Raw genomic sequence first — 227,610 nt, forward strand, 5'->3', positions numbered from 1 at the left:
ACAGTGTTTCCTATCTTCAGTGCAGTGGGCAGCTGGGAGGAGGTGTTATTATTCTCCATGGACTTTACAGTGTCCCAGAACTTGTTTGAGTTAGTGTTGCAGGAAGCAAATTTCTGCTTGAAAAAGCTAGCCTTGGCTTTTCTAACTGCCTGTGTATAATGGTTTCTAGCTTCCCTGAACAGCTGCATATCACGGGGGCTGTTCGATGCTAATGCAGAACGCCATAGGATGTTTTTGTGTTGGTTAAGGGCAGTCAGGTCTGGGGAGAACTAAGGGCTATATCTGTTCCTGGTTCTACATTTCTTGAATGGGGCATGCTTATTTAAGATGGTTAGGAAGGCATTTAAAAAAAATACCCAGGCATCCTCTACTGACGGGATGAGATCAATATCCTTCCATGATACCCTGGTCAGGTCGATTAGAAAGGCCTGCTCGCTGGAGTGTTTCAGGGGGTGTTTGACATTGATGAGTGGAGGTCGTTTGACCGCTGACCCATTACGGATGCAGGCAATGAGGCAGTGATCGCTGAGATCTTGGTTGAAGACAGCAGAGGTGTATTTAGAGGGCAAGTTGGTTAGGATGATATCTATGAGGGTGCCCGTGTTTAAGGCTTTGGGGAGGTACCTGGTAGGTTCATTGATAATTTGTGTGAGATTGAGGGCATCAAGCTTAGATTGTAGGATGGCTGGGGTGTTAGGCATGTTCCAGTTTAGGTCGCCTAGCAGCACGAGCTCTGAAGATAGATGGGGGGCAATCAGTTCACATATGGTGTCCAGAGCACAGCTGGGGGCAGAGGGTGGTCTATAGCAGGCGGCAACGGTGAGAGACTTGTTTTTAGAGAGGTGGATTTTTAAAAGTAGAAGTTCAAATTGTTTGGGTACAGACCTGGATAGTAGGACAGAACTCTGCAGGCTATCTTTGCAGTAGATTGCAACACCGCCCCCTTTGGCAGTTCTATCTTGTCTGAAAATGTTGTGGTTTGGGATGAAAATGTCAGATTTTTTGGTGGTCTTCCTAAGCCAGGATTCAGACACAGCTAGAACATTCAGGTTGGCAGAGTGTGCTAAAGCAGTGAATAGAACAAACTTAGGGAGGAGGCTTCAAATGTTAACATGCATGAAACCAAGGCTATTACGGTTACAGAAGTAATCAAAAGAGAGCGCCTGGGGAATAGGAGTGGAGCTAGGCACTGCAGGGCCTGGATTCACCTCTACATCGCCAGAGGAACAGAGGAGGAGTAGGATAAGGGTACGGCTAAAAGCAATAAGAATTGGTCGTCTAGAACGTCTGGAACAGAGAGTAAAAGGAGGTTTCTGGGGGCGATAAAATAGCTTCAAGGTATAATGTACAGAAAAAGGTATGGTAGGATGTGAATACAGTGGAGGTAAACCTAGGTATTGAGTTATGATGAGAGAGATATTGTCTCTAGAAACATCATTGAAACCAGGAGATGTCATCGCATGTGTGGGTGGTGGAACTAATAGGTTGGATAAGGTATAGTGAGCAGGACTAGAGGCTCTACAGTGAAATAAGCCAATAAACATTAACCAGAACAGCAATGGACAAGGCATATTGACATTAAGGAGAGGCATGCTTAGTCGATTGATCCATTAGCATTTCACTCATTTCTTATTTTATCAACTAGTCTTTGAGATATTAGGCTACTAGGGTTAGTTGCATTTTGGTGTACTAAGGAAATGCTCTCATGTCCGTCTTCTTTATTTTTTTCTGCCATTTTTCTACCTGGCTGCACACGCACAGTGTGCAGGTTATCTACAGTAGGAGATGGGCTTCTATCATCTATTATCTTCTATCATTTTACAATGGGCTTCGATCTACCAGGTAGCTAGCTAGTCAGCTAGCAAATGTGAAACAGATTGCAGTGACAAGGGTTGACAGCTGTATGAGTTCCCCATTTACACAATGTAAGCTGCAAACTTTTGTAATTTTAATATAGTTTATGTTTTCGTTTTATATTGGCTGGCTTCCCACAATAGCTGAATTTGCAGAGCTAGCGAGCACCAATTCCGTTTCTGTGGTGTTTGCTATAATATTTGCTATCGTCAGTTTATTCCAAGATTGGCACACAGGCGCTTCAAAGTCCCCTAGCAACAATTTAGCTTTTGCTACGAGACCATTAAACATATTTAAGACAATGGTAGAAGAGTGTAGTTCTGTTCAGTTTGGAGATCAGTTTATCTCTAACCTTATCACAGGGACTTCGAAGTACTACAGCTGCATGCTGATTGCGGAATAAACTGATGATAGCAAAGATTCTATCTTTGATGATGCCACAGAAATGGAATAGGTGCTAGCTAGCTTACTAGCTAATGTTTGCTTTAGTTTGCTCCATTGGTTTGCTGGCTTGCTCTGCAAATTCAAATTCAAATTCAAATTGCAATCTTTTGAAACTTAGAAACACACTATTAATTGTCTACAATCAGCACAAGTGCTTTCATTGCATATTATTAATATTATTGAATGTACATACTTATGTTTACAGTGATATATTGGGGGGGACAAATCATATTTTGGGGTCCCCCCATCCCCCCTGGGATTTACACCTATGTACAAAAAGCCCCATAACGTTAGTGAGACAATTAAAAAGGAATATCGTAGTAACTTGTAACGACATTAGAAGCTAAATGTGGTTTTCCTCAAAAGAATAATTATTGCATGCTATCACATGACGCAATAAAGGAGTTTGAATATGTCACAAGAGAAAAGATTATTTGCCCTTATTAAACTCAACAGATCATTTTCCATCAATGGATGGCGATTTAACTAGTTTGGCTGCTATGATTAACCAATAAGGCACAAGGGACTTTGGTATATGGCCAACATACCGCGCCTAAGGGCTATTCTTATGTGATGCAACACATATTGTCTGGATACAGCCATTAGCCGTGGTATACAACTTAATTGAGGAGGACAGGCTCATGGTAATGGCTGGAGTGGAATGGTTAAAATACATCAAACATAGGTTTCATGTGTTTGATGCCATTCCATTCACTCCTTTCCAACCATTATTATGAGCCGTCTTCCACTCAGCAGACTGAGTGACAATCTAAATAGCCTACCTACAACTGGTCTCCTCTCGCTCACGTGAGGAGACCAATAGATGTAGTGCTCTCTCAACACACATAGTTACACACACGCCTCCGGCCCTCCCTACCACTCACTCACTCACTCAGCCAGAGCCTGCCTCATTGCCTGACAGACAGCAGCGGGTCACAGTGAAATATATACAGTACCAGTTAAAAGTTTGGACACACCTACTCAGTCAAGGGTTTTTCTTTATTTTTACTATTTTCTACATTGTAGAATAATAGCGAAGACATCAAAATGATGAAATAACACATGAAATCATGTAGTGACTGAAAAATAAAATATTTCAGATTTTGAACTCTTCAAAGTTAACACACTTTGCCTTGATGGCAGCTTTGCACACTCTTGGCATTCTCTCAACCAGCTTCATGATTAATACTTTTCCATCCGTCTTGAAGGAGTTCCCACATATGTTGAGCACTTGTTGGCTGCTTTTCCTTCACTCTGCGGTCCAACTCATCCCAAACCATCTCAATTGGGTTGAGGTCGGGTGATTGTGGAGGCCAGGACATCTGATGCAACATCTCGAGACATCAGTTAAAACTTGATAGTAAATTAGTCTTCCAAATGGACAATTACCCCAAGCAGACCCATTTGTGATCAAGCTTTAACTTCCTCTGATGTCTTGAGATGTTGCTTCAATATATCCACATAACTTTCCTCCTCATAATGCCATCTATTTTGTGAAGTGCACCAGACCCTCCTGCAGCAAAGCACCCCCCACAACATGATGCTTCCACCCCCGTGCTTCACTGTTGGGATGGTGTTCTTCGTCTTGAAAGTATCCCCCTTTTCCTCCAAACATAACAATGGTCATTATGGCCAAACAGTTCTATTTTTGTTTCATCAGACCGGAGGACATTTATTCAAAAAGTATGATCTTTGTCCCCATGTGCAGTTACAAACCGTAGTCTGGCTTTTTTTTATGGCGGTTTTGGAGCAGTGGCTTCTTCCTTGCTGAGCGGCCTTTCAGGTTATGTCGATATAGGACTCGTTTTACTGTGGATATAGATAATTTTGTGCCCGTTTCCTCCAGCATCTTCACAAGGTCCTTTGCTGTTGTTCTGGGATTGATTTGCACTTTTCACACGAAAGTACGTTCATCTCTAGGAGAAGGAATGGGTCTTCTTCCTGAGCGGTATGAGAGCTGCATGGTCCCATGGTGTTTATACTTGCGTACTATTGTTTGTACAGATGAACGTGGTACCTTCAGGCATTTGGAAATTGCTCCCAAGGATAAACCAGACTTGTGGAGGTCTACAAACTGAGTTTGAAGGTAGGCCTTGAAATATATCCACAGGTCCACCTCCAATTGACTCAAATGATGTCAATTAGCCTATCAGAAGCTTCTAAAGCCATGACATAATTTTCTGGAATTTTCCAAGCTGTTTAAAGGCACAGTCAACTTAGTGTATGTAAACTTCTGACCCACTGTAATTGTGATACAGTGAAATAATCTGTCTGTAAACAATTGTTGGAAAACAAGAAACAAGAAATTTGTGGAGTGGTTGAAAAACAAGTGTGTGTGTGTGTGTGTGTGTGTGTGTGTGTGTGTGTGTGTGTGTGTGTGTGTGTGTGTGTGTGTGTGTGTGTGTGTGTGTGTGTGTGTGTGTGTGTGTGTGTGTGTGTGTGTGTGTGTGTGTGTGTGTGTATATGTATGTGTGTGCGTATATGTATGTGTGTGCGTATATGTATGTGTGTGCGTATATGTATGTGTGTGCGTATATGTATGTGTGTGTGTGTGTGTGTGTGTGTGTGTGTGTGTGTGTGTGTGTGTGTGTGTGTGTGTGTGTGTGTGTACATATATATATATATATATGTATGTATGTGTGTGTGTGTATATACAGTGGGGAGAACAAGTATTTGATACACTGCCGATTTTGCAGGTTTTCCTACTTACAAAGCATGTAGAGGTCTGTAATTTTTTATCATAGGTACACTTTAACCGTGAGAGACGGAATCTAAAACAAAAATCCAGAAAATCACATTGTATGATTTTTAAGTAATTAATTTGCATGCTTTGTAAGTAGGAAAACCTGCAACTTCGGCAGTGTATCAAATACTTGTTCTCCCCACTGTATGTGTGTGTCCAAACTTTTGACTGGAGAAATATCATGCGGCTGTGGTGCAACTTAGAAATAGCCCCAAAACCCGCCACACGCGACCAATACATGTTCACCCGTATCCCAATTTGTCTAGAAAATCGCAAACATAGCAACACTGCCCTGAACTGGTTCCAACCCCTGACTTTAAGCATACTGAAGTGTGTAGGGGCGGAGCTTATGATTGACAGACACTGCTCCTCCCACCTCTGTGACTGTGCACTCCTCGTAATGAAAAGCTCAACTTTCAAATTGAAGAGACACATTTGAGTCATTTAACAGATACTCTTGTCCAGGGGTGGAAAAAGTAGACAATTGTCATACTTAAGTAAAAGTAAAGATACCTTAATAGAAAATGACTCAAGTAAAAGTGAGTCACCCAGTAAAATGCTACTTGAGTAAAAGTCTGAAAGTATTTGGTTTTAAATATACTTGTAATTGAATATACTTGTAACTAAGAGTACATGTTATTGCAAAAAATAATAATAATAAATATACTAAAGTATCAAATGTAAAAGTAAAAGTATAAATCATTTCAAATTGATTGTATTAAGGGAACCAGACGGCACAATTGTTTGAATTTTCTTTTATGGATAGCCAGGGGCACAATCCGACACTCATTTTCTCATTTACAAACAAAGCATTTGTGTTTAAAGAGTCCGCCAGATGAGAGGCAGTAGAGATGACCAGAGATTTTCTGTTGTTGAGTGTGTGAATTGGACCATTTTCCTGTCCCGCTAAGTATTCCAAATGTATTGAGTACTTTTGAGTGTCAGGAAAAATGTATGGAGTAAAAAGTATGTTGTTTTCTTTAGGAATGTAGTGAAGTAAAAGTTGTCAAAAATATAAATAGTAAAGTACAGATACCCCAAAAACTACTTAAGTAGTACTCTAAAGTACTTTTACATAAGTGCTTTACACCACTGCTCTTATTCAGAGCGTCTTATGGTGCTATTGTCACGTTAACAAAAACTGGGAGCTCGGAAATTTCCGACTTCCGACTTCAGTGCTTTCAAGACAACTGGCAACTTAGGAAAAAAATATTTTTTTAAAGCATTGAATTCGGAGTTTTCCGAGTTCCCAATTGTTTTCAACGCAGCATTACAGTTGAGAGCGCATACATTTTTTTCGTAGCCTACATGAAGACGCCCGAATATAAACCCCGTAGCTCGAATGTGATATGCGCAGCCACATAAACATTGGCATTATTAGCCTAGGCCTACTCAAGCAATGCGACATGTTATTGGTGACATACACGTGTTTAGCAGATGTTATTCGAGGTGTGTTTATGTTATTTGTATTAACTACACAGCCCATTACTGGCACCGACTCTTTATTATACGACGTGTGAATTAAATAGTCGAAAATAGAATACAAAAAATGTTTTATCGCCTGCTCCAATTCGTGGTTATGCACGCGGAACCTTTCTCATCGATTCAGGTGGCACATCGGATTAAATTTCTCTGCGCACTCACTCAGCAAGCGCCGCATTTTTGCAAACATGGCAGCACAGGTGAGTCGGCATCATGCATTTGTAAAAATAATTAGCAATGTCCTCCCCTCTTCTTGAGACCGTAAACTATAGCAGTGTTACATTTATTATGCGAATATGTTAGACCTCTTCGCTTTCTCAGATATTGCCCTGAACAGGATGATAGTGTTGGGAAGTTATATGAATGAAGCTAGCTAGCTACCGTTAGCTAGCTAACGTGCAACCGTAAGCGTGCTAGCAAACGGTATTGTACCTTTTTAGGAGTCGACATAGGAAAAGTGTACTAATTTAATGGCGCAGATAATGTTATTGCTGCAAAGTTGACTACCAGCTTGAGATGCAATGTAATGTTGACAGTTGGCTTAGCAAAGCTAATGTTAGTTATCATTGAATGGCCAGCGGTTTACGGTTTTTGCGAACTTTGTTGTCCTATCACTATGACAACCAATTGACCGACTGAACATATCTAGTTAAGCTCATCGTTTCTATACTTCTCAGAGTTAGGTTACTTGCCCAAACTTACCTCAATAATCAGAACTCAAACGTTATCACAATGAAACAGATGGCGACGACGAAGGTTCCAGAAGTCCGTGACATCACCAGGATTGAGAGAATCGGTAAGGGCCACGAAGTAACCACGTTAGTAAATTGAACTCCAGAGATGTGTTTTGCCTTGTATTTAGACAAGTATCTAAATCATTAACTCAATATTTCACTGTTTTTCCACCTCTTACCTGATGTGACTACATTTTTGTATTCCCCCTTTAGGAGCTCATTCTCACATCCGTGGGCTTGGGTTGGATGATGCCTTGGAACCTCGTCAGGTAAACAACAAACAATCATAATCAGCCTTTCTCAAACTACTGTGACACCACTCAGACACTGGGCCCATGTTTTGTTGTCCCCCTTACATCATCTGAACTGCTTCTCATTCTCTTCCTTCTCTCTCCTCTCCCCCCTCCAGGTGTCCCAGGGGATGGTTGGCCAGCTGGCGTCCCGTCGTGCAGCTGGTCTCATCCTGGAGATGATTAAAGATGGCCACATCGCTGGCAGGGCTGTCCTGATTGCTGGCCAACCTGGCACTGGGAAAACTGCCATCGCTATGGGTATGGCTCATATTATGTTAAAGATGCACTATGCAGAAATCACAATGCTGTTTCCTGGTTGCTAAAATTCTAATAATAGTTAGCTTAATTTCAGTTTGTGACTAAACAAGCGAGTGAAGTGTAGAGAATCATTGTACTATCTAAACCGCTGTGAAATATATTTTGGTACCCAAAAAGATTGTATTTTCAGCTGTGTTGAAGCTGGTGTACAAAACTGAAAGTAAAAGACGCAAAAACATTAGAACGTGAAGCATAGAAATAGTGCACATAGAATATACACTGCTCAAAAAAATGAAGGGAACACTAAAATAAGACATCCTAGATCTGAATGAATTAAATATTCTTATTACATTTTTCTTTACATAGTTGAATGTGCTGACAACAAAATCACACAAATTATCAATGGAAATCAAATTTATCAACCCATGGCGGTCTGGATTTGGAGTGACATTCAAAATTAAAGTGGAAAACCACACTACAGGCTGATCCAACTTTGATGTAATGTCCTTAAAACAAGTCAAAATGAGGCTCGGTAGTGTGTGTGGCCTCCGCGTGCCTGTATGACCTCCCTACAACGCCTGGGCATGCTCCTGATGAGGTGGCAGATGGCCGGCCTCCTGAGGGATCTCCTCCCAGACCTGGACTAAAGCATCCGCCAACTCCTGGACAGTCTGTGGTGCAGCAGTTGGTGGATGGAGCCAGACATGATGTCCCATGATGTCCCAGTGCTCAATTGGATTCAGGTCTGGGGAACGGGTGGGCCAGTCCATAGCATCAATGCCTTCCCCTTGCAGGAACTGCTGACACACTCCAGCCACAAGCATTGTCTTGCATTAGGAGGAACCCAGGGCCAACCGCACCAGTATATGGTCTCACAAGGGGTCTGAGGATCTCATCTCGGTACCTAATGGCAGTCAGGCTATCTCTGGCGAGCACATGGAAGGCTGTGCCGCCCCCCAAAGAAATGCCACCTCACCCCATGACTGACCCACCGCCAAACCGGTCATGCTGGAGGATGTTGCAGGCAGCAGAACGTTCTCCACGGCTTCTCCAGACTCTGTCACGTCTGTCACATGTGCTCAGTGTGAACCTGATTTCATCTGTGAAGAGCACATGGCGCCGGTGGCGAATTTGCCAATCTTGGTGTCCTCTGGCAAATGCCAAACGTCCTGCACGGTGTTGGGCTGTAAGCACAACCCCCACCTGTGGACATCGGGCCCTCATGGAGTCTGTTTCTGACCGTTTGAGCAGACACGTGCACATTTGTGGCCTGCTGGGGGTCATTTTGCAGGGCTCTGGCAGTGCACAAAGGCGGAGGTACCGGCCCTGCTGCTGGGTTGTTGCCCTCCTATGGCCTCCTCCACGTCTCCTGATGTACTGGCCTGTCTCCTGGTAGCGCCTCCATGCTCTGGACACTACGCTGACAGACACAGAAAACCTTCTTGCCACAGCTCGCATTGATGTGCCATCCTGGATGAGCTGCACTACCTGAGCCACTTGTGTGGGTTGTAGACTCCGTCTCATGCTACCACTAGAGTGAAAGCACCGCCAGCATTCAAAAGTGACCAAAACATCAGCCAGGAAGCATAGGAACTGAGAAGTGGTCTGTGGTCACCACCTGCAGAACCACTCCTTTATTGGGGGTGTCTTGCTAATTGCCTATAATTTCCACCTGTTGTCTATTCCATTTGCACAACAGCATGTTAAATTTATTGTCAATCAGTGTTGCTTCCTAAGTGGACAGTTTGATTTCACAGAAGTGTGGTTGACTTGGAGTTACATTGTTCCCTTTATTTTTTTGAGCTGTGTATATTCCGCAGGCCTCCCGAATGGCGCAGCGGTCTAAGGCGCCACTACAGACCCATGTTCGATTCCAGGCTGTGTCGCAGCCAGCTCCTACCGGGAGACCCATGAGGCGGCGCACAATTGGCTTAACGTCGTCCGCGATTAGGGGAGGATTTGGCCGTCCGGGATGTCGTTGTCCCATCGCAATCTAGCGACTCCTTGTGGTGGGCCGAGTGCATGCAAGCAGTCTTCATCTTAATCTTTCTTTTAATGAGAATGACAGATCTGTGAATTTTGTCGGGTCGCCCAAGAAGTTACATATTGCAGCTTATACCCTGACTACACCGCTCACGTCGCACGAGCGGTGCAAAATAAATATAGTAATCTATGTTGTTCAATTATTGCACCCACACTGCTCGCGCGTGTCAACGAGCGTCTGTGTTGCCAAGGCTGAAAATATTTGTCATTTCTGTTGCCGGTAGTCGTGGTAATACTATGAAAGTTTAGATGCCAATCACCATATAAGTCCAAAGAAGAAAAAACCCGGAAGGATGAGAGATGACTAGAAATGATTCGGTTGACCGTTTTATGTGTGGATTAATTGTCGGAGTAGAGGACCTTGTGCATTTCAGGTAAAATAACAATATAATGTTTTTATATCCCAGGACAAATTAGCTAGCAACAGCAAGCTAGCTAAATAGGACAAATTAGCTAGCAAGTGCAAGCTAACTAGTTAAATTGACAAATGTTTAATGCTTTTCGATCTGTCCCCAAATTGTCATTGGTTCAGAGTCTGTTTTCATATTTTAACCTGTGTCGTGATCGCGTTTGGTGTATGGGGACAAAATTTATGCACGATGGCGCACACGCTCAGCAGGTTTGGGTTCCGTGTTGGGGCTGTCCCCAGCAACAAAAAAAGAAAAAGATTGGTTGACCAAAAGTCCTCTGTTTTTTAACTGTGCATTTTTCCATTTCTAGACATCCTAAAATGATAATAACAATAAACTATATGCACCGAACTTGTCTGAAGCTTTACACTTACAGTTTGATGAAATAAGACATGCCTCGATCTGGTTAACCAGAAGGGATAACTTGACCTGACCCAACTATTCTCCTCCCGGTCCTGCTGTCTTTTGCAGATTCTGCCATTACTCTCCTGAAGTTGCCGGTAATATGAGGAGTTGGCAACCGTAGTCATGTGGAATGCCAATTTCTTACCATTTATACCAATCTGCGTGCCAGTTATGGTTTTCAAATGCACTTTTTCATGAAACAGTTTCCTTTGATTTCTAATAACGTCTTCATATCTCAAATTCATTGTCATGAGGTTAATCAAAATTCTATCCAAATCAAATGGAAAATGATACAAACCTAAGAAAATATCCTGATGAAAATAAATATCCTATAAATCACATTGGCGACACATGGCCTGTCTGCAACAAACTTGAAACATTGTATCAACTATTAACTTCTGCCCTATTTGTGCAAGGGATTAAAAAGCCGTGCTTGACTTGGGTCAGGAGCTCACTGGAGCTGAGTACCAGCGCCTCAAATGTTCTACTGCTTGAGCTCCCGTTCATCTTATAGAATATTAGCTCAAAGTATTCTGGAGCTCTTGCATCTAAATATAAACAGTACCAGCACCCAAAATGAGTACCGGAACCTATTTCAGTCCAAGTCAAGCGTTGATATGTTTCCACTGGATCAGAGCATGACATTTTTTCTTTCACGCTGAGTGGTTATCAAAAGGGAGAGAGCTGGAAATATTTTTCAAATACATTGAGAAACTATTGTAATTCTCAATGGATGTAAAAACAGACTTTGCTTGCTGTTTGAGGTGACGAAAACATTACTTTGAGAAGCTCCACAGGTCATTAGGTCAATCAGAAATACTATCAGATCCCCAAATGGGCACATTATATACATTTGCACATAGGCCTACTTCTATGCGTGCGCGGCCTTACTCAACATTGACTGGAGCGCTCCAAAGAGAAGACGGACTAAATTCACGAAACTTAATTCCATCGTAAATGGAATTCAAATAGACGAAAACTTGTTTCTCACAAGTGTAGCATAGCATAAGCACTCTGCAAACAGTTTGTCCACTCTGACAATGTTAACAGGAAGACTGGAATAAGAATATTGAATGATTTTACAGAAATGACCAGCTGCATTAAGTACTGCAGTACATCTCCTCTTCATGGACTGCACCAGATCTGCCAGTTCTTGCTGTGGGATGTTACCCCACTCTTCCACCTGCAAAGTTCTATGACATTTGGCCCTAGCCCTCACCCTCCAATCCAACAGGTCCCAGACGTGCTCAACGGGATTGAGATCTGGGCTCTTTGCTGGCAATGGCAGAACACTGATATTTGTGTATTGCAGGAAATCACACACAGAACAAGCAGTATGGCTGGTGGCATTGTCATGTTAGGGTACCACATGAGGAAGGAGGATGTCTTCCCTGTAATTCACAGTATTGAGATTGCTGGCAATGATAACAAGGTGAGTCCAATGATGCTGTGACACACCGCCCCAGACCATGACGGACCCTCCAAATCGATCCTGCTCCAGAGTACAGGCCTCGGTGTAATGCTCATTTATTTGACGATAAAAGTAAATCCGACCATCACCCCATGTGATACAAAATCGCGACTCGTCAGTGAAGAGCACTTTTTGCCAGTCCTGTCTGGTTCAGCGACTGTGGGTTTGTGCCCATAGGTGACACTGTTGCCGGTGATGTCTGCCTTACAAACAGGCCTACAAGCTCTGTCCAGCCTCTCTAAGCCTATTACTGACAGTCTGACCACTGATGGAGGGATTGTGTGTTCCTGGTGTAACTCGGGCAGTTGTTGTTGCCATCCTGTACCTGTCACACTGGTGTGGTGTTCGGATGTACCGATCCTGTGCAGATGTTGTTACACGTGGTCTGCCACTGTTAGGACGATTAGCTGTCCGTCCTGTCTCCCTGTAGCAATGTCTTAGGCGTCTCACAATACGGACATTGCAATTTATTGCCCTGGCCACATCTGCAGTCCTCATGCCTCCTTGCAGCATGCCTAAGGCACGTTCACGCAGATGAGCAGGGACCCTGGGAATCTTTCTCTTTGTGTTTTTCAGAGTCAGTAGAAAGGCCTTTTTAGTGTCCTACGTTTTCACAACTGACCTTAATTGCCTACCGTCTGTAAGCTTTTAGTGTCTTAATGACCGTTCCACAGGTGCATGTTCATGGTTGTTGAATTGTTTATGGTTCATTGAACAAGCATGTTAAACAGTGTTTAAACACTTTACAATGAAGATCTGTGAAGTTATTTGGATTTTTACAAATTGTCTTTGAAAGACAGGGTCCTGAAAAGGGCATGTGTTTTTCTCGTTTTTCTTTTTCTCCCACTCTATTCTGGTTAGGGCCAGTTCTGTGAAGGGAGTAGTACACAGCGTTGTTAGAGATCTTCAGTTTCTTGGCAATTTCTCGCATGGAATAGCCTTTATTCTCAGAACAAGAATAGACTGACGAGTTTCAGAAGTAAGTTATTTGTTTCTGGTCATTTTGAGCCTGTAATCAAACCCACAAATGTTGATGCTCCAGATACTCAGTCTAAAGAAGGCCAGTTTTATTGCTTTTCTTAATCAGTACAACAGTTTTCAACTGTGCTACCGTGAATGCAAAACGTTTTTCTAATGATCAATTAGTCTTTTAAAATGATGAACTTGGATAGCTAACACAACGTGCCATTGGAACACTGGAGTGAGGGTTGCTGATAATGGGCCTATGTAGATATTCCATAAAAAATCAGCCATTTCCAGCAACAGTAGTAATTTACAACATTAAGTGTGTGTGTGTGTATACATGCATGCATACATACATACAGTTGAAGTCGGAAGTTTACATACACTTAGGTTGGAGTCATTAAAACTCGCTTTTCAACCACGCCCCAAAAAATTGTGGGAAGTCGGTTAGGACATCTACTTTGTTCATGACAAAAGTAATTTTTCCAACAATTGTTTACAGACAGATTATTTCACTTATAATTCACTATCACAATTCCAGTGGGTCAGAAGTTTACATACACTAAGTTGACTGCCTTTAAACAGCTTGGAAAATTCCAGAAAATTATGTCATGGCTTTAGAAGCTTCTGATAGGCTAATTACCATAATTTGAGTCAATTGGAGGTGGACCCGTGGATGTATTTCAAGGCCTACCTTCAAAAACTCAGTGCCTCTGCTTGACATCATGGGAAAATCAAAAGAAATCAGCCAAGACCCCAGAAAAAAATTGTGGACCTCCACAAGTCTGGTTCATCCTTGGGAGCTATTTCCAAACGCCTAAAGGTACCAAGTTCGTCTGTACAATCAATAGTACGCAAGTATAAACACCATGGGACCATGCAGCCTCATACCACTCAGGAAGGAGGCGTGTTCTGTCTCCTAGAGATGAACGTACTTTCTTGCGAAAAGTGCAAATCAACCCTAGAACAACCGCAAAGGACCTTGTGAAGATGCTGGAGGAAACGGGTACAAAAGTATCTATATCCACAGTTTAACAAGTCCCAAATCAACATAACATGAAAGGCCGCAAAAACCACCATAAAAACAGCCAGACTACGGTTTGCAACTGCACATGGGGACAAAGATGGTGAATTGTCCTCCGGTCTGGTGAAACAAAAATAGAACTGTTTGGCCATAATTATGTTTGGAGGAAAAGGGGGAACGCTTGCAAGCCGAAGAACACCATCCCAACCTCGAAGCACGGGGGTGGCAGCATCATGTTGTGTTGGTGCTTTGCTGCAGGAGGGACTGGTGCACTTCACGAAATAGATGGCCTCATGAGGGTAGAAAATTGTGTATATATTGAAGCAACATCTCAAGACAACAGTCAGGAAGTTAAAGCTTGGTCGAAAATGGGTCTTCCAAATGGACAATAACTCCAAGCATACTTCCAAAGTTGTGGCTTAAGGACAACAAAGTCAAGGTATTGAAGTGGCCATCGCAAAGCCCTGACCTAAATCCTATAGAAAATGTGTGGGCAGAACTGAAAAAGGTTGTGTGAGCAAGGAGGCCTTCAAACCTGACTCAGGTACACCAGCTCTGTCAGGAGGAATGTGACAAAATTCACCCAACTTATTGTGGGAAGCTTGTGGAAGGCTACCTGAAACCCTTGACCCAAGTTAAACAATTTAATGGCAGTGCTACCAAATACTAATTGAGTGTATGTAAACTTCTGACCCAATGGGAATGTGATGAAAGAAATAAAATCTGAAATAAATCATTCTCTACTATTATTCTGACATTTCAACTGACCTAAGACATGGACTTTTTACTAGGATTAAATGTCAGGAATTGTGAAACTGAGTTTAAATGTATTTGGCTAAGGTGTATGTAAACCTCTGACTTCAACTGTGTGCGTTTGTATATGTTATACTCGAGCAGCACACATAATCTCGGTTTACCAACAACCTATCCAAACAATCGACCAGTCGTCTAATTGGGGGCAGCCCTATTGCAGTTTTAAATCTCTCTTGATTACAGCTGTCTGATTTGATGTTTTCTCCAACTTATTATGTTCCTGGTTTTCTTTCTCATTCTAATAACTGTTTTTTTTCTGTTTCATTAATGGGACTTGCAAAAGAGAAAGTCCCCACTTTAAATATTTTAATTATCATTTCTGACTTTACTGTTATTCAGCACGCTACTCTTAAACCGTTTAAGTTTTAAAACGTTTAGACTGGTATGTATTAAGTTACTATTATTCAACTTTTTGATAACATACTTTTAAAACGATTTAAGTTTTCTACCAAAAAAAAAAAACTCGGCAACATTCATGGGATTTCTTCAACGTTCTAAAGATCTCATTGTTAAAAACACCCAGACAACCAACATTCTATTCACTGTAAAAAAAAAAATTAAAAAAATACAGTTTTACACATCAGCTACTTTGACCACCTTCCCAAGAAGTTTAACAAACTTAGTGGGTGTGAAATCTTAGTCTACTTCTCTGGTTTTCACATCTAAAATCATAACAGAAATATCTTATACCGATCAAACGTTATTAGCTGTTTTTGTAACCGCTTTGACTACATTAAAGAAATCACTGTCATTTTGACCACTTTCCCGACTAGTTAGAGCCCATTATATAGAGCGTTAAATCTTATTCTGCTTTTCAAATTTTACATCAGAACACTTCTTCCACTACCACAAATAATTTTAAAAAGCTAACTCAAGTCCCAACATTTTTCTTCATGGTGAGTTAAGCATCATCAAAATAGATTTGATGAAAATTATTTGGATTTACCTGTTTATTTGACTCTGTTGATGATGGTGATCCCTCTCTTGCCTGTCCAGGTATTGCCCAGTCCCTTGGCACAGACACCCCCTTCACAGCCATGGCCGGCAGTGAGATTTTCTCTCTGGAGATGAGCAAGACCGAGGCCCTCAGCCAGGCCTTCAGGAAAGCCATCGGAGTCCGGATCAAGTGAGTTCAGGCTTCTTCTCAGTTTACTTTATTGGCCTAATTTAGGAATTTGTCGTGTTTTAAGTTAACAATCAACATTTATATACCATAGTGTGTGAGAACGAGGGAATGGAGTATACATTAGTATTTCGTTTTGGTATGTTTTTGTTCTCAAATTAATCGATATTCATGGCGTGTGTGTTTGCAGAGAGGAGACTGAGATCATTGAAGGAGAAGTGGTGGAGATTCAGATTGACAGACCAGCCACTGGAACAGTGAGTTCTGACTCAGCCCCCCCTCTCAGCTCTCTCTCTGTGCTCTGTCTCCCTATGTTTAGTGTGAGTCATACTCATAAGGTGTATATTGGAGAGATGTACTGATGGTCCAATTGAATTTGAGTCTGTGATTGTCTTCTAATAAGACTCTCAATCCTTTAGAGAGACAGATTGGTGATAAGAGAGAAACGGGTCTCTTAGTATTTAATTTAACAGCAGCAGCCTTATTATAGATGCGTATCACCGTGAAAGGATATTCATTTTAGGGAGTTGATAATATGATTTCTGGTTTGGAATATTTTGACTACACAATGTTTCATGCGTTATTTAAACTTCAGTGTTCTTTCGTTGCTCAATACATCACACAGCGGCAGAGTTTTTAGCACACTTGAGTTTAAAGTATCAAACTAAATGTTTTGTCACATATACCATCTTTCCCACTTCCCAGTACACTTTCTAACCTGTTGTTGCTGCTTGTAGGGTGCTAAAGTGGGTAAGCTGACCCTGAAGACTACAGAGATGGAGACTATCTATGACCTGGGCAGTAAGATGATCGAGAGCCTCAGTAAAGAACGAGTTCAGGCAGGGTGAGTTCTTCTAAAGTGTAGTACACACATCATCCACTAAGGGCTGTAGTACACACTCATCACTGAGACATAACAAATAAAACAGCATTTGTTATTGGACAGGTCCGGGTAGACCCTCCCGGTTTTGGTCGGTTTTCCTTCACTTGGTGCCTAATGAGCACGATAAAGATCTTTATTCTGCACACTGTGGTATTATGACTTTGTTGAGTTCATTCATTCAGTTCTATAAATCCCAAAAACTTGACCTAATGTGCTGATCTCCCACTCTTTCCCAGGGATGTAATCACCATTGATAAAGCCACAGGGAAGATTAGCAAGCTGGGCCGCTCCTTCACCAGAGCCAGAGACTATGATGCTATGGGAGCACAGGTACACATTGGTCCTAGACACTTGTGTTTACAGTGGCGCAATACAACTGAACATTGAATCATCAAGCTCCACTGAGTTAGTCAGCAGCACTGCTACCATGACTTTCTCTGCGTTAAAGTGAATTTACGATTGCCTAGGATTCATGTTTAATTATGGCTTCTGTGAGAGAAAGAAATCTACTGTTTGCGTTGTGCTCCTCCAGACACAGTTTGTCCAGTGTCCTGAGGGGGAGCTACAGAAGAGGAAGGAGGTGGTGCACACAGTGTCCCTCCATGAGATAGATGTCATAAACAGCCGTACACAGGGGTTCCTGGCCCTGTTCTCTGGTGATACCGGAGAGATCAAGTCTGAGGTCCGCGAACAGATTAATGCCAAGGTGTCTGAGTGGAGGGAGGAGGGCAAGGCTGAGATCATCCCTGGGGTGAGTGTGTGTGTTTGGTGGTATCCAAGACAGACTAAGCCTAGTCATGGACTTAAAAAGCTTGCTCAATTCTCCATTGACAGTGTTTTTTTTTGTTTTTTTTGTCCAGGACTACACTTAATCTATGCCTGGAAAACTGGCCTGAAATAGTCAGTGTTTAATGTTCAATTCAAAGCCTTTATTGAGTGAGTTCTTCATTTGTGTCATTCCAGGTGCTGTTCATCGACGAGGTGCACATGCTGGACATGGAGTGTTTCTCTTTCTTGAACCGAGCCCTGGAGAGTGACCTTTCACCTGTCCTCATCATGGCCACCAACAGAGGCATCACACGGTAATCTTCTACCTTCTAGCAGTCTTCGACTGCTCCCACTATCATCTGGGTGTGAATATGGGCCACAGAAAGAACATGTTGGTGACATGTTTAGAACCAGCGTAAAGATAAAATATAATTTTGCCAGTAGTTTAAAGGGGCAATATGTGATTGGTTCATCCATTTTTAGAAGTTTAAATAATGATACTGTTTATACCATTTATTCTTGGAAGAACTTAAGTCTAGCCTCATTAGTTTAGAACCCAAAATATAAGCTTGTTTTACTCCACAGTTTGTGAACAGTGGGTCAATCATAGATGATTTCAATCCATTTCTGACTGACACCCCTTTTGATTTGAACGAAACCTTCCATACATGTTTGCCCATTTCTGAAGTGGTCAGAAAGTTACTTTTTGGACTTGAATGCCAAAACATTCAGGAGAGTGCTCAAAGTTGACCCATTTTGCATACCCCACCCTACCATGAGACATCCATGTCTTCATCACTGAATAAGATAAATAGTCAGTCAGGTTTGATATAATTTGAATGTTTTTGAACAGGGTAATGGGACTATTTTAGAATATCTTGAATTTTATTTATTTTTTGTACCTTTTAACATCCATGATCTAAAAACGTTCGTTCATATACAGTTCCGTGAAAAAGTATTAGCCCCCTTGCAGATTTTTTAAATATTTTAGCATATTTTTTACAGTGAATGTTATCAGGTCTGATGGAGTGGCGAGTGGCGCAGACGTCTAAGGCACTGCATCGCAGTGCTAGGAGCGTCACTACAGATCCCATCGCGCTTTAGCGACTCCTTGTGGCGGGCCAGGTGCATGCACACTAACTTTGGTCACCACACAGTGTTTCCTCCAACACATTGGTGAGGCTGGCTTCCGGGTTAAGCGAGCAGTGTGTCAAGAATCAGTGCGGCTTGGCAGGGTTGTGTTTCGGAGGAAGCATGGCTCTCGACCTTCACCTCTCCCGAGTATGTACAGGAGTTGCAGCGATGGGACAAGACTGTAACTACCAATTGTATATCACAGGGAAAAGGGGTACAAATTTAAATTAAGTAATTCTGATGCAGAGCAGAATTCAGGGTTCCTTCAATGATGGAAAGTTTTCCAGAGGTAGCAAAGCGTCTCAAACTGAGGTTGTTACTGTAGAATTTAATGTTTGGTATTTCTCGAGACATAACGTGTTCCATGTCGTCCAGTTCTACCACAGGCAAATATGTATGGGAGGTTTTCTTCAAATCAATAGGGATGTTGTCAGAAAGTGATTAAATTCATATAGAACAACCTCAGTGAAATTATAAACAAACACTGTATAGCCTCAAACATGGTTAACTATGATATCATGGATGGTCCTTAAATCGATAGCCCTGTCTATGAATTTGAGATTGATTCCATTTCTCCAGGCCCGTCCCTCAGCTCTTTACTGAAACAGAGGTGGGGTGGTGAACGCTTTATTGTTTGGACTGCAGATTGTCCGTTTTAAAGTAGTGCTTCTCAAGAACTTTCCTTGGCCTCAAACCGTATGTGTGGTAAATACTTTCTCTAACCCCTCTGTTCTGTCAGTATCCGAGGCACCAACTACCAGAGTCCCCATGGTATCCCTATAGATCTACTGGACCGTCTCCTCATCATTGCTACCTCCCCCTACACTGAGAAAGAGACACGGCAGATCCTCAAGATCCGGTAAAAATCACCCTTCTAACACTCCAAGCCAGTGCTTTAGCAAGTAAACAAGCTGCACCATGACTTACATGATTTAAGTTTGCAGACAGTCTGCAAAGTGATTGAAACTTATGTTCAAGGTTGATTCCGGATGAAAACCTATTCCCATATTGGACTGAAACACCGTTTCTATTCTGTGTCCCTGTCCAGGTGTGAGGAGGAGGATGTGGAGCTGAGTGAGGAGGCTCACACTGTCCTGACACGTATCGGCCAGGAGACATCGCTGCGTTACGCCATCCAGCTTATCAGCACCGCAGGCCTGGTGTGTCGCAAGCGCAGGGTGAGTCTCAGCCAATTCATTCATATACACACTTACCTAGTGATGCACGGGGTGAGCCAAGCCTCTCACATCCATACACAAACTGATGTAAGAATTACTCTGAATTTTCTCTGCATTCCAAACAGTCACATAGTATGCATTCTCATGATTGTTTCTCCTTATATATCCTTATTTTACCTGCTTCATTGTTTAATGCAGTTCATATTCATTCAATTATAATTAATTTATTGAAAGACAGAACTAGCAGATAGCTGGGCAGGGCACCCCTAGTCTCCTTGATTACTGCTTTCTTGCTGTGGAACCATTTCTATGTTGATGCTGGGAGTTGCCAGTGTGTGATAATGTTTGTGCTTCTCTCTCAGGGAACAGAGGTGCAGGTGGAGGACATTAAGAGGGTCTACTCTCTCTTCTTGGACGAGTCCAGATCCTCACAGTACATGAAGGAGTACCAAGATTCATTCCTTTTCAATGAAACAACACGTGAGTCTGCTGTTCATCTGTCTGTTTGTCATATAGCAGTGTTTCTTAATCCTGGTCCTGGGGACCCAAAGGGGTGCACATTTGTTTTTGCCCTAGCACTACACACCTGATTCCACTTAGACCCAGTTCCAAAGCTGATGAAGTTCCTGTATTGTGTGAGGTGGACATTTGGATTCTTAAAGCAACTTTGATAGAAGTTGTCAAATGCTACTACGTGAACAGATGCCTAACCTAAATCTATGGGAAATGCACCTCATTAGATGTACTTTGAGGGCAGGTGTAATGGGTATAGTGACTCTTACTGACTCTTACTGTGTCTCTTTTTGATTTTCAGAACCTACAATGGACACCTCTTAATTGATACGGACTGCAGATAATTTTTATAGCACGTTCTCCTGTGAAGTTCTTCTGTTTTTTGTTTTGTTGCCATACTCCATTTCTCTGATACTGTGTTGACTTAGCTTTGTCTTTAAATGCCGTTTATTGTTTCATTGAGTTAAAATGTACATGAAACCTACTTTTTGATTAAATGTTGTTTTTCTCATAGATTTTATATAATTGCCTAAAATGTAGTGTTGTCATGCATTGATTTACAACGCTTAACTTCATGAAACAAAGGCAATGTAGATGTTGGCAATGTTCTTTTAAAGAGGTGAGTAAAATGTTTTTGATTTGAAAGAAATACATTTTCTCTGTCAAAAAGACCTCAAGTGCTATGTACAATACATCCACCTTCTCCCTACTACAAAGCTAGCCTCATGGGGTGCCCCTTTTGTTACATCAGGATGTGGTGTGCTTTTTATTTTTTATTTTGAAATAAAATTAGTATCTCAAAGACCGAAGTTGGCACTGCCTCTTTCGTCTGTGCATCTGTACTGTAGATGGCAGTGAAGGACCATGTCTCATGTCCATCTCTGAAGCACACGGGTCCTCTATGGCTCGTTACAGGTTCTTCATTAGAGCTGTAAATTGCCGTGGACCTCACAATATATTATCACAGGGTGCTGATACCAGTGGTGGAAAAAGTACCCAATTGTCATACTTCAGTAAAAGTAAAGATACGTTAATAGAAAATGACTCAAGTGAAAGTCACCCAGTAAAATACTACTTGAGTAAAAGTGTAAAAGTATTTGGGTTTTAAATATACTTAAGTATCAAAAGTAAATGTAATTCATAAAATGTACAAAAGTACTGGCTGATATATGTATTGTGATTTGATATTCCGAACCTACTGCTCACTGTTTGCAGCAGAGAGATGAGAGCTCATGAGAAAATGTGTATCAGTCACGGAAATAAAAGTCCTGAAAAGGATGACACATGCTGCAGTTTTGGCGCAGAAAGATCTGACTAGCGCTAGCTAATGCTACCTAGTACAAAAAATATATCAATATGTCCTAATATATTATGTTACTATCGATTTTGTTTTATCACTTCATTATAGGAAGTCTATCCTTTTGATTCATGTGTTGGCATTTAATTATTGATTAATTACATTAAGTGGATGGAGGCGCAACGCGCAAAGTATCTACTGTGATATGAGAAAGACCATAATGGGCCAAGACTAGGTAACATTATAACGGAAATTGCTTACGTTGAATTAAATCTGTACTAACTACAAAGTTAGTATTGAATCCATTAGTTCATGTAATCCAGTTTGTATAGGCAAGACATGATCTTAGTATATAATGTTTACCCGTGCAGTTAAATTGACCCCCACTACCTTCAGAGATATTGTGGATTGATAGATGGACACAGGGATGCTTTAAGATCATTTGGCTATTTTATTTAGACTTTTAGGACCCTTGCACGTATCACAGCAAAGTTTTTTTTATGAAACATTGAATATGGCCTTAACAGTATAAGCCTATAGAAATGCAGTGAATGACAGATTCATAAATGGAAAAATGGTCAAAAAATAAAGAACTGTTTTGAAGTGTTTGTCCTATATCTAAAATAAATAAGGTCATGATTTTTCTAATCTAATTTAACTGGAATTACTATCCGTTTACCTTTGGACGTGGAAATGCCCCATCTACTTCCATTCAATTTTCGGCCCGGTACCGGGTTACTTTCAAATGAGTCCCTTGACACTTGTACAGTAAAATCGTACAGTTTGACTAACTACGCTGTGGAAGGCTGACATCGGTGGGTTGAGACACCCTGCAAAAAAAAAAAACGTCTTTAGTTTAAACATGTTTTTTTAATGGGGATTTTTTTTATGACGGTCAGGACTCAGAAGAAAGAACATCAGTAAGAAAATAGTACACAGATAAGAACATACTGAGTATACAAAACATGAATAACACCTGTTCTTTCCATGACATAAACTGTCCAGGTGTATCAAATTTAATTTGTCACATGCGCTGAGTACAACAGGTGTAGGTAGACCTTACAGTCAAATCAAATCATGTGACACTTATTTGTCACATGCGCCGAATACAACAAGTGTAGACTTTACCGTGAAATGCTAACTTACAAGCTCTTAACCAACAGTGCAGTTCAAGAAGAGGAAAATATGTACCAAGTAGACTAAAATAAAAAGTAATAATAAAAAGTAATAATAGGCCTCCCAGGTGGTGCAGTGGGGAAATTGGGGAGGAAAAGGGGGTAAAATTCACAACAAAAAAAAAGTTATAATAACCATAACGAGGCTGTATACAGGTGGCACCGGCACTGAATCAGTGTGCAGGGGTACAGGCTAGTTGAGGTAATCTGTACATGTAGGTGGGGACGAAGTGACTATGCATAGGTAACAAACAACCAGCGAGTAGCAGCAGTGCACAAAAGGGGGACGATTATCCAGTGACGACTTTATGAATAGTTAAGCAGTCTTATGGCAAGGGGTAGAAGCTGTTGAGGAGCCTTTTGGTCCTAGACTTGCCGCTCCGGTACAATTTTATGGGCTTTCCTCTGACACTGCCTATTATATAGGTCCTGGATGGCAGGAAGCTTGGCCCCAGTGATGTGCTGGGCCGTTTGCACTACCCTATGTAGAGCCTTACGCTCACATACTGAGCAGTTGCCATACCAGGCGGTGATGCAACCGGTCAGGATGCTCTCGGTGCAGCTGTAGAACTTTTTGAGGAACTGGGGACCCATGGCAAATCTTTTCAGTCTCCTGCGGGGGAAAAGGTTTTGTCGTGCTCTCTTCACGACTGTTTTGGTGTGTTTGGACCATGTTAGTTTGTTGGTGATGTGGACACCAAGGAACTTGAAACTCTCAACCTGCTCAACTACAGCCCAGTCGATGTTAATGGAGGCCTGTTCGGCCCGCCTTTTCCTGTAGTCTACAATCAGCTCCTTCGTCTTGCTCACATTGAGGGAGAGGTTGTTGTCCTGGCACCACACTGGTGGTGCCAGAGTCGTGTTTGGAGTCGTGTTTGGCCACGCAGTCGTGGGTGAAGAGGGAGTACAGGAGGGGACTAAGTACACAACCCTGAGGGACCCCAGTGTTAAGGATCAGCGTGGCAGACATGTTGTTGCCTACTCTTACCACCTGGAGATGGCCCATCAGGATGTCCAGGATCCAGTTGCAAAGGGAAGTGTTTAGTCCCAGAGTCCTTAGCTTAGTGATCAGCTTTGTGGGCACTGTGGTGTTGAAAGCTGAGCTGTAGTTTCACTCAAACCCAGCCCCTTTTCTTTTGTGTAACAAGCTGTCATTCCTTTATGACGTAATTTGTAATCAAGTTGATTAATTATGTGTATGTGTATTTCTGTGTGATTAGTTAGGTATTTAGTAAATAAATAATTAAACCCAATTTTGTATTTCTGATTCAACTTGTTAGCCAGGGTTTATGCAGATAACCAAGAATTTACAACTTTCAGATGAGACTGAATTAAGCTGACTATTAATATTGACTGGTATTGATGTCTTTAAGAGTTTATTTGGCCTTTAAGAGTTTATAGGTCTTTAAGAGTTTATTCGGAAGATAACAGCTCTATAAATATTATTTCGTGGTGCCCCGACTCTCTAGTTAATTACATTTACATTGATTAGCTCAATCAGATAATATTAATTACGGATAAATTATTTTATAGAATAGCATGTCATATCACTTAATCCGGCATTGCCAAAGACACGACATCAGGAATCAGGAGGATAGAATTATGGTCAGATTTGCCAAATGGAGGGCGAGGGAGAGCTTTGTACGCGTCTCTGTGTGTGGAGTAAAGGTGGTCTAGAGTTTTTTCCCTCTGGTTGCGCATTTAACATGCTCTTAGAAATTAGGTAGAATGGATTTACGTTTTCCTGCATTAAAGTCCCCAGCCACTAGGAGTGCCACCTGGATGAGCGTTTTCCTGTTTGCTTATGGCCGTATACAGCTCATTGAGTGCGGTCTTAGTGCCAGCATCGGTTTGTGGTGGTAAATAGACAGCTACAAAGAATATAGATGAAAACTCTCTAGGTAGATAGTGTGATCTACAGCTTATCATGAGATACTCTATGTTAGGCGAGCAAAACCTTGAGACTTCCTTAAATATCGTGCAGTTCATGCCAGCTGTTGTTTACAAATATACATAGACTGCCACCCCTTGTCTTACCAGAGGTTGCTGGTCTATCCTGCCGGTACAGTGTATAACCCGCCAGCTGTATGTTATTCATGTCATCGTTCAGCCACGACTCGGTGAAACATAAGATATTACAGTTTTTAATGTCCCGTTGGTAGGATATACGTGCTTTTAGTTCTTCCATTTTATTATCCAGCGATTGTACGTTGGCCGTACTAGTCATCTGATCTTATAAAGACACCACGATCTCCTTCCGCGAAACCTCTGTTTCTTTCTCCTGGGGAGAAATGGGGATGAGGGCCTTTTCGGGTGTCTGGCTGGGCCCCTCAAGGACGTTCAGAGACTTGTCACGAAGCCACTCCTGTGTTGTCATGGCTGTGTGCTTAGGGTTGTTGTTCTGTTGCAAGGTGAACCTTTGCCCCAGACTGAGGTCCTAAGTGCTCTGGAGGAGGTTGTCGTCAAGGATCTCTCTGTACTTTGCTCCGTTCATCTTTGCCTCAATCCTGACTAGTCTCCCAGTCCATGCCACTGAAAAACATCCCCACAGCATGATGCTGCCACCACCATGCTTCACCATAGGGATGGTGCCAGGGTTCCTCCAGACGTGGTACCCTTCCGCAGATCTGATCCTTGACACAATCCTGTCTCGGACAATTCCTTCAACCTCATGGCTTGGTTTTTGCTCTGACAACTGTGGGACAGGTGTGTGCCTTTCTAAATCATGTCGAATTAATTGAATTTACCACAGGTGAATTTAACAATGAAGATGTAGAAACATCTCAAGGATGATCAATGGAAACAGGATTCACATGAGCTCAATTTCAAGTCTCATAGCAAAGGGTCTGAATGTAAATAAGGTATTTAATTTTTTTTTAAATACATTTGCACCATGTCTAAAAGCCTGTTTTCGTTTGTTATTATGGGGATTGTGTTGATTGCTGAGAAAATTCATTTTAGAATAAGGCTGTAACGTAACAAAATGTGGAGAAAGTCAAGGGGTTTGAATATTTTAGTTTAAAGGGTAAAAAATAACTGTAAATATCATTGAGTGGACCTTTAAAGATGCCTATTATTTATTATCACAGCCAATTAGGATGTCACCAGCACTATCAATCCTTTTCTATATGTGAGGGTGAAGTTTCAGAGGTTTCAGAGCCAAATGAGATCAGATTTGAAGATCCAACCAGTGCCCATTGGTTGGACCTGCCTGCCTGGTTGCTGTCAGCCTCCTACGGGATATGAATATGTAACACATCTGGTTATCTATGGTGGGAAGGTGTGTGTGTGTTATCGTGTGCTTGGATCATCCAGATTGTCCACATCCCATAAATCCCCTTCCTACCCATACTGCCTAAGTGTGGGCCGCTGCTCGCTGCCTGTCTCCCTCCCACTGGGGCCTGATGGATCCTCTGCTGCTCGCTCCCTCCCTCCAACCGATGCCTCCCTGGGTTTAGGGCATCAATGTCATGAGGGATACATTTAACTAGGGGAAAGATGATTGGATAGATGGGTGGGTTTTTACAAGGAGGGAGATGATTGGGTAGATGGTGCGGTGCAGAATGGTAGAAAGATAGACTACTGCCCTACCTTCCCCTCCCCTGGTGGGCTATATGCTGATTTGAATATTCAGAAGCCCTGTGCTATCATTTTAAAAGGAGCGCATCATGCAGAGCTGGAGCACTGTGACTGTTATGCAATGGTGTTGGTGTACAGTAGGCACTGTGTGTGTGTTGGGGAAGTAACAGGGGATGTCCAGTGGCTGTCCAGAAGGGAACCAAGCAATCTGTTCCTCTGCAGCATTGATCAATCTCGCTCTCTCTTGTTCTAGCGCTCACTCACTCTCTCTATCACTCTCTCTCTGGCCTTTTCTTAATTGGATTTGTACAACTCCTGCGTCCTCTCTTACCTTCTTTTGAAAAAGGTCAAAGGTAATCGAGGCGAGGCGATGACGAGAGGGAAGGTGGATGAAAATATGCTTGTATGAAATGAGACTCAATCGCGTGTCATTAGCCAAATTACGTTTACAGGGTGGAATCCCAAAATACATGTATAATTATGTGATAAAAACAAATGTAGCTAGTTGTGCAAGACATTTTATAGATAAAGGGATAAGTAGCATCTAATTTTTAAATGTTTGCATGCTTTTCTCCTTCGAGAAAACAATAGCTGATTCCAAGGGGGTGTGGCAGATTTCAAAACCCTTCTGCAAAGGACTCAGGTAGGATACACTTGTGCTTCCTCGCCAAAAGGAGGCTATTGAGGAGGGGAGGACCGTCTTCCGTTTGCCTACTAATGAATTGACGCTCTCGTCGACCACTAGGCCACTTATCGGTTTCCAGGTCACGGAGTAGAGAGTGCGGAGTAAAGGCCTGTGTCTCTGTCTTCTTCTCTCCCCCTTCCCCACGCTCTCTGTGTGTGTGTGCTTATGTGTACAGTGTATATGGAGTGCAGAAGGTTTGATGCAGTTCAAAACTCCGGTATCTAACACTGCCTACCTCCGTCTCATTTAGGATCTATGGTGCTTCTCTCTCTGCACATCCCCCCTGACTATCCCCCCCACTGCAACGTGCCAAGTTTATTGATGGGCTGGGGAAAGGAACGGAATTTCAATCAACGTTTTAAAAGGGCTATTAGGGAGCACAAAAAAAGATGGATACCTGCGCACTGTTGAATGCTCCTGCAGTTTTATTATTAAATGTTTTATTTTAAAGTTTTCGTCAGGCATCAAAAATGTTGGGAATATTATAGGTTTATAGGCTTTTCATCTTTCATTTTGAAAAACCTGCATCTTCATATAAGTGTTCAGTGCCCTGCTGTCCTGGTTTTGGTAGTCACAAAGTAGTATGAGTGCTGATCTAGGATCAGTTTAGCCTTATAGATCATAATGAGTATGATTATATGGACAGGGGACCTGATCCTAGATCGTCGCTTTTGAATAGGGGCCCTGCTATGTTCTCCTCTTTGCCCTGTTAACCTGGATTTGGTCCAGACCTGAATATAGGCCCTGGATATGATCCAGACCTGCTATGTTTAGCCAAGGCCAGGCCCAGGAGGCCAGTGGGCCAGCCAGCCAACAACCCAGTCCGTGTGTAGGCCGTAGATAGGAGCTGTGGCTGGCCACCAAAATATTTGTGCCGCCGAAGGCAGACTATTTTTGTCACTGGAGCAAGAACTTTGTTTTTAGTGTGGGAAAGCAAACAACACCTTTTTGTACCATCAAAGGTGTGACTCCATGTCCATTTGTGGGCTTTTCTCTCCTCCTATATGTGAATAGGTGAAATGTTCCTCTGTCAGCTCCACACGTGGAAACAACGTTGATTCAACCAGTGTGTGCCCAGTTGGAACCCACATGAGCCACAACCCATGGTCTGAAAGCAAGTGTGATATTTTTTACATAAAAAAAATACAGTAGATCCTCTCTTAATCTGCACAGACACACTATACCCGGACTACTATTTTTACACACCAACTCCCGAAACCCTGTGACAGTGTGATGGTTTTGCATTGACAGTCACATTTCCGACATTGCCTGCTTATGGGGGGATTTAGGGTGTAGCTCTTTGACATGGTAAGCCTCTCTCCCACCCTTCCATATCTCACACATCCTTACACCTGGGCTTGGGTCAAAAGGAGAAAGAGTGGCTATGGTCATATACACTTCAAACACCTGAGAGTTGCATGAGAAGAGAGATGGGAGAGAAAGCTCACGGACACTTTACTCTCCTCTAGTCGGATCTTTTCCTCTCTTAATCTTCTTCTCTCATTGATCCTCCTGGCTCTCTGCACCTCTACACTTCAACATATTCTTCCCCCTCCAGATATTACAGTGGGGTGCCAAGGCGTGGTGGAGCACAGTGTGGAGCTGAGCATATCTATCCCTCACTATACAGAATAGGAGGGGGGTTGAGTAGGGATTAGAGCCACGGAATGAAATGGAGTACTATGTAACAATATATAAGATATATTCAGTCATTACCTAATTTATTGGCACCCTTGATAAAGATGAGCAAAAAAAGTGTTTAAATGAAACATATACTGAGCTATTTTCGACGTTGACATTTAAAAAAGTATACAGAACCATCAAAAGTTTGGACACACCTACTCATTGCATGGTTTTTCATTATTTTTATTGATTATTGTAGAATAATAGTGAATAAATTACAACTATGAAATAACACATATGGAATCGTGTAGTAACCAGAAGTGTTAAACACATATATTTTATATTTGAGATTCTTCAAAGTAGCCACCCTTTGCCTTGATGACGGCTAGCCATTGCTACATATTCGTCACCAGACCCACTGGCTCCAGGTCATCTATAAGTCTTTGCTAGGTAAAGCTCCGCCTTATCTCAGCTCACTAGTCACCATAACAACACCCACCCGTAGCACGCGCTCCAGCAGGAATATCTCACTGGTCATCCCCAAAGCCAACACCTCTTTGGCCGCCTTTCCATCCAGTTCTCTACTGCCAATGACTGGAACGAATGACAAAAATCATTGAAGTTGGAGACTTATATCTCCCTCATTAACTTTAAGCATCAGCTATCTGAGCATCTCACCGATTGCTGCAGCTGTACACCGATCATCTGTAAATAGCCCATCCAACTACCTAACTACCTACCTACCTACATCCCCATATTGTTTTTATTTGCTTTTTTCTGCTCTTTTGCACACCAGTATTTCTACTTGCACATCATCATCTCCACATCTATCACTCCAGTGTTAATTTGATATATTGTAATTACTTTGCTAATATGGCCTATTTAATGTATTACCTCCTTGCCTCATTTGCACACACTGTATATACATTTTTCTACTGTTATTGACTGTACTTTTGTTTATCCCATTTGTAACTATGTTGTTGTTGTTTTTTGTCGCACTGCTTTGCTTTATCTTGGCCAGGTCGCAGTTGTAAATGATAACTTTTACTACACTGGCCTACCTGGTTAAATAAAGGTGAAATTAAAAAAAAAAAAAAAAAATGACAGCTTGGAAAGACTCGTGGCAAAGCTGAAGTGCTCAGAATATGTGGGAACTCCTTCAAGACCGTTGGAAAAGCATTCCAGGTGAAGCTGGTTGAGAGAATGCCAAGAGTGTGCAAAGCTGTCATCAAGTCAAAGGGTGGTTACTTTGAAGAATCTAAAATCTAAAATTTGATTACTACATGATTCCCCATGTGTTATTTCATAGTTTTATTGTCTTCACTATTATTCTACAATGTAGAAAACTGTCAAAATAAAGAAAAACCCTTGAATGAGTTGGTGTGTCCAAACTTTTGACTGGTGCTGAATATACATTTTATACTAATGTCATGGAAATTCTACACAGGGACACTCGAAGTCAATCTTAAATGAATCATTCTTTATTATCAGCGTGCTGCTCAATGCACCAAGTACACATGTCGATCAGGATCTCTACCCGGGGCAGTCCAGGAAGTTCTCTTATATACAGACAAGTTATATTTGCATGATTTAGCTTATTCATCATTCATAATTAATGAATCATTAACGTTTGCTTCCTTCATGTGACCGACCAATACTGGGTCATGCATGTGACAGACCAATACCTCACGAGGCTTCTTCTCTCTAAGCTGAGAACTTGAAACTGAGATATCCTTTCTCAAAACAAGGTTTTGGGCATACTACCAAATTGCAGATACTGATAGTGAGAATTCGTTCAATCAGTTACTAGCATGAACACAGAAATGAGTTAATAGATAAGCGCATAAATGGAACACAGAAACATAACATTTTCCACCACACTAATACTATTGTTCAGAGAAAAATAGTAAAGTAATTTGAAAAATACAAAAAAGATACATGGCAATACTCCGACACCCTCCTCTTGCGAGGATAATGTCGCTGAGCCTTTAAAACAAATATGATATATGAACCATTATTTTGTGGATTTGTGTGCTTAGGGTACTTGCAGGAAGATCCACTTGCAGTCAAGTTTCAGCCTCCTGGCAAGAGGCAACCAGGTTTTTGGCTAAAATATCCTGGTTCTGGGTAGAGTTCATGATGCTGTTGACCTTAACAAGGGTCACAGGACCAGTGGAACCAAAATAGCTTCATAACATCAAAGATTCACCACCATATTTTACATTAAATATTGGGTACTTTGCATCCTTCTTTCAACGGCAAACCACCTCTGGTGTGCGTGGCCAAAGAGCTCTATTTTCATGTCATAGAGCTCTTTGGTCACGCACACCAGTGGATTGAATAGAACATAGTACTTTATAACAATGATTATACTGTATATTCATATGGGTTGAAAGGTTGTGGGGCTGTATGTATCCACTGTCAACCCATGGGCTACAAGTGCTCAAAAACACTCAAATTCATTATAACATTCTGCCTGTTGTGCTGATTTTGGATGTCCCCATTGCCACGGTCTCTTTCCACCCCTCTCATGTTGTGAGGACATTTGATAGTTTGATCGCTTTTGACATGATTCTATGCCTCCCCCTTTTCGATTCTGGCAGAGGTCAACAAAACACTGACGATGAACTCAGCTCTCTGCCTGTAGCCCGGGAACAAATTGTCAAAAGGGAATGGTATTTGTGCCGGCAGGGAAGGGTATTAATAATGCATTTTTAGTTAACATCCCTCCTTAATTTGACCCCTGTGAGGAGCCTGTAGCTCCTCTCCCACCCAGATCCCCTATAGGTTCTCTCCCCCACACTCCAGATTCCAGTCGGAGCAGACCCACACACGCCATGTCTGTCAAACAGAGCGAACAGGCCCCAGTGCTTTTTAATGGTTTATTTTGGGCCTGGTAAGCAAGGGAGGTCAAGGGAGGCTAGGACAGTCAGGAACCAGGGGTCAGTGGAGCCCTTCTCAGTATTGATACACAGGTCACATTGGTCTCTCACAGCGCTCTGAAACCCCTCAGCTAAATGGGCCCTGGACTAGTCTTTATCATGAGTTACTGTATGAATTCCATCCAGTTTAATGTGCTTTACCCAGGATCAATTGTGATGTTGTAAATGTATGATTTATTTATTGATTGAATGGATTGAGACATTTCCAACAGGAAGGAGGGATATAGGTTGCTAACTTGTTCACCCTGGATCTGACCAAATTCACAAGAGAATGATGAAGGTTTCTGGTAGAGAAGTGTTTTGTCATCACCAGGAGTTGACAGTAGACACCCAACTGGAATCTACCTAGACTGGAATCTCAACACTCATATCTCCTTCTTTCAGTCAGGGTGGCAGGTATCCTAGTGGTCAGAGTGTTGAAAGGTTGCAAGATCAAATCCCTGAGCTGACAAGGTAAAAATCTGTCATTCTGCCCCTGACAGCCTGTTCCTAGGCTGTCATTGAAAGTAAGAATTTGTTCTTAATTGACTTGCCTAGCTCTGATATCTATGTACTTTATTGAGAAAAATGTACTTAAGCCCTGTGATTGTGATTTAACTTAAGACTGTGATTTGTGGTTGTCTTGCCTAGCTAACTTGAATGCACTGCGGAATAACATCTGACTGTTATGAATACTATATACAGTACATACATTTGATGTGCATATTTTACTGTGTATACTTGGACATATACATGGACATAAATCGGATACGAAATCTATCTGATTTGGTGACCTTGTTCACTATGTGAGCCAAATGTTTCAAGTTTGCATCTTAAATGACATATTCTCTACGCTCTACGGCACAAGCAATTTTAGACTGCCATCAGTCTGTAAGTGTATTTGTTTACTGGTTACCAGGTGTCTGTATTTGTAACTCTGTCCCTGTGCTTGTATAACTGGGTCAAGAGAGGGAGAGTGAAATGGAGGGAGGGGTGAGGGATTGAAAGGACCCTAAATGTGGCACGTGCGACCTCGAGTCTCTTGAGCCAAGTTGAACCCGCCTCAGCCCTCAGTTGTAGAGCTGAGAAAAACAAGGGATAATGCCTAATGTAAACAGGGAGGAGTGGGCCCAGAAGGAGCAGTGCTGTGAATGCTCTGTTTGTCCGTGTGTGCGTGCGTGTTTTCCGGGCGTAGAGGGATTTTCAAACTTCTTGTATCAAATTTAGAAAAAAAGGTCAATAACCTGCAGGTTGCTTAGTGGTTAAGAGCGTTGGGCCAGTAACTGGTTCAGGTTGCTGGTTCAAATCCCCTAAATGACTAGGTGATAAGTCTGTTAATGTACTCTTGATCAAGACACTTAACTGTAATTGCTCCTGTTAAATTACCCCCAAAAAATTAAACATAGGGGCTTATAACCATAAGCATGAAAATACATATCTAATATCCAGCCCTGGTGTCAAGTGCAGACATACTGTATTCCCTGAGACTGCCTGGGAGCTTCATACACACTGGAAGCAGAGGAGAATGATATATGCCAGGTGAGTAAACTCTTACATTCAGCTTAATTATGAGTCTATGACTGTCTAACAGGGAGACAAGAGCTGTGTTGTATTTTATAGAAGGGGGATGTTAGTAATTACTCTAGGAGTTTGTAGCCTCGGAAAGAAGCTATTTCTTTAGCTGTTAAAGTGATGTCTACAGTCAGGCAGGCATATCTCTCTATTGAGCCCCCATATGATTATTTCTCTCCCACTAACACACATGCACGCACACATACTCTGAGAAGCCTTGTCAGAGTGACTTACATTGGGTCTAGATGGGAAACACCACATGAATGATGGGGACCAGACTAGTTACGAGATGATGAGGAAAGCAGGTGCCAGGAAAAGGACTATGTTTATCATCTAAGCACACTTATTCAGCGTTCTTAAGAATGCTAGTATAATTTGAAACAACAGTAAAAAAAAGTAAATAATATCATATATCAAATGTGCTGCTCTGTTCTGGGCTAACTGCAGCTTAGCTATGTCCTTCTTTGCAGTTCTTGGCCATATGACTGGACAATAATCAAGATAAGATCAAACTAGAGCCTGCAGGACTTGCTTTGTATAGTGTGGTGTCTCTTTATCACAGACAGACCTCTCCCCATCTTTATAACAATTGAATCAATATGTTTTGACCATGACAGGTAACACCAAGTAATTTACTCTCCTCAACTTGCTCAACAGCCACACCATTCATGACCAGATGCCAGTGGCAGGTCATTTGTAAAAATAGAAAAGTGTAGAGGTGTCACGTTCTGACCTTTATTTCCTTTGTTTTGTATTTATTAAGTATGGTCAGGGCGTGAGTTGGGTGGGCAGTCTATGTTTGATTTTCTATGATTTGGGGATTTCTATGTTTCAGCCTAGTATGGTTCTCAATCAGAGGCAGGTGTCATTAGTTGTCTCTGATTGAGAATCATACTTAGGTAGCCTGGGTTTCACTGTGTGTTTGTTGGGTGATTGTTCCTGTCTCTGTGTTTGTTGTCACCAGATAGGCTGTTTAGGTTTTCACACGTTTATTGTTTTGTTAGTTTATTCATGTATAGTTTTCCTTCATTAAAAAACCATGAATAACAACCACGCTGCATTTTGGTCCGCCTCTCCTTCGCTGAAAGAAAACCGTTACAAGAGGGCCAAGAGAGCTGCCATGCTGGGGTACACCACACGTTACATGTTGAACATTAGAGAAGCTTCCATTAAATAAATAACTGTGTTCTTATTAGCTCTGAATCCACGAAATGGCAGAGGTTGAAAAGCCATAACACATATGTTTTTTTCAACAACAGGTTATGTATGGTCAATAATATCAAAGGCTGCACTGAAATCGTTTTATTATTTATTATTATTTATATTTTTCAGTCTTCCCACACACATGTTCTGTATACATTAAGAATGCAGCAGTGACCACAGATGGAAGGGACCAGATAAGAGCAGAGTCAGCCGCTCGTTCATGCAGTGTAGACTGACAGTCACAGGCAGCACCTCTATGCCACATACTGTATGACAGTTGGTTGGTTCTTCAGGGTTTAATTATCACCAGGCTGGATAGGAAGGTCATATATGACCCACTGAATTACTCAACTACTGTGTGTATGTATGGATACTTAGCCTGCATCCTTTATCTGGTGTGTGGTGGATCTACTCATTTTCTGCAGTACATCTCAGTATATCTCATCATGTGAAAAAGAGGAGCACAAAGAATCATATATTTTCTAGTCACAACATGCATTATATATTATAAACTGGGTGGTTCGAGCTATATTATATAACTTGGCAAACACAAACAGTCAACTTGGTTACATATGAATAGCCTTCAGTATAGAAGTGTCTCTTCTCTATCCAACTAGCCATCTTAAATCATGATACTGTGAACTCATTTATCTCCTCAAAAGAATAACATTTGTCAAGACAGGCGTTATGTCATGGCTTGGTATACAGTAGCTTTACACAGATATTATGTGGAAAAACTCAATGTCATCAAGGATTTGATTTGTACTGTAAATGTATAGCGTAAAATAAAAACGGTTTGTTTTCTTTTTGTTTTGTCATCTGGTTTTTCCAAGTTTTGTGAACTGGCCTGACATTGCCACAGGGGTTCCGTGATGAGACATGACTCATCTGTCTTCTTGATTGTGACTTTTTGGAATGAGAATGGCTGGAACCCATCACAATCCTTCCCCATCCTCTCCTCATCTCTTTCCTCAATGAACTTCCAGTGATATGTAGTGCTTTTAGTTCTGTTTTTGCATTTCATTCTGTTTTGTTTGTTTCTATTTTTAGACCTGCCCCTATGTTTGATGCTGCCTGTGAAGACGGAGAGGGGGAAGTACTAACTATGTCCTTTGGAATAGTGGAGAATTTATTAAGTTAATTTCCCTTTCTGATAACTCATAACATATACTGTATATGGGTCCTTCCACAAAAAAACTAATATTGGACTTTCCTCATGAAAAAAAATGCCAGTGTTATATTCTCATTCGTTTTTCCAGGCATAATTCAACTGAAACCTAGAAGGGCCTCCTACTATGTAATGTGAGGCTACAACAGCGTTTCAAGCTTTTCACCTAATTCCTGTCTCTTATTGTGTGTTATTAAGCTGTTGCTTGAGAACTGTATTGAATTTGACTTCATGTCTGAGAGCTCTCAGCAGTATGTCTTAAAACAGCATGATGTTAAATCTTTAACAGCATTTAATGCACCACTCAATAAAACAATAATGAAATGAATGGTTAAGATAACACTAACACACACTCGTCCAATACCCCATGGAATAGAAAACCAAATCACAGTAAGGGCCTGAGAAAGATCTATGTTAAATCTCTTTTAGACTCTCTTCTAAATAAATATGCGTAGGTTTGTTCTATAGGGTGCTATACGGTTTTGCAGAGGTGTGTTTGTTCTTTACTATAGGATCTATCTAGGTTCCCAGGAAGAGGAATATCCCTGTGCTCCTCAGCTGGGTTTATTTCTGGAGTGTGGAGCCTCAGCAGGTTGAGAGGAGACGAGCGGCAGCAGGGAGTGTGCCAACACAGCACAGAGAGGTGAGACATTCACAGTGGAGGTGTGATGATGGCAGAGGGCAGATACTACACCACCATACAGTATTACCCTGTCTCTACTGTATAGGAGGAGGGGAGTGGACGGTCAGCAATACTCCTTTTCATATTTCATTATGACCTCTGTCTTCTCTTTTCTTCTCTCCTCTTCTCAAGGGGTTTTGTATCAATAATGAGATAATGACGCGTAATTAATGTAATCTGTGATGCAGTATCTGTCCCTCACGTGTTCTGTGTAAAAAAGCAGACTGGACCCGAGCTAGCTCTTACATTCAAGCCTGTTCTCTCAAACAATGGTATGTGGATGAGAGGGAGGGACTGTGTGTTGGATTACAGGACTAGAGAGCTGTCACTCAACCTGTCCTCAAGTCATTAGCTGGCGAGTGCACTTTGTCTCCAGTCAGTTCTGTTATTGTGTCTGGTTAACACTCTCATTGGAAAATGTCAGTTGTGTAAAGTACTTAAGGATTTTTTTTTAATGTACTACTGAAGTAGTTTTTTGGGGGGTATGTGTGCTTTACTATTATATTTTTGACTACTTTTACTTTTACTTCACTACATTCCTACTTTTTACCCCATACATTTTCCCTGACACCCAAAAGTAGTCATTCAATTTGGAACGCTTAGCAGGACTGGAAAATGGTCAAATTCACACACATCCCTGGTCATCGCTACTGCCTCTGATCTGTGGCAGATTCATTTATAAATTGTGCCTGAGTGTTGGAGTCTGTCCCTGGCTATCCGTAAAAATAAAAACACAAATTATGCCGTCTCGTTTGCTTAATATAAGGAATTGTAAATTATTTATAGTTTTACTTTTAACACTAAGTATATTTTAGCAATTACATTTACTTTTAATACTATATTTAAAGTGTATTTAAAAACAAATACTTTAAGACTTTTACTCAAGTAGTATTTTACTGGGTGACTTTCACTTTTACTTGAGTTATTTTCTATTAAAGTATCTTTACTTTTACTCAAGTATGATAATTAGGTATGTTTCCAACTCTGGAAAATGTTATGTTATTCTTCCCAACCCTCAGGGATTATCCCTATACTATTAGCCTATCTGCTTACGGAAAGCAAGCCACTAATGATTTTGCCTATGTATATGTAATTTTATAGACGTAATAATACATAATATTATGTCATAAAATGAATAGACCTTTTTAAATTTGTTACGAGTGACCTAAATTTATGTTGGCACAAAGACATAAGACACGTTCATTTTTAGCTTCGTAAATAAACTAATTGGAATTTCAGATCTGTTTTTTTACTGTGGGTATTTGCACAGGCCTTTGACCACATCCGTTCCATATTGGTGGAGTAAGCTATATATTGTATGTGTGGTAGTACGCTTGTATTTGTTAGAGTCAGATTTGGACAAGGTGGTACTGCACAGTACCTAAAATGACTCTGTGTGTTGTCAAAGGATTATATTCTGTAGGTTTCAGTGGAAAAGAACACATGGAATTTCCAGGAGAGCTGACTGGAGTGCTGTGTGTGTCTCTCTGTTTCCTGTCTACACCCTAATGGAGACAGGAAACCTATTGTAGCTATACGTCACCCTAACTACCCTTCGGTCAAGGACATGTAACTATGGTTGAACGTCAACATTTTGACATATTTCTAATAAAATATGTCTGCAAACCGTTTGGCCTTTTACCTCCCCCTCCCTTTCCAGGCAAATATTGTGTTTTGACACTGTATATGTATGTAGATCTGAAAAAAAAAGTTCCTCTGTGTACATTCACTTTCTGTGTCGTATCTCAGCTAGTGTGTCTCTGACTGAAACACACAGTATAGTGACCACAGGCTTACCTAAACTCATGAACCAAAGAATCTCTGTCAGTGCCTTTGCATAAAGCTGTGTTGCCTGGCTACATGGTTGGTACACCTCACGGAACAATACAAGGCTTCATTGATTCAACGCTCCAAACTCAGCCATACTCTCTCTCTTACCTAGTTGGCCATGATTAAAATCAAGCCTTTGTGAGTCTGTCTCCCACTGAAAAGAGAGGAAAAAAATTGCCCCATAGCAAAATAGGTTCCTTGGCGCACTCCCCTTCCTGGGGTCCTTTCTAAATGAGCCTATGCATTACCTTCCTTTCAGGTGTACTGGCCATCTACTCTTCCTTGTCTGGTGTGTGTTTCTAGATACACAACTGTGTGAGGGAGCTTTTAAAGGGTTCTGGGCTCTGTTCTGAATGTTGGCTCAAACTAAATGGCGCCACGTAATCTAATTTGACTACTTCAAAAGAGAAATGACTAGTCAACTCATGTGATTCAACTGATTCTTAATGGTGATACTGTTATTGTTTGTCATCTGCCTTCACAGTCAAATATATTTTGAAAGATAAAATATATCTTCAAAGATTTAAAAAAATGAAAAGAAGGAAACACACGAGAATCAGATGCAAATGATGACGCTGTGATACACTTTGATTAAATACGTTTATTTGATCATTTACATATAGGTGTACATTTCATATCACCCCCTGAGGGAGTGTCACAGTTAAGTTCTAGAATAATTTTGTTGATCGCTTGTATTTTCTTTTTCACTTATTTTTAACACAGTTATTCTAAAAATAAAAATAACCTCGGTTTTCTGCTCAATATCAGAAATAGGCCTCTTTTTACATGATTCTTGTATGACAAGAAAGAGCACATTCTCAATACATCACTCCTGTGATTATTCAAATAGAATTACTCCATACAAATTATGTTTTTACTTCTAAAGGATATTTTATCTAAATTATGTAAATTTGGAATTGTGTGAACCTCTATTCATAACCCATCCAAACAAAACAATGTGCCCCTCTACTGTTGTTCTAAGACAGAATGCCAGCATGAAAGTGTTCTGTGCTCTGTGGGAGAGTGTTCTACAGAGTTCTATAGAATGTGTGAAGTGGATTCTAGAACAACATGCCAGTTATGGGCTAAGGGTTACAAATAAATCCCTGAATATCACCTTCTCAAAATCAAATGAAAATTAACGTGCAAAATACTTTGATTTGTTGGTCTAGAAAAAGAAGCGACACTTTTGAAAATACAAAATGAAGCATTGAGCAATAGAGCATAGAACAATACTTCGGTTATAAAACGGTTAACGATGCAGTTCCCTGTGTATGTGTTTGTGTGTGTCTGTGCGTTTGCGTGTGTGTGTGATATCCAATTCATGATCACAGTAAACACAAGGATTCTCAGTGATGTAAAAAGGTATTGTGTTGTTTCATTGCAATACAATATGATGAATGTATACGTAGGAGCCTTTCTTAACCCAAAGAGACAATAAAGTGTATACTTAAGAATATACTTAAAACATCAACTTCCCTTTACAGATTCTTCTTCAATCTTCAGTAACAAACAAATAAATATATTGCATCCAAGCCATCATTTACAATATATTAAAATCGCTGCATAATATAGCTATATATCTCTATTGCAGTCATATATAAAACTAATTTGTATAAAAAGAAAGTCCATAAAAGAAAGGAAAGAAAGATAAGAAACTTGATTAAGATGCTGCTGCTTAGTAAACACATCAGGTTGGATAGAATCACATTCAGAGAGCTCTCCTCCTCACAGTTTATGTCTGCTTCTGAAATATTACCCAATATAGTGCACTACCTTTGATCAGAGCCCTATGGGCCTAGGTCAAAAGTAGTGGACTTGATAGGGTAACATTTGGGTCACAGATCTAGCGAGGGAAGCTGAGACAAATGAACTGGTAATAGAGATACATCCATCATCCCACGACCCCCCCCCCACACACACACACACACCAAGCCAAGATGAGTCAGACCCATACGTTACTACACAATAACCATTTCAAAGCCTATCCAATGAATTCAATCTATCACAAAATTTCCACACATTTTCACATCAAGTTCTACAAGGTGCTTTCCTTTCAATAGAAAATATGAAACCACATATTCCTTCTGTAGAGTTGTGTGTTGGAGAAAAGTTGCTTTCGTTGCGTTGTAAAGTACAGAATTCGTCCTAAAAATGATTATTGTCTTCCTCTTTGACATATTATGTTAGAGTAGATTGCATAAACTGTCAAATATGATGCCCAAACTGATGCATATAATGGTCCATTAGTATATGACATAGGCAGTAAAGAATAATCTCCATTGTGTATATACAGAGATAAAAATGTATTTTCTTCTGTATCCTATGAAAGCAGTGCTTTTTTTCCAATGCCACAACTCCTAGTCCCCATTTGAGGGTGAATACAGGTAAAAACTCCTCCAATTTAACCTGGGCAATATGATGCCTTTCGAAGGGTTTGATTTCTGTGGCTAATTAACTTATGACTACAACCGACTGAGGCTCGCTCTTTTAAGGGTCCTTTTCTTTCCTCAACTCCAGGAATGGGATATCCACAATGGGTAAACTAATCCCTGTGTGTGCACAAAGACAGCTATTGTGACTGGTTGGGGATAGTGAATCTTAATCCACCATTAAAAGGTGCCACTGTCACTCTCTTTCAACGTGTGTGGTGTATCCAGTCCGGAACCTCAAATCCAACCATCTGAGATAAATTTGGTTAAAAGGAACATTGTTCACAGATAGGGCCAATGCATGCTAGGCTACTTCTCCCACTGTATAGAATGCATTGCTCCCTTCAAAGCAGGGTAAAAACAAGTATATCGTTCACCCCTTCAAAACTGCTTCTATTAGGTTCAAAGGGAGCATTTACATATTAAAAAAAACAAAAAAAACATTTACATTAGAATAACTATAAAACATGTACTACTCCAGTGTCCTTTCATCAATGAGCTGGGGAGGTCTCACCTTAAGCCTACTGAAACAATCATAGGCAATCAAGAATAACCTCCAGTTTCATATCCAACATCACAGGGTAGAATAAAAACATCTTTGATCACTTACTGAGTATGGTACGGTGTGGCCGGCACTGTTTTAATATAAGTGCTAAAAAAGACATAGAAACAAAATATAACATGGAAGGGGGGATGAAAAGAAAATAAGAAACCTGCCTGCACTGTGTGTCATTAATGTATAAGCTCAAAGTCTTAAGGCTGGCTGGATGGATCATCAGACCTGACTGTCATGGTGGATGGAGAGAGAGAAATGGGGTCACTGACTTTGTTCACTATTTATACATTTTTTGGCCTTTAAGTGACTTCCTGGTTTTGATGGTTGTGGTGGTTGTTATAGTGACGGCAGTCAATAAAGAACCTCTGTGTGGTGGAATGTCATGATATTGCTCTTGGTGCAGATTGACAGGTCATGTGACAGACATACAGACAGATGGACAGACAGACAGATAGGGCAGGTCCATGTTCAGCATTCAGTAGTATCGCACTGGGGGAGGGGCCAGGTGGTTCTGTGACTCGCTCTTAGTAGACAACCCGAAAAGGTCAGAGGCCATCAGCTGCCGAGCCGATTGGCTGGCTTCAGCCCACTGCTTTGTGTGATTGGCCAGTCCATGGAGTGGTGTGACTGAGGCTTCTATAGGGTTAAACAAAGCGCTCCCTCTTTCCAGTTATAAACAGTAACAGCCTCCACACAACATGTTGAATAAGAAAAGTGATGATGAGGGTGGTGATGAAGAGGATGAAGAAGTTAAAGGTGGATGGCTTGGGTATAAAGACGTGGATCAGCTGCCCCTCTCTCTCTCTCTCTTTCATCCTCCCTCGTTCAGCGCAGCATGCAGAGCCTCTGCTTCCTCCCAAGGACGGCCCCTCCTCAGGAGACCTGGAGAGACATAAAGAAAGAGAGAGAGTGAAGGAGAAAGAGAGAGACAGAAAAGAGAGAGAGAAGAGGAAATGGAGAGTGTGGTTAGGCTCTGGCCTCCCCACAGGATGTTCCCATGTAATTAGTGCTCCAGTGCTCCTCGGCTCGGCCATCTGTCTGGTGGCTCTGCTCTGCCTGGCTCTGGGTCAGCCTGGCTCTGCTCCGATACACCAACCCCACTGGGAGCAGCTATGGAGCTATGGAGCTCCACACTACTCCTCTCCACTCCATACAAACCTAAACACCACAAACACTGTCTGGTGGCTTGCCTGGCTCTGGTTCAGCATGGCTCTACTCTGATACACTCGCTGCCCGCTGGGAATGATCCAGCAATAATGGACCTCTCCTTCACACCAAAACATGGCCACACTTGGGAACAGATAACCAGCTGATAGATCTCTTCACAGTCTTTAACCAACTGATAGATCTTTCCACAGTCTACGCTAAAACATGAACACGCATGTTTGTGTTTACTCCCTCAATTTGTGCCACATCGACATCTTTAAACCTACTACACTGAAACAGATGTATTGGGGGATATAACACCTGTCTCACTCAGCCAAAATGTTTGTTGTTGTTGTTCCCTCCCTCCCTACTGAATTAGAGAAGTGTGTGTGTGGATGCTCCAGCGCTCTGCTGAGAACTACAATAGGATTAGAGCAGTAGAGCAGGGGGCTTGGCTGGTTGCTGTTCCACTGTTTCTCCCTCATAGTACCACCAGCCTCCCATCCACAACAAGAGTAATTACCTTAAACGCTGCAAGATTATAGGATTTCAGAGAACAATGTGTTTGTGTGTGTGTGTGTGCCACAAAGCCAAAAACTCTTAGTCAGGATTGCAGCTTTATTATGGTAATTATTTCCAATAATTGTCATACACAATAATAGGTTGGCAATAACATTCCCCTGGAAAGAAAGGATGCTTTGAAAACTAGCAGACTAGCAGGTGTAAGATATGTTTGCATTAGACACCAGTGGAGGCTGCTGAGGGGAGGATGGCTCATAATAGTGGCTGGAATGGAATGGCATCAAACACATGGAAACCGTTCTCACCAATGAATGTGCCACCAACCTCTGTATAGACACAGCCTTACTGAAGCATGTCTGGAGTGGTGAAATTCTACAGCAGTATTCCAGAACTAGCACCTTCTCCAAAGCTCTTTTGGTTAACATCGGGGGAAGTGACCAGGAGGAAGATTAAGCAGGGACACATGCTGATCAGCCTGAGTGCTGCCCAAAAAATGCAAACAAACCAATTGGAGGGGGTGTTGCTCAGGAGGGAGGCTGCAAATCATGACAAAGGGAGGTTGGGAGGCAGCAAATAGACACAGAATGCCTTGACTTGGCTGGCTACATGCATAGTTTGCATACACCCAGCATGGTTTAGCTAGGCTTGACTGGCTACAATACCAGGGTTGGCTTGCCTGGGCAGAATGGATAGGCTGCACTACTTAGACCCACAAAACAGCTTGGTAGTCATGAGTTCCGGCGCCGACAGAGATGGCCGCCTCGCTTCGCGTTCCTAGGAAACTATGCAGTTTTTTGTTTTTTTTACATGTTATTTCTTACATTAGTACCCCAGGTCATCTTAGGTTTCACTACATACAGTCGAGAAGAACTACTGAATATAAGATCAGCGTCAACTCACCATCAGTACGACCAAGAATATGTTTTTCGCGACGCGGATCCTGTGTTCTGCCTTACAAACAGGACAACGGAGTGGATCCCATGCAGCGACCCAAAAAAACGACTCCGAAAAAGAGGGAAACGAGGCGGTCTTCTGGTCAGACTCCGGAGACGGGCACACCGCACACCACTCCCTAGCACTCTTGCCAATGTCCAGTCTCTTGACAACAAGGTTGATGAAATCCGAGCAAGGGTAGCATTCCAGAGGGACATCAGAGACTGTAACGTTCTTTGCTTCACGGAAACATGGCTCACTGGAGAGACGCTATCCGAGGCGGTGCAGCCAACGGGTTTCTCCACGCATCGCGCCGACAGAAACAAACATCTTTCTGGTAAGAAGAGGGGCGGGGGCGTATGCCTTATGTCTAACGAGACATGGTGTGATGAAAGAAACATACAGGAACTCAAATCCTTCTGTTCACCTGATTTAGAATTCCTCACAATCAAATGTAGACCGCATTATCTACCAAGAGAATTCTCTTTGATTATAATCACAGCCGTATATATCCCCCCCCAAGCAGACACATCGATGGCTCTGAACAAACTTTATTTAACTCTTTGCAAACTGGAAACCATTCATCCGGAGGCTGCATTCATTGTAGCTGGGGATTTTAACAAGGCTGATCTGAAAACAAGACTCCCTAAATTTTATCAGCATATCGATTGCGCAACCAGGGGTGGAAAGACCTTGGACCATTGTTACTCTAACTTCCGTGACGCATATAAGGCCCTGCCCCGCCCCCCTTTCGGAAAAGCTGACCACGACTCCATTTTGTTGATCCCTGCCTACAGACAGAAACTAAAACAAGAGGCTCCCACGCTGAGGTCTGTCCAACGCTGGTCCGACCAAGCTGACTCCACACTCCAAGACTGCTTCCATCACTTGGACTGGGATATGTTTCGTATTGCGTCAGATAACAATATTGACGAATACGCTGATTCGGTGTGCGAGTTCATTAGAACGTGCGTTGAATATGTCGTTCCCATAGCAACGATTAAAACATTCCCTAACCAGAAACCGTGGATTGATGGCAGCATTCGCGTGAAACTGAAAGCGCGAACCACTGCTTTTAATCAGGGCAAGGTGTCTGGTAACATGACCGAATACAAACAGTGCAGCTATTCCCTCCGCAAGGCTATCAAACAAGCTAAGCGTCAGTACAGAGACAAAGTAGAATCTCAATTCAACGGCTCAGACACAAGAGGCATGTGGCAGGGTCTACAGTCAATCACGGACTACAGGAAGAAATCCAGCCCAGTCACGGACCAGTTTTTGCCCGCTTTGAGGACAATACAGTGCCACTGACACGGCCTGCAACGAAAACATGCGGTCTCTCCTTCACTGCAGCCGAGATGAGTAAGACATTTAAACGTGTTAACCCTCGCAAGGCTGCAGGCCCAGACGGCATCCCCAGCCGCGCCCTCAGAGCATGCGCAGACCAGCTGGCCGGTGTGTTTACGGACATATTCAATCAATCCCTATACCAGTCTGCTGTTCCCACATGCTTCAAGAGGGCCACCATTGTTCCTGTTATCAAGAAAGCTAAGGTAACTGAGCTAAACGACTACCGCCCCGTAGCACTCACTTCCGTCATCATGAAGTGCTTTGAGAGACTAGTCAAGGACCATATCACCTCCACCCTACCTGACACCCTAGACCAACACCAATTTGCTTACCGCCCAAATAGGTCCACAGACGATGCAATCTCAACCACACTGCACACTGCCCTAACCCATCTGGACAAGAGGAATAACTATGTGAGAATGCTGTTCATCGACTACAGCTCGGCATTCAACACCATAGTACCCTCCAAGCTCGTCATCAAGCTCGAGACCCTGGGTCTCGACCCCGCCCTGTGCAACTGGGTACTAGACTTCCTGACGGGCCGCCCCCAGGTGGTGAGGGTAGGCAACAACATTTCCTCCCCGCTGATCCTCAACACTGGGGCCCCACAAGGGTGCGTTCTGAGCCCTCTCCTGTACTCCCTGTTCACCCACGACTGCGTGGCCACGCACGCCTCCAACTCAATAATCAAGTTTGCGGACGACACAACAGTGGTAGGCTTGATTACCAACAACGACGAGACGGCCTACAGGGAGGAGGTGAGGGCCCTCGGAGTGTGGTGTCAGGAAAATAACCTCACACTCAACGTCAACAAAACTAAGGAGATGATTGTGGACTTCAGGAAACAGCAGAGGGAACACCCCCCTATCCACATCGATGGAACAGTAGTGGAGAGGGTAGCAAGTTTTAAGTTCCTCGGCATACACATCACAGACAAACTGAATTGGTCCACTCACACAGACAGCATCGTGAAGAAGGCGCAGCAGCGCCTCTTCAACCTCAGGAGGCTGAAGAAATTCGGCTTGTAACCAAAAGCACTCACAAACTTCTACAGATGCACAATCGAGAGCATCCTTGTGGGCTATATCACCGCCTGGTACGGCAACTGCTCCGCCCTCAACCGTAAGGCTCTCCAGAGGGTAGTGAGGTCTGCACAACGCATCACCGGGGGCAAACTACCTGCCCTCCAGGACACCTACACCACCCGATGTTACAGGAAGAGCATAAAGATCATCAAGGACATCAACCACCCGAGCCACTGCCTGTTCACCCCGCTATCATCCAGAAGGCGAGGTCAGTACAGGTGCATCAAAGCTGGGACCGAGAGACTGAAAAACAGCTTCTATCTCAAGGCCATCAGACTGTTAAACAGCCACCACTAACATTGAGTGGCTGCTGCCAACACACTGACACTGACTCAACTCCAGCCACTTTAATAATGGGAATTGATGGGAAATGATGTAAATATATCACTAGCCACTTTAAACAATGCTACCTTATATAATGTTACTTATCCTACATTATTAATCTCATATGCATACGTCTATACTGTACTCTATATCAACGACTGCATCCTTATGTAATACATGTATCACTAGCCACTTTAACTATGCCACTTTGTTTACATACTCATCTCATATGTATATACTGTACTCGATACCATCTACTGTATCTTGCCTATGCTGCTCTGTACCATCACTCATTCATATATCCTTATGTACATATTCTTTATCCCCTTACACTGTGTATAAGACAGTAGTTTTGGAATTGTTAGTTAGATTACTTGTTGGTTATTACTGCATTGTCGGAACTAGAAGCACAAGCATTTCGCTACACTCGCATTAACATCTGCTAACCATGTGTATGTGAAAAATAACATTTGATTTGATTTGAGTATCGATAGACACATTATGAAAAGGCACACTAGGAGGGCAGTATCTTGGCACACAGAACCAAATCTTGTGCATGTGCTGGCTTCTCTTTGGCTGCTACATTTAACAGTGTCAACAAGAGTCTAGGAGGGCAGAAATGTGGATCAAATTCACCTACCCACCCCCACATTAACTGGAAGGAAGAGCCCCTTCCCTGGCCTCATGTCTGGTCTGGTGCCCGATGGAGGGTAGACCACACTGGGGTGGGTGTACTACTACTACGGTATGTGTGGTCTGTAGTTATGTTTCTCTCTGTACCCTCTGGATCCTAAACCCAACCAGTAGAACCCTGTTGAGTACTCAAGGCTTTTGTTGAATGGAGAAAAATATATAGTCTGGATTCACTGTCTACAGCTGCAAAAACAGGTTTGAATAGACGTTTGGAGCTGCATTGAAAAATGGACCACCTGAATGAATGGTCAACCACAAGTTGGAACTGGGAGAGCGAATGCTGAAAAAACATCCTGCTGTCAAATCTAACAGTGAAATGTTGACAGTTTATAACATGTATTCTTCTGTGGGTTAACAAGCGCTAGCTGTCGATGTGAATCCACAGCCCTCTGTGGTTATCGTCGTCCACACTACTTTACCCCCGTGTAGACATTAATTGGATCCATGCTTATCTGATCTCTAGTGTTGAGCGATGAACTGTTCTTTTTCTTTTTTTAAACAACTAATTGACCGATGTCGCTTCAATTACTTGAATTCCATTTTGTTCAGGTTTTTTCGGAGCTCAACGTGCAGCTTCTCTAGCGATAAATCAATTCTAGCCCGATGTAGCAGGGGTGTTGTAGTTTCCAACAAGCCAATATTCTACATAGTTTAGCGCAGAAAAAGTGGTAATAAACATCAATGACCTCAATCCATTGCGTTCCTTGTCGATCTGTGTGGGCTCTACCTGAAAATACATGATCTACTCTAAGTGATTGATAGTTGGTATCCAGTATTCATAACATTATGCCTTATTTACTTTAAAGAACTACTAAAATAGTGATTTGTCAAACAGGATAGGCCGCAGCTCTATAGAGATGACTTGGAATGAAGTAATAAAGTCATCAAATAAAACAAATGTATACACACACACACAACTGAAATATTTTAGTAAAGTAATATGAATAAATGATGGTTAAAGATGCACTATGCATTCATTGAAATGAAGAACAAACGGAGCTATTTCGCCTACAAAAATAATATTTTTGGAAAAAAGGAACATTTGCTATCTAACTGGGAGTCTCGCGAGTGAAAACATCCGAAGCTCATCAAAGGTAAACGATTTAATTTGATTACTTTTCTGATTTCCGTGACCAAGTTGCCTGCTGCTAGCTGGACAAAATGCTATGCTAGGCTATCGATAAACTTACACAAATGCTTGTCTAGCTTTGGCTGTAAAGCATATTTTGAAAATCTGAGATGACAGGGTGATTAACAAAAGGTTAAGCTGTGTCTCAATATATTTCATTTGTGATTTTCATGAATAGGAATATTTTCTAGGGATATTTATGTATGTTGCATCATGCTAATTAGTTTCAGGCGATGATTACGCTCCCGCATGCGGGATGGGGAGTCAGTAGAGGTTTTAAATAAGCATGCCCCTTTCAAAAAATGTAGAAGTAAGAACAGATACAGCCCTTGATTCACTCCAGACCTGACTGCCCTCAACCAGCACAAAAACTTCCTGTGGTGGACTGCACTAGCATCGAAGTCCCCGCGATATGCAACTCTTCAGGGAAGTCAGAAACCAATACACGCAGTCAGTCAGGAAAGCAAAGGCTAGCTTTTTCAAAAAGAAATTTGCATCCTGTAGCTCTAACTCTAAAATGTTTTGGGACACTGTAAAGTCCATGGAGAATAAGAGCACCTCCTCCCAGCTGCCCACTGCACTGAGGCTAGGAAACACTGTTACCACCAATAAATCCACGTTAATCGAGAATTTCAATAAGCTTTCCTCCTGGCTACCCCAACCCCGGCTAACAGCTCTGCACCCCCCGCAGCTACTTTCCCAAGCATCTCCCAGCTTCTCCTTCACCCAAATCCAGATAACAGATGTTCTGAAAAAGCTGCAAAAGCTGGACCCGTACAAATCAGCTGAGCTAGACAATCTGGACCCTCTCGTTCTAAAATTATCCGCCACCATTGTTGCAACCCCTATTACCAGTCTGTTCAACTTCTCTTTCGTATCGTCTGAGATCCCCAAAGATTGGAAAGCTGCCGCAGTCATCCCCCTCTTCAAAGGGGGTAACACTCTAGACCGAAACAGTTACAGACCTATATCCATCCTGCCCTGCCTTTCTAAAGTCTTCGAAAGCCAAGTTAACAAACAGATCACGGACCATTTCGATTCCCACCGTACCTTCTCCGCTGGGCAATCCGGTTTCTGAGCGGGCCACGGGTGCACCTCAGCCACGCTCAAGGTATTAAACGATATCATAACCGCCATTGATAAAAGACAGTACTGCGCAGCCGTATTAATCAACCTGGCCAAGGCTTTCGACTCTGTCAATCACCGTATTCTTATCGGCAGACTCAACAGCCTTGGTTTCTCAAATGACTGCCTCGCCTGGTTCACCAACTACTTCTCAGATAGAGTTCAGTGTGTCAAATCGGAGGGCCTGTTGTCCGGACCTCTTGCAGTCTCTATGGGGGTACCACAGGGTTCAATTCTCGGGCCGACTCTTTTCTCTGTATATATCAACGATGTCGCTCTTGCTGCTGGTGATTCCCTGATCCAACTCTACGCAGATGACACCATTCTGTATTCTTTGGATACTGTGTTCACAAACCTCCAAACGAGCTTCAATGCCATGTATATATGCTGTAGCAGTCCTTCCGTAGCCTCCAACTGCTCTTAAACGCTAGTAAAATGAAATGCATGCTTTTCAACCGATCGCTGCCCGCACCCGCCTGCCCGTCTAGCATCACTACTCTGGACGGTTCTGACTTAGAATACGTGGACAGCTACAAATACCTAGGTGTCTGGTTAGACTGTAAACTCTCCTTCCAGACTCATATTAAACATCCAAAATTAAATCTAGAATCGGATTCCTATTTCACAACAAACCTCCTTCATTCACGCCGCCATACATACCCTACTAAAACTGACTATCCTACCGATCCTCGACTTCGGCGCTGTCATTTACAAAATAGCCTCCAACACTCTACTCACCAAACTGGATGCAGTCTATCACAGTGCCATCTGTTTTGTCACCAAAGCCCCATACACCACCCACCACTGCGACCTGTATGCTCTCATCGGCTGGCCCTCGCTACATATTCGTCGCCAGACCCACTGGCTCCAGGTCATCTATAAGTCCTTACTAGGTAAAGCTCCACCTTATCTCAGCTCACTGATCACCATAACAACACCCACCCATAGCACGCGCTCCAGCAGGTATATCTCACGGGTCATCCCCAAAGCCAACATCTACTTTGTCCGCCTTTCCTTCCATTTGTCTGCTGCCAATGACTGGAACGAATTGCAAAAATCGCTGAAGTTGGAGACTTACATCTCCCTCGCTAACTTTAAACGTCAGCTATCTGATCGCTGCAGCTGTAAATAGCCCATCCAATCTACCTACCTCATCCCCATATTGTTTTTATTTACTTTTTGCTATTTTGCACACCAGTATTTCTACTTTCACATCATCATCTGCACATCTATCACTCCAGTGTTAATTTTCTTAATTAAGATGTGTAGTGTTAGGGCAAAAACCAAAACATGAACCCCTTGGACCAAGTTCGGGAAACGCTGGCTTAGACAGATCTTTTACCATGCAATATTTTCAACCTACATATTTGACACACAATTAAATTTTGCATGCATTTCTAAACACTATTGTCCTCACTTAGGATTTGAACTCACAACCTCTTGGTTCACAGCATCCTGATCTTCCTGCTACACCACCATGTCTCTGTCAATAATCAGATCATCTGACTATACTCCCCTCATTGATTTGATTTACTTGTTCCAGCAATTTTCTGTATAGTTGTCTGATGTTGGTGGGGCATATTACTCTGTTTTAATGTTACTCCTTAATCACTATGATTTAAAAAAAAATGCTAGCAGTGCAGGTGAAAACAGCCATTGACACAGACATGGTTGAATAGCGGGAAGATCGGAATGCTGTGAGCCAAGAGGTTGTGAGTTCAAATCCCAGGTGAAAGCATGTTGAAAAATAATGACTGCATTATTTGAACATGCACAATGTAATCATGTATGTTAAAAGCACTGTGTGAATGGATTGGTGGTTTTCCTTGATGGACTCGGCAACAGTAACGTCTAATGAAACACAAGTGACATTTTTTTCGGAGTGGCTGTGGTTCAGGAAACCTGATTTGCTGCATTCCATGAAATACTGCATTCCATGACTCAGTAGGCTATTAAGCACGAGCATATTTGTTTCTCACAATTCCTGACATTTAATCACCACTTTATTTTAAGAATATGAAATGTTAGAATAATAGTAGAGATAATTTTTTATTTCAGCTTTCACATTTCCAGTGGGTCTGAAGTTTACAAATACTCAATTCACTTGGGTGAAATGTTTTGGGTAGCCTTCCACAAGCTTCCCACAATAAGTTGGGTGAATTTTTGCCCATTCCTCCTGACAGAGCTGATGTAACTGAGTCAGGTTTGTAGGCCTCCTTGCTCGCATACACTTTTTCAGTTCTGCCCACACATTTTCTATAGGATTGATCTCAGGGCTTTGTCATGGCCACTCCAATACCTTGACTTTGTTGTCCTTAAGCCATTTTGCCACAACTTTGGAAGTATGCTTGGGGTCATTGTCCATTTGGAAGACCCATTTGCGACCAAGCTTTATCTTCCTGACTAATGTCTTGAGATGTTGCTTCAATATATCCACATCCCGTTCCTACCTCATGATGCCATCTATTTTGTGAAGTGCACCAGACCCTACTGATGCTGCCACCCCTGTGCTTCATGGTTGGGATGGTGTTCTTCGGCTTGCAAGCATCCCCCTTTTTCCTCCAAACATAATGGTGGTCATTATGGCCAAACAGTTCTATTTTTGTTTCATCAGACCAGAGTATATTTCTCCAAAAAGTACAAACTTTGTCCCCATGTGCAGTTGCAAACCGTAGTCTGGCTTTTTTATGGCGGTTTTGGAACAGTGGCTTCTCCCTTGCTGAACGGCCTTTCAGGTTATGTTGACATAGGACTTGTTTTTACTGTGGATATAGATACTTTTGTACCTGTTTCCTCCAGCATCTTCACAAGGTCCTTTGCGGTTGTTCTGGGATTGATTTGCACTTTTCGCAAGAAAGTACGTTCATCTCTAGGAGACAGAACGCGTCTCCTTCCTGAGCGGTATGGCGGCTGCGTGGTCCCATGGTGTTTGTACTTGCGTACTATTGTTTGTACAGATGAACGTGGTTCCTTCAGGCATTTGGAAATTGCTCCCAAGGATGGACCAGACTTGTGGAGGTCCACAATTTTTTTCTGAGGTCTTGACTGATTTCTTTTGATTTTCCCATGATGTCAAGCAAAGAGGCACTGAGTTTGAAGGTAGGCCTTGAAATACATCCACAGGTACACCTCCAATTGACTCAAATAATGTCAATTAGCCTATCAGAAGCTTCTAAAGACATTACATCCTTTTCTGGAATTTTCCAAGCTGTTTAAAGGCACAATCAACTTAGTGTATGTAAACCTCTGACCCACTGGAATTGTGATACAGTGAAATAATCTGTCTGTAAACAATCGTCGGAAAAATTACTTTTGTTGTGCACAAAGTAGATGTCCTAACCAACTTGCCAAAACTATAGTTTGTTAACCTCTCTGCGCACGGAACCCGGTAGCGGGATGAAATTCGACAACATACAATGATCGCAACATAAATAGTCATTTTAAACATTCATGAAAATACAAGTGTCTCACATGTTTCGAAATCCTAGAATCTTGCTAATCCAACTGCGTTGTCAGATTTAAAAAATGATTTACTGCGAAAGAATACGATGCATACGAATACGATGCATAAAAAACAACTATTTCAACTAGCACAGGTGTAACAAAATCACAAACTGCAATAAAATAAATTGTTTACTTTGACGACCTTCCTCTGTTTGCAATCCCAATGCTCATTGTTACACAACGAATGGTCTATTGTTTGATAAAATCCATTTTTACAGCCGAACACGAAACATTTTGTGAACCGCTTGTGTCGTGTATTCCATCTCATTCCATTTTCGACGACACACTCGAGGTAAATACACACACAGAACGTGACTTTTCCAGTCATGTTTGGTTTCATTGCAATCAACTGGTTTGTTTGTTACACAACCAAACCTAATGGGTCATTTCGCGGGACGTATTGACTGAAAGAAACCGATTAGAAGACAACAAGTAATGACATCATTGTGCACCAACGATTTGCCCGTTGTTTCGTTGATTGACCGTATTTTAACCCAATGACCACTGATCGTCTTAAAATCTAGCTGGGTAGATAGCCAAGGAGCTGAGGTAAACGGCAATATGTAATGTTTATGTGTTGGAAGACCAACCCATGTAGTAAACTCCGGCGTAAAGAGGGTCATTCGCTATTGAAGTTTCATACCGGAAGGAGCAACGCATGTTGCACACAGCGTTGTTTTGGTAAAGCGCATATTCAACTGTTTATATATCAATCAGTATGGTGACTAAGTCAGGGCAAGCTAAATCTAAGTCTAGATATACAGATGTACACATAATTTTACAATAAATTTATCGAGGACGATTCATTTAGCGATTCCCAAATGGAGGAATATTTTCTGAACGGAGAGGACATCGTTTTGGACTGGTAAGTTCTTCTCATACTAATGCCGTTGTTTGAAATGAATAATATACAATATTATTTGTGAAATGAAATAGCCTATTTGAGGCTGTTGAGGGGGGGGGGGGGGGCAGGCCCACAATGGCCAAAGTGAAATGGAGACAGTAGATACAGCTGGTCTGTTGTAATATAATAAAGACAGTAGATCTAGCTGGTATGTCATAATATAATAGAGACAGTAGATCTAGCTGAAATGTCATAATATAAATGAGACAGTAGATCTACAGGTCTATAATAATATATTCAACCTTATGTTCCCTGTACTATATATATATATATATATATATCTGTTTATTATACCTGTTGATACAGGGCTCATATGTGAAACTATTCTAACTGAACATTTTATTTCACAGTGACACTGACTCCGAATGGGAGCCCCCAGTGCCAAGGTGTCCATCCCCCACTGAAGCTGGTTCATCCAGCTCCTGCCACAAGTGGTGTTCATCTGCCCAAATGTATTTCTGCAGGCATGGATGTGCTATGGCACCTGGCATCAGCAGCATAATATTGTGTTGAGGACTGAGGGTCTTCCAAATATTGAAAGTGTTATTTTGTAAATGTATATATTTTTTCATGTTTTTTCTCAATTTTTTTTTTTTTTTGGGGGGGGGGGTGTGTTAGAATACCATTTTGGTATTTTGTATATAGTTATTCCATTCAAAATGTATAACTTCACCAATTTGGCCACTTGGGTACATTTGGGCTACTTGTGTGGGACACCTGGGTGACTTCATGATAAATGTCATGTAGCACACTCATTTTGGAAGTTATCATACTGAAACTTTGCACAAGTACTGTTGCCCTCTTATGTTTTTCACTGAAATTGTCCCCATCATCCTATCTGAATGTTTTTTTTCATTGTATTATCTAAACCAGATCGATTGTGTTATATTCTCCTACATTCAATTAATTTACTTCAGAGTGTTTTCTTTCAAATGGTACCAAGAATATGTATATCCTTGGTTCTGTGCCTGAGCTACAGGCTGTTAGATTAGGGTATGTCTTCAGGCGGAAATTGAAAAAAGTAGGGGGGTAATAGCTCTAAGAGGTTTTAACAAGAAATTTGTGGAGTGGTTGAAAAACGAGTTTTAATGACTCCAACCTAAGTGTATGTAAACTTCCAACTTCAACTGTATACATTTGAAGCATATCAAGCAAGCAAAGAGGTTAATTAGCCGAGACAGGCGCACAAAGGGATAGATACATTCTTGACCCCATGTATAAACACGATAACCTTGAAAAGCCAAGTCACAATAACATGAAACACAATCTTTGCCAATCAGTGGGTCAGGGTGTAATCTTGTTATTTTTAGTCTGTTACTCCAAAACCTCCCCATTGTCCTGCTGTGGAGAGTTGGCAATGCAGAACATTTCCCCTGTGTGTGTGTTTATTTTTTGGGGGACGGGGCGGGGGATTTGATAATTAATGTGAGAGGCTGAGCGGTGTGTGTGTCGGAGTGTGATAAGGGGATGAAGGAGGGAGGTGTGCCTGTGTGTGTGTGTGATAAAGAGAGGAAGGAGGGTGGGTACCAAGGCCCTGACGACTCCTCGACGACATCCCGTAATATACACAATAGACCTTGGAACCAAGAGGTACATCAAAGATCAATACGACGACATGAATGTTATCGCCATTTAAAAGGTCTATGGAAACTAGGGGAAAGTGCTTTCTAAGTATAATTAAAGTATCCAATATTCCCAGTTCTTTCAAAGCATTGAATCAAAGTCTCCCACTTAAAGGATGATTGTAGAGCATTACGCCAGTGTCTTATGGGCACTACAACTTGTAGTTAGTTAGAAGGAAAAACTATTTTCTTATCGGAGATTGAAAGTTACTTCAATTTTTAAACAGTCATACACATCTGGCGTTAAGCCAGCGCAATTGTAAAACACACACTCGTTTGCAATTTCGACCTGTTAAAGCTGGCACTCTATTTTCAAACCCTAGTGCCAGAAATTGTCATTTACCTGTCTCATACGAGGTGGGAGGGGTGGCAATATTTAATGTGTGTCCTAAAAAACGTGCACCAAAGTGTCAATTTCAGTATGCACTGGTGGGGATATTTATGACCAACTGAAAAGCTGGTATTAGCAAGAACCCGGTTGGTTATGACATGGATTTTGACAACGGAAGCGCATCCTATCCACCTGTAGCTTCTGCCAAGTCCCCAGCAACTGGATGTTCTGGTTTTCAGGGGAAATTAAAAGAGAGCCAAACTTAACAAGACTTCCACTTTTGGACATTAACAAGGCAACACTACATCTTAACTCCTCCTCCATATTTACTAGATTGGTTGAACAGTGTAGAAGAGAACCTCCCCCAACAGTTTTTTTCCCTTCTCATTAAGACCAGTGTGTAGGGGATCTAGTTTCAGGGGTTTATTTTATGCATGTTGCGTTAGGGTTAATCCACCCGTAAGGAACAGTGCCCATATACACATGGAACAAGAGAGATGTGCTTTTTGTGCCGGTAAACCTTGTGTTTAGAAACATTAAAAAAACATGTATTTTTCCCATTTCGTTTCATTTGATTAAAAAACAAGCATACCCCAACCCCTCTCAGTGAAGACAGTTTTTGTCCTGCCCAATGCATTTGCCAAGTAGTCAAGACTATCAATAAAGGGTTTGGCTCACAAGACTTTGAAATAAATCTTAATCAGCAATAATATCAAGTTTAGGAGCAGCATCAAAACAGTGAGCGGACATCCCAATTTTTTGTATGTAGGCTATTGTACATTATTTTTTACCAGCTCCTGTTATTATTTTGGATGCGTAAAAAAAAACCTAAGCGTAGATATAATCCACTGATACTCGTATTTAGAAAAATGTTAGTTATTTTCCTGTGAAAATTGATTGTCTTGTTTGCATCTGCTGTTGCTAACTCAACGGCTAGGAGGTATCACTTCTGTAGTGAATAAGAGTTCAAAGTTCATACCATTCGCAACCAAAGCTCACGCTGATGTTGGCTTCGTTCTGTAGTTATTATCTGAACCATTCTGACATAGGACCGTCGTCCTCAAGTCCTCAGAACAGGAGGTCAAGGGCTTATATAGGAAGGGAGAGGAGGGCGTGTTTGAAAAGTTTTATAGCCCATGTCCCTTCACAGGGGCGGGCCACTGATTGAGCAGAGCCCTATCTTATGAAAACCCCAAATCTCACATTTTAGAAGCTAAAATCACATTTCATCCCATCACAAATAATGGTAACCTACTAAGGGCATTTTTTTTTTTATCAAACGGAACGTTTGAAACGTTCTAAAACGTTCTAAAATGTGAGATTTGGGGTTTTCATAAGATAGGGCTCTGCTCAATCAGTGGCCCGCCCCTGTGAAGGGACATGGGCTATAAAACTTTTCAAACACGCCCTCCTCTCCCTTCCGTCTATCACACAACAACGTTACTACAACGTATCCAACTGACAACCAGAGACATTCTTCAATGGACTCGGTTGGGCAACACGGCCTTCCATCTACCACCAACCTACCGAAGCGCAGCTCAGAGTAAATATTTTTTGCATTTTCCTTTTCCAAATGGGCGGTAATTTCGAATGCATAATATACTGTATTTACGATAGCACAGCTTCTTCCCGTTGTTCCTCAGTCTTCCCGCTCTTTCACTCAAACCCAGCCCTTTTCCTTTGTGTAACAAGCTGTCATATCTGTTTACGCCCGCTATGGACATTTTTCTTTATTACATAATTTGTAATCAAGTTATGATTTAATTATGTGTATGTGTAATTCTGTGTGATTTGTTAGGTATTGAGTAAATAAATAATTAAACCCAATTTTGTATTGCTGATTCAAATTGTTAGCCAGGGTTTGTGCAGATAACCAAGAATTTACAACTTTCAGATGAGACTGAATTAAGAGGACGATTCATATTAACTGCTATTGATGTAAAATATTACTAGGTCTTTAAGCGTTTATTCATAAGATAACAGCTCTATAAATATTATTTTGTGGTGCCCGACTCTCTAGGTAATTACATTTACATGATTAGCTCAATCAGGTGATATTAATTACGGAGAAATTATTTTATAGAATAGCATGTCATATCACTTAATCCGGCATAGCCAAAGACACGACAACTCTCTTTGGCTGGAAAAATCGCTGTGTTTTTCTGTGACTTGGTGGTGACCTAACATAATCGTTTGTGGAGCTTTCGCTGTAAAGCCTTTTTGAAATCAGACACTGTGGCTGGATTAATGAGAATTTTATCTTTAAAATGGTGCCTAATACTTGTATGTTTGAGAAATTTGATTTATGAGATTTCTGTTGATTGAATTTGGCGCCCTGCAATTTCATTGGCTGTTGGCAAGGGGTTCCACTAGCGGAACGTGGTTCCCAGACAGGATAACAAAAGCTGCTTCAATGGCAATGCGTCTGGTGGCTTTCTTATACTGGCCATGTATTAGCCAAATAGTCTATCCATAAAAGGTTTCTAATAGTCTACTTGTGAGGCATTTGACATAATGCTTTAAATTATTCACATAGGCCTACCTGCAGTGCATACAAACATATATACATATTTGTCAGTCCTACTGTATAGCGCCATGTCAACAGTAGGCCTAAGCTATACAGTATTTGTGTGTCTGTCATCATTATTCCTGATTCATTCAGGATTATCTGTAATCATGGTAGCATCCACATTAATGTAGAAGTGTTTACAAACATATTATATTCTTACTTCCAATAAAAGTGACTCCAAAATGACACAATACATTATTTACCATTAATTTCTGTTAGGCACAAAATAATCTGAAACACAACCAAAACAAACAGAAAATGCATCCAACAAATGTGTAGAGTCACAAGCTTGATGTAGTCATTGCGTGATATAAATATGGGACCAAATACTTACATTTTGGTACTTTAATACACATATTAGTGAATTTGGGGTGACAGGGTAGCCTAGTGGTTAGATCATTGGACTAGTAACCGTAAGGTTGCAAGTTCAAACCCCCAAGCTGACACGGTACAAATATGTCGTTCTGCCCTGAACAGGCAGTTAACCCACTGATCCTAGGCCGATATTGAAAATAAGAATTTGATCTTTAACTGACTTTTCTAGTTAAATAAAGGTAAAACAAATAAAAAATACTATTGGTGCCCTAAAATGGGGTGTACTATGTACAAAAAGTGCTGTACTTTCTAAACGGTTCCCCCGATATGGATGATAATTCACTAAAGCTTCTTGTGACTCCCAAACCCACATGCGGGAGCGTAATCATCGCCTGAAACTAATTAGCATAACGCAACGGACATAAATATCGCTAGAAAATATTCCTATTCATGAAAATCACAAATGAAATATAATGAGACACAGCTTAGCCTTTTATTAATCACCCTGTCATCTCAGATTTTCAAAATATGCTTTACAGCCAAAGTTAGACAAGCATTTGTGTAAATTAATCGATAGCCTAGCATAGCATTATGCCTTGCTAGCAGCAGGCAACCTTGTCACAAATCAGAAAAGCAATCAAATTAAATTGTTTGTCTTTGATGAACTTCGGATGTTTTCACTCATCTTTTTCCCAAAATATTATTTTTGTAGGCAAAATAGCTCCGTTTGTTCTTCACGTTTGGCTGAGATATCGCCCGGAAATTACAGTCACGAAAACAGCAAAAAATATTCCAAATTAGAATGAAAAAACTGGTTAAAGCTGACAGTCTGCACTTTAACCTCATAGTCATTGTTTGATTTAAAATCCAAATGTTTGGAGTATAGAGCCAATATAAGAACAAATGTTTCACTGACCCAATAATTACAGATGATAAAATTAATTGACATCTAACCTCTTAAGTGTTAGATACACAAACTCAGAGTGATATAAAAGTACCTTGTCATACCTTTACTGAGGAGGGTGGTCGCGTCATTGTTGCCAATCTGAGAACAGAACAGAGAAGACAGTCAGGAACAATCCACAGACTCCACACATACAGCTCAGTTAAACATCCAGAGGTAGTCCAAAAAACATGTCAGTGTGTGTGTGTATATGAGGATAAAATGCAGGACTAATAGAACTACCCTTGCCACACTATGCTTCGCTCTCTTTTGCTGGCCCTTTTTAAAAAGAATGTTTCTGTCTCTCACGCCTTCTTCTCACACTTTCTTTCCTCACATGCCCCCTGTCTCCCTGATGCCTTTTTTAGTCTGCACCTTTTCTCCTCTCTTCAAAGCACACTTCATGACAATCTGGTCTCTTGCCTCCTCAGGCGGTCGTCCACGAAGTGAGTTAAGCCGGGCCCGTACTGTACTCACGAGGAGTCACTGATGTGCCTAGCTACGCCAGGGCCAACCATGGCAGAGGAAATAGATGAGCTCTCACGCCATGTGTGTGTATTTGTGCACCTGCGTGTGTGTGTCTGCGTGTGTGTGTGAGTATGTAAGTCTAAGTTAGTGAATAATGTGTGTATGTGAATGTGTGGGGGCATCTGTGTGCCTTAGCTGAGCTATTAATGGTCTCCACTCAGCCCAAAAAAGCTAACAACCTAGAAATATTGAGTCTAGGAATAGACAGAGTCTTGCTCCAGTGAGTACACTCCTTCTGTTTCTTGGCTTTTAAAAATATCCCAGAATATTTAAGGACAGATTCGTACAAGAAAAAGGGCTGTAATTGTCAAGTCAGGAGAAAATGTGTAAATCATGGGGCATTTGAGCGTGAACGGACTGTTATCTATATACAGTGCCTTGCGAAAGTATTCGGCCCCCTTGAACTTTGCGACCTTTTGCCACATTTCAGGCTTCAAACATAAAGATATAAAACTGTATTTTTTTGTGAAGAATCAACAACAAGTGGGACACAATCATGAAGTGGAACGACATTTATTGGATATTTCAAACTTTTTTAACAAATCAAAAACTGAAAAATTGGGCGTGCAAAATTATTCAGCCCCCTTAAGTTAATACTTTGTAGCGCCACCTTTTGCTGCGATTACAGCTGTAAGTCGCTTGGGGTATGTCTCTATCAGTTTTGCACATCGAGAGACTGACATTTTTTCCCATTCCTCCTTGCAAAACAGCTCGAGCTCAGTGAGGTTGGATGGAGAGCGTTTGTGAACAGCAGTTTTCAGTTCTTTCCACAGATTCTCGATTGGATTCAGGTCTGGACTTTGACTTGGCCATTCTAACACCTGGATATGTTTATTTTTGAACCATTCCATTGTAGATTTTGCTTTATGTTTTGGATCATTGTCTTGTTGGAAGACAAATCTCCGTCCCAGTCTCAGGTCTTTTGCAGACTCCATCAGGTTTTCTTCCAGAATGGTCCTGTATTTGGCTCCATCCATCTTCCCATCAATTTTAACCATCTTCCCTGTCCCTGCTGAAGAAAAGCAGGCCCAAACCATGATGCTGCCACCACCATGTTTGACAGTGGGGATGGTGTGTTCAGCTGTGTTGCTTTTACGCCAAACATAACGTTTTGCATTGTTGCCAAAAAGTTCAATTTTGGTTTCATCTGACCAGAGCACCTTCTTCCACATGTTTGGTGTGTCTCCCAGGTGGCTTGAGGCAAACTTTAAACAACACTTTTTATGGATATCTTTAAGAAATGGCTTTCTTCTTGCCACTCTTCCATAAAGGCCAGATTTGTGCAATATACGACTGATTGTTGTCCTATGGACAGAGTCTCCCACCTCAGCTGTAGATCTCTGCAGTTCATCCAGAGTGATCATGGGCCTCTTGGCTGCATCTCTGATCAGTCTTCTCCTTGTATGAGCTGAAAGTTTAGAGGGACGGCCTGGTCTTGGTAGATTTGCAGTGGTCTGATACTCCTTCCATTTCAATATTATCGCTTGCACAGTGCTCCTTGGGATGTTTAAAGCTTGGGAAATCTTTTTGTATCCAAATCCGGCTTTAAACTTCTTCACAACAGTATCTCGGACCTGCCTGGTGTGTTCCTTGTTCTTCATGATGCTCTCTGCGCTTTTAACGGACCTCTGAGACTATCACAGTGCAGGTGCATTTATACGGAGACTTGATTACACACAGGTGGATTGTATTTATCATCATCAGTCATTTAGGTCAACATTGGATCATTCAGAGATCCTCACTGAACTTCTGTAGAGAGTTTGCTGCACTGAAAGTAAAGGGGCTGAATAATTTTGCACGCCCAATTTTTCAGTTTTTGATTTGTTAAAAAAGTTTGAAATATCCAATAAATGTCGTTCCACTTCATGATTGTGTCCCACTTGTTGTTGATTCTTCACAAAAAAATACAGTTTTATATCTTTATGTTTGAAGCCTGAAATGTGGCAAAAGGTCGCAAAGTTCAAGGGGGCTGAATACTTTCGCAAGGCACTGTAGATTGGGTACGTCATTTTAGGAAAAAAAAAAGAAAAAAGGGTGCGATCCTTAAGAGGTGTTAACCAGCATATTGGTGTTGAGAACAATGCAGCGGAGGCAGCAGCAGAGTTAGGAGACGAGAAAACAGCCCTTGCCTTATTGTATATGAAAAGTGAGGAGATATTAAATTGGGCTTTCCTTAGGTCTATAATCAATAAATAGCTGTTAAGCTGTCAAATGTGCCTAGTTTTATAAATCATCCATATATGTTTACAGAAATAAGACAGATCCTGCTTCTATTGAAAAATTATATTTATAATAATACTAATAATGGCTCAACTCTCTTCATCTCCTTCTTATTGTTATTATTACTATTATGATCACCATTATAATAATAAGTAATGGCATTATCATTAGTAGGCTTAGTATAGAAGCCTTGTATAACCACTACTGAGCTGTAGGCCTAAGAGCGCATCCTGTTTAGTCTTAATACCGTAACTTAGTTAGGCCTATACTATATTCCTATATATTTTAAAGCCTGCTATATATCAATCAATCATTTATTTGTTAATGTCATCACACAGCATACAAGTCATTCATGATTTGAAATGCAATCAAGTATTTTAGTTTTAAAATGAAATGAACTGAGCCTTGAATAATTAGCTTAAACAATAAATAAACCGTTCCATTTAGGAACTAGCATTCACAAACGAATGTGACTATTTTTAGTCTTTGCTGTAATAAAGGTTTAAGAAAAAATTACATTGTAATCTATACAGCACCTGTTTAGCACACATAATATGCACGCAGTGCTTGCTTCTTACCTTATTTTTCTTGATCTCCAGAATTTCCCACAACTATTCCAATTATTCCACACACCTTTACCTCATGAGCAACCATTCCCCCGTTTCAAGTTTATTTGTCACGTCCTCTGCATCCATTTTGCTGTTACGGTGTTCAGAGTTTGTTATAACCAATTTATTGATGGGATTATGATATCCTATAGGTCAGGTCCTATTGGTCATGCGCATGGAATGCATACATGTGTCACGTAATGAGAACAAGGGTTGAGGGAATAGGGAATGTTTTTCCTTAACAAATGAGGGATTTCAGTAACAGAACTTTTCAGTCAGAAATGGCTGTAATTATGTTTTAGCTCCCGCAACATGGACAGCGCGATTAACACTTTGATGTTCTGTGGTGGTCGCTACAGCAGGGAGGAGAGAGTGCTAGTCAGTCACTCGTTGTCTTTTTTTAAAACACAGCACAGCAAGTCTTAGCCCGGCCCGGGCACAATCAAATCAATTGCTGGTTGGACTCCCTCTAGTCATACGTGTGTCTTAATTATTTAATCAAACAGTGTGCTTAAATCATCAGACAACTCAGTGAATATAGTTGATTTGATTAAAAAACCTAGGATGTGTCTATATATGGAAAAATACACGTTTTGACAGGACAGACCAAGATACATTTTGTCTGGGGACAGCCCTAGGAATAACCGAAGTCGTTGTTGTTTTTGAGGATCCTGTTGTTGTTATCTGTGTAGTGCTATTTGAAGAGTGTTCCATAAGAGTGCTGCTGCTGCTGAAGTTTAGCAGTCTGCCCCTCAGCACTGGTAAATCAACAGCCCTACTCTATAAAGCACACTATACATATACTGTGTACGGTTCATGAATGAACTCTATTTATAATCTATTTACAATAAAATATTATATAGAGAGAGGCTTCTGCAGAACAGGGAGGCTAGTTGTAACCTGTAACATGACGAGAGTTCTGAAGCACGGTGGTACATGGTGATGGTGGTGGGACAGTATATTCACTGTAGGTAGAGCTGCATATCATCCAAGTATGTCCCTGGACACAAGTAGTCCTTCTGTAATGGTGGCCTACAGTACACAGCAGGGTTGGGGTCAATTCATAGACAATCATTGAGGAGAGAATTGGAAATGTAATTTCAGTTTACCTCCTGAATTGACGGAATTGAAATGGAATTGACCCCAGCCCTGGATGGGCGTGGTCTAATTTAACTGGTGCCATATTGAACCATGTTCCTAGAAAAGTCATTTTCCTCCATGCCCAAACCGGATGAGCGCGTGCGTCCGCCATCGTGCGCAAATAGATTTTGTCCACCTACACCAAACGCGATTACAGGTTATTATAGGTTGAAATTTCAAAACAAACTCTGAACCAATTATATTAATTTGGGGACAGGTCGAAAAGCATTAAACATTTATGGCAATTTAACTAGCTAGCTTGCAGTTGCTAGCTAATTTGTCCTATTAAGCTAGCTTGCTGTTGCTACCTAATTTGTCCTGGGATATAAACGTTGAGTTGTTATTTTACCTGAAATGCACAAGGTCCTCTACTCCGACAATTAATCCACACATAAAATGGTCAACCGAATCGTTTCTAGTCATCTCTCCTCCTTCAAGGCTTTTTCTTCTTTGGACTTAAATGGCGATTGGCATCTAACTTTCATCATAAGGTGTATAACCACAACTGACCGACCTCAGTTCAACTTTCAATCACCCACGTGAGTATAACCAATGAGGAGATGGCATGTGGGTATATGCTTCTATAAACCAATGCGGAGATTGGGAGAGGCAGGACTTGCATCACGTTCAGCGTCACAAATATAACTTATATTTTAGCGCTTGGCAATGCAGACGCTCATTGGCGCGCGCAAACAGTGTGGGTGCAATGATTGAATAACGTGTATGTGCAAATTGATTTTTCAACGCTCGCGCACGTAACGCGAGTGGTCACTGCTTGCGCGCGCCAACGAGCGTCTGCGTTGTCAAGCGTTAAAATAGAAGTCCGTTCTATTTTAGAGCAGCACCCGAAAAGTGTGGATGACTGTTTGTCTTGACCTTTTATGGGTATGAGATGCCACAGTGCTATGCCCTCAAGGTGTGTGTGCTTGGTGTGTTTTTGTTTGAAAAGAGAGTTGGAGAATTTGAATGCTTGGGCGTTAAATACATGAGGGGTGGTAGCTCATGAAAGGCAAAGTAAGCAAAGTGTAATAATGTGATGGCTTGTGGAACAGCTTGGGTCAGCTCTGCTTCAGATGGACAGAGCACTTTGCTCTTTTAGCTGACAGGGTGGAGTGGAGGGCACTATAGCAACAGTGTTTCTATTGGCCAGGGGACTCTCAGGGGGAGACCTGAGGCGTAGCAGTTAAGAGTGTTGTGCCAGTAACCGAAAGGTTACTGGTTCAAATCCCAGAGCCAGCAAAGTGGAAAAATCTGCTGTTCTGACCCTAATAACTGCTCCCTGGATGCCGATGATGTTAATTAAGACAGCCCCCCACATCTCTCTGATTCAGAGGGGTTGGATTAAATGTGGAAGACACATTTCAGTTGAATACATTCAGTTGTGCAACTGACTAGTTGTTCCTGCTTTCTCTGGCTCTGCATCTTGTTTGACAGGCCTGGCATGGCCTACAGGTTTAAGGAAAAGAGTTGCAGCATCCTCTCCCTCTCAGCAAATGACTGCATATATGAATGGACAAAGCCATTGACCACGTGACACCATTCATTCGTATGTGAAGACTCAATAGGGAATTGAAACCAAATGAAGTCGGATGGAGACATGCGCAGTTTGAGCTACTCCAGGAAGTGAAATTGCAGGCTGGCTCAGTGCTGCCCCTTCTCACTGAGTAACTCAAGTTGAAGGCTGACCGGGTTACTGCAGGCTGCCATTATCAACTAAATTATCCTTATGTGGGAGTGAACGTTATTTATAATAAGGGTGACTTGGAGAAAATTGGACCTATCTGAAATGGTCCGATTTCCCTTCAGGAAAATATATTTGATCTAAACCCTCCTTGAACGCTTGAAAAAGAGACCCTCCTTATACCCAAAATAATAATTAAAACAAAGTGAATAGCAGAGAACATGTCTACTGTTTACACACATTTTTTTGGACAGAACAGAGCCTTAGATATGCAGTTTTAGAAACTGTTCTTCGTCCTGTAAGCATTACATGGCAACGCAGGAATTTTGATAGCACACAGGGTTGCAGGCCAGAAGGTTGTGGGTTGTCCTTGGACCACCGTGGACAAGAGTAGGGATGGAAATATCTCCTTTATGGTAAAAGCATTGAATGAATCTCTCATCGTATTTGCAGGTTCAAAGAAAATATATATATTTTTATAAAAATGTCATGCAGTTCTACATATTTTTCCATTTTTCTTTTGTCTTACATCATTGGCAAGAAACATATTGTTTTTAATCAAATTAATTATAGTAGTAGCAAGCTATCAAAGTTGGCCTCAGGTCCTCCTTCTCATCTTTGCGCTCTCCTTCTCAAACTGAACATGACATAGCCTATAGGCTAGTCCGCGTGCAAGAAAGTACAACAATTACAAAATTGGAAGAAGCCTTTGACTCTCCTCCTGAACTGCCACCGTAGGCCTACACAGCACAGCCATTGGTTAGGCAGCACACAAAACCGTTTTTGATCAGCAAGAGCAGAGCAGGCCAGGGCTCAGGATTGGAATACCCATTGCAGTGTGTAATACAGCCTAGTTGTATTTACACCATCCCAGCAGCTATACTAGAAATATAACTTTACTCTGTGGTTCTCCAAGCATGCACTTTGACTACTATAGCCTTGGCTTTGGATCATTTGGGGGCGGCAGGGTAGCCTAGTGGTTAGAGTGTTGGACTAGTAACCGGAAGGTTGCAATCCCCGAGCTGACAGGGTACAAATCTGTCATTCTGCCCCTGAACAGGCAGTTAACCGTCATTGAAAATAAGAATTTGTTCTTAACTGACTTGCCTAGTTAAATAAAAAATAGTCTATAGGTGCACCTGATATTGCGCAATTCTGCGGGCAAACATAGCCTAATAAACAACTAATTCTAAAACACTGATAGATATTGAAATTTCCTCAATTGAATGACCCTCCCTTAGACTAGATGCAATAAATACTAACACTTTTGACTGAGGTTGAAAAGCAAGACCCTCCCCTATTTTCCTCCAGGTAACCATTCTGTAAATTTCAAGCCAGCACTAACTTCTTCTGTGGAATCATATAGTAACCAAAAAAGTGTTAACAAATCTAAATATATTTTATATTTGAGATTCTTCAAAGTAGCCACCCTTTGCCTTGATGACAGCTTTGCACACTCTTGGCATTCTCTCAACCAGCTTCACCTGGAATGCTTTTCCAGCAGTCTTGAAGGAGTTCCCACATATGCTGAGCACTTGTTGGCTGCTTTTCCTTCACTCTGCAGTCCAACTCATCTCATCAATACTGGTGTATTAGAAGCAGTTCTTGGTACCACTATTGACTTTAAATTGTTTTGTTGTTTTAGATGAAGATTAACCACAAAGATCGTCATTTTTCCATTCACTATAATGGGGGATCGTTTTCTGCTAACAATGCCTGCAGTACCGCGGTTGACCTTGAACGTCCATTGCTTCAATGAGAGAGTCTAGTCGTTGTCTGCTGCTCCCAGCTGACTCTAGCCCTTTCTGTCAAGGATAAAAGCCTGGAACAATCTCTCTCCACTGACCCTGATCGCTTCGTCTCTGTTTACCTCTCCGGGCGATTCAAGGGTTACGGACTTACGGAATTCAAGGGTTACGGACAAATAAGAAGAATTATGGATGGTACATGAATGGACATGTAAAACCTTGATGAAAGTTAGCTTTACAGAGAAAGTTTCAAGATGATCAGATGTAAGGTGCATGTTTTACAATGACCTTTCCTAAAAAAACGTTATGGATTTACTAACTTGCAATGATCGTGATATGAGGTTGCTTTGCCTATTGTAGGAAGCACTGATTGTAAGTCACTCTGGATAAGAGTGTCTACGAAATGCTTAAAATGTCAATGTAATCTAGGTTATACAGAAGCAGGGCGAAAAGAGACTCACTGTTTCTCTGCTTTGTCCCTGTCGTCGAGGAAGAAGAGGGCGGTTGCCAAGAAGAACATGCCACCCAGGACGATGACGAAGGGACAGAGCATGAGGGCATAACCCAAACTGAGGAACTGCCATAGCACTGACCTAGTGTAGCTCTTCTGGAGGGCGTCCGATATCTGGACACACACACACACACACACACAGAGAGAGAGAGAGAGAGAGAGAAAAACAACAGTAAAGGAATACGGATATGCTATAGACATTATGCACACTCTTGTGTCTTTCCAAGTCACCAATAGTGATCACTAATATTACTATTCGGGCCGGTTTCCCAGATCCAGAGAAGACCTATTCCTGTACTACAAAGCATTCTCAATGGAGAATCTCCATTCAATATTACTTTTTAGTCAAGGGCTTATCTGTGTCCAGGAAACCGGCATATAACGTTTCTGCATCAATCCTAGTGCTTGTTACCATTATAGTGCATTGCATAATTACAGTATGTGTGACTCATTTAGCAAGAGATTCATTTGACTCTTATGTAAAGTTATCAAAGCAGAAAAAAGCTAATCTCTGGACAGCACGCTCAGATCTTGCAACAGACGCCAAATGCTACAAGGAGTAGTAGTAGTAGTGAGTTACTACAAGGAGTAGTAGTGAGTTACATGAGCTCCTCTGACTGCTACAGGCTACAGGGCAAATCCATACATATCGTCCCCGATCCATTAGGCAAATCAATAATGCAAAGTAACACACTTAACCAATGAATATCTCAAACACAAAAAGGAGAAAATGTTACAAAACACACACACCAATGTCTCTAAAAGTGGATATTCCAAGCAGCGTATTCAGTAATTTCAAGGTTAGAGTAGAGTTCTCCAGAGCTGAGTGTTGCCCTGGTCCGTCACGCAATGTGCTAAAGAAAACAACAGCTGGGAGATAGTCTTACTAAAGTGCTGACACACACACACAAACTGTGAGTGCAGGTTGGCCAGTGTTCCTCAAAGTGCTGTGGAGAATGGCAGAACACTCACTCCTGCCCTGACAGCCCAGGTCCCCTGACTTGCCTCTCTTAATTTCCCCTGAGAGGATAAATAGTTAGATTGAATTGAAAAAGGTAAAGACAGACAGGCATGAGGCTGGTATTCCCTGTGACGACTGACAGGCCTCTCTCTCTCTCTCTCTCTCTCTCTCTCTCTCTCTCTCTCTCTCTCTCTCTCTCTCTCTCTCTCTCTCTCTCTCTCTCTCTCTCTCTCTCTCTCTCTCTCTCTCTCTCTCTCTCTCTCTCTCTCTCTCTCTCTCTCTCTCTCTCTCTCTCTCTCTCTCTCTCTCTCTCTCTCTCTCTCTCTCTCTCTCTCTCTCTCTCTCTCTCTCTCTCTCTCTCTCTCTCTCTCTCTCTCTCTCTCTCTCTCTCTCAACACCCACCTAAGAGTGTAGGTGGGTGTTATAAGAGTGTGCATGTGAGAGTGTATGACTGTATGCATGCACAAATGTATGTGTGGGCTAAAAATACATAGTGCATGTCAAATTATCCATTACAAGGCATTTCTTGCAAGATTGCAGGGAGATTACATCGCCACCCACTCTGCCTCTGGCCATTTGCCACACACACACACACTTACATGTGTCTTTACACTTGTTCATTATATTCCTCCCTGAAGCTATGGTTTGTATTTGTCAGCCACTCTGGCCTATGTGCTGGTACAAGGGGGACTATATACTGTGGATGAATGGCTTGTCACTCAATAAGAAGGACCAGTACTGCAGGATATAGTGGGAGCCCAGTTAACTTTAACACACAACCGCCATCAATATACAAAGGCAATGCACTGTGGCTGCTTCGGTTCACGATCCTCTGAGGGCACGTCTCTAATGCAGGTCTAATATTTGGGTCTTGGGCAGCACAAGTACTTGTAAAAACCTAATTCTGCACCAAGTGGGTGGCTCAAGGCTGCTTTATTCTGTAGTTGCTAAGCGATGAACGGCTGACATGTTTTCCCGTGATTTCAGATCTGCAGACTCTGTTCATCCTTGTGGTGGGGGGTGGCGGGTGTGGAGGCAGGAGGGTTGTGGGTTGGTAGAGTGCGTCATGATGAGCCCATCACACCGGCCTGCTAAATCTCCGGGCCAGTCAGAGATAGAGGAGTCGCTGCATGGTGACGCATTCAGGGCATTCTGGGCCTGGTCTCCTTGGTCTGGAGGTCAGCGACATTCCGGGAGGGATGAATCACAGCAACCTGGTCTCAGAGCATTTCGTATTATTCTTTACACGCTCTGTGTGAATTAGTATGATATGTTACATTTTGCATGGCATGTATTACATTTTGGATGTCCATCATCCATTTTGTATGATATGTTACGAATTATAATTTGTATGATACGTTACGAATTTACAAAATGTACAACATGTTAGAATTTTCAAAACATATGACATGTTACAAATTCCAATTTGTGGTGGCTAACGTTAATGTCAGCTAGGCTAGGGGTTAGGGTTAAGGTTAGGAGTTAGGTTAAAATGAAGGCTAAACACCAGTCTCAATGTCAACAGCGAAGAGGCGACTCTTCCCAGTGTCTGTGTTCTTTTGCCCATCTTAATCTTTTATTTTCAATGGCCAGTCTGAGATATGGCTTTTTCTTTGCAACTCTGCCTAGAAGGCCAGCACCCTGGAGTGGCCTCTTCACTGTTGACATTGAGACTGGTGTTTTGCGGCTACTATTTAAATGAAGCTGCCAGTTGAGGACTTGTGAGGCGTCTGTTTCTCAAACCAGAAACTCTAATGTACTTGTCCTCTTGCTCAGTCGTGCACCAGGGCCCCCACTCCTCTTTCTATTCTGGTTAGAGCCAGTTTGCGCTGTTCTGTGAATGGAGTAGTACACAGCGTTGTACGAGATCTTCAGTTTCTTGGCAATTTCTCGCATGGAATAGCCTTCATTTCTCAGAACAATAGTAAACTGACGAGTTTCTGAAGAAAGTACTTTGTTTCTGGTCATTTTGAGCCTGGAACCCATAAATGCTGATGCTCCAGATACTCAACTAGTCTAAAGAAGGCCAGTTTTATTGCTTCTTTAAACAGAACAATAGTTTTCAGCTGTGCTAACATAATTGCAAAAGGGTTTTCTAATGATCAACTAGCCTTTTAAAATGATAAACTTGGATTAGCTAACACAACGTGCTATTGGAACACAGGAGTGATGGTTGCTAATAATGGGCCTCTGTACGCCTATGTAGATATTCCATAAAAAATCTGCAGTTTCCAGCTACAATAGTCATTTACAACATTAACAATACCTACACTGTACTTCTGATCAATTTGATGTTATTTTAATGGACAAACAAATTTGCCTTTCTTTCAAAAACAAGGACATTTCTAAGTGACCCCAAACTTTTGAACGGTAGTTGTATATACTTTTCTCCCCTTCTTAAATAACTGCTGTATCTGTCAGCCCCGTCTGTCACTGTTCTGCCTGTCCCCAGTGAATCGCCAGGCCTGAGTTTGATTCTCTTGCTCTTACTGAGGTTGCTCTTACTGAGGACAGTAGAACAACAAGGTGAAACCACCTCACTTCATGGCATAAGGTCAAATGAAGCTTTAGAAGCACATCTTTGGCTAATAGTATATTGTGTAAGTTATTCAGTATTGGAGGAGATAAGTAACTTATTCATACCGAGATAGGCAACTCAGGGCAGTCCACCTCACCCTTTACCCCCTGCCACACGTATTTAGGCATGTGGTCACACTGTGTGTGTGGACACAGTGTGTATAACCTCCTAGCTCCAGCGCTCTCTCCCAGGTCGACCACAGTGCAGCATACCATGCCGAGTAGAGGGGCACTTCCATTGGGTTACTGTTTAACTTGGAAAGTTCTCCTCCGATGCTTTCTCTCCGGAATTACTCAAATGCCAGTTGGCAGCTTGGGGTGAAATGTGTTCCCCCCCCTTCTGGAATGGACTTGGAACGGTATAGTAATGTCATGGACGCTTGGCATATCTCTTTCATCTTGGTGAAACGTTCAGAAAACACGCTCGGAACTAGTGTCATCATGGCCACTGATAGGATGGTATAGGAGCGGGGGCTGAAGCTATTGTCTATGCAAGGATGCAGTGCAAGGCCAGGCATTTAGGAGACCAGAGGGAACACTTAGAGAGCCGTGTGTGTCCTTGAGAATGTGAGTGCCAGTAAGAGCCATGTTCACTGGTTCTGACTACTAGTCATAATGGTGTCCCCATGGGAACTGGGTTTACTGGAAAGTGGGTTGGCAGAAATTAGCGAACGACTGGCGAAGTGAAGTCACACCTCTGTTCACTACTAGTCCTAATGGGAGGTTTGTTAACCTTTCTGATCTCCCCATCCCGGATCCGGGATCGTGAATACAGACTCAAGCTCATTACCATAACGCAACGTTAACTATTCATGAAAATCGCAAATGAAATGAAATAAATATGCTAGCTCTCAAGCTTAGCCTTTTGTTAACAACACTGTCATCTCAGATTTTCAAAATATGCTTCTCAACCATTGCAAAACAAGCATTTGTGTAACAGTATTGATGGCTAACGTAGCATTTAGCATTAGCATTCAGCTGGCAACATTTACACAAAAAAACAGAAAAGCATTCAAATAAAATCATTTACCTTTGAAGAACTTCAGATGTTTTCAATGAGGAGACTCTCAGATAGCAAATGTTCAGTTTTTCCTGAAAGATTATTTGTTTAGGACAAATCGCTCCGTTTTCTGCGTCACGTTTAGCTATGAAAAAACCCCTGTATCCAGGATTGTGTAAATCTATCAGCAAGCTCATTAGCATAACACAACGTTAACTATTTATGAAAATCGCAAATGAAATGAAATAAATATGCCATCTCTCAAGCTTAGCCTTTTGTAAACAACACTGTCATCTCAGATTTTCAAAATATGCTTCTCAACCATAGGAAAACAATAATTTGTGTAAAAGTAGCTAGCTAGCGTTAGCATTTCGTGTTAGCATTTAGCATTAGCATTAGCATTAGCATCCAGCACGCAACATTAACAAAAACATAAAAGCCTTCAAATAAAATAATTTACCTTTGAAGAACTTCTGATGTTTTCAATGAGGATACTCTCAGTTAGATAGCAGATGCTCAGTTTTTCCAAAAAGATTCCTTGTGTATTAGAAATAGCTCCGTTTTATACATCACATTTGGCTACCAAAAAAAATCTGAAAATTCAGTCCTCAAAACACGAACTTTTTTCCAAATTAACTCCATAATATCGACTGAAAACATGGCAAACGTTGTTTAGAATCAATCATCAAGGTGTTTTTCACATATCTCTTCATTGATACATCGTTCTTGGACACATGCTTTCTCCCCTGAATCAAATGGTAAAGTAGAAGCAGCTGGCAATTGCGCACCGAATTCGACGCAGGACACCAGGCGGACACTTGGAAAATGTAGTCTCTTATGGTCAATCTTCCAATGATATGCCTACAAATACGTCACAATGCTGCTAAGACCTTGGGCGAACGACAGAAAGTGTAGGCTCATTCGTTGCGCAATCACAGCCATATAAGGAGAGAATGGAAAACAGAGCTTCAGAAATTCTGCTAATTCCTGGGTGATGCATCATCTTGGTTTCGCCTGTAGAATGAGTTCTGGGGCACTTACAGACAAAATCTTTGCAGATTCTGAAACTTCAGAGTGTTTTCTTTCCAAAACTGTCAAGTCGAGCATGCATAGTCGAGCATCTTTTCGTGACAAAATATCGCGCTTAAAACGGGAACGTTTTTTATCCAAAAATGAAATAGCGCCCCTAGAGCTCTAACAGGTTAAAAGCTGTTGTGGTACCAACCTCATTTAACCTTGCAATGGCAGAGTTAGACAAAGGCTACTAAAAAGCATCAAGTGATGAGTGAAGTGTGAATGTGTTATGATACATATACAGTATTGGACAAAGGCTACTAAAAAGCATCAAGTGATGAGTGAATAGTGTGAATGTGTTATGATACATATACAGTATTGTATGTAACAACCTATTCATCCACACTACAGGACTATGGATCCCAAGTAACTCTCACACACAGTACTCACATATAAATGCACACACACACAAAAGCATGCATACACACGCAAACGCACGCACACACACACACACACACACACACACACACACACACACACACACACACACACACACACACACACACACACACACACACACACACACACACACACACACACACACACACACACACACACACACACACACACACACAGGGAGAGCGAGAGTAGAGTAGTCTTACCAGGCCTATGAGGTATGGGCTTCCAGCATCCCCCAGGAGATGGGAAGTGAAGCCCTGGAAGGCAACCGCTGTGGCCCTCCGAGTCGGAATGACAACATACTGCAGAGAGATGATAAGATCAGATAAGACTCAACTTGACTGGCTTCTTGTGCAGACATTTATTTAGCTTCACCATCACGTATAAAAAAAATATTGTCAAGGTCCAAATTCAATCACATAAGATATAACACATCATCACATAACAGAGAGAGATGGAGAGCGAGTTGAAACGAGGGCAGAAGTGGTGACTAGGGATGTAGAGGGAAGGATCCATCACAGGAGGTTGATGGTACATTAATTGGGGAGAACAGGCTTGAAGTAAGGTATGGAGCGTGATAGGTGGAATGGTATCAAATACATCAAACACATGGTTTCCATGTGTTTGATGCCATTCCATTTGCTCTGTTCCAGACGTTATTATGAGCCGTCCTCCCCTTAACAGGCTCCACTGCTATCCATACGTCCATCCATAGTAAAACAACAACAACTTCAGGAGACCTCAATTATGCAAGTTCAGTCCACCTCACTGCCAAAGACCTCCAGGCTTGTCATCTCCAGCTAGATTAGAACTGTGTGTGTCTGTGAGTCTAACACACGCACACACACAGTAAGTGCTGTATGGTAAGTGCTGTCCAGTAATTGCTGTATGGGCCTCTGCTCTGCAGCTGACTGTCCTGTCTCCTCTCCCCTACCCTCTGCAAGCTAACTCACCAGTGTGTCTATTCTAAGTGGCAGATTCATGAGTTTGGCTGGTCCTTTCACTTCACAGGAAGTCCCATTTCATTTGGCTCACACACGTAAACAAGTTCTAAGCTACCCTCCTAGATCATTTCTTTGGGACTTGGGTTCAAGTACTATTTGATACCTTTTCAAATAAATGTTGTGTTAACTTTAGCCTGCCTGGAGTGGATTTGCAGTTCTGCGACTATTGTATTGGTTCCATTGCACCAGGCAAGCTCAATGAAATAGTATTTGGCCTGTCTGAAAAAGAGCTCTCCCATGCATTTAGTCTTTCCATGAGTGGTGTATGCATCATGCATGGTCAAGGGCATAATTATGATGACTGAGCCCCATCGAATATATACTAAGCTCCCTGTCCCTGTTACAGTCATGCATTTCATAACTCAAAATAAGAAACTCAAATTGCACCAGAAGAGATAACCACCCTTTATTACAGTAGTGAGTATTAGACGTTTCCAGTGGTAGGCAACAGAGGATAAGTATAGTTTTTTCTCAGTACATACCATTAAAATGTCTGCCGTGATGGCCCAGTTCAGAAAGAGCAGCGTTTCCCCTATGAAGATACAGACCTGAAAAAGAGAGAGAAAGAAAGAAAGAGGGATATTAAATACCAACCATTAGGAATGTCTGATCTGAGTTTCACCCTGCACGGACTAGGCCACAGCCAATGACATTGAAAGAAGTGAAAGTCAAAACGTGTCTCTTGTTTTGCAGATATCGGAAAACACAGGGAATTAATGCTTCAGTTGCTGTGGTCTGTCTGGAAACATGCTATTACGCTGTGCTCACATTATACAGGGATGGACTGCTTCATTCTGTACCAATTGAACTGGGGTTAAGTATAAAATTGCACCCTATTTACTATATGGTATGGAGAAAGTGATTGCGCCACCTATTCACTTTATAGTGCACTACTTTTGGCCAGAGCTTCATGGGCCCTGGTCAAAAGCAGTGCCGTATATAGGAGTACACTTTTACAAAAAAAGGGTTCCAAAAGGGTTCCCCGCCTTTCCCCATAGGAGAACCCTTTTCGGTTCCATGGAGAACCCTCTGTGGAAAGGGTTCTATCTGGAACCAAAAAGGGTTCTCCTATGGGGACAGCCGAAGAACCCTTTAGGTTCTAGATAGCACTTATTTTTTTCTAGGAATATAGGGTTCTATTTGGGACGCACATAGTCTCTGTAAATGTCTGTCAGCGAGGCTAGTGTATATTCCTCTAGTGGACAAAATGTTCTCACTCTTCTGGTCTCACAACAACAGATCAACTCAACAAGGGTTCTCACAAATTAACAAACATCGAGTCCATATCCCTGGCTCTCACTTTGTAACGATAACTTAAAATACAGATATTGAATAACATAGAGGGACTTGACATTCAGGAGAATGTGTACATAGTCTCCTGACATCTCTAATCAAAGCAAGCCCTGAGCAGCTGGCAAGGCTGTGTGGCGACACAAACACTTTCTAGTAATAGATCCAGAGAGATTTGGTTGCGATAGCATCCAATGTATCGTGGTTGGCAATGGAGGACTGGAAGATCTATGTCCAACTGACACACACACACACACACACACACACACACACACACACACACACACACACACACACACAAGGGTTTAGATTGACACTCTGGGTCTGGAAGTAGTGCAGACTGTTAAACTGCCATTCAGACACCGTGACTGACACACAGCCTCCTGGGAAACAGAAACAGAACCTCAAACAAACTCTCCTCAGATCAGCCGGCCAGCCTGCCTGTGAGGCAACAGCTGTCTGGATCTAGACTCCAAATCACACCCCAAACAGACAGAGAGACAGACATGGCTGCTGTGCCCTGCCTCACACCACTGGGGTGTCACTATCTTCAACACCACATCTGTCAGTGCTTAGCAATGTAACTTGAGTTGTCACAGTAACAACCAGCATAAAACAAGAGGATATTTAATATGTACAGTTGTCTGGACATATCAGCCATGAATACTGCCCTGAACTCCAAGCCTGTATCATACCTCTCTACTGCTGTTTGTCTGGCTGCCCTGCTGCCAAGGTGTCCTCATATCTACCTGAAATATGCTACCTCTCTATGGAGGCCTGACACATAAAAATGTAGGGAAGACCTGCTCCTGACCTGTAAAAGTGAACTCCTGTTTCGGATTGTTGACTTCATATGAACCCACACAGAGCCCAGTAAATGGTCAAGAGGCACCTAGCCAGGCAAAGAGACACACTGGTCTGTAAATAATGAATAGTCTAGCTTACTCTGGGATGGCTGTCCTCAGAAAGAAGCCATCTCTTAGCCTAGTCCCAGATCTGTTTGTGCGGTCTTGCCAACTCATATGCGTAACACTGGCCATAGGAGTCGGCAAGACAGTACACAAAGATCTGGGACCAGGCTAGCCATCCCATCTTTGTCAAGGCCAGGGGTTTACACTGTGTCTATCAGGTCAAAAGGAAACGGACCAACAGGCCAGGGGCCTGCGGTGCTACGGTGGGAATGCACAGGGTGTTTGCTTGTTTAATTGCCATGTAAAGCAGGAAAGAGTGCAGCTTTTAACAATCGCTGCCCCGGACAGGAACAATGCACTGTGGCATTTTTTTGTGACTCACAGAGAACACATTTTACGCTCTTATCAGAGACAAAAGAGTAGGAACTGACTTTCAACAACCTGAGCAACAATAATGACGAAGATGGAAAATATCCTAATTCCTATAAACAGGTTGGTTTGCACAGTCTTCATAGCCAGAGAATGTGACCCTGTGTACCATTGGAATGTGGCTGGCCCTGTATTCACAAAGAGTCTCAGAGCAGGAGCGCTGATCTAGGCTCAGAGGGGTATACTACAAAGCGGGATCAATAAGTTAGCCAGCTAACTTTGATAAATAACCAGAAATAACTATTGATTTTCGGGTTTATTATGAAAGCTAAACTTAGATTAATGTGTTTTTTGGTTGTCGAATCAATTAGACCATGCCCATTTTAATCTTATCTTTCTACAAAATAAGAAGTTATTTCAGAATATTTAGGCAAGTTAGCTGGTTGATCCTGCTTTGTCATCAAGCCCTCAGGTCTCCTATGTCCATATAACCGTATTCATTATCATCTAAAAAGGTGAAACTGATCCAATCGAATGTATTAATAAAGGTATTTTTTTTACATCAGTAGATGTCACAAAGTGCTTATACAGAAAACCAGCCTAAAAGCCCAAACAGTAAGTGTAGAAGCACAGTGGCTAGAAGAAAACTCCCTGGATCAGAACTCCTACTCTGAAACGCTTTATGAATTCAGGCCCAGGCAGTAATGGTATGATACATATTTGAAGCGATGACAGTAATGGTATGATACATGTTTGAAGCAGTGACAGTAATGGTATGATACATATTTGAAGCGATGACAGTAATGGTATGATACATGTTTGTGAGTAAAGACAGATTTGTAACTAGACCACTCTCACATAAGCTCCTATGATGCTCTTCTTGGCCACGACGAAGATGAGGCAGACAAAGATGGCTGAGCCCAGCATGCTGACGGCACACACCAGGGGGTCCGCCCGCTCAGTCTTCTGACGACATAGGCGGGTGGTGGCCGCCCCGATCACCACCCCCAGCAGCCCCGTAACACACGTGATCGCACCAAAGATCAGACTGCACAGAGACCAGGGGGAGAGGTGAGAGAGAAGCAAATATATTTCAGATCACTAGAATTAATTGTTATTGGACAGCAAGAGGTTATAAATGAATCAGATCAGGTTAATAAAACGGAGAACTCAAGAGTAAACCCTGACCTGTCCTTGCTGCTGCAGATGTCTTTAGTGCAGGCCTCTGCTGTCTTCTGTACCACCTGAGCCCTGAACAGGTAGAGAGGGATCCACATGCCAAATGCCCCCGTGGCAAACGACACCGCAGCAGACGCCAGGGAGGAGAACACATAGCTACGGCTAGAAGGGAGGAACACACACAACACCATTTAGATAGTTATTTATTTACCTGCAGTATGCAATCTCAGATGCTGAAGGACAAAAGGAAAGGATCTAGCAGTATTCTCTCTCTCTCGCACTCTAACCACATAGATAAGAAAAGGTACAGCAGATGAATGGAAGTTAACTGAGGTTTTACTTCTTGGCCAGGGCCTTCATGTCACAGAGCCAGGAGGTGCGATGTTTGATGCGCCCTCCTAGCTGGTCAGCATGCCCTCTCTTTGGCTCAGGCACGAAGAACAGGATAAGGGTCCCTGCTGTCATCCCCAGCACTGGAGATACCTATAGACACAACACAGTGGCTTATGTGGACAGGCATCCCATACTGAAACCTACAGACAGAACACGGTGGCTTATGAGGAAGTTACTGTGCCTGTAAGAATACCAGATACATATAAAGGCACAGATACAGAATAGCTATGTAAGGAAATCTGGGAGGGATGTCTGGTACCTACTTTGCAATGTCAAAATAACAAGTGCTTTTATAAGTGCATGTTGAGTGACTGCAGAGCGGTTGCATTGTGTTTTGTGTTTTGCGATATGCTTGGTGTCCTGTACAAGCCCTCTAGGTCTGATAGTGTTTAGGAGAGGGAGTCTTTTTCCTCTCTGAGAGCTCAGTTCTTTGTGTAACAGCTATTAGTCTCTCTGGCAAGCCTCTATTATCTCCATCATCTTTTATAAGACACTGCATTGAGCACACACACACACACACACAGACAGACGGACGAACGGACGGACGGATGGAGGGAGGGAGAGCGAGAGACAAAGAGAGAGAGAGTGTGTTTGTGGGAGTTGTTTGTCATTAGGCTGGGTTGCCCACATGAAAGAGGTGAGAATACACACAGTACTCATGGAAGAAAAACCAATTCTGTCTGACAGATTAAATCCACCGCAATATTTTTTACAACTTGTTGTAGAGGCACATCCGTATTCGGAACCAGCCGGCTGATGCAGTATGTGTGTGTGTTTGTGCGTGTCTGTGTATGTTTGTGTGTTTGTGCGCACCTGCCTGTGTGCATGCCTGAGCACGAGAGTATGAGCATGTTTTCGTATGATTTTTTCATGTTCTCCAAATATATCATATCTGCAGCAGTCTTACCGCATAATTCAGTATAGAGGACTGTATCACTGCCTACTGAGGTGTTAGCAGTAATAAAGACTTCCTCTGCTCTGTCACATGAGAGTATTCCATCTAATACATCCTCAGTGCCACATCCAGTCCTGTAGCACCTCAGTGGATCGCATGAAGCAGTAAAGTACAAAACCAGACAGAATCTCAAATAACAGGTTTTTCACAAGTTCACACTTGCACATTCTTGTCTTATTATCATATGATAATTAATTTAGATGAAAGTGGGGCCTTGTAAGTCACTATGGCCTCCGACCCTGACGCTATGCCAGTGGAATACCTTGCTGTAATCAAGAGGTCAAGGGTTAGGTTGCAGGTCCTAGTAGGTCTTTCCTGCCAAGAGTGTGAGGGTTGGGAGGGTTAGGCCCAGTGTATGAGGGTTAGCTGTCCTCACCACTACTCCTAAATCCTCTCTATCCATCAATCTTGAGGGTTAGAGGGTAACTATTCAGAAACTCTATCTCACTATAGTACTGTGCATACCTTAACTATACACCCCTTTCCTGCCCAGTATGTGAAGGTAAGGGGGTTAACTATTGAGCAAAGCCGCTATCTATCTCTCCCTCCCTGTTAGTTCTCTACCTTCTCTATATCCCCCTCCATCCATCCCTCCCTCCACCCCACCAGGAAGGCGGCCAGTCCTGAGCAGCTCCGGGGAGTGGAAAACAAGCGGAAAGCGGTGCAAAGTGTTTTTTCCTCAAAGCAGGATATGGCTTCTGGTAAGAAAGGCTTTTCATGTGTTTGTTGTTTTTCTCTGTCCGAGCAATGACTGGAGGTGATTAATCATATTGTCTGTGTCTGTCTGTCTGTCTGTCTGACTGACTGTCTGTCTGTCTGTCTGTCTGTCTGTCTGTCTCTCTCTGTCTTGTTTTATTGGAGGGTCAGCATGACAACTTCGACTGGAACAATCCTCCTGTCCCTCCATCCCCACGACACTTAGTTTTCCAGACATGTTCCTACTCCCTCAAAGCAACGGGACACATGGATTTCCCGTTTACCCAAGGCAATAGAGCAATAGAAATATTTTATATGTTGGTGTTCTGGAAGGGATTGTAAATGCCCTCCTTAAAATGTCCGTATAACATTCAGTCTTTGGTGATTGTTTTCAATGTCAGACGACTTATAAATGTTAATGTGAGGAGGAGCTGTCACATAAGGACTTTAACTGGTCAGACTCACGGCAGAAGCCTCCTCCATGACTACTGGTATGGGCTGTTGTAGGATCTGTTAACTGTGCTATTGACTGTTAAAATGTTTTGGTAAGAGTCCTAAAAGTGTTTCAATTGAACTATGCAATAAAATGATGGGATTAGGAGTTCTAAGGCTCTAACAAACCTAACACAATAGTAAACCTTAGCGCTGGCGGTAGTATTATAGGTTTGGGGGTGTGTCAGAAATATTATAGCTATTTTCAGAAACAGAATTATGGGCGCAGTAGCTGGTGGTGGCACGAAAGGGCTGGGTGTTGATGAATAAACAAGTTGTGGGTGTGTCGAGGCTTGGCCCCTCACTGGCCAATCAGAACATAATCCATGGCTAAATATGTGGTTGCTTCAAGTTGTGTATTTACAGTCTTTTATGTACTGCATTGTCATCAACTCCAATTTGAATGTTAGTCTATTATAGAATTTTTACATTTTAGTAATGACATTTGAGTAATTTAGCAGATGCTCTTATCCATAGCGAGATACAGTTAGTGAATGAATCTTAAGATAGCTAGGTGAGACAACCACATATCACAGAAAGTTCTCCCTCAATCAAGAAGTTATCAGCAAAGTCAGTGCTTGTAGGAAAAGTCAAGAAAGTAGATGGCCCTAGCTAGCAAAAGACAGTACTAGACAAACTTGTTTTATAGTTATATCTCCTGGAGAGAGCAGGGGTCCTCTAGCTACAGATTATAGCCTAGTTCGCTAAATAGCCTGCCCCATATTAGCTAAATATTATGTTGTTTTCAGTCCACATTGTTCTAATTACATTGCTACAATATGGAAATACATTGTTAAACATACAGAGCAGTGCATTCAGAAAGTATTCAGGCAAATAGCTTAGGCTACAAGCGGATTCAGCACCAAGGACAGCAATCCGGAATTCCCGTGATTTGACAGTTAGGTCCAACAGATGAAAGTTGAAGATGCAATTTTTTTTTATGATAAAGGAAAAATAATAAGCAGGCTATTGTAATAACTTGATGTTTCTAAACAGACTTCCTACAGTCACTGACACCTTTCATTCAATGGGCATCGCACATAGGCCTAATGAGTCCAAACTTTTCAGACGCTGTGTGGCCAAAAATAACGTCCAATATATAATATATATATAAAAATGGGAATGTCTGTTGACTGCTTTGCTGCTCATGATATTTATATTATAGATTTTCCTGTGTTGTATATACTTTTCCACACTATAAGGTTAGAATAATAATGCGAAATTGTGAATGATTATAATGCCCTTTTAGTGTAAGAGCTGTTTGAAAAGACGCCTGAAATTTCAGCCTGTTTTGGTGGGATGGAGTTTTGGCCTTCCATGTTGACATCACCATGCGGTAAATTACTTAATAGACCAATAAGAAAGAGAGTTACAAACCTCTCTGCCAATAACAGCATTTTTTGCGTTTTCCCATTCTCACTCAGACCACTCCCAGACAGTCCTACTAAAATTCTTGCTTGAGAAATTGCTCTCTGCTAAGAAGCTATTTTTGACCATCATAATTGAAAACAATCACAGTAAGGTACTTAATTGTCAAACGGCTACATTGGACTTTTAATAAAACATTGGTTATAGGCTACTGATTAGACTACTGCGCCTCAGCTGGCAAAATGTATACCATAACCAATTGCGTTACTGCTAAGACCAGCATTTGGTGAGTCTTAAATATCACCAGTAGCACTGCTTGAACCTGCTTACCTATTGCAGATTCAGTCTTCCCAGCCTGGTGCAGGTCTACAATTTTGTTTCTGGTGTCCTTTGACAGCTCTTTGGTCTTGGCCATAGTGGAGTTTGGAGTGTGACTGTTTGAGGTTGTGGACAGGTGTCTTTTATACTGATAACAAGTTCAAACAGGTGCCATTAATACAGGTAACGAGTGGAGGACAGAGGAGCCTCTTAAATAAGAAGTTACAGGTCTGTGAAAGCTAGAAATCTTGCTTGTTTGTAGGTGACCAAATACTTATTTTCCACCATAATTTGCTAATAAATTCATTCAAAAATCCTACAATGTGATTTTCTGGATTTTTTTTCTTCTCATTTTGTCTGTCATAGTTGAAGTGTACCTATGATGAAAATTACAGGCCTCTCTCATCGTTTTAAGTGGGAGAACTTGCACAATTGGTGGCTGACTAAATACTTTTTTGCCCCACTGTATGTATGCCAAACATCATTTCCTCTTTATGACATGGCTCATTAAGGCACATAATTCCAGTTAAATCCAACTAATTTAGTCAGATTAATTACCTCATGTTGCTCAAATGAGCTTTTGATTTAACAGTATTCAGTTTGCTATTATTGGAGTTCCATAGGGTATTTGGTGGGCCAAATACTTGAAGCAAGTTTCTCTTTGTGGCAGGCCCCAATGCACCTCCTCCCCACAAAGAAACCACTAAGAAAGAGACTGTGGCCAGGTTAGAGAGACCCTGTTTTGTCATTAGAGTGGGATTTTATATGTCACTGGTAGGAAGGACCCCAGGGACCCAGAGGGTAATGGAACATTAACGTGTTTTCAGCCACTGAGATCGGGGTCAGGAGCTTCTATAAGCTTTGGGCTTTTGTCCCAAATGGCACCTTTTTCCCCATTAAGTGCACTACTTTTGACCAAAACCATATGGAACCTGGTCAAAAGTAGTACACTAAATAGGAACGAGGTTGTCATTTGGGACACACACCCTTGCACTACCATAAAAATCAACCCTCTCATTTTCTAGTGTCAACGTTGGTTGCCATCTTTCACTCATCCATTCAGGGTTTCATTAAGTCAAGCGATGCCTTATCAGGAGTAACCAAGATGGCCAAGGCAGATAAACAGAGGCATGATGTGTTTGTGTGAGTGAGTGGGTTTGTATACAGTATGTGCACGAGTGTATGTGCATTTCCTTAAGCCCCCCTTCTCTGTCACTGATGTCACTAGTAAACCCCCGCACCCCTGCCCCATACTATAGGCTCCTTGCAGAAGTGTGTGCGCCAGGAGAGGACATGACGATGATGATGCTGATGACAATAAGGAGGATGATGAGGGATAATGTCATGATGATGATGCTCTTACCCTGCCCCATACTGCAAACCCCCATCTAGAGAGAACATGTTACATGATTACCAGACCGCTTGCGTCCGTGTGCGCCATCACGTGTTGATTTTGTCCACTCACACCAGACGTGATCAGGAGACGCAGGTTGAAATATCAAAACAAACTCTGAACCAACTATATTAATTTGGGGACAAGTCGAAAAGCACTAAACATGTATGGCAATTCAGCTAGCTACCTTGCTGTTGCAAGCTAATTTGTCCTGGGATAGAAATATTGGGTTGTTATTCTACCTGGAATGCACAAGGTCTACTCCAAACAATCAATCCATAGATAACATTTTAAACTGAGTTTGTTTCTAGTAATCTCTCCTCCTTCAGGCTTGTTCTTCTTCTGACTTTATATGACGGTTGGCAACCAACTTTAAGGTGCATTACAGCTACCAACTGGACTGGAGTGTGGACCTCAGTTCATCTTTCAATCACCCACGTGGGTATATGCTCCTAAAAACCAATGAGGTGATGGGAGAGGCGCGACTTGCAGCACGTCAAGCGTCACAAATTAGCACCTGGATACGCAGACGCTCGCTGACGCGCGCGAGCAGTGCAATGATTGAATAACATGAATGTGTACATTTATTTTGCAACACGAGCGGTGTGGTCAGCATGCAAGGATTAGGTGATGATGGTAGTCTTACCCTCAATGCCCAGTGCCAGTCTCCTGCAGCCTCCTTTGCACTGGAGCCCAGGATGTAGCCTAGCCCGCTGGAGGAAACAAAGAGAAGGAGACAATAGGTAAGACATTTCTGCCTGGATAAAGAATAAGAACAATCCAATAAAACCAACCACAATCTACACTATAGCATTCAATAGACCTTTTCTTTCTTAGATTTTTGATCACAGTCTCTAACAAAACGGCTGAGTAGAGTCATAGAAATTCACGATTTACTCCAGAATGACCCACTAAGGTAGACAGATAGATAGCCCTTGCACTTGATAGCAGAGCAGGCATCCCCCAGTTGGATGGCACACAGAGAGACCGAGAGAGAGAGAATTCAGATAGGAATGAGTTTCAGAAGGAGCACAGCACACACACACATTCTAAGATATTTGATTAATCCCAATGATGAAATGTCATACAACGTGCTCTTCCTGATGCACTTTTTCCCTACTTTTCCTGGCATTGTTATCTGTTTTGGCTGCTGTCTGTTGACTTGCCGGAGGTAAATTATTAACAAGCCCCCATGTTGGGATGATGACCTCAGCCCCATGACTTGGTGAGAGGCTGTCTGAGTGGGGAAGTGTCTGACTTTCTGTCTGTCTCTCTGTCTGTCTGGCTGTCTGTCTGATTCTCTTTCTCTGTCTGACTCTGTCTCTCTCTCCGAGACGTCAGAAGTGGGGAAGTAGTCTGGAAAATCTAGACCTAGGCAACAGCAGTGACTACGTCTGGGATTCATGACGGACACTCTTCCTAACTTCGAAAAAGGAGAAAAAACAGACAGACAACTCCCCCCAACAAATAACAAGTTTGGGTAGGAGCGGCTTAAAATGTCCGTGGGATGTTTTACGTTAGGTCAACAAGCTGATAAGGCAGTGATGTAGGAACGCTGGATATCCCAACTCCGCCTTTCCCTTTATGCCAAACTGACGTTGTTTACATACAGACGCGTTGTTTACATACAGACCACATTGGTACATTGCGGGAATCAACCCATCTGTGTAGAGAGTTGTACTCTGCTGTTATGTCTGAACTGTCGATGGTCCCTCTAGGACACCTCTGTCAGGACGGCTGTCCTCACTTCTGAGTCATCAGGATGTCTGCATTTGTCTTCCACGTGAGACACACTCACATACTGGGTGGAAAGGAAACATTCTTCTTGTGGTATGAATACATTCAGAACTGATGAATCAGAATCAGACTGTTGGATATTGTCACTAAGTGACCTAAAGCTCTGTTGTCTTTTGTTTCACTCTCAGCCTCTGTATATCATGTTTATTCTCTGTTAAGAGGCTTAATGAGTGTGCAGTGTTAGATTGGGTTTGGGTCCTTGATGTGGACGGGATATGATTCTGTCACTGATCAAAGCCCCAGTAGCTGCTTGTCTGTCAATCTGTCACTGTGTGAGTGCGTACGTGCAGTTGTGTGTTTACAATGTGTGCAGCCAATTTCTCATGATGCCTTGTGTCTCTGAAATTGTCATTACTACACAACACACAGACAGATAATACAAACAACATGCTATTATTCACTCAGTCACACCTTTGTCACTCTATTTATCAATGCTATCAGAGTCCAGTCTGGTTTCTGCATCGGTCATTAATCTAGGTGTGTTTTTCAAAGAAGGGCGTGCTTCTTTAACATACAGTACATGTCAATACAATGACAGTTAAGTAAAGTTGTCTGACTGAATTGATCTTTCATTAGTCAGCACCTCACCAGAAGAATGTGTGATCCCACCTGAAGAATGTATTTATTTCATTGATTTGATCAACACATGTCATCAGGCAGAAGGTGTTCTGCCTGTTCTATCTGTTCCACAGTAGAATATTAACCATAGCCACATGTTCTGAAGGAATTGACCCTAGATCAGATTAGATAACATCAAACCCCCTCTATTCCCGAGCTAAACCCTTCAATAGCAGATACAGTGCCTTGCGAAAGTATTCAGCCCCCTTGAACTTTGCGACCTTTTGCCACATGTCAGGCTTCAAACATAAAGATATAAAACTGTATTTTTTTGTGAAGAATCAACAACAAGTGGGACACAATCATGAAGTGGAACGACATTTATTGGATATTTCAAACTGTTTTAACAAATCAAAAACTGAAAAATTGGGCGTGCAAAATTATTCAGCCCCTTTACTTTCAGTGCAGCAAACTCTCTCCAGAAGTCCAGTGAGGATCTCTGAATGATCCAATGTTGACCTAAATGACTAATGATGATAAATACAATCCACCTGTGTGTAATCAAGTCTCCGTATAAATGCACCTGCACTGTGATAGTCTCAGAGGTCCGTTAAAAGCGCAGAGAGCATCATGAAGAACAAGGAACACACCAGGCAGGTCCGAGATACTGTTGTGAAGAAGTTTAAAGCCGGATTTGGATACAAAAAGATTTCCCAAGCTTTAAACATCCCAAGGAGCACTGTGCAAGCGATAATATTGAAATGGAAGGAGTATCAGACCACTGCAAATCTACCAAGACCTGGCCGTCCCTCTAAACTTTCAGCTCATACAAGGAGAAGACTGATCAGAGATGCAGCCAATGATCACTCTGGATGAACTGCAGAGATCTACAGCTGAGGTGGGAGACTCTGTCCATAGGACAACAATCAGTCGTATATTGCACAAATCTGGCCTTTATGGAAGAGTGTCAAGAAGAAAGCCATTTCTTAAAGATATCCATAAAAAGTGTCGGTTAAAGTTTGCCACAAGCCACCTGGGAGACACACCAAACATGTGGAAGAAGGTGCTCTGGTCAGATGAAACCAAAATTTAACTTTTTGGCAACAATGCAAAACGTTATGTTTGGCGTAAAAGCAACACAACTCATCACCCTGAACACACCATCCCCACTGTCAAACATGGTGGTGGCAGCATCATGGTTTGGGCCTGCTTTTCTTCAGCAGGGACAGGGAAGATGGTTAAAATTGATGGGAAGATGGATGGAGCCAAATACAGGACCATTCTGGAAGAAAACCTGATGGAGTCTGCAAAAGACCTGAGACTGGGACGGAGATTTGTCTTCCAACAAGACAATGATCCAAAACATAAAGCAAAATCTACAATGGAATGGTTCAAAAATAAACATATCCAGGTGTTAGAATGGCCAAGTCAAAGTCCAGACCTGAATCCAATTGAGAATCTGTGGAAAGAACTGAAAACTGCTGTTCACAAATGCTCTCCATCCAACCTCACTGAGCTCGAGCTGTTTTGCAAGGAGGAATGGGAAAAAAATTCAGTCTCTCGATGTGCAAAACTGATAGAGACATACCCCAAGCGACTTACAGCTGTAATCGCAGCAAAAGGTGGCGCTACAAAGTATTAACTTTTGGGGGCTGAATAATTTTGCACTCCCAATTTTTCAGTTTTTGATTTGTTAAAAAAGTATCCAATATATATATCCAATAAATGTCGTTCCACTTCATGATTGTGTCCCACTTGTTGTTGATTCTTCACAAAAAAATACAGTTTTATATCTTTATGTTTGAAGCCTGAAATGTGGCAAAAGGTCGCAAAGTTCAAGGGGGCCGAATACTTTCGCAAGGCACTGTACGTGCGCGCACACACGCCAAACTAATCCCTTCAGTAGCAGATAACATCACCGTATTTCAAGGACAAAGACACACTGCTGCTGTTAAAACCAGCGCAATTGTCAAAAGCACGCTTGTTTGCAATTTCGACCTGTTAAAATTGGCGCTCTTCTATTATCAAACCCTAGCACCAGGATTGGTAATGTACTTGTTTTATAGGAGCTTGCTTGCGCTGAGATGGGAGGAGTGACAAATATCTGAGGTGCCAATTTCAGTATGCGCTGGTTGGGATATTTATGACCACCCGAAAGTTGGTCTTAGTGGTAACGCGGTTGGTTATTGGATGGAAATGGAAGCGCAGTCAATTTTTTTTTTTTTTTTTTTTTTACCTTTATTTAACCAGGCAAGTCAGTTAAGAACAAATTCTTATTTTCAATGACGGCCTGGGAACAGTGGGTTAACTGCCTGTTCAGGGGCAGAACGACAGATTTGTACCTTGTCAGCTCGGGGGTTTGAACTCGCAACCTTCCGGTTACTAGTCCAACGCTCTAACCACCAGGCTACCCTGCCGCCCCAATCCAATGTCAAACAAGAGAGATGTGCTTTTTGTACACATAAACCTATTTAGAAATGTAGAAACATATGTTCGTTTCATTTGATAAAAAAAAACATGTCGTTCTGTCGTTCTGTCCCCTCCTCTCAATTGTTTTTTTTCTTCTGTCATGCCCAATGCATTTGCAAAGTAGTCAAGACTATCGATAAAGGGCTTGGCCTGTGAGACCGCTTTGAAATAAATCTTAAAAGATCAAGTTTGGCAGCAGCAAAACAGTGAGCGGACATCCTCTTGTTATTTATGTATGCTGTACATTATTTTAGCCATCTCCTGTTATTATATTGTAGGCTGTATGCCTATCATGGAAAGAGATGAGATAATCAAGTGACACTTGTATTTACTGTAGAAATATTTCAGTTATTTTCCTGTAACAATTGCTTGTTGTCCAATTCATTTGATTTAAAAACAAGCCCTTATAGTAAGCTACCCATACCTTACTATCACGAAAGCTGGTTCTACAGCAATGTGTCTGGTGTCTTTCTTATCCTGACCATGCATTAGCCAAGTAGCCTTAACATAAAATGTTACAAAATGGTCTACTCTTGTGGCTTTTGCAGACATGCCTTTTGCATTATTCACAATTCACATAGGCCTACCTGCAGTACATACTCCATTAGGCTTGTATCATTCCCATTTCTAAAGACCGCTTCTTATCCGGTTAACAAAGACGAACATCGGCTATTAAAAATCACTTGTTACTGTAGCCTATGCTATTTAATAAACTGTAGTATTAATCCACAATGGACTAGCACAAAAACATTGATGGCAACACAAAGATTGTCAATAACCTACAGAACTTGAGACAAACGCATACAGTATTAAGCCATGAAATGCCTTGATTGGGTAGTTAGTGGCCAAGCCCTAGTCACACCTACAACTTGCTTATTCATCAAAACCCAGCCCTTTCACGCCACCACCAGCTTTTGCGCTCATAATAACGGCTATGAAAATAGCTCAAATATTTCTGTTATACCAACAAAACCTATAGCGTTTCTGTCAGCGCTTAGATTTACCATTGTGTTAGGTTTGATAAAATAGAGCCCAGAGGGTATATAGAGGGAAGATAATCAATGAAGGCAAGACAGGGCTGTTCTGATTGACATGTTTAGATGGGGAGATTATCTGATAAAACAGCCAATAGGATCCTGATTAGCTGAAGTGGATGACCCCTTCAGATGTCCATGTTAGACCATTTTGTCCCCATTTCTCCAGCTTTGAAAAAAAGTACATTTAAGGATGATGAGTTACTGATGAAAGAAGGATGTTCCCTTGTTGTCAATATCTGATATCAATATCAACTATGTTTGAACCTATTGCTGTCTTATTGGAAGTGTGGGAAGTCTAAGTTTATACTGGTCTGGACATGTTGGTACCCCACTCGTCCCATAAAACCAGAATTGGGCATCCACCATCTTTCTATTGTATCAGGCTCCTTGACTTGGGCGTCTCCCCCCGACCCAACATTCCATGTCACGCACACTTCTACTTCCTGTGTTCCCAGAGCTCCTTGGGCCAGGAGACTGTGTGTTGACGATTAAGACCATTAGGAGGGATAGATTGATGGATGGTCTGGAGCAGCCAACAGGGCCATACAATGGGGTTCTTATCAGCATATTAGGCTTTCAAAAGATTATGAGAGATTCAATGGGCCTCTCTGTCTGGAGGGAGTGCAGACTCACGCAAACATAGGTGCGCGCATACACGCACACAGAGGGACAGGACGGGGAACTAGGGGGGGAAACAGTCTAAATTGTCGTGCTAAACTGATTAGTGCTCCAGAAATAACAGTGGAACAGGCTCAGGCAGTGCATTGTATTTCCACTGAGTGACTGCTAGCTAGATCATTTTATCAGAGTCCACAAAGAGAGTGTTTGGGAAGTTCCACACCACCACTAAAACTCATACAAGCATGAAAAATACTATCACCCCTCTAGCTCTGGGGAGGTAGGGTAGGACACCCAGGTTTTGTCACTAATGGCACCCTATGCTCTGGTCAAAAGTAGTGCACTATACAGGGAATAGGGTGCCATTTAGGACGTAACCCTATACTCTTCATAGGCCACGTCTATAGATTAGGCTATTATGGTTAACTTGAGGGGTTTTACTGAAGGGGGAACCCATTTCCTGTAAACCCTGAGGTCACTTCCTGGAAATGGTCACAACAACCCTGGTAAAGATAAACAGTCAGGGGGAGAGTGCTATAGGATGTTTGTGGGCTCTTTACTGAGGCCCAACTCTTTCACCTCCTATTGTTTCTGTTGCCGAGCGATATCAAAAGGCTCAGCATACCAGAACTCCTCAGAGGAAACATTTATGTTCTTTCCTGTCTGTCTCTCCAACTGCATTCAATCTGCCATCAATACTATTAGTTGACTGCATGTAATGTCATATGGGAATTTCCATAATAAAGGATGATAGTGTTGCTGGCATTTGCTGGTTTCTCTTTCAAGCACTTCAATGACAGAGCAAGTTTAGCAACTGGGAACGTTTCCTATGAAATGTTGATGCAGAACAAACCGAACATTATATAGTAGTGGTATTATGTTAGCTACATTTGTATCTATCTTAAAATGCAGATTCATTGACACGATTATCACATCATATGAACTAATAGGGCGATGTAGGTAATGCTTCAGATGGACAAAAGTAAAATGATTGAAAGGACTGCAGCTAGATATAGCCTAGCAATGGCCTGGCTCTGTGCGACTCTGAGACTGCAGTGTGTTTCTCATTCACATAGCGTCTCTCTGTGTGTCTGACTGGAGCTGCTTCTGTGTGAGATGGGAACAAAACAGTGTGCTGCCGCATCATTCAGCCGCATCCCCAGCAGAGGTTTTGAAGCAGTGCACTGCGGGGACTCTCCACAGTAAATAAGCCTAAGTGCCGCTCTGCTCTGCACCACATCCATCCATCCTTCCACCGACCGGGACCCCATTACTTTTTTTAGCACTCCGCTGCTTTGTTTGTTTTCTTCCTCCTCTCCGTTTTCCAACTGAATGAACTGAAAAGGCCAGAGCTTTGTGCTTAATGGCCCTTACTATCTAAAAAAAAGACTCCCTTCCCCTCTGAGAACGTCTCTCAGCTATTTCATAATCTCTTCTTTATTTAGATCTACCTCTTCTATTTCTTCCCTTGTTTGCCTGGGTGGGTTTTGTGTCTGTCTGGGTGGGTAGAGACAGACACAAAGAGGCAGACTGGCTAGATGGGGATGTCTGCTGACCTTCAGAGAGAAAGGATAATTTCACTGATAGACTTTCAGTCAAATTCTATTCGCCATGCCTTCCTCTCCTCGATTCCTTTCCCCTACATGTTTGCAAGCTGACTGTCTGTCTCAGAGAGCTCAGCTATTGATATTCAGCATGCATTGGAATTCAAAGAAGGGGGAAAAGACAATGCCCAACTGACATATTCTACATTGAATAGAAAATATTCATTTCAAAGACAGACCATCATCACTATCACCATTCGCCTCCATTTCCTGTGACAGGTGAGGCCATAGAGATGTTATTATCTCCATATTGTGACTATAATCTTATGTTTGGGGGGGGGGGGGGGGGTGTTCTAAGGGACCACTCACCTTCCCAGGGGGATAGCCAGGTAGAAGACAGAGAGCATCATGGTTCGGCTATTATTAGTGAAGAGGTCTCCGATGATTGTCGGAGAGATGGAGGAGTAGCTGGATTCACCTATCCCCACCAAGCCTCGGGACAGGACGAACAGCCAGTAATACTGCAGAGCGAAGAGAGCAGTACGAGGTTAAGGAAAGATATACAGATCTATCTATACACAGATGTTGCTTTATAACGGAACATGGACCTGGAGATAAAATGACGTTTTGGGCTTCAATGTGCCTTAACCATAATTTACTCGGGGCTACGGTAATAGTATGGCTGACCCTGTGAAACACCTTTTACTGCACCTATCCAGTGTACTGTTTCTGACAATACAATATATCTATCTTTTAATTTCTTATTTGTATGTTGTTATGTGCTGTGTCATGTTATGCTACTCATTTTTTAAATGGAAAATAAAACATTTTAGTCACAGAAGAAAACCACTCAGATTTACTCCGAGCCACATCACAGAAGAACACAGCTTCCTCCATGTTGTCGTCAAATAGATTTGTTCCTCTCGTCCACACTTCCCTTTTCCCCCTGAATGCTTACTCAGCAGTGTAGCATGTTCATAAATCTGTCCGTGTTGCTGTTAAAATCACGCTTACCAAACAAAGAGAACATCAACAAGATATAGAGGGTGGTGATATGGGCTTTAGAGGCTCTGGAACAACCCTGAGTTCCTTAAAAAGGTACCGACACTGTGCCAAAATTATATTAAATTAGAAAGACACCTGTGCTATTTTTCAGGGTCACTAAAATGTGGGAGCTAACCTTTGCCCTCGGTTAGCTGTTTTATAGTAGGCAGAGACAGGAAGACTGAATGACACCCTCCCTTTCCCTCTAAACCACCTGGATTAAAACGTTGATATAAATAGGCCATCTGACGAGTTGTAATAAATGTTCCTGTAGTCACATCCTTTAGTGACGCTCCATGATAGAAATAAGAGTTAAGAGTTAAGAAATAAGAGTCCAACACAGACTATCTCCCATGAGAGACTTTCATATAATTCCTATGACTCTCTTTCTGTTTTTATCCTCCTCTCTGTCTCACTCGCTCTCTCTCTCTTTATTTTTCACTCACACATTTTATCCTTGCTTTATCCTCCCTAGCTACACATAGTGGGTCCAGTAAGAGGGGATGTATGGGTATAGTATGGTTATTAACACTGGTGATGGGAGAATATGCTCAGAGGGGATCCCAAATGATGACATTAGTGTCTGATGCAGCGTGGAGAGAAAGATTGGAGAAAGAGAGAGAAGAGGAGAGGGGGAAAGAGAGAGGAGGGAGATGGGTGTAGAAGGAGAGAGAGAGAGAAAGGTGGATAAAGAGACAATTATGGATAGAAATGGAAAGAGAAAGAAATGTAGGGAGAGAGAAATGCAGGGAGAGAGAAAGAGAGTGAGAGAAAAATGGGTTGGGGTGACAATGGATTGGGGAGAGACCGTGTTTTATCAGAAATGTCAAATTTGGTTCCACTTTCTGCGGAGCGCTCCGGTACCTGTCAGTATTCTGACACAGAGACATGCTGTGAAAGCATCAGTCCACTTGGCACAGCCTGTCTACCCTGTCTGTCTCTCTTGTTATTGTGTCCTGTATTCAGCCAGTCAAATTTGCTCGCACATCCTGTCAATGATGTCAAGACCAGCACCTGTGAAATGTCACCGACTGCGATATCTTTACACTGACTGACTGGAGGCTTTTCTTCCCCAACACTGGAATCTGCCTAGCAACAAGAACCACAACTCAATATATAAATATCAAGAAAATAAAGCTATTATCAGAAAGGTAATGCTGTTATTTCTGTCAAATAATGCATCTAAGTACAGTACACAGCAAAGGTGTAACGGCAGATCTCCTCTTCGTCCGAAGAGGAGTAAGGATCGGTCCAAGATGCAGCGTGGTAAGTGTCCATAATGTTTTTAATAAAGACAAATGAACATTCAAACAAAAACAATAAACAATAACGTGAAATCTACAAAAACCGAAACAGTACCGTGTGGCGACAAACACACACACGGAAACAAACACCCACAAACCAACAGTGAAACCCAGGCTACCTAAGTATGATTCTCAATCAGAGACAACTAACGACACCTGCCTCTGATTGAGAACCATACTAGGCTGAACACAAAAACGAACATTGAAAAACAAACATAGACTGCCCACCCCAACTCACGCCCTGACCATACTAAATAAAGACAAAACAAAGGAAATAAAGGTCAAAACGTGACAAAAGGAGAAGAAAATACCAGAAATGTCAGCAAGTGTGAGGGGGTAAAAGGAGGGAAGGGGTGGAGGACATTATTTTTATGCTTGATAAAAGAGGACTATAGCATCGTGCCCTACATTATACACCCACATTCCATTAGCACTTATTCCCCTCTCTCTCTCTCTCTGATGTCTGCTCTAATGTCAACAGTTAATTACAAGTACTATTATACAGTCTGCATTACAACTTATGTCACATGTTATTTATTACATGCTACATAACAGTACATACCAGATGTTATAACATGGTCACTTACTAACCTGTGTCACATTATTACAATGAATGGAATGATGGGCTCCACAACCATGTCATATGGCCCTTTTAGAGTGCACAGACACCTGAAGTAAAGTTACATTAATTTCAGATGTTATAAAACAGTTATACCACGGGATGAGTTGAACTAAACTAAATCAACAGGATTTGTGACAGCTGTGAAAAAGATGTGCATGCTACAGTAACAGCATCTATATTATACAAAAAAAATGGGTAGGTAGTTATCTACTTAGCTAGCTAGTTAGTTAGGTAACTAGGAACTGGGTTGGAGAGCCGCGCTCTACACAGTCCAAACAATGTGTTTTGTTTGACGGTATACTTGAGAGTAGTTACCTAGCCATTCACACCATAGTGGCATGACAGCACAAGCAGTGCCCCCATCGATGGCTAGCTAGCTAGTTTGCTTCCTAAAGGGGTAATGAATTATAAAGCTTACTTTGCAGCATATCACACAATACATTATCTTTCACATATATTTAATTACTTTTGTATCACATTGTTTAACTCAATCTAAATAATATTATCCATGAGCTATTGGTTTGCAGTGACGTGAACTTTTAGCTTCTGTGTTGTTGTTATATTGGTAAGTCCCACCTTTCTTCTTCTGATTTCAGCGATATGATTCGCTGACACAAGAAGGCTCAATAACTTTTCATTGGATTGGTAAAACTGTCCATTTGCATCAGCAAATCATATACCTGAACTGTCTTTAAAAGTTTGGAGATCAAATGAAACGTTATTGAGAGTTCTTGTGCCAGGGAATCATATCGATGAAATTGGAATAAGGGTTCCGATTAATATAAGATGGTAGAAGAGAAGAGATGTCAGCTCATCATGTGGAAAACCTAGCTAGCTAAAGCAAATAACATGGATAATAATAACATTAGTTAGTTTGAGTTAAATAACATGTATCAAAAGGTGGACTATGCACAAATCGCTCCGCCATTTCCTGGTTGCTAAAATTCAAATAGTTTGCCTAATTTCAGTTTATGTGACAAAACAAACAAGTATAGTGTAGGGAATCATTCTACCATCCAAACCGCTGTGAAAAATGTTTTCCGTAACCAAAAATATTGGTTTTGTACACATGTTATGTGGTGTACAAAACCGAAAGTAAAAGATGCAAAAACAAAATTTAAGAACGGGAAGCATAGAAGTTACGTACATAGAGCAGGGACGGCAGGTAGCCTGGCGGGTAAGAGCATTGGGCCAGTAACCAAAAGTTTGCTGGATCGAATCCCTGAGCAGATAAGTAAAAAAATCTGTTGTTCTGCCCCCGAGCAAGGCAGTTAACCCACTGTTCCTGACTAGGTATCCCCCTTTCCCATATCACTTCTTAGCCTTGCTTTCAATGAGATGACAGATCTATTATTTATATTTCTATGTGAATCTGGTCAGGTTGCCCCAAAAAGTTACATATTGCAGCTGTAAGATGAAAAGGTAATTGCATTTAAAGTGCAAGTGAAAGAGGATGTTATAGGCCCAGTAGTAAGCAATTAACTGACGTTTTGGTTATTTTCCTATTTTTAAAACAACTAATTGACTAATGTCAATTTCGAAATACCGAAATCGCAAACCGTGATTCTTTTTTAATAATTGAACTGAAATCGAACTGACCTCAAAAAGCACTTATCGATAAGAACTAAGGCCCAGTGCAGTCACAAACGTGATTTTCCTGTGTTTTATATATATTTCCACACTACGAGGTTGGATAATACTTTTAGTAATAATGCCCTTTTAGTGTAAGAGCTGTTTGAAAAGCCCTATTTTGGTGGAATGGAGTTTTGGCCTACCCGGTAACATCACCAGGGGGTACATTTGTTAATATACCAGAAAAGAAAGAGAGTTCAAAATCTCTGTCCTGACAATAATAACTACTGTAGTTTTCAGTTTTTACATTCCCACTCAGACCACTCCCAGACAGTCCTAGCAAAATTCTTGCTTTAGAAATTGTTCTTTTTGACCCTTATATTAAAAAGGTACATAATTATTACCCAGAAATGATTTTATATTGAGATAAAAGCGGATTGGACCGCTTTTATCTCAATATTGAGTATATATTGTACTGAGTACATTTTTTATTCTACCTGTTGCTAGTGAAGTTAGCTAGCTAGCGCAAGCAGATTGTTAGCTAGATCAGTGGGCCAATGAAATGTTGCAAATGCAACATCAACTAGCTACCTGATTTTACCTGATTTACCTGATTTCATAACACAACTTCCCTTTTTCACAGTTGTCACATATCTTGTTGTGCCCCAGCAATGCTGATTTTGTTGTCTGTTTCATTTTAAAAAAGTATGTGTTTTCTTAGCAAGTTGTTGATATTATGTGTCCTTAAATCAATACAAATCCTAAGTACATCTGTGCTGCCATTTGCCCATGTTTCTTGGAGATACTGTGAATGGCAAAGTTTTGTGATACTCTCAACTAATCCTGTAGTATAAGCACATTCATAACCATTTTATAATTCATCAAATTATTGTCACTCTACTTAAGGTGTCTGTGCACACTCTATAAGGGCATATGACATGGTTATGACGCCCATCATTCCATTCAATGTAATAATGTGACACAGAGGTTGGTAAATAACATAAGACCATGTTATAACACCTGGTATGTAAGACTTATGCAGCATGTAAGACATAAGTTGTCATACAGACTGTGTAATATCAAATCAAATTTTATTTGTCACATGCGCCGAATGCAATAAGTGTTGACTTTCCCGTGAAATGCTTACTTACAAGCCCTTAACCAACAGTGCAGTTCAAGAAGAAGATATTCTCCAAGTAGACTAAAATAATAGCCATTGTCATTAACAGTTGACATTAGAGCATGTGACAATAGGATGAACAGCCATTTTGAACACCCATTATAAACGGTTTAATAACATCCCATGCAGTGACTCATAACTATTTCAAACTACTTATGATAACTTATGACAAATGTTATGTGGTATATAGATGCAATAATGGCTTAATGAATGCATGCATAAGGACACCTACAGTAAAGTGTTACCCAGTTTTAACATTGACTGTCATTCCCAGAAAAAACAACAGGACTTCTTGTCCTGTTACGTAATTCCCAGTGGGTTGAAGGGAATTAGGCCTACATGATGGGAATGTGAACAGACTGGAATACACAGGGTTATCCTACGTGGCTGAGTTGTATCTTGTTCTTACTGTTTTTATGACCCTTATCTAATGTAACAGAATATTCTCTCGCTCTCTCTCTATGTCTCTCTCTCTGCATCTATAACTGATGTCCCGAGGAGGCATTAGTGTATGTGTCACGTGTGTGTGTTTGTGCCTGTGTGTGTGTGCGATCCTGCATGTGTGTGTATGTTCCTGCATATGTGTGTGTGTGTGCATCGGGGGGTTGTCCTCTGTAGTGACAGCTCTGTGCAGGGATTAATAAAAGGCAGTGAGCAAGGGATAGCGGGGTGTCTCATACTGCTGTCACACTCTGATCCAGGTGGATGACAAGCCACAGCACGGGGTCAAGCACACACACACACACACACACACACACAAACACACACACACACACACACACACACGCTTTGGAATGCACACAATACACACACACATGCATACACACACGCTCTGGAGCATACACAGCACAAAACATCATGGCAGCGATGAAATATGCTAGGGTTGAATGGTATCCAGATGATCATACCCAGAAAAATTCTTCTTGAGTACAATTCTAAAAGTATTTGGTTTAAAATGTACTTGAGTATCAAAACTAAATGTAATTACTAAAATATACTTTAAAGTAAGAGTACAAGTATAAATAATTTCAAATTCAAACCAGACAGCAACAATTTCTTATTTATTTAATTTACAGATAGCCAGAGGCACACTCCAACATAATTTACAAACAAAGCATGTGTGTTAGTGAGTCCGCCAGATCAGAGGCAGTAGGGATGACCTTCTGTTGATAAGTGCGTGAATTGGACCATTTTCCGATTTCAAAAGAAAATATATATTTATAAGCAAGAAGCTGGATCTTGACATCTAAGCATTCAAAATTTAACGAGTACTTTGGGTGTCAAGGGAAATGTATGGAGTAAAAGGTACATTATTTTCTTTAGGAATGTAGTGAAGTAAAAGTGGTCAAAAATATAGATAGTAAAGTACACGTACCCCAAAAAACGACTTAAGTAGTACTTTCAAGTATTTTTGCTTAAGTACTTTACACCACTGCCGTTTCTGTACCATCCCAGTGTATTACCGAATGTGCACACAAAGGGTGCTATTTCAAAAGAAAATATATATTTTTAGCAAGAAGCTTGATCTTGACATCTAGCCACTTTACATGCTGACCAGACCGCAAGCACATGTTGATTTTGTCCACCCACACCAGACACGATCAGGCCACACAGGTTGAAATATCAAAACAAACTCTGAACTAACTGTATTAATTTGGGGACAGCTCGAAAAGCATTAAACATTTATGGCAATTTAGCTAGCGAGCTTGCTGTTGCTTAGCTAATTTGTCATGGGGCATAAACATTGGGTGTTCTTTTACCTGAAATGCACAAGGTCCTCTGACAATTAATCCACAGATAAAAGGGTAAACCAAGTTGGTTTCTAGTAATCTCTCCTCCTTCAGGCTTCTTCTTCTTCTTTGGACTTTATATGTGGTTGGCAACCAACTTTAAGGTGCATTGCCACTACCAACTGGACTGGAGTGTGGACCTCTGTTCATCTTTCAATCACCCACGTGGATACAGTTGAAGTCGGAATATTACATACACCTTATTACATACATTTAAACTCTGTTTTTCACAGTTCTTGACATGTAAATCCTAGAAACAATTCCCTGTCTTAGGTCAGTTAGGACCACCACATTATTTTAAGAATGTGAAATTACAGAATAATGATAGAGAGAATTATCTATTTCTGCTTTTATTTCTTTCATCAAATTCCCAGTGGGTCAGAAGTTTACATACACTCAATTAATATTTGGTAGCATTGCCTTTAAATTGTTAAATTGCATAACTTGGGTCAAACGTTTCGGGTAGCCTTCCACAAGCTTCCCACAATAAGTTGGATGAATTTTCTCACTCCTCCTGACAGAGCTGGTGTAACTGAGTCAGGTTTGTAGACCTTGCTCGCACACGCATTTTCAGTTCTGCCCACAAATGTTCTATATGATTGAGGTTGGGGATTTATGATGGCCACTCCAATACCTTGACTCTGTTGTTCTTAAGCCATTTTGCCACAACTTTGGAAGTATGCTTTGGGTCATTGTCCATTTGGAAGACCCATTTGCGACCAAGCTTTAACTTCCTGATGTCTTGAGATGTTGCTTCAATATATCCACATACGTTTCCTTCCTCTATTCTATTCCATCTATTCTGTGAAGTGCACCAGTCCCTCCTGCAGCAAAGCACCCCCACAACATGATGCTGCCACCCCCATGCTTCACAGTTGGGATGGTGTTCTTCGGCTTGCAAGCCTCCCCCTTTTCCTCCAAACATAACTATGCTCATTATGGCCAAACAGTTCTATTTTTGTTTCATCAGACCAGAGCACATTTCTCTAAAGAGTACGATCGTTGTCCCCATGTGCAGTTTCAAACCATCTGGCTTTTTTATGGCGGTTTTGGAGCAGTGGCTTCTGCCTTGCTGAGCGGCCTTTCAGGTTATGTCAATATAGGACTCGTTTTACTGTGGATATAGATACTTTTGTACCGGTTTCCTCCAGCATCTTCACAAGGTCCTTTGCTGTTGTTCTGGGATAAATTTGCACTTTTCACACCAAAGTAAGTTCATCTCCAGGAGACAGAACGCGTCTCCTTCCTGAGCGGTATGACGGCTGCGTGGTCCCATGGTGTTTATACTTGTGTACTATTGTTTGTACAGATGAACGTGGTACCTTCAGGCATTTAGAAATTGATCCCAAAGATGAAGCAGACTTGTAGAGGTCTACAATTTTTTTTCTGAGGTCTTGGCTGATTTCTTTTGATTTTCCCATGATGTCAATTAGGCACTGAGTTTGAAGGTAGGCCTTGAAATACATCCACAGGTACACCTCCAATTGACTCAAATTATGTCAATGAGTCTATCAGGCACAGTCAACTTAGTGTATGTAAACTTCCGACCCTCTGGAATTGTGATACAGTGAATTATAAGTGAAATAATCAACAATTGTAAACAATTGTTGGAAAAAATACTTCTGTCATGCACAATGTAGATCTCCTAACCACCTTGCCAAAACTATAGTTTTTAACAAAACATTTGTGGAGTGGTTGAAAAACAAGTTTTAATAACTCCAACCTAAGTGTATGTAAACTTCCGACTTCAACTGTATATGCTCCTAAAAACCAATGAGAAGATGTGAGAGGCGGGACTTGCAGCGCGTCAAGCCTCACAAATAGAACCAAGTTCTATTTTAGCACCTGGCTACACAGACGCTCGTTTACGCACACGAGCAGTGTGGGTGCAATGATTGAATACATTTATTTTGCCCACACGACGCAGGCGGTGTGGTCAGCATGTTAGCTAGCAAGTTAGCAAACCAAATGCTTAGCTGGAGCCCTGAGCTGGATATAATTTAGAACACATCTTAGATATCTCATAGTTATACTTAACTTATAGTTAGTTATAAGCAGTGGGGTCGAATGCACCCCCGCAGCCTCCGTGAGGCGAGGGAGCCCCCAACCCCCCCAAATTACAAAATATTTGTTCCTTCTTTTTAACATTATTGAAAATCATACTGTCCGTATTTCAAAATACACCAGTACAAGATATAAACAGTATATACACTGATGTGCTGTGACACAGGGGAGGCATCCGCTCACTCACGTCCAAGTAATGGTTGTGTTATTCATGAATCTTGGTGCTGTTGTTTACTCTGGTGTTTACTCTGCTGCCCTAAATGATTGTTTCCTCACCTACTGGCCTGCACCGTGTCTTATTAGTTTGATTTTGAATGAACTATGACTAAAATGACAGTCCCATTCTTATGCGTTGGACTGTAACAGTAGCCACATGCAGTGTTGTTTTGAATGAATTATGACTATGGTTACATCATTGTTATCTGTTGGACTGTTACAGTATGCAGTGTTGTTTTGAAATGAATCACTGTACAGCAGAGCTATTTTCTCCTCTTCTTAAAGGGAAACTTCTGAACTTGTGGAAACCATTTGTATGTCTCTGCATGCAGTATGAAGGAAGTTGGACTTATTTTTTTTTTTTGCCAATGCAAACTAGTGTTAGCGCAAGTACTGGAAGTCTACACTAGTTAGCAATTTCCTTCAAACTGAACACAGAGACATACAAATTGTATCCACGAGTTCATCTGACTCTGGGGAAGTGGACAAAGTATCCCTTTAAGGGCATGTCATTTATTGTTTTGTGTGTGTGGTTGCTAGACCATGAGTGCTCCTTGGTTCAAATGAGGCAGCCATTTGAACAACAACATCAACACTTATCTGTGCATTCTGTCCCCCAGTCTAGGTTTATGAGATCAAAACTGAATGAAATGTAAAAAAAAATAACAAATCCTCTTCCTCTGGGACCAAATGAAAAATAAAAATGAATTTCTGTAATACCAGCATGCTAAAACATGTGCATAATTGCTGTCGCTCGCAGCACCCTGAGACATTTAGGCTTTTTGGTTTCCTGTCAGAGGCAGTAAAGGGATTAGGTTGGATTTGAAAGAGAGAATCCCTCTAATGACAAGACTTTGTTAATTAATTAATTAACTAACGAGGAACATTAACATGCTGTCTAATTTGAAGTCATCCTCGAAGTAATCCTTTGAGGATGATAATTGGGAAACACCTCACAGTCATGCTTTCTATGGCAGCGGACAGCACACACAATTAATCAGGGAAAGCTACTATCAACAATATCAGCTACATATGTCAAAACGGTCCGGCAGACTATCACGGCTCTGTGACTGTGGACTAATAATTAGGCTTTTGAGACTATGTCAGCTCTACACATTCAAACTGACTAATTCCACTTATATACATTCCAAAAGTAATTTTGGTTAAAAAGCTTCCCCAAAATAAATACATCCAAATTGCCCAGAGTGGGTTTATAAATGGCTAATGATTAGCATCAGTTTTGAGTGGTATTAATGTTGTATCTCGTGGTTGCTGCACTGGAGGCTGTTACGTAACAGACCACTGTGATTCAGTTTGATTGACAGATTAGGGGACATCTCTGGAGATAAATACGATGAGGGAGGGAGGGGAAGTGTGGAGATGAAGGGTGTGTGTGTGTGTGTGTGTGTGTGTGTGTGTGTGTGTGTGTGCGCGCGCTGGAGAACCCGCCTGATAACCTCATCAGGGATGGCCTTTATGGCATGATGTGTCAGAGGGAGATGGGCCAATGGGTGATGGTGGCTGGCTTTTCCTGTCAGCTCAGCCTTAGCAGTGACAGCAGAGAGCAGAGAGAGCCAGGCTGTATTCCCCCAGGGGCAGCTGGCGGCCATCGCAGCTCCATGGAGCAGGGCTACACATGAGATTAGTGTAGTCAGACTGTGGCCCCATGGGGCCATCAACCTAGGACAAACATACCTAAGCTGTCAGTCCCCTCACTGTTAACAGCTCTGGGCTGAACTAGCGCTCTAATTAACACCCATATCACTGGATTTCTGGATCTGAAAACCCTGGAGCACACATAGGGCCTAGATATACATTCACAGTCCTGACCTGAACTCATACACATGGACACAGACAAAGGTACACAAATACAAACGAATACACTCCACAGATGTCCATGCATGCACGCACACACACACACACAGTCAGCTGAATAAGACCTGTATATCTGATGGAAGGAGCCCCTCTTCCCCTCCCCAAATCAGCTAGAGGTTAACCCCCCCCACAACACATAGCATGAGGCCAAACCAAAGAGGAATCAGACCACATGGCCTGCTGGCCTTATCCTCTGATGCTCCATGATGCACTCAACTCTGTCTGCTATATAATACTGTAGTGACTCCTCTCTCTCTCTCAGTGCTTAATTTTAGCCGATTGCCTAATACCAATTTTAACTTCCATTTTCTGAGAGGGAGAGAGAGAGAGAGATAGAGAGGGGGGTGGAGGCAAAGAGAGAGGAGAAAGCAGACAGGCTGCCCCACAGAGACAAAGCGAGGGAGACAGAGCGAGAGAGAGAGAAAGAAAGAGAGAGAGTGTGGGAGAGAGAGAGAGTGAGGGAGAGCAAGCGAGAGAGCGATAGAGCCATAATAGAATGTCTACAAAGGCTATGAAGTCAGCGTCACACTAAATGAGCATGTCATCTAATCTACATTAGCAAGACAACTTTGTTTTGGCTGCACAGTACACGTCAGTGCACTTCAAACTGTGGTGCTGTGCGGTCACTAACCTTCATGTGCTGGAGATTATAACAAAACAGTTAGCCCACTCAGTGAAACGGCCCCTGGAGTTTTCTCTCTTCTACTTACTTCTGATGTGTTGCACATCAAAACATCAAACCTTCCCTCATAGGGGTCATCGTGGGTGATGATGGTAGAACCAAACTCATGGATGCTTATAATGCTTTATTCTGTTCTTGAATTAGGTCTACAATTTGAGCAGTGGTCCTCTCTTACTGAAGAGGTTTGGATATATGACTTCCTGTATGTGGAGGAAGTGGCATCATACCTCTTTGGTGATGAAGGAGCTGGAGAGGGTGACGGCGGACCAGAAGAAGATGCCACAGCTTAGGATGATCTTCCTGTTGAAACGGTCGCCCAGGTAACCGAAGATGGGCGCTGCCACCATGAAACTGCAGATGAAAACTGTGGAAGACAAAGAGGCCAAAGGTTAAATCAATGTAGCTTCAGTAGGCTATCACTACCCTTTTCTTTCCTCGCACAAAAGTAAATAAATATCATTGTGTGAGAATGTTGAGTGTCGCAGCACTGATGTGTTATTTTGTAATTATGAAATTGTCATAATTCCAATGACAATGAAGTAGGCAAAAGCACAAACAGATCTGGGACCAGGCTAGTAGTCTCCCTGGCTGGTATTGATAACGAGCCAGGCACTCAGGCATCCTGTGAAGGACTGCCAAAGGTCACCCAACCTACCTCAGACCATGCAGGATCCCATTATACAGTCACGTATTAAAGTGATATTACAGAGGCAATGGAAGTATATTAAAGACTGGGTTATTTTAGCTCTCACTGATAGCATTATAGGAATGATGTTATTATGTGAATTATGCTGTTATATTATCACGTCTTCAGCATTAGCCTATTATTGCCTCTGATCTGATTTGACTTAATATGGATCATCTAAGCTGGCCGGGCAATAAAAACAAAGGTTGTTTTCTCGTTTATAGTCATAGTAATCCTCTCACTGAAATTGAGCATGAACCTCACTAAAGTACAGTAGGTTACAGTACATGAGTGGGTGGCTGAAAGTGGGCTTCACTAATCCTCTCACTGCTGACTTTATAAAAACAAATCCGCAGGGGGCTTATGGCAGTCTCTATCTATGAGAAAGACAACCCTCCCTAAACATTGTTGAATATTTAATGTTATCGGACAGAGGTTTATTTCTCTGCAGATATAAAGGGCAGAGGGATTACACTTGACAGCAGTACAGTCTGACAACAGACCTTCGGAAGACGGGCACTCTCCAAGAGTGTTTTGACACTTCATCAGCATAAAGCTATCCGGGGGGTGGGGGGTTATATAACATTAAAGGGTTGGTCTGCAGCATCATCGAGAAACAGCCTGATAGGGAAGAGCTGAATGCTGACCTCAGAGGGCCACACTGTCTCTTTAACACTACACAGTATATTACTAAGGAAGTATATTCCCTTGGCTAACAAATAATTCAAAATCACAGTGCTATCCAATGTGGCCTAGCCAAAGGATGACCCAAAGGTGACGTAGCCAAAGCAGAAGCAAACACAAAACTAGATGGGGGGTTCCCCACACAGAGAGTATAGCCAACTGGGTTTGTCCTGCTATCATTGCCTGTACTGAACCACTGTACAGAATATATACTGTAGTAGTAGATGGTGCAGTTGAGATATCACAGGGTTCCCTGCCAGATATCGATGCCCTCATCTTGATATTTAATAACTTCCAATTATAGAGGAAGAGAAAACGCTGAGGCAGCTTCATTATGGGATGTTACTGTTGGCACTGTTTCCAAGCCGACCGCTCTGCTCCTGTAACAGAGGAGGCGCTTCTCTCTGGAGCCACACCAAGCCTGTTAGGAAATCAACAGAATCATTTGGTACAGTGAAACAAATTAGGGCTATTTCATAACTACTACTTGTTCGGTTTTATGGAGATTTATCTTTTGTAGGACATACCTGGGACTTTGCTTTTATGATGATTTATAATTCATGTTGAGTATTTGTTTTGTCTGTGGCCAGGCTAAAGAGCTGACATCAATGTACTATTATATCAGGTTCTACCTGAGTCACAACCTATTTATTCTAAATACAATGGGTTGTAGCTAGATAAATATAACACCTGTTGAGGGATGGGAACACACACACAGGCACTCAAAATATTCACTCAAACACACACACACAGAACTGCCACTCACCCATACAGATCAAGCACACCCTGCTAAGGAATGGTTGAACAATTCCTCTGTCAAGCTGATCTATTTGGGGTGATTTTGGTTTGGCACATCTTTCTCCCTCTGACATCATGATGAGTTTAGTAATTAGTTGAATAAACACACAGACTGGGTGGTTAGCATCATTGAGGCATCCTCTGCCAACCATTACCAGATAATGGCGCTTCTGTCATGTCAGCCCCCCCCCCCCCCTCTCTCAATTCAATTTAAGGGCTTTATTGGCATGGGAAACATATGTTTACATTGCCAGAGCAGGTAAAATAGATCATAAACAATAAAAAATGAACTGTAAACATTACACTTACAAAAGTTCCAAAAGAATAAAGAGATTTCAAATGTCATATTACTCTCACACACACACACGCTTGCCCGCACTCACGCAAGCAAGTACGCATGCACGCACTCTCACACACACACACACACACACACACACACACACACACACACACACACACACACACACACACACACACACACACACACCTAACGGCAGGGTGTCATACACAGAGATAAGAGGGGGGAGAGGCCCACAATCCGCCTCCACCAGCAGCTGTACATGGGTTTAAATACACAATTTCTCAGGGGTGATGGTGCTCAACAGAGAACTGTCACAACAACATGAATTCAAAGGAGCAAGAAGCCTATCTGCTAACTAAGCAACTAAGAAGGAGACCACACATGGACAATTCTCTCCTCTCTCTCCCTGTTTCCTGTGAAATTGTGATTTATTTCTAAATTAACTGTGTTTGTTTTTACAGTGGCACCATTATCATCTCTCCTCTATTCAACGCACCTGGGAGTGGAGGCTTTGTACTGTATGTGCGTGTTTGTGTTTGCGTGTGTCTGCGCGTTCGTGCATGAGGGCTTATTCAGCGTTAGCCAATTAACCCCTAATTCACCCCAGTGTGTGTTTGAATTCAGGGCTAAGTTCTCTGTTAGCGCTAGTGATAATGATTAAACTCCCTGGGCAGTAGCACAGAGTTTACCTTCAGTTTAAACAAAAAGGAAAAGACTAAGGGGAAAATACCCAAGATATAGTACAAGGCGGTGCGTGCCAATGAGGTCTATGAAACATTCAAGCCAGTATATTTCCATAATTAACTAAGGATGCACTAACTAAAGGTGCACTGACACACACATTAGCGCTTAGATTGACTAGAATATTTATTTTACCTTTATTTAACTAGGCAAGTCAGTTAAGAACAAATTCATATTTTCAATGACGGCCTAGGAACAGTGAGTTAACTGTCTGTTCAGGGGCAGCTCGGGGGTTTGAACTTGCAACTTGGTTACTAGTCCAACGCTCTAACCACTAGGCTACCCTGCCACCCCATATATTCCCCATGAGTATGAATGAGGCATCAGCCTGAAAAGGCTAGTTAGCAGAAAAGGTTATATAGATTCCAGTGGAATGCAGTTGGGTAGGTGTTCTAGTCAGCTAGTGTATGTCTATGGTACAGAGCAGGTGCAGTTATAACGTCTATGGTGACTAGTGAATACTGCCTCTGGCTATTTCCCCAGGCCCGGTTAGATTCCTTAAGATGTTGATTGTCACAAAACCATAAACAGATGAATTATGACTGTGTTGTTTTTGTTAGAGATTGTCTTTGGTGGGTGACCAGGGGGACAGAAAGGCGCGATTGGTTGTTTAGCCAAAATAGCCACACCTTTCCTTTCCATAGAATCAGAAAAACCCACAGAATAAAATACTGTGGAACACTATTACATTGTATCTATATGGCCCACCCTTCCAACCACTGAATCAGGGCTGGTGAGTTCTGAGTTCCGCTAGCTGATCTAGGTTTTGTTCTCTATGTCTGTGGTTCCGTTTCTGGATATCTACAATGACACACTACTCAATTCGAATAGGAGACAGACGGAAAAGGCTTAATTTGGGGCAAAATTGGGTTCAAGACAATTCCCTTGTGCCCAATAAAAGGAAGCTGATAAATATATTGGATTTATGATTTTTTTTGTATCCTCCTCCCAAAAAGCCTTATTATAGACTGTTGTTATCCATCTTCCTATAAAGACTGAACTGAAGGCACACGTGTACATTACCTTCAGAAAGTATTCATACCCCTTGACTTATTCACATGTTATTGTGTTACAGCCTGCATTCTTTTTTTCTCCCCCATCTACACACATTCCCCATAATGACAAACTGAAAACGTGATAAAAAAAAAAAAATTGTTTGCAATTTTATTGAAAATCAAATACAGAAATATCTCATTTACGTACGTATTCACACCCTTGAGTCAATAGAAGCAGCTTTGGCAGCGATTACAGCTGTGAGTCTTTCTGGGTAAGTCAATGAGAGCTTTTTATACTTGGATTGTACAACATTTGCCCATTACTCTTTTCAAAATTCTTCAAACTCTGTCAAATTGGCCTCTGTCAAATTTTAGGTCTTGCCATAGATTTTAAGTCAAAACTGTCACTCGATGACTCATTGGGCTATTTCTATGCTTCCCGATTCTAAGTTTTGTTTTTGCGTCTTTTACTTTCGGTTTTGTACACCAGCTTCAAACAGCTGAAAATACAATATTTTTAGTTATGGAAAATATATTTCAGAGTGGTTTAGATGGTACAATGATTCTCTACACTATACTTGCTTGTTTTGTCACAAACTGAAATTAGGCAAACTATTTGAATTTTACCAGGAAATGGCGGAGCGTTTTCTGCATAGTGCATTGTCAAAGGGATATTCAATGTCAAATCAAATCAAATGTATTTATAAAGCCCTTCTTACATCAGCTGATATCTCAAAGTGATGTACAGAAATATCTGCTTTTTTTTTTACCCATCTACCAATAGGTGCCCTTCCTCGCGAGGAATTGGAAAACCTCCTTGGTCTTTTTTTATTGAATCTATGTGCACATTGATTAATTTATTGATCAAATACTATACAAAGATAAATAACTTACATTTTTCTAAACTAATCCAATCTATAAAATGGTTACTAAGATGGTTGTTTAGGTAGTCTTGTTTGTCAAGTCCTTCACCATAGAAGTCATTCTTAATGCAGGTTGTGGGTGATAAAATATTACATTTGTTGGATACCGTACCTCTGTCTGGATTCCGATAGGAATTACTAATCACTTCACAAACCAGATTATTGTGACTTGCAGATCTGATGTGATCCATGAGACAAGATTTTCAGACCACATTGTTGAGGATAACTAGGTCATAACTACCGGCCTTATGAAATGTACTGTATAATAAATGGCCATAAAGGGTTTCCTTTTAATTTAAACACATTCACTTAGGTAGCCACTTGGTGAAGGCTTCAGGACTAGAAATTATTGAATGCAACAACCATGACTCTGTCACTAACAAACACAGTTAGGCATGAAGGGAGCTCAGCTGAGGTATTAAGCTTCCATAGAATCCTTTCTCTACCACTCACATTCCAAGGCTGAGCACCATTGTCTAGATGTATCTTTGTGAACGTCTCTCTCTCCACTTGAAGTTTATGGACTGACGCAGCATGGGGCAAAACCATAGACATTGCATTATTGTATCTGAACCATTATGGTGTCTGTGAGAGCATGGGCAGAACCATTGAGGCCAACTCAATTTTGAACAAGCTTTTGGGCACGAAAGTCTATTTTTGTTTATGCATTTTGTTTATACTTCGCAATGAAGGGAAGGAAATGTATTTGATGAGATCATTTATAGGACAATCGGTTAGCTCTGACCAGTAACATCTCTGACTGACTTTCCCTCTAAATAAGGTCAAGCCAGAGAGAGTTATAAGAGCCAGTCAACCCATATCTCCAGTGGAGTATAACATAGAGTATATACTATGGGCTGACCTCTAACGAGTGGTGTTATACACACCTGCATGCACATACACATTGTGAGATGATGAATGCTTGAAAGGAACAATGGTGATTGACACACATCTGTGTTTTTTTTCCTTAAAAAGGGAAGCCACATTGAATGTCTTTATTGTAATGCCAAGTATTTTATGGGGAAAGGCTATAACCTTAAGAACTTACAGAACAATCTGGTCCCACCCTATCTACTCTGACAAACACAGATCTCCATTTTTAAAGTAATTTAGTTGGTCATTATTGTGTGCCTTTTGTCCATTAAACTAATTACCAGTCATGTCTGTGGGATTCTGTTTTAATCACAATAGATTATGTGACGAAAGTCTCATTACTTTTTAACATGAGTACATATTCTCTCTGGGGATGACCCATAGACTAATGACAAGGACATAGTTTCTGGATGAAACATCATCTGCTATCTTTCATAATGAATACTGCTTCACAGAGTCAAGAGTCAACTTAACCTCACAGAGAGGCCTTTTAATCAAGGAGATTGATGTCGACTGCTCGTCTCTCAGTGGAGATCTAGGCCTTTGAGGCCATGCGAGGAAGGAGGAGCATTCTGACTTGTAGCCTATCTCACGTACGGCTTCTGTTCTGTAGACTGGATGGATTAATCTTACTCAACTCTCATTCGTTCTCATTCAGACAACCTTGCGTGTGGAGTTGGTGTGTGTGGAGTGTGCAGTGCCTCGGGCATTCATAAAAACAGTCTTATAGTCTCTCCTGAACTCGCTTATTCTCTGTGTAGTTTGGTGAGGATTGCAACAGATGAAAGATAGGTCCATATTCCCATACTGGGTCCATATCCCCATATTGGGTAGACCTGTATGGCTACTGATGTTTTCATTTCAAACACCTATTCACATGCCAAACCTAGACTGAAGATTCCTCAAATTCCTCATCGAATTCTCTTCGTGCCTGTCAGGTGAGCACCAGGCCAGACCAGTTTGTCTCTCAAGGTGCAAATTACCATCAATTACCGGGATTAGCTGCATTTTGGAACATTAGGACATTCCTTGGACGACAGGAGAACAAAGGCTGGGTGACAACCGGACAAAATAATAGCCTCTATTTTAGTGTCTGTTCTTGACTCACAGTAACCTGTGAAGTGAGTCCAGCAGACTCTAGCTAGTTTCGTTGTGATGTTCAGCTCAAGGCTGTTGAAACACACATGTAACACACGTAATAATACATTTACCATAGGCTACATAGTTACCTCACTCAGACAAGGCTTAAGATGAAGCCTATGAGGGGACTGCCCTCCTCTCAGTGACGAGACATACTGTAGAACATGCGAGTGTTGGATGGATGTGAGGGGTGGCATCCCGCCACAGAGACTCCCTCTGACTAAGCATGCCGGACTGCTTTTGGCTGACCGTCATGGTGCCTGAGCTGCTAGCTAGCTAACCCATGGAGAGAGATGGAGATACAGTACAGTATAGAATACGCCTCCACTTTAAGATCTCATTGTGTCCGTGATACAGGGGGAGATATACAGTGCAGTATTCAGACGCTTTCCCCTTTTCGATACGTTACAGCCTTATTCTGAAATTGATCAAATTAAATGTTTTGCTCATCAAATCTACACACAATACCCCATAAAAACAAAGCAAAAATGGGTTTTTAGACATTTTTGCACATTTATTAAATATAAAAACAGAGATACCATATTTACACAAGTATACCTTTTGCTGTAAGACTACAAATGGAGCTCCGGTGCATCCTGTTTCCATTGATCATCCTTTGAAATGTTTCTACAACTTGACTGGAGTCCATCTGTGGTAAATTAAATTGATTGGACATGATTTGGAAAGGCACACTCGTCTATTTAAGGTCCCACAGTTGACAATGCATGTCAGAGCAAAAACCAAGCCATGTGTTGGAAGGAATTGTCCGTACAGCTTGAAGACACGATTGTGTCGAGGCACAAATCTGGGGAAGGGTACGCAAACATTTCTGCAGCATTGAAGATCCCCAAGAACACAGTGGCCTCCATCATTCTTAAATTAAAGAAGTTTGGAACCACCAAGACTCGTCCTAGAGCTGGCCGCGCAGCCAAACTGAGCAATCGGGGGAGAAGGGCCTTGGTCTGGGAGGTGACCAAGAACCCGATGGTTACTCTGACAGAGCTCCAGAGTTCATCTGTGGAGATGGGAGAACCTTCCAAAAGGACAACCATCTCTGCATCACTCCACCAAATAGGCCTTTATGGTAGAGTGTCCAGACGGAAGCCACTCTTCAGTAAAAGGCACATGACAGCCCGCTTGGAGTTAGCCAAAAGGCACGTAAAGGACTCACAGACCATAGGAAACAAGACTCTCTGGTCTGATGAAACCAAGATTGAACTCCTTGGCCTGAATGCCAAGTGTCACTTGTGGTGGCAGCATCATGCTGTGGGGATGTTTTTCAGTGGCAGGGACTGGGAGACTATTCAGGATCAATGGAAAGATAAACGGAGTAAAGTACAGAGAGATCCTTGATGAAAACCTGCTCCAGAGAGCTCAGGTCCTCAGACTGGGGCGAAGGTTCACCTTCCAACAGGACAATGACCCTAAGCACACAGCCAAGACAACACAGTAGAGACTTGGGACAAGTCTCTGAATGTCCTTGAGTGGCCCAGCCTGAGCCTGGACTGAACATCTCTGAAGAGGCCTGAAAATAGCTGTGTAGCGTCGCTCCACATCCAACCTGACGGAGCTTGAGAGGATCTGCAGAGAAGAATGGGAGAAACTCCCCAAATACAGGTGTGCAATACTTTTAGCGTCATACCGAAGAAGACTCGAGGCTGTAATCGCTGCCAAAGGTGCTTCAACTAAGTAAACGGTCTGAATACTTATGTAAATATAATATTTATGTTTTATTTTTTATAAATATAAATAAACTGTTTTTGCTTTGTCATTATGGGGTATTCAGTGTATATGGATGAGGAAAAAAACTATTTAATTCATTATATTTTCTGAATACACTGTATTACAGTACTTCTACAGAGCACACAATATGTCTGGATATCAATTACATAGAGGTGGTGAAAACAGGGGAGGACAGAGAATGTGGTCCCTCATGTGTCACTGACAAACACTACTCATTCAAGGGTACATAGACATTTAATTGAGTTCTACTGAGTGGGCAAATGGAGGGATTTTCAATATAAAGCACATGATGTATGTCCCAAAGCAAGTTACTCCTCACTAGCAGGCAATGGGCATAGTTCAGTTAAAGAACAATATCTACTGTAATATAGAGAGTGAAGATAGATATACAGTACCAGTCAAAAGTTTGACACACCTACTCATTCAAGAGTTTTTCTTTATATTGACTATTTTCTACATTGTAGAATGATAGTGAAGACATCAACACTATTAAATAACACATATGGAATCATGTAAGTAACCAAAAAGGTGTTAAACAAATCAACATTTATTTTATATTTTAGATTCTTCAAAGTACCCACCCTTTGCCTTGACAACAGCTTTGCACACTTTCACTTATCCAGCTTTACCTTGAATGCTTTTCCAAAAGTATTGAAGGAGTTCCCACATACACTGTATGCTGAGCACTTGTTGGCTGCTTTTCCTTCACTCTGCGGTCCAACTCATCCCAAACCATCGGGTTGAGCTTGGGTGATTGTGGAGGTCAGGTTATCTGACCTCCACAATCACTCTCATCACTCTCCTTCTTGGTCAAATAGCCCTTAGACAGGCTGGAGGTTTGTTTTGGGTCATTGTCTTGTGGAAAAACAAATGATAGTCCCACTAAGCGCAAATCAGATGGGATGGCGTATCACTGCAGAAGGCTGTGGTAGCCACACTGGTTAAGTGTGCCTTAAATTCTAAATAAATCACAGACAGTGTCACCAGCAAAGCACCCCGCACACCATCACACCTCCTCCTCCATGTTTCACCGTGGGAACCACACATGCAGAGATCATCCGTTCACGTACTCTGCGTCTCACAAAGAAATGGTGGTTTGAACCAAAAATCTCAAATTTGGACTCATCAGACCAAAGGACAGATTTCAACCGGTCTAATGTCCATTGTTCGTGTTTCTTGGCCCAAGCAAGTCTCTTCTTCGTATTGGTGTCCTTTAGTAGTGGTTTCTTTGCAGCAATTCAACCATGAAGGCCTGATTCACGCAGTGTTCTCTGAACAATTGATGTTGAGATGTGTCTGTTACTTAAACTCTGTGAAGCATTTATTTGGGATGCAATCTGATGGGCAGTTAACTCTAATGAACTCGTCTGCAGCAGAGATAACTCTGGGTCTTCCTTTCCTGTGGCAGTCCTCATGAGAGACAGTTTCTTCTTAGCGCTTTATGGTTTTTGCGTCTGCACTTGAAGAAAAAAAGTTCTTGAAATATTCTGTACTGACTGACCTTAATGTCTTAAAGACTGTCATTTCTCTTTGCTTATTTGAGCTGTTCTTGCCATAATATGGACTTTGTCTTTTACCAAATAGGGCTATCTTCTGTATACTATTCCTACCTTGTCACAACACAACTGATTGACTCAAACGCATTAAGAAGGAAATAAATTCCACAAATTAACTTTAACCAAGGCACATCTGTTAATTGTTAATTGAAATACATTACAGGTACCTCATGAAGCTGGTTGAGAGAATGCCAAGTGTGAAAGCTGTCATCAAGGCAAAGGGAAGAATCTCAAATGTAAAACATATTTTGATTTGTTTAACACCTTTTTGGTTACTACATGATTCCATATGTGTTATTTCATAGTTTTGATGTCTTCACTATTTTTCTACTATGTAGAAAATAGTGAAAATAAAGAAAAACCCTGAAATTAGCAGGTGTGTCCAAATGTTTGACTGGTACTGTATACTGTACACACCTCCACAGAGCAGAGCTCCTAGTCTTTAGAAAAGCTCCTGTCCTCTGACTCATCAACACATGGCACCCCCGGACATCACTTAGAATGTACAGAGATATTCCCCCCTCCCTAGGGACAATAGGAACACCCGGATGGGCATCCTGCATATAGTGCCAGTTCTTTGATAAGGGGAAAAAAAGAATCCCCTCTGCTTCGCTAGGCAATGAGTCAACCAATGATTCAAATACGCTTTTCTATCTATTCCTATGAATAAAACATGTTGTATGGGGTATGTCTGTGTGTGATTGATATTCACTCAGTCTGTATGGATGATACGTTTCCCTATGAAACAGCTTCCTACCCAACAGACCAGAGAACAGAGCACCTGCAAGGGACTGCTTTGTGTGCATCCCCAATGGCACCATATTTCCTATACAGTGCACTACTTCTGATTGGGGCCCATAGGGCTCTGGTCAAAAGTAGTGCACTACAGTATATAGGAAATAGGGTGCCATTGGGAGCGCACCCGATAGTGCACTATATAAGGACTAGGATGCCAGTTGGGGCGCAGTCATGAATACGGCTTTGGGATGAGGGATACCAAACGCGCAGCTGAGTGTGTTTGATCTTTTTCCGTAAATCTTTATCGACAGCAACTCGTTCGCATACACCCGTGTATGTATTTTAATTGAGATAACAATGTTTTTTTATTATTTGTTATTATTCCCAAGTACTGTCCCTGTCTTGTGGCCCATGTGTTAGGGGGTGAAATGGTTGGAGGGGTTGGTGTAAAGCTGTTGAAAGGACGTAGAACATATTGGGATCTTACCCCCTGCTAACACACACACACACCAACGCGCAGATGGACAGACAGACAGACACACAAATAGACAAACACGCAGACACACAGACAGACACGCAGACAGACACACACACAGCTCGTCTGCTCTCTCTGTCCTTTCTGTCACTGCCAAGGTTATCTGGCCAGTGAAAGGGCTGCATGAGGTTCGGAGAGCCAACTAGCTATGATTCATTCTGATACATATGGAAATCCGATTTCTGGTTTTCAACCCTCACTGTGATTTTCTTCGGCCAGTCCAGTGTTATATAATTAAGTTGACATTTGTGCAGAGGAATTGGCCTGATATAGTTTTGGTTGTTTGTTATTATATTTTTTATCTAATGGAATAATACATTTATTTCAGATACTTGATCTAATGACATCTCGATAGACTGTTCGGTGAGTAAGCTGCTGAGATGTCTGTCAGTTGCACTTAAGATGTTGTTCATTTTCCGTTCTTCCATCAAACATATTTTATGTTTTATGTTTTATTTAGTACCTAGCACTAGGAGTGTCAATCGAAAACTCTCGTTATGTCTCATAACTCCAGAATGTGATTTGTTTGATATGACATGCTTAGATGATCTGGATAGAGTGCAAAGTCAGTCTGTTTACAGAGAGAAACACAGTTGTACGTTTTCCCTCACTCAATCTCACTAGAATTAATAGCACTGAAGAAGCACAGTGGCTAAACAAACAAACAAACAAACAAACAAACAAACAAACGCTGTGCTACTGTTCTGTATCATGCTGTGACTTTCTGAGAGGAACTGTGTCTACCTGAAGACATTAAACTCTGATGACCACACAATGTTGGCGAAACACTTCGGCTCAAAATAAAAACCTTGAGATGTTATTGCAGTTGTCTTGTCAAGGTTTCGACAGGTTAAGACCTCAAAGTCATCACGTGGACTCACCTTCTCGCTAATATGGGACTGTAAGTCTATCTCATGGCAGACATTTTGTCACACACACCTTAAGACAATCGAAATAAAACAATATTCTCCCAATAGGCCCATTGACAGCCACACCTACAAGAAGTTACAGGTTTAAACGCAGGGTGAGATCACAGAAACAGACACCAAATAGCAATGTAATGTGGAGGAAGGAAACTCAACCCAACAACATGCCTGACACTAAAGTATCAGCTGTAGAAACAGAGAATATGTAAGGCAACTGTGTAAACTGTGAATGTCAGTCCAGCTACACTCTAAAAAAGGTGCTATCTAGAACCTTAAAGGGTTCTTCAGCTGTCCCCATTCGAGAACCCTTTGAAGAACCCTTTTTTGGTTGCAGATAGAACCCTTTTTTTCTAAGAGTGTCGGCCACCAAAAGAAAGATAATACCACCACCTCTCTCATGCAGGAGCATTTGTTCCTAATGCTTTGACATTTCATCAACCTAAGAAGAGACACTTAAGAGTTTCTTAAGAACAGAGAAAGACCAAAGACATTATGAAAGAAGCCAGAAGCATGAATCAGTGCTAACTGAAGCTCTCAAACTTTGTGACATATGACGTGACAATGCAGTGTTTTCAGTTATCTCTGGGCAAGCTTAAGCTCTCACTATGTCACACTAAAAAACAGCCCATAGATTGTGAATGGATTCGAGTTTCTGGTTGGTATTGGGTCTGTGGGAAATACATACAGTATATCGAGGAGCGGAAAGAAAGAATAACCCACAAAGCAAACAGATTAGCAGAGCAAAGAACTCGTGATCAGGAGGAAGTTTAGCGCTGTGTTAAGCTTGTGAATGGAGGAAGGAAGAAGAATACATAGAAGCATCCAGTGTCTTTTGTATAGTACCATTCATTCAACATACATGTAAGAAAGAGGCAGAATCCAACTGCTATCTAAGCCTCACCTGGCTCTCCCTTCAGAAACCAATGGGCTCCCCATTCAGACTGATTATATGCATTTAATCGACTTCTCCACTACTTCAAAAGTATTCAGAGTTTCCACTGAGAATCTTTAAAGTAGTATCTCTCGTCTTGACAGACTTTCTAGCCAGGTAGGTAGCGCGAGACTTTTGCTACGTCTGAAATGGCACCTCATTCCATCCATAGTGCACTGCTTTTAACCAGCCTTTGATTATGTCTCGTGAGATGACTCAAACAGAGACAAACCTTTTCCTAGTGAGGTCTCAATGGATGTGCTGCTGCCACAATGGTGCCAGAATCCCAATCAGATCATATCGCGGAAGGAAGAGGATGGAAGACACAGTGGCTTGTATAACACTGTGGAAACTGGAACGGCTCCAAGGTGTCAATCTGAAAGACCATCCGGGTATAATCAATTATCTATTGTTCTCTCCAGGTAAGAGAGTGGTGAGCTCAACATCTGGAAATGGCTGTATGAATCATGGTGCATTGTGGCTTTGGGTGGAGGGTGGTGGCCCCTAATACCAGAATTAGTCTACATTATTCCAATGTTGAGTGCTAATTGCCATGATGGGGAAGCCAACATACACAACAGCTTGGCAGAGGGAGAGAGGGATTTCCTGGATTTTTTTGTGTAGCACACATAGACGACCACATGAGAGGATATCTGTGTGTCTGTCTTTGTGTGTACATTTTTTTGTGTGGGATAACAAATACACTAAAACTAAAACAATATGCTTACCAAGACAATACAATGATAATTCTGTTATTTTGCACTTTTGGAAAGGGGGATTTTCTCTGCCTCTCAGAAAGCCAATTTTACTGATTGCTACGAGACTCTCCCATTGGCTCACAAAGACAAAAGGTGAGAGCCCAGGGGAAAACATCTAAAATTAGCTCATAGAGGGAAGTAGCAAAATGGGTCATGTAGGTTTTTACCAAACATCTGTGTTTGTGAGTGTGTAATTATAAAACATACAAAGAGAGAGAGTGAGAAGAGGAGGAGCAGGGTAAGAGGATTAGCAATGGTAAATGAAGGCTTTTCCCCCTCAGGACCAGAGTAAAGACACAAAGCAGACTGAGACAACACACCAGGGTCATGTTCAGAAGGCACGAAACAGAAGAAAAGTCTGAAAACGGTGTGAAACGGGGAGGTATTGTCTTAACTTGGACATTTTGTTTTCAAAACATTTTGTTACAGTTTTCCCGAATGAACATGACCCGGGCCTATACTAGGGATCTAATAGAGTTTGGGTGAGAGGTCTACTCCACAGTCACATTCAATAATGTTTCCGTATCTAGCATTACTCATCTCATATGTATAAACTGCACTCCACACTATTCTACGGTATCTTAGTCACTTTTAAATTGTGTTTACATATTACATCACCCACTTCATTTGTATATACTGTATTGTAGTCTATTCTGCACCACTGACTGTTAAACAGCCATCTCCAGCACATCAGAGGCTGCTGCCTATAGACACAGATTAGGAATCACTGGCCACTTTAAGGAAATGAAACACGAGCCACTTTAATAATGTATCTTGCATTACTCATCTCATATGTATAAACTGTACTCTATTCTATTCTACGGTATCTTAGTCACTTTAATTGTGGGCAAATATTGCATCACCCATATCATATGTATATACTGTATTCTATACTATACCACTGTATCTTAGTCCAATGCCGCTCTGACATATATGTATATACAGTCTTAATCCATTCCTTACATAGATTTAGGTGTATTTTGTGTATATGTTGTGAAACTGTTAGATATTGCTTGTTAGATATTGCTGCACTGTCGGAGCTAGAAGCACAAGCATTTCACTACACCAGCAATAACATCTGCTAAACACGTGTTATGTGACCAACACATTTGATTTAATTTCATTTTGATGTTTGACCCTGCTCCACACCCCTCTTCTTTCTCTTTCTATTGTTAAGGACCATTTATTTCTGTTTTCTGTCACAACAGAATAGGTCCATCGCCAGTCATCATTCATCACAACACTGAACCTAAAGGTGCTCAGGGATGTTCTATGTCCTGTGGCTCGACACAATGGGAAATTACAAGTTATTCTGTTGTGACCGAAAACAGAGTCTTTGGTCCTTAAAGTATCCGTAGCAATAAACGAAGAGGGTGATGTGGTTACCCTCCTCTGGCTAGTTGAGCTCATGATGCTCTAGTCAAATAGCCTCAGGGATATTTGAAATACAAAGCAATACACAGGCTGAGAGAGAATAATACTACGGCTAGAAGAGAATACATATTCACAAGACTTGGGATAAGATATCCTGATAGCTAGGCAAAAGGCTGATTGTGATATCTTATCCCTGTTCACCATACAGTAGTTCTGAAAAATAATGTATGGTAGTCTGTTGAGTTGATGTGGGCTAGTAGGTGTACTGTAATACTGTAAGTCAATGACATCTGACAGCTACTGAGGAGTTACTTAGAGTGTACAAAACATTAAGAACACCTGCTCTTTCTATGACCAGGTGAATCCAGGTGAAAGCTATGATCCCTTATTGATGACACTTGTTAAAATCCATTTCAATCAGTGTAGATGGTACAATTGAGGCATGGATTGTGTACAGCATGTGCACCATTTAGAGGGTGAATGGGCAAGAGAGCAAATGTAAGTGCCTTTGAACGGGTTATGGTAGTAGGCGCCAGGCACACCGGTTTGTGTCAAGAACTGCAACGCTGCCTTGTTTTTTTTTACACTCAACAGTTTCCTGTGTGTATCAAGAATGATTCACCACCCAAAGGACATCCAGCCAATATGACAACTGTGGGAAGCATTCGAGTCAACATGGTACAGCATCCCTGTGGGCTGCTTTCGGCACCTTGTAGAGTCCATGCCCTAACTCAATATTAGGAAGGTGTTCCAAATGTTTGGTATACTCAGTATATAGTCTCTCCTCTCCTCTCCTCTCCTCTCCTCTCCTCTCCTCTCCTCTCCTCTCCTCTCCTCTCCTCTCCTCTCCTCTCCTAACCACAGTGACCTGTGCACTCTCTCTAACCCCCTGTATTGTGACAGTGGTGACAGAAGTGCACCTGTGTCACTACAAACAGTAGTGTGTCGTGTTGTTGTCTGTCTCTCAGGTGTAGAGTTGTGGTAGCCTACTGTAGGTGTGCCAGCCAGGTTAACACACTTAGACATGCTGTGGTTGTTGTTGTCGTCCCCTTTTCTCCTTTAATGATGAATGTTCCTGACTGGCTGCGTGAGGAGGGTGTGACACTGTGGTGACATAGCAGAGCTATGATCTGGAAACTGGTCTGTATAGGCCACCTCACCTTACTGCATTGTACCTCATACATTCCTTCATTCTCCCTCAATCTTTAATTCTTACTCCCTCCCTCCCCAGTATTCCCCTTCCAAACCGATACTAAACTACACACTCATACTTTCGGGTGAAGCTCCAAACATCCCCTACATTCCTCACATTTTTATGTTCACCGTCCAAAACATTCCAGAAATCAAACAGCTCAGACTCCTTCCTTCTTCAGAAGTGTTGGGTTACTCTTACACTCCGCGGCCTGAGAGCAAGAGAGCTGCCCATGTAGGATTGTAGCCTGTTTAGGTGCAGAGGAATGCAGCGGTTGAGGATCTATATGAAAGGCAGTGGAATGGAGAATGTGTGGAGCTGCCAAGTTCGGGGTTGAAACCCCATGGTTTTTGGTGGACCAATCTGGAGTGCTGGGGAGTACTGATGGGAGTTAGCGCTCTCCTTGTGTGCATCCCAAATGACAACCTAATCCCTATGTAGTGCACTAGTTTTGACCCGAGCCCTATGGGACCTGGTCAAAAGCAGTGCACTATATAGAGAATAGGGTGTCATTCGGGACATATTCCTTGTCACCAGGAGTGGCTTTTCTGCCTGTTAGCCTTGAGTTCCCCTCTCTGGCCTTTCACCAGCCTCTAGATTGAAGATGAGGGACCGGGGCTCTAAAAAGCCATGCTGAAATCTGAGGCCTGGGCAGGGTGCTCTCCAGATGGGCAGGATTAGCGACTGCTGCTGCCTGCCGGCTCTGGGATGGAGTATGGAGGGTGTGTAGTACGAACCATAGACATACTGGATGCATATACATATGGTTCCAATGGGACTTGCGCAGTGTTTAAAACACCAGGGATTGATTGCCAAATGGGCAGTACTTGATGTACTGTATGTGTGAACTAAGTCACTTCAGATAAAAGTGTCTGCTAAATCACCATGCATATTATATAAAAATTACACACGACTATACAGCACTTTCAGTACATTTGCATGCACAAAAACACTTACTAGAAATAGTCACACACACAAATATCCTCATTCTCCGTGGGCTCAGAATGAAATGTAAGCTACAGCGTAGTAAGCTATCCTGTCATTTTCTTCTTGGGACACTTTCCCTTAGTTAGTGGTTTGTCTGTCCCTGCTGTGGGATCTGACCGGCTACATATTTGTGTAGGGCGAGGAGTTTTTCTTTCCTGCCATTTTCCTGCCATAACTACAGGAGCAGGGGACTTAATGACAGGACATGGCTGAAATGACAGAGAACAAATAAAATGTGTCCTCGTTTGAGGGTGTTTGTGTGTTTGTGTGTGCTGCCAGCCATTGATGTGTTGGACACTGGAACAAAATAACTGTGGCACACATACAAACACAGTCACACACACACACATACATATACAAACACACACACACACGTAGCCCAAGTAAATAACCATCTCTTTTCATGGTAAATGAAAGTCGAGGCAAATGCATACACCCCTCTATATCTCTGACCTTGACAATCTGAACACGTATGCAGCCTATGAACATAGAGCATGGCTGTTTGACCGGGGGGCTTGGAGTATTTTTCTGTGTTCTAAATAGCACACTACTCCCTACATAGGGGAATGCAGCAGTTGAAGTTCTATATAAAGGCAGTGCATTACTTTTGACCCTGGTCAAAAGTAGTGCACTAAATAGGGAAAAGGGTGCCATTTAGGATGCAAAATATATCTGTGTTCCTTATTGATCTGTTGATGTCAGTCAGAGCAGAAGAATAAACCCATCCGGCCCGGCCGTGTATGTGTGTGTGTGTGTGTGTGTGTGTGTGCGTGCGTGCGTGCGTGCATACCCAGGTCTCGAGTCAGGCAGGCAGGCTGCAGGGGTATTGGTCTAGTTCAAACTCAAGGCTGAAGGACTGGGGAGGGAAAATATCACAACGTCTGTCAATTACCATAAACAGAAGCTCCATCACTCCTCCGATGACGGAAGAGAAGAAGTAATCAGGGATGAAATAGAAATAGTCTGGTCCTATTTCCAGCCCCGCTGCCTCGGAATAACACTTCCCAGTGATAGGCATACTCTGTAGATTGGCATGGAAGCATATGGCAGGAGAGGGACGAGAGGGGGCACACAGCAGACTTATACAGCAAATAGTTGTGTTTTATTAGAAAATACCAACTTTTCAAATACGTGAGGCAGGCGAATATAGTTTATATAGAGTTAACTCAAACTATTTTGAGTTAACTCGCAACTATTTTATTTGATATTCAAATACAGGTCTCTGAAAGCCAATAATATTTGAAGGTATTTGAACATATGCAAGTTATTTGAAAATATATATATTTGACGGCTGACAAATATTTGATGAAGAACCAAACATTACAACAGTTAGTTGAATTAGTCTAAATATATGATCATTAGCACATGGTTTGGAAGGCTCTGAGATATGAATCTTAATATAGCCTATAGCCTAGAATGAAATACACGAGGGACATGGAACCGGCTCAACATTAGAGTAGACCACTTTTGCAGCTTCAAAATGACTTAACACATATATTTGCATAATAAGGCTATACAGTAACAAGTTCTCATAGGAATTTGGAAATGGCTTTATAATTGTATAATAATAGAGTTGTTACATAAGTGGAATAAGTACGTCACTATTCCTCGTGTACAGTAGTTACAAAACTCTCAGCTCATTGCTATGTAATTGGTACAATGCAATTTAGTATTATGGAACAACATAATAATAAAATGTTGCCCCAAAAGTAATTACAGTTTTATTACAGACACAAGAACAATTTAATTTGAAGTGTTACTGAAAATGCAAACAGTAACAAAATATGGCTATTAAAAGGGATTCTCCGGTAATTTTATATACTTTTTAGCCAGCAGTTCTAAAAGTAGCGTTCACGAGCCAAAAGTGGTCCCCGAAAATTGCGTACTACGTCACATATGTGCAGACATGTTCACCACGTCATTGCTCTCTCTTTCTCAATCTGCTGTGGGTGCATCATGTGCATCTTGCCAGCTGACACTTATACAGCAAGGAGTTGAAGCTCAATGGTTGAACTCTAATTGCTACGAGGCCGGCCCACGTTGGGGAAAATGTAGGGAAAATGGCACTGCACAGCTTCCAGAAAAACAGTTATTTTCAAACTAGGGGTTGTGTGGCTAAATGAGGTAAGGCAGTAATTCTGCTCATTGATTAGGCATGTATGAACTTCACATTGACACATCCAGCCCAAAGCGGGAGATTTAACATTCTTTGTTGTTGTTGTGATATCCAATCGGTAGTTACTGTCTTGTCCCATCACAGCAACTGCCGTACCGACTCAGGAAAGGCGAAGGTCGAGAGCCATGTGTCCCCCGAAATACAACCCTGCCAAGCCGCACTGCTTCTTGACACACTGCTCGCTTAACTTGGAAGCCAGCCACACCAGTGTGTCAGAGGAAACACAGTACAACTGGCAACCAAAGTCAACTTGCATTGGCCGTGCACGCCACAAGGAGTCGCTAGAGCACGATGGGACAAGGACATCCTGGCCGGCCGGCCCGGCCAAACCCTCCCCTAACCCGGATGACACTGGGCCAATTATATGCTGCCTCATGGGTCTCCCGGTCGCGGCCGGCTGCGACACAGCCTGGGTTCGAACCCAGTTCTGTAGTGACGCTTTAGACATCTGCACCACTCTACAGTCGCCAAAGTTATGGAGAATGTCTTTAAGTGTCGAAAGGAAACTATATCCAAAGACTGCCTTCTTGAATAAACTACAGCCAAGGTAGGTGGAAAATCAAGTTAGATTGTATTAGGATTAAACGATCCCTTTTAAATATCTTATAGTGTGTGTTTTAAACAACAACATTTTCTCTCAAATGGACAAAGAGGTTAAACGTTTTTTCAGGTATCATAAAAAGGTATTGCAGCTTTTAAGTTTTTCAGTAGCATGTTGAAAGAGCCGTACAGTAGTTGAGCATCACAACTTCTTTATAGTTATCTGTATAAAATATAAATGTTTCATTGATTTGACTTGATTATGGGGCAATGAACGTTCGGGATATAGACAGAAATGTATTGTGAAGATCAAATATGACTGTTAGATGGATTGGAATAGTGTAGAAGATTGTGTGTGCTCTATTCATTTTCTTTACATTTTGAAGTTCCGGATATAGCCCTCCATTAGTTGGAATCAGCCAATCCAATAGTTTCTTAAAAGTAGTAATTTCCTTAAAAGTAGTTACTTCTGAGATCTGTATTCAAACCCACACACACACGCACGCACACACACACACACACGCAAACACAAATTAGGGCTGTGGGTGGGGGGAAAACTGATAGGGCCTTTACCACAGGTCAGATCTAGAGGATTTCCGCCCAGTGGCTCCTCATCTCGTCTCATCGTGCCCTTGTTTAAATTGGCTCTGATCTCCTGATTGGATTGGCAGCCACTCCGTGAGAGAGAGTTTTGGCTCGGGGACAGGAAATGAAGGGGGAGGGAGGGGGACGAGAGCGTAGGAGGGGTGCCAATCATCTTTTGGCAGCTCCCCTCCTCGGAGACGTGGCCTGGTAACAGAGCCGCAGAGGGATGGACGAGAGAAAGAGAGAGAGAGTGAGCCCTATAGCTAAGGGTTAGTCAGAGCTGACCCCAATATACAAACACGCTCACGCACACACACACTAGACCACCACAACCATGGTGTGTCAGTCCACTAAGAGTTAATTAGCCTCAGCATTACCCCCTACAGTAGTAAAGATGAATCACGATGAGTCGGAAATTAAAGGGGAGAAAGACCATGTCAGTATGTAGGGTTGCACAATATACCAAAACTAGAACATGAAAAACATGTTTTGTGTTACTTTCAGTACTTCTGTCTACTGATTGAGATTGGATGAAGTTTATAGATCAGCGCAGCCGATATCCCTTTATAGCACGTGTGCTCAGTTCATGCATCTTGCCTACTCTTCCACATTACTAAATAGCCTTCCATGAGGAACCACTGAAATCACTGGGAGTCCGGGCTGCATCACCATTCATGTTGCACAGAAGTTAACACACTTGATTAATGCAACACAGCATGTAGACATTTTGAAACTGTGTGTAAATGACACCATGGGTCTTAAAGAGACAGCGCACACTTTAATAAAATTTGAGATCGCTTCTTCTATGAAAATGTTGTTGATCAGTACAATAAAATAGAAGGTAAACAGATTGTTTTTCATCTGTAGCCCCATGAAATCTGCCAAAACAAGCTCAATTCAGCTGTATTGTGAATAGGCCTAGGCTACATCTTGATTGAACCAGTTTATCAATAGAGATTTACCATTCAAATAAATGATTACCATTATGTTGTTATGTAATTAGATTGTAAAATAAAAAAAAGGCAACTCAATATTAGGAAGGTGTTCTTAATGTTTTGTATACTCAGTGTAGATATATGGTGTTTTTACCGAGCTATTCCTTAGCCGTCTCAGTCTGGGCCAGAGCCATTGAACTCCAGATAAATGCTTTTGTTTTCATCTGGGAATCTGTGCTGGGTGATTAAATCTCACAGCTCGCAGCCATGCAGGCTGCACAGAGGGAGTGTTACGCAGGTGTCACCATTTATTTTACTTTCTTTACCCTTTCCTCTCTTTGTCTTTCGACCCTCTCCTCCCTTTGTCTTTCTTGTCTTTCTCTCTCCATCTCTGTGTCGGTCTTTCCCTCCTTCCCTCCCTCCCTCCTTCCCACTCTCTGTCTTTCTCCCCCTCCATCGGAATCTTGACTCTCTGAATCCCTCTCTGCTGTTGCCACAGACTCCTTTTCTGTGAGGTGTCCATCAGAGTGACAGCAGAGCAGCAACAGCTGCCAACCAGAGCTGAGAGGACAGCATGTCTTTTCATGCATAATCACTTGCAGACAGACCACGGCAGGGAGAGAAGGATGGACACCATCCCCCAAAAAACGTGAAATGTGCAGCTTAAAATGTAAAATATTTTGTTTCACATGTGAGGTGAAAACATGTTATTTTCCTCACATGAGAAAAGGTGTGGAACTCAAAATGTAATAAATGAGAAAATATGTTTTCACGTGAAAACATATTTTCTCATTTATTACATTTTGAGTTCCACACCTTTTCTCATGTGAGGAAAATAACATGTTTTCACCTCACATGTGAATTGAAGTTTCACATGTGGAATTGCACATTCAAAATCACATTGGCAGTTTCATATGTAAGAAAATTCCACATGTGCAAATATCACTTTCCCATGTGGAAGTTCACATGTGTGGGTGAAATAGTGTTATTTTCCTCACATGTGAAAAGGTGGTGTTAACATGTTGCAGTAGCAAATTCTGTAATGCCATTCTGTAAAAAGGTTTATTAGCCTACCTGAGTATAATAGTGCGTTAAAAATAGTTATTTCCTATTTCTGAGTCCTCCGAGTGGATTAACAAAATCAAAAAGTGTCAATATTTTCTTTCTATAAAAAGAATCTTCAATTACTGCTCAATTTGAGCAAATTAATCCAGTGATTAACCCGATAAAAATGTTAAGCGTTTGCCCTCCGTATTTTGAATTGAACAGTCAATATTCTTAGAGTGAGTGAAAATAATAATAAATATGCATTGGAAAAGAAACCCAGTCTGGTCTTTGGTCTGATGGTCAAGACAATGGCTTCTCCCATGGCAGACCTGGGTTCTAATCCCACCAGTTACAAAGCACATGTGAAGTTTAGAATATCACATGTGATATGTTGGCAAACCCTGTGAAAAACATGCATTAAAATTAATGTGAAACTTCACGTGTTCTAAAGCCATGTCTGACTCATGTAAATAAGTGATTTGTTCACATACCGGATGTGTCCGAAAAACATATATTTTTTCCCCTGTATGTTTTAGTAAGGGACAGAGAGGGAGAGGAAAACGAGATGGGAAAGAGGGAGTGAGAAAGAGGACTGCAGAGTTAAGAGGGAGCGAACGAGAGAGGGGATAGAGGGAGAGAGACTAAAGACAGAGAGTGGAGAAAGAAGGGATATAGGTAGAGAAGAAAGACAGATAGGGAAAGAGAGCGAAAGTGGGGGGGGGGGGGGAGCAAACGAGGGAACGAAAGAGTGGAACGAAGGTATAGAGAGAGACACCGGAAAACGAGAGCAGCTGTGAGGCAGCCAACAGACAGCACAGCTGATCAAGCAATGATAGCTTTACTCCACACTGATATAGGAGTTACCAGAGTCCTATAACCATCTCCATTGTAGAGTAACTCAAGCCTGTGACAAACACTGTCCATAAAAAGTTGGCCACACTTGCGACAGCCCCTGTTGCTAAGGGGTTTCAGGGTCAGAGCCACAACTCTAAGCCTCAGATCCTAAACCTTTATCCTCTCTTATCCACAGGAAAATCACAGGCATTAAATGTAAGTCCAGAAACAGGATATTGAGAAAATCTCCTGACTGAGAGAGAGAGAAAGACAGAGAGAGAGAGACACAGAGAGAGAGAGAGACAGAGAGAGGCAGAAAGGTGAGAAGACTGTATGTGGGTTAGGATCGGACGAGAGATTTAAAAAAAAAACTGAGCTGTATGTATGATGTGAGTATGTTAGTTAGTGGGGCTCAGAGAGCTGAGGGACTTCACAGCTCCAATGAATGGAAGGACTTCCCAGTTCCACCTGTGGCCCCATTCCTCAGTAAGTGTCTGGCCAGGCTGACACTCTGGTAAGGCTGGCTGGGCCTGGCTGTGTGTGTGTGTGTGTGGGTGTCGTGTTGCAAACTGAGACAGGACTGGGGTGGGCAGCCAGGCAGGGGACAGACGGAGGGAGCAGGGCACAGACACAGTCAACCTGACAGAGGTTGTGTCCCAAATGGCACCCTATTCCCTTTATAGTGCACTACTTTTGACCAGGGCCCATAAGGTTCAGGCCAAAAGTAGTGCGCTTTCTAGGGAAAAGAGTGCCAATTTGGGACGCAAGAAAAACAGTCTGTCTGCAACCTGGCAGTGATGAGTTTTATTTTTATTTTTTTATTTTACCTTTATTTAACCAGGCAAGTCAGTTAAGAACAAATTCTTATTTTCAATGACGGCCTGGGAACAGTGGGTTAACTGCCTGTTCAGGGGCAGAACGACAGATTTGTACCTTGTCAGCTCGGGGGTTTGAACTCACAACCTTCCGGTTACTAGTCCAACGCTCTAACCACTCCACCCTGCCGAGTGGAGGACAGCCTGCAAAACCAGGCCGGACACTGGTCGGCTCCACCACACATTCATCCACCCAAGATGTATCCTAACTGAACATAAAACCTGCCCACATAAAATATCAGTAATAATTAGTGGTTGCAGTCTGGGGAAACTGCACAGACACTAACCAGCTCCTTATTCACCCACCCAACATCTCACCACTTTTAAAACCCTGCCAATATACTAGACTATCCATAATGGATAATAACAATACTTCCCACTAGGTCCAATTGTCTGAGGAGAAATCCACACAAAGCACACATTCCTCTGTCTGCAGGCTCACCAACCAACAGAGCCTCCAGGCTCCTTCCAAACCTGTAGAAGGTTTGGAAGGCACTCTGTCTTCATTTTGGCCAATAGCTAGGAGACCTAATAGAGGCCTGTCATATCCAAATGGGAGCTTCCCTGTGATCTGACCGGTCTTCTCCTCTCATCAGGAATGACAGCTCGTGTTAGACCTGCTCTGTTCTTTCTGTGAGCAGCACATTCCTGGGGGTGCGCTGATCTGATGGACAGGCGTGAGCACCTGGGGCCAGAACACATGCCTTACTACCATACATCACCTGAGTGAAATCAACAGGATACCTGATCATCTTACACAGGGCCTCCACACTCTCTTTGTGCCTCACCCCTCAGGGAGTTACGTCACACACACACACCTATTAAGGTGTGAACACACACGTACGCACACGCACACACACCTACCAACACACACACACCTCTAAATGTTTTGCTTTGTGTAATAACATTTTAACTTTGGTGTTGCCCCATAACTTGAGAAAGGTTACACCTTTCCACATGTTGAGGTGTGTGTGAACTTTAAAACACTATTACAGACATAACCGCATGCAAAATGCAAATACTGTCGGGAACTTCGGGCACGTTAAAGCAGCAGCTCTAGTGGCCAGTGAGGCCACTCTCTTCTCCAGAGTGGGCACAAAGCAATCGAGGAAAACCAGCCACAGTTCCAATATTCCACACTTTGTCAGCCCAGAGATAACCCAAAGCCCCTCATCCACAGCCAAAGAAAAAGGCTAAGCAAAACGGAACCTGAACTCAAACAGAGCTCTCATAAATAGACCAGTCAGTAACACTAGTGTCGGTTTGAGAAGTGACCGCAGCAGTACGTGGTCACTGCTCTCTGAGGTGTGAATATAGTGAAGGTTAGCTGGGATCAGAGAGAGGCTGAATCAACTCTTCGCACATCGCCCACTTACCACTACTTGCCCACCAATGACCCACGTGGGCAGTTTGGACTACCAGGTGTGGGTGGAAGTTGCCAAGGAGCTTACATAGTGGGCATATATATATATATATATATAGAGAGAGAGAGCGAGAGAGAGCGAGAGAGAGAGAGAGAGAGAGAGAGAGAGAGAGAGAGAGAGAGAGAGAGAGAGAGAGATAAAGATGTAGGGGGTGAGGGGGTAGAGGATATAACAGCACACATGGACACCTACATACAACACCCTGTGATCACCCGCCAACCCCCTAGCGCAGTTGTTCTCAAACCTCTCCTCAGGACCCCCAGTCATTCCATGCATTTGATCTATTCCAGAGCTCGCACACCTGATTCAACTTGTCAACTAATCATCAAGCCCTTGACTAGGCAGGGGTCCCTGAGGGGAGATTTGAGAACCACTTCCCTAGCCAGCCGTTCACACGTAGGTTCCCAGTCTGGTCGTGGCTGCTCTCAGCGGTCAGAGTTTTGGCCGGCTGCATTCCTCAGGCCAGCGAGAGACTGGGGTCAGCTGGAGATCAGGGGACATGCCACACCCTGAGTCTGGCCCAAGACAGGACAGGACAGGCACACACAAGCACATACTGCGCACGCACACACACACACACACACACACACACACACACACACACACACACACACACACACACACACACACACACACACACACACACACACAGCTTTTAGCCCCAGCTACAGACAGCAGACAGAGGCAGAGGGCAGCTGTGGGTAACATTCCACTTACTGACTGTGTGTGGGAGTGAGAGTATGCTTGCATTAGTTGTGCTGTTTGCATTATGTGCTGTGTGTTCTGCATGTGTATGGGTTTTGTTAATTCAGCAACGCCAAAACTGCAACAACAAGTATAACTGGGATTGAATTTCCTGTTTGCTATGTGAAGTCGTTTGATAGATGGGTGAAACGCTATCAACCATGCACACCTCATCAAACACGACTTCAGTTCACAGTTATCTTTGAAGAATCCGTTTTTCACCCGTCACCTGAGAAATAATGGACACTGTGGGTGCCACTGTGAGATTTTTTAACTCAAATCCATGACATTCAGCTTTAGGAGATACAGAATGTGCTAGGTCACAATAGCCTTTGCGTTGAAAGGTCAACTCAAACTCCAGAAAATGCCAGCCCTTCTGATGCCAAACTAATAGCATGCACCTTTCCCTCACAAAAGTTGGATTGAGTAAGGTCTATAAGAGCAGGAAACCCCGCCCAGAGCCCCCAGACTCAGCCTCCAACCCGCTGCCGCTCAACACTGTTTTCATTTTCACTGGGCTGCCTACTGGGGGAACTCATGGAGCTCAGAAATAACCCATTCATACTGTCTTAACCATCTACAACCTACATCATTGGAACAGATCCATTGCGACTAGGTTATTGACCATGCAAAATGTTGCTGGAAATGTCAGACCCTTAAAGGCTAAAATTATTTTTTTTAATTCATAAAGCTTGCATTCACTACATTGCAATATTTGGTTCATGTTTATTACTACACGTGCATTATAACTTTTTTTATACTTTCTACCTGTCTACTCAAGGAGGGCCTTTTGGCTGGCTGAGCAAGGCGGAAGGGGCATAAGCCACCATCCCAAAACGAGCCACTGTGTCTGTTGTTGACCCGGTCAGTCTTCCGGTTTAGTTGCAGTCAATTGCACAGGCTGCAGGGAGGAGGAGGAGGGATGATGAGGTATAGGGGGGAGGAAAGGGAGGACATGCTGGAGGCAGTAGGGGACTTTTATCCTTTTGTTGTCCCAATCTAAGACGCCTAAGAGCAGCTTAGCGTGGACAGGTAATGGGCCTGCCCTTCTTGTCGTGAGAGGAGGAGGTTTGAGTGGATGTTTGAGCTGGCTAATCGTCATTACATATGTGTCATTAAGGGATCAGGAGAGACTTACCTGTTTGCAACAAGCCCACTCCACTGTCCGATACATTGAAGTGTCTCTGGATGTCGAGCAAAACCCCTGCACAACAGAGTGAGAAGAAAGAGAGAGGGGAGGACAGCGATTAGTATTGTGTGGCAATGGTTGCGGTACAATAACCATACACATTATCATGAATATTTAATTGTTTTAATAACAGTTGAATGAATTAGGTTTGTGGCCTTGCGGTGGTTCTCTTTTATAGCTGCAGCAAGAATACTGTATTAAGGAGAGTAATACAGTATTAAGTGCTCTCTTGGCTGGCACACAGACAGCACTAAACACTAAGATGGTGTTGTCTGCAGGGGGTTAGTGAAGGTGGCCAGGTGCCCTTTTAACACACACACACACACACACACACACACACACACACACACACACACACACACACACAGACACACAGACAGACAGACAGACAGACAGACAGACAGACAGACAGACAGACAGACAGACAGACAGACAGACAGACAGACAGACAGACAGACAGACAGACAGACAGACAGACAGTAGGTTTTTTCCTTCTCTGTAACCGGAGGACACACCGGTATGGCGGAAAGGAAATTCCAGAGAGAGGATCACGAACAGAACAGAGCTCTTAGTCTATAGTGAGAACTTAATGAGGTGCAAGGCACTCTGTAGGGATCGAAAGACTGAGCTCAAGATATGTGAACAGCTGAATCTTGTCGTCATGACATTACTAAGACACTGCTTGTATCTCTGTAACCAATGGTGAGATTGAGATATTCACCTGTAAATCAGAGAAATAAAGATGGACGTTGTACGACAGCAATATGACAGCTAGCACATTTGTTGATTGTATAGTCAACTACTACCAGTGTCAGCTACTACCAGTGCCCGTTCAATAACAGAGATCTTTCTAAAAATAATTATCCTCGCCTGATTTCCTTATCTCAATCGTTCATATCCTCCTGAGCCTCTCCCTACACATAACATACTACAGTGCTGTGTTTGGGCTCAGTGTGTGAGACTGACTGACAGGCTGGTCTGAGCAGAACAGAACTCATGAATATAGAGTAGCAGTAACAGCAGCATCCCCAACAGCAGCAGCCACTGGCCCGGTATTATAGCATGATGCATATCTTTTTGCAAAAGAGATGCTTATTAAACAAAAGGTTTTTAACTAGGAAAGTCAGTTAAGAACAAATTCTTATTTACAACGACAGCCCACCCCGGCCAAACCGGGATGACGCTGGGACAATTGTGCGCCGCCCTATGGGACTCCAATCACGGCTGGGTGTGATAAGCCTGGAATCAAACCGGGGACTGTAGTGACACCTCTTGCTTAGACCGATGCGCCACTCGGGAGCCCTATAAACTGATACCAGGTTGTATTTAATTATGCACTGCAGACCTCATCTGAACTCAAAGTCAGAGGGACTCTCTCATAAATAGAATGAGATTCTACTAATATGTTCTCTACCCAAACTGTCTACACTACAGTAACACTCAAACTATATTTAAAATGCTGTGTGTTTTGACAATATTAATTTACTGGAGAGGGAGGAAGACTAAAGAGAAGTGACAAGCACATTCTTAAAGTATATTACTTGATTAATTTGATTGAGTGGCCAAGGTTCAGGTTTCTATCCTCGGGCATTGTCATCACTCCATTCATTTGTCAACAGATATAGAATAGGGCAGATTTCAAAGGCAGCGAGGAGCGAGGTCTGGGCAGGTGCAGCTGGGGCTCTGAGCAGAGCAGGGACATAAGTGACATTCCTGTCACATGAGACAAGCCACCTGCTCCGATTCTCACACTTCAGGCTGCATTCCGGCACCACTGCAACACCAACAAGCCGCAGCACTGAGGCTGGATTCTCTCTAGGTTGGAACGACACACACATAAGGACTTCCATATCAATGTAGCATGGTAAAACTACTGCTCGGTTGGTGCAAGGTAAAACTGGGAGTGGATATAATTAGGCCCATTTCCTTTCAACATTGAACGACACAGAGGCCGAGACAGGGACAGACAGACACATACACACATTGGCCGTTTGCTCTATTCTTGTTCAGTACAGACAGGTCGGCTCTCCCTTGTCTAGCCTGTCAAACATCGCCACGGTGACAGAGCTGTCACTCCGCTGAGGCTGTGCTCTAATTAGCCTGCCGGAAACACACACACACTCAGTGGGCCCGCTGGGAGGGGGATCCCTGTGCCAGATGGTGGAACGTCCCTCCCGAGCAGAGTCAGCACCTGCCTGCCTTGTACCACACCCTACCCGTCCCCTCTCGCTCGCACGCACGCACACACACACACAATTACTGAACACCCTCCAACTAACCCTGCCCCCCATTACACCACCACCTCACTGGGGTGAATGAGTGCAGGACCAATTTAGCCTCTGTGTGGGTGTACATGTGCATAAGTGTGACCGACTGACTGATCTTTGCCCTACATGCTCCCTAATAGATTGCTGTGAAAATGTATATTTCAGTCTTTTGGGGCCAACTCACATGGAAGTGACATATTTTCTTTCAGATATGCAACAGTCACAATTATATAAATGTTGTGTAAATACAGACCATATTCCCTAAATTGTGTTTATAACAATCAACCTGACTGTTCAAGTGGGCAAGTGTTTGACACAAATGTCTTCAGATAAAAGCACACCATCCATTAAATTGAGTGCAGGTGTAATGTTGTATAATGTCGTGAAGTAATTGTTGTATTGTATTGAGTGCAGGTATACAGGTGTGATGATCTGTGTTATGGGCTGTCTTAATCTACGAGATTGCAGACAGAAGGCTGCAGTGTGTTTGTGCAGTAGCATATCAGGCTAAATGTATCTTCACTCTCAATGGGAGCTTTCAGTTTTACGGGCAGCTTCATGGTTTCAGACTGCGTATTTGAGGTTTGCCCTTGCCCTCAATACAATCTCTCTTCCTCTCCTTCCAGCCCTCCTTATTCTCGCCTTCCTTTCTCTCTCTCATCATCCTCCTCTCGTCCTTCCTCTTTTCTTCTTAGCTCATTATCGCCCTTTATAACCGGACCACCCTGTATCTAACTGTGTTTGGTGGGCACTGACATGGCTCTGACCAAAATCACCTAAAATACCACAAAAACATTGTCTGAGATGTTTAATTTCTATACAAGACAAGTATTCGTCCTACATTAGCTGAAGGAGTCATGATGAAATATATTTGACTGAGGTACCACTGACAGCACGCCAGTCTCTACCCGTCTCCCGCCTTAGTGGCGCCAGGGCTAGAGTTGCCATGGTAACGTCACGTGGGCACACAAGGAGGAAAGGTCAAGAGACGGTGGCAAGAGGATGTCAGCTTGCGAAATCCTGAGGACTTACAAATCACCAGCCTCTTCCCTCTCCTCTCACTCTGTCTCTCTCTGTCTGCCTCCTGTGCTCTAGGCCTATATTTGACTGCATTATATTTGACTGCATCTATATCTACTGTTGTCTGGCTTGGGTTCACTCTTTCTCTCTCTCCAGGAGTTTGTGAGGAGAATATACTGTATCTTACCACGTTCTCAGTGAAATTACACTACATGAAGTCCATAACTTGCTTGTAACAGATGACATTCATATTCTGACTATCTCTGAAACTCACATAAATAATACCTTTGATGATACAGTGGTTATAACATCTACTGAAAACGGAGGCGGTGTTGCTGTCTACATTCAGAACCACATTCCTGTAAAGCTTAGAGACGATCTAATGTTAAACACTGTTGAAATAATATGGCTACAGGTTCATCTGCCTCACCTAAAGCCCATTCTTGAGGGAAGCTGCTATAGACCACCAAGTGCTAACAGTCAGTATCTGGATAACGTGTGTGAAATGCTTGATAATACTGTATGTGATATCAACAGAGAAGTATATTTTCTGAGTGAATTAAATATTGACTGGCTATCATCAAGCTACCCACTCAGGAAAAAGCTGCAAATTGTAACCAGTGCCTGCAAACTTGATCAGGTTGTCAGTCAACCTGCCCGGGTAGTTACAAACAGCAGAGGAATTAAATCAACATGTATTGATCATATTTTTACTAACACTGCAGATATTTGCTTTAAAGCAGTATCCATATCTATAGGATGTAGTGATCACAATATAATAGCCATATCTATGAAAACCAAAGTTCTAATATAGTGTATAAGAGGTCATACAAGACTACGTTTTTGCCGGTCTGTGGTGTATAATAAGGAGCAACCAGACGCTGCACTTGAAGCATTTATGAAATTACTTATTCAGGTTACTAATAAGCCCGCATCCATTAGGAAAATGACTGTAAAAACTGTTAAATCCCTTTGGATTTATGGGGAATTGAAAAATTGTATGGTTGAAGAGGGGTGAAGCAAAAGGTATGGCAATTAATTCTGGCAGCCCAACTGATTGGCAAAAATACTGCAAATTAAGAAATCATGTGACTAAACTAAATAAAAAGAAACTACATGACGAAACAAAGATAAATTATATAAAGAATGATAGTAAAAAGACTTCAGTGCAGCTTTTGACATTATCGATCATAGTCTGCTGCTGGAAAAACGTATGTGTTATGGCTTTACACCCCCTGCTATAAATGTGGAGAAAGAGTTACTTGTCTAACAGAAAACAGAGGCTGTTCTTTAATGGAAGCCTCTCAAATATCATCCAGTTAGAATCAGGAAGTCCCCAGGGTAGCTGTTTAGGCCCCTTGCTTTTTTCAATTTTTAATAATGACATGCCACTGACTTTGAGTAAAGCCAGAGTGTCTATGTATGCGGATGACTTAACACTATACATGTCAGCTACTACAGCGACTGAAATGACTGCAACACTCATCAAAGAGCTGAGTGGTTGGCAAGGAATAAGATAGCCCTAAATATTTATAAAACTAAAAGCATTGTATTTGGAACAAAACTTTTTGTAATAATTTTGTAATAAATAATGTGGAAATTGAGCAAGTTGAGATGACTAAAGTGCTTGGAGTAACCCTAGATTGTAAACTGTCATGGTCAAAACATATTGATGCTCTAGTAGCTAAGATGGGAAGAAGTCTGTCTATAATAAAGCAATGCTCTGCCTTTTACACTATTAACAAGGCAGGTCCTACAGGCCATAGTTTTGTCACAGCTTGACTACTGTTCAGTCATGTGGTCAGGTCAGGTAGCACAAAAAAAGGACTTGACTACTGTTCAGTCGTGTGGTCAAAAAACGACTTAGGAAAATTGTAATTGGCTCAGAACAGGGCAGCACGTCTGGCCCCTGGATGTACACAGAAAGCTAATATTAATAATATGCATGTCAATCTCTACTGGCTGAAAGTGGAGGATAGATTGACTTCATCACTACTTTTATTTATGAGAGGTATTGACATGTTGAATGCACCGAGCTGTTTGTCTAAACTACTGGCACACAGCTCGGACACTCATGCATACCCCCCAAGACATGCCACAAGAGGTCTCTTCACAGTCCCCAAGTCCAGAACAGACTATGGGAGGCACACAGTACTACATAGAGCCATGACTACATGGAACTTTATTCCACATCAAGTAACTGACGCTAGCAGTAAAATTAGATTTAAAAAACAGATTAAAAAAACACTGTGAAGCAACAAACATTGGCACAGACACATGCATACACACACCCACACACACACACCCACACACACAATAACATACGCACTATACATACTAGAGATCGACCGATTATGATTTTTCAACGCCGATATCGATTATTGGAGGACCAAAAAAAAGCTGATACCGATTAATCGGACGATTAAATATTCCCACTTAAGAAGTTTTAGGTTGTAGTTATTATGGGAATTATAGGACTATTTCTCTCTATACCGTTTGAATTTCATATAACTTTGACTTTTGGATATTATTATAGGCACGATAGTATTGCCAGCCTAATCTCGGGAGTTGATAGGCTTAACCTGTTAGAGCTCTAGGGGCGCTATTTCATTTTTGGATAAAAAACGTTCCCGTTTTAAGCGCGATATTTTGTCACGAAAAGATGCTCGACTATGCATATTCTTGACAGTTTTGGAAAGAAAACACTCTGAAGTTTCAGAATCTGCAAAGATTTTGTCTGTAAGTGCCCCAGAACTCATTCTACAGGCGAAACCAAGATGATGCATCACCCAGGAATTAGCAGAATTTCTGAAGCTCTGTTTTCCATTCTCTCCTTATATGGCTGTGATTGCGCAACGAATGAGCCTACACTTTCTGTCGTTCGCCCAAGGTCTTAGCAGCATTGTGACGTATTTGTAGGCATATCATTGGAAGATTGACCATAAGAGACTACATTTTCCAAGTGTCCGCCTGGTGTCCTGCGTCGAATTCGGTGCGCAATTGCCAGCTGCTTCCACTTTACCATTTGATTCAGGGGAGAAAGCATGTGTCCAAGAACGATGTATCAATGAAGAGATATGTGAAAAACACCTTGATGATTGATTCTAAACAACGTTTGCCATGTTTTCAGTCGATATTATGGAGTTAATTTGGAAAAAAGTTTGCGTTTTGAGGACTGAATTTATGGATTTTTTTTGGTAGCCAAATGTGATGTATAAAACGGAGCTATTTCTAATACACAAGGAATCTTTTTGGAAAAACTGAGCATCTGCTATCTAACTGAGAGTATCCTCATTGAAAACATCAGAAGTTCTTCAAAGGTAAATGATTTTATTTGAAGGCTTTTATGTTTTTGTTAATGTTGCGTGCTGGATGCTAACGCTAATGCTAACGCTAAATGCTAACGCGAAATGCTAACTCTAGCTAGCTACTTTTACACAAATTATTGTTTTCCTATGGTTGAGAAGCATATTTTGAAAATCTGAGATGACAGTGTTGTTTACAAAAGGCTAAGCTTGAGAGATGGCATATTTATTTCATTTCATTTGCGATTTTCATAAATAGTTAACGTTGTGTTATGCTAATGAGCTTGCTGATAGATTTACACAATCCTGGATACAGGGGTTTTTTCATAGCTAAACGTGACGCAGAAAACGGAGCGATTTGTCCTAAACAAATAATCTTTCAGGAAAAACTGAACATTTGCTATCTGAGAGTCTCCTCATTGAAAACATCTGAAGTTCTTCAAAGGTAAATGATTTTTTTGAATGCTTTTCTGTTTTTTTGTGTAAATGTTGCCAGCTGAATGCTAATGCTAAATGCTATGTTAGCCATCAATACTGTTACACAAATGCTTGTTTTGCAATGGTTGAGAAGCATATTTTGAAAATCTGAGATGACAGTGTTGTTAACAAAAGGCTAAGCTTGAGAGCTAGCATATTTATTTCATTTCATTTGCGATTTTCATGAATAGTTAACGTTGCGTTATGGTAATGAGCTTGAGTCTGTATTCACGAACCCGGATCCGGGATGGGGAGATCAGAAAGGTTAAAGTCATAAACAGCTCTGTGCTTCAAGCATTGCAAAGAGCTGATGGCAAACGCAGAAAAGTGCTTGTTTGAATGAACCCTTATGAGCCTGCTGCTGCCCACCACCGCTCAGTCAGACTGCTCTGTCAAATATCAAATCATAGACTTAATTATAATAATATTAAAACACACAGAAATACGAGCCTTAGGTCATTAATATGGTCAAATCTGGAAACTATCATTTCTAACAAACCGTTTATTATTTCAGTGAAATATGGAACCGTTCCATATTTTATTGAACTGGTGGCAAACCTAAGTCTAAATATTGCTGTTACATTGCACAATCTTCAATGTTATGTCATAATTATGTAAAATTATGGCAAATTAATTACGGTCTTTGTTAGGAAGAAATGGTCTTCACACAGTTCGCAACGAGCCAGGTGGCCCAAACTGCTGCATACTGTATACCGACGCGAATGCGCTTTTGTCAAATCATCACCCATTTGGCGAAGTAGGCTGTGATTCGATGATAAATTAACAGGCACCGCATTGATTATATGCAACGCAGGACAACCATGTGTAGTTAACTAGTGATTATGTTAATATTGATTGCTTTTTATAAGATTATGCTTGCTAGCAACTCACTTTGGCTCTTTGCTGCACTCGCGTAACAGGTAGTCAGCCTGCCACGCAGTCGCCTCGTGGATTGCAATGTAATTGGCCATAATCGGCGTCCAAAATTGCTGATTAATCAGTCGACCTCTAATACATACACATGTATTTAGTACTGTAGATATGTGGTAGCGGTGGAGTAGGGGCCTGAGGGCACACAGTGTGTTGTGAAATCTGTGAATGTATTGTAATGTTTTAAAATTGTATAAACCGCCTTAATTTTGCTGGACCCCAGGAAGAGTAAAAGGGATCCATAAGAAATACAAATACAAACAATGGGATTCATTTTGCTCAATAGAAAACGATAACCAACTCATCGCAGTGCTGCCACAAAAATGGAAGTGGCAATTACTTTAAAGAAAAAGTTATGAGTTAGTATGTTTGCCACCAATAAAATGTATAAATGGCTTAAAATTACTAATTTAAATTGTAAAATGTATCAGTTTCCCTATGACAACTATACCGCATAAAATTCAAGATAGTTGGGAACAGGATTTCAATGTCCCAATACCATGGCATCGGGTTTATGAACTCATATACAAAATAACAAGTTCAGACATTATATAAAATTCTCGATACAAAAATAATGCTCAGTATATGGGGCATTAAACAGTCAGAGCAGTTTAGACTGCCATGTGGAAACAGAATCAATAGAGCATCTTTTAAGTACTGTTCATCAGTGGCTTGTTTTTGGAGTGTGGTCCAGGAGTGGTTGTCATAATATCAGGGCAAGGTTGGACCCACAAACTGTATTGTTGGGGGTTTTGGAGGACCACTGTCAGTCAATAAAATTGTGCTCTTGGGTCATTTTTTTAATTTTGGGGGCAATTTCGGCAGAAATATTTCAGATGGGGAGGTTCAAGACCCTGCCAGCATCTCAGGTCGCCCCCACTGACCAGAGCACCCACTGATGGGAGCAGCCATTTGTATTGTCTTTTTATTGTATTGTTGATGTTTTAATAAAAAATAACAATGTGATTCATTTCACGGAAAAAACACAGCTCAGCTCGGTCAAATCTCCATGGGCTGTTTTCAGTCTATACTTGGGTGCATTTAATACAATTTCCTCAATGCAGCATCACAGGTGTCAGGCCTCCAGGGCCCTGTGTATTTAATGTACTATGCCAGTCCCGTGACACTGCTGGCATAGGGGTATGGCAGGAATGCAGAAGTTCCTGATAACACATCATCCACTTCCAGCTAAACTACAGTCAGGTTCTCACGAAGCTGCTGCAGATGAGAGCCTGCAGCAATACCTCAGTATTGTACTCTAAAAGCTTCTTTGTAGGCCACTCCCTCTGAGAAATAAGACTTCAGACACACACACACACACACACACGTAATGAACAAGCCTAAGGGACAACAAATACAAAGTTTGGGACGTTTCGGAAGTAAAGTTTTTTCCTGGTGCAATCTGTCATGTTGGCTCTGTAGTTGTCCTTAGGGAATTCCCAGCCTGATCATTTCAGGTGTAACAAATAAGCTCTCTGATAAAAAAAAAAGTCTTGTTTATTGCAGAGGACTAAAATAATTAAAGGACTACATTTAAACTGTATCGAACAGATAGAAGACACGTTGCTATCAAGTAAACCAATACATTTTCGGTAAGGAACCCAATTACAGATGAAGACACTGAAAGTTTACTGGAGTTGCCTGTGACATTGACAGAATGCTATATGTCTCTACCGATACGATATTAGGACTACTGAGACAGCCCTGTCTGTGTGCAGTGTAGACCTGACACTTATTCAGACCTCATATAATGGATGCCTTCACGAGTGCTGCTTTGAATGGGGCTTTATAGGCTTTTACAACAGTCTCACAGATTGTCACAGAAAGAAAAACATGAAGAGTGAACAGTGAAGAGTTTATTTTGAAATGTGTTATAAATATCTACATTGAATATATTATGAATATTTTACACATCATACAGTGTTTGATTTGACAAATAAGTGGCCTCCCTCACTGGGAATAACAGTAAGAGAGGATAGTTAGGTGAGTTTAGGTCATCGACTATAGCCCTAGTCTGTAAAACAGCTTCATTAGGAATAAGAGAAAATGATCTTGGGCCATAGACGATAGATCAGTAGCAGAGGATCTGCCTGGGTTCCTGCCAGGATAGGAGAGGAAACTACTAGGACATACTGATCTCTCTGAGGCTTACCGAACTGTACAGTCTGCTATCCAGACTACTATCCGTATGTAACTTCACCTTCCAGAAAGAGGAACTATCCTCAAACATGGCTTTTCTGTGAGACTGTTGTACACACACGTGGCGTCTCGCAAAATTGTGTTCAAAGCCTACGGTACTGCCCTAAAGAAGGCCTACGGTACTGTCATTTTCAGGGGTTGTTTCGGAAAGGCAATTTCTGTGTTCTAGATGTCTATCATGTTTATTGGAGGTGGTGTTGTAAATGTTGATTTGCCTGTTTGCATAGAAGCCTGATTTGTTCACCTACAATCTTGTTCACCCTCAAATTGTTACATTCTTTGAAACCAATATACAGTAGCGGAATGCAGAACTCAAATCCAGATGAGATTTGAGAAGAGTTTACTATATGTACTGTATGTAATGCAGCTCTGTGAGGACTGTGTTTTTTTGGGGGTATGAATCATACACTGCCAGTCCTAAATGGTCCTTTGGGACACCTTACACACACACCAGAGGAGGCTGATGGGAGGAATATAGGAGGACAGGCTTATTGTAATGGCTGGAATGAATTAAATGGAACAAACGTGGTTTCCATCCAGATATGTTTGATACCGTTCCAGTTACTCCATTTCAGCCATTACAATGAGCCCGTCCTTCTATAGCTCATCCCACCAGCCTCCTCTGACACACACACACACACACACACACACACATATTCTTTCTCCACACACAAACACGCAAAACAAAACAGCCCATCAGCTTGCAGACCTACTTCATTTTCCAATCCCCACCAGGGACCCATGGATCTCCAGCCCCACGCTTCTATTTCCGACACTCTGGAACTAGGCTAAGAGGAGGATGGGAAAAGAGACCCATTTAGCAACCAGAGTGAAGTGTAGTGTGTGTGTGTCTGTCTGTCTTTGTCTGTGTGTCTGCAGAGAGAAGTGTGTAAAAGGGAAGAGAGTTGAAGAAGGAGAGGATAGAGGGGGGAGAGAGGTGGATACATCAGGTCAGGCAGAACTCAAAACCTCTCTTGCCAAGCCTATATTTCCATAGTGTGTGTAACGCTACTCCTCGTGGTAATATCTTACTTCCCCTTTCACTCAATATTCCTTATTCTCCCTCAGCTGCTCTTTGAGTGAGCTGCTCTGTCTGTGAGCTCTAGATGGAAGTAATTAATTTTCCCCACTGTTACAAGGGTTACGTTCCAAATGGCACCCTATTCCCCATACATTGCACTACTGTTGACCAGGGCCCACATGGCTCTGGTCAAAAGTATTGCACTATATAGGGAATAGGGTGCCAATTGGGAGGCAACCAGGCAGGGTGGTGGTGAACCACTGCTTCTGTACGCTCTGCTCTGCTGACGAGGGTCAATCCTGCTTCATGTGTCACCACAAGGATCAATATAAATAGGCACAGCTCTGGGAAAAACAGAAAGGGAGTTCTCTCTCTGGGACACACAGTAAGTGTGTGTTTTTCCCCCCCGTCTGTCTGTGCGTGTGTGGAGGTGTATGTGGTGGAGAGAGAGAAAGTGCATGCATGTGTATGTGTGATTGGGGAAAGCCAGGGCCACAGCAGAGGCAGAGAAAGGGCTGGTTGACCACAAATATGTCCGACTGCAGCCGGCCCGGCGGGCGCTCTCCTCCCACTGGCTCGCCTTGCGGCTAGCGCCACTCTGCTCTAACAGACCGCAGGGGACGCTCTCTTTTTCCATGCGAGTGTGCCCAATGTGTATTTGTGTGGTGTGTTTCTATGTGTGTGTCTCTATTAATATTTTCTATGTGAATATGTATGCGAGTGTGTCCAATGTCCTTTAGGGTCAAGCTGAATCACAGCCCTCTAATAACTATGACCTAATTTGTTTCCTAACTAACTAGGGAGGAAAACAGCCCAGATGAAAATTGAGCTCTATTGACACTCCAGAAGGATGCTTGACTAGGGGTCTGAAACACACTAAAGCAGTGGCCATCTGAGAGGTGAAGCCAGACAATTTTACAGCAAAATAATCTGTCTCTATTTATATTCAGCGTCATGTGGCTGGGCAAACATCTGATTCATCAAGGCACTGGCATCTAGGCTTTCTGTCGCCACTGCTGGGTCTCTCGGTCTGTCTATGTGGCTGTGTACCTCTCCTGTTGACTCTCTGAAACAGCAAACAACATGACTGCGTGACTCACATTGAAGGTGAGGTAGAAAGAGGTGGGGTGAGAAGAGGGGGCAGAGAGAGAGAGAGAGAGAGAGAGAGAGAGAGAGAGAGAGAGAGAGAGAGACAAAGATATAAAGAAAGAAATAGGGAAGAGGAGAGAGAGAGAGAGACTGATAGAGAGAGAGAGAGATGTACATGAATCTTAACAATATAGAGAATTTTGACTTTGCAGCTGGCCCATCTAGCGTTAACCACTCAGTTCTGGCTCCAGGGCAAGACTCATGAAAATAAACGTGAACAGGGAGAGAAACATGCATGCACAGTCATTGTACAACATTCTTAATGCAGTCGCGGAAAAACATACCTTTGAAAGCAGTTTTAATGTCCATCGTTGAAAGAGGAGAATCACAACTTTTAACTTCTCAACTTCCAAAAATGAGTGAATTGCTTTTAGCAGCGTTGTGGTTTATGCACATTAGCGCTCGCTAATAGTGTTGAATGCATAGGGGAAACCGGGGCTAAATGTTACAAGAATCAAGACTAACAGGTAGGCCTACATTATATTCACAGTACATGATCCTTGACTGCGTGCCAGTGGAATGTTTTTTGGGGGATAATCAAGTCATCTACATGTTGCTAACTAGAAACAAGATCATGTTTAGAGTTTGTGATCTAGCTAATGATTAGGCTAATGGGGTAAATGCTGACAGGCCTATGCTTGAGCCTATTTATTTATAGCCACTATGCTGCATCAGTTGGGCTACAGTAGGTGATAATGCTTATTGCTAAATAGCACACCTGTCTGATAATATGGACCAATATGTTATTGGGTTCATTTCTAGAGTTTTTCATAAAAATACAAAAAATTATGTGAACGTAATTTTATTTTCATTTATTTTGGAGTTAAGTGTCCTTTTAAATAGTCACCAGAACTGACCTTCTCACAGTCATTCTACAAAAAAAATGTTTAGGTCCCTCCTCGACCTGTAATATGCTGTGATATAGAATGTGCTTATGTCAGTATATATTGTTCAGGCTAGTATATCATCGCACCCCGGTGCGCCCCCGAACTAGGGACCCCCCCACACCACCTCCCAAAATAACCATTGTTACCAACCATTCAGCACCACTGTCCTGGTCAAACACTCTCCATGCTCGCTTTCTAAATCATGCAACCGCTCCCTGAATTAACTCTGGCCGCATCCCGCTGTGTGTGTCAGCGTGTGATGTACAACCAGTCGACCACACTGACAGCTACCATACAGCATACCTGTCTCTCGGCACATGTGAAATTGAAAAGTCCCGTTGGTGGTAATCCTCTGCTTTTTACATAACACAGCAAGGCAAAGGGATTAGAGTCATTATGTAGTGATTTTTAATGACATTTCATCCCGCTCTCTCTCTTTCATTTATCTGTCTCTCATCCCTCTATTTCTTCTCTCTCTCTCCCTCTCTCATGGGTGGGGATCCACTAAGGGGTCAATGAAACTGACTAGCAGCATAATTAGCTCACACACTAAGCGGCCCGCGTAGTTTAATTGGGGTCATGTACACACAAAGGGTTTCTTGGTATGCTTCTCTAATTACACAAGGTTTCCAAGAAAGGGGCATAGTAATGTCTAATGGTAGCGCTATTACACTACACCATGATAACTGGTTGTGCCATACAGAATGTACAGATATTACACTACACCAGATAACTGGTTGAGAGAGTGTACTGAACTCCCTGAACCACCCAACCCCATCCCTTCTTCTCTTTGATTCCAACATGACTGAGCAGTGAAGCAGAACAATCAATACCCTTTTCAAACAGAATAGGAAGGAAGGCTATCTCCAGCCTTCCCTCTCTGGAGATGAAAAAGTCTCTCTCTCTCTCTCTCTCTCTCTCTCTCTCTCTCTCTCTCTCTCTCTCTCTCTCTCTCTCTCTCTCTCTCTCTCTCTCTCTCTCTCTCTCTCTCTCTCTCTCTCTCTCTCTCTCTCTCTCTCTCTCTCTCTCTCTCTCTCTCTCTCTCTCTCTCTCTCTCTCTCTCTCTCTCTCTCTCTCTCTCTCTCTCTCTCTCACTCTCTCTCTCTCTCTCTCTCTCTCTCTCACACTCACTCACTCACTCACTCACTCACTCACTCACTCACTCACTCACTCACTCACTCACTCACTCACACACACACACACACACACAACTGGAGTTCTAAGTGTTGGGTTATGTAGATAACCTAACCCAACGGTGCAGAACAGAGAATACACTATGAACCTGTCAGGAAAATATGAGTTCAGAAGGCAGCCATTTTGTCTACTCCTTTCTTTGGCACGCCTGCATGAGTAGTGATAGTAATACACCTCAGCTGCAACACTGGGCTGATAGAAGAAGGAGAGTAAAGCAGTAGCTAGCTAATAATGGCTACTGAATGGAGAAGGGGCTTTCTGCTAGCGCTGGATCTCACAGGCTGCGTCTCAAATGGAACCCTATAGCATTCTATTTTTGACCATGGCAAGTAGTGCATTATATAGGGAATATACAGGCACAATCTCACATCACACAACATCTGTCATATCTCCACTTAAAGTCCTGCAAAGTGCCTTCATGTACCACCTTTACATAATGCTAGGAAAAGCCTAAACGATGATGCCTAGCTATCCATTGCTGATTTAACCATAGGGTACACATCTTTCAATATGGCTGCCAACAGGATTGTTCTGACATTGATACAACTCTTTCAAAAATAGGTGGAATATGCCTAATGATAATTTTAAAAATATATTATAGTTATGCAGATAGCAAAACCAATTTAGCCAGGTTTACAAAATATATAATATTTGTAAAACATTACCAAAATTGTGTTTGACAACTAGCCACTGAACTAACGGCTACACAATTATTAGGTAACATATAGTATTTCATTAAATAACTTGAAAGGTTGAAGGTTATAGGGCAACATTTTAAGATCATGATGGTCAGGGACAGAAGAGCATATAATCACCAATGTTCCCTTTAAGAGACAATGTGTTCACCTAAATCTCTGTGTTAAAACCAGTTAAGCATTAGGGGGCGCTATTAAATTTTTGGGATGAAAAACGTTCCCGTTTTAAACAAGATATTTTGTCACGAAAAGATGTTCGACTATGCATATAATTGACAGCTTTGGATAGAAAAGCTGCATTTTTTGAAACCGCCTCATGCCAATGATTCCTTATATGGCTGTGAATGAGCTACGAATGAGCTTACGTTTTCCACGTATTCCCCAAGGTGTCTACAGCATTGTGACGTCTTTTTACGCATATCCATTGAAGAATAGCTGCAAGGGACCATATATAGCAAGTGGTCACATGGTGTCTCCCGCAGAAAATCTTGCGTAAAATACTGAGGTAGCCATTTTTCCAATCGCTTCTTATGAGAAACCAATTGCCTCGACGGATATATTATCGAATATATATGTTAAAAACACCTTGAGGATGGATCCTAAACAGCGTTTGCCGTGTTTCTGTCAATATTATGGAGCTAATTTTGAAAAAAGTTTGGCGTTGTAGTGGTAGCATTTTCCGGTCGATTTTTCTCAGCCAAGCATGATGAACAAACGGGAGCTATTTCGCCTACAAAAATAATATTTTTGGAAAAAAGGAACATTTGCTATCTAACTGAGAGTCTCCTGAGTGACTAGTGGTTAGAGTGTCGGCCAGTAACAAGTGACATCAATACGAGTTCATAGCTTTCACTTGGATTCACCTGGTCAGACTACATATCTCATATCTCATATCACACACATGTCATATATTGTACACTCAGTATATACAGTATCCATGTACAGCTCCATGCTATGATCGATCACAATTCCCTACAGTACACTCCCCAAATACTCCCAATAGGACAATAATGGAATAAATCTGTCACATTTCCCCATACAGCAGATTTACATTAGAAATATGTCCTAATTGCCTATACTCAGTACTGTATGTACAGTATACCCTTTTCTCCTAGTTCTCCCTATAACATCTTAGAATCTCAGCTCCATTATGAGTCCAGGGAGGAAGTTTACTGTATATACAGTGCCTTCTGAAAGTATTCAGAACCCTTGACTTTTTCCACATTTTGTTACGTTACAGCCTTATTCTAAAATGGATATAAAAAAAATTAAATCCTCAGCAGTCTACACACAATACCCCATAATGACAAAGCAAAAACAGGTTTTTAGACATTTGTTGAAAAAACAGAAATATCTTATTTACACAAGTATTCAGACCCTTTGCTATGAGACTCGAAATTGAGCTTGAGTGGCCCAGCCACAGCCCGGACTTGAACCTGATCGAACATCTCTGGAGTGACCTGAAAATAGCTGTGCCGCAACGCTCCCATCCAACCTGACATGCCATGAGAGGATCTGCAGAGAAGAATGGGAGAAACTCCGCAAATACAAGTGTGCCAAGCTTGTAGCGTCATACCCAAGAAAACTCGAGGCTGTAATTGCTGCCAAAGGTGCTTCAACAAAGTAAAGGGTCAGAATACTTATGTAAATGTGATATTTTTATGAACATTTTATTTTTTGCAAACATTTAATTTTTTTAAAACAGTTTTTGCTTTGTTGTTGTGGGGTAGTGTGTGTAGATTGATGAGGGGCATTTAAAAAAAAACAGTTTTAGAATAAGGCTGTAATGTGGAATGTGGAAAAAGTCAAGGGGTCTGAATATTTTCCAAAGGCATATGAGTGACTGTCATAAAAGACTTTCCCATCCATAACCTATTTCCCGAACACATTTCCTGAATTCCCTGCAGAGCTAAATGAAGGGGATGTTGGCCTGCTGTGAGTGAGGGGTGTGTACTGTGGGTGAAGGGGGTGTACTGTGAAGGACAATCCAACATGTAATGGCCATTTCCTGGATGTTTATGGCTGTCATGCACATGGCCAATTCACAACATGAGCTCTTCCTCCTACCAGGCCGGCAACAATGGCTACTACACCCATAACCCCATGTCATCCACAAATCTTTCCTCCTCTTCCTCATCTTCAGTATCCTCCCCATCAACAATGGCAACTACCCCAATTACACATGTCATCTACACATCCTCATTTTCGAGACACAGATACTGGACTGGAGACTGAGAACTATTTTCAGACTACTCCATTGCACTCTTTTTTTGGGGAGAGTTCAGCCAAGGCTCTCAAATCCATTTATTTTTTTCATTCCTTATGAATAATATATGCATCTAATTTCTTCTCTGGGTGATTTAATACACCACTCTGTGACTGAGATAGAGACCCAAATGTGTATTTTAATAATAAAAACGTATGACAAACGATCTCTGAGACTTTCTCTGCTTAATTTAATTTCATCCTCCACTAGCCTTGTCCTTATAAGTCATGAGTCAGCATTGGTAAGAGCCCCAGATTAGTGGGGTTAATAGTGGGTTAACTGCCTTGTTCAGGGGCAGAACAACAGATTTTTACCTCGTCAGCTTGGGGATTCAATCCACCAACCTTTCGGTTACTGGCCCAACGCTCTAACCACTAGGCTACCTGCCGCCCCCGGAATTAAAGTTTTGCGTAATTGGTCAGCTGCTCAATTAAGTTTTGGTCCATATGTGTTATTGCTGGGATCAAGAGATGCTAGAACAAGGAGCAGAACCGGAATCCGCTCTCTTTGCAAGTTACGGGCTGAATGTCCCCTCCCCTTCTGAAATTCGAATCGTGATTTGTCCAAATAACCAGTGATGGAAAAACCCAAACACCAGAACAACTTCTGCTCGTTATCCCATGAATCACATTCCTTCCCGACAGATTCTATGGTACCAGTTATGTTTGCGTAGATCTGTCCATAAGAGATTATTCACTTGCTTACCCTCATATACACTGTACATATTAGCTGGATGTTTTTACTAGTTATGCTACCTAGCTCCACATGCTCAAGACCAGCCACAGTCTCAAACATACAATTCCTTCCATATATGTCAGATGAATTCCACTGTCACCACTACATTAATGCAGATGAGTGTAACCTCTAATGTACAAATAACCTCTAATGTGCAGATGCTTCATTCCATATAAGTCAAGATGAATACCATTGTTGAGTACTTTAATTTAGGTGAGCGTATATTCACATTTCTGTAAGGTGATGCTTATTAGTGAGATGCCCTATGAAGATTTGCTTGGATCAAAGGGCAAGGTGGTGAGGAAGTTATTTAATTATGAAGTGGGTGTTAGATGATGGCGTAGTAAAACAAAACAACACAGTCCTGTTTCCTCATTCCTCTCCTCTCCACCACGTCTGCATTCCTGCTCTGCTCTGTCTTCATTAAGGGACAGGGATGGACACACACACACACCCTGGTGCAACAACACGCTGCAGAAACAACACCGGAAACCCAGCCTGTTAGTCCACTCCTAGTCCTAACCCTAACGCTCCTTTACATACCTGCAAACACACACACACACACACCTGCACACTGCGCTCACGCACACACACAACCCTGGGCGTTGAGGTGGAACCACCCACACAAACACATGCACACATACACCCTGGTGCAACAACACGCTGCAGAAACAACACCAGAAACCCAGCCTGTTAGTCCACTCCTAGTCCTAACCCTAACGCTCCTTTACATACCTGCATACACACTCACACACACACACACACCTCGGACCATTGATTATTTACTCTATCACACGTGAATGAGAGTAAAATATTATATATTTTCCTCCAGAAGAAAGAATGGCACCCAAATGACACCTTATTCCCTTTATAGTGCACTACCATTGGCGAGATAAAGGATATAGGGTGTCATTTGGGATCCAGCCCCAGTTAACACAGAGCTGCTGTAAATAAGCAGAGTAAATGTTATTGTAGCCGTAGTGGAGGGCTTCCAGGAGTTGCTTTAAGGGGAGAGTTAATATAGCTGTAAACTGTGGGTCAGTGGGAGCGGGGGTCTGGTTTCCGGCCGACAACAGGCCCTATGTGTATCTTTGCCCCTGGGATCACAAACCAAACCAGGATGGAGGCTGAGGCTGCTGCAGCTGGGGTGCTATATTTCTGATTGTAAATTCTGTGTAAATCCTATCACCGCAGTCCCATCTAATCTAATCTACGAGGCATTGATGTCACAGACAAATATCCATTCCAATCTGATCATTTCCGGAATAGTGTGCTGTATTGTTATTAACTGTGGTTTATTCTGATCTCTTCCTCTGTTCTATATACAGTTCTGTACATCAAACCCCAAAAGTGTGTATTAATCTCCCGGTGAGGGGAAACGCACACACTCTCACACACACACACACATCCTCTCACAGTGAGTGTGCCTCTAATGCATGTGTCAGCAGCCGGAACCAAAGCTCTGATAGGCATTTGAATATGACCTTCACAGAAGAGCTGTTGTCTCCAAAAACACTGGGTTTCATTTCCCCTTGGATGGGTGTGTGTGTGTGTGTGCGCGCCTGTGTGTGTGTGTGTGTGTGTGCGCGTGTGAGTGCGTGTGTGCATGTGTGTGGAAATGTCACATTTTTGGATCTACATGGGGACATGACACAGGGTGAATGGCAGTCTTTGACACGCCTCCTCACAGCCATACTGCTCTACCACTACACCCTCTGTGTGGATCGGCCCCACTATGAGACTCGAGTGTAGAAAATACCTTGATCAAAGCGACCACTGTGAAAATAGTGGGGAAGGGCAGAAGGGGAACTGAAGGGTGGTAGGAACTAGCAATGAGATAAGACGAGATTAGATGAGATCGGTTTGAATTATCGGTTTAAACATGCATTTATTTTGCAACTTTTAAAGTGCAAAAACTGAATGCAGGGAGTAAAATGACTGAGTAAAGAGCAAATTCAATTTCTGTAATATGGGGGAGTGAGTTGTTATTTGACATGGAGGCATCATCATCATAACACAGGAGCTTGTGAAGTGTTCAGAGCACCTTTAAATCCCTCTCTCCTATACTTTCTGTAATGCTCTGGTGTCTTTCTGTACCTCTGTGAGGGAGTTTCAGGTCTTCCAGGTAAACACAGTTGAATCCCTTCAAATAATGAGAGGCACAGCTGTTATAAATTGTTTTTAAAAAACACTTTATTTAACTAGGCAAGTCAGTTAAGAACAAATTCTTATTTTTGGCCTTAGAACAGTGGGTTCCAGGACAACAGATTTGTACCATGTCAGCTCGGGGATATGAACTTGCAAACTTTCGGCTACTAGTCCAACGCTCTAACCACTAGGCTACCCTGCCGCCCCAGGGCTAGTGATAAGGGAATCATTAACTACAGCATGAGAGAGAGTAATCCTGCTGCTTATGGAACAGTTTGGAGGTTTGACTGGGACAGTCCCTAGCTCTTAAAGGCTTGGATAGTACCGACATACTATCTTAAAAGCCCATTCCCTAACACTAAAAACCAAGAAGATGGCAGCTCCACCACTTGGTTTGCTGTGAAACTGAAGGACGGGGCTGCAGATACGTAAGCACAACTTTCAAATTCATACTGAAGGCTGGGATATTTCCCTCTCTATGATGCGTTTTGTTGCCATCCAGAGTGAACAAACCATGGTGGTGTCCTTCCAGTACTGCCGTTTCCTGTCCACCACACCAATCCTTATACCTGAGAACTATAATCTAAAGACAAACCATATAAGTGGAAGGGACAACACCCTCTCCTCCCTCTCCTTATTTCCACTTAGGTCCATTCCTCATCTCTCCCTTTGTGGGACTGTTAGAACAGGCTTCAGAAGTGGCCACAAATGACATGGAACATAGACAGGGGGACTGATTATGACAACTGGGTTCCTTTCGGAAGGACTCTGTGGTAATGTGTCATGTTGAGATTAATAGAAAAGGTGTTGATTAGAGCCCTGACAACATGATCAAACAGATTGGTCTCTTACTACTCATTATCTGTATCCTGTTGTAAGAAAACAAGGCTTATTTTGAAACAATCCCTTTGTACTCAACCTCATCCAAATCCTATTGACAGTGAGCTCTACCCATCACCACAGTTAAAGTACACTGAACAAAAATACAAACACAACATGCAAAGGATTAGTCCCACGTCTCATGAGCTGAAAAAAAAGTTATCAGAAATGTTCCATACATACAAAAAGCATATTTCTCTCAACTTTTGTGACTTTTGTTTACAACCCTGTCAGTAAGCATTTCTCCTTTGCCAAGATAATCCATCCACCTGGCATGTGTGACATATCAAGAAGCATGATCATTACACAGGTGCTCCTTGTGCTGGGGAAAATTAAAAAAAACACTCTAAAATGTGCAGTTTTGTCACAGAACACAATGCCACAGATGTTTCAAGTTGAGGGAGCGTTTAATTGGCATGCTGACGGCAAGAATGTCCACCAGAGCTGTTGCCAGATAATTTTATGTTAATTTCTCTACCATAAGCTACCTCCTACGTCATTATAGAGAATTAGGCAGTACGTCCAACTGGCCTCACAACCGCAGACCAACCAAGACCTCCACATCCGGCTTCTTCACCTGTAGGATCATCTGAGACCAGCCACCCAGACAGCTGATGAAACTTTGAGTTTGCATAACAGTCAGAAACTGTCTCAGGGAAGCTCATCTGTGTGCTCGTCGTCCTCACCAGGGTGCAGTTCGGCGTCGTAACTGACTTCAGCAAATGCTCACCTTCGATGGCCACTGGCACACTGGAGAAGTGTGCTCTTCACGGATGAATCCCGGTTTCAACTGAACCGGGCAGATGGCAGACGTGTGGGAGAGCGTTTTTCCGATGTCAACGTAGTGAAAAGACTTCCCCATGGTGGCAGTGGGGTTATGGTATGAGAAGGCATAAGCTTCGGACAACGAACACAATAACATTTTATCGATAGCAATTCGATTGCACAGAGATACCGTGACGAGATCCTGTGGCCCATTAAGGTGCCATTCAGGTGCATGATAACGCACGGCCTCATGGGATGGTCTGGATTTACGTGTATGACAGCGTATTCCAGTTCCCGCCAATATCCGGCTACTTCGCACAGCCATTGAAGAGGAGTGGGACAACATTCCACAGGCTACAATCAACAGCCTGAACAACTCTATGCGAAGGAGATGTGTGGCGCTGCATGAAGCAAATGGTGGTCACACCAGATACTGACTAGTTTCCTGATCCACGCCCTCCACGCACTCCACCAATCAGGCCCTTATGGTAGAGTGGCTAGACGGAAGCCTCTCCTCAGTAAAAGGCAAATGACAGCCTGCTTAGAGTTTGCCAAAAGGCACCTAAAGGACTCTCAGACCATGAGAAATAAGATTGGAGAGACCTGAAAATAGCTGTGCAGCAACACTCCCCATCCAACCTGACAGAGCTTGAGAGGATCTGCAGAGAAGAATGGGAGAAACTCCGGAAATACATGTGTGCCAAGCTTGTAGCGTCATACCCGAGAAGACTCGAGGCTGTAATCGCTGACAAAGCTGCTTCAACAAAGTACTGAGTAAAGGGTCAGAATACTTATGTACATTTTATTTTTAATAAAAAAAATGTATACATTTGCTAAAATGTAAAAAAAAAAAAATCTGTCTTTGCTTCGTTATTATGGGGTATTGTGTGTAGATTGATGAGGGAAAAAAACGATTTAATACATTTTAAAATAAGGCTGTAACCTAACAAAATGTTGAAAAAGTCAAGGGGTCTGAATACTTTCCGAAGGCACTGTAAATATCTACACTAAAATGTTACACCACGTACTACTGGCCTCATTGTTGTGGTGAGGAATGCAAAATACCAGGTCAATGCTAAAATAACACAGACCCATTATTACACCAATGTCCCCCAGAGTCAACCCTCACCCCTCTGTGACCAAAACAAGAGGGCATGAGGTCAGATCATACTTAGGGAGCAAGGGGTGAGGGTGTGACTTGACCACATGAAAGCTTCGGTGGCTGACAGAGGAAGAGGCGGTGTGTAATTCCACTGCTTACTATTACAGACGTTGGCTAAATCGGAGCCCTAAATAACACAGACTGTTTTCCCTCCGCAATGGGAATCGCATGCTAGCAAGTGGGCTTTAACAGAACCCAGGGAAAACCAACTCGGGAAAAGAGCTCTGGCAGGAAATCAAATATTTTATCAAAACACAACTAGGCCTACTGTGTCTACTGTACAGCCTTTCTATCTGATTGTCTACAGTGAAAAAAAGGTGCCTTGGATATCCACTAAGACATATTTTCCACTCAAATCCTATGCATGAAATGATAGATTAACCCAATGTATAAATAGTGTTTCACACAGTATAGTCTGTCACGAGAGACTATATCCCATATAATGGTGATGTACAGTGTGGCTTTTCTTACTCTTAGACCAACTCTGAGAGCCGAGCCACTCCCAGTACCAAGCAGATGGAAAAAACCACTGTGGAGAGAGAAAGAGAGAGAGAGAGAGAGAGAGAGAGAGAGAGAGAGAGAGACAAGTCTATAAACAAAATTACTAGAGCTTTTTTCCATCTCTTTAATGCTTCTGTTGTTGTTTGGGAGCCTTTAATGTGAACACTATAAAAAGGGAGGGAATGAGAGAGGAGGACAGGAGGGAGACGACAGACAACAGCCAAGTCTGATGTGGCGGAGTCGGGGAGGCCTACCCCCAAACTTTAATTTAGTAGCATGACGTCCAATTTGAACAAGGCTTCTTCAGAGATACCAGACTTTGACACTTTGGGTTCTCTGTGACTGTCTATAGAGGAAATCTGAAATAACATATTAGGATCCTCATACGGGAAAATGTCACAAAAAACGTCCTCCATTTTAAGTTGCATGGCACTGAAATAGTTACGTGGTTCCACCTACTTTTTCTATGCTTAGGATTTGGACTATCCAAATGTAGTGCTACTGACAGGAACCTACAGAGCTACATCATGTTATGTGTTCTCTTTGTAATCTCTCTGAGGAGTTTTAAAATGGTGGATCATTTGGCCATGCTAAAATGGAGATGGACACACACAGGAGTAACAGAGCAACGGCCACCCCGCAGCTATGTCTGGGAGAGTGTCTTGCCCAGACCTGTCTCGCCCAGACCCCCCCCCCCCCCCCCCCCCACAACAAGAGGACCTACACCCAGAACACAGCATCACCAGCCACACCCCAACCAGCTAAGATCACCCGGAGCAAATCCTGGCCAGACCCTATATAGGCCACCATATCAGACCTATGCCCCTTCTGCCCACCCCATGCCCCCGCACCTACGGCAAGGACCGCAACATGACAGCAGGACATATGCCCAGGCTGTGAGCAGAGCAACAGGCCCAACCCCAACTATTACACCCGCCCAAGCCCCATCCTGTGACCTTAGAGGTATGTATCAGATGCTCAACATGCTCTGCTCACACTTACTGTGATGGAACACAAAGCTTTCACTATCTCATCCTGGAATATACAAGGTCTGAGGTCCTCTGCCTTTGCCCTACAGAGCAGGAACCCAGACTTCATCAAAAAAATTGGAAATACAGACATTGTCATCCTACAAGAAACATGGTATAAAAGGAGATGGTTGCCCTCTAGGTGACAGAGAGCTGGTAGTCCCATCCACCAAACTACAAGGTGTGAAACAGGGAAGAGACTCAGGAGGTATGCTAATTTGGTATAGAGCAGACCTAACCCACTTAATTAAATTAGTCAAAACAGGAACATTTTACATCTGGCTAGAAATTAACAAGGAAATTATCTCAACAGAGAAAGAATAAACTCATGTGTGCTACCTATATTCCCCCAATATGATCCCCATACCCCATAACGATAACAGCTTCTCCATCCTCGAGGGGGAGATAAACAATTTCTAGGCTCAGGGAAATGTACTAGTCTGTGGCGACTTAAATGCCAGAACTGGACAAGAACCCGACACCATCAGCACACATGGGGACAAACACATACCTGGAGGTGACAGCAATATGCCCCCTAGACACAACTACGACAACATAACCAACAAAAACTCCTGTAGCTCTGTTGGATGCTGGGTATGTACATACTCAATGGTAGGCTTTGAGGGGACTCCTATGGTAGATGCACCTATAGCTCATCTCTGTGCAGTAGTATTGTAGACTACTTTATCACTGACCTCAACCCAGAGTATTTTAGAGTGTTCACAGTCAGTCCACTGACAACCCTATCAGATTACAGCAAAATCACACTCTACTTGAACATGTGAACACTATAATAATGAGGCATCAAAGCCAAAGGAATTTAATAATATTAAGAAATGCTATAGACGGAAGGAAAATTGTTTGGAAATCTACCCCACAAAAAATAGGAAACAACAAATTCAATCCCTTCTAGACAATATCATGGACAAAAGGTTTCACTGTGATGTGTAAACCTGGCAGTAGAAAACCTAAACAGTATATTTGACCTCTCAGTTTCCCTATCAAATCTAAAAATTTCAAGCAGACAACCAAAGACAGATAACAACAATGACAAATGGTTTGATGAAGAATGCAAAACCTAAGAAGAAATTGAGAAACCTATCCAACCAAAAACATAGAGACCCAGAAAACCTGAGCCTACGCCATCACTATGGTGAATCACTAAAACAATAGAGAAAAACACAATGGAAAAGGGAGCAGCACATCAGAAATCAGCTGAATTTAATTGAAGAATCCATAGAATCTAACCACTTCTGGGAAAATTGGGAAACAACAACATGAAGAGTTTATCTATCCAAAACGGATATGTATGGGGTTAACCACTTCTCCAATCCTTTTGGCTCTATAACAAAGAACAAAATAAAAAAAAACATATACATGATCAAATACAAATATTTAAATAAACTATTAAAGACTACCAGAACCCACTGGATTCTCCAATTATATTGAATGAACTACAGCACAAAATCCAAACCCTCCAACCAAAAAAGGCCTGTGGGGTTGATGGCATCCTAAATTAAATGATAAAATATACAGACCACAAATTCCAATTGGCTACACTTAAACTCTTTAACATCATCCTCAGCTCTGGCATCTTTCTGAATATTTGGAACCAAGGACTGATCACCCCAATCCACAAAAGTGAAGACAAATTTGACCCCAATAATAGGATATGCGTCAACAGCAACCTTGGGAAAATCCTCTGCATTATCATTAACAGCAGACTCGTACATTTCCTCAGCGAAAACAATGTCCTGAGGAAATGTCAAATTGGCTTTTTACCAAATTAGTGTACGACAGACCATGTATTCCCCATGCACACCCTAATTGACAAACAAACAATCAACAACAAAGTCTTCTCATGCTGTGTTGATTAAAAAAAGCTTTCGATTAAATTTGGCATGAGGGTCTGCTATACAAATTGATGGAAAGGGGTGTTGGGGAAAAACATATGACATTATACAAACAACAAGATCGCGGGTGTAAAATAGGCAAAACAAATAAAAATTATTTCCACAGGGCTGTGGGGTGAGACAGGGATGCAGCTTAAGCCCCAACCTCTTCAACATATTTATCAACTAATTGGTAACGGCACTAGAACAGTCTGCAGCATCCGGTCTCATCCTACTAGAATCTGAAGTCAAATGTCTACTGTTTGCTGATGATCTGGTGCTTCTGTCCTCAACCAAGGAGGGTCTACAGCAGCACCTAGATCTTCTGCACAGACTCTGTTAGACCTGGGCCCTGACAGTAAATCTCATAAAGACAAAAATAATAGTGTTCCAAAAAAGGTCCAGATGCCAGGACCACAAATACAAATTCCATCTAGACACCATTGCACTAGAGCACACAAAAAAATATATACATATCTCGGCCTAATCAGCGCCACAGGTAACTTCCACAAAGGCCTTCAATGCCATCAAAAGGAACATCAAATTCGACATAACAATTAGAATCAGGCAAAAAAAATACTTGAATAAGTTATGGAACCCATTGCCCTTTATGGTTGTGAGGTCTGGGATCCGCTCACCAACCAATATGTCACAAAATGGGACAAACACCAAATTGAGACTGCATGAAGAATTCTGCAAAACTAACCTCCGTGTACAACGTAAAACACCAAATAATGCATGCAGAGCAGAATACCGGCAAATGATCAAAATCCAGAAAAGAGACGATAAATTCTACAACCACCTAAAAGGAAGCGATTCCCAAACCTTCCATAACAAAGCCATCACCTACAGAGAAATGAACCTGGTGGAGAGCCTCCTAATCAAGCTGGTCCCGGGGCTCTGTTCACAAACAGACCCCACAGAGCCCCAGGGCAGCAACACAATTAGACCCAACCAAATCATGAGAAAACAAAAAGATAATTACTTGACAAACTTGGAAAGAATATCCAAAAAACAGACAGTACACAGTGGCAGAATACCTGACCCAAAAGCTCCACATCCTAACCTCCTGCCAAATGTATGACCATATTAGAGAAACATATTTCCCTCAGATTACACAGACCTACAAAGAATTAGAAAACAAATCCAATTTTGATAAACTCCCATATCTATTGGGTGAAATATCACAGTGTGCAATCACAGCAGAAAGATTTGTGACCTGTTGCCAAAAGGGCAACCAGTGAAGAACAAACACCATTGTAAATACAACCTATATTTATGTTTATTTATTTTCCCTTTTGTACTTTAACTATTTGCACACCATTACAACACTGTAAATATACATAATATGACATTTGAAATGTCTTTATTCTTTTTGTAACTTTTGTGAGTGTAATGTTTACTGTTAATTTTTTATTGTTTATTTCACTTTTGTTTATTATCTATTTCACTTGCATTGGCAATGTAAACATGTTTTCTATTCCAATAAAAACTCTTAAATTGAAATTGAATTGAGAGAGAGAGGGGAGAGAATAGAGAGAAGAGACAGACAGAGAGCGAGAAATACAGTAGTGTTACAGTACAGTAACAGTATGTTGCCACAGCCCAGGCCACTGTAGTCTCTACTGACAGCTGGGTCAGTGAGGACCAGCCACTGAGAACCAGCCAGCAGCCACAGTCACAGGGGTAGACCAGCAACTCCAGGGGTGGCCAGGCAGGAAGAAGCAGAGCCTGTCAGACTGGTTCACCCAGTCCCCTGTGGCTGTCCCAACTCCCCTGAATGGATCACCCTCACAAAATGGCTGGCCATCTCTTAGACCAATTAGACAGTGTCATAAACAGGTTATCTTAAAGATAGTCATCTAAATGCCACCCTGCGTGTGTGTGGCGGGGTAAAATTGAGATTTGAGAGGTGAGGCAGCCCTACACCAGGGGCGAGCCGGGATGGGTGGGGAAGATGGGAGAGTTGGACATGGATCTATAATTGCATTTTTGTAGTGGCATAGAGTAGAGCAGAGGTATTTCTAGGATTTAGGCTACACATGAGGCACAGATTTTAGTAGGGTCCAGGTAAAAAATTGCATGCAATTCTACGTATACTCCTACACAAAATGTTTTTTCATGAGCACCAACAAGTGAAGTTCATAGCAGCATACAGTGCCTTCAGAAAGTACTCACACCCCTTGACTTTTTCCACATTTTGTTGTGTTACAGTCTGAATTTAAAATGGATACAATTTAGATTTTTTTGTCACTGGCCTACACACAACACCCCATAATGTCAAAATGGAATTATGTTTTTCAAAATTTTGACAAATTAATAAAAATTAAAAGCTGAAATGTCTTAAATCAATAAATATTCAAAACCTTTGTTATGGCAAACCTAAATAAGTTCAAGAGTAAACATTTGCTTAACAAGTCACATAATAAGTTGCAAGGACTCTGTGTGCACTAATAGTGTTTAACGTGATTTTTGAATGGCTACATCATCCTTGTACCCCACGCATACTATTATCTGTAAAGTCCCTCACTCGAGCAATGAATATCAAACACAGATTTAACCACAAAGACCAAGGCACCTACTGGTAGATAGATTTGTTTTTAAAGGATGCATTACATATCCCTTTTAGCATGGTGAAATGTATTAATTACACTTTAGATGTTGTATCAATACACCCAGTCACTACAAAGATACATATGTTCTTCCTAGGGCTGCGGCGGTCACAAAATTGTGTCAGCCGGTGATTGTCAAGCAAATAACTGCCGGTCGCACGGTAATTGACCGTTAATTAACATAAACACATTTAGCATCAACTGGCTTCCACACAAAGCCTACAGGCCACTGATGCTGACCTTTGGAACATCTACTGTAACCAGCACCCTCACCCACTGAGCACTGTCTGACACCGGACGTCCATGGACGTTGAAAATGAGTTGAAATTTGGTCAGTCCACCCTGGCCTTCATGTTAACTTCCAAATCTGAACCTATCATAGACATATTTCACACATTTGATTAGTACAGTACAGTGAGTAGAGCACAGTAGAGTACAGTACAATATGCGAGACCGAGTTAACACCAAGGGGTCCGAGACCGAGTCAAGACTGAGACCAGAAAAATTTGAGTCCAGTTCAAGACCATGATTGTAATTGTGTCAAATCACCACCATAAAGAGTTCAAAAGGATCTGTGTTCATATTTCAGAAGAACATTCACGTATGGATTCTTTAGACATTCAGAATGGTGAAAAAATGCATGCTGAGGGCAATAGAGAGCTACTCTATAAATTATAGCTAACCCAAACAGGTCTATAATAGATAAAAAGATCAAATCATTTACAACTTCGCCTGGTTTCCCCTTTCTAATAGTGAGGGCGCACCTTTAAACAATTTCCCCCACATTTTTCCCACAAGGAAATTCTGATGAGTGCGACAAAGTTTGATGATATTTTTCAGTGACAGTAAAGTACATTAATGTTACCAGTAAAGTAGGAAGCCCAAGTCTCAATAGGAGATAAGAAATAAATGTGTCATGAAAGTAGTGTGGATATTTAGCCTGGCGAAGCATTTGTATGCACTGACTGCATTATCCGAAAACGAGTCAAGACCGAGTAAAAATGTATCATACAACGAGACAAGGCCACACACTCAATATGTGGTCTCATGACCGGACTCGAGTACTACAACACTGCTGTTTAGTATAGATCAGGGACCCATGATGTAATTTCGTCACCGTAATTCCGTTACAGGGTGTAAATCACTTCACTTACTGTAGTTCAATAACCAAAAGAGATTGATTTCAAACTCAAATAATGTTTTTACAGCTACTCTATTTGAAGCTGGCAGACCAAAACTGGTTCTTTTGGTTTTGGTCCACCTGCTTCAAAAAGCTGTAAAAACAATATTTTGTGTTATTGAAAAGATATTTCACACCGATTTGGATGGTACAATGATTTCCTACACTATATTCAGTGCTTATTTTCTTACATAATCTGAAATTGAGCGAACAGTGTAAACATTTTGCCACCAGGAAATGAGAGCTATTTCCACTAGATAACACAGCTACAAATTCAGAACAGCTTTCCCATTTTGACAACAGATTCAGCTCAGGAGAGAAAAATCAATAGGTGACTATCACACCCAATCACAACACTAGTGGGTCATTCCACCATTACTGCAGATATATCATGGACATTTTCTGAAATTACAATGCAAAGATTATAACAAATCCTATGTTTAGCACCTTCAAATCGGAGCAAATATTTAACCGTTTTTGGAAAACATGGTCGCATAAATACCCGAGAGAGATTTTACCATAACTCCGTTACCAAAGTTTGTGTCTGCACAGTTCTTCCAATAGCTTTTGTAAATGTTTCAGTGAAAATGTTTTAAAGTATTTCTTGTGCATAGACTTGTATGGTTTGGTAAACTTTGAAATCAAAGCGTAATTCCGCTAACATGGAATTGCCCTGTAGGCAACATTTGCATAACCAAAGGTACTGGAGCTCAGCCCCACCTGGCTCTCGTTTGGATCACAGGTGCCGTTGAACAGCCCAGGCCGGCACTGGCCCAATTTAATTTGTGTGTGTGTGTGTGTGTGCGTGTGTGTGTGTGTGTGTGTGTGTGTATCCTGATCTTGAGCTCTTCCTCTCCAGTCAACCCCTCTCCCCTGCAGCCTTCCTGCGAAGTCTGATGATACTGGACTGGGGCATTATTTAAGTCTCCAGGGGGTCCTTCAAGGTGCTAGATTATCCCCCATCATCACAGGCCCCTAATTAACAGTTTGACTGAGACAAAATAGAACCCGATGCCTTGAGAAAAACACTAATAATCTATTGCTCTGGTCTCCACCCTTCATCTGCCGAACCCAGATTAGGCTGTTCTAGGCCCCTCCAACCTGGCTGGGTTTGGGGTGAGGACAGAGCATCTACAGGGGGGTGACACACACATCTTTCAAATAAGTTTAAGTGCAGCCCAGCCGTCTGCACCCCTCCCCCGCCTGGACCCCCATATTCCCCTAAACAGCTAATCCAGTCTTTATCATAATCTGCTGGGGAGCTTGGACTGTCTGCTAGGGGAATAGAGGAAAGACCACCGCTATGATTCTGTGTCTGAGAGCGTTGAGAGCTACGACAGCAAATTAAATCTAATTTAAATGGGTCCTACACTCTCAGAGAGCACTCTAAATCCTAGTCTCCTAAAAACCAAGAGGCATACAAACGTCTGGTGCTACAGTAGAATGGCTCCATCAGGACCCATAAACTCTGGACAGACTGTAGAGAGTGACCCTAGACTGGCCATCGTAATTCATCTGGCTCTTACTCTCAAGGGATAGATCCCAAAGGGCACTCTAGTCTCTACAAAGTGCCCTTTTTTTGGTAGTGCACTAAAGTAGTAGGAATAGGGTGCCATTTGGGACACAACCCTAGATTCCTCCAGTCCAATCCCCGTCTCACTAATAGTCCTGTTGTATTTAGAATGATAACTCAGTGACAGTGTGTTCTAGATCACAAATCAACTAACTCTGATTTACAGAACAGAGCAATCAACCACAGGTTGCATCCCAAATGGAACCCTTTTACCTTTGTAGTGCCCTACGTATAGTGCCTTACTTTTGACCCGAGCCCTAAGGGCTCATTTCAAACTCATTTTCTACAAATATACAGCCCTGCTACCCCTTCACAGCCCTCTATAAATAGAGTAGGAAGGGAACAACCACATCACAGGCTAAGAAATCAACCACACTCAAGGATGCACACACACACACACATCACAGACAACTGTGTTTTTACCCAACAACACTCAAACAGTCATGGTATGACCCGGGGCCTCCAGAGCGAGACGGGCGGTGTTGCTCGTCGGTCTATGTTTGAGTTACGGCTGAGAGAAAGACATAGACGACCCAGAACTTACCAAAACAGCTGAGGCCTCACAGCCTAGAAGGCAGCAGTGTTAGTTGGCAGGCTCAGCTGGCACCCTCCACCTCTCCACCACCTCACAGTGAGACAGGGTGTGTCTGAAAATGTTACTAGCTGTCAAATCCTTTCAAGAGTTCATTGGACGAAAGGTTCCAAGGTCCCTCCGTCAGACCTCCTCCTCCAATTTGCATTGAGAGGAATCGAGGTAGTAAGGACGTAGGAGGCAAGGATTTGACGGCTAGTACATTTTTCAGACGCAGCCGCAGACACATGGCAGGCCCGGGCCTTTGAGCATTTCTACATCACACGTGGGTTTGGCTCTTCGCTCTGCCTGACTGAAAACAGATTACCATAACCTACCAATGTGTCTGTTTACCAAGACAGATAGCCGGGAGAGCAAATAGTGGAGGTAACAGAAATTATAACTGTTTTCTGTGTCCCAAATGGCACCATATTCCCTATATAGTGCATACATTTTGACCAGGGCCCATATGTAGGGTGCACTATGTAGGGAATAGAGTGTCATTAGGGACATGACCCTGTGTGCTCCGCAGCACTCTCTCTAGTTCCCAGCATGTATTTCAATTAAACACAGAGCAGTGGGAAATTACAGAGCATTAACAAGAACGGAGGGAACGGATATTATAAGCATATACTGTATATAATGTAATACATATTTATATTATACACATTTTAGGGAGTATTTTTTGGTCTAAATTTGAAGGCTGGAAAATATGAATTGATTGGATGGATTGATGGATGTTTGATGATTCCGGTGGACTCAAATGTTTTTCCAGGGTATTAAGAGTGTTTTATATTATTATTATAATTAGAATCTAATTTTATGAGGCTGGGACATCTAAAATTCCCATGAGAAGGTGTGTTGTTTTCTGTCGGTTCAGTAAGCCTATGTAAATTAGCTTTTCATTGCAGATATGGACCAGTAGTATTCAGATCTATAAATTCCTTTTTAAAACGCAACCGTTCCATTCGTTCTAATTGTGCTGTTCCAGGGCTGTCGATCCTTGTTAAATGGCCACATTGGGTTGAAACGGCTTCTATAAAGAATATTGGCAGTAAATGACATGACTTTGTTAAATTACTCAATCAAATCCAGTAGAGAACATCTGGCAACAGCAATCAACAAAAGCAGAAGTTTTCTTTCTTCTGTTCATGTTGGCAAGAGGTATATAATGAATAGCAGTTTGCTTACTGTGTTTGTTTTTGTACATACGTGTGACTTTGACTGAAACTGTACATGATGTGTGTGTGTGCGTGTGCGCGCGTGTGTGTGTGTGTCTGTCATTTTCTGATAATTGATGCAGAAAGAGGAGAATCAGGCGATGTGATGGGTGGCAGGCGCCAGGCAGCCCTCTGTCAGCCTGAGACAATGCAGCAGTGATGAAACAGCAGATAGCCCACTACAGTAATGTAATGGCTGGAAGCACAAGGACCTTTTGATGGAGGGGCAGGCAGGAGGAAGCTATGGCTAAACGCAGCCTGCATTCTGCTCTGTGTCCACTCTCCTTTGACACCTCACCACTCAGCTACCACTATACTGCAGTCAGCCCCTCCCTCGCACAGCCACACTTGAAATGAGGGGAAAACCCTGAGTGTGTGTGTATGGGGGGGATACAGTACAATGGGCACCTGACATGAGGAGAGGGGGATTAAGGGAGGGATATATTGAGGGAAAAGGAAGGGAGTGGAGGAAGTGAGAGGAAGGGAGTGAAAGAGGGCGACTGGAAAAGAATGGTCATCTTGTCCCCCGTTTCCAGGGCTGTTGTGTCCTCTGTACTGATCCATCATACTTGGTCATACAATGGCAAAAGAGAGCGAGAGATGCTGTGGAGAGAGGGTGGAGGCACATAAGGAGTGAACCACACAACATTAACCACAGCACCCCTCCCCCTGAACACTTTACTACCAGCACCGAAGATGTACAGCCCACACTAATTGCCCTAACACCAACACCATCAACCATCTCTGTCAGAATACAGCAGGAGAGGAGAAGAACTTCGGAGGTGGTCATTTTAGGTAAAGGTGGAGAGAGTATAAGTTTATGTTGTGTTCAGTAAATCAGTCCAGCCAGGTCCACTGCATCCTGCTCCCCTGCTTCCCTCCTTGCTCCCCCTCTTCTCCCTGCCTCTCTCTCCGAGGGTCTTGTGCACATGCTGCACATGCATAATACATCAGGCAGTGGTCAGGTGCAGTGGCAGGGAAAGGAACCCCTCTCCCTCTGCAGCACATGCACTCAATGGAGAGGAGACCCCCTCTGCACCACATGCTGCACTCACCAATGCAGCTTCCCTCACAAGGGTTGGTTAGTGCTGAAATCCACCTGCAGCCCATTCCCTCCATCTCTTCCATCTCTCTCTCTTCTCCTTCCCTCCCTCTATCCATCTCTCTCCTGCTCCTGTCACAGCACTAGAAGTGTTTCCCCAGTATTCATCTACAATATACAGTAGTATCTGGGAAGAAAATTAAATTGTTTGATATTCACCTCGCTAATCATTATATTCTCTACAGCACTGAAACCACAACGACTAGATGCACATGATGGAGGAAGTCACAAAAGCCAAATTTAGATGTTTTCCAGTCCATTAATGAAGTGTTTGTCATGAAAATCACATTTGCAGTTTCACATGTAAGAAATCTCCACACCTCAAAACTTAAATTTCACATGTGGAATTGCAGGTTCACATTTTTTTTACAAATGAGGGCACATAGAGTGTATTTGCATTAGTACATATGAGCCACACTAATGGTTTATAAGGTTACTTTTTATGAAATGTTTATCTAATGGCCGCATGCTAATTTCTAACTGTTAACTAGCTCCTAGCTAGCTATTTTTAGCTTCTGTTATTGTTAACTGTCCATTGGTTTTTGCTACATGTAATACACAGGACTAAAAGGGATATAAATCATGTTTTTGAAAATGTGTTTGCTGGAATTAATGTAAACTGATTCAACAATGCGATGTAAAAACACATTGACATTGTGAGGTTAAAGAAAGTTTTGCATCACAAAAACCTAGACTTCGGCGATGTCATTTATAAAATAGCCTCCAACACTCTACTCAACAAATTGGATGCAGTCTATCACAGTGCCATCCATTTTGTCACCAATATACTACCCACAACTGCAACCTGAATGCTCTCGTTGGCTGGCCCTCGCTTCATACTCGTCGCCAAACCCACAGGCCCCAGGTCATCTACAAGTCTATGCTAGTTAAAGCCCCACCTTATCTCTGCTCACTGGTCACCATAGCAGCACCCACCCGTAGCACGCGCTCCAGCAGGTATACAGTGCCTTGCGAAAGTATTCGGCTCCCTTGAACTTTGCGACCTTTTGCCATATTTCAGGCTTCAAACATATAGATATAAAACTGTATTTTTTTGTGAAGAATCAACAACAAGTGGGACACAATCATGAAGTGGAACAACATTTATTGGATATTTCAAACTTTTTTAACAAATCAAAAACTGAAAAATTGGGCGTGCAAAATTATTCAGCCCCCTTAAGTTAATACTTTGTAGCGCCACCTTTTGCTGCGATTACAGCTGTAAGTCGCTTGGGGTATGTCTCTATCAGTTTTGCACATCGAGAGACTGACATTTTTTCCCATTCCTCCTTGCAAAACAGCTCGAGCTCAGTGAGGTTGGATGGAGAGCATTTGTGAACAGCAGTTTTCAGTTCTTTCCACAGATTCTTGATTGGATTCAGGTCTGGACTTTGACTTGGCCATTCTAAACACCTGGATATGTTTATTTTTGAACCATTCCATTGTAGATTTTGCTTTATGTTTTGGATCATTGTCTTGTTGGAAGACAAATCTCCGTCCCAGTCTCAGGTCTTTTGCAGACTCCATCAGGTTTTCTTCCAGAATGGTCCTGTATTTGGCTCCATTCATCTTCCCATCAATTTTAACCATCTTCCCTGTCCCTGCTGAAGAAAAGCAGGCCCAAACCATGATGCTGCCACCACCATGTTTGACAGTGGGGATGGTGTGTTCAGGGTGATGAGCTGTGTTGCTTTTACGCCAAACATAACGTTTTGCATTGTTGCCAAAAAGTTCAATTTTGGTTTCATCTGACCAGAGCACCTTCTTCCACATGTTTGGTGTGTCTCCCAGGTGGCTTGTGGCAAACTTTAAACAACACTTTTTATGGATATCTTTAAGAAATGGCTTTCTTCTTGCCACTCTTCCATAAAGGCCAGATTTGTGCAATATACGACTGATTGTTGTCCTATGGACAGAGTCTCCCACCTCAGCTGTAGATCTCTGCAGTTCATCCAGACTGATCATGGGCCTCTTGGCTGCATCTCTGATCAGTCTTCTCCTTGTATGAGCTGAAAGTTTAGAGGGACGGCCAGGTCTTGGTAGATTTGCAGTGGTCTGATACTCCTTCCATTTCAATATTATTGCTTGCACAGTGCTCCTTGGGATGTTTAAAGCTTGGGAAATCTTTTTGTATCCAAATCCGACTTTAAACTTCTTCACAACAGTATCTCGGACCTGCCTGGTGTGTTCCTTGTTCTTCATGATGCTCTCTGCGCTTTTAACGGACCTCTGAGACTATCACAGTGCAGGTGCATTTATACGGAGACTTGATTACACACAGGTGGATTGTAGTTATCATCATTAGTCATTTAGGTCAACATTGGATCATTCAGAGATCCTCACTGAACTTCTGGAGAGAGTTTGCTGCACTGAAAGTAAAGGGGCTGAATAATTTTGCACGCCCAATTTTTCAGTTTTTGATTTGTTAAAAAAGTTTGAAATATCCAATAAATGTCGTTCCACTTCATGATTGTGTCCCACTTGTTGTTGATTCTTCACAAAAAAATACAGTTTTATATCTTTATGTTTGAAGCCTGAAATGTGGCAAAAGGTCGCAAAGTTCAAGGGGGCCGAATACTTTCGCAAGGCACTGTAGCTCACTGGTCACCCCCAAAGCCAATTCCTCCTTTGGCCGCCTCTCCTTCCAGTTCTCATTCCAGTTCTCATTCAAAATCGGTGAATCTTTCCTTCAAACCTCATTCACTACCAACTTGGGGTCATTTTGACCCCAGAGGCACATTTGTTATCCTAGCTCAAAGGTGGTTTATTCAAATACGTTCCATTTTCATGACTTTGTCAATCAACTTGTTCTTTAAAAAAATAAATCATTGTTTAGTGTTTCTGTATCAAAATGTATTTTGGGTTCATTTGACCCCAACCAAAAACACCTAATCCCACCTATAGTTAATTGATGGATAAGGCCTTTATTTAAATCAAGGTTTCCCTTCTCTGGAGACATAATAACAAGTTATCCATACCACCAGAGGGTGGAGGGGGACTTGTATCAGTGATTTTGCCCAGATACACAGTGCACCTGCAGAGATGGAGCCCCTTATGTAACTTGCCAATGGTTATGACTGGTTATAACTAGGTATGACCATGCACAAAATCTAAATTATCTTACATATATGCTTTAGTTGCAGTCAAAACAGATCATAAAGTCTATCAGCGGTATGAATATTTGGTAGAACTGTAATACTCTGAATGTACACATAGTGCTGAATTGGTGTGTATTCCCCCCCCCCCCCAAAAAAAGTAATTCCTAATATTTCCTGCAATATTATATATATGCAACTTGTTATGGTATTTGGGTTGCTCTAACATTTGGTTTGAAGTGACTTTGAGGCTTTGAGCATGCTTTTTGAAGCATTTATTCCTTTTTTGTAAGGTCAAGAGAGGGAGGTGTGAATAGAAAACAGCTATGATGATCCGCTCACTCACCGATTGTTATTGTATTATAACTATGTTTTATCTCTTAAGAGAAGATTGACAAGGATGTGGATTTTCAAACTATCTGCATTGTGTTTAGATGGTGCTGACATATGCTGAGATTAGATATGCAACTGCACATCAACACATTCTCGGCACAGGGAAGGAAGAGGCTACCTCAGCTAACTATCTCTCCCATTGAGAATAGATCATTCAGAAGCTCGCCTTAGTCGTTTGTCTCTAGTGGTGATATCTATCTAGGGTAAAATCAAAGGCAGAACTGCCTCTAAAACAATTATAACCCAACTGAGAAGAGATCACCTCTGTGTGAATCTGAATTTGATGATATATCCTTTGACAGAGGCCCTACATAATCACACCTACCTACTGACAATCTCCCTCCATCTGGTACACTTTGAAGACATGTGTTCACAGTAAAGCATAAGCCTTCATCTGTACATTTTGTCTATCTGAACTGGTTGCCAACTGAAATACCTGGGCTAATAAATGTGAACGTGTTTGAATATAAACACACTAAATATTATGCAAATTAATATCTAAATACATTATGAAATAGATGATATGGATGATATACACTGCTCAAAAAAATAAAGGGAACACTTAAACAACACTTCTGTGAAATCAAACTGTCCACTTAGGAAGCAACACTGATTGACAATAAATTTAACATGCTGTTGTGCAAATGGAATAGACAACAGGTGGAAATTATAGGCAATTAGCAAGACACCCCCAATAAAGGAGTGGTTCTGCAGGTGGCAACCACAGACCACTTCTCAGTTCCTATGCTTCCTGGCTGATGTTTTGGTCACTTTTGAATGCTGGCGGTGCTTTCACTCTAGTGTTAGCATGAGACGGAGTCTACAACCCACACAAGTGGCTCAGGAAGTGCAGCTCATCCAGGATGGCACATCAATGCGAGCTGTGGCAAGAAGGTTTGCTGTGTCTGTCAGCGTAGTGTCCAGAGCATGGAGGCGCTACCAGGAGACAGGCCAGTACATCAGGAGATGTGGAGGAGGCCGTAGGAGGGCAACAACCCAGCAGCAGGACAGCTACCTCCGCCTTTGTGCAAGGAGGAGCAGGTGGAGCACTGCCAGAGCCCTGCAAAATGACCTCCAGCAGGCCACAAATGAGCATGTGTCTGCTCAAACGGTCAGAAACAGACTCCATGAGGGTGGTATGACGGCCCGACGTCCACAGGTGGGGGTAGTGCTACAGCCCAACGCCGTGCAGGACGTTTGGCATTTGCCAAAGAACACCAAGATTGGCAAATTCGCCACTGGCGCCCTGTGCTCTTCACAGATGAAAGCAGGTTCACACTGAGCATGTGACAGACGTGACAGAGTCTGGAGACGCCGTGGAGAACGTTCTGCTGCCTGCAACATCCTCCAGCATGACCGGTTTGGCGGTGGGTCAGTCATGGTGTGGGGTGGCATTTCTTTGGGGGGCCGCACAGCCCTCCATGTGCTTGCCAGAGGTAGCCTGACTGCCATTAGGTACCGAGATGAGATCCTCAGTGCGGTTGGCCCTGGGTTCCTCCTAATGCAAGGCAATACTCCTCATGTGACTGGAGTGTGTCAGCAGTTCCTGCAAGAGGAAGGCATTGATGCTATGGACTGGCCCGCTGGTTCCCCAGACCTGAATCCAATTGAGCACATCTGGGACATCATGTCTCGCTCCATCCACCAACGCCACGTTGCACCACAGACTGTCCAGGAGTTGGCGGATGCTTTAGTCCAGGTCTGGGAGGAGATCCTTCAGGAGACCATACGCCACCTCATCAGGAGCATGCCCATGTGTTGTAGGGAGGTCATACATGCACGTGGAGGCCACACACACTACTGAGACTCATTTTGACTTGTTTTAAGGACATTACATCAAAGTTGGATCAGCCTGTAGTGTGGTTTTCCACTTCAATTTTGAGTGTCACTCCAAATCCAGACCTCCATGGATTGATACATTTGATTTCCATTGATCATTTTTGTGTGATTTTGTTGTCAGCACATTCAACTATGTAAAGAAAAAAGTATTTAATAAGAATATTTCATTCATTCAGATCTAGAATGTGTTATTTTAGTGTTCCCTTTATTTTTTTGAGCAGTGTATTTAGTCTGTGCAGTACTTTACTCTACAGTAGGCTACACAATATCACTCTCTCTACTATTGTATGTCCTCCTCGCAATGAACAGACTGCTCTACTTGCTCCGGCAGTATGTTTAGCCCCTTCCATACCAACTAACAAAGTCCAGCACGTGGTTTGGAAGAGATGCGTAAAGCTGAATTCTATTGGCATCTCCTTCACTTCCATTATGGAATAGAATGCGCAGGTCCAGTGATTGATTTTGTGCAATATGAGGACAACATTTGCACACCGAGCAAACTGCAGTAACAAACAACACATTACATAATCACAGCCTCATTACTAATGCATAACATGTCAAAATGAATCTAACAATCCACATGGTGATATAACATGTCACTGCTATACTGTGTCTGCTATATTCTATTATATTGGGGGGGACATCTCTGCTTCTATAGTCCACGGAAAAGGTACACGGGAAACATCTGCAACATAAGATGGAGAGGATAGCTGTGCCAAAAATGCTATCAGCCTACAAATTAAACTCCCACAAATAAAGGATTCTTTAGACTTCATCTGATATTATAATGATGTTAAAAAATGTACCTTAAATTTGGGGATTTTGGCGCATTCATTTTGATCATTTTAATTACTTGAATTATGTTCTATTAGTCACTGATGAAAACAATGAGAATAAGACACTTAGCAAACTGTTAAGTGACATACCGATAATCAGTTGGCCGTTAGCAAACTGAAAATGACATCCCGATAATCATCCCAAGATTTATGTTAATATCTTCTTTTACGCCTCAATAACTTAGTCACAGTATTGCATTATTTTGGACAGTTCATTGTAATATGCATCCAGCATAGGCTATCCTTTCACAAAGTAGTATTCCAGCACTTACTATAAGGAGGTGTATCATGCGTAAAATTAAATTGAGCACTCAAAAAAATGTATTGGTTAACTGCAGTGTGGCTTCTATGGAAACGTGGTAGGTCCAACCAGAGGCAGGGAGGGTTAGATTAAAGTAACTTTCCAGTGAAAATCTCATTAAATTCTCATATTCAGTTTGCTCATACCAAATTAATGTTGTTGACTTTCCTTGTAGTTGTGGCCAAAGCATAAATTAGAGAAAAAACACTCATCTCAAACTTGTTTTTGAAACAAACTGTAAAAAAAAATTGAATTTTTTTTTTTGAAATTTGGAAGGAACATGATATCCTCTTTGGCCAAGACAGGCCCGTATGTGATTGGTCCAGCAGCTTTTTCCTTTTTACCAAATTCTCTGGTGGGGAGAAGGATCTTTCTCGAGAATAGGGAAGATACAGGCTCAGGAGTGTGCACTCACTCCACACAAGCATGCTAGCTAGCAAGCCAAGCAAGCCACAGCTGGTGTTAGCAAAAAGGACAGAGCCAATGAAACAACTACTGTATCTCGCCAGTCACTTCTATTTCAAATGACGTGGTTTGTAAAAGTTGGCCTGCTGGCAATTTACAAGCAGTTTGCTAATGTTAGCTATCGTGACTAACTTAGCTAGCTGGCAAGCCAACAAGAAAGCAGGTCCTCCACACACCAACCATCTCACGATTCCCATCTATTTTAAATCTTATTTTTAGGTAAAAGTTATATGTCCAGAGGAAACCTAATTAGCTGTTGTTGACTCATATAGGTAGCAGAAGTAGCTTCACGACTAGCAAGTTAGGTAGCCAACAACAAAAATATCAGGAATATAGTGATAAAGCAAAGGACAGAAATGAGTCTGCATTTATTACTGTTCTAGTATAGTGTCCTAGTAGTTCCATTGTGCGTTCCCAACTCCTGAATCCATCCATACTATTTTACTTGGTGCAGCCGGGCTCGGGCAGGCAGCCCCAGTGGCTCCATGTTGTAGCTAATTTGAATATCCAAGTGTATGTGCGTCTCATTGACTGAGCTGTCAAATCAAATATTTGTGCCCCAAACAGGGGCACAGAGCAAAGCTGCTTTTGAACATCCTTAATTTTAAAAATTTGGAAGGACATTTATTTAATTCATTGTAACAAACTTGAAGGTAATATTTCATAGAAATCTGGAACACTTTAAAGTCTCATAGTAGGATTTGTTAATTATTCAAAAGTGTTTTTCAAAAGTATTGGTCTCTTGTGAAAATGCCAGCAGCCAAATCATTATCATATGCATAGGGAAGGCAACACTCTAGGAGAGAGTGTGCTTCACATTTCCAAGGAAGAGTATTTTCTTCCCCACATCTGATGTGACAGTTGTGGATGAATAAACACACACATTTTTCATAACTTTGATTAAATGCAGCAATGTTTAAAACACTTTCAGCATATCAGAAACATGGTAGGCTATGTGCACCTCTTTGTATATTTATTTTGATATCTATTTCGATATACACAACCTTGAAATTATAAAAGTATGCTTTTGGTCTTTCCCCCCCCCCCTAATTCCAAAGCGCTTCAAAACCTCTGAACAGTAGCAACCGTACCGCAGCAGCCTCCCCGAGTGACACACGGCGATCCTAATTGATGTGCGATTATTTAAGACAGTGCCAATCAATATCTCAAGGCCCCTGCTCTTTCCTGCCTGACACCCCACAAATAAAAGGAACTGATATATTTGATTGAATCACCTTTCACCATATCCTGCCAATAAATGCTCTATGTGAGAATAGCCAATATTGAATATGGAGACTTCTTTGTACAGTGAATAGCCACGACTGCCCACTGCGCGTGGGCAATCGAGTCATTGTTCGATTGCTCTCATTGGAAAGAGCAGGGTTTACACAAAGTAGGCTAATGTAGCCTATGTGTTCTAATTGCACTATACATGGGCTGTATAGAAGAAAACAAACATACAATAAACAACTAATTCCACACTTGCGCGATGGTCCTTCATTGGGATGTGATAATTGCATTTACACAAAGACAAATGTTGGGCTCTTACCTGCCACAGTGTATCTGTCCATGTAATTGAGCACATTCCCAAAACTGAGAATCCCAGCCGCAGCCGCCGGGGACCGGCATCTAAGCAGCGCGGCTCGGAATTTCTGCCCGGGCTTGCAGGGATGGAGGTCCGGGTTGGATTTCAGTCCAGGACTCATGCTGCCCGAGAGAGTGTGCACCTCATCAGAACTGCTGCAGCCCTCTATCTCGCATCCATCGCTCTCCACACACATCTTCTGACACGACAGATCCAGCGCAACAGAGAATCAGCCACAACGCACAGAAGGAACAATCGATCAACGTTAGGTAGCCTAGTAAACGGTTAGAAATCTCCAGCGGTGGTTACTCGCAATACAAGATTAGACGCGTTGAAGATGTCGTCTTGTTAAATGTTTGAGAGGGAGTCGCGTCTCGATATGGCTCATTTTACCAGCACACTGACAGCACTGACCGGCTCTTGCGCTCCTCAGGTTTTTCCCTGAGTACCATGAAGTCCTAGCGGAGGGGGTGTGACCTGGCTTAAAAACTCCGCCTCCTTGAGCCCCGCAGCGAATGAACATATTGGCACCTGGTGTGTGGAGAGAATGCGGGGAATTGCAATTTCAGTGAGGTGTAATTTCCAGTGGCGATTTTAGCATGTAAATCTTTGTGGGGCAAAAAAAACAAAAAAACGCAACACTAAACAATACATTAATTGCACTATAACGGTGACCACAAACTGTTAGGGCCTACATAAAGCTGTCGTAACTGCAGAGTTCCAACACCTTACCACTGCTACAGTTCATCCAGTGCCTTTTAAAAAAGCATAGCTGATATGGCTGATATGTGGTTTCTACTGACAATTGAGCTGTACAAACTATGGGACGACAAGCGGATAAGAGGCAATCCGTCTTTTCGATTAAGACAATGAGCTAGAGACGACAGACGTAGTCAATATAACTATTTGTTCAGCACGTTTGAAATGTACAGCGACAGACAGGACGTTCTTACATATAAACAGACAATGAAAGCTCTTACGAGATTCGATTATTACATTTCTCTGAAACAGGTTATAGGGAAACAACGAGCGGCAACGAGCGATGTGTTTACAGTACCGCCTTAGTGAAAATAGACCAAATTATTAGGGTGAGGCACATGGGCTATTAACAGCTTACTTCTCAACATACACTTAGTATTACTTTCTTAGCTACGGTATACATATCTCTCTGGCAAGTTCCCAGTTGTCTTGAACTCAGTTAGCCACTGATTCCTTCCCAAACCACTCATTGTTGAATTTGCGATTTCCAACTTGTGTAATATTTATGTCCAATGGCCGATGAGCACAGATACGTTTTGTCTCTAATTTCTCTTCATATGACTAGGATTGAAAACGATTTGATTGTCGAATTGATTCATGGTTATGCTTGCTAGCTAAGATTTTGAAAGTATGATGTTGACATACTGCCGCAGCATCAGTCCAATCAAAGCTACTGTAGATATAACGTGATTTGATGTCATTCTATCTGCGGCCAATGACCTTGAGTCTTTTGGATGGGCACTTCTAATATAACTCTATGGCAGAACCCAAGGGGCTAAAGTTTTCGAGCTCTAACCTTAGAATTGGGGATGATGTACTGTCTCATGAGTGACAGAAAACTGAGCCAATCATCACAAAAAACTGAGCCAATCCGGCACAATTCTCTGTATGCTACTCTCTGTTATTATCTATGCATAGCCACTTTAATGACCCTACCTGCATGTACATAATTACCTCAATTACCTCGACCTGCCACATTGACGCATTGCCTCTGAATCTGTACCCCCTGTATATAGCCCAGCTATTGTTATTTACTGCTGCTCCTTAATTGTTTGTTTTTCTTATCTCTTACTTTTTTTTTAGGTATTTTCTTAAAACTGCATTGCTGGTTAAGGGCTTGTAAGCATTTCACTGTAAGGTTGTATTCTGAATACCTGTTGTATTCGGCGCATGTGACAAATAGAATTTGATTTGATTAGATGTATATTCTGCTGGCTAGCCCCACCACCACAGAAAGCTAGGGTGAATCTCCTGCATTTTGGAGCTGCCTTACTCAAGAAAGCAAAAAAAACGTAGCATTGCAGACTGCTCCATTGACAATGAAGGACTTCCTTCGGACCGCAAAGAGATTGATGCATCTGGTGGACCTCATGATGCTGCAAAGAGACTGGTTGCATCATTACATTGCCGTAGTCTTCTCAATCCAAGCGCCACATCACAACAAAAATAATCATGATACACTTTAGCAACTTTTTTGGTGGTTTATTTATTTACACAGGTGCCACACGCTACAAGCTAGTCCATACCGCAAGATAGTCAGGGAAAAACTTTAATTGTCTTGCTGGCATCCGGTCTGCTAATACAAGGTCTAGTAAAGGCCCAGTGCACTACTTTTGTGAGATTTCTTTTTTTTGTTGCAATTATTATTTTGGGGTGATTCACATTTATTTTTTTATTTTTTTCAGCGGGTGCTGCAGCACCCTCAGCACCCCTACTTCCCGCAGCTATGGTTGCAGACTTGCAGGTTGCCTCCCAATTAAAGAGGCTTCTGAGGTGTTCGGCCACAGAATGGAGCTGGGGGCTTTCAGGCATCTACGCACATTTACGCCTCGATCAGACCAACAGCATTATTGCATCAATGCTGTGTATTCAATTCTGCAGTCAAACGTTCTAATTGTGTAATCCAACATTTCTACTGGATATGTGTGCAACAAAAGTTCAACATTCACCTTTTACTACTATTTCTGTCATATCTAAATGTACAATTTGTTACATATGTTGGATATATCCAAAGTCTCCAAGTACCTATGCACCAGATATAACACAGAACACACTGAAACTGCATCTGCAATGCTGCAAGGCGAGCAAGTACTTCTGGTGTACCAAAACACAATGATGCTGTTGTGTGAACAAGGCGTTATTACTCGTAATTGTAGTTCTTTGTTAAAGCTGATGAGAAAAAATACTGATGATGTTTTGCACTGATAACATAGCCAGCGATTAGGCTTTTCTATCACCAGTGTGTTGGACCTTGGACTTTGAGATAGGCTTAGGCTATAGTCATTTTGCCATGGAGTGGAGAGAAATGTTTGCAGTCTTAAAGCTAATTTCCTGCAATTCTGCACATTTTGCCATGACTTATGTCATGTTAATATGATATCTGAGTGAGAATGAATAACAAATCAATGGGGGCCTCCTGGAAGTTATGGCCCCTGGGCACGTGCCCTTCGTGCCCAGTCGGTATTCGGCCATGATTGCTACATGTTTGGATAGCTGGCTAGACTAACTACCAATCACATTTTGTTTTGCTGACATGGCTAATTAAGTGACAGTCAGGGACTGACAATAACAAACAAAAAAACTGCTGATGCACAACTACATTGCACCTGGTGTAATTACTCACAATAGTACGTTGAGACCCAGACTGAGTTCCTGGAAAAATATATAATATTTAAATGTGTGGCTTTTTCACACGATATCTAACAGTGTTAATAATGTACCGTAAACTCACTCCACAGCTAGCTTAAAATGTCACTAATGGAGCTATCCAAGAGGTACCTTTTGTATTGTATTGCGCATTGTCAAGAAATGTCACATACAGCCTTTCAATATTCAGTTACACAGTTGTTGAAACACACAAAGTATGTACCAGTGGCTGTTTTGTCATTCATTTGATAAAGGTCCAGTATAGTAGCCCATGCGAACCCATTTGTAAAAACATAAAATCCATCTAAATGTACATTGTGTGTTGACCACGTGATGCAGGGTTGAGATGGTGTGTTCAGCACACTGAACAGCTCTTGTGTGATCTAGATTTTAAAAAGACAAATGATATTCTCACAGTTGACATAAGGAAGATCTTCTTAGACACATTGTTCCTAAACCATTGTTATGTTTTCATTAATGTTGTTGATTCCTCAACATACAGAATATACATTTAGAACATTAGTCACCCATATGGTTTCGACTGATGTCGTTTTTTCATGTTGAGGAGATCAGAGGCGCTCACCCCATGTTCACTTTCTCCCAATATGCATAATATAGACAGCTTTAAAGGATACAACCGTTAGATTGTGAGATCAAATAACTTTCGATGGAGCTAATCGATTCATGATTGTCATCAAAACCCTTTCAACAGTTGAAACGATCAATTGACTATTAGCTATACATGAACATAGTTTGATCTCTTTTATATTAGCTACTGATTTTTAGAAAGGTAAGGATGTATCGATCCTTCGAGGTTGGGACTAAAGCTGGTCCACGCTGTCTCTAATTTCAATATATTAAACTATTTTTGTATTAGGCTAATTCAGTATATTATTACTATGAAATTAAATCAATCTCCAACTGTCACTTGACTCTTTCCTTTTTCAGACAGACATGGGTGTTTTAGGCCCCTTGCCACCTATTCAATTCAGATTTCCCAATGGCTTACAAGAGCAACAGTAAAGTTATAAGGGACCATTGTGTTTGTGTGTGTGTCAGTGCGTTGCATCATTGATAAGACTGTATGATGGTGCACGCCAATGGTGGGTCAAGGGTTGTGTGTGTGTGTGCGTGTGTGTGTTCATGGGTTACAACAGTCCAATCCTGCATTATTATCAGAGGAAGCCGTATTTCCATTCACAACACATCATTTATAAGGCAGACACACGCACAAGGAGACAAGAGGGGGAAATTGACATGCAGACAGTTTCATGCATTGCCAGGCACACACAGGCAGATGGACAGACATTTCTGAGGAGGAAAGAAATGTGATTGCAATTTATATTAGAGAATTTGTACAACCCTCAGGGATGGTACATATCAGGCGTATTCAAATTCGATCCTTCGAGGTTGGGACTAAAGCTGGTTTTCTGTTCTACCTGATAGTTAATTGTACCCCCTTACAAAGAAAACAACTTCAAAAATCATATGTGTAAAGAACACAAACCTTGACTTTTCCACATTTTGTTGTGTTACAGCCTGAATTGAAATGTGATTAAATTTAGATTTTTGGGATTCAGTGGCCTACACACACTACCCATAATGTCAAAATGGAATCATGTTTTTCAAGGATTTGATACATTTTTAAAAATGAAAAAAGTATACAATCCCTTTCTTATGGCAAGCCTAAATAAGTTCAGGAGTAGTAATGTGCATAACAAGTGACATAATAAGTTGCATGGACTCACTCTTTGTGCAGTAATAGTGTTCAATTCTTATAAGTCTAAAAGTCTAATTCTTAAAGGTACGAAGTTGCATATGGAATTGTTTTAAGAAGGACATACCATCGTTTAGATATCTGATTTAGAATTTTAGGACCCCTTTAGTTACACCCCCCCCCCCCCCTCCCACCCCCCCAAAAAAATATATATAGTAGATAAAATATTGAATTTGGCCTTTACTACTACAGCCCATAGAAATGCATTAAATAACACATTCATACTGTACATGTAGCGGGTCTTATATGCACCACAGGAGAACCAAGAAATGAAGAGCAACACTACAGCTGTCTTTTAGTCTTTTATGTTGATCTGCAATAGTATTGTGAAAAGACAGGACAGGAACACAGTCTCCAATGCACCATCTGACAAGTTATTCTACACAGGAGCATGAAGAAAGGTAAAACACATATCCTGTTGTCACATTCGCTGGAATAATTATCAGACCAAGGTGCAGTGGACAAAACAAATAAAAAATAAACTACCAACGAACCGGTGCTACGTGCACTAACTCAAAACAATATCCCACAACCCACAGGTGGAAAAAAGGCTACCTAATTATGATCCCCAATTAGAGACAACGATTACCAGCTGCCTCTAATTGCGAATCATACAACATCACCAACATAGAAAAATAAAACTAGAACCCCACATAGAAATAATAAACTAGACTAACCCCCCAGTCACGCCCTGACCTACTCCACCATAGAAATTGAGGGCTCTCTATGGTCAGGAAGTGACACCTGTCTCACATCCCCAATACATTGCTAGGTGCTTTCAGTGTTGACAGTACCAAAATACATCAACTCATGTACAAAAACACTGCAACACAAACAAGTTACAACGTGAAATCGCCTCTATCCCTTTCAGACCAAACTGCATCTCCCATAATGCAACGCCAGCACCGGCAGCTCAGCTAACCGTCTGCATCACAGAAAGGTATGCTAGCTAGCAACAGCAGCACTTTTAGCACTCTGTAAACTATATTAATAACAACAATAAAATAAAACTCTGAAAGTTACATGTTTCAATAGTCTCTCACTCCCTTATAACAATATCTACAGCCTTAACCTTGGGATGTTTTATTTATTTCACGTTATGGACTTCTACAAAGGAGTAATCTGCAACACATAGCTTTCTCTCTCAGTGTTTTGTCGGACTGAGGAGAACGGGAGCTACGGGTAGTACCAGGGTGTTAGTAGGTGACGCAAGCACCCAGATGAAATAAAATACATTTAATGAAACAAAACCCGAAGATGTTAACATCATTCAGCTACTGTAGCTGCCTACCTAACATCAACAGGCAGCACCAGTAGCGCAACAATTAAAAAAAGACACCAAAAGTAAAGTTCCTGGCGATCATAGCGATCTGACTCCCCCCTTCTGTCTGAACTTGGAATATTCCTGTTTGCGGGCTTTGGCCACTGACCTTCAACCTGGTTGTTCTGTTCTGCGTTGTGTACTTTTCTAATAATTTGAAGTTTGATGGAATAACTATTTTAATTCTACTACATGCAAAAGGTTAATTTGAGTTAACTGATTAATTCAGTTAATTGTAACATGTAACACAAGATAAATAAGGAGACACGGAGTGATAGCTTCTCAGTTTTTTCACTGGCCTTCCAACGGTCACTGACCAACATACGAAGAAGAGAGGCGTGAACCTGCAGTAGTAACACTCCATGAATGGCTCAGAAATAAGAAATTATTATTTTTAACGCACTTGAATTATTATACTCAGGTAGGCCTTCACCTTTTTACTTAATGGCATTACAGAATTTGCAAATCCATATGTGGCAACATTGCTACAGCAACACATTAACACCACCTTTTCACTAGGAAGAGAATAACACTGCAATTCCACATATGAAAGTTTTATTTTCACAAGTGAATGTTTCATACATGTGAAACAGCAAATGGGATTTTGACATGTGATTGTTTTTCCCTCGTGAATCCGCTAATTTCACATGCAACTGCAACTGCACGTGCAACTGCGATTCATTGTCACGTTTTGACCTTAGTTCTTTTATTATGTCTTTGTTTTAGTATGGTCAGGGCGTGAGTTGGGTGGGTTGTCCATGTTAGTTTTTCTATGATTTGCTATTTCTGTGTTTGGCCTGGTATGGTTCTCAGAGGCAGCTGTCAATCGTTGTCCCTGATTGAGAACCATATTTAGGTAGCCTGTTTTCTGTGTTTCGTGGGTGTTTGTTTTCTGTTTTCTGTCTCTTCACCAGACAGAACTGTTTTGTTTTTGTTCGTTCTCCTTGTTATTTTGTTTTTGGTGTTCAATTTTAATAAATTATCAACATGGACACGTACCACGCTGCATATTGGTTCGATCCTTCATACTCCTCGTCAGAGGAAGACGAATATCGTTACATTCATTCACATGTGAGTTGAAAACATGTTTTTCTTCTCACGTGAAAAAGGTGGTGTTAACATGTGAGTTTTAAATGTAATACATGTGAAAATATGCTGTCACGTGAAATTTAAGCTCCACATGTGAAAGATAGCTATAAATGCACCTGGCATCCCAGGTCTAAATCAGTCCCAGATTAGAGCAATGGAACTGGTGTATGCAGTGCATTCGGAAACTATTCAGACCCCTTCCCTTTTTCCACATTTTGTTACGTTACAGCCTTATTTTAAAATCCTCATCCATCTACACACAATACCCTATAATGACAATGTGAAACATTTTTTTTTGCAAATGCATACAAATAAAATAGTAAAAAATACCTCATATACATAAGCATTCAGAACCTTTGCTATGAGCCTCGAAATTGAGCTCAGGTGCATTGATCAACCTTGAGCTGTTTCTACAACTTGATTAGAGTCCGCCTGTGGTAAATTCAATTGATTGGACATGATTTGGATATGCCACTGGCTTTGAGTGATTTGGACATGCCACTGGTTTTGAGTAAAGCCAGTGTGTCTATGTATGTTGATGACTCAATGCTATACATGTCAGCTAGTACAGCCACTGAAATGACTGCAAAACTTAACAAAGAGCTGCAGTTAGTTTCAGAGTGGGTGGCAAGGAATAAGTTAGTCCTAAATATTTCTAAAACTAAAAGCATTGTATTTGGGACAAATCATTCACTATACCATAAACCTCAACTAAATCTTGTAATAAATAATGTGGAAATTGAGCAAGTTGAGGTGACTAAACTGCTTGGAGTAACCCTGGACTGAACTGTCATGGTCAAAACATATTGATACAAAAGTAGCTAAAATGTGGAGAAGTCTGTCCATAATAAAGTGCTGCTCTACCTTATTAACAGCACAACAACAAGGCAGGTCCTACAGGCCCTAATTTTATCGCAGCTTGACTACTGTTCAGTCGTGTGGTCAAAAAAGGACTTAGGAAAATTGCAATTGGCTCAGAACAAGGCAGCACGGCTGGCCCTTGGATGTACACAGAGAACTAATATTAATAATATGCATGTCAATCTCTCATGGCTCAAAGTGGAGGAGAGATTGACTTCATCACTACTTTTATTTATGAGAGTTACATGTTGAATGCACCGAGCTGTCTGTTTCAACTACTGGCGCACAGCTCGGACACCCATGCATACCCCACAAGACATGCCACAAGAGGTCTCTTCACAGTCCCCAAGTCCAGAACAGACTTTGGGAGGTGCACAGTACTACATAGAGCCATGACTACATGGAACTCTATTCCACATCAAGTAACTGATGCAAGCAGTAAAATAAGATGGAAAAAAAAGATAAAAATACACATTTATGGAACAGCGGGGACTGTGAAGCAACACAACATAGGCACAGACACATGCATACACACACACAATAACATATGTACTATGTAGAGGTCGACCGATTATTCAGAATGGGCGATTAATTAGGGCCGATTTCAAGTTTTCATAACAATCTGTAATTTTGGACGCTGATTTTGACGATTTATTATTATTATTTTTTACACCTTTATTTAATCTTTATTTAACTAGGCAAGTCAGTTAAGAACACATTCTTATTTTCAATGACGGCCTAGGAATGGTGGGTTAACTGCCTTGTTCAGGGGCAGAACGACAGATTTTTACCTTGTCAGCTCAGGGATTCAATCTTGCAACCTTATGGTTAACTAGTCCAACGCTCTAACCACCTGCCTCACGAGGAGCCTGCCTGTTACGCGAATGCAGTAAGAAGCCAAGATAAGTTGCTAGCTAGCATTAAACTTAATCCATCATAATCACTAGTTATAACTACACATGGTTGATGATATTTCTAGTTTATCTAGTGTGTCCTACGTTGCATATAATCGAGGCAGTGCCTTTGCGCATTTGCTCCAACGTGTACCAAACCATAAACACCAATGCCTTTCTTAAAATCAATACACAGAAGTATATATTTTTAAACCTGTATATTTAGCTGAAAGAAATCCTGGTTAGCAGGCAATATTAACCAGGTGAAATTGTGTCACTTCTCATATGCAAGTCTGCATATGAGTAGTTGAGTTGTGAATATACAGTATATTCCACGCAGAGTCAGGGTATATGCAACAGTTTGGGCCGCCTGGCTCATTGCGAGCTAATTTGCCAGAATTTTACGTAATTATGACATAACATTGAAGGTTGTGCAATGTAACAGGAATATTTAGACTGATGGATGCCACCCGAACGGTTCCGTATTTCACTGAAAGAATAAACGTCTTGTTTTCGAGATGATAGTTTCCGGATTCGACCATATTAATGACCTAAGGCTCGCATTTCTGTGTGTTATTATGTTATAATTAAGTCTATGATTTGATAGAGCAGTCTGACTGAGCAATGGTAGGCACCAGCAGGCTCATAAGCATTCATTCAAAAAGCACTTTCGTGCGTTTTGCCAGCAGCTCTGCTGTTTATGACTTCAAGCCTATCAACTCCCGAGATTAGGCTGGTGTAACGATGTGAAATGGCTAGCTAGTTAGCGGGGTGCGTGCTAATAGCGTTTCAAACATAACTGCTCTGAGACTCGGAGTAGTTGTTCCCCTTGCTCTGCATGGGTAACGCTGCTTCGAGGTAGGCTGTTGTCGTTGTGTTCCTGGTTCGAGCCCAGGGAGGAGCGAGGAGAGGGACAGAATCTATACTGTTACACTGGCAATACTAAAGTGCCTATAAGAACATCCAATAGTCAAAGGTGTATGAAATACAAATGGTATAGAGAGAAATAGTCCTATAATTCCTATAATAACTACAACCTAAAACTTCTTACCTGGGAATATTGAAGACATGTCAAAAGGAACCACCAGCTTTCATGTTCTCATGTTCTGAGCAAGGAACTTAACCTGTTAGAGCTCTAGGGGCGCTATTTCATTTTTGGATAAAAAACGTTCCCGTTTTAAGCGCGATATTTTGTCACGAAAAGATGCTCGACTATGCATATTCTTGACAGTTTTGGAAAGAAAACACTGAAGTTTCAGAATCTGCAAAGATTTTGTCTGTAAGTGCCCCAGAACTCATTCTACAGGCGAAACCAAGATGATGCATCACCCAGGAATTAGCAGAATTTCTGAAGCTCTGTTTTCCATTCTCTCCTTATATGGCTGTGATTGCGCAACGAATGAGCCTACACTTTCTGTCGTTCGTCCAAGGTCTTAGCAGCATTGTGACGTATTTGTAGGCATATCATTGGAAGATTGACCATAAGAGACTACATTTTCCAAGTGTCCGCCTGGTGTCCTGCGTCGAATTCGGTGCGCAATTGCCAGCTGCTTCTACTTTACCATTTGATTCAGGGGAGAAAGCATGTGTCCAAGAACGATGTATCAATGAAGAGATATGTGAAAAACACCTTGATGATTGATTCTAAACAACGTTTGCCATGTTTTCAGTCGATATTATGGAGTTAATTTGGAAAAAAGTTTGCGTTTTGAGGACTGAATTTATGGATTTTTTTTGGTAGCCAAATGTGATGTATAAAACAGAGCTATTTCTAATACACAAGGAATCTTTTTGGAAAAACTGAGCATCTGCTATCTAACTGAGAGTATCCTCATTGAAAACATCAGAAGTTCTTCAAAGGTAAATGATTTTATTTGAAGGCTTTTATGTTTTTGTTAATGTTGCGTGCTGGATGCTAACGCTAATGCTAACGCTAAATGCTAACGCGAAATGCTAACTCTAGCTAGCTACTTTTACACAAATTATTGTTTTCCTATGGTTGAGAAGCATATTTTGAAAATCTGAGATGACAGTGTTGTTTACAAAAGGCTAAGCTTGAGAGATGGCATATTTATTTCATTTCATTTGCGATTTTCATAAATAGTTAACGTTGTGTTATGCTAATGAGCTTGCTGATAGATTTACACAATCCTGGATACAGGGGTTTTTTCATAGCTAAACGTGACGCAGAAAACGGAGCGATTTGTCCTAAACAAATAATCTTTCAGGAAAAACTGAACATTTGCTATCTGAGAGTCTCCTCATTGAAAACATCTGAAGTTCTTCAAAGGTAAATGATTTTTTTGAATGCTTTTCTGTTTTTTTGTGTAAATGTTGCCAGCTGAATGCTAATGCTAAATGCTACGTTAGCCATCAATACTGTTACACAAATGCTTGTTTTGCAATGGTTGAGAAGCATATTTTGAAAATCTGAGATGACAGTGTTGTTAACAAAAGGCTAAGCTTGAGAGCTAGCATATTTATTTCATTTCATTTGCGATTTTCATGAATAGTTAACGTTGCGTTATGGTAATGAGCTTGAGTCTGTATTCACGAACCCGGATCCGGGATGGGGAGATCAGAAAGGTTAAATGTTAGCTTTCTTACATGGCCCATATTGCACTTTTACTTTTTTCTCCAACACTTAGTTTTTGCAGTATTTAAACCAAATTGAACATGTTTCATTATTTATTTGAGGGTAAATTGATTTTATTGATGTATTATATTAAGTTAAAATAAGTGTTCCTTCAGTATTGTTGTAATTGTCATTATTACAAATACATTTTTAAAATCGTCCGATTAATCGGTACCGACTTTTTTTGTCCTCCAATAATCGGTATTGGTATGGCGTTGAAAAATTATAATTGGTCGACCTCTAGTACTATGTGGTAGTGGTGGAGTAGGGCCCTGAGGGCACACAGTGTGTTGTGAAATCTATGAATGTATTGTAATATTTAAAAATGTTATAAACCGCCTAAATTTTGCTGGACCCCTGGAAGAGTAGCTGCTGCCTTGGCAATAGCAAATGGGCTTCCATAATAAATACAAATACACATTTGGAAAGGCACACACCTGTCTATATAAGGTCCAACAGTTGACAGTTTATGTCAGAGCAAAAACCAAACCATCAAGTTGAACGAATTGTCTGTAGAGCTCCAAGACAGGATTGTGTCGAGGCACAGATCTGGGGAAGGGTAACAAAACATTTCTGCAGCATTGAAGGTCCTCAAGAACAAAGTGGCCTCCATCATTCTTAAATGGAAGAAGTTTGGAACCACCAAGACTCTTCCTAGAGCTGGACTCCCGGCCAAGAGGTGACCAAGAACCCGATGGTCACTTTGACAAAGCTCCAGTTCCTCTGTGGAGATGGGAGAACCTTCCAGAAGGTCAACCATATCTGCAGCACTCCACTAATTAGGCCTTTATGGTAGCATGGCCAGACAGAAGTCACTCCTCAGTAAAAGGCACATGACAGCCCTCTTGGAGTTTGCCAAGAGGCACCTAAAGGACTCTCAGACCATGAGAAACCAGATTCTCTTGGCTGATGAAACCAAGATTGAACTTTGGCCTGAATGCCAAGCTTCACATCTGGAGGAAACCTGGCACCATCCCTATGGTGAAGCATGGTGAGGGCAGCATCATGTAAGTGGGGATGTTTTTCAGAGGCAAGGACTGGGAGACTAGTCAGGATCGAGGGAAAAATTGATGGCGCAAAGTACAGAGAGATCCTTGATGAAAACCTTCTCCAGAGCGCTCAGGATCTCAGACAACAGGACAACGACCCTAAGCACACAGCCAAGACATCGCAGGAGTGGCTTTGGGGCAAGTCTCTGAACGTCCTTGAGTGGCCCAATCAGAGCCCCGACTTGAACCTGATCACTGGCGAGACCTGAAAATAGTTGTGCAGCGATGCTCCACATCCAAACTGACAGAGCTTGAGCGGAGAAGAATGGGAGAAACTCCCCAAATACAGGTGTACCAAGCTTGTAGCGTCATGCCCAAGAAGAATCAAGGCTGTAATCACTGCCAAAGGTGCTTCAACAAAGTACTGAGTAAAGGGTCTGAATACTTACTGTATGTTATCTTTCAGTTTTTATTTTTAATACATTTGCATTTCTAAAAACCTGTTTTTGCTTTGTCGTTTTGGGGTATTTTGTGTAGATTGATGAGAAAACGTAACAACATGTGGAAAAAGTCAAGGGGTGTGAATACTTTCCGAATGCACTGTATGTAGCAAATATTTTAGTTTTTTTACAAGGACACTGTGACTGTATCTGTGTGTGTCCATCCCTTTGGGGGATGATTCAGAAAGCCATACACTGTATTTTTACTGTTGTTGTCTCAAAGAGCATCTCAGCTAGAAATTACAGTCCCAGCATCACACAAAGGACTAATAAGCCAGAAATGACTGTCCTTGATACAAAATCAATGTTGTGACATATCACAACAGAGGAAACGAATACATGCACATACCGGGGGAAAAGGGCTTTGTTGCCTTGGAGATGATCATTATGGTGTGTTGTCAAGGGCATCTTGGCCATCTCCAATAGATGCTCTGAAAAGAAAATTGGAGTTAGACAACCACCTACCTACACTTTCAGTCCACTCCTCACTCTCTCCCATGCAGGGACATGCAGGAGCAATAGCCCGCAGAGCCTAAACAGGAGGCATGATTCACCGAGACAACATGCAGGGAGCCTATCAGTAGGCCTAAACGCTGGCACAACTCTTGTATCAAAGAGAAAGGAGAAAGAAGGAGGGAGAGAGGGAGGGAGAGAGGAAAAGAGGGAAAGAGGGAGACAGATAAAGCTGTGTTGAACGCCTGATAGCCTTGGCGTGCTGGGGTCCATGCTGTTAGTAGACAAAACAGCGTGCCCTATTGATGGCTGTTGCCTCACAATTCCAGTGGGTCAGAAATTTACATACACTAAGTTGACTGTGCCTTTAAACAGCTTGGAAAATCCCATAAAATTATGCCATGGCTTTAGACGCTTCTGATAGGCTAATTGACAATTGAGTCAATTGGAGGTGTACCTCTGGATGTATTTCAAGGCCTACCTACAAACTCAGTGCCTCTTTGTTTGACATCATGGGAAAATCAAAAGACATCAGCCAAGACCTCAGGAAAAAAATTTAGACCTCTGCAAGTCTGGTTCACCCTTGGGAGCAATTTCCAAATGCCTGAAGGAACCACGTTCATCTGTACGAACAATAGTACACAAGTATAAACACCATGGGACCACGCAGCCATCATACCGCTCAGACAAAGATCGTACTCTTTGGAGAAATGTCCTCTGGTCTGATGAAACAAAAATAGAACCTCTTGGCCATAATGACCATAGTTATGTTTGGAGGAAAAAGGGGGAGGCTTGCAAGCCGAAGAACACCATCCCAACCGTGAAGCACGGGGGTGGCAGCATCATGTTGTGGGGGTGCTTTGCTGCAGGAGGGACTGGTGCACTTCACAAAGTAGATGGCATCATGAGGCAGGAAAATTATGTGGATATATTGAAGCAACATCTCAAGACATCAGTCAGGAAGTTAAAGCTTGGTCGCAAATGGGTCTTCCTAATGGACATTGACCCCAAGCATACTTCCAAAGTTGTGGCAAAATGGCTTAAGGACAACAAAGTCAAGGTATTGGAGTGGCCATCACAAAGCCCCAACCTCAATCCTATCGAAAACTTGTGGGCAAAACTGAAAAAGCGTGTGCGAGCAAGTAGGCCTACAAACCTGCCTCAGTTACACCAGCTCTGTCAGGAGGAATGGGCCAAAATTCACCCAACTTATTGTGGGAAGCTTGTGGAAGGCTGCCCAAAACGTTTGACCCAAGTTAAACAATTTAAAAGGCAGTGCCACCAAATACTAATTGAGTGAATATAAAACTTCTGACCCACTGGCAATGTGATGAAAGAAAAAAAAGCTGAAATAAATCATTCTCTCTACTATTATTCTGACATTTCACATTCTTAAAATAAAGTGGTGATCCTAACTCTCATAATATAGAGCATTTACTAGGATTATATGTCAGGAATTGTGAAAAACTGAGTTTAAATGTTTTTGGCTAAGGTGTATGTAAACTTCCGACTTCAACTTTATATATGAAAGGGATATAAAAGTCACCTAAAGACCTATTCCTGCAATTTTACAGACCCTGTAACCAAAATACAGGTATTGGCTGGGTGAAATGTTCTCTGCTTTTTTACAGGTAAATTCATTAACCTATTTGTTCCCAAATTTAGATCCCAATTTCTTTCCCAATACACCTCATCCCTGCTAATTGCCTATCTCAGCCCTGTATTCCCCAAGTCACCAACTTTGACCTATGTCCAGCTGTTCGCTGCACACCACAACCCTGTTATTTGCATATCTTAGTCCTGTCTCCACTGACCTGTATGCTAATAATTTCATAGATAAACTCATAGAAGTACAGTGGTATAACACATGAACCCAAATCACTTTTTTCCTACTACAAACAGAAAGGAATTGAATGGGCAACAGACCCATTACCTGTATGAACATTGTGTATCCCTACACCCCATTACTCATATAAACCAGGTCAATCCATAAGTATAATAATATAAAACAAGTCTACCCAAGTGCCCAAGCCTCAACATTTATACAAACCAGGTCTAAACTTGTACTTCAGCCCCAATATTCTTACAGACCAGATGTACACCTGCTCGTCTAAACCAGTGTTGATTTTTTTTTAAACAGGTCTGTCAGCCCCAATTGTCATAAAAATAGTTGTACTTTGGCATTTCAGCCCCAACTTTCATACAAACCAGGTCTACACCTGTACTTAATCTCCAATTTACGTACCTTCAATGTCTGCACCTGAGCTTGAACCCAATTAGTCATCTAAGCCAGGTCTAAATGTGTCAAATAATGAATACTCATAAACTGTAAACCAGGTCTACCCCTGCACCTCAGCTCCAGTACTCCTACAAACCAGGTCTACACATTTGACTTAGACCCCAAAATTATATAAACCAGATCTACACCTGTATATCTGAGTGCAAATAACCAAATAAAACAGGTTTACACTTGTGGCTCTGTCCCAATACTCTGATAAACCATGTCTACCCTTGTGAACATTGAGCAAAACTCATATCAACCAGGTTTGCCATTGTGCAAGAGACTCTAAACAAATCTGTTGACATTGAATATTTGTAAAGTTATTACAATAATTCAGTTCATGGGTCAATTCCCCCTGAAATAACAAAATATGACGTTTTACAGTCTACTGAAAAAAGAAATAATCTGAAAAGTATTGATACCCCTTGATTTATTCCACATTTTGCTGTGTTAAAGCTTGAATTTAAAGTTGATTCAATTGATTTTGTTTCTCACCCATCTACACGCAATACCCAATAATGGCAAAGTGAAAACAAGTTTTTGGAAATGTTTCCAAATGTATTGAAAATAAAATGCAGAAATATCTCATTTACATAAGTATTCACATCCCTGAGTCAATACTTTGTAGAAGCACATTTGGCAGCGATTACAGCTTTGAGTCTTTTTTGGGTAGGTCTCTAAGAGTTTTACACACCTACATTGTGCAACATTTCCCATTTATTATTTTCAAAATTCTTCAAGCCATGTCAAATTGGATGTTGATAATTGCTAGACAACGATTTCCAGTCTTGCTATAGATTTTCAAGTAGATTTAAGTCAAAACTATAAATCGGCCACTCAGGAACATTACTGTATTCTTGGTAAGCAACTCTAGTGTAGATTTGGCCTTGTGTTTTAGGTTATGGTCCTGCTGAAAGGTGAATTTGTCACGACTTCTACCACGCTGGCTTACTAGCCGCTACCGATCCCTTTTTCCTTTTCTAATTGTTTTGTCTATGTTCCTTTTCACACCTCGTTTCAATTGCGTTTATTTCTGTGTGTATATAGGGCACCTGTTACCAGCCTTAATTCGTGCAGGATTAGACTTGTGTGTATTGCGCTCGATTGTATTTGAGGTTGGTTGTTTTTTCACTATTACTCACGTGTATGTAAAGTGTCGGAACTGTGTTTGTTCCTCCATGCGTTTGCACGAGTTTCTGAGTATTCGAGAGCGTAGTTTTGGGATTTTTGTCTGTACCGTTTTGTATTGGTGGACTATATCATTAAACACGCTTCTCAGACATCCCTGCTCTTCTGCGCCTGACTCCTACACCTCTCACTAAGACGCATTTTATCACAGAATCCTGCACCAAGATAATTATGGAGTCAGCAGGAGCGGACACACTCCCAGGGTCCGTGGAGGAGCGAGTTCAACACCACACGGCAGTGTTACACCGACTGGGGACCGCCATGGATCAGGTGATGGCGATGATGGAGAGACGGGAGAGAGGTGGCCTTCCCACACCGTTATCAGCCACACCCCAACCAGTACCACTACCCTCTCCTTCATTGCCTGAGCACAGTGGGATTCGACTCACCCTTCCGAGGGAGTATGATGGGACGGCGGCCGGGTGCCAGGGCTTCTTACTCCAGATGGACCTATACCTGGCGACCGTTCGTCCGGCTCTTTCAGGGGGTGAGAGTGTGAACGCCCTCGTCTCCTGCCTCGCAGGTAAAGCCCTGGAGTGGGCCAACGCGGTATGGAACGATCCTGACTCGGTGAGGGACCACTACCCAGAGTTCACCCGCCGCTTTCGGGCCGTGTTCGATCACCCACCTGAGGGTCGAGTGGCAGGTGAACGGCTGTTCCATCTGAGGCAGGAGAGGAGGAGTGCTCAGGACTTTGCTCTAGAGTTCCGGACCTTGGCCGCTGGCGCGGGATGGAACGACAGGGCCTTGATCGATCACTATAGGTGTAGTTTGCGTGAGGACGTCCGTAGGGAGCTGGCCTGTAGAGACACCACCCTGTCCTTGGACCAATTGATCGACATGTCCATTCGGTTGGACAACTTGCTGGCGACCCGCGGACGTCCAGATCGGGCTCTGTCAGTTCCATCCCCCAGCTCCACCACTCCAACACCCATGGAGCTAGGAGGTGCTTCAGCGAGGGCGACCGGAGGAGGGGGCATTTCCTGTGCCAGCTGTGGTTGCAGAAGGCACACTGCTGACCGGTGCTGGGGGGGTCCCCCCGGGAGTCGAGACGCCAGGCCGAGCACTGCCCGGACACCTCAGGGTGAGTCGGCACCAGGCTCACCCAGAGCCCCCTGTTGGTCACATGTATGTATGGATTGTTTTTCCTGAATTTTCCCCTCTTTCCCGGCATAAGGCGCTAGTAGATTCAGGCACGGCAGGGAATTTTATTGACCACGGTTTAGCGAACAGGTTAGGGATTCCCCTTGTTCAGCTTGACAAACCCGTCCCAGTGCACGCCTTAGATAGCCGACCATTAGGGTCAGGGCTAGTCAGGGAGGCCACTGCTCCACTGGGTATGGTTACGCAGGAGGGTCATGAGGAGAGAATTAGTCTCTTCCTCATTGATTCTCCTGCGTTTCCGGTGGTGCTGGGGATCCCCTGGTTGGCCCGTCACAACCCCAGGATTTCGTGGCAAGAGGGCTCTACAGGGGTGGTCGGAGGAGTACTCAGGCAGGTGTAGGAGTTTCCATCGGTGCTACAACGGTGGAGAGTCCAGACCAAGTCTCCACCGTGCACATTCCCTCAGAATATGCCGATTTGGCCATCGCCTTCTGTAAAAAGAAGGCGACCCAATTACCACCTCATCGACGAGGGGATTGTGCGATAAATCTCCTGATAGGCGAGGCACTTCCCAGGAGTCACGTGTATCCCCTGTCACAGGAGGAGACGGTGGCTATGGAGACATACATATCGGAATCTCTGGGGCAGGGGTTCATTCGGCCCTCCTTCTCACCTGCCTCCTCGAGTTTCTTTTTTGTGAAGAAGGAGGGAGGTCTGCGTCCGTGCATTGACTATAGAGGTCTAAATTCCATCACGGTGGGGTATAGTTACCCGCTACCTCTCATTGCCACAGCGATTGAGTCATTTCACGGAGCACGGTTTTTCACAAAACTGGATCTCAGGAGTGCATATAACTTGGTGCGTATCCGGGAGGGAGATGAGTGGAAGACAGTGTTTGGTACCACATCCAGCCATTATGAGTACCTCATCATGTCGTACGGGTTAAAGAATGCTCGAGCAGTCTTCCAATCTTTTTTGGATGAGATTCTCAGGGACCTGCAAGGTCAGGGTGTGGTGGTTTACATCAATGATATTCTGGTCTATTCCGCTGCGCATGTGTCTCTGGTGCGCAGGGTACTTGGGCGACTGTTGGAGCATGACCTGTACGTCAAGGCTGAGAAATGCTCGTTCTTCCAACAGGCCGTCTCCTTCCTTGGGTATCGCATTTCCACATCGGGGTTGGTGATGGAGGATGACCGCATTGCAGCCGTGCGTAATTGGCCGACTCCAACCACGGTAAAGGAGGTGCAGGGGTTCTTAGGGTTTGCCAACTACTACTGGAGGTTTATCCGTGGTTTTGGGCAGGTGGCTGCTCCCATTACGTCACTGCTGAAGGGGGGCCCGACGCGTCTGGGATGGTCGGCTGAGGCGGACAGGACTTTTGGTCGCCTGAAGGCTCTGTTTACCTCGGCTCCCGTGCTGGCGCATCCGGACCCCTCTTTGGCATTCATAGTGGAGGTGGACGCATCCGAGGCTGGGGTTGGAGTCGTGCTCTCCCAGCGCTTGGGTGTGCCACCGAAGCTCCGCCCCTTTGCTTTTTTTTCTCGGAAGCTTAGCCCGGCGGAGCGAAACTATGACGTGGGGGATCGAGAGCTGCTAGCTGTTGTCAGAGCCCTGAAGGTGTGGAGACATTGGCTTGAGGGGGCCCAACACCCTTTTCTCATCTGGACTGACCACCGTAATCTAGAGTACATTCGGGCAGCGAGGAGACTGAACCCTCGTCAGGCAAGGTGGGCCATGTTTTTCATCCGATTTAGGTTCACCATCTCCTATAGACCAGGCTCCCAGAACACTAAGGCAGACGCACTGTCCCGACTATATGATACGGAGGAGCGGGCCACTGATCCTGCGCCCATCCTCCCGGCTTCGTGTCTAGTGGCACCTTTGAGGTGGGAGGTGGACGCAGACATTGAGCGAGCATTGCGTGTTGAGCCTACTCCACCACAGTGTCCAGCGGGACGGGTGTATGTTCCGCTGGAGATTAGAGACAGGTTAATTTGGTGTGCTCACACGTCCCCCTCCTCTGGTCACCTGGGGATCGGTAGGACGGTGCGATGTCTTAGTGGGAAGTACTGGTGGTCCACTTTAGCCAAGGATGTGAGGGTTTATGTGTCCTCCTGCTCAGTGTGCGCTCAGTGCAAGGCTCCTAGGCACCTGCCCAGAGGGAAGTTACAACCCCTTCCCGTTCCACAGCGGCCTTGGTCACACCTGTCGGTTGACTTCTTGACCGATCTGCCACCATCACAGGGCAACACCACGATCCTGGTTGTGGATCGGTTTTCTAAGTCCTGTCGTCTCCTTCCTTTACTCACGTCTTCCGGCACTACGGGGTGCCTGAGGATATTGTTTCTGATCGGGGTCCCCAGTTCACGTCCAGGGTGTGGAAGGCGTTCATGGAACGTTTGGGGGTCTCGGTCAGCCTAACCTCTGGGTTTCACCCCGAGAGTAATGGGCAGGTGGAAAGAGTGAACCAGGATGTGGGTAGGTTTCTGTGGTCGTATTGCCAGGACCGGCCAGGGGAGTGGGCGAAGTACATCCCCTGGGCAGAGATGGCCCAGAACTCACTCCGCAACTCCTCTACGAACCTGTCGCCCTTCCAATGTGTGTTTGGCTATCAGCCGGTCCTGGTACCATGGCATCAGAGCCAGACCAAGGCTCCTGTGTTGGACGATTGGGTGAGACGCTCAAGGGAAACCTGGGAGGCCGCCCACGGGTACCTTAAACGGGCCGAAGGGCGGCAGAAGGCCAGTGCCGACCGCCACCGCAACGAGGCCCCGGTGTACACACCGGGGGACCGGGTCTGGCTCTCGACCCGAAACCTGCCCCTACACCTACCCTGCCGGAAGCTGGGTCCGCGGTTTGTAGGGCCATTCAAAGTCCTGAGGAGAATAAACGAGGTGTGTTATAGGTTACAGCTCCCCCCGTATTACCGTATTAACCCCTCGTTTCATGTGTCTCTCCTCAGGCCGGTGGTGGCTGGTCCTCTTCAAGAAGATGAGCTGGACTCGAGGCGTCGGGTGGGGGGTCTTCAGTACCTCGTGGACTGGGAGGGGTACGGTCCGGAGGAGAGATGCTGGGTGCCGGTGGAGGACGTACTGGATCCAACTATGCTAAGTTTCACCGCCTCCATCCGGATCGCCCTGCGCCTCGTCCTCCGGGTCGTCCTCGAGGCCGGCGTCGTCGCGCTGCGGGAGCCACACGTCAGGGGGGGGGGGGGGGGGGGGGGTACTGTCACGACTTCTACCAATGGTAACTCCTCTCCCTGTTCGGGCGGCGCTCAGCGTCGCCGGCTTACTAGCCGCTACCGATCCCTTAATTCGTGCAGGATTAGATTTGTGTGTATTGCGCTCGATTGTATTTGAGGTTGGTTGTTTTTTCACTATTACGCAAGTGTATGTAAAGTGTCTGAACTGTGTTTGTTCCTCCGTGCGTTTGCACAAGTTTCTGAGTATTCGAGAGCTTAGTTTTGGGATTTTTGTCTGTGCCGTTTTGTATTGGTGGACTATATTATTAAACACGCATCTCAGACATCCCTGCTCTCCTGCGCTTGACTCCTACACCTCTCACCAAGACGCATTTTATCACAGAATTCATCCCCAGTGTCTGGTGGAAGCAGACTGAACCAGGTTTTCCTCTAGGATTTTGCCTGTGCTCTTGCCTGTCCATTTCTACAAAACTTCCCAGTCCTTAACGATTACAAGCATACCCAGAACATAATGCAGCCACCACTATGCTTTAAAATATGGAAAGTGGTACTCATTAATGTGCTGTATTGGATTTGCCCCAAACATAACACTTTGTGTTCAGGACAAAAAGTGAAATGCTTAGCCACATTTTTTGCAGTATTCATTTAGTGCCTTGTTGCAAACAGGATGCATGTTTTGAATATTTGTATCCTGTACAGGTTTCCTTCTTTTCACTCAGTCAATTAGGTTAGTATTCTGGAGTAACTACAATGTTGTTGATCCATCCTCAGTTTTATCCTATCTCTGTCACAACTTCTCCCGAAGTCAGCCCCTCTCCTTGTTTGGGCGACGTCACCGGCTTTCTGGCCATCGCCGCTCCATTTTTCATATATCCATTTGTCTTGTCTTGTTTCCATACACATCTGGTTTACATTTCCCCTTTTAAGCTACTTGTATTTAACCCTCTGTTTCCCATCATGTGTTGTGTGTGATTGTTTTCATGTTAGGTGGTGTTAGTTTGCGCGCTCTACTTTTATGTTCCATTTTTTGAGTGTGTTTGTTTCATGTAGTGCTCTCGTTTTTGGAACTATAATAAAGGTGCGCCTGTTCATTGTATCTGCTCTCCTGCACTTGACTTCCCCTCCAATACACCATCCTGACAATCTCAGCCATTCAACTCTGTAACTGTTACTAAAGTACCACCATTGGTGAAATCCGTTAATGGTTTCCTTCCTCTCCAGCAATTGAGTTAGGAAATACGCCTGTATCTTTGTTGTGACTGGGATATTCCATATATTTTTTCCCCCCAATCTAGCAATAGATCCCCTTCTTTGCGAGGCATCGGTAACCTCCCTGGACTTTTGGTTGCATCTGTGATTGAAATTCACTGCTTGACTGAGCGACCTTACAGATGTGTGGGGTACAGAGATGAGGCAGTCATTCAGAAATTATGTTAAACACTTATTGCACACAGAGTGAGTCCATGCAACTTATTATGTGACTTGTTAAGCACCTTTTAGTCCTGAACTTATTTAGGCTTGCCATATTGAAGGGGTTAAATAATTATTGACTAAAGAAATTAAGCTTTTCATTTCCAATTAATTTGTAAAACTACTGAAAGACATACAGGGTGTTGTGTGAAGGCCAGCAACAAAAACATCGAAATGTAATACAATTTTAATTCAGGCTGTAACAAAAAAGTGAAAAATGTCAAGCGGTGTGAATACTTTCTAAAGGCAATGTATATAATAAGTTTGAACCACTGTATTTTCCTATTGGTCACAAATGTGACCGCTAAGATATTTTCATATAACATGAGCATCATGGATTCAACGTATATTAAATTAAGGCACATATGTAAACTACATCCTTTAAACATATTTACAAAGAAAATATTTCAACATTTCAACAATTTATTTGTTTTCTAAGCTGCACTTTTGGTGCCAAATTCGTCTGTAAAAGTACACCTTGAAGATTTATGCTTTTGGTCTTTTTGCCCCAGTTGCCCACCGAGATGTATCAAAGGGTTATACCTGCAAGAAAGGGGTAAATAAGAGGCTGTTTGAAAGGGCGTCATATTGTGTAAACATTGCCTTATATGTTTTTTTTAATTGAGGGGTATTGCTGGGGAGTTTTCCTGGCTCTGTCCGTGTATGTCAGGGGGTTGAGGCCTGAATAAGCTCTAAATAAGCTCTGGTTGTGTGTAACATTTACATTTTACATTTTAGTAATTTAGCAGATGTTCTTACTTACTGTAGTGAGTGCATACACTTTCATATTTGTTTGTACTGGTCCAATAGGCAATAGAGGGACAGAGGACAGAGGCAGAGATGACTAGGGGGCTAATTTGGCAGGTTTAGGGGGTCCTTTCTCTCTCTCGCTTTCTCTCTCTCCCTCTCATTTCAATTAAAATGGCTTTATTGGGATGGGAAGCATGTGTTTACATTGCCAAAGCAAGTGAAATAGATAAAACAAAAGTGAAATAAACAAGATAAAATGAACAGTAAACGTTACACTCACAAAAGTTCCAAAGGAATAGAGACATTTCAAATGTCATATTATGGTTATGTGCAGTGTTCTAATGATGTGCAAATAGTTAAAGCACAAAAGGGAAAATAAATAAAGATAAATATGGGTTGTATTTACTATGGTGTTGCCCTATTGGTTGCCCTATTTTTGTGGCAACAGGTCACAAATCTTTCTGCTGTCTCTCTCTCTCTCTCTCTCTCTCTTGCTCTCTCCCTTTGCTCTATCCCTTCTCTCTCACCCTCTCTTTCTTTGTCATTAACTTTCTGTTTCCCTTTCTCAATCTATCTCTATCCCTTTCCTCCCCCTTTCTCTCTCCCTTTATGCTTATCTCTATCTATCTATCTGTCTCTGTGAGGTGTTTGTCATGCAGTTGCTGTCTCTGGGTTTCTGTGTGTTTTTCCACAGTGCTGGTCTGGTCTGGGTCTGGACCGCTGCAGCCAGGTCACCCTCCTGGGGGCCGATAAAAGAGTCTCCCTTAAAAACATACACAGACTCAGGCTGCCAATAAAAGCTTAAATCCCCCCTGCCACATGTAGATGTCAGCTGGGAGTTCTCTGTGGTAAACAAAAACTCCACACCCATTCTGCTACTGTAACGCGTTTTTGTTTTTTGGCAGAGTCTGAATTTGAAAGACAAGCGCATTCAATTTGTAATACATTTTGGCCTGTTTTGATCAAGTGCCAAGCTCTCTCTCTCTCAGTTATATTACTGAATGTGACTAGGACTGTTATTAACTTTCCTTCTAGTCATTGAGAAACACACTTTACTGCAGAGTTCTTAAAGGCTTGCACATCATAAATTATACTAATCTGTTGCTGTTTTCCTGAACTTTCTTGACATATGTACACTGAGTTCCCTTCCTTTGGTTCAGTAACCTAGGAAAAATTCTGCCAACCCCTGTCCTCCCAGCTGCCCCTGAACTCTCGCTCTATCTCTCTGTACAGTATGGATCCTGTAGGGCAAAATCTTGCTTACTGAAATGGAATGAGAGGAACAAACCAGTTGGATGGTTGCATACTCTATGGAGTAGAGGCCAGGTGGGTGGAAGGACTTCTAAAACAGACAGGTCTAGTTCCACATTCTGTCACGTTCGTCATATGAAGAAGACCAGGGCGCAGCGTCGTATGCGTACATTCTTATTTATTTAAAGAATGAACACTGAACAAACTAACAAAATAACAAAACGAAACGTGAAGCTATACAAACGAGTGCTGACAGGCAACTACACATAGACAAGATCCCACAACAGAAAGTGGGAAACAAGGCTGCCTAAATATGATCCCCAATCAGAGACAATGATAAACAGCTGTTTCTGATTGGGAACCATATCAGGCCAACATAGAAATACAAACCCCCTAGACCTACAACAACCCTAGACATACAAAACCCTAGACATACAACACTAGAGTACCCACCCTTGTCACACCCTGACCTAACCAAAATATAAAGAAAACAGAGATATCTAAGGTCAGGGCATGACACATTCCTGAACTCTGCCTGGGGTTGGACTTACTGTATCTGGTCACACAGTTCCTCAAAAACAGTCTACGGACAGAGGACCCTCAGCCTCGCTGTCGGGACCAAGTTCCTGTTAAAAGAATAGAGCTATGTCCTGGAACCAAACATGTTTTTAAAAGATAATTGATAAAGCTGTCAGTTCTTGTCCATGTCTTTGTTTAAAGTGGCCTTGGCTTGGAGGTATGTCCTCTCTCACTTCTGGTATAGATATCTTACAGTGTGTCTTTTCATGGTACTGATGATTCAAGGTTTGAGAGCATATGTGCAGCTGGGAAACATTTTACACACTTTATGGGTCATAACGTAGTACTAAATATCTTCATTGTGACAAAAACCAACCTGTTGTTGTACTTATTTTTTCTTCTTCTTTTTTAAAATTTTTACAGTTAATACACCACATTTTCTGTCTGAAATGGGTAGGGGAGAGGGGAGTGGAGCTGAGGCTGAGTCCTGGCATCATTGAGGGGTATTGCTGGGGAGTTTTCCTGGCTCTGTTCTGGAGGTCTTTGGCTATGTGTCTGTGTATGTCAGGGGTTTGAGGCCTGAATAGGCTCTGACTCCGCTGAATCTATGTGTGTAACAAGAGGCAATAGAGGGACAGAGGACAGAGGCAGAGCCGACTAGGGAGCTCATTTGGCAGGCTTAGGGGTCCCGCAGAGCAAGATGTTGTTCTTCTCACTATCTCCCTCTCTCTCTTGCATTCTCCCTTTGCTCTATCCCTTCTCACTCTCTTCTCCCTGGGTTGCTGCAGACAGGCCCTTTCTGTCCCTTTGGCAGGAGCCGCTGCAACCCTGGATCCAGTGCACCCTGGATCCAGTGCCCGGCCTTCCTTCCTGTCTTCAGGGCCCCCAGGCCCTGAAGCACCCCTGCAGGATAGGAGATAGCCTTCTAATCTCTGGGCCCTGCCTCCTGGGGACCGATAAAAGAGACTCCCTTTAAAACAGACTTACATAATGCTGCCAGTAAAAGTTTAAATATCCCCTGCCACGTGTAGCTGACAGCTGGGAATTCTCTGTGGTAAACAACAACACCACACCCATTCTGCAACTTTAATGCATTTTTGTTTTTTGGCATAGTCCAAATGTGAAAGACAAGCACATGCAATTTCTAATTTTGATCAACTGCCAAGCTCTCTCTCCGTTCTATTAATGAATGTGAATATGACTATTATCAACTTTCCTTTAAGTAATTATGAAACACACTTAGGGCTTGCACATCATTAATTTAGAACAGATAATGCATTACGTAAATAGTGTACAGTATTACTAATCTGTTGTTTAATCTGTTGTTGTTTTCCTGAACATTCATGTCATACAGTATGTACACTGTACTCACTTCCTGTGGTTCAGTAACCTATGGAACATTTAGCCAACCCCTGTTTACCTAGTTGGCACTGAACTCTCTCTCGCTCACACACACACACATTATGGATCCTGTAAGGGAGAATCTTGCTTACTCTAATGGAATGAGAGGAACAAACCAGTTGGATGGTTGTATTTTTCTCTATGGATTAGAGAGGCCAGGTGGGTGGAAGGACTTAATAAGACTTATCTGTTCACACAGTTCCTCAAAAAACAGGCTACGGACAGAGGTGCCCTAGCCTCACACTTTTTTAAGATAATTGATAAGGCTGTCAGTTCTTGTTCATGTCTTTGTTTAAAGGGGCCTTGGCTTGGAGGTATGTCCTCTCTCACTTCTGGTGTAGATCTCTCTCAGTGTGTCTTTTCATGGCACAGATGATTCAAGGTTTGAGAAAGGATATGTACAGCTGAGAATACATTTTACACATTTTATGGGTCATATAGTACCAGATATATTCATTGTGACAACAACCAACTGTTTGTTGTACTCAGTCTATTTTAGGCACAGTATAATTTAACAATCTATGTTATACAACATGTGCAAGATAGATCTGTACAGCGTTTTCTAGCTGTATTCTAAATGCCTTTGAGGAGGCACATTTGTGAAATGTGGACCGTGTGATTTTAGCTAGCCAAGGCTGAGGTTGGTATTATAATGACATGTATGCCATGTGCTTTTATGTATTTAGCATTCCTGTTCCCAAGCCCTGTTGGCCACTGTGACGGATGGAGAGCACTAGTTAACATGGGCACGCACACACAGAGACAGAGAAAGAGATACAGAGATAGAGATAGAGATATGTATATATAGAGAGAGAGAGAGCGAGAGAGAGAGAGAGAGAGAGAGCATGGTAATTACTAAGGCCCAGTCTCTAAAAATACTGGCCTGCCAGAGGAGCAACGATCTGGTTTCACTTGTACCCAACATCAGTTCTGACTCCTAACCTATAACCTAATAACTCTCTACCAAAATGAGATCAAGAACACTGTTGTGGTGACCTGAGATCATACACGCCTGTACACACACACACACACACACACACACACACACACACACACATGCACACATACACTCCCCCTCTCTCAAGATAAATATGCTGATAACGTTTCCATGTCAGGAGGATAATATTTTGATCTGACCACGAAGAAGTGAAAACATGCAGTTTCTGCGTACATCTGATCACCACATATTTCACAACACCTCCTGGCCCATGCCGTTATCAGAACCCTGGCAGACAGGTGCTAGACTGTGAGTCTGGCATAGAGACAGATACTGTAATGTCAGGTACTGAGTCTCTTTTAAGTTACGGGAAGACAGAAGCAGAGCTGGTGCCAAAACCTCAGCCCTCTAAGTATTCTCAGTGAGAGTTCCATAGCACGCAGGCAGACTACCTGTACTATACCATAAGTCTCTGAAGTTTGAGAATGGAGTACCGGAGAATTGGAGCCAAAACCTCTCATTGAGGGTACGTTTTGGGGAAGTTGGAGCATAATTTTACCAGTAAAGTGTTTGTAAGGTGCTGATGATATAAACAATTACTAAATTACGAAATTGTTGGGAAATTGTAAAAATTCAATGATTTTTTAAATTTTTATATCATAATTGTTTGATATTATAATTGAGAAACAATTGTCATTAAAATGAAGGTCTGGCGTGTCTTTATTTCATAAAATGTATTCCCTGTTTTCTGAATTGGCAGGAGTGGTAATACCATTTCTCCAGGTTCTAAAACTTGGTGCTTGCCATAACATAGAACACTGCATTATCATTTGTGTTCAGAATCCAGAATTTGCTGTGTGCTTTTCCAGTAAATAACTATAAATCGTCAGTGCAAAACAAAGGAAGGGTTCGGGAAGATAAATAAACATGACAATTATGTTTTACGAACATTGTCACAATTGGACTAAAAATATGATACTGTGGTCTACTGAGAATAATGTGCACCATAGGTGTCCTATAAAGAGGAAACATTTCATTCTGTATAACGTTTTGGGTTGGGTGTGAGAGTGTGTGGTGGTGTAATGTGAGTATGTGTTTCGGGAGGATAGTGGTTCAAAGTTTCAGATAAGAGTGATAAGAGATTACTCGTCACAGCCACAAGCAAACTCCAGGAACACATTTTCGTGGGTGATTATTTTAGAGAACTTTTGCAAGACTTTTTCATGAGAGAGAATTGTCATGGCTAATAACTACATTTTTTACTACAGTCTGTGTCCGTAGCATTCAGCTATATACAGTGCCTTGCGAAAGTATTCGGCCCCCTTGAACTTTGCGACCTTTTGCCACATTTCAGGCTTCAAACATAAAGATATAAAACTTTTTTGTGAAGAATCAACAACAAGTGGGACACAATCATGAAGTGGAACAACATTTATTGGATATTTCAAACTTTTGTAACAAATCAAAAACTGAAAAATTGGGCGTGCAAAATTATTCAGCCCCTTTACTTTCAGTGCAGCAAACTCTCTCCAGAAGTTCAGTGAGGATCGCTGAATGATCCAATGTTGACCTAAATGACTAATGATGATAAATACAATCCACCTGTGTGTAATCAAGTCTCCGTATAAATGCACCTGCACTGTGATAGTCTCAGAGGTCCGTTAAAAGCGCAGAGAGCATCATGAAGAACAAGGAACACACCAGGCAGGTCCGAGATACTGTTGTGAAGAAGTTTAAAGCCGAATTTGGATACAAAAAGATTTCCCAAGCTTTAAACATCCCAAGGAGCACTGTGCAAGCGATAATATTGAAATGGAAGGAGTATCAGACCACTGCAAATCTACCAAGACCTGGCCATCCCTCTAAACTTTCAGCTCATACAAGGAGAAGACTGATCAGAGATGCAGCCAAGAGGCCCATGATCATTCTGGATGAACTGCAGAGATCTACAGCTGAGGTGGGAGACTCTGTCCATAGGACAACAATCAGTTGTATATTGCACAAATCTGGTCTTTATGGAAGAGTGGCAAGAAGAAAGCCATTTCTTAAAGATATCCATAAAAAGTGTTGTTTAAAGTTTGCCACAAGCCACCTGGGAGACACACCAAACATGTGGAAGAAGGTGCTCTGGTCAGATGAAACCAAAATTGAACTTTTTGGCAACAATGCAAAACGTTATGTTTGGTGTAAAAGCAACACAGCTGAACACACCATCCCCACTGTCAAACATGGTGGTGGCAGCATCATGGTTTGGGCCTGCTTTTCTTCAGCAGGGACAGGGAAGATGGTTAAAATTGATGGGAAGATGGATGGAGCCAAATACAGGACCATTCTGGAAGAAAACCTGATGGAGTCTGCAAAAGACCTGAGACTGGGACGGAGATTTGTCTTCCAACAAGACAATGATCCAAAACATAAAGCAAAATCTACAATGGAATGGTTCAAAAATAAACATATCCAGGTGTTAGAATGGCCAAGTCTAAGTCCAGACCTGAATCCAATCGAGAATCTGTGGAAAGAACTGAAAACTGCTTTTCACAAATGCTCTCCATCCAACCTCACTGAGCTCGAGCTGTTTTGCAAGGAGGAATGGGAAAAAATGTCAGTCTCTCGATGTGCAAAACTGATAGAGACATACCCCAAGCGACTTACAGCTGTAATCGCAGCAAAAGGTGGCGCTACAAAGTATTAACTGAAGGGGGCTGGATAATTTTGCACGCCCAATTTTTCAGTTTTTGATTTGTTAAAAAAGTTTGAAATATCCAATGTCGTTCCACTTCATGATTGTATCCCACTTGTTGTTGATTCTTCACAAAAAAATACAGTTTTATATCTTTATGTTTGAAGCCTGAAATGTGGCAAAAGGTCGCAAAGTTCAAGGGGGCCGAATACTTTCGCAAGGCACTGTATCTCTTGGCTCCACAATGTCTGTGTGCCAGTCACTGTGTCTCTGTGATCTTGTCCAGGAGGGGTGTATTTGATATATGCCTGTTGAGATAGGTTTTGTTTTATGGTCCTGAGAGCGAGAAAATAACATAGTTTAGGAGACAAAGCTGGACGATAATTTATAGCCAATGCTGTCTGGCTATGTGTGTCTTTGCTACAAAGGATCTCAGTTGCAATGAGATAATTCATTTTATAGAAACTGAATTGATCTGATAGTCACAGGGTTGTGATGGAGCTCATATAATTAAAGATGGACTTTATGATAACTCTGACTTGTGTGTGGTTTGCTCTCATGACTTGGTAAATACAGGACATTTCTACTACAGGACATAGGGTGGTCACTGACTGCCTCGGATGGAGCTGCTCTTGACACAGACAGACATAGGCGGGGGGCATGTTCTCAAGGTTGACCCGAGTAACACAGTTAGATATGTATATGTTTACAACTTCTTTTGCACTCTACATTATTCCAAGTCTATTTAAATGTAGTATTTGTATAATTAATGTATAATTCATACAATCTTAAAGATAAAATAACTTATTTTCATATTTTAACACTGCGTTACAATTGCCCCAAACCCAGCAGTCCTGACAAAACCTCATGTGCCTAGCAAGAGACAACAATAATAAAACGTCATTCATGTCAATGTTTAGCCAACATATAGTGATGGAAATGATCCTAGTTAAATCGATTGGACATTAACATTCAGGACAGTATAAGTAAAACACAACCGATAGAAAAAAAAAGAAAAAAAATTGTGAGATATTTTGCTTTTCAAGCGGGGACAGAACCTAAAATGGGCATGTACTCTGTTCCGAGAACTTCAAGGTGTTACCATTGCCCCTGGTCTCCTATGATGTAACTATGTGGGCACATGAAGGAAGGGAAGAGCCCAACAGCACAGAAAGTGGGTGGGGGGGGGAGAAGGAGCTCTCTCTCTCTATGATGTCACATCACCCTCACCAGCTGGTGGGAGATAAGGAAGGGAGGGAGGGCAACTTCACATCCCCAAACGTGGTGAGGTGCCTTATCAACAAGGGCCCTCTCACTCAGACTGGGATGGTTGAGAATGACAGGGGGATGTAGTGCAGAACAGCACAGCTCAGTTCTGTTCAATACTGCACAGCACACCACAGTAAAGTACAGTAAAGTATAGTAAAGTACAGCACAGCATAGCATAGCATAGCATAGCACACAGCACAGCATAGCACAGCATAGCATAGCATAGCACAGCACAGCACAGCCGGCAAAGCTCAGTTCAGCACAGGACAGCACAGTTTGGTTCAGCTCAGTGTTATATAATGGTTTAGCCATACAAATACAATTAGTTAATCTTAGTTATGTGGGTTTAGCACTTCAAGGAAATGGAACATAACGCACATGCCAGCAAATATAGAACAGAAAGCTAGAAATTAACTACAATTCTCTAAATAGAATGGGAAAAAATACATGTTTATCCTATTGTACCCTCTGAGAACAATGTAATCTGAGCGTATTTGTGTTCCATGCATTAGTCATTGTCTATAATGTGTGTCTCTCGTGTGTGTGTGTGTGTGTGTGTGTGTGTGTGTGTGTGTGTGTGTGTGTGTGTGTGTGTGTGTGTGTGTGTGTGTGTGTGTGTGTGTGTGTGTGTGTGTTTGCATTTGTGTTTGTGTGGATATGTGCGTGGGTGCTTGTGTGTTTGTATTTTTCCATGTGATTGTGTCAAGGGTTTATTCATATGCTTCACTGTGGAATGTGCCCTGTCCCCGAGTAAACATTTGAGCATGTCCGCTCTACCTCCCCTTGACTCCCCTTCTTTCCCCCTAACTACTGGTTCCCTCCATTGACCGCCCTGGACAATTTATTAGCCATTGTTACAGTTTCCTGTATGGTCCGGGCAAACGGGAAACTAAGCAGTGCTTAGATTAAGTATCTAGAAAAGGGGTACACAGTACCCAATGTGTTTTAATTGCTGGTTGAACTATTACAACATGAATGTTTTCCCCGAAAGAGTGTGTGTTTGTGTGTGTGTGTGTGCGTGTGTTTGCAGGTAGGTACCCACATATCCCGAACTGTGTGGTGTCTATCCTGAACAAAGGTGTGTGGTGATGCTCAACTCTTCACAGCACAAATATCTCCCACAGGAAACCCTTTAAACAACATCCAAGATGCCGCCAGACCCCCCCTGCTGTCATATGCCAGAGAAATAGCTTCCACAATCCAGCAGGAGAGACGCTGCTTAGAAAGCTTTTTACCACCAGCCGGATTATAAAATCAGACAAAAGTTGGTCATACAAATGGATACCCCTGGTCCACTCAATGTACATGCATAAGGCTCATACTTGATATACACGGGTAACTGTTGAGTGTGAATAACCCAGCAGCATTGCAGTACTTGACACAAACTGGCGCGCCTGGCACCTACTACCATACCCCGTTCAAAGACACTTAAATCTATTGTCTTTCCCATTCACCCTCTGAATGGCACACATACACAATCCATGTCTCAAATGATTCAAGGCTTAAAAATCCTTCTTTAACCTGTCTCCTCCCGTTCATCTACACTGATTGAAGTGGATTTAACAAGTGACATCAGTAAGGGATCATTTCACCTTATTCACCTGGTCAGTCTATTTCATGGAACGAGCATTTTTTGTACACTCAGTGTACACCTTCAGGGAGGTGAATGAAAAAACCTGTAGGAATATTTAAATGTCCAACACCCACCACTTACAGTATATCCATACAACGCTCTCACTGAGGGTGCCCTTGCAGACTGTATAGTAGCAATAACGTTCAGAGGTAAACCCCTTGCCATCAGATTGGACCTTTCAGGGGCGAAGTCACACAGGTTCCAAATCTCTGGCTGCGGGTGCCTGACCTGCCCGTGCGCCTGGGACAACAGAAGGCAAATTATCTCCTTGAATGCTAGCCTAGCAAATCATAACATATTGTACAAATTGCGAATTCGTAACATATCATACGAATTGTAATTTGTAACATATTATATACATCCTATAATTCTTATTACATTGTACGACCACTATTACATTGGTAGGCAAATGTAATGTAACCTAATCTAACATATCATATTAAATGGAGTGGCATCTATTTTATGTAACATATAATACGTTTTGCTCTGAGACCAGGTTGGCCTCCACAACTTTGCTGAAAGTGGGAAGCAAGAGGGAAAGCCCAAAAGGGAGGACCAGAGTAGGCTCAGCATTGAAATGTTTGCGTCCTTCAGGTCGATGAAGGTGAACCAATTGCTTGGGCGCACAGACAAAAGCTGTTTGTGAGCATTCATAATTTCGAGCACCTGCGACAGTCAACCAAAGGTGCAGCTGCTCCACTAGGTTAGCCCCCAAGCTCCTTCCGAGCCACTCCACTGAGAAGTGCGGAGCTACTTAACTCATAATAATGGCTGTTTGATGTTGTTGATACCTTCCCACTCATTCTGCTCCAGCCATTACCACGTGCCTGTCCTCCCCAATTAAGGTGCCACCAACCTCCTGTGCACTCGATGACAAAACTCAATGTGCACTGCGCTCGAAGCCAGGGATTCCCCTACGACACTCGTCATCCAAACGTGAGTCCTGTTTAACACCGAAGGAGACCAAGTTCTCAGCCAGCTCTATATTTCCATGCTGGGAGGATAGCTTCATGTGATCCGACCATGAGTACAGATCCACCCCTCTATCCTGCAACTCAGGATCAGCACGCCCTCCTTAAGTGGAACAGTTAAGTTGGAGTAAAGACTGATACATTTCGCATTCCAATTAATTGTGAATTGTTCTGCTAAGCTCTAGATGAAGAGTGGAAGAATTGAATAAATTAATCAGGCATGATTCTAATATTCTTCAGCAGAGGGTGCTAGCACGCAAACTCCACATAGCTGAAAGGGAACTGACAGACAATTGAGAGAATTTCCAATGAAGTGGCAGTTTCATTTCTCCAAAATAAATGTCTTGTTGTCATGAATGAAATCGACAAGACTGCATCAAAAGCACTTTTTCTAATTACTCTCATTGTAAATAACCTTTTAATTTCTCCAATGGGTTGCATTATAACAGTGAGGGTGAATCTCAATTGTATTTCCTTGATTCCTCATGTCCTCCCTCCTCGTTTCCCTCACAACTTTTTTTTCTTCTCATTCTAATGAGGAATAGATGGGACAGTAGCATCTTCAATGTTGGTAAATGGAATTACCTCTAATAAGCTCTGCTTATTAGTCAGGTGGTGGAGGGCACCTAGCTTATTAATAATTAGTGCCCAGAACACAGAGGGACATTAACATCCCATTAAGTCTCCACATGGCTGACATGCTGCACACTGTCATGACAGATGATAAATGTACCTAATATCTGCTCAATACTCAAGGAGCCTCCCCAATGGTAGACTGCTAGCTTTACATTCACATCCACATTATAGGTCTGTTCAATAGTTAAACTGTCTGAAAACTTTACTTTATTGTATATGTACAATATATTTTCCACTGTTTCACTTCATTCCTGCTCAGTTCAAACTGAACTGTGCTATAGCCAGTGTGGCGATCTGATTCTGTACAATTGCAGTTGTTTTCCTGATGAAACACCGTCATCTAGTGGAACATGATTAGATTGCACACTTATCCAACGGACGCTCAAAGAGCACCCCACTGGGGCACAGTTCAACGTCTGCCTTTGATTTACATTTGAATGAGTTGTCAACTAATGTGAATTCAATGTGGAAAAAAACATATTGGATTGAGGTTAAAAGTTGGGTGAAAAAAATACAATACCATACGTTGATGACTTTTTGCATATCTAATTAGTTTTCCACATTTGTTCAATGTCATCACATACATTTTTGGGGTTGAAATTACATGAAAAGAATATTGATTCAACCAGTTTTTGCCTAGTGGGAGTGGACAAGGCAACAATACTACACCACATGTTTTTACTTAGATAGAAACACACACTTGCAAAACTCAAACGTAACTAAACTCCATATTTCTTCACTACTCCTTATTCCCATAATTATGTAGTTATTTTCATTGGTGGATTGACCAGGCTAGAGAATAGTGAGAATTGGCAGAGAACTCCGTGAGGTGGAGTGGAGAAGTCTCAATCTCAAACCCAGGTTCTCCTGCTGCCCAGCCTAACCCAGCCCCCCTATGCCCCCCTACTGTGCTCATTAGCAAGAAGCAGCTGGCAGTAGTAAAGGCTGGGTGTGAGAGGGAAGCTTGGGCCTTTTATTTTATTTTCAATCCAGTTCAATCCGGAAAATTGTATAAAATGGCTGGGTTGGCAGATTCAACCGCTGGTCTTAAAAAAAATGTTTAAGTGCTGCTGGTTGTTCCCCATAGTAATTGGGTTGTTCAGGGGTCAGTTTGAATTTAAAGGGGGAATGGTCACTTCAAGGTGTATTTAGCAGTAGTAGCTAGTGGTTTAATAATATTATTACATCTATGCTGTACTTGGCAGCTAAAAGTTGAATTGCAGAACATAGCACGTAAGTAATTTGAACAAAAAATGACTAAAATGTCAGACGGAACCTACTGGGCACACACCACATCATTTCAACGTGGATACTTGGGTAATATTTGTTTGAGACGTTGATCAATGAGATTACAAAAATATTCACCAACTCAAAAAGAAAACCAAAAGTTTGTTGAATTTCCATTGTGTTATCCTTATGCTTTCAACCATCTGAAAGCACAACCAAATTCCAATGAAAAACAATGTCAGATTTTTTGTTTATTAATATGCTATGACTGTGCTTCATTTGATGCTTCTTCTGAACCCACTTGAAGATGTCCCGGGGTAGGCTGCGCCAACTTCAGGCAATGGGCGTGGCAGAACGGGCTCCAGCCCATGATAGTACCAGCAGTCCAGTTGATAAGAGGATTGTGCCAAGAAAACCCCAATACCACGGGAACCCGAGGAGACTTGATGAGCATAAACTGCACAGACTCACTGTGGTTCCGGGACACACGCAGGTGGAAAGGAGTAGTACTGTTGGTGACCCTGCCTATAATAGCACGCCCATCTAGTGCTCTAACATCCATGGGAATGGAGAGCTGCTGAGTGGGGATGCCCAGCTCAGACAACAGGGTGGCATCCATGAAATGTCGGCCCCAGAATTAACAAGAACCCGGAGAGATTTTGACTAGTCGCCCCCACAGCAAAGTAAGGTGAGAGGAAAAGTTATCCATATGGCCCACCAGAGTACCCATACCTACTGATGAGCCTGGTCTTTTAATGGACAGGTAGACACATAATCACCGGCAGTTCAGCAATACAGACAACTCTGGGTGTTAAGTCTGTGTAAGCATTCGGCTGGAGATAGCCTAGCTCTGCCGAGTTGCATCGGCTCCAGAAAAGGTGAGTCGGCAGACCTCAGAGATTCTCGGGGGAACTCGGGTAAGCTTGGATTCTCCACCCGAATGCTTGAACGTAGACGCCGTGGACTTCCGCTATTCCTCGGAGGCAAGGTGGGATCCTTGGGAGAGCAATTGGGACCGGAATCAGACCTCCTCTCCCTCCTACGTTCCCATAGCCGCCCATAAATCCAAATTGTCAAGGCGATGAGCGAGTCGATATCTGTAGATAGCTCCTGGGCTGCGACCTTGTCCTTAACCTCTTCCGATCATCCATGAAGGAATGTGTCGAACAGGGATTCCGGGTTCCAGGCACTCTCGGCAGCCAATGTGCAGAAATCTACCACATAGTCCGCCACGCTGCGGAAGTCTTGGCGAAGCTGGAGTAACTTCCGGGCAGCCTCGCTCTCGGACAACGGAGAATATTTTTTTTTTTAAACCTCAGCCACAAACTCCTCCAGGCTGAAACACACCGCAGATTGCTGTTCCCACACCACAGTAGCCCAGGCGAGAGTCTTCCCGGACATCAGCGTTATGAAATACGCTATCTTCGAGCGGTCCGAGGGGAAGGACAAGGGCTGCAGCTCGAAGATGAGGGAACAATGGGAGAGAAAAGCCTGACAGGTTCCTAACTCTCCAGCAAAGTGTTCCAGAGGAGGTAAGCGGGGTTCTCGGGAAGCTGGGGTGGTCTGGAGGGACGCACCGCTGACAGTGGTGTTACTGAGGGGCCAGGTGGTTACTGTCATGGCTGGCTGCCTCACAGATAACCCGCGGAATTCATTCGCTTCCCAACTATTTTGCGATCTATGTGGCACAGCTGTCAATTATTTGGTCCTTAAATTAAACTGGTATATATTTTTATTTATCACAATTTTCTTTAACCAATTTTGGTCTTTAATGCAGGGCCGACAGACAAGTCCTTACTTTTTACCCCTTCCACTTGATAAAGGTTCCAATTGATAAAGTTTTTTAAATCATATTTTCCACGTAGATTCCATGTCAGAATACGTTGACAAATTATGTTGAAAAAATGTTGATTCAGCCAGCTTGAATCCCCGCTGGGCACAAACTGGCTGAATCAACATTGTAACCTTGGAGTTGAAACAGATCAGATGGTATTGAGAGCTGAGAAAGCATTGATGATCTCGGAGGGAGCATGGTCAGTCGGAGAGACAGTCAGGTAAATGAGCCTTGGTAATGCACTTCGCTGTCCCCTCACATCCTCCTTGCTCTGACTTTGTTGATGGTTAGCTGGCTAGCCACAAACTCTCCGCAAACACAGTGCAGCACCTACTTGGGTGATGCTACTTGTGCTGCCACAAAGGCACTGGAAGCTCATCACACAAAATCCATGGTCATTTACAATGGACTTCAATTAAACTAAATGTAATAAAAAATGTAATCTATGTAATCCCCAAATTAATCATTTATCATTAGATGGCCATAATAAATGTACTGAACAAAATTATAAACGCAGCATGCAGCAATTTCAACAATTTTACTGAGACACTGTCATGCCCGGACCTTAGAGATCCTTATTATTCTCTATGTTTGGTTTGGTCAGGGTGTGGGAAAGTCTATGTTTTCTTTTTCTTTATTTTTGGCCGAGTGTGGTTCCCAATCAGAGTCTATCGTTGTCTCTGATTGGGGATCATGTATAAATTGGCATATTCCTTTCGGGTTTTGTGGGATCTTGTTTTCTGTTTAGTGTCTGTACCTGACAGAACTGTGCGCTTTCGTTTTCACGTTTGTTACTTTGTTGAAGATTAAAATCATGAACACTTTCCACACTGCGTTTAGGCATTCCGCAGGTCCAACTTAGAGAAGATAGCGGCCCCCTGTAGTGGTTTGAAAGCCAAGGCGATGAGTGGTAACGAGAGCCATTACAGATACAGTTCAAATAAGGAAATCAGTCAATTTAAATAAATAAATTAGGCCATAATCTATGGATCTCACATGACTGGGCAGGGGCACAGCCATGGGTGGGCCTGGGAGGGCATAGGCCCACCCACTTGGGAGCCAGGCCTACCTACTGTGGAAACAGGCCCAACCAAACAGAATGAGATTTTCCCCAAACATAAATACTCCTCAGTTTCATCAGCTGTCCGGCTGGCTGATCTCACAGGTGAAGAAGCCAGATGTGGAGGTCCTGGTTACACACGGTCTGCGGTTGAGAGGCCGGTTGGACTATGGTAGAGAAATTAAGATTAAATTCCTTGACAATTCCCCAATTTCATGCTCTATCAAAACTTTAGACATCTGTGGCATTGTGTCTAGAACTGCACATTTTAGAGTGGCCTTTTATTATCCCCAGCACAAGTTGCACCTGTGTAATGATCGTACTGTTTAATCAGCTTCTCGATATTCCACACCTGACAGGTGGATGGATTATCTTGGCAAAGGAGAAATCCTCACTAACAGGGATGGAAACAAATTTGGGCACACAATTTAAAATAAGCTTTTTGTGCACATGGAAAATGTATGGGATCTTTTATTTCAGCTCATGAAACATGGGACCAACACTTTACATTTTGCTTTTATATTTTTGTTCAGTGTACGAACGCTGCATACTCAAAGAAATTCACCTTTCTGGTAAAAATAGATGCCTTCTGGAACATGAACTTTCATGTGCCTTAATAACAAACCTGTTAGTAATCTGTAAAAACAAATAAAACATTTAAATAACGAGCCTAGTTGGTTTAGCCACGGAAAAATACAGGATCCTTCCCACTAGCCATGATTGGCTGAGATTAATGGACGTGCTGGACATGCCGAGAGATAAGTTCGGATTCGTCTGCCATTCAGAGCGCTTCTGTCTACAACATGAGGTGCTAAGTATGTGTGGGTAATCATGTCTACCGCTGTTTTTTTGAAAGATATCATGAAGAACTGAAAAAGTTTTGCTACTGCTCTCAACATTGCTGCCCTGAAGTTGATAATGCTGTCGACAAAGCTCAGTGGGACTACTAATAGAGTTGGGATTATTGTTCATTGTTTAGCTAGCTAGCTATATGTCTAAATAAAATACTCCACTATGCAAGTAACCATTTCACTGTACCGTTAACACCTTCTGTATCCTGTGCATGTGACAAATAAACTTTTATTTGATATAGGGTGTGTTTACCAGAGACGTAATTGTGAAGAACAACATGACCTGCAAGTCAGATTAGGATATAGGCCAAGGAATAGATCAAGTTTATTTTTACTACTACTTTTTGCTGATACTTTCACCACTTTTAATCTTAAAATATTTGATTGTTTACTACACTGTGAATCCTTAAAGAGATGGGTGGGTCTAAGGCTTAAGAGGGTGTGAACGATGCTGAATGGGTGTAGACAAAGAAGAGCTCTCCAGTAGGTGTACCAAAACATTTACGGGCCATTTTCTCAAAAGTGGGGTTTAGAATCTTTCAAAGCAGAATTACTTTCTCATTGTTCCTCAACTGCAGTGTATGATATAACATTTTCTAACTCGGAATATCAACTTTTATCCAATCTCTACTTTAAAAAAACAGAATTTCAAATATTGCTACATAGGACCGAATTCAGGTGGTGGTTCACATACCAATCAATGTCTAAACTATCTTCCTCTAGCAGACAGACAGTCTGACAGTCAGTTTCACCTCAGCAATCTGTGGAGCCTACCGTGGGTACAAGCTAAGTTGTAGGCTCTACTGGACCACACACTCCTGAAACACACAGAGAAACGCTTGAAAAAAGATACAGTAAAATACACTCAGGCGGTATCCCATATCAGACTTACTAGCTTCCATGGCTTACCAGCTTCCCTGGCTGGCACACAAAGGCTAGTTAGACATGCATGCAACATCTCTCTTTGCAGCAGGATCAGAGAGATGACACAAAAGCTTATCAATAGAAAGAAAAGAACCAGCTCTTCTAATTTTCTGAGGTGGTGGGTCTTCCATCGCAATGTTGGTGCTGCTGCCTACTGGACTAATAAACACAGATCCTCAGACTGAAGAGGATGTGATGATTTGAAATACTAAACAATATACTTACAATGTTGTCTTTCTCTATCTGTGGAGGGAGCATTGCCCCCTCACTGTCTCTGATTCCCTTTTAACCGAATCAAGGACCTGTACTGATGAACTGTGTGTGTGTGCGTGTGTGTGTGTGCGTGTGTGTGTGTGTGTGTGTGTTTTTTTTATTGTCTCTACAGGAAGAGGAGGAATCTTAGAGGAAACATGTTGGGATGGCTCCGAGGAGAGCGGATCGAGGACAAATATGTCCTCTGTCCAGGCATCACCATCATGTAGCACGACTCTATCAGTCACCAACATACACACTTGTATTTAGTACAATACCAACATAGCTACTGTAGTAGGTCAAAGCTGTGTGCTGGAAAACCTGGTAGAGCATACTGTAGGTGGAATAAGCATTGTGGTTCTCATGTGAATTCCTTTCTTTTTTGGCTTCAGACCAATGCCTATTCTCAGTTAAAACTTATTTTGTTGTTTTTAATTTTCAGGGTATTAACAGAGCAATAAAAGTTAAGTAAAAGTAAACAATAATTACAAATGGCAAGAGATAATGTAGTTGTTAGTATTTATTGAATATTAACAGCAGACTTTCTAGAGGGAAGCGAAATACTAGAACACTGGAGAAAACATCCATAATCTCTCTTCAGACAATCGAACAAGCTCCTGGAAAATACACAAATAATAAATATGTACACATTAACTATTTACATGAAAATGAACCTTTAAGTTTACTAACAAAAGGCCTTGTACCTGTGAACAAAAGTGAGTTATCACTAAATATAAGATTTGCAACCAAAATTACATTAATCAGATATAGTCAACTTTGCAAATAGAATTGATTAAGTGTATTTTAGGTGGCTTGGAGGGCGAGGCAAGAAGGGACACGAACTACTCAGTATTCTGCACTAGCATAGGGTCTGTGCTACTTCTCCCCCTGACATCGCTGTCATCCACCTAGGTGGAGACGACTTGGGATACACCAAGGAGACGGCACTGGTGTGGCAGATGCACAATGATTTAAAGGTGATCATCCAAATGTTCCCCTGTACAAGGATGGTGTTCTCATATATTGAGCTGGATGTTCCAGTTTAACAAGTGCATAAAGAAGGCCCGGCGCTCCTTCAATCAGAAGGTGTACGCATTTCTCTGTGAAAGGGACATGCACACAATCCACCACTCTGCCATTAAGCAGTTTGTCCTAGGGATGTACCGTAGGGATGGAGGGTATCTGTCGGATGAGGGGAACAAGGTGTTCCTTGAGAGTTGGTCTCTCCACCGTTCTCTCCTTCATAGTAGTAGCAAGATGCGTGCGCAGTAGTACACACACCACACTCCCTGTCCAATGGCACTTAATGATGCTCAACAAAGCAAAAGTCTCTTTTAAGAGCTCTATTTAAATGGACAGTCTGGTCTATTTAACTGCACAATCTGGTGATGACAGGAAGCTTTTGTTGCACAATGTTTCTGTTGTTCATTCACTCAGTGCTGATTAAACATTTATTTCTCTTGCTTGATTAACAAAAAAACCTGTCTAAAACAGTTAATAGGTTGACAACAGTCTCATTTTTACAGTTAGGTCATTTATAGAGTTAGCTTTAACCAAGTTAGCAAGCACCGTGTTTTCTTTTGACTGCGCACAGGTTCAGTTGTTGTTTTAACTGGGTGCATTTGTGCACTTGCACAAAGTGCTACTTCTGTGGATAGCAATTTCTTATTTTTGGGAACACACTGAAAAGTAACTTGACACTGCATTGACCAATCAGCGCAAATTTGGATTATAATGACATTGAGAGGAGGGAGCGTACTGAATTAACGCATGAGGTCTGTAATGTTAGTTAACGTTAAATTGCTTTGCTTTGGCTGGGCGTAAAGCAAAGTGTACTGTATGTCTGGTGTGCTAGCAAGCTAACTTTTTCTTAGCAAGGCAATTTTATCATCTAAAGTTTGTGTTGTGTGAGGCATGTTATGAGCTGTAATCTGGTTACACACAACGTTAGCAAGAAAGTCAATTTCACTGTATGGAATAACTAACAGTAGATGAGCAATACCCATTGCATAATGTATTATAAATTAGCAGCGTGGAAGTTTCCCAAAGTTTGGTGTTGACTATGAACCTTATTTAGCCAGCTAACATTAGCTAGCTATGCTTTGTGGAAGAATGTGGGATATAACAAGCTAAGTTATTGTCAACATTGAGTTGTTACTGACTAACTAGTTGGCTAGACATTTGTTTGCTTACTCAGATGACTTCAGCCTTATATTAAAAAAACTCCCTTGGCAAAATGTAAAAAAATCATCAAAAAGAAAGGAGGACCAAGGCACTCTTCATATAATTAATGAAAATGACTTTATTTGTATGGCATGTTCAGTAGAAACAAAGTTTTAAAAATCCGACGCGTTTCGGCTGCATGGCCTTCGTCAGGGAGTACAAAGAAATAATACAATGTCCTCTTTTGAACAGCTTTTCCAATTAGCCCTAATTAGAAGAGGGAGTGGTTACAAAATTGATTGGATACATCTAGTAAGCAATACTATACACACTAAAAAGTGAAATACTGTAGCTATGTTATCATAAAAATACAACTCCAAGCTAGAATAATCAGAACACTAGAAAGGTAGTCCTGACCTTAAATATGACTGGGAAGTGTCAAGAATAAGAAAGCAATATATTCCATAGTACACTAGAACACAGCAAAACATGAACAACAACAGTCTAAACATAGCTGAGGGCAATTGAGCAAAATGTCCACTAGATGACAGCAAAAGGACCTATCACGAACCTACAGGGAGGGTGAGAAATCCGTATCTTCATTTAAACCAGGGTATTTAGTGGCCTGTAGTTTGTAAATTCCAAAACTTTCCCTTTGGTCTAACTGTTTAACTGTTTTCTAAAAGAGGCCGGAATATGATCAATACCCATAGCTTGTAGGGAGGCAGGGTTGCCATTGTGTAAGGACTTGTAGTGCCTTGCCATGGGGTAGTCTTCATTGCCTACCCGTATGGCATACTTGTGTTCTGTAAGCGGCCTTGAAGGCGTCTCTTTGTCCGTCCAATGTCGAACACCTTGCACTGTGGACATTCCAAGAGTGGTTTTGCAGTTAATGAAATGCTTGACGTAATACTCCATTTTGGAAGCTGTGTCAACAAAATACTTCTTCTGTGCAATATTTCTGCAATGGTTGCACTGGTTACATTTAAAAGAGCCCTTGGGTTTGTGGTCAAGCCAAGTTTTTATTTCTTTGTACTCTCTGACGAAGGCCATGCAGCCGAAACGCGTCGGATTTTGTTTCTATTGAACATGCCATATAAATAAAAGCATTTGAATTAATTACATGAAGAGTGCCTTGGTCCTCCTTTCTTTTTGATGAACAATTTACCCCTTTTACCAAAGAGCATCTTCTATCTACCAAAATGTACTATTGTGTACCTTAGTAGCGCTTCCCTTCCTCCTTTTTAAACTCTTTATAATGTTTTATTTACATTTTAGAAGTGATAAGATGATAAGCTGGACAGATCGAGTGAAAAAAGCAGTTTCCCCACACGACATCTCTGCTTCTCACTATCACGCAATAGGTTTCACTTCCCCACCCACCATTTTATTAAAACTAGACAGAGCTCATTACCTTCTTGAATCATGCAGAGATGCGCATCATGATTTTGTTGGAAAGAGCAGAATTTGTGCTTTACAATGGTATTGATATTTCAGTTGATCTGAATGTACTCCGTTTTTGGGGCGCTAAAATAAGGTCAATTGTACGGACCAGGGCGATGTACAAAAGTGAGTTAGATAACGTTAACAAGCGAGGAAAACTAGCTAGCTATATTTTGCCAAGGGAGTTTTTTTTTATATAAGGCTGAAGTCATCTGAGTAAGCAAACAAATGTCTTACAACTAGTTAGTCAGTAACAACTCAATATTGACAATAACTTAGCTTGCTATATCCCACATTCTTCCACAAAGCATAGCTAGCTAATGTTAGCTGGCTAAGTACAGTTCATAGTCAACACCAAACTTTGGGAAACTACCATGCTGCTAATTTATAATACATAATGTGGGCATTGCAATGGGCATTGCTCATCTACTGTTAGTTATTCCATACAGTGAAATTGACTTTCTTGCTAACGTTGTGTGTAACCAGATTACAGCCCATAACATGCCTCACACAACACAAACTTTAGCTGATAAAATTGCCTTGCTAAGAAAAAGTTAGCTTGCTAGTACACCAGACATACACGCCCATCCAAAGCAAAGCAATTTAACGTTAACTAACATTACAGACCTTATGTGTTAACGGTGAGAGAAGCGTTTAAACCTGGTGGAGAGAGGCTGTAAAACAGAATTAGTTGCTTTATGCACGCTGTACGTTACGTCATGACACGTCACATTTTAACGTACAGCGTCGGAGGGCTATGTTTTTCAACTTTTCTCCAATACTATTGAGCCATTACCATGTCAATCAACCCTTGAATGGAAATGTAGTTCACACCCCAGACTTTGATGTCAACACAGTCACTACAGTCCCATTAGTTTTCATTGCAGCCTCGTTTGAATGTTGCGGTTGCGCAAATTTGTACGGAATGGGGTTGGTCACAGTTAGTTAGCTAGCTAGCCAACTTTAGCTCTCTTCTGACTGGTAATTTGTTATATCTGTGGTATAACGTTACGTTAGTTAGCTAACATCAGAGCTGCTGGCTAGCTCGCTACCTAACGTTAGCTAATCAAAACAAAATCACATTCAGCTCACTAATAACAACTGACCCATTTTTCATGTTGGAAGATTATCTGTATGCCTTTATTGATTAACCTCAGCTTGAGTACCAGGTTTGCCTAGGTTTGTCTTCAACCACTTCTTATCATGGCTGGCTGCTGTCTGGCTGATGCAGTCGGCAAGTTGCTTGTGTTGTCGAGTTGATGAGCAACCGTGTTGCTGGCCTGGTTTGAAAGAACTCTTGAAAAAAATATGTTAGCACTGTCAGAAATGCTACAAAAAGGTAACACATTGTTGTTTCTTACTGGACAGAAACGTAAATGTGAGAGTGATAAATTATACATTTAATGAAAACTGTTGCACCTTCAAATTTAGTCAATCCGTAATTTCTTTAATTTAATGGTCACTTTATGGACGCTACATTTTCGTTTTAGTCCGATGTCTAGAATTTTATCTAGGTAGCCGCAAGAAGTATTTAACTAAATTGCTAACAATCCTGTAAAAAAAATCTAAATGTGTTTCTCAGTAACAGACGGACAGCTCATGACGTTGTGTACCTCCAATGATGTTGGTATTATGCATTTTCATTGTGATTGGTGTCATATTGGCTTAGATATGATGGTAGGAAAATTTGAATTTAAAAGTGAGCTTCAACCAATAGCTATATAGACAAATTGACCAAACTCCATTACTCCCCACTTACAGGACTTGTTAGAGTAAGTAATGGAAAAGAATTGTGATGATGTTTAATGCTTTTTAACATAAACTCAGCAAAAATAGAAATGCCCGAGTTACACCAGGAACACACAATCACTCCATCAGTGCTCAGACACTCCACAATAGGCTGAGAGAGGCTGGACTGAGGGCTTGTAGGCCTGTTGTAAGGCAGGTCCTCACCAGACATCATCTGCAACAACGTCACATATGAGATCCAGGCTCTTCACTGGCCATGGCAGAACACTGACATTCTTGTCTTGCTTCCACAAACCCACCGTCGCTGGACCAGACAGGACTGTCAAAAAGTGCTCTTCACTGACGAGTCGCGGTCTTGTCTCACCAGGGGTGATGGTCGGATTCGCCTCCTTGTCATTGCAGGAAATCTCAATGCTGTGCGTTACAGGGAAGACATCCTCCTCCCTCATGTGGTACCCTTCCTGCAGGCTCATCCTGACATGACCCTCCAGCATGACAATGCCACCAGCCATACTTATCGTTCTGTGTGTGATTTCCTGCAAGACAAGAATGTCAGTGTTCTGCCATGGCCAGTGAAGAGCCTGGATCTCAATCCCATTGAGCATGTCTGGGACCTGTTGGATCGGAGGGTGAGGGCTAGAGTCATTCCGGGAACTTGCAGGTGTCTTGGTGGAAGAGTGGGGTAACATCTCACAGCAAGAACTGGCAAATCCGGTGCAGTCCATGAGGAGATGCACTGCAGTACTTAATGCAGCTGGTGGCCACACCAGATACTGACTGTTACTTTTGATTTTGACCCCCTTTGTTCAGGAACACATTATTCAATTTCTGTTAGTAACATGTCTGTGGAACTTGTTCAGTTTATGTCTCAGTTGTTGAATCTTGTTATGTTCATACAAATATTTACACATGTTAAGTTTGCTGAAAATAAACTCAGTTGACAGTGAGAGGACGTTTCTTTTTTTGCTGAGTTTATATATGTTGTAATTGTTTATAACCATTAGATAAAACATCTTGGTAGTTTACATTCAGATTGATTTGCCTGTATAAAACCCTGCCATGCACTCCTGTGATGCACAATTATTTATTCTCATTCAGTTTTATCTCACAATCAAGTAGAGGTTACTGTACACACTCAAGTTGTACAACAACTGTACAACACATTTGGCACAAAAGTTTTGATAGAACGGAAAGTCTGTCTACACAAAAAAACGATGTGTTGTGGGAACACCGCACAGTGGTTGTGTAAACATTTTTGTGCAGACAAATTCTCCATTATCACAAAAATATGAATTATTTCACAACCATTGTGTCAAATGTGTTGTACATGATTTGTACAACCTGAGCATGCATAGGACCCAGGATTGTGGTGTACTGTAGCACTTCTCAAAAAAATGCACTTAACATGTTCCTCATTTTATCTTTGAAAGAGAAATGAAATTAAGATGTGTGAAAGTAGTTCCTTAAACTGTAACGACTGTTGGTGGAAGAAGGTGAGGACCAAGGTGCAGCGTGGTACGTGTTCATCTTTTACTAGTTAAACTGAACACTGAATAGCAAAACAATAAAGAGACCAACCGAAACAGTTCTGTCTGGTGCAGACACAAAAACAGAAAGCAACTACCCACAAACACCAGGTGGGAAAAGGCTACCTAAGTACGGTTCTCAATCAGAGACAATGATAAACAGCTGCCTCTGATTGGGAACCATACCAGGCCAAACACATAGAAAAGAAAACATAGAAAAACAACATAGAATGCCCACTCCAACTCACACCCTGACCAAACCAAAATAGAGACATAAAAAAGGAACTAAGGTCAGGGCGTGACATATACGATACACTTTCCATACTTCCTGTGCCTACATCTATCTCAAAAGCACACTGCTTCCAACCCAGTCACAGTCAGAATGGACTCTACAGTATCTCTTATCTCCCAGGGGATGAGACATGTTAGACTATCAGACATGCCAATCTATCGCTAAATTGTCTGATTGTCATACAGTATAAAGTGAAGGGAAAAAATAATGTTGTAAAGTGAGAGCAATTTTTTTTTTTAAGTGTCACTCCACAATGATACAATAATTAGTTTAAAGACACTGTAGGCTATCATAGGCAAACAGTACAACACATCACGTTGGATACACAGTATACATCATAAACAAAGTGAACCAAAAGCACAAGTTAAAGGAGACGTTTACCCCAAAACACACCTGGACCCATTATAACACTTGCCTGGCTGTTTGTCAATGCCCCAGACAGTTTTTAGGTCCATTGTTTGAGTATTTCGATTTCTGTATTTTTATATCAAAATGCTGATTTTCCGAAATTACCTAAAATGCATTGAAAACAGTGTATTTATTGTTCCATAAACAACGATTGGTGTCACTGCATTGAATTGACAAATAAATGTGGTGTTTAATGTAAGAAAGAAAAACAAAGACCTACTTCATGCTAGCACAAAAGTCTTCCATATGGTCTGTAATCCGGTAGATACTGTTCTTCGTGGTTCTAAAATGGATAATACAGGATGCGGGATGAAGGAGTGTCTTACTATTGGTCTTCAAGAAAGGAAATCAAAACTAAAGGAAGTAAACAAAGAGATCGTAGCTAGCATTTAGTAATCTCTGAAGGTAAAGTAAGGTTAACCGAATAACCGTCTCTTATGACCGAAAAGAGCTTCTGGTTATCAGGACAGCGATTTTTCACCTCGTACTGGACAAATCATTTTTCTTTAACGAGTTGTACACAAAGGATTTATTTTCAGACACCTGACAAGGCCCAAATCCCCATCATTCGCATGAGAAAGAGGACATAGGGGACATTGTTAGGATCCAAAGGCGAGTGGGTAATCTGCCTCTACCGTCAGTCCTGTTAGCTAACGTACAATCGATGGATAACAAAGTAGACGAGCTATGATCACAAATATCCTACCAATGAGACATTAAAACTGTAATATCTTATGTTTCACCGAGTCGTGGCTGAACAACGACATTCATAAAATACAGCTGGCGGGTTTTACGCTGTTTCGGCAAGATAGAATAGCTGCCTCCAGTAAAAGCTGCCAGACGGATTACCAGGACGTGTTCTCCGAACATGCGCTGACCAACTGGCAAGTGTCTTCGCTGACATTTTCAACCTCTCCCTGTCTGAGTCTGTAGTACCAACATGTTTCAAGCAGACCACAATATTCCCTGTGCTCAAGAACACTAAGGTAACATGTCTAAATGACTACTGACCCGTAGCACTCACGTCTGTAGCCATGAAGTGCTTTGAAAGGCTGGTCATGGCTCACATCAACACCATTATCCCAGAAACCCTAGACCCACTCCAATTTGCATACCGCCCCAACAGATCCATAGATGATGCAATTTCTGTTGCGCTCCATACTGCCCTTTCCTACATGGAAAAAAAGGAACACCTTTGTGAGTAGGCTGTTCATTGACTACAGCTCAGCGTTCAACACCATAGTGCCCTCAAAGCTCATCACTAAGCTAAGGACCCTTGGACTAAACACCTCCCTTCGCAGTTGGATCCTGGACTCCCAGGTGGTAAGGGTAGGTAACAACACATGTGCCAAGCTGATCCTCAACACGGGGGCCCCTCAGGGGTGCATGCTCAGTCCCCTCCTGCACTCCCTGTTCACCCAAGACTGCATGGCCAGGCACGACTCCAATACCATCATTAAGTTTGCCAACGACAACGATGAAAGGAGGTCAGAGACCTGGTTGGTGTGGTGCCAAAAAGTCAAGGGTCTGAATACAGACCTCAGACTGGGGGCAAAGGTTCACCTTTCAACAGGACAACCACCCTAAGCACACAGCCAAGACAACACAGGAGTGGATGCGGGACAAGTCTCTGAATGTCGTTGAATGGCCCAGTCAGAGCCCGGACTTGAACCCGATCGAACAGCTCTGGAGAGACCTGAAAATAGCTGTGCAGCGACGCTCCTCATCCAAACTGACAGAGCTTCAGAGGATCTGCAGAGAAGAATGGGAGAAACTCCCCAAATACAGATGTGCCATGCTTGTAGCATCATACCCAATAAGACTCAAGGCTTTAATCACTCCCAAAGATGCTTCAACAAAGTACTGAGTAAAGAGTCTGAATACCTACGTAAATGTAATATATATATATATTTAATTACAGTGCCTTGCCAAAGTATTCGGCCCCCTTGAACTTTGCGACCTTTTGCCACATTTCAGGCTTCAAACATAAAGATATAAAACTGTATTTTTTTGTGAAGAATCAACAACAAGTGGGACACAAGCATGAAGTGGAACGACATTCATTGGATATTTAAAACTTTTTTAACAAATCAAAAACTGAAAAATTGGGCGTGCAAAATTATTCAGCCCCTTTACTTTCAGTGCAGCAAACTCTCTCCAGAAGTTCAGTGAGGATCTCTGAATGATCCAATGTTGACCTA

General features: G+C 42.1%; 2 protein-coding genes across 8 annotated transcripts; one reads left to right on the plus strand and one right to left on the minus strand.

The window, feature by feature from the left end:
- Positions 1 to 6,351: 6,351 nt before the first annotated feature.
- Positions 6,352 to 21,342, plus strand: ruvbl2 (RuvB-like AAA ATPase 2). The gene is made up of 14 exons (XM_021619013.3): positions 6,352 to 6,723; positions 7,265 to 7,319; positions 7,471 to 7,526; positions 7,667 to 7,808; positions 15,934 to 16,063; positions 16,251 to 16,317; positions 16,798 to 16,904; positions 17,180 to 17,273; positions 17,476 to 17,694; positions 17,907 to 18,025; positions 19,585 to 19,704; positions 19,894 to 20,023; positions 20,386 to 20,503; positions 20,838 to 21,342. Exons 1-14 carry the CDS (start codon positions 6,712 to 6,714, stop codon positions 20,858 to 20,860), a joined length of 1,392 nt encoding a protein of 463 aa, XP_021474688.1. The 5' UTR covers positions 6,352 to 6,711; the 3' UTR covers positions 20,861 to 21,342.
- Positions 21,343 to 38,857: 17,515 nt separating this feature from the next.
- Positions 38,858 to 177,853, minus strand: spns2 (SPNS lysolipid transporter 2, sphingosine-1-phosphate). 7 transcript variants are annotated; one of them, XM_036933359.2, is made up of 13 exons: positions 176,427 to 177,853; positions 133,120 to 133,185; positions 105,169 to 105,305; positions 92,962 to 93,113; positions 85,216 to 85,282; positions 79,295 to 79,437; positions 78,964 to 79,116; positions 78,634 to 78,823; positions 75,688 to 75,753; positions 74,405 to 74,503; positions 68,141 to 68,304; positions 59,820 to 59,856; positions 38,858 to 42,141 (listed from the first exon to the last, which is right to left on the minus strand). In XM_036933359.2, the coding sequence occupies exons 1-13, from the start codon at positions 176,656 to 176,658 to the stop codon at positions 42,133 to 42,135; spliced, it is 1,515 nt and encodes a 504-aa protein (XP_036789254.1). In that variant the 5' UTR covers positions 176,659 to 177,853; the 3' UTR covers positions 38,858 to 42,132. The 7 variants fall into 7 exon arrangements, with proteins under 7 accessions (XP_036789254.1, XP_021474692.1, XP_090043230.1 ...); XM_021619017.3 differs by having other exon boundaries at positions 59,810 to 59,856; XM_090187101.1 differs by lacking the exons at positions 38,858 to 42,141; positions 59,820 to 59,856; positions 68,141 to 68,304 and adding an exon at positions 72,661 to 72,820.
- Between the last annotated feature and the right edge of the window lie 49,757 nt (positions 177,854 to 227,610).

The sequence above is a fragment of the Oncorhynchus mykiss genome, chromosome 10 (genome assembly GCF_057628025.1).
Source record: "Oncorhynchus mykiss isolate SJ-2025 chromosome 10, ASM5762802v1, whole genome shotgun sequence".
Classification (NCBI taxonomy): Eukaryota; Metazoa; Chordata; class Actinopteri; order Salmoniformes; family Salmonidae; genus Oncorhynchus; species Oncorhynchus mykiss.

Bases quoted from the DNA above. Each gene is read 5' to 3' on its own strand.
- spns2 (XM_036933359.2), bottom strand. From the start codon at position 176,658: ATGTGTGTGGAGAGCGATGGATGCGAGATAGAGGGCTGCAGCAGTTCT. The intron at 79,438-85,215 runs GTAAGACTACCA...TTGTGTCTATAG, and splicing joins ACTGGCACTGGGCATTGAGG to GTATCTCCAGTGCTGGGGAT. The intron at 59,857-68,140 runs GTGAGTCTCTTT...TTCTGTTCTCAG, and splicing joins AGGGACAAAGCAGAGAAACA to ATTGGCAACAATGACGCGAC.
- ruvbl2 (XM_021619013.3), top strand. The intron at 7,320-7,470 runs GTAAGGGCCACG...TTCCCCCTTTAG, and splicing joins CACCAGGATTGAGAGAATCG to GAGCTCATTCTCACATCCGT. The intron at 17,695-17,906 runs GTGAGTGTGTGT...GTGTCATTCCAG, and splicing joins AGGCTGAGATCATCCCTGGG to GTGCTGTTCATCGACGAGGT.